The sequence below is a fragment of the Mus musculus genome, chromosome 12 (genome assembly GCF_000001635.26).
Source record: "Mus musculus strain C57BL/6J chromosome 12, GRCm38.p6 C57BL/6J".
NCBI classification, from domain to species: domain Eukaryota; kingdom Metazoa; phylum Chordata; class Mammalia; order Rodentia; family Muridae; genus Mus; species Mus musculus.
The window spans coordinates 30,149,111-30,410,158 of NC_000078.6; the positions used below are offsets into that span (position 1 = coordinate 30,149,111).

Consider the following 261,048-nt stretch of genomic DNA (forward strand, 5'->3'; position numbering starts at 1 on the left):
GGTAGACTTTGTAGGGTCACTTATATATACTATCATATCATCTGCAAAAAGTGATATTTTGACTTCCTCTTTTCCAATTTGTATCCCCTTGATCTCCTTTTGTTGTCAAATTGTTCTGGCTAATACTTCAAGTACTATGTTGAAAAGGTAGGGAGAAAGTGGGCAGCCTTGTCTAGTCCCTGATTTTAGTGGGATTGCTTCCAGCTTCTCTCCATTTACTTTGATGTTGGCTACTGGTTTGCTGTAGATTGCTTTTATCATGTTTAGGTATGGGCCTTGAATTCCTGATCTTTCCAAAACTTTTATCATGAATGGGTGTTGAATCTTGTCAAATGCTTTTTCTGCATCTAACGAGATGATCATGTGGTTTTTGTCTTTGAGTTTGTTTATATAATGGATTACATTGATGGATTTTCGTATATTAAACCATCCCTGCATTCCTGGAATAAAACCTACTTGGTCAGGATGGATGATTGCTTTAATGTGTTCTCGGATTCGGTTAGCAAGAATTTTATTGAGGATTTTTGCATCGATATTCATAAGAGAAATTGGTCTGAAGTTCTCTATCTTTGTTGGGTCTTTCTGTGGTTTAGGTATCAGAGTAATAGTGGCTTCATAAAATGAGTTGGGTAGAGTACCTTCTACTTCTATTTTGTGAAATAGTTTGTGCAGAACTGGAATTAGATCTTCTTTGAAGGTCTGATAGAACTCTGCACTAAACCCGTCTGGTCCTGGGCTTTTTTTGGCTGGGAGACTATTAATAACTGCTTCTATTTCTTTAGGTGATATGGGACTGTTTAGATGGTCAACTTGATCCTGACTCAACTTTGGTACCTGGTATCTGTCCAGAAATTTGTCCATTTTGTCCAGGTTTTCCAGTTTTGTTGAGTATAACCTTTTGTAGAAGGATCTGATGGTGTTTTGGATTTCTTCAGGATCTGTTGTTATGTCTCCCTTTTCAGTTCTGATTTTGTTAATTAGGATTTTGTCCCTGTGCCCTTTAGTGAGTCTAGCTAAGGGTTTATCTATCTTGTTGATTTTCTCAAAGAACCAACTCCTCGTTTGGTTAATTCTTTGAATAGTTCTTCTTGTTTCCACTTGGTTGATTTCACCCCTGAGTTTGATTATTTCCTGCCGTCTACTCCTCTTGGGTGAATTTGCTTCCTTTTTTTCTAGAGCTTTTAGATGTGTTGTCAAGCTGCTAGTATGTGCTCTCTCCTGTTTCTTCTTGGAGGCACTCAGAGCTATGAGTTTCCCTCTTAGAAATGCTTTCATTGTGTCCCAAAAGTTTGGGTACGTTGTGGCTTCATTTTCATTAAACTCTAAAAAGTCTTTAATTTCTTTCTTTATTCCTTCCTTGACCAAGGTATCATTGAGAAGAGTGTTGTTCAGTTTCCACGTGAATGTTGGCTTTCCATTATTTATGTTGTTATTGAAGATCAGTCTTAGGCCATGGTGGTCTCATAGAATACATGGGACAATTTCAATATTTTTGTATCTGTTGAGGCCTGTTTTGTGACCAATTATATGGTCAATTTTGGAGAAGGTCCCGTGAGGTGCTGAGAAGAAGGTATATCCTTTTGTTTTAGGATAAAATGTTCTGTAGATATCTGTCAGGTCCATTTGTTTCATAACTTCTGTTAGTTTCACTGTGTCCTAGTTTAGCTTCTGTTTCCACGATCTGTCCATTGATGAAAGTGGTGTGTTGAAGTCTCCCACTATTATTGTGTGAGGTGCAATGTATGCTTTGAGCTTTACTAAAGTGTCTTTAATGAATGTGACTGCCCTTGCATTTGGAGTGTAGATATTCAGAATTGAGAGTTCCTCTTGGAGGATTTTACCTTTGATGAGTATGAAGTGTCCCTCCTTGTCTTTTTTGATAACTTTGGGTTGGAAGTCGATTTTATCCGATATTAGAATGACTACTCCAGCTTGTTTCTTCAGACCATTTGCTTGGAAAATTGTTTTCCAGCCTTTCACTCTGAGGTAGTGTCTGTCTTTTTCCCTGAGATGGGTTTCCTGTAAGCAGCAGAATGTTGGGTCCTGTTTGTGTAGCCAGTCTGTTAGTCTATGTCTTTTTACTGGGGAATTGAGTCCATTGATATTAAGAGATATTAAGGAAAAGTAATTGTTGCTTCCTTTTATTTTTGTTGTTAGAGTTGGCATTCTGTTCTTGTGGCTGTCTTCTTTTTGGTTTGTTGAGGGATTACTTTCTTGCTTGTTCTAGGGCATGATTTCCGTCCTTGTATTGCTTCTTTTCTGTTATTATCCTTTGAAGGGCTGGATTCGTGGAAAGATATTGTGTGAATTTGGATTTGTCGTGGAATACTTTGGTTTCTCCATCTATGGTAATTGAGAGTTTGGCCGGGTATATTAGCCTGGGCTGGCATTTGTGTTCTCTTAGTGTCTGTATAACATCTGTCCAGGCTCTTCTGGCTTTCATTGTCTCTGGTGAAAAGTCTGGTGTAATTCTGATAGGCCTTCCTTTATATGTTACTTGACCTTTCTCCCTTACTGCTTTTAATATTCTATCTTTATTTAGTGCATTTGTTGTTCTGATTATTATGTGTCGGGAGGAATTTCTTTTCTGGTCCAGTCTATTTGGAGTTCTGTAGGCTTCTTGTATGATCATGGGCATCTCTTTCTTTATGTTTGGGAACTTTTCTTCTATTATTTTGTTGAAGATATTAGCTGGCCCTTTAAGTTGAAAATCTTCATTCTCATCAATTCCTATTATCCGTAGGTTTGGTCTTCTCATTGTGTCCTGGATTTCCTGGATGTTTTGAGTTAGGATCCTTTTGCATTTTGTATTTTCTTTGACTGTTGTGTCGATGTTCTCTATGGAATCTTCTGCACCTGAGATTCTCTCTTCCATTTCTTGTATTCTGTTGCTGATGCTCGCATCTATGGTTCCAGATCTCTTTCCTAGGGTTTCTATCTCCAGCGTTTCCTCGCTTTGGGTTTTCTTTATTGTGTCTACTTCCCTTTTTAGTTCTAGTATGGTTTTGTTCATTTCCATTACCTGTTTGGATGTGTTTTCCTGTTTTTCTTTAAGGACTTCTACCTGTTTGGCTGTGTTTTCCTGCTTTTCTTTAAGGGCCTGTAACTCTTTAGCAGTGCTCTCCTGTAATTCTTTAAGTGACTTATGAAAGTCCTTCTTGATGTCCTCTATCATCATCATGAGAAATGTTTTTAAATCTGGGTCTAGATTTTCGGTTGTGTTGGGGTTCCCAGGACTAGGTGGGGTGGGAATGCTGCGTTTTGATGATGGTGAGTGGTCTTGATTTCTGTTAGTAGGATTCTTACGTTTGCCTTTTGCCATCTGGTAATCTCTGAAGCTAGCTGTTATAGTTGTCTCTGTTAAGAGCTTGTTCTTATTGTGACTCTGTTAGCCTCTATAAGCAGACCTGGGAGGGTAGCACTCTCCTTAGTTTCAGTGGGTAGAGTATTCTCTGCAGGAAAGCTCTCTTCTTGCAGGGAAGGTACCCAGATATCTGGTGTTCGAACCGGACTCCTGGCAGAAGTTGTGTTCCACCCACTAGAGGTCTTAGGATCCCTTGTGGAATCCTGTGTGGGCCCTTGCGGGTGTCAGGCGACTCCGCTGGCAAGGTAGCCCGGGGCTTGAGTGGAGCGGAAGGGGCTTGTGCCCCAGGTCAGGCCCGGGTAGTCTGCTTCCCTATGTACCGCAGTCTCAGGTTCCGCGCGATTGGATTGGGGCCGGCGCTGTGTTCCACTCACCAGAGGTCTTAGGATCCCGTGGGGAATCCTGTGTGGGCCCTTGCGGGTGTCATGTGACTCCGCTGGCAAGGTAGCCAGGGGCTCCTGGATATTTTCTTTATTTACCTTTCAAATGTTTCCCCTTTTCCAGGTCTCCTCTTCAGAACCCCCCCTACCCCATCCCTTCTTCCCACTGCCTCTATGAGGGTGCTCCCACCCCCCCACTCACTCCCATCTTCCCGCCCTGGCATTCCCCTACACTGGGGTATCGAAAAACCTCAGGCCCAAGGGCTGCTCCTCCCACTGATGTCCAACCAGGACATCCTCTGTGCACATATGTGGCTGGAGCCATGGGTCCCTCCATGTGTACTCTTTGGTTGGTGGTCCAGTTCCTGGGAGCTCCAGGGGGCCTGGCCAGTTGACATTGTTGCTCTCTCTCCCCCCTCCCCCGCCCCCAATGCAAATACATCTTGATAGAAGACTTGGAAAGTGTCCTTGAAGAAACCCTGGCAAGGGAGATGAAAGGACCCAGGCCTCTCTGGACACCAGGTAGATATTAAGCCTTGTTAAAAGTCCATCTTAGCATCAGGAAATTCTTCGTGTTTAAATGGCTCACGGTGTGTGTCTCTAAAGGCAGAGAAGTTGTAGTGCATGCCAGGACCTTATATGACTGGAATTGAAACTCATATGGGTAACCATTGCTCCAGAGAAGCTTGGAGACTCCATTTAAATGAGAGCTTTGTACCTCCGCAGTGTGTATCCCAGTATGGACTTGGCATAGTGAATTCTGGGGAGAAGGTTTGAGCTAAATCTAGAAGTTTCTAGTAGATCTAGAGCCTAGCATGAAAATGGCCTGAAAATGAGATTGGATATGTTGACCTGAGCTGATAGGACATGGGGACACAAATGTTCTGCTTGGGCCTGATGGCTTCAGGACACAATGATGATATCACTGCATATCATCAAGCTTATAGGCATATACCTAGCAGCAGAGAATAAGGGGTAGACAGAACCTCCTCTCTCCAATAGTTTTTCTCTCTATTGTCACCACTGAAAGATGTTTTCTAGCTGGATGCCAGGTTTTTTCAGTGACTGAGTTCATTTTTTTTTTCATTTTACACAATGAGAAACTAGTATATGGATAAAGTTCCACACCTATAAATATCCAAACAGTATTTTCTTCTCTCCTTTGTAGGATGGGAATTTTTTTTGCATGTTTGCATATTTGGATTCCTATAGAAAGGCCCAGTGGAAGTTAGGAAATGAATTTCTGAAGTGTGAGGTAGGGTCTAAGGATGCTGTGCTCAGACATTCTGGGAGAAGAAGGCAAAGGAAGTTCCCTGAAAGAGTGAGGATGATCTGAATAGGTGGCAAGAGGCCAGAGCAGGTACCTGTTTCCACGGCAACAGATTCGACAGTATATAGGAGGGCTGTAGGGAAAGAGGCAATTAGGATCAGATGGGACTAAAAGGCAGTGGGCATCTTCTGGAGAAGGGTCCACAACACAACTCAGCCTTCTGCACGGACTTGGAGAGACTCCCATGTGCTTTTAGCCACAGTGTGAGTAAGCTTTTCCTGCCAATCTGAATCACAATCCTGTGGAGAGCCCGGAAGCAACAAGCGAAACTGTTGGAATTTAGCCAAGGCTCTGCCAATGCGCTTTGGGGGTGGGTGGCTTGAGGGAGTCAGGGGAAGAGATGTGCTAGCTAGCCTCCTTTTGAGGGCGACATAGGATAGTGATTATGTTTTCATCAGTGACTACCTGAGCAGAGCATTTGCACATATCTGGCCCTAATACAGTCCAATGCTCTGGGGAACACATCAGGTTTCTGTTTTCTCATGTTTACCTGCAACATGGTACCTGGATTTGGGAAGAATACTTTCCAAAATGCAGACAGTTTACAAACAAAAACTGTAACATCAACCACATCCTGGAAACTGAAATTATCAAAAGAGATATGCATATGGGATGGGTCCTAATCACATCTACCATTATTTGTCTTTTTAAGATGAGTGAGTGAATCAATCAATAAGCTTTGAGTCTGGAACAGATTAAGTCTTATTTGAAAAATACCTTCTATGTGAATATATCCTAAACAAGTGTGATGTTTTTAGGCAGTATAAGAATGTCTGATTCATATTTTCTGATTTATTCCTAAGTAGTATTGTATTTATCTGTTAAACACATGGCCTTCATTAGTTTGAAATTGCACATAACCCACTGATGAAATGCAAATGTGTTGAATATGTTTGTTCGTACTTATTTTGTAGAGCTTTGTTTATGTCCTGTGGGTCCTGGCACAGGCCTGCCACTAGCCTCAAGTACAGAGAGAGCTCAACTTCTTTGACTGGGAAAGCATTTAGGCAGAAACAGTGTTTCTGTGCTTAATGGAGAACCTTCCCTGTACACTGTAGATGGGATGGCTGGTAACACTGTATCTTCCCTAGTACTTACTTCAACAGGTGGGTGTGTTTCCAGGTAACAGACACTGCAACTACTTTCCTGATTACTACCTTACAAAGCATCATACAAACCCAACGGATAATTACAGAACGGTTCGCTTGTGGCCGAGTGAGAAGCATGCCAGTGATGGCACATTTCACGTGGTAGCCGTGTATTAGGCTTCTCCAGGTCCCTCTCAGCTGGGATTCACATTGCTCTGCTCATGTGGTTTTGGAAGACTCCGTCCCAAAGGATGTAGCTGTCAGTACCAAAGTACAGTTCCTACTTGAAAGAGAATTTATTCTAAAGCCATATTTGAGTGACCATCGCTTGGGAATAGATTCAGATTACTCCAAACACCTTGTTTCAGAAGTAGTAAATTTCATGACTTTTTATAGTCACAGAAGAAGAAAACCATAAACATTCATTTTAAAAACATTGGATGAAACGTCAGGTAAGCAGGTTACCAAAGCATAGAGAAATCCCTGCTATAGGTTTTACCTGCTATCTGATGACATTCTTAGCCTTTGTGTGAAAGCTTAGAAGGAAGCTAGGGGACAGGATTCAATTGCTCCAGGGAAGAGAGGATAATGACTGAGACCCAAGAGTCATTAAGGCAGATAATAATAATAATAAGATATAACATATGCTAACATTTTTCATGTGACAAAACACTAATTATGTTTTCTGTGCATTATTCAATTCTATTAACAATCCTGTGAGGAAAATACAGAAATGTGGCTAAATAAATAAAAATAAAAGAGAACTTGGCGAGAGAAGATGGGATAGTGTGTTCATCAATGACTAGCCATGGGGGTGAGAAATGAAGGAATTACCACTGTCCTCACCATCTCAGCCTGGGGACTGTGATTCCATTTTAGAAAGAGGGATCCTCGACCCATACACATACCTGGTCTCAAACATCAAGGAACATTCAGGCTTATATTATTTGTACAGATGCCCTCTACATTTGATAGTTTTATGTAGGACAGACACTATGTGATCCAGATAACATCAAATGCCCACTGCAGCTCAGCCGCACAGCACAGGGTAACATCTGTGGGTTCCTTTGTGACCTAGAGGCAGCCTGGAGCTGTCAATGCTCCAAATCACGAGAAAGTGTCACAGTGTGTACCACTAGCCTTGGGAAAGGCCAAATGTAATCTCTGAAGTGTGGCTTAAATTGGATGCACATTGCTTTTGTACCATGGAATTGGGGGTTGTGTATAAGCCTGTAGAGCTATATTTTATGTGAATTATGCATAAGTATAGATGACAAAAAACAACAAATAAGAAAATCTATGGAAACATGTTTTGAGTTCCAATTGGAGAAGAACATTTAGAGCATTCTTAGTAAGAATTTTTTTTCCATTATGACTCTTTTACTTGCTTACTGGTCTGAATTATCCACAATGGGTCATTGTCAACTCCAAGAGGAACTTCATGGCAAGTCACAGTGTCTACATCTCCCTTTGTAGCTCAGTTCCCTCACACTCAGTCCTGCACTGAGTGTGGATCTAGCTTGTCATATATCCCACACTGTCAGCCCTCACAAGTGCATGGGCATTTAAAAGGCTGTGCCATTCTTTCCTCCAGTCTTGCCTAGCTTCCCATTCCTGATCCCCACCCCTATTCCCCACCCTACCCTTCTCCTACCCAGCCCCACCCCACCCAGTACTTCAGATATCTATTTATTTTGGAGGGAGATTCAATGTGGGGTCCTATTTGAGTTTGGGAAGTCTTCTGGGAGTCTATGGGGTGATCCTAGCTGAGACCTCTACCAGTAGGAGATAAGGATCCTAAAGAGCTCCCCTGTTGTAGCTAGGTGGGACTTCCAGTGGAGGGAGGGTAACATCAATCCATCCACAAATCCTCCAACCAGAAATTTGTCCTGGCTACAAGAAGTGCAGGAATAAAGATGGAGCAGAGATCAAGAGAATGGCCAACCAATGACTGGCCCAACTTGAGACCTACCTCATGGAGACAGCCAACCTCTGACACTATTTTTTTTTCATTTTTTATTAGGTATTTAGCCTCTGACACTATTAATAATACTCTATTATGCTTACAGGCAAGAGCCCAGCATAACTATCTTTTGAGAGGCTACATCCATGGAAACAGATGCAGAGACCCACAGCCAAACAATAGGCAGAGCTCAGGGAGTCTTGTGGAAGAGTCAGGGGAAGGATGGAAGGAGCTAGAGGGACACCACAATAAGACCTAAAGAGTAAACTAACCTGGGCCCATGGAAGCTCACTGAGACTGAGCCACCAACCAAAGAATATGCATGATCTGGACCTAGGCCCCCTACACATGTGTAGCAGATGCACAGCTTGATCTTCATGTGGGTCCTTATGATGGTTTGTATATGCTTGGCCCAGGGAGTGGGACTATTAGAAGGTGTGGCCTTGTTGGAGTAGGTGTGTCACTGTGGGCGTGAGCTTAAGATCCTCACCCTAGCTGCCTGGAAGTCAGTATTCTGCTAGCAGCCTTCAGATAAAAATGTAGAACTAAGGTTCTCTTGCATCATGCCTGCCTGGATGCTGCCATGTCCCTACCATGACGATAACAGACTGGATCTCTGGACCTGTAAGCCAGCCCCAATTAATGTTGTCCTTATAAGAGTTGCCTTGGTCATGGTATCTGTTCAAAGCAGTAAAACCCTAACTAAGACAGTCCCAGAACAATTGGAGCAGGGGCTGTTTATGACTCTATTGCCTGCCTTTGTATACTTTTGCCAGGCTGTCTTGTCTGGCCTCAGTGGGAGAGGATGCACTTAGTCTTGCTGAAACTTGATGTACTGGGGTGGGTTGGTACTCATGGGGTTCCCTTCTCTGAGGGAGAGAAGTTGGGAAATGGGGGACAAGATGTGAGGGTGGGCTTGGGAGGAGAGGAGAGGGAGAGTTGCAAGCAGGCTGTAGAGTGAATAAGGAAATTAATGAATGAGACAAAAAAGTAAAAGGCTGTCCCACTGCCCAACAGTGATCTGTCCTTGTAAGCCGACTATCCCTTCTATGAACTATTATCTCACAATCCTTCACTTTCCAAATTCTGAAACCTCGTCCTTCACTTCCCCCATAGCCATGTTCCTTTCCCACTGACTTAGGACCAACCGCAGCAGTGAGGGGCTATTAATGGCACCATTGCTCAGATACCTTCTGTTCTGCACTCTCTGCACTAGGTCTCCAGTCTGATCAAGGATGTTGGTGTGTTAGATTGGAATTCCAGATAGGGATGCAGTCTTATTGATTATGTTCATGGATTGCCTAAATCTGTTGTGGGGCCTTGATATTCAAATGTCAAGAATGCAGTGACAAGCCACTTTGATGTGACCCTATATTCCCAGTATTCCTTGGAGCTACCATATATCTGCCTGTTTGCAGTAGTTGTGGACATGTGCTCCCATTTTACTCACGAATTGGCCAGTTATTGGCCTTATTTGGCTCGTGATAAGTAGGTATAAAAAGATCCTTAGAAAATTTAATAAAAGTTCATGGTTATTCTGTGACTAAGATATCTTATGTCACCTTTAGTGGTCCTAAGTCCAAAGATGATTTTTTTTTTTTGGCTAGAGGAGAGATTAAAAGATTTATCTGTAGGCTATATCTCTCCTACAGTGTTGCCTGCATAAAAGCCCAGGTGTGCTCCTCTTCCTCATTGGGTCATTGGTGAAGGTCCCTCTGCTTAGGTCTGTGCCATCAAGAAGCTGGTTTTACAACCCACGCACAAAACTTTCAACCGAAAATTTATCCTATCTACAAGTTAGTTGTGCAGGCACAGGGGATAGAACAGAGACTGAGGGAATGGCCAACCAATAACCATCCCAACTTGAGACCCATCCCATGGGCAAGTATGCACCCCTAATACTATTAATGAGACTCTGTTATGCTTGCAAACAGGAGTATGTTGTCCTCTGAGAGGCTCCATTGAGCATCTGACTCAGACAGATATAGGCACCCACAGCCAAACATTGGAAGGAGTTTGGGGACCCTCATGAAAGAATAGGAAGAAGGATTGCAGGCTCCATAGGGGATAGGAACTCCACAGGAAGACCAACAGAGTCAATTAACCTGGACCCTTAGGGCTCTCAGAGTATGAACCACCAACCAAAGAACATTCATGGGCAGGACCTAGGCTTCTCTGCAGATGTGCAGCTTGGCCTTCATGTAGGTCCTGAACAACTGGAGTGGGAACTATCCCAAAAGCTGTTGTCTGTACATGGGATATGTTCTACTAGCTGGGCTGCCTTGTCTGAGCTCAGTGGGAGAGGAAGTGCCTAGCCTCACAGAGACTTGAAGTGCTGCCAGGGTGGGCAAGATACCTGGAGGGCTCCCATTGCTCAAAGGAGAAGGAGAGGAGATATAGGAGAATGATTGTGGGAGGGCTGACTGGGAGGTGGGCAATGAGCAGGATGTAAAGTGAATAAGTAAAAAAAAAAACTAAATTAAATTGAAAAAAAGAAACTGGTTTTATATTTTGTGTCAGCATTTTATTCTGTGCTGAATTATCTAACCACACTTTTGGACATTCCCTAGGGATTTACGACTTTCTCTGATCTGCTTTGCAATTAAACTTTTAAAAAAGACAATCAAAAGTTATTGTGGAGTTGCTAGCACTTTTGTGTACCACTGATGGGACTGTTAATGGAAAGCAGCATAAGCAGGTACTGAAGCATCTATAAAAAGAACTGCTGCAAGACCCAGAAACTCCTCGGCTGCATTTATAGTCCCAAAGAATCGAAGACACGGATTCAGGATTTGTACAATAGATGTCTGAACACCAAGGATCATAGGAGCATTGCTCACGATAGTCCAAAGGACGAAACAACCCCATATTCAGTACATACACGCATATGCACACAAGCACACGGATGTACATATAAGTGTGTATACAGATCCATGGACACACATAAAACAGAATATTTGGCTTTAGGAAAGAAATTCAGACAGAAACTACAGCATAGATGAACCTTGATGATACTGTGCAGTGAAATAAGCCAGTTAAGAAGGAATGGAGACTATGTAATTTAACATAAGATGTCCCTAGAGGGAACTTCACAGACACAGAAAGTCGATAGTGGCTTTGGAGGACTGAGGAGGGAGGCATGGGGAGATATCTGTAGCCAGAAAGAGCTCTGGCCTGGGATAAAAGCATTCTGCCTTTGAGTGGGTGAAGGCTATACAGCACACCATGGCTGTGCCCAACACTGCTGTGCTGCAAACTGTCCTATGACTTTTATCCAACTGATGCAAGCCTTCCCGTTCTTAGTCATTCCACTCCAGGCTTTCTTCCCTACCATCCAGGGCTACATTCCACAGCCAAGGCTATGTGGCTCATGGTCAAGATTACTTAAAGCAGCTTTGACACAGTCAACCATGCCCTTGTTCCTGGAATACTTCCCAACACAATGGTCCTGGCACCACACTCTGACTCTCCCACTCTCCCTGCAGTTTTTAGAGCCCTTAGCTGGTCACCTAACTCTTAACTATTGAGGCAGCCCCTGGCACGGCTGCCATGTCAGGCCAATTCAGTGTGTTCCTAGGCCTGTGTAGTCTGATACAACTTTAGAATCCTAAACGCCACCTGCAACTGATGCTCTATGTTCTGGGCTCCAGCTGGACTTTGTTCTTGGCCTTAAGGACTGTTCCCTAGATTAACTTTTGTCATCGATCCTACCTCAATTTCAAAAGTAAATCCCAAAGCATTTTCCAACCCTGCTTCTCATGTTCCTCTGGCTCAGTAACAGCTGCTTATGCCCCAGCATCTCGCCCAACATGGAGTCCCCTCACAGATCTCTCCTACCATCTGGACCAGGGCTGGAAACAGCCTCTTTCATCTGCATCACTACAATGCCTCCTGAGAGGCCTGTGCCATCTTTTCTATCCACCATCTCCTCTCACCATTGCAGCCTGGATAAATGCTCTCATCCCCAAGATCAGACCTGTCCCTGCCTTCTATTTTCTATGACAGCAAACATCCTGCAGATTGTGAAAGACCTGCTGGTCTGTTTCCAGTGCCTAGACCTCATATCTTGCCAGTAACCTTTCCCCTGTTCCTTCCCTCCATCCAGGGTCTCTGTCCAGGTAGTGCCTCTGAATGCTCTCACCTGGCCTGGGAGTGTGAAGAGATGGCCAACCTCAGCAGGCTTCTGTGGGTTTTGCTCCATAGTGGTTTTTATGAGATACCGTGTCAAGTGTTTCTTTTATTCTTCTGATCGTCTCTTGTCCTGGATTAAAAGTCGCAAATTCTTTGAAGTTTCTTTCATCAAAGAGAGGGGAAAGGCTCAATATCACCTTTGCTCCATGCTCTACAATCTATCAGAATGTGCAGGTTTTATGTAACAGCTGTGAGACTCAACACGTAGAAGCTCAAATGGGAACGTGAAGAGCATTTGCTGTGTGTGCAAGTGTAGCAGAAATGTTCACATATCAGTAGACAAAAGACACACACTCTGGGGCAGCAGATCGATCAGACCCTCCCCCCCCCCACTTTCCTGGGTGTCCTTGAGATGACACAGCAGGTAAAGGTCACTGTAGTGAGCGAACAGACTTGTGTCGGTACAAATTTGAGTGGATTTAAACAAGCAGACAATCCTCTCCAATGGGGCTTCTGCTGTGTGTTGTACACAGTGTATATACATGGGGCATAAGGATCTCCTCTTTTCTGCCAGCAGAGGTTTTACTACAGGTTTACAGTTCTTGCCCTGCTTGAGTTTCTGCCCTGACTTCCTTCAGTGATGGATAGTTAACTGGAAATATAAGACAAAATAAATCCCTCCCTTCTCAAGTTGCTTTTGATGATGCTGATGCTTTTATCACAATAAAACCCTAAGATGAAGGCTATGGACTACGGAAGGCTCTTCAGGATGAGGTCAGCCCTGTGGTGGAGCAACAGCACAACTGTAGAGCTGTGACTGAGCACATCACAGTGGGAGGCTCCCTCCCCCATACCCTCCCTGTGTAACTACCAGGGAGTTCAGAGTATCTAGCTTGAGAGCCTCTCATAGGCTCACTGAGCCATGAACCCAGCCTAGGATTGGGCTGTACCTACCTGAAAGTGGCCCAAGAAATGGAATTTATTTACATTTATACCAGGACTGCTTTCCCGCACATTCTGTCCCTTCTAAGAAAACTTCTCAGAAGTAATCCACCTTTGTCTAGCACCTTGTGTGGGCACATTATGAAGGCGGGTGAGAGAAAGCATTTGAGGGTGTTCACAGGGCATTCCTAGGCCTCTGTCTTCTTCCTGTCTGTCTCTCACTGTTCTCAGGACAGACACATGGGCTCATCTCCAGCAGGGGCTGAGGAACTTGCGAGAAGTTGCTCACAGGGTAGACCTGCTGCAGGGCTCCGTGGTCTGAACACAGATGGCCACAGCTCAGGTGTTTTCTTCAGTAGTATTGTCTCATGCCTGGGCAGGGGATCTGTGATGGAGGGTCACCAAGTCTGTGCTGCTATTTGGTACTCATGGGTTGACTGAGGCTCAGCTCTGCACTGCCTTAGGAGCAGTCTGAGAACTCCATTGAGTTAAAATTTATCCAAAGACATTTTAAACATAGAATATATATATTGCAATGTGGGGTGCTGGGAATTGAACCACAGTCCTCTAGAAGATAAGCCAGTGCTCTTAACTGGATGAACCACATAGAACTTAGCCAGTGCTCATGACCACTGAGCCCCCTCTAGATCTTAGGTATGGGGATGTTAAGAAGAGGAGTACTGTGGATGAAAGTCATATCTGAGAGTCCTGATCATGATTACATGGCTCTAGAGTAGCCATGTGTAAGAACCTATTCTTTTCATGTAAAGGAGATTCCTGCTCTTCCTGGCACAAGATCACTGGATTATAGATCACGAAGTAAAGCCGTACGTCACAAGGACTGCAGAGAAGTTAAGATTTAAAAAAAAAACTATAAATAAGGTTTACTTTTGTTTTTGAGATTGGCAAAAAGAAAAAGTCATACCTGTGCATCATATAGGCTTAGGCCTTAAGTTGGCTACGTTATTATTTTAACAATCTCTACAGAAAATTATGTTAATTGTGTTATAATACTTGATTCTCAGCTGGAGAGAGAGAGAGAGAGAAAGAGAGAGAGAGAGTTTAATCAGACTGCAGCGTGAATGTCTCATCTTTCTTTTTATGGATCCATAATTTTTTTTCAGGTAAAGATGAAGATCAAAGCTCTCCTTGGCCATGAGAGCATCTAGAGGCCTGGCTGGGCTCTGCCCATTCAGTGCCCTCAGATTTTGCTTTCAAAACTTCTTCGATAAAGCTGGAATCGCCATTTTAAATTTATTTCCTCATAGCCGTGGTGATCTCCGCTCATCCTGACATCACACGGGTTTGGGATAAACAGGTTGAGATGCTGAGCTGATACCCGCCATGACACCCAAAGGGAGGAGAGAAGTAACTTTGACAAAACTCTTGTCAAAGCATAAAGCAAATGATTAAAGGTAGTAAGTTGAAGCAAGAGATCATCGAGCACGAATCACGCATGTGCAGGCCTTCAGCAGACCATGAGACACATCACACACACACACCAAGACAACATAGAAAGACCAGTGTGAGGACAGAGCTCGGGATGGTGTGCAAGTGGTGGATGCTGGCTGTCAAGTTCATTTCTGTTCTGTTTGTGGGCTGTTTCTTTTACCCGCTGCTAAGGCAACTGTCTGAACCACTCAAAAGCCCCTGTGAGCTTTCCCTGCCTTCCTTTGTTGGAACTGCTATTAATAACCCCCTAGTCCCATCTTCCAGATGCTGATGCCAGGGTACCAATACTTTTGGGGTTTCTGAATTTGTGTTGAACAACACATAACAGTCACTGTGGTTGTCAGCTTTCCCTTCCTTAAAATGGGGATAACGACACCACATCAGAGTGCAGCAGGTGAGGATGAACCATGGGGTATTCCTGCACTGGGCACTTTTGAGTATGCACTCACGCACTGCTGTGAAACTTAAATTCTAATTTCCTCCCATTTAACCCACTTCCTTCATCATCGCAGTCGCTTCTGGCCATGCATAGCTAGAATGCAGATGATGTAGGGGAAAAAACCTTCCGTATTTCCCCGGACCTTCTTAATTCTTCTGTAAATGGGAGTGAAAGCCAGGGAGCAGGAGAAACAAAGTAGAAAGTTAGGTGCACACTCCATCCATCTCCCAGGGAGCTCAGCACTTGGGTTTAAGGGAAAACCCAGGAAAGGGCTCTGGCTGTGTGAGGGGAAGTGGCCTTGGGAAGGTGGCCAGAACAGAGGTAGGGCAATGTTCTTCAGGAGGGTGGCTTCGAGACTCTGCATCGAGCTGAGCTGTACAGTCTTCATCTCTTAGGGAGACACATCCACGGGTGGAAATCTTGCTCAAGGGAGGAAATTTTTATCCCCACATTAGCATTTCCTGGGAGCCGCTGTCCCCAGTGGCTGTTAGGTCACAACAGCACACCTGACAAGACTTCAGGGATGAAACTCCCTAGGCACTGCTTTTAGTTTGCATTAGGGGGAGCCCCTCATTTCTGTGGTGTGACATACAAAGTTTGAATACTCAGACTCTATAAACACCAGAACATAGAAAGACATTTTTTTTGTTATTTATATTACAAATGTTTACGCAGAATAACTCCTTTCTAAGAAATTATTGACCTCTTCACAGCATTGTAGGAAAGCTTGTACCTTCCTATACACCTGGAATTTGATTTGATTGGCACCATTCCTAGTGTGATCTAAGCTACTTGAAGAAGGACTTTATGAATGCTATGTGTTATGACTCCAGGTGGCTTTAATCTCCAGTCTTAGACAGCTTCTTGCTAAAGGTAGAATGGTGCTGATTCTGAGTATGTTAAGGCTGATATGGGAGAGTATCAGAGGCGTTCAGTGACTATCCCCACATGCATGGCTCTCCTTAGGGTTTAAGGTCAAATCATGTTCAAAAGGTTTACAACTTTAGATGCTGCATGGCTGCTACAGCATTGGACACACAGCTTTCAGTACTCTATCTAAACAGGTAACACAGCAGGGCTGGAACAGACTATCTATACTAGCTTCAATCCAGGAGATAGTCTGTGAGACAAGATCTAATCTGGAAAAAATTAACCCTGTCCAAGTTAGCTCTTGGAGAATTTAACTGTTTTGTGTTGAGAATTAACAGTAGATTCTTATGTTTATGTATAAATTTTATGATATGCTAATTTTGAACAAGGTAGTTTACAGGGATAGCTTAGCAACTGGGACCTCTACACACACACACACACACACCCACACCCACACACACACACAGAGAGAGAGAGAGAGAGAGAGAGAGAGAGAGAGAGACTTCTATCCAAACAAAGCACTCCTTCCTAGTACTTTCCTAACATCCTACTAGACTATCCCCACTACTACACTCACTCACTTAATTAATTAATTAATTAATTAATTAATTAATTTAGCCAAACACATGTTCAACTACATCTTGGAGCCAACATCAGTATACCATTCAAGCCTAGACTGATTTGGGGTATGTGCACAGTATGGCAAACTATGTCATAAACTGAACTTTTAGGGGAGATGAAATCCTCTATTTACTGTCTTATGACTATGCATGACTGGCTATGCACATTATTAAAATCAGATGCATCTTGGGAAAGACTGTGAGTAGAGAATAGAGGCTTATGTAACCTGTCAATCAAAACAGAAAACAGCTATGCTCCTTTTTCTAGTGACCAACTCCTTCAGGACCCATGGAAAGAAGCCCGAAGAAATAATCCAGAGTTCTTCCCACTCAGGGCCTTCAGCCCTGTTGCAGTGAATCTCCTCTACTTTCATTTTGCCTTTGAATAAACTCTCTTATCACTTTGCTATTTGCATGCACTTTTAAATTCTTTGAACTGGATATTAAAAACGGGAGATACTCAGTCCATACAGTGGTCACTGCTTAGCATTTCTTCATTCAAGAGACTCAATGTTTCAACCCCGATGATGACGATGCTATAATACCGAGTCATGTGATGACAAGTCCGATAACACATCCCATGCTCAAGGTGTACAGCTATTCTAAAGAAATAATGGGATAAATGAGGTTTTCATTGGGAAAATTATTTTTTTATGTTATTAGATAACATAAAGAACAGATTTCCTTCCTTCCTTCCTTCCTTCCTTCCTTCCTTCCTTCCTTCCTTCCTTCCTTCCTTCCTTCCTTCCTTCCTTCCTTCCTTTCTTCCTTCCTTCCTTCCTTCCTTCCTTCCTTCCTTCCTTCCTTCCTTTCTCTCTCTCTCTCTCTCTCTCTCTCTCTCTCTCTCTCTCTCTCTCTTTCTTTCTTTCCTGAGTACTTGTCAAAGCAGAATGAAATAAGAAGACAAGATGACACATGTTCCTAAAAAGAAATCAACATCTACTGTGTGATCACTGTGTCTATAAAATATACAAACAATTGAGGTAGACCCTTTTTCATTTCTTAAGGCAGGGAGGGCTTCACTAAATGGCCAAGGCTGCCTTCAAATTTGTGCTCTTCCTGCTTCAGCATTCTGAGTCCTGGAATTAGGCATCACCATGCCTGGTTTCAAAATTTAAGAAACCAGGAGAAAATATTTTTCCAAGTTTAATAGAACAATGAATATCCAACAAAGTCAAAGTCTTCTTATGGACAAAATCATAGCCTGTTTAATATAAATTATGTTTAAGGTTCAATATTGTTGGACAGCACAATATTAGCAGAATGACACACATACCAACAAAGAGTCCTCAGCAGATGGACATTGTCATGGATGCTCCAGGGAAGGCATCACATAGTGGCTGAAATCAGCAGCAGGGGAAGGTGATAGCTAGAGTTTTCTACAACTTGGGATACTTGGACTGGAAAGTAGACACACATGTGTGGAAAGGACAGATGGCTGCAGGAGGAGGGTGAGCTATGAGATGGCGTGAGGATGCAGGGTGCCTAAGACCTTGAGTCTCCATCTCCTGCTAACCCCTGTAGCTTTCATTAACATCCCAGCAAGAGGCTTTTGAAGTCGGTGTATGCATACCTCTCCAGATCATTGCTCTCCTTTGTCATCCTCTCTTTTGCTGGGTACACCCTCTCTGTGGTGTCTAATACAGCTCTTTGAGGTGTCCTGGCCACTGGCATGATTTTCTCCTCATCAAATACCTATCCTCCCTGCAGACCATAGTGAACCATAGGTGGGGTCAGATGTTATCATCTCTGAATCTCCTCAGTAGTATGCATAAAGCTGCCCTGGAAACCCTTTGTAAATGGAAGATGAAGCCCACATTTGGAAGTCAAGGTTAGCACATACGCCAGTAGATATTCAGGTACATAGTGTTAGGCAGATCTTCCTGGTCCCACTGTGATGTGGAGGCATCTGGGAGATTCAAAGGTGAAGGGATGCAGCTGGAATCTAGGGAAGAGATTCACAGAGACAGACAATAGGAGCAGATCTGACCCAGGGCTGCAGTTGACTGATATTTTATGGTCCCTTCACACTAAACACTGAATAATTTAAAACAGCAGAGATAGCCACATGAGTTCTGTGTGTCCTAAGTTTTAAGTCAATGGGGGTTCAGAGGAATTCATTATTCTCTTAGTGACTGTGGTTAAACAAGCCACCAGTCTCTGGATCTACAGCTCCATACCTATGCTGCCTTCTAGACACACTGATGTGGGACGTGAAGCCTTTGGTGGCTGTTTTAGTTTTCTCCCCTTTTGCTGTGATAAAATAGCCTGACAATAGCATCTTATGGAAGGAAGGGTTTATTTTTGTCCATTGTTCACAGTTCATCATGGTAGGGAAGGCTAGGGAGTAGGAGCCTGAAGTAGCTTGATAGCTAGCTACCGGGAGGTGGAGCAGCTTCTTTGACACACATACCTACTGACATGATGCTATGCTCCAATGCATATTCAAAGCAGTCCCAGATTGTATCCTGTGAAACTGTGAACCAAAGTAATAGTCTGACTCTGGGATGCTTACATTTAGCATTTTGGTTATAGCTGGGCAAAAGCCACTACCCTTCCCTTCCTGTACTGGAATTCTGGTAGGACATATACATCTTCCCCAAACCAAAGCCTGTTTCTGTGTGCAGCCGCCTCCTTGTTGACTCTAAAGTTGGAGCTGAAGAACTGCCACATATCTACCTAACAGGGAAGCGTCTTCCCTCTCCACTGTATATGCCAAGCCTCAAATTTGCTCCAGATCCCAGTTTTAAATGAACAATTTATTGCAAGAGAAACATTTTTTTCTTGGTGGTAAATATATGTTGTTTAAGTTTTCTAGCTGCTACTCTGGTGGAAATGTAAGAGGTAGGAACCAATAAAATATCCATCCTTCACTCAGCCAAAATCCTGTGGAATTTATTTTGCCACTTCCAAATATAAAATATATTTTTTTGAAGTCAAGTGTTCACTAAAGCTGTCTCCACTGCCTCCCCGTGCTCTGTTCTTTTCATACTGCTGTCATACTGCCAAGGCTGTTGGGGGATTTATTTTTAAATTTAGAGATATGAATTTGGCTTTACACTCACTTTCAGAACCAGTTAAGTTTCTTCAGTTTTTAGAATGATGCTGTTCTGTCAAGGGATGCGGTTTTCCTGTTAGATGTTTGTACTGTTGGATTAGTCAGGGTTCTCTGGAGGGACAGAAATAATAGAACGAGTGCATATTACAAATGGGATTTATTAGCTTGACTTACACAAGGGCGGGGTAGGTCAACAATGACAACCTGCATGCTGGAGAAGCTGAGAACCCAGGAGCTACTCAGTCCAGACTCTCATGATCTTTCTGCCTCAACAGTCCTAATCTGGTCCTGGAGGACTGGAAGATTCTAGAGAGCTGCTGGTCTTCAGTCCATGGTGGAGTGCTGAGGAAGATGGGTCTTGATGATAGCAAATTCTGGCAGCAACAGTGCAGAACTGATTCCCCAGAGTTCCCTGTCAGGATTAAGGGTTCAAATAGGTTTCATTTGGCTTGTCCTTTTCTGTGTTTCTGGTCTTTGTTGACTGGAGACAAATGTTTCCTCCATGATCCAGTCAGAAGTACCTGGACTTAGCTGCAGACAGATTGGAAGTACTCTGGGAAATGGGGCCTATTGTCCTTCTTCAAGGTTATCTGCCCCTCTAGTCCTGAATATAACCAGTGGCAGATGTAACAGAGAGTAGAGGGGCAGTGTGAGCGCAAGGTGTGGCAGATGGACACACCAAGTTTCCATAAAATCAACCTTAAATATGATTTTTTTTCTAAAAAAGAACTTATTTTGGTGTATGTGTGTGTGTTTGTGTGTGTGTGTGTGCCTGTGTCAGTACACATATGTGCATTCAGCTGCCAGCAGAGGCCAGAGAGAGAGTGTTGGATCACTAGAACTGTAGTTATAGGCAGTTGGGTACTGGGAACTGAAGACTGGTTCTTTGGAAGAGCAGCAAGTACTCTTCACCACTAAGCCTTATCTTCAGACCCCATTTAAGTTTTGAAATGTCATCTACCTTTTTGAAGAGGGAGAAGGCGTCTACAGTAGCTGTAGGCACTCTACATTGATGACTCTGTTAAAAAGCTAGTTATAGGATGGAGTCCTAGTCCCATACTCAGTGCTTCAACCCAGTCTGCTGGTGCTGGTACCTTCCTGATCTTGATCTCCATACTTGGACCAGGATGCATAACCTGCATCCAACCTGCTCACTCTGTCAGCCAGACTTTACCCTGATAACCCCTACCTCATATTTATCTTCCAGGCCACCCCTGCTCACAAATCCTATGCTCTGGCCAAGCCTGATAAGTTCACTGTCCTATCCCTAAAGGGACCTGCACCCACACCGATCCTTAGGTAGAGTCCAGGACTCACACACAGGGCTATGACCCAATCTGAGAACCTGTGCTTGTTCTTTCCCAAGCTTCAAGTTGGGTCAGGATGCACACCCTGTGTGACAATCCAGCCTGCCATGTCCATATTAGAAACAACCAACAAAGAAATCCACATGCCCAGGTCTTGTCTCAAATACACAACAGTGTGAAAGGCCTCCCAATCTGTTGATCCTACAGAAATGACCTCCACTGAAAATTATCTGAAAGGACAGCCATAAACTTCATCAAAGGAGCTTAAAGAAAATGCATATAAATCAATGAACTTACAGAGAATGAACTCCAAGTATATATGAGTGATGCCCAAGAAAACAACCGTAAGGCAGAATGAAATTATAAAAGCCACCCAGAAGCAGAAAACTAAATTCAATACAGAGTTAGAAACATTGAAGAGAACTCAAGCTGAAATGATGATAGTGCTGAAAAATTGAAGAACCCGATAAGAAACTCAGGAGAGAGGATCAAGTAGAAGACAGAATATCAGGTCTCAAAGGTAAAGTATTAGACCACACAAGCCAAAACTATGAAAAAATTAGGAAAGGAACATACAAAAATTGCGAGACACCATGGAAAAAAACCCTTCAAATTATAGTCATAGACGAGAGCGAAGAATCCTAGCACAATGGCATAGACCAGATCTTCAACAATAGGGAAAAAAAAACGTATCCAAATTTAGGAAAGACACACCCACACAGATAAAAGAACACAGAGAGCACCCAACAGACAAGACCATAAAAGAAACTTCCAAAGCATATCACACATACACAAGTATACATATGTATATACATATCATACATACACAAGTATACATATGTATATACATATCACACACATAAGTATACATATGTATATGCATATCATATATATGTATACAGAACATAGTATAAGTATGTTTTTATATATACATAAGTACACAGAACAAAGGAAGTATATTGAAAGAGGAAAGAGGAAAAAAAAAGCTACACGTATAAAGGAAAACTAACCAGAAAGCTGTTTTCTCAATAGAAACTCTGAAAGCCAGAAGAGCTTTGAAGCAAGGCATACCAAGTTCTCATGTCTTCAGAATTAGGCTTTAGCAACTAAACTGTAAGAACTAAGACTATCTGTCACAATTGAAGGAGAAGGAAGAAACTTCCCATGCTACAAATAGGCTAAAAAGTTGAAAACAACACTATGAAGAAAACTGGAATGGAGAGGGGGTGGGGTGTAGGAGTCCGATGGGGAAGGTGGGGGGTGGAGGGTGAATATAAGCAGGCCAAGATACCTAGAAAGAAAACCCACAAAGTATAAGCACTGAAACAGTGTGTCAGGGTAAATATCAGAACTTAAGACTCATGGCAAGTTATTAGTTGAATGAGTCACATATTCAAAAATAAGTTAAAATCAACACTAAAGGAGAGTCTGAGGAACCTGCCAGTATTTTCACGATGAACTTGGAGGTCACCGAAATCCAGATCACAAGAGGAGAGTGAATTCATGTGTATCTTTAAAATCTAACTCTAAGTCATGTCTGATAGTGCTGGACTGTAATCTCAGCTCTTTGGGAGGTTGAGGTAAGAAGAGCTTAGCCTACCAGGACTACATAGTGAGTTCAAGGCCAACCTAGGAAAGTTAATAAGGCTTGTGTTGGGGTAATTTTTCTGGGGTTTCTGACCTACTCTAGCTCATACAGCCCCTGAATAAAAGCCACAGAAACACAGTATTTTTATTAATAAGCTCTAAGCTGGGAATGGGCAGGTCTAAGCTATTCTTACATAAATCCCAGCCATAGGCTGGCTCCATGTTACTTGCTGTTTGAGTCTCACCTGGATGGCTCTGCCCATGTGTGTCTTCAGAATGAGCTTCTGTTGGCTACACGCTTATGGTCCATGCTCATGGTGCATCCTGCCTCAGGGCAGCCTCCTTCTTTAGTCCCCACTCTCTTCCTCCTCATGTTCTCACCCTTATTCCATCCTAAGTCCTGCCTTCCTGTTCCCTCTGCCCAGTCATAGGGTGCAGCTTTTTATTAACCGGCCATGGACTATCAGGAAGCCTTCTTTACAGAACATTGGCTAACACAGCTCCCCAAGATCAAGGTGCAGTGTAGTCAGGGGCACAGAACTCAGCTTCCGAATATACAGAGCAGGAGGGTAACCCCAACAGAATTGCCTCAAATTAGAAGCAAAACAAGAGCTGATTATATATGCTCAGGTATAGAATGTTTTCCTAGCATGTACAAGGCCCCGGGGTTCATCCTGAGTGTTCCCTACTCTCTGTAAAATTCCCAGTGTTAAAAACTATTTGCTATGCATTTCATTCTTACTAAAATTTAACCCTGATATGGTGACCAATCATCAGGGTTACCAAAAGTGGCAAGGTTTTTTTTTTTTAAACCACTATGAAATTTATATATTTCTCTCTTTTAAGATCTAGCTTACATGTTTTGAAACCTGTTTTTACACATTGGCTTGAGACCGTAGTGTTGATTTGAAATTATGCCTCAACTGATTTTTTTTTCTAAAGGAGATGGGGTTATTTCTTCCCTCTGTAACAGAGTCCAATCATGTCTGCTAGCTTTACTTTGTTAAAATCTAAGGTGCTGTGCATGAGCTGCACAAGCCCACTCTGAAGTCTGAAGGCATGACACACAAATGGGTTGGGGTGCTATCCCATGACACATACAATGAATTCCTCTTAATCTCACTTTTTTTTTCGCCTTTTAGGGTCATTGGTATTCCTAGTCTTCCTCATGAAGATTGTTAATAAAAATATCAAGATAAAAAATTATCAAGAAACAAATGGGAATGATCTATCTGGAATGATCTTGTACCCATATTTGAATTGTAAATTAAACGACGGTTGATAACTTGGATGAGTCTTTTCCCCATTTACTCACACTTAGTCAGTAGAAAGCGTCTGTTCTTAGTATTCAAATGAGACAAAAGATACATGAGTGTTTGTGTTTATAATGAGAGATAATACGCATGAATGTTCATGCTTGTAAGATGATCACCCTTACCAGCTCAGAGTCTGCAGGTTGCTTGGTAGAACTACAAATACCAAGTGGGGTGTGATAGGTGCTGGGGACACAGGCCAGTCTCACTGGTGCCTGATAAGCCTCAGTGTCTTCATACTGCAAGTGAGAGCCCAGGAGAGATTTTGCCTGCGCCTAAGTGATCTGGGAGCTGCAAGGACCCCATGGGTGCCCACAAACAGCCTCAGCAGAGATCACAGCTTATTTTCTAATAGGAAGATAGAACTGAGATGATCTTAAGATTAATTAGGTATCCCAAAGAAAATAAACGTCTGACCCAGGAGCAGGTGATGAGATCCTTGGGGTATCTTGTTCTGAGAATGGTTTGGTTGAGAAGGGTGAACAGTTTGGCACCTGGAGGAGCCTGGGCTTAAAAATGTGCATGTGACCATTTCAGGGTGCAGCACTTGGCACCTGCATAGTATACAGAAGGCAGTGGGCATCTGGTTATTTTTAAAATGTGCATCTTCCAGAAAGAGCTGTGTATTCACACACATGTGAAAATAAACTTTAGAGTTTAATATTCTGGGGAAATGCTGTCACCTTCTCTGGTATCCAGTAAAATCCATATTTTATGCTGAGCTTTTTCATAAAAACAAAATGAAAAATTTCCCCATTTCTTTAACTCTAGTCCAAAACACCTTTTAATTTTGAGTGGGTTTGGCTCTCTCTCTCTCTCTCTCTACACACACACACACACACACACACACACACACACACACACACACACACACACACACACACACATATATATATATGTTCAACTTGGAGATCAGTGTACATGTAGCAAAAGAGGATTTGGGGAGAGGGGACGCCACCATTCTGCCTCTTTCCCCTCTGAGTGTGTGTTCACAGAACTCTTACCTCCTGTTGCTACAGTCAACTAACAGGAAGTCTGAGTAGAAACCTGAGAACCAAGTCCCACACAGACAGCTCTAGGGTAGACAAGGAGGACCACTCTATTCCCCTCTAGAGTCTGAGAGGAACCTCAAGTGCTCAAAGGGGCATCATGTATAACACATTCTACATACATGATGGAGAAACATTGTGTAAGGAGGAGGTTACAACTTCAACAACAGAAGCACAAACTATGTTTGATAGGTTAAAACTATATCCTTCCCCCAGATATCAGATAAATATGGGCGGATGACAGTCAAGGAACTGTGGCTGATTGCCAAAATCCTTCATTGCTTCAAGATCTGAAGGATAGCTAGCCCTCAGTGGTGTTTCTCTCTGCTTCCCACAGGACCCCTGTGTTTCCTTAGGCTGCTATGCTCTGCAGTTAGATGGTTTATGTTCAGCCTGTTCTAGAAGCCTTGACAAAAGAGAATATGATCACACCTTTTCCTAACCACAGCCTGAACTTCTGAAAGGAAACTCAAGAATTCCAATAAATTGCTTTTAATAAGAAAAAATAGAAAAGTCCCAGATTAGAAGTTATAAACAATATGAAAGACAAGGAAACCAAAGCATGTACTGTATTTGATTAATTAGGAAAAAATAGAATTCACATTTAAATGATATATAATAAACATGTAAGCATTTAATATAAAACTAAATAATTCAAATTCCCTCTTCACTCTATTCATTTATCACCCTGTTCACTTTACAGCCCAAATGCTGGTCCCACCCATGGCAAAGGGAGAGTTACCAACTTGCCTGTGGGAAGCCCATTTCTCTTAAGAAAGGGTAAATGGTGACTTCTCACTCTCCTACCTGGCACTTTGCAAAAATAAAATTTGGGTTTCATTGATGCAAGCAGTAGACTGCGGCGTTACATCACCAGCTGTTTGAGACAGGCTGGGATGGGATAGTTTCAGAGGACCCTGAGTTCCTACCACCACTGTGCCTGGTCAGATTGATACCCTATTGTCACATTCAACAGTCTGACCCATCTGTGAAACTAGTGATGTCTTTATTGGTATCACAACTATAGGCTCATTATAAAACCACACAAAGGTGCAACATTGTGCAGGAAAGATTAGTTTCTTAAGAAAATAATTTAATTGCTTGCAGCACTCTTCAAACTTGTTTTAGCTGCTGCACAGGTATCTTCTTGCCATACTCTGGCTATCCATGAACACGGGGTCCAGGGAGGCCACCTTGGCGGCAATGAAGGAGTGGATGCAGTGGAGGACCGCCGTCAAATCCTGGAACTCCAGCTCCTGAGGGGAAACGAAACAGGACTGTGGTCACTGGGAAGGTGCTCTACGGCAACTTTTAGCAAATTCAGTTCTTTGTGAACTCCAAGACTTGTTCTCTAAGTAAGTACAAATAGTTGCTGAAACAGGTAATGTCAAAATAAAGGCAGCGCAGCACAATCAACATATATTTATGAGGATGGATAGATATACTGTTGTTCATATTGGTACTCAGACAACCTAGGCTGTGTCTCCTTAATCTCCATACAGGGTGGGATGCATGCCCTTTAATTCAGCATCCCTCCCTAGTTTGTGCTAGGTCTGCATCCGTCCTGAAGATCAGAGTTATGGTTTATGTCTTTACCACAGGCAACAGGACCAGGGCTAACAATGACAGTGCAGTCAGAGTCTCATGGGGGTGGGACTGACTGTTTGCTGACCCTGGTTGCATGTGTGCATTCCTCCATGTGTGACTTATAATGGGCATTTTTAGAAGGGCAGAGTCCTGCTGTGTGAGCAACACATCGAGGGAGAGACCTTGGCTCTTCCACATCCAGTTGTCATGTCAACAAAAGGAAGAAATGATGCTCAATAACAGATTCTTTTGAAGATGGTGGGCTCTTTAAATTTAAGGTAAAAAAATACCTTAAATTCCTAGGTCCTTACTTTTCCACCTTAAAGCTCTCAGAGACTAATATTAAAGAATAAAATCTATATAAGCTGTTACAATTATTTTAAAAGTAATAATAATAATAATTAATGATTTTGTGAGTGCTACACACGTGGAGATCAGAGGACAACTTTATGGAGTCAATTCTCTTCTTCTACCATGGGTTATGAGATTCTATTCAGGTCTCCAGCCTCTGGGCGATCACACTGGTCTCTGATATTACTCTCCCCGCTACATAATTCCCATACAAAGTTCCCAGCCCCAACCAACAAAATTGGCAATGAGCCTGCAAGGCTATATACAAGGTGAAGTCTTCAAACGTCATGCTGTTGTAGAGAAAAGCAATCTCAGTGTCTTGGGATACAAATCCAGCCCAACCCGCAGCCCAATCCGCAGCCCAACAGACAGCTCAACAGGCAGAAAGGGTGATTTCAGTACATCACTGATGATCCCTTTCTACTCGATGCTGTTCCAATATGGTGATGTTCTAAGACGGCAAAGAATAGTATAATTCCTTTTAAGGCGACTGTTCAGTCATTGACTTCCTATTTATTAAATCTGAGCCAAATTCTATCACATTCTAAATTGCTGAGACAAGACCACAGAGAAAACTTCATCCTTTTCAGGAGGACAGCCTGCTTGTCCATCCCCCAGTTGTAGTCCTTGGGATGGGAAGTCAGCACACCTGCCTACAGGAGAGATGGCAGCTCATCACAGGTGCCGAAGCTCTCCTGGACCTCTGATGTTTTAACTAAGGTGCTTCTCTTCCTAAGAGAAGGATCTCATACTGCAAGACTAGCTTCTACCTTCCTTTACAGAAGGCCCCACCCACATTCCTCTCTTAGTCTCTGGTCCATTCCTTTCAGAAACTGCTCCTGTACTGGTGCTCAGGATCCGGAACCAACCAGAGTGCCAGGGGAGGGTGACCCAGGAAAGGGGACAGGAGAATTCACTTTGAAATGACAAAGAAGCTGAGATGCTGGTACATGGAAAGGGAGAGCCAGCTGGACAATAGAATCCCACGAAGTCATACTAGCCAGAGAGAGAAAAGACACAGGTATGGGGTCTCTTGCACTTAAAAGTTGTCCTCCACCTCCTTATACCTGTGACCCAAAGGTTCTCTCTTTTTTCTTGCCAATGTACGATCCTCCTTTTGCATGCAGGTGAAGCTTGGCATTGATTTTGCCTGCGTGAAGGAATTGCTTTGATTTCTCTCTCTCTCTCTCTCTCTCTCTCTCTCTCTCTCTCTCTCTCTCTCTCTCTCTCTCCCTCTTTCCCTCTCTCCCTCTCTCTCTTTCTTGAATAAAGAAGAAGACTTTGCAGACACTTAGAGTTCTCCTCATACTGCTAAAGGGACTTCGTAGTGGAACTCTATACTTGCTACATAGGTACCCTATCCTGGTTGTTTGTTGGATCCTTGAGTTGAGTTACCTAGCTGCTTCTCTGGATGTCAACCCACCTGTGCGTTTTCTGCACACCATGAAATGATACTCAGGATGTTTTATTACTTATGATTTTTTTCTCCATAAGAGAGGAAGTCCATGGAACATTCTTGAACAAACACAATGTTCTTGCAAGCTTACCGAAACTCTACTTCAATATATATGTATACTGTATATGCTCCTGATCATAATCATCTTCTCAGGGGTGTAAGAGGAGGGACAAAGTCACAGAGCCCCACATCCTGGATGCTTCTGCAGCTGTGCTTTCTGTACAAAAGCTGAAAATTGCTTTACAAATTCCTACGGTTTGCTCAATAACAGCATGGCGAACTAGAAGAAGCAGCCAGATGGCCACTGGTATTGAGACACACATCTCAAAGCAGCCTTGGTATTTCCTGGCATGGTAATTTGAAGCCACATCAAAAATTTTTTTGAAAAGACTATCTACCACAAGAGAAGTCACTCCATGCAAAATCTCAGCCAAGAGTGTTCCTATGCAGGAATGGAGTATAAGCTTCTGAAGCAGGAGGCAGGCTTGATCCAGATACAAAAACTGAACATTGCATAGAACATCCTTGGTTCCAGGGTGGAGGGTGAGGTGGGGGAAGTCATGGTACCTGCTGGTCCGCTTATATCCTAAGCAGATGCTGCCAGCAGAAGCATCCTGAACTACCCCCTTTGCAAGAGTTGTTAGCCAAAGCCATGTTTGGCCTTTTGGGACAGGACATTCACAGTGATTCCAGTGTTGTCTCTGTACCCGCCACTACCTGCTGGCCCCTTTAGCTTGTGTCACAGGTGGTGTAGGCTGCCAACTCCCACCTGCGGAGGAAGAGAATCTGTTCAATAGAGTAGGAAGTCATACCGCAGGGATACAACAGCCGCCTCCAAATTTGTCTGACAGGCCTGAGGTATATTTAATAAAGATAATTCTTTTTAAAACAAGTTTGGAGAAAAGCCAAGACAGCCATATAGAGTCTGTAACTATAGACTGTTGCTGCTCTTCTCGAATGTCAGCTGGGCTGTCTTGTCTAGGAGTGACATATGTGCTGTTTTGGTTTTGTTTTTTTTTAACATATTTGACATTTTGAGAATGGGGGCTTCCAGATGGTCACTGGCCACAAGTGTAATGGAGCCAGGAGAAGCCCAGGTTAGGATGAAAACCTTCCGATAAATAAAAGGTATTTCTACATTTAATCAGTGGGGCCCCAGTGCAGTGTCTGAGTAATAAAGAAGGCGAATCTGGAAAGAAGCCCTGACCAGTGACCCGGTCCCTTCTCACCCATGCCAGGCTGGGTTGGAACGGAGTTGATGGTGAATGTCTGTGATACAGAGATACCACCTTGCAATTCTGTTTCTGGTTCCTGCATTTCCTGGCTGGGCAGTCAGGTAGTGAGCGGCCAGGGCTAACCCCCTCCAATGCTTTTAACATTCATTACTAGCTCTAATGTCAACAGTATGATTGTCTTTAAATTACTAATGGCTTGCCACATGGCTAGTACATTGTCTGAGAATTTACTCCTTGAGTCTGATGCAGTTTTGATCAAATATAGGGAAGGGCTGAGCTGGGCAAGCAGGAGACTGTGTAATTTCCCTATCTGTGAAACTGTAACCCCACTGTGGCTCCCTTAGCATCCCTGTGTAATTAATTAAGATAGATGAGGACAGGAATCAGGGGACAGACACTGGAGCAACATCACCATGAGATGGATATTATCCCTTTATCAACGTAGCTTTGGCAAATCAATAACAATGCCTCAGCTCAAAATTGCAATATAAAGTAAGATAAAAGTCAGAGACCACCATTCCAGTTTTAAAATGAGGAAATGGAGCTCAAAACAATCTTTTCAAGTGACAAGGCCAGTTAGTTGCAGAAATGTCACTTGATGTCAGGGATCCAAGAAGCCCCATAGGGCTTCCCTGTGCCTCCTGCTAGAGTTTTAGGAAATTGGTACAATAGTGTTATATGTTATGTTGCAAGCTGTCTGAGAATGAGAGTTGCCCCAAACAATCCTGCATCACCAGGATTCCCGAGGTTCCCTGAAGGACAGAACTTCAGCCTTTTCCAATTTCCCTATTCTATAGCTGTCTTTGTCCTGGCTATACCTTGAAGGTGAGTAGTGCTGTTGAAGGGATATCCAGACAAACCAGCTGCCATCAAACTGGAAGAACATGGCCAGTAACCCCATAGTAATGGTATCAAGGAATGGAGTATGGTGTATGGAAGAGAAGGTAATTTTGAAGGTACCTTCTTCCCTTGTGTATCAATCCTCGAATAACGCATTTTTTTTTGCATTTGTGCAGGGGTGGGGGTGGAAACATTCCATAAAAGGGCAGGAACTAAGGACCAAAAGCAAAAAGCAGATGGTATCTATGGGCCTGTGCATGGGTATCATTAGGGAGAAGCTATGCAGAATAGGTTCTGAGAGATCCTTACACAAGACAGCACAAACACCACTCTAAGGACAGCCCTCAGGAAGTACAGGGAGCTATGGATGGAGGGTGTGTAGGAGGCAGAGACATGTCTGTGGGGTAAGGACATGAGACAGAATGAGAGAGAAAAGAAGGCCTATAGAAAGAAATTCCTTTCAGGAAAGGACAAGAATCTGTGAGAAAAGATGAGGGCTTGAGTGAGGGTAGAAGGGAAGGCAATGTCAGCTCTGAGAGGTGCAGATATAGGCAGGTTTAGGACTGCTCTTCTTGTCACAACTGGGATAAAAGATCCCCCAAAGACCCCAAAGCATCAGGACTGCACCAGTGAGGGGTGTGCTCTCCAGGAATGGTGAAGTAACCTGTGTGTGTGTGTGTGTGTGTGTGTGAGAGAGAGAGAGAGAGAGAGAGAGAGAGAGAGGGAGGGGGGAGGGGGAGAGGGGAGGGGGAGGGGGGGACACGGGGAGGGGGGAGGGGGAGGGAGACGGGGAGGGAGAGGGAGAGACAGAAAGACAGAGTCTGGGGCTGGAGTGGACTGATGGAGAGTGTAAGAATAAATTGTTCTCCTCAAAGGAGGTGCCTCTTCTCATTTTTTTTTGGAATTTACTTGTATCAGGGAGACTGACTGTGATTTCGCTTTCTGAGTCTTAGCCACATGTGGTTCACTGAAACATGAAAATACAAGAAATTTCCAGAAGTCAGCAATTTGTAAGTTTTAAGTTGCCCACTAATTTGTGCAGCTTGATGGAACCATATACTATCTTTCTTTTCTACTGGGGATGCAAGACATCCTTTTGCCCAGCGTGTGCACACTGTAGATACTGCCTGCTGCTAGTCACTTAGAGCCATCTGTTATCATACCAACTGTCTTGGTACCACAACAACCCTTACTCGACTTAATGATGACCCTAAAGTAGAATACTGATATCGACAATTCAGATTTGTCAGTAAGAAGTCATAAACTGCTTCCCTTAAGCAAAAAGTTAGGACTATCATAAACTTGTACAGGAATATGTATAAGGCATACACTGGAGAAAACATAGATGCCAAGGTTTCAGTGTTAAATTAATTACACTTTAAAATCCTTGTGGCAAAGGATCTAAAGGGACTTAAGGGAGGAAAATTTACTTTGGCTACAGATTTCAAGAGATTGCCATTCATCATGGAAGGTATCAGGTAGGAGCTGCTCTTGGTGGTGGGAGTATATGGGGCATGTGGTGGCAGCACCTCATATCTTAATAGATCAAGAAGCAGAGACCTCAAGCTAGGAACAGAAGCAGATATATAGCCTTTAAGCCCTACCCCAGACAGCTCATGTCTGCTAGCTGGAGCCCGGTACTAAAGTTTCTACAACGTCTAGAGTCAGCAATAGCAGCTGAGGACCAAGAGTTCAAACACGTGGGGGGGATATCTCAGATTCAACTCCAACAGGTGTTAACTGTGACTTCTGGTAGCCACTGGGTCAGGGATGTGTAAGAACATGCCTTCTGGAAATGGAAACCCTGTCATATCTTCTAGCATGTCCCTATTCTGTTGCTTGAAGAAACACCTTGACCAAGGCAACCCTTATAAAAGAAGGCATTTAACTGGAGGCTTTCTTACAGTTTCAAAGGCTTAGTCTATTAGCATCATGGCAGGGAGCATAGGAGCTTGCATGGTGATGGAGAACAAGCTGAGAGCTTGATCTGCAGGGAGGCGAGAGTGACTGGGTTTTGCAGGGGCTTCTGAAACCTCAAAGGTCACCCCCAGGAACACACTTCCTCCAAAATAGCCATACTACTTAATCCCTCTAATTCTTTCAAACAGTTCAACTCCCTGGTGACTAAGCATTCAAATATATGGGCATAGGTGCCATACTTATTCAAACCACCACAATATTTGGCAGGATTTGAAGGCAAATATTTTAAAATGTCACCCTCAAAATTGGCGTTGTAATCTGTAGGCTGTGGTCTGTGTTAGGTGATGAATTTGTCTGTTTTCTCTGACTCACATGATGTTTTTCAAAGAAGAATTCATTTTTTAAGTTTTTTAAAAATTATGTGTATGGTCTGTGCCAAGTATGTACATGTGACTACAGGTGCCAGTGGAAGCCAAAACATGCCATCAGATCCAACTAGACTTGCGTTCCAGGCATTGCAAGCTGAAAGCCATGGGTCCTGGCAACTGAACTTGGCTCTTCTACAAGAGCTCTGTGAGCTTTTCGCCACCAAACCATCTCTCAAACACCTCTGGTTCACATCCTTAGTCTTTCTCCTTCAGTAAATAACAGAATTACAAACTAATGCGTTTTATTGACATTGGTAGGAATTTTTTTTTTTTAAGACAAACATGACTTCTCCAAGTAACCTTGATTCTGTCACGTTGGGTGTTTCCGCATATTCTAAGATGAACGAGAACCTTTGGCAAAGCTGTTTTAACTAATACAGTTTTTGTAATTTGCACTGGCTCCAGGGTATCTCACACACATACCGAGAGCAAAAGAAGCTGGGAATGAAGAAAGTCTGTGTGGTTTCGCTTTTTTTTTTTCCTGTGCTAGTAAATATTTCATTCGGAAATTTCCATGTTCTGACGAAGATAAATAACCCTACACATTTTATTCAACCGAGGTCAATATCTTGAAGGACAGTATAGAATTTCCCTCATTTTTAATTTAATGTCGAGGGGTGAAATATTGATAGTGATGCCTTGGAAAGATACCTTCAGGTTACTCTGGTGAACAAATAATTTACAAATGCACAAAGCTGGCACTGGCTCATACCACTCTGGGCTTTGCCACTTGGAGAATCATCAACCTCTGCAGGGCTACCCAGTGCAACCTCCTGGCTTTTCTTCCTGTCCCAGCGAGGACGGAGGATTGCTTTCATCTCTCCTTTTAGGGGGGCATACCCATCCTTGTGCTTCTGTTTCCCCCCTTTAAAAACACCGTGCTCCAATTCACCTTTCATTCTATCACTAACGTGAGCTCTGTCTTTGAACCCACATCTTCAGCCTTCACTCATCTCCAGGGGCAGTGAATAACGAGCGTACACTCACATTCAAAAACATAGATGGAAACTGGGCCCAGCTGGCTCTGCTTGTAGAATCTGTTATTTCATAAACTATAATTAGAAACAAAGTGATTAATGAAATGGACAGGGAGTAGAAGAGACAATCTAGGCAGTTCCCTTGCATAGAGGAAAAAGCAAATTTACAGCACATGTCTGAAGGGGCAGCTAGACCAGCTACGCTTCAGGGTGTCCAACACTCTCATGGTGCTTGCCTTTGGGGACAGTGTCTTTTCATATGTGGAGATAATCCTTTGACATAGATCCAGTAACTCAATTAGCTTTCTAGATATCTTCTATTTCCTCATCTCTGTGCTGGTTCAGCCCAGGATCATGTCCCAGGAGGTGGGGGTCCCCTGCCTTTCCCCAAATCTAAGTGGCACCTGGAAAGTGGTATCTGTGCTGTAGAAGAGACCCAAGACATAGGATGTGACTAAGGGACCTCTTGAGGGGAGGGGCTTTCTGATCATCTAATTGGATAGCATTTACTTGTCACTAATAAAATCCTTAAATTTCAATTAAAACAAATTTTAAACAGACACTACAATTTATTATTATCTTCAAAAATCTCATAACTCATTAAAAAAAGAGAATCATTTCCCGAGGATGGGGTGAGCTTGCTCTGAAGCTCACTGGATGTGTATCGTCCCGAGTTTATCTGATGGTGATGGTTACAAGCACATCCCATGTCTGACCACAGGTAGAAGCTTCTGGAGAAGCCTGCTGAGATGACGGAAACGGTGCTATTAGCTGAGACTCCATGCTCACCCAAAAGTCATGTTATAGCCTAATCCCCAGTGATAAGGGACTTTTTGGAGATGGTGGGGTCACATGAGTGGAGACCATATTATGGGTTTGTATTCTTGTTTAAAAGCTCCTCCCACTAAGGAAGAAGAAGGTACAGAGAAGGTGACATTTGTGAACCAGGAATCCTCAGATGCCAGAAACCAGATCTGGCTGGACCTCAAACCCAAGCTACATACTGGCATCCACCAGTATCCACCTGTCTCACTCTAGAAAGAACATCCCAGTGTCTAATTATGCTCGTTTTTCCTGCCTTGGAGTCTTTTTCTTCCTTCCTCTAGCCTAAAGGCAGTTAGCAGCAAAAGCTTCGGAGATCATTTTTGGAGGACAGGCATCTCACGTGCTTGCCTCTCTTCAGGGTCAGCTTGTTTAGGAAGCTTAGGATGCTAGCTGCCAGAGAGCCTCAGAAACTAGCTCCAGCCCACATCCTAGATGAATAACTGTATCATCAAGTTACCACTTGATACAGAGTGTCTTCTGATGGAAGAAGAGTTACACACTTGCTTAGAGATTACATTTAGCTACCTGTTTCTGTCAATAGGGTAGCTCTAATTCTGTGGTCAGCCAGGACACTCAATTCTAATTCCAAAACAGACAGGAAACACTCAAAACAAAACAAAGCCAAAGAAAGCCACCTGCTATCGTGTGCTGGCTAAGCTGTGTGAGCAAGCTTTCATGGGAGCAGACTCACATGACTCTGAGGAACATTGGAACCAAGCACTGCTCCTGAGGGGTATTGTGTCCCTGTCTCTACTCTTCCTGCAGCCGAGGTCATTCAGCTGTCCTTGGTTCCTCTTCATGAGCAATGTAACAACCTGCAAGATGGCTGGAATGGGTCATCCACTCCACTTTGCTTCTGCTGACTTCAGTGTGATTGACGAAGCAGCATCAGTAATCCATGCCTGGCATTGGTCTCTGTGGGGAGACTTGAGAGCAGAGTTCTGTTTGCTGTCTGCTCCTAGCTCACAGCTGCTCACACCCAGTTCTCTTCTCTGCATCGGACAGGCTTCATTGGCTTCCTGATGATAGAGACTACTCATACAGACTGAAAATCATCTGCTATTGTTTCTTCCAAAGACAGAATTAGTCTTCATTAGACTGTGCTTTGTTACAGAGATACAGATGGGAATATTAAGATGACTGTATTAGTCTGCCGTGATGAAAGTACTTCATTTTAATAATAAGAATGATTTTCTCCTGAGAAATTTGTAAAACTCTGGATGTATTTGGTAACCCCCTTCTTCTTCCCCTCCTCCTCTCTTATCCTCCCCACTCTCTTTCTTCCTTGGGACAGGGGGTCATGTATTTCAGGGTGATCTTGAACTTGCTGTATAGCCAAGGATGACTTTCAAACTGTGACGCTGCTCTACCCTCCCAAATGCTGGGATTACAGGCATGTACCCCTACACCCAGCATTTTACAGTACGTTCTGTATTTCTGTACTAAGTTTCTTTCAGTGTTAACATACTAATTTAAAACGGACTTATTTAATACATGTGTAGTGGGCTTCAGGCTTCAAAGATAACCTACCTAAACCTGCCCTGAAAATCTCACTCTCAAACACAGAAGAAACCATAAGAAACTTAAATATAGCCAATGAACCCAGAAATAAGGTCTCTCTCTCCCTCTCTCTCTCTCTCTCTCTCTCTCTCTCTCTCTCTCTCTCTCTCTCTCTCTCTCTCTCTCTCTCTCTCTCTCTCTCTCTCTCTCTCCCTCTGTGTGTGTGTGTGATGGGGTGAGAGTCACATCACAACAGGAGCTAGCTGTAGGGGTGGGGACAGTTATTCCACCATTACCCAACACTGTACCTCCTCATAATCTCATGGTAAGCCATATAACTAGTCAGCTAAATAGAACTCCAGGAAAGTAAGTCTTTCATTTATGAAGATTTTTGAAGTAGGGGAGATGGCTCAGTTGGCAGAGTGTTTGCCACATAAGCATGAAGATCTGAATTCAGATATTCAGTAACCACATAAAGACGACATCTTCTGTCCCAGCAGTGGGCAGGCAAAGACAGGTGGATTTCTGGAGCTCACTGGACAGCCAGCCTAGCTGAATTAGTGAGCCCCAGTCCAGAGCAAACTCAAAAAATAAGGCAGAGAGGAACTGAGAAAGACATCAAATATCAGCCTTTGGCCTCTACACGCAGTACACATACATGTATGTGCACTCACACGTACATGTGCACACACCTATGAGAACACACACACACATACCAAAGCAAGGGAGAGGAAGAGGGAGAGGGAGAGGGAGAGGGAGAGGGAGAGGGAGAGGGAGAGGGAGAGAGAGAGAGAGATATCAACTGATTGATTGATCGATTGAATGGATTGAATGACTGAGGCTGTGTGCTAACCCCAAGAACACTTAGTGGCCTAATTTTCCCCTTGCTTCATAAGCTATAGCAGCTGCAGCTAGAAGGTTATTTCTCAGGGGAGCGGGATTACATAAGGTGAGACATCACCCCTGTTTCTTTCCCTCATCGTGGTGAGCTCAGGGCTGAACCTGCAGAAGCCTCCAAGGCCAGGAGGTGCCCCTTGTTCTTGTTTTACTTCAGTTAAAAACTTCAGCCTTTTTGTGCCTTTTTGGCGCACGCCTTTAATCCCAGCACTTGGGAGGCATAGGCAGGCAGATTTCTGAGTTCGAGGCCAGCCTGGTCTAAAGAGTGAGTTCCAGGACAGCCAGGGCTACACAGAGAAACCCTATCTCGAAAAACAAAACAAAACAAAATTTATTTGTCTTTCCATATAACATCTATCTTGTACTGAGTACCTTCCATGACATGCAAACACTATTTTCCCTTGATAACACAAAACCCTAAAGCCTGGAGGAAATCTACTACCACTCCACTTTACAAATGAAAAACTGCCCCCAAAAGATGCTTGCCTAAGGATCACAGATCTGGTAGATGACAAAGCATATTTCTACCTGAAAATCCACAGACGACTATTTATCAGTTAGTACTTAATACCTCGTGCTCCACCACATCAATAATATTCCCATAAAAACCAACTACTACTCATGTCATGTCTCCTGATTCAAGAGTTCATTCAATTTCTATCTTGGACACAGTTTAAACTATCGTCCTTGCTTGTGTTCTCAGAGAAGCTCTGGTCGTCTGAGATCTGTGAAGGATCAGGGTTGGGCTGCAAGTCTGTGCATCTGAATTTGTTGAGATGTATCCATACACCTCCCAGCCATTTCCATGTATGTACACAAAATTTCTCATTTTTTTCCTTAAAAAGATCTTTACCTGTTGTTTAAATTTTTTAGTTTAAATTAAATTTTATTAACTATTATTATTATTAAACTAAACTAAATTAAATTTTTTTAGTTTAAATTCTTATTTACCCACTATTCATCTCTATAAATATTAGGGGTCTCTCTCTCTCTCTCTCTCTCTCTCTCTCTCTCTCTCTCTCTCTCTCTCTCTCTCTCTCTCTCTTTCTTTCTCTCAATCAACCAGGACGGAAATCCACATAATTCAAGCTAAGGGCCACAGAGAAGTTAACATTCATTTCAGATCACTGCATGATAATTCTCATTCGTCACAGGCTGACACATCCTCCCCTTTATCAACAAGGCTAACCTTCAGCTGACTGACTGATGGTTAAAAGATAGGAAATTACTTGCAAAACATATGAAACTCAAGAAGAACGAAAACCAAAGTGTGGACACTTTGCCCCTTCTTAGAATTGGGAACAAGGGGAGGCGGCCTCAGCCTCAGCAGCAGCGGTCGCCATCTGGGTTCCGGGACTCCGCGGGACCTAGGAAATTAGTCTGAACAGGTTAGAGGGTGCGCCAGAGAACCGGACAGCTTCTGGGACGGGCGGAAGCACAGAGCCGCTGAGGTAGCAGCCTGGGCGGGCCGTAGACAACCGGCCACCATCCGGACCAGAGGACAGGTGTCCGCCTGGCTCGGGAGACGGCCTCGGCCTCAGGAGCAGCGGTCACCATCTTGGTTCCAGGACTCCCTGGAACTTAGGATTTTAGTCTGCACAGGTGAGAGTCTGCACCACAGAAGCTGACAGCTTCTGGGAACTGCCAAAGCAACACAGCTTCTGAGAGAGGCCCTGTTTTGGGCCTTCTTCTTCGACCAGGAGGAGGTCCAAAAACAAGTTATCTGCGCACCTTCCCTGTAAGAGAGCTTGCCAGCAGAGAGTGCTCTGAGCACTGAAACTCAGAGGAGAGAATCTGTCTCCCAGGTCTGCTGAGAGACGGTAACAGAATCACCAGAAGAACAATCTCTAAACAGAGTCAACTATAACTACTAACTCCAGAGATTACCAGATGGCGAAAAGTAAACGTAGGAATCCTACTAACAGGAACCAAGACCCCTCACCATCATCAGAACCCAGCACTCCCACTTCGCCCAGTCTAGGGCACCCCAACAAACCCGAAAACCTAGACCTAGATTTAAAAGCATATCTCATGACGATGGTAGAGGACATCAAGAAGGACTTTAATAAATCACTTAAAGAAATACAGGAGAACACTGCTAAAGAGTTACAAGTCCTTAAAGAAAAACAGGAAAACACAATCAAACAGGTAGAAGTCCTTACAGAAAAAGAGGAAAAAACATACAAACAGGTGATGGAAATGAACAAAACCATACTAGACCTAAAAAGGGAAGTAGAAACAATAAAGAAAACTCAAAGTGAGGCAACACTGGAGATAGAAACCCTAGGAAAGAAATCTGGAACCATAGATTTGAGCATCAGCAACAGAATACAAGAGATGGAAGAGAGAATCTCAGGTGCAGAAGATTCCATAGAGAACATCGGCACAACAATCAAAGAAAATGGAAAATGCAAAAAGATCCTAACTCAAAATATCCAGGAAATCCAGGACACAATGAGAAGACCAAACCTACGGATAATAGGAGTGGATGAGAATGAAGATTTTCAACTCAAAGGACCAGCAAACATCTTCAACAAAATTATTGAAGAAAACTTCCCAAATATAAAGAAAGAGATACCTATGAACATACAAGAAGCCTACAGAACTCCAAATAGACTGGACCAGAAAAGAAATTCCTCCCGACACATAATAATCAGAACAACAAATGCACTAAATAAAGATAGAATACTAAAAGCCGTAAGGGAAAAAGGTCAAGTAACATACAAAGGCAAGCCTATCAGAATTACACCAGATTTTTCACCAGAGACTATGAAAGCCAGAAGAGCCTGGACAGATGTTATACAGACACTAAGAGAACACAAATTCCAGCCCAGGCTACTATACCCAGCCAAACTCTCAATTACCATAGATGGAGAAACCAAAGTATTCCACGACAAAACCAAATTCTCACATTTTCTCTCCACGAATCCAGCCCTTCAAAGGGTAATAACAGAAAAAAACCAATACAAGAACGGGAACAATGCCCTAGAAAAAACAAGAAGGTAATCCCTCAACAAACCTAAAAGAAGACAGCCACAAGAACAGAATGCCAACTTTAACAACAAAAATAACAGGAAGCAACAATTACTTTTCCTTAATATCTCTTAACATCAATGGTCTCAACTCCCCAATAAAAAGACATAGACTAACAAACTGGCTACACAAACAAGACCCAACATTTTGCTGTTTACAGGGGACACATCTCAGAGAAAAAGATAGACACTACCTCAGAATAAAAGGCTGGAAAACAATTTTCCAAGCAAATGGTATGAAGAAACAAGCTGGAGTAGCCATCCTAATATCTGATAAGATTGACTTCCAACCCAAAGTCATCAAAAAAGACAAGGAGGGGCACTTTGTTCTCATCAAAGGTAAAATCCTCCAAGAGGAACTCTCAATTCTGAATATCTATGCGCCAAATACAAGGGCAGCCACATTCATTAAAGAAACTTTAGTAAAGCTCAAAGCACACATTGCACCTCACACAATAATAGTGGGAGACTTCAACACACCACTTTCACCAATGGACAGATCATGGAAACAGAAACTAAACAGGGACACACTGAAACTAACAGAAGTGATGAAACAAATGGATCTGACAGATATCTACAGAACATTTTATCCTAAAACAAAAGGATATACCTTCTTCTCAGCACCTCATGGTACCTTCTCCAAAATTGACCACATAATAGGTCACAAAACAGGCCTCAACAGATTCAAAAATATTGAAATTGTCCCATGTATCCTATCAGATCACCATGCACTAAGGCTGATCTTCAATAACAAAAAAAATAACAGAAAGCCAACACTCACGTGGAAACTGAACAACACTCTTCTCAATGATACCTTGGTCAAGGAAGGAATAAAGAAAGAAATTAAAGACTTTTTAGAGTTTAATGAAAATGAAGCCACAACGTACCCAAACCTTTGGGACACAATGAAAGCATTTCTAAGAGGGAAACTCATAGCTCTGAGTGCCTCCATGAAGAAACGGGAGAGAGCACATACTAGCAGCTTGACAACACATCTAAAAGCTCTAGAAAAAAAGGAAGCAAATTCACCCAAGAGGAGTAGACGGCAGGAAATAATCAAACTCAGGGGTGAAATCAACCAAGTGGAAACAAGAAGAACTATTCAAAGAATTAACCAAACGAGGAGTTGGTTCTTTGAGAAAATCAACAAGATAGATAAACCCTTAGCTAGACTCACTAGAGGGCACAGAGACAAAATCCTAATTAACAAAATCAGAACTGAAAAGGGAGACATAACAACAGATCCTGAAGAAATCCAAAACACCATCAGATCCTTCTACAAAAGGCTATACTCAACAAAACTGGAAAACCTGGACGAAATGGACAAATTTCTGGACAGATACCAGGTACCAAAGTTGAATCAGGATCAAGTTGACCTTCTAAACAGTCCCATATCCCCTAAAGAAATAGAAGCAGTTATAAATAGTCTCCCAGCCAAAAAAAGCCCAGGACCAGACGGGTTTAGTGCAGAGTTCTATCAGACCTTCAAAGAAGATCTAATTCCAGTTCTGCACAAACTTTTTCACAAGATAGAAGTAGAGTACTCTACCCAACTCATTTTATGAAGCCACTATTACTCTGATACCTAAACCACAGAAAGATCCAACAAAGATAGAGAACTTCAGACCAATTTCTCTTATGAATATCGATGCAAAAATCCTCAATAAAATTCTCGCTAACCGAATCCAAGAACACATTAAAGCAATCATCCATCCTGACCAAGTAGGTTTTATTCCAGGAATGCAGGGATGGTTTAATATACGAAAATCCATCAATGTAATCCACTATATAAACAAACTCAAAGACAAAAACCACATGATCATCTCGTTGGATGCAGAAAAAGCATTTGACAAGATCCAACACCCATTCATGATAAAAGTTCTGGAAAGATCAGGAATTCAAGGCCCATACCTAAACATGATAAAAGCAATCTACAGCAAACCAGTAGCCAACATCAAAGTAAATGGAGAGAAGCTGGAAGCAATCCCACTAAAATCAGGGACTAGACAAGGCTGCCCACTTTCTCCCTACCTTTTCAACATAGTACTTGAAGTATTAGCCAGAGCAATTCGACAACAAAAGGAGATCAAGGGGATACAAATTGGAAAGGAGGAAGTCAAAATATCACTTTTTGCAGATGATATGATAGTATATATAAGTGACCCTAAAAATTCCACCAGAGAACTCCTAAACCTGATAAACAGCTTCGGTGAAGTAGCTGGATATAAAATTAACTCAAACAAGTCAATGGCCTTTCTCTACACAAAGAATAAACAGGCTGAGAAAGAAATTAGGGAAACAACACCCTTCTCAATAGTCACAAATAATATAAAATATCTCGGCGTGACTCTAACTAAGGAAGTGAAAGATCTGTATGATAAAAACTTCAAGTCTCTGAAGAAAGAAATTAAAGAAGATCTCAGAAGATGGAAAGATCTCCCATGCTCATGGATTGGCAGGATCAATATTGTAAAAATGGCTATCTTGCCAAAAGCAATCTACAGATTCAATGCAATCCCCATCAAAATTCCAACACAATTCTTCAACGAATTAGAAGGAGCAATTTGCAAATTCATCTGGAATAACAAAAAACCTAGGATAGCAAAAACTCTTCTCAAGGATAAAAGAACCTCTGGTGGAATCACCATGCCGGACCTAAAGCTTTACTACAGAGCAATTGTGGTAAAAACTGCATGGTACTGGTATAGAGACAGACAAGTAGACCAATGGAATAGAATTGAAGACCCAGAAATGAACCCACACACCTATGGTCACTTGATCTTCGACAAGGGAGCTAAAACCATCCAGTGGAAGAAAGACAGCATTTTCAACAAATGGTGCTGGCACAACTGGTTGTTATCATGTAGAAGAATGCGAATCGATCCATACTTATCTCCTTGTACTAAGGTCAAATCTAAATGGATCAAAGAACTTCACATAAAACCAGAGACACTGAAACTTATAGAGGAGAAAGTGGGGAAAAGCCTTGAAGATATGGGCACAGGGGAAAAATTCCTGAACAGAACAGCAATGGCTTGTGCTGTAAGATCGAGAATTGACAAATGGGACCTAATGAAACTCCAAAGTTTCTGCAAGGCAAAAGACACCGTCAATAAGACAAAGAGACCACCAACAGATTGGGAAAGGATCTTTACCTATCCTAAATCAGATAGGGGACTAATATCCAACATATATAAAGAACTCAAGAAGGTGGACTTCAGAAAATCAAACAACCCCATTAAAAAATGGGGCTCAGAACTGAACAAAGAATTCTCACCTGAGGAATACCGAATGGCAGAGAAGCACCTGAAAAAATGTTCAACATCCTTAATCATCAGGGAAATGCAAATCAAAACAACCCTGAGATTCCACCTCACACCAGTCAGAATGTCTAAGATCAAAAATTCAGGTGACAGCAGATGCTGGCGAGGATGTGGAGAAAGAGGAACACTCCTCCATTGTTGGTGGGATTGCAGGCTTGTACAACCACTCTGGAAATCCGTCTGGCGGTTCCTCAGAAAATTGGACATAGTACTACCGGAGGATCCAGCAATACCTCTCCTGGGCATATATCCAGAAGATGCCCCAACGGGTAAGAAGGACACATGCTCCACTATGTTCATAGCAGCCTTATTTATAATAGCCAGAAGCTGGAAAGAACCTAGATGCCCCTCAACAGAGGAATGGATATAGAAAATGTGGTACATCTACACAATGGAGTACTACTCAGCTATTAAAAAGAATGAATTTATGAAATTTCTAGCCAAATGGATGGACCTGGAGGGCATCATCCTGAGTGAGGTAACACATTCACAAAGGAACTCACACAATATGTACTCACTGATAAGTGGATATTAGCCCAAAACCTAGGATACCCAAGATATAAGATACAATTTCCTAAACACATGAAACTCAAGAAAAATGAAGACTGAAGTGTGGACACTATGCCCCTCCTTAGATGTGGGAACAAAACACCCTTGGAAGGAATTACAGAGACAAAGTTTGGAGCTGAGATTAAAGGGTGGACCATGTAGAGACTGCCTTATCCAGGGATCCACCCCATAATCAGCATCCAAACGCTGACACCATTGCATACACTAGCAAGATTTTATCGAAAGGACCCAGATGTAGCTGTCTCTTGTGAGACTATGCCGGGGCCTAGCAAACACAGAAGTGGATGCCCACAGTCAGCTAATGGATGGATCACAGGGCTCCCAATGGAGGAGCTAGAGAAAGTACCCAAGGAGCTAAAGGGATCTGCAACCCTATAGGTGGATCAACATTATGAACTAACCAGTACCCCGGAGCTCTTGACTCTAGCTGCATATGTATCAAAAGATGGCCTAGTCGGCCATCACTGGAAAGAGAGGCCCATTGGACACACAAACTTTATATGCCCCAGAACAGGGGAACGCCAGGGCCAAAAAGGGGGAGTGGGTGGGTAGGGGAGTGGGGGTGGGTGGGTATGGGGGACTTTTGGTATAGCATTGGAAATGTAAATGAGCTAAATACCTAATAAAAAATGGAAAGAAAAAAAAAAGAATTGGGAACAAAACACCCATGGAAGGAGTTACAGAGACAAAGTTTGGAGCTGTGACGAAAGGATGGACCATCTAGAGACTGCCATACCCGGGGATACATCCCATAATCAGCCTCTAAACACTGACACCATTGCATACACTAGCAAGATTTTGCTGAAAGGACCCTGATATAGTTGTCTCTTGTGAGGCTATGCCAGGGCCTAGCAAACACAGAAGTGGATGCTCACAGTCAGCTATTGGATGGATCACAGGGCCCCCAATGGAGGAGCTAGAGAAAGTACCCAAGGAGCTAAAGGGAACTGCAACCCTATAGGTGGAACAACAATATGAACTACCCAGTACCCCCTGGAGCTCGTGTCTCTAGTTGCATTTGTATCAGAAGATGGCTTAATCGGCCATCACTGTAAAGAGAGGCCCATGGTCTTGCAAACTTTATATGCCTCAGTACAGGGGAACGCCAGGGCCAAGAAGTGGGAATGGGTGGGTAGGGGAGTGGGTGGGTAGGGGAGTGGGTGGGGAGGGCATGGGAGACTTTTGGGATAGCATTGGAAATGTAAATGAAGAAAATACCTAATTAAAAATAATAATAATAAAAAGATAGGAAATTATACCTTGAAATACCACAGTACTACCTGCTACAGGGACATCTTAGATGTGTGTGTTCCAGGGAACAACAGTGCCTCAAGCCTACCATGAACCAACATCCTTGGGACCCTGTGACTCCCTGTGAGGGAAAGGTGACAGGCCCCTCTCTGAAGAAATCCTGACGGGAAAATGCTGCAAGTCACTCTCTCTTCCTATAGTAATCCCCAGTCAGACCAGGCCTTGGCTCATAGTAGAGGGTAGGATGCAACTTCCTGAGACAGCGACAGCCCAATGTGCTAAGAGTCCGTCACTTTTAGCCTAAACACAGGAGTCCACAGCTAAGCCCAGCTTAGGGCTTCACAGGTTGTCCCTCCCCGCCCCCCTCCCCCCAGCTTCACACCCTCCCTCCAGCTCAGGGCTCTATTGATTTCCCGTTCCCCCTAGCTTACCACCTCAAGCCTCCATAGTCTGCCCTCACTGCACAGCTCCACAGTCCTCCCGTCACCACCTCAGCCACCCAAAGCCTGAATGTCCCATCTAAGGAACCCACAGCTTCCCACGTCCCCTCAGGGATCCACACCTTGTACTGTCCACAGCCTGCCGGGATGTACCTCTACCACTGGTTTGGGCCAATTCTCCACCTCAAAAAGCCAAGTAATTCTATATAATGTCTCTTCTTCATAGAAAGCAGTTCTGAAATATTCTTTCATGGAGTGAGACAAGGGCAGGATAAAAATAGACCTAATCCTTCACAGATAACAATGTCAGATGGGTTGTGTTGCTCAGGGTAATGTTATAAGAACAAAATTGAAGGAAAGAGGTGACATTATGTCTCTAAGCAATGCGTATGAATTATACACACACATACACACACACAAACACAAGCAAATCTTTTAATGCACCAAATTGATACTTTCATTTGACTTTAGTTTGTATTAAAGCTAGTTTGTTGATGACGCATTTATGTAAAAACATGAAGAAAGTCTACCTACTGATAATAAAGCGATACGTCACTGTTGTGCTTCCGAAGGGAACAAGGGACTTTTTCTTACATTCAGTGCCTCAGGCTACTCTATCAAACAATGCAGATTGCAAAACTCCTCAATTAGATTTTGACTCCTAGAGCATTTCCAGGCTTCAACTTCCTGCTGCTATTTACTAAGCAAATTGTAGATTTTGTTAGAATTAAATACTTTGTTTCATCTGTCACAATTCCAGGTCACAAACTCTCAACTGAAAAGTGTCAGTCCTGAGGTTACGTTGCCTTCTAACTCTGGCCTGAACGTGGCCCCTCTCATGCAGCCTTTCTTCTGTCGACTCCTCTCCCTGGGTGTCTGAGTGCAGGGTGCACAGGCAGTACCTTCGTTTCAATCTGCTTGGTGTCCAGATTCTGAAACAGCAGCTTTACTCGAGTCTTCCCATCATCTGAGGATCCCTTAAGCTGAGAGAACTTGAATCTCCAGAGTACGTTCTGCAGGGAGATGAAACAAATGAGTGACTTATAAGCAGGGTTATATTTAATTAATTAATTCATTCATTGAATTAATATCTGTTAATAATGTAAAGCACCTAGTGGGTAACTGCCACTTGTTCTGACATCATGTCCGCCTTCAGCGTGTAGAGGCTGACTCCCTGCCCAGCCAGCTCAGGGTCTCATACTGGCCTATAGTCCTCACCCTGCTTTTTCCCTTCTGGCTTTTCTGTACCTACCCTGGAAGGTTCCTAAGACCATTGCTTCCTTATTTGTTTACAAGACTGTAACACCAACTGAAGGCAGGTTTCCTTACAGAACTATGAAGTCAACTGAGGTCTCCCACCATGAAGGATACCCACCCATTAAAATGGAAAGCTTGCCTCCTGGTTGATCACCCCATCATGGCTACATCATCCTATCATTCAGTCTTGGGATCCCAAGAACCAACAGGATGACACAGGCAGCACTGCCTTCCACCACAAACCCGTGAAGCCCTTGCTGAGGTGCCTCAGAGGTAAGATGTAATCTCAGTCCTTAGGAGGCTGAGATGGGAATGCAACAAGAAGTTTGAAGCTAATCTGGTTCACAGAGTGAGCTTCAAACCAGCAAGGGCTACCAAGGGAGACCCTGCCTCACAAAACAAGAAATTGCAATCTTTGTTGTCCTAGAAAAATACCAACGGGGGTTAGCAATGTTTTAGCAACCTTCAGGTTGTTTCTATTGCAAACATCATTTTCTAAATGAACAAAGTAGTTTCAGTGTTAGGCAGACAAGGAATGGAAAGTCTCAAAAAACGGTTCTGTCCCTCTAGACGGCAAGCTGCGTGCCATGCCTCATACTGGCGTCGTCGCGGTTCCTTGTGAGACTCTTCATAGTGAACAGAGGACATGGATTAACAGAAAAGTCTCACAGCTCTTGCTGCTTTTATGTGTCTAGACATCTGGACTCCACAGTAACTTGAGAACTATCCACTCCACCTTTGCATTTCCTCCGTGCTGAGGCTGAGCCTCTGCCTGCTCTGGCAGATCTGAGTGCCAGGCTGTTTTCAGAGCAGAAATTAAGAGAACATGAAAAACCTCACCCCAGTCACAGCATAAGGCCACCAGTTTCACCATGTAGCCCTTATTTGGGGTGACAGAAGAAACTGATGCTTCTCCTGTTTTGGGATGTGTTGCAAAATATCCAGGCCCTATGATGAATGGGGTGGTCAGCAGGCTTATTCCGGAATTTTTCACTTGAGCCTTATGTCCTCAGCATGGTGATGCCATAGCACCTTGGCATCTTTGACACTTATTTAGCTTGTTGTCTTTAATGACTCATGGTCATTCGTCTCAATTTTCAAAGTTCTAAGCTTTCCTTCATGAACCTAAAATGTTATCTTTTATTTAAAAGAAAACTATTTCAGAAAACCATGAAAACTTTTTCTGCCTGTGGTCTAAGTAAGCTACTTAGTCTCCAAATGCTGAGCCCTTCTTAAATATGCACTTGATCCTCTGTACACAGATCTGGGTTTGCAAGCTGGGAACTCAGAGCCCAGATTGGTTGCTTAGAGATCATGCCACAAATAGTGCTCATTTAAGTTCAGACATCAGGAGATGGATTTGAAAGGGCATTGAGTCCTGCTGGAGTAATAAAGGCTGGGGACATCTCAACACTCAGCTCTCAGTCATGGAGCAAGAAGGCACCTTTGTCCTTTGTGTGGTTTTAGCAACCAAATCTAGCTCTTTCCCTACCTTCATTACCATGACAAGACCAGAACATCAGTCAGCATCAAGTTACAGAGCAAAAACTGTTATGTTGACCAGTGTTCTCATGCCAGCTAGCTTGTGGACATGTCAGGTCCAGGGATGGGCCTATATACCTAGAATGGTGTTCTAGATTATTCTAATTTTGATGCCTTTAAAATGTCATTCTAGAAATGTACAAATGTTCTATGGTCTTCTCATTTAGTATCCGGGTAGGGAACATGCTTGGCTATGTTTCCTGCCCTTCCTAATTACTCCTTATGCTGGTGAAATAGCTGGTAAGAATAGACTGATGGCCGGAGACAACGGCTTGTCTCTCCCTGGTAAGAGAAGTGAGTGTTACAGAATTGAGCCATTAGTGTATGAGGGATGTCCATATAAATATTCACTAAACCACAAACAGTTATCAGAATCCTAGCATGGTGTGTGTGCTACTAAGGATAGAACTTAAGGCCTTGTGTATGCTATCATACTCTCCCACCAAATCATATTCCACCCTCAAATTGTGTTTTCTTAGGCCTTTGATATGGAGAGCTACTGCTAAGTCATAGATTTAGCTGTGTCTCAGCAATGATACACAAATGGACTGGTTCAACACTGTGCCTTCAAAGGGTCTCCTTATCACATTCTCTCTCTGTCTCTCTCGTCTCTGTCTTTGTTTCTCTGTCTCTGTCTCTCTGTCTCTGTCTCTCTCTCTCATTCTCTGTATGTAGGCATGCATGTGGAAGCCAGATGGTTAACCTCAGTTGTTTCTCAGGTACCACCCACTTTTTTTTTTCTTTGAGACAGGCCTGCCATTAGGTTGGAACTTACTCAATAGGTAAGGCTGGTTGCCAATAAGCTCCCAGGATTGACCTGTCTTTACCTCCTCTGGATTCCTTAGGTGGGTTCTGGGGCTGGACCCCATGCTTGCAAGGTCAGCACTGTATTGACTGAGCTATCTCTGACCCCATCCTTATCCATGGTATTTTGAGTAAGAGGCAGCCTACTTTGTCTAGCCCAAGGAGGCAGTAACTGGCTTGACATGAATTCTAATGTTTAATGGTCAAGGTTCAGACTGATTAGATAGTCTGTCACCAGGGAGTCCAGTCCCCAAGGGCTCATAGCAGTCATGTGCCACATTATGAAACAAATGATACCATTTAAAACCTTTGAAAGGCTAATTTTCAGGGAAAGATGCTAGATTAAATGTTAAGACCTGTCGTCAGAGCCCCATTTGAGACCTACCATGGGAAGTAAGGACATTGCCTGGTAAAAAAGAGGACAAGGGAGCAGGAAGGGGTTTCAAAGGAAGATGGCTGATGCACGACTTAGTTGATATTGTGTACTGTGGGTTCAACCCTCACACAAGAGCAAGGGGCCATGCAACTGTGAGGTCAAACATGTTGCTTGTAGCCTGTGCAGACCAGCTCAGAACTTCCCCCAGATCCTACAGAAACAGGAAGGGAGCTCCAGAACACTAGACCCCACTTCCATGTCATTAGGAACCGGAGTTCATATCAAGCTCTTCCCTTGCAGTGTTGCTGCCCCTGGCTGCACACGAGTCAGTGGGTAGACATGCTAAGATTCTCACATATGGCCTCTTGAAGACTCTTATGTGTACTGTTCTAGTCCCTGGAGTGACAGGAAGACTGGCTGACCATGAGTAAGCCAGAGACAGAAGCACAAGTAGACCGGCAGTGGAATCTCTAGCAGGCAGTGCTGTGCTGTGCTTTGCTCTTCCTAGGTTAGGGCCTTGACCAGGATCTATTCCGGGATATTGCCAAGTGCAGCACCAAAGACACACATAGAATCCTGAGGACTGTGTGGAGATAGACCATGCAAACCTGCCCTTAAGGTGGAATCCTAAAGGTCTTAGATTTGGTGTCCTGAAGTGCAAGACTGCGTGTCAGAGATGAAGAAGCAGAAACTACGTAGAAGTTCTGCACTTCTTCCTCCACGGTAGATGCTGTAACACCATATGCATCCCAGAAGGACACACTTGGCAAGAGCATTCAGGTCTGGAGTCTGGATCAAATTAGTAGCAAGTGTGGGTTCTGTATTGATCTGTGTGAGTACCATGGTCACAGAAGGTAAGGACTCTTGACAAGGATCAAGAAGTCATTTGCTCACCGACCCTGTGCTACAGCATGAATGGCCTTCGATGCTGGATACAGAATTGAAATCCATCCTTGATATTACATTATTTTATGCAACTGCATTTTATTATTACTACAATCATCATGTGAGTCCATGGGGAAAACATCATGATAATTTCACTTTGAGGAAGTGAAGTGACAATGTTTGTAGTGAGTTTTCAGGTACCAGGGACAAAAGCAGGTTCCTTTTCTGTCTCAGGATTTCTCTACCTCTGAACACAGGCTGCTTGAATATTCTGTATAATGCTCTATCCTGTTCATGGCAGGTGCTAAGCAGCAATTTGGGCCCCCATAATGGACATCCCGAAGTGGCAGAGTACCCTACCCTTCCAGGTACTAGTGAGGAAAAACCGTCTTCAGTTATCTCCATATGTCCCCTAGAGGGCAGACTTGTCCTGGCTGAGATCTTTGTTCTGGAAAAAGGAAGGGCACAGGGAAGAGTTCTAGACAAAGTTGCTGTCTGGGAGTACTTATCAACTGGTTGAGAGACTGGGTCACAAAAGAGCATAGCCTAAGAGGCTCAGATATGGCAGTTTGGAAACAGCTATGAGAAAAAGACTGCTCATTTTTAGAAGCCTTTGATGAGCCTTCACTTCTTCATTGTGGGCTCTGGAACGAAGGGAGGCCAAAGCTGAGCTGGCACAAGGTATGTGGAAAGCAGGTTTCTAGAAATGTTCGTATGCTTAGTAACAGAAATTCAGATATGACCCAGTAGAATCCATGTGTATGAATGAGCTCAAGCCTGAGGCCCCAAAGACCAGACCACATTGCCATCATCCATGTCCAACGACACATCATCAAACTGAAGCTTTATACAACAAGTGAAACTCCAACAGGTCAGGGCTTCCTAAGTGCTGATCAGCAGCAGCTGATCTGAAGGGAACCAAGCTAGCCCGAATGGACAATAGGGACACCCTTTCTGCTCTATTCTGCAAGAGAAACCACAGGAAGCTGTTTCCTGTGAGAGCCATGGGGTTCTGTAATACAGGGTCCCTTGATCCTGCTCAAGCCACCCACAGAGACCACTCTTCTGCTCTGTGGGTCTGCTGTAGGCTTTTATGCTTTGTCCTTGCTAATAAAAGCCAATGAGATCTCTAAACTAAATCTACTGGCGTCCCGCGTTCACAGCAGCATTCCCCACAGGCACAAACATCACTCATTTGTAATTAGCAAAGTAGGTCTTTATAAATATTATGTGAAAGAGCATTGGCTCTTCACATTGGCAAAGGATTTCCTAACACTTATGTAATTTGGAGAACCCTCAGATGATGATGGAAATAATCCAGTGATTTCTACTGCTCACACAGGCGGCATAATCAATACAGCTGGAATCCAGGACAGCATTTCATTCCTGGATGCATTCTACCAACGTGCGGAGTGTACTCTCCCCAAAACCACTCAGGTTTGAAACTACGGTTCTTTTCATTCTGTTCTAGTGTTGTAGGTTTTTTTCTCTTCAAGGAGATTATGAAAACCCATCCTGTGTTTTCCTCTTTCTCCTTCCCTCCCCGTCTGTCTGTCTCTGAATCATAGCTGCCAAGCACCATTTCACTGGACATTTTGCTGTGTGGGTTCTAGGGCTTGTAAACACCCAGAGACCCCAAACTAGCAAGCAGGAAGGCAGATCATATAGGCAGACCTTCATTTCCAGCACAGCTGGTGGGTGCTGCCTACTCTCACACATATCTGAATAGCTGCAAAGGAACAGGCACAGAGCCGCAGGCATTCCCTGCATCTTACCTTTGTCTTACCGTCAAAGCAGGTGAATCCCAGAGCAAAATCCACCGTGAAGCACAGCGTCTCCCCTTGCCAGCTGCACAGATATGTTTTGGACTAGAAAAGAGTATTAATTTTGAGTGAGAGCTCTGTGATAGTTCTGGTTAGCCATAGCAAGGCAGTTGGCACATTAGCTACTTTTAGCCAAAGGACACTGTTTTCAGTCTGAACTCAGCAACTATGTAGAATAAAAAGGCAGGTTTGGGGGTTGCAGGGAACTGCAGAGACACATGTAGGCACTGGGATCTTCCTTGCTTTCGTTTTTAGACAGACAAAGGATGTCTTTAAAGGCATCAGCTAAACAAAACCAAATCATTGAAACATTCCAACAAATATTTGTTCTTCGTTGTTCTTTTAAAAACACTCACTGGACATCTACGTGCTTCAAGTGTTTCACGGTAGTCTATGGCGTATATAGGGCATGTAGAAAGGAACAGTCCTAAAACTGGTGAAGTTGTTTTTTGTCAACTTCAGTTTGTAGGTAAAGTTACCCCAGTCTACAGATGACCTGATGCCATCATTTCTGTGGGAGAAATCGGGGTGCTTTTCACGGGATAGAGATGAAGGTCTTGCTTAGGGACGATGATGGGGCAGGACTTGGTTTTCTGACTCTCTGACATATGTACTCAACACTGGGAAGTCAGGAGGAGCCCATCTCACGTCTGCACTGCTTCTTATCCCTCTACCCAGGGTGCCCTGGGCATCCTCTGCACAGTTACTGACTCTGCCGCTTAGATCTACTCTATTATATTCTCATCCTAGTAACAAGACAGATGCCTTGAATATCATTAAACCATACCAGGGATCCCTGGGGAGGTTGTCACTACATCTTGGCTCCATTCTCTCCTTCACCTCTTACAATGGGCACAGAGAGCAGGCCCACAAAGAAAGGACCCTGTCCGACATAGCTTTACAACCCTTCGTCTCTTTTAGGCTTCACTCAGCTTCCCAGTACTGCCATGTATTCATATCTGCTTCTTGAAACCATGCACACAGCAGCTGCCCACTGCCCCCTCTTCAGGCTATCAGTGTTTTGATGCTGGTAGGAAATGGAAGTTCTAATAAGGGCTCCAGCTCTTCTCTTAGCTCACCTTCCCTAACTTGACTCAGAGCAGAAGAAGTGCTGGGCTTCCTTTTGCAAGTCCATGGCAATTTACGTTCTCATAGTTTTTAGGACTCACTACATGTCTAGAATGTAAATGTAGCGATTATAAACTGGGAGAAAACATTTCTAGGGGACCACTGCCTTCTTGTATCCCAAGCTCTGATGTCATGAGAAGAGTAGAGCTGTGAACCCCTGGGGATACAGCCTGCTCTTTGGAGGGTAGGCAAACACTGTTGTAGAATGTTACAAGCTCATATGTTTCCCCAGCCCCTCGGGGTCTCAGGAAGGACAGGGGAGAGACACGGAAGGTTTGTGCAGAGACTCATCCCTGTGGAATCTCACAGCAGAGCCAGCCAGTGGTTGCCAGACACACAGCCTCTCCTCATTCAGATCTTCAGAGTCTGGCATGGTGTGTGTGCATATGTGCGTTACATCTCAGTACCTCCATTGTGTTGTATAGTAAATCCTTTTCTTCAATATGTTGGAAAAAACCTCAAGTTGACATCTGTTTCCCAGTCCTTTGAAAAGAGTAGGCTTCATGGGCCAACCAGTGGGAGTAGGATATCAGAGTAGTGGTCATAAACATGACCATGTTAAAGGCACCCTTGTGGGCTATTTACATTTAAAAAATACACAAGCAGCTTAAACATTTGAATGTTACCTAAAGGGAGAATTTTTATGACACATGTTTGGAGTTGTTCAAGATATATAGGCTATAAGAATGACTTGCTGAATAGCTTTAGATCTGCTGGTTAAAGTATGGATAAAAGTTACACACAGAACACTGGCAGGCTGGGCAGAGAACTGCCTTATCTCAAGGGAAGCTGCAGCCTGGCATACAACGGCCCACAAAACAATGCTTCATGGTTGTCTGTGGCAGAGGACACCTAAGAAAGCTCTGTGAATAAATTACTGTGCTCAGGAGAGATGTACTAAGTGCCGCCCACTACAAATGCCCAGACTTTAGAACAAGTTTGCAGAGCATTTTAGAACATATTATATGAAAAGGTCAGAGTGGCCTTAATAATAGCTCAAAGTATATGGCTGTGAAGGTCAGCGTTGGAACAAAAGAAAAGGCAGCAGCAAAGAAGAACCAGTGTTTAAGAAAAACCTCAAAAACCTCAAGCACAGAATCACCTGGAACTTTTTTTTTTTTCCCCCAAGACAAAAACCAAATGAAAAGACTAGTGATCAAAAATGCCTTCTCAACTTTGTTCTGGAGAAAGAGCCTTGTTGTGTAGACACGGTGCAGAGTTAGCCCCGTGCAATGGCTCGCGTCCAAGGACGAGACTATGTGAGAAGAATGAACAGTCTGTCGGGTTTAGTGTGGCTTGCCTGCAATGCTGTTTTTTAGGAGGCTGAGGCAGGAAGACTGTTAGCTTGGGCTAGCTTAGCCCATACAGCCAGACTCCGTCTAAGACAACAATAAACATGAGGATGTTAGTGATGGTTATGATAGAGACATCAACACAAGCAACTTGGAAAAGTCCTGGGCTCACACACAGAAAAGCAAGGAGCAGGTCTGATCACATCCCTTGTCAAGCTTGTTTGTATTTGAGGAGGATGTGGTGTGTAGTGTCCTTTCTGGTGCTGTTTTTCTGCCTCTCCCTAGTTGTGTGTGTGTGTGTGTGTGTGTGTGTGTGTGTGTGTGTGTGTGGTGTTTGTATATGTATGCTTGTATGAATGCATATGTTTGTTTTTATGTATGTATGTATGTATGTATGTATGTATATATGTATGTATGCTTCTGCTTTCCCCTCTCCCTTCTCTTCCCTCCCCTCCCCTCCCCTCTCCTCCTCTCCCCTTCCCTTCCTTCCCTTTTGATTCTGAGTAACTGTTTTCAGTTCTTTCCTAAATATTTGGTAGACTTCTCCAATGGAAGCGCCTGGTCCAGATCTCTCTTTCTTGGGGAAGATGATCTGCTTCACCTTGATGGCGTCCTTGATTTTTGTCACCTACTCTATGTATTTGGAGCTCCACAGGCCATGTCTACAAGAAGTCTGCCATGGTCTTTTTCTTTCCCTGTTCTGTTCTTTCCTCTCGTTCCTTCTTATGAGCCTTTGTACAGGCTTGTCAACGTTAATGAGATTTATAGAGAGCCAGCTTTGTGATTGGCCTGAATACTTCTCTGACACGTTAATGATACAATGTTTCCAAGTATTTGAGCATGCTCCTGCTATCTTTCAGTTACTGATTACTGTTCCCCATTTGGTTGGAGAGCACAATGTAAATGGCTTCAGTTCTTATCAGTTTTCTGTGGTTACTTCATAGTCTGGGTATGGTTGATGTTGGTGTAAGTCCCACAACCCTTCAAAATAACCTCCAGTCAGCTACTGTGCAACAGGATGCTCCACTAGGGCTTCTTGCCCTTTGCTGTTGCTTTGTTTCCTTTGGCTCCATCAGCTTTTACTTTGTATATTTTGCAGTTCCGTGTCTGGTGAGCATACATATGTTGCCAAGTCTCCTTGGTCAGGGAGTTGGCTGCTCATCCTCCCACAATTCCTCCTGCTGTAGCATTCTTTGCTTTGAAGTCTACTTGATTTGATGACCCTCGTTTTCCTTTGACCTAAGCTGCATGGTGATATTTGAGGCAGCCTCTCTAGACATCCTATGGTTGGGTGGTACTTGCTGTCTGTGTAAGTTATTTATTTATTTGTACACAGCTTTTAATTGATGAGATTTGTGATGCCTCAGTTTCTGCCTGTAATTTCCTATCTCCTGTTTGCTTCCTTTCTGCTTCATGCCATGTTAAGAAATGTTAGCAATCTGTTTTTATTTGTCTGAAGGGTTTTCACCCCAGAGCCTCATGTCCTGTGTCCACATGGTCTCCCCTCCCTACTCACTTGGTTTAAGCATTTTCACTATGTACATGTGGACTCAGACTGGACAGTTGGTACGACTTTTGCTTCAACCACAACGTGTGAAGATCTCTGCCCTTCTCTTCGCTCTTCCCCAACATTCTGGGTCCACACTCTGGTTTTGTCTTTTCTGTTTAGAGACATTCTCTATCTAGTCCTTTTAGGAATGTCTGCCAGGGACAATTCATCTTCATTCCTCCTTGATTAGGAAATGGCTGGAAAGGCATTTTTAATCTTTGAAAGATATTTTCAATAGCTCTGGGATCTGTAAGACAATGCTTTTGTCCTGGCACTAAAATTTTGGGACCCTTCTGTCTGCCATCATTCTTTTTTTATGAGAAAATTCATGTAATCTCAATTATTTTACTCTGCAATCTTCTATTCTTTCTGGCCAATTTCAAGATACTTTCATTTTTTTATCTGGTTTTCTGGGTTTGATCACGGCAGGCCTCATTGGTGTAGGCTTTGTGTGGCGTTCCTCTTTAGAGTCTGTTCACCCCTTAAATGCGCAGGCTTCTATCTTTGGAAGTTTGGGCCACAGTTTCTTTGAGTATATTTGTCTTTCCTGCTCTCTTCTCTTAGGTCTCTGGTCACAGGCATCATGCCTCAGTCTGTGCCCTGAGTTTGCCTTTGCTCCAATCTGTGCTCTCTCTGTTACTCGTATAGGTGGTTTTGTCAGCTTGGATTTGGCTCCAGCCCCTCCCTCTGCCCTTATCTTACCTCATTGGTTGAGCTTTTAATTCAGTCACAATAATTCCCACATTGACATTTTCTATTTTCTTCTTTCTCTCCCCTGGCGTGTTAGATCTCTTTGTGCTTATGATATTTTTATTTGTTAGAATATATTCATACTTGCTTTTTGAAGCATACATTTTTTAAAGCCACAGCTGCCCTCAAACCTTTCCCAAAATAAGTTTAACATTTCTGAATTTCAATGTTGGCACCTGAGGACTGTCTAGCAAGTCTCTGCGATGTTCCTAGGTCTTGGCACGACAGGTGGTTTTCTTTTGCAGTCTGGGGAGTTTTGTATTATGAGATGTCGGATCTTAGGCAAATGTTCTGCTTGAACCAGTTCCTCGATAGATATTGTCTCAGCAGGGGAGAGGGTGTCAGGTGTGCTAGACACCCAACCCCCCTCTTGGCTTCTACGGATGGTCTGGATTCCTTGTTCACCCTTGACGAAGACAAAAATCCTGGCCAGCCACTTGTCTGCCGTGAGCCCACTGGGAAGGATGTTTGGGCTTTCCCATAGCTGGCAAAGGTATAAATCCTGGCTCAAGAAAATTCCCTACCTCAAAGTCAGAACCATAAAGCAGGCCCAGGGCCTCAAAACCCTGTGAACTATGGAATTTTAGTAAGCAAGCAAGACCCATCACGTGCCTGGATCCAGGGCTTGCAAAACAACCTGGCTTATCTCTCACCTTGCAATTTATTTAAAAAAAAGTAATGATGATGATGATGATGAAGAAACAATTTCTTGGCCTGCTAAAACTGGGCCCTTCCTGGCACTATTCTCCAGTACTGCCCAACCCACCGACTCTTAGACCCTGCATGGCACGTTCTTCTGTACCCTCAGATACTGAGCTGAAGGTTTCTGGTCACCAAACTTTTAGAGCAGTAAAGACTGCTGTAGCTATCTTACATTGAATAGTTGCTATGCAGAGGATTTCTGTTTACCAGGCTGTACCTTTAGCATTGGGCTTTTTTGAGTCTGCCTGTTGGCAGTTCCTGGGTTTCCTGGTCATGGCTTCTTCAGTTCCACGTCTGAGAACGTGAGGCAGAAGGGAACCCAGGAATCACCCACTTGGTTCTTTCTGTCCCAAGGCCTCTGACTAGTTCATTTCTACCATGGTTTGGGTGTAACTGTTCCTGGGATAGATGGATGCACTGAGTAGTGGTCCCTAGGTGGTGGCCCTATTTTGGGAGGGTACAGAAACTTCAGGAGGTAGGACCTAGCTGGTCACTAGAGGTGACTCTTTAGAGGATATTTTGTCCTTGTCATTTCCTGTTCCTCTCTCTGCTTTGTGGATGCCACAAACTGAGCAGCTTTGTCTACAGATCCCCCCCCCCCACCCGCCGCTCCCCCGACCATGATATCCTGCCTTATAACTGGCCAGGAAGAAGTGATCATAAACTGAAGTTCCTGAAACAAAGAGGTAAAGAACATTTCCCTTCCATGGCTCTGTTAGGTGTTCTGTGGTAGTTACACAGAAATGACCAATGGTTTCCTGGTTTCCTGCTCTCAGAGCTACCCTGTACATTATGTGTAATATCAAGGGTTTTATCCTACTTAGTGGAAACAGAAATGGGGGCCCCATGCTACTCTTTAGAGGTAATAGCTCCATAAGGGTATTTGCAAAAATTTTATTTTTTGTTTTTGGTCACGACATGATGCAATGATTTAATAAAAACATTTAAAAACCATTTACTGCAATTGAACTTCCAGGGTAGGTTTTCTGTGACAATCCCTTGGATTCTCCTATATACAGTTCTTTCTAGAAGAGAGAGCAAGCACATGTCTACAGTGGCCACAGTGGTTCTGTCTACTGCAAGTCTACACAGGAGCACAGGAAGGCACACTGCAGCTGGGTGCATGGTGGGGTGTGGAGCCAGCGGGCTCTGCATGCTTCTGTCTGAGCTATCTATCTTCAGGGACCATCCCAACTTCTTCCACCTGTCCCTGAGAAGCGAACAAATCCTTTTCCCCTTCCACTTCTCAAGCATACACCTTACTTATTAGCTACAGTGAACGATGTACAGAGACCCTGTCACCTTCAGCAGGATAGGACAGACCCTGTCCTTACCAAATGCAGAGATTGGGTTTGGAGCTGGCCCATGTCTACAGACAGCTCACCCTTACTACGTATGGGTCACTTGTTAGGGCTGTGCATGGGAGCTTTTCCACCGACACCACATCACAGAGGAACTGAGGCCCAAGCTGAGCGCTATGAGAACTGCAGAGCTTGTGCCGCTCACTGTACAGAGCTGCAGGCTGCTTCTGCTAGCTTCTTTTGGCACAGTGTGCCTGTTGCTAATCAAGACTCCCAGGCCCTGGGAAGGCACAATCAGAAAGGTTCTGAATACCTACCTATGCTTTCATCTCCAAATGCCACTCCAGAAAATTACATGTGTGGTAGTAGCAGGAAAATCAAGATAATTAAGATTTAAAATAGCTCTTTGTACGATTGTGGGTTGTGAACTAAATCAGACTGTGCTAAAATGTAGTTTTAAATAGCACATTTTGGGTTCATTTTCACATATTAAAAAATATTCACACTCTGGTACCATTAAATAAACAAAGGCATGGATATTAGCTTTTGAAATATCATAGAGAACATGGAAGAATGTTTAAATGGAGGCTGATAAATAACAAAGGAGCTGAGGAAGCAATTCTTTTCATTGAGAGGAGCTGGAAGCCTGGGGCTGTTTGGAGACACCAGGGCAGGGAAGAGATTGAAAAGCAGCTGCTGCAGAAGTCCTCAGGGCAGCGCAGACACAGGGCAGCCCTCAAACACTGGCTCACTCTATTCACTTTCAAGTTAGAGTAGACGAGCTATGCTAAGTTCTGCAGATCATAGCCTCTCAGTGAAGTAGGTAGCAGGTATCTTAATTACATTTTAAGGTGCACAGCTTGCCAAAGCAAAGGGAGGGGCTCACTGTCCTTGTCCTAGGGAAGGCTCCTAATCCTGCTCCATACCACTGGAGATCAGAGCTGCAATCACAAGTGCTCACATCCCTTCTAGGTTGCAAAGTGAGACCCCTGGAAAGTATGTTGTGATTCTAAATCAAAGTGAACACAGTGCTAAACAGGAGGTGTGCAGTGTTAGATGCGGACATTAAATAAAGAATACAGAGAGCAACCCAACATTATGCTGTGATGAACTAGAAAAAGAAGACAAGAAGTGGAATAGAAATCTAGAACAATGGAAGAAGATAAGCAACATAAAAAGAAATATAAATAGAGGAGAAAATAGAAAAACAACATAGAACATTTACAGACTCGAAATACAACCTTGCAAAAAGTTTTTTTTTGTTTGTTTGTTTTTTTTTTTTTTTAGAAAGCCCTAAACTTTAGCTGTATTGATGAAATACAAAGAAGACTCAAATAGCCAGTCAGAAATCAAACAGGGCATATAGTTACTGATTTTGCAGAAATAAATATAAGAAAACACTAACAATTTCACACAAATAAACTAGATAAATTAGATGAAATGAGTGTGTTGCCATGAGATCCACAATCTTCTGAGACTGAATATTATGAGGAATCATGTATGTAGCTAGGAAAGGTGCTGAGCCACAGCTAACAGCCCAGTCCAAAGGAAACCAACAAACCACTCTGCACCACTGGTAAAGGCTACCGAATATCTAAAAAGGAATGCAAATCTCTTCAAAACTTAAAATTTGGTGTTTCCAGGCTTATCCTCTGAGATCTGCCTGATTTTGGTGCCAAAGCCAAAGCTTCTCCAGGAAGAGAATAAAGATCAGCGTTTCTGATGGATACCGACGCACAAGTTTACCAGGAACAAGAGCAGCCAGAATCCAACAACGCATTACTCATTGCGACAAAGTGGTGTTTATCTGTTAAAACAACAACAACAACAACAACAAAACCAAAAACAGATAGTGGGACACCAGAAACGCAATCAATGCCCTGCAGTATACTTAAAAAGGAGGGAGGAAACTTTGCTATTTCAATTCACCTAAGAAAGGTACTGGCACAAGCCAACACCACTCTATGATTCAGAAAAAGAGACAAAGATAATGATACAAAGATAATGAAGCAGCCACATGTAAGAAGGGCTGCGTGTGAAATCCCACAGCTAAAATTAGTGGTGAAAGGCTGGGAGGTTCTCTGTCTCTGAAAGAAACAAAAGGTGTACAAACTGGAAATAAAGAAAAGCATAAACTCATCTTTGTTCACAAATGGCATGATCTTTTATGCAGAAAGTCTTTAAAAATCAACAAAATTGATCAGTAGTCATGCCTAGAAAAGAAGCAATGAAAGCCAATTATGTTTCTACATGCCAACCATGAACAGCCTTAAAAAGGTAATAAGGAAATAATCTCATTTTTAATTACATCACACACACACACACACACACACACACACACACACACACACACACACATACACATATAATCTTGCTCATTGTGACAACCTTGGGCATTCTGTTGAGTATTCCAAGTGCTGTCTGTGAGGATGATGCTGTTAGTAGTGTTCTCATTTAGCTTTCCAATCAACACTATTGCTTCAGTTTTCCATCCTGCACCGATTGCTCAATCCAGAACAGCTTGCTCCTGTCCTACTGCCTGAGGCCACAGCTCATGGAGATGGCTTCAATGTTCTCTTGTCCCAAGTGTGGCTTCCCATATTGCTTCCATGACCCGTGTCTTTTGATCTTAATAATTTGGGTGTGGGGCAGTGAGCATAGCCACTGGAAGGCATGGCATCTGTGGTTTCCCCAAGGCCCATTTACCTTTGAAGCCCCTGGCTCTGTGTAGCAAGAGATCCCTGGTGAACAGGCTCACGAGGAAGGGAATAAGGAAGGTCCATAGCAATAATAAAGGCCATTTGTTGACACATTTTCTTTCAACTTGGTTGTCCTGGTTTGTTTATTTGTTGCCAATGTGACACAAGTAGAGTTGTCAAAGATAATAGCCTACCTCTTCTGTAAAGCTACCACCAATTTTCCTTTGGTTTATTCAGAAAACACATGACATATTTTATAAAGGTCCACAAATAAACTGTAAAATATAGTGGTTTGGAATGTATTACAAAAGAAAATGCAGCCCGTTTTTAGGTGGCTTTGTAAATTTTGGGAGTACTTGATCTGTGAGAGCATTCCTTGAGGATCTGGGGTTCTAGTGATAAAGAAAACAGGATGCTGGTTACCTTGAACTTGTGTCCTGGAAAGCCATCTGGACTCTACTGTTAGACACATTACTAGGTCAATGGTCATCTATCCCTCCACCATCCACCAGAATGGGATTGTTAAAACCTAGAGACCAGAAGCTTCAAGATGAAAGCAATTAATAAAAGCTAATTTGGCAGGCTCTTCTGGAGAAGGAAATGTTAATTGAAGGATTAGATTAAACCCTGAAATATAGTAAGTTACAGAAATAAAAACAGTACCACCAGTAACCCAATTAAATTAAGCAATGATGTGCTTTAGGGAAATACGTTGCCAACTCTAACCCAATATAGGCTCCAGCAGCTTTTGGATAATATTCAGAGAAGTTAATATGCCAAGAAAAATGCTAGGTAAGAGACTTCATCACCTCAGGTCATGATATATTCTGGATTTAATCACTGAGCCACCATACAATGACACTATCCTAGATTGACCTCAACATACCGAATAGCCACATAGCAACTGTTGGTATCCGGAGTGGGGAAGCATCACATGATGTCCCTGAGCATTGTAAAGTTGTCAGGAAGTCAACATGGGCCTGAACAAATGGAAAAGACTGTTGTACTCCAAGTGTGGTAAGTCTAACCTGCTAGAGCACAGGACAGTTTAGAATTCCCCATGGTATCATGGTAGAAGTATCCAGAGAGAACACACCCTGTAGGTCTGGCTTTGATCCTGAAAGATAGTCCTAATGGAAGGATGTTTGGTTCTTCTTCAGGAATCCTTGTTCTCAAATGTGTAATGTAGACCACTGAAAGTCAGCGTGGAGTGGATAAGAAAAGTATACAGCAGAGAAAACATGGTTCCTAGACATTGCTCATCAATGCTGATGGGCACAGGCAAATCACATTGGACAGAGCCTGATCCAAGACAGTAACCAAAAGGACTTCAAGATCAAGTAGTGGCAAAGGGGATAGAGGTATAAATGTGTCCCTCCTTGGCAAATCAGGATCCCAGCAGCTTGAGAGGACACTCAGAAACCATCCTGCCTTCCTTGCTGAGAATGTGGGCTCCATAGTGAATGCTGCTTGTTGGCTTAGAAGATGACCTCTATAACTGCTCCTATCTCCATGTATGTATTCTATGCCTCCTGCGGATGCTTTGAACCTAACACAGATGGAATATGTGCTTGCCTATCATCACAGGATGCCATGATGTACAAGGTGAGGCTCCCAGGTGAGGACTCAAATGGCTTCAACAACTCCATTCTGGCTCTGTTGGCGGCATTAAAAATGAAGGGACCAATACTCTAGAAGCAAGGACTGAGGAACAGTGCTAAGAAGAGATGTTTCAGAGGGTGCATACTATGAAGAAAAGGATCTTAAGATAAAACCAGGTGGATCCTCTTGGTATACTAGCTACTTGTATGTTGCTGTGATAACAGTATGATCAAGGCAACCTAGAGACAGAAAAGTTTATTTGGGCTTATGGCTCCAGAGGGATCAACTCAAATGGCTTCAACAACTCCATTCTGGCTCTGTTGGCGGCATTAAAAATGAAGGGACCAATACTCTAGAAGCAAGGACTGAGGAACAGTGCTAAGAAGAGATGTTTCAGAGGGTGCATACTATGAAGAAAAGGATCTTAAGATAAAACCAGGTGGATCCTCTTGGTATACTAGCTACTTGTATGTTGCTGTGATAACAGTATGATCAAGGCAACCTAGAGACAGAAAAGTTTATTTGGGCTTATGGCTCCAGAGGGATCAACTCCATGATGACCAAGCATATGGGGCAGGCAATGTGGCTGGAAAAGAGTTGAGAGCTCACATCTTGAGCTTCAAGCAAACAGTAGAAAAGAGGGAACTAGAAATGATGGGCAGCATTGACACCTCAAACTCTGCTCCTAGTGATACACTTTCCAATGGGGGCCACACCTCTTGCACCTACACAAACAGCACTGCCAACTGGGAGGCAATTGTCATATAAACTACCACATTGCTTATGACTGAGAAGAAAAAATTAACTGAAACAGAGGCATTGAGCTAGCCTGAAGCTGAGCATTTTAAGAATACTGGTCAATTTCTGATTTCAAAGCATGCAACACTCTCAAACACCATTTCCAACTGAAAGAGTAAGTAAGCGCAAGGATGATGAGTGAAGAATTCATTGGAGACACTTTCATCCAAAAGGATAGCATGAGCAGACACATATAGAAGTATATAGTGCTACAGTTGTTTTAAATTAAAAATGGGATTTTTATATTTGAATGTAACTCAGGTATACCAAAACTTCGTTGTTTTTTTATTTAGTAGATTCACACTTATGTCTTTGTAAAAAGAGGATCACAGGCATCTTTATTGCTCCTAGAATGGGGTATGGAGGAACGTTATGGAGGACATCTCAAGAGCAGTGGGGAGGTAGGGTGCATATAACTCCCATGCAGGCACCTGTTATAATCATATTCATTATACTTAGGGAATTGTTGCAGTGCATTTCCCACTACCTTAGCTAAATGCTGCAGATTGGGTAACTAACAAAGACAAGTTCATGGATTCATTTTTATTTTCTGTTTACATGTACATATGTGTACAGATTTATGTGTAAGGATTCATGTGTATACATGTAGGGAGACCAGAGGACAATTTCAGCTGACACTCCTCAGGTTCTCTGAAGCTTCTTTGGGAGAGAGGGTCGCAGGCCTGGAACTTACCAAGCAGTCTAGGCTTGCTATTACGGAGTGGAGCTTCTTGTCCTTGTCTCTCCAGGGCTGGGAGTACCAGTAAGTCACCACACACAGCTTGGTTTTAATGTGAGTTCTACATATCTAACTTGGGTCCTCATGCCTCGGTGCAGGCACTTTCCAGACAGAGACATCTCCACAGTCCAGAAAGGCTCATTAAGCTCATGGTTTGGAGATCTGCTTATCCAGAGATAAAGGTTATCTCAGTGATATGGAGACCACAGAGTCCCATAATAGCATACAAGACATTGAGACAGTCTGTTTTTTTTCTCCAACAGACCCAACTCTATATAACTCATAAACCTGCTAATCTGCTAATTTATTAATCCCTGAAATGCTCTATCAACTAGAGCAGAGTCCTCATGACCCAATCATCACTTAAGTGTCCTGCTTGGCCTGTCTTCTTTATACCTGTCCAAGAGACTATATTCAAGGTAAAGATAAATTTTTAACTATAGCAACAATCCAGAAACAGGGTGTTCCAGGAAGGGTATAGGACATGACGTGTGCACATTAAGACTGAGCTTCAGTGTTGGAAATCTTTCTCCTGAAGAAATAATATTAGAAATGATAGCAAAGTCACAATACTGAGCCCTCCTGTGCTGGAAGTAAAGCATCATGGCTACATAGAGCAATGAAGTGTTGCACACCTGCCACATGGTGTTACTTCATTTTGTCCACACACTTGCTCATGAAGGTAAAGCCCACTGGATAAGCAAAGATGCTGGTATGGCATGTCCTTGGCTCTGAGGACCTAATCTCCACTTAAAACAAACATTCTTCCCTAAGGTGCAACCTGCTCCTGTGTAAATACAGACTGATATTACTCAGATCATGTTTGATTTCACAGCAGCTACTACACTATGAGTGCTGTGTCCTCAGAAGTCCTTGTGGCACCTTCTGGTGTCCTCAAATAACAATTAGGCACAGACCACACTCACATAGATACAGGCATGATAAGGCAGCCAACAGCATAGACCCTAACATGCTTGTGCTTTTGTGATTTGACCATATGTGACACCCTCACTCTGATGAGAACATTTATTTACCTAACCCAAGAATGATTACATGTTGGTATTCAAGTTCAAGGGTCATAGGCCAATTTCCTGGCTTAGGTGCTAGCTTGGGTTCACACTGTACTGTCTGGCTTCAACTAGAATTGTGACTCCTGAGGAATGCAGAATCCACGGCATAAGGTGATAATTCAGTAAGTGTCTGCTGTAAGGGAAAACATGCCCCACTGAAAACACCCCGTTATCTCTTAGAAGGAGGTAACTGTTGTGCAACTAGTAACTAGAGGGAAGACACTGAAAGGGAAACCAACTTATTTTCGAACACAGCAAAGATGAAGCAGACTGTCCTCAGGCAGGCAGGCTGCAGAGGCCACTGGACACCCATTTCTCTGCTCCCAGCATGACATCTTCTCCCATCCTTTGTCTGAATGTATCTTGTAGGGGTCTCCAACTGCAGAGTTACCCTACTGAGGTATTTGAGGATGAGGGCAGCCCAAGTGTGCCTTTTTCAGTGTGACTGATCTGTGCCACTGGGCAGATAGTTCTGGGCCAGCAACCAGGGAGAGGTCGGGGATCAGTTGTCTATCTGCCCCAGTGGCTTCTGTCTGTCTAGTCTCTGATCTGAATGAATCCTGAGGCTTCTTTTCCTAATACCTGGTGACCTGGTTCTCTTGACTCCATTGTCCCGCTGCCCAGTATAACAGAATTGTGTTCTACCCCATTGGTAGAAGAAGACAAGGAAGCTGCACAGGGCTTTGTCCAGAAACTACACATTCCTACCTATGGGGAAAAGGATAAGAGTTTCATATGCATATAGACTGGGGCCAACAGTGGGAGGGGAGACGCAGCCGGGGGATGGAGAGAGAAGGGCTAAGGCAGCTCAGGGAGAAGAGGTAATGAGGGTAAGAGATGCTAGGCCTGAGACAAGAGGCTGTGGTGCCTTTAACTGGAGGGTGTTCTAACCACAGCGCTCAGGGTGTATTCAGACTCTTGTTGGAGTCTAAGGAGTTGGCGCACTTTCTGGCTGTGGCCAGTCATGAGGCAGGCCCAAGAGGAGGCTAGCAAACCTGAAGAGAGACTGCATGCAGTAGAGTCAGTGACTAGCTCACTACAGAGGAGTCTCCACTGTCGTTTGCTCTCCACGCTGTTTACACATGCATGGGAGTAGACGAAAGATGGAAGGGGCAGCTAAGCTTTAGTTTGCACAGCAAATTCATGTCTCAAAACAACAAGAACGTCAACAGATGAGCACAGCAGCAGACAGGCGAAGAGCTTTAGAAGAGTTAACACTGTTACAGCTTTTCCTTCCTTTGCTTAGGTTCGTATTCCCATGGCACTGAGCGCAACAGCAACATCCATCAATATTCTAACGAAGCACCTTTGCTCAAGGGCCAAGGTCTTCTTGAAGTGACTAACTTTGCTCTTCCACAAAGTCACAAGGAAAAAAAATGTGTTGGAAACAGCTGCTTCCAGGCAATAGGAGACAAGCTTGGCCACTATATACCTGGTTTGAGCTGTGTACACCACACACGCACATGCACACACAAACATGTCACACAAACACAACACACACACACACACACATACCACATACACACACATCACATACATACACACAAACAAACACACAAATACCACATACATACAAACACTACACACAAACACACACACCACATATACACACTGTCTAGCTTTAGTCAAGCCCCAAACTCTACATTCAATGATAGTCTAGCCTCAGAAGACACTGAGGCCATCCATGGTCAGCAGCATCATTGACCTCCAAATATTCATCCAGTATTGACTAGGACTTCGGGCTGTTTCCTTAAATGGCTGAAGAGGTTTTTCAGGTATGATAGTGGGGAAAAAAAGACGCTCATAAAAAGAATCTGGGTCATCAGTTAAATATCCTGAGCCCTTACCACAGAAAACCTGCTCCCAGAACAGACCTATCTCTGGCTTTACAGATAGAGCAGAGCCAGGGCAGAGGTACGGGGTGACACTTTTCTGCCAGTAGCTGGGTGTGGCTCTCTAAACCCAACCCTGTCCTTCAACCCACAGAGCTGTGGGAGGGAACACCCTAGGGCCAGGTAAGCCACAACGCATATGGTGACTCCTGTGGCAATAAGCCCAAGCACCCCTGCCCAGTCTGTCAGGATATTTCCATTGTCCTGTGATTGTTAGCAAATCCATTATCTTATTTCACTCTCGAGGTTGGCTGAAAATCCAACCATATCCGTGCCTCGATCTCTGTTGCTTTACATTTCATATTTGCCTTTTCCAAATGGTTTCCTAAGAGGTGTTTGTGTTGGGCAAACAGAAACACAATTCAAGTCTATCTCTATGTGCAAACACCAGGAGGGGCAGCTACTGCTCAATGCTTTCATGGATATGTATTCTTGCATTGCTTACCATCCTGACAGGAGGAGTTGGAGCTGAGCTCACCTCTCCCGGGCTCTCCTTTCAGGAACCATTAGCATTAAACACATCTGATGATCTCTCTGGAGGTTAAGAATTAATCCCAGAGAATAAGTGGGTAATGCTAAAGGTGTGGTCAACATGGCCTCCCACATACCTCTTCCGTCACGACAGACTATACCTCTATAGGCAAACAGTGGTAGATAGCTGTGAATTGTGAATATCTGAGTTCAGTGGGTCCTATAATACTGTAATATGCTTTGACAAAGATAGAATTCTAATAGAATTCTAAAAGTCAATTAGATTTAAATTAAAAAATTGTTACTTGTGTATATCCATGATATATGTGTGGAAGTACATGTGCAAAGGCTTACAGGTAAAGACTAGAGGGTGATTTTATGCACATAGTTCTCTCGGCTCACCTTGAGATGGAGTTGGGGATTTGAACTCAGGTCCTCAGGCTTGCATGGCATATACTTTGCATCCTGAGCTATGTAGCCAGCACAGATTTTAAGGGAAAATTTTAAGAATGTGTATCAAATAATAATATCCCTATGAAGTCAATGTTCCCTTAATGGTGAAGAGTATCTCACAGAGAATGTTCAAGCAAGTGAATAACAGGAAAGGTTCAATGTGGATGTATATGGTTCAATGTGGATGTATATGGTTCAATGTGGATGTATATGGTTCAATGTGGATGTATATGGTTCAGTGTGGATGTATATGGTTCAATGTGGATATATATGGTTCAATGTGGATGTATATGGTTCAATGTGGATGTATATGGAACTTTAAGAAGGAGACAACCCCAGGGTCTGTTCTGTGGTCTGAGAATCAACAGGAGAATGCTAGAGAGGAACAAAATACCATTTCAAGAGTAATGGGCATTATATTTATGGTTTTAAATTAAAATAAAAACCAAGCTAATAAGCTACTCTGTAAATAGTTCAGCAAGCCAGAACCGAAGTACTCTGCTTTGTGTACAAAATTAAAATAAACTAAAACTTAATTGCTTTTGGTCGCAAAGCGGTGATGATCTTTTAATCATCCCATTAATCTAGCCCAGCCACTCTTTAGTATTCCATTCAGTATCTCACTGGCTCTTTTTTTCCTTTAAGAATAAACAATAAAACATATTTGTAGTAGTCATGTGGTATTAGAATTCTCTTGCTAACACTGAGTTTTGAAATAATTCCAAGATTACGATTTCCCTAAAAATTATCTGGAAAATTAATGGAAGCATTTAGGGAATTGCATTTTGCATATTCCAATGTGAAGTGTATTTTAAACGTTAATTGGCTAAATTACTGGTACCACTCAGGAGATAAATAGTAATCGCTTTAGAAACAATATGCAAAAGGAAGGCAGGTTTGCTTTCCCATCCTCTGACAACCTCAAATCAACAATGTCAGGTCAGCAAATGTCTACTTCCCTGGGTTTCTCTACAGCACATTCTCTTAGATATGCAGTCACGATGTGCAGAAAGTATATTGTCCTCTAAGCTCATGCTATCTGTGGTGGTCAGAACCAGCTCTCCCTGTCTGTCCCTTTTGCCTACAAGGTGGGAATACCTCCTGAAGGAAGTGGTCCCAGTCAGCTGCTGTTCACTGGGACCCTACACTATGGGTAGCTCATCAGAGAACCCATCAGGCAGAAAGATCAAAGATTTGCCACAGTACGAACGTCAATGCAAATAACGAAACTAGAGAAGTGAAGATTCCAGTAGTAGCAGAACAACTCACACACTGAACTTTCATTTCTATACATCGCCCTCCCTTGGATTTTTACTTGGGCTTATTTGCCCATTCCTGAAGAACACTGATGACTATTTCATGTTTGTTTTCTCTGGTGACAGAAGACATGGCTACCTAATTTGGAGGAAGAGGGTGGAAGCAAGAAAAAAAAAGAATTAATACTTGAAGAATGAATGAGGACCTACATAATTCAAGAAATGAAGGATAGAGCAGATAAGACAGTCCGTGTTAAGTATGGGCAGGTCTCACCAGTATGCCCAGTGTATATCCCTGAGCTATGATACTCTGGTCATTTTCTGGGTTCACCCTAATTGAGGTTACCTAGTATGTGTAAAGGGTTGGAGAACATATGACATTTGGAAACTTATCCATCCCAATGTAGTTCTGGGTTAGTTTAGAACTGAGATAAATGTCCTCTACTTTTCAGACAGCTTTGAGGGTCAACTGATGTCATTTGACCAGTAAAATCATGCCAATGGTTTAATGATATCCAGTAGATTTGGTGTACCTTGGTGTTGGAGAGGATTCTGCTAATTGGGAAGCTATGCCAGCATTATCTCTGTCTCTTTCCAACCAGAAGTCTTTTTTTTTTCCTTTTTTTAATTTAATTTTTTTATTAGATAGTCTCTTCATTTACATTTCAAATGATATCCCCTTTCCTACTTTCCTCTCTGAAAGTCCCCTATGCCCTCCCTCCTGATCTGCTCTCCAACCCACCCACTCCCACTTCCTGGCCCTGGCGTTCCCCTGTACTGGGGCATATAAAGTTTGCAAGACCAAGGGGCCTTTCTTCCCAATGATGGCCAACTAGGCCATCTTCTGCTACATATGCAGCTAGAGACACGAGCTCTGGGGGGTACTGGTTAGTTCATTTTGTTGTTTCTCTTATAGGGTTGCAGACCCCTTTAGCTCCTTGGGTACTTTCTCTAGCTCCTCCATTGAGGACCCTGTGATCCAATAGATGATTGTGAGCATCCACTTCTGTATTTGCCAGGCACTGACATAGCCTCACAAGAGATAGCTATATCAGGGTCCTGTCAGCAAAATCTTGCTGGCATACGCAACAGTGTCTAGGTTTGGTGGTTGTATATAGGATGGATCCCTGGATGGGGCAGTCTCTAGATGGTCCTTTCTTCTGTCTCAGGTCCAAACTTTGTCTCTGTCACTCCTTCCATGGGTATTTTGTCCAATAAGAAGTCTTAAAATGAGCCAGTCATGTATCCTCAGTAGATCTCCCAGTGCTTGCCTTGGGGCTGAGCTCCGGCTGCATGTCTTCAGGGGAGGAAGATCCTCTTCTAGGACTCCATTATGCAGTTGTAGCCAACTTCCCTGCAAAATGCATGCTGTGGCACCCGACATAAGAGGCTTCACCAGCTCCTTTCCTGGTATCCTCACAGAGGCCACGTGAACAACTAGCTGTTGTCTCTGGTGTCACATATCATCCAATAGATGAATCCCTTTCCATCCATGAAGTCAGATTTCAATTGATTAATATGGCTTTGGAGTTGTTGCAGGTTTCAGTTGTTATAAATGCAGTTGTTTTGAGCACTTTCCTGAACGTCTAGGTGAGCAGGGCACTACTGACCTATGGTAGGTATTAGTCCATATTGAAGGCTCTGACAAGCCTGGAACATAGTTCAACTTTCTAAGAGCGAGACTCCTTCAACATTATACTTCTTCAACCTTATAGGTAGACAACTCCTCCTTCTCCTCCTCTTCTTCTTCCTTCTTCCTTCTTCCTTCTTCTTCTTCTTCCTTCTTCTTCTTCTTCTTCTTCTTCTTCTTCTTCTTCTTCTTCTTCTTCTTCTTCTTCTTCTTCTTCTTCTTCTTCTTCTTCTTCTTCTCCTTCTCCTTCTCCTTCTCCTTCTCCTTCTCCTTCTCCTTCTCCTTCTCCTTCTCCTTCTCCTTCTCCTTCTCCTTCTCCTTCTCCTTCTCCTTCTCCTTCTCCTTCTCCTTCTCCTTCTCCTTCTTCTCCTCCTTCTCCTCCTCCTCCTCTTCCTCCTCTTCTCCCTCCTCCTCCACCTTTTGTTCCCCCCCCTCCTCCTTCTTCTTGAGTCAATTATTGGCCACACATTCTCCTCTGAGAATTCCTGATAAATGAGCTGGTGATGACTGTCTCCAAATCAGCCTTCCCTGCTTTTAAATAACTCTATAATTAGGACACACATCTTGTCACTATCACAATGGTTGGGCCCTGTCCTGTGTTCTACTTACAGGAGGATAAACCAGGGTAAGTATCTCACTTATCTCTAGACTGTCCACGAATGCTTTCCTGGCTACACAGGCCTAGATTTTTACAAAAGAAAAGACCAAAAAGCTTCTCCTGAATGTCAGGAGGCTCGCTGGGCTCCACCTCATTCCAGGTTCCCTACGTGCAAGCCGCTGGGAAGACCATTCACCTGCACAGCTGCAGGTAGGCGGACCTTCAGAGGATTCTGAGTAAAGGCAAAATGTGTGACCTTGGATGACAGCAATCACAGAGGCCACACCCCATTTCACGTGTCACTACTTCCTCCCTTACTGTTTTATATGGGACCACTGAGAGTGGCCAAGTGCATATAACATAAATGACGCCCCAACAATCATATCAACTCTGGTGTGGGGACACTTCTGAGTATACTTTGAAAACAAAGAAGAGTTTGCAAACGCTGGAGATCAGGTAGATATGCAAAGCCCCTTCCAGAAAATCATGTTTCACTCCTAGAGACGTCATGCAGTCAGTTCCCATGGGCAACAAAGGGCCTTTGATGTGAAGCACAAGAATAAGGATATCAGAGCATCAAATGTCACTACTGAGGCCTTGATCTTCCTGCACTCTGAACCTTGCTGCTCACTGCCCAGCAAAGGCATCACAGAGGACTTGGCTGTCCTTTCTGTTCATTCAAAGGTGAGAGGCATCCTCCAGCAGGGAGATGTGTAGATCAGCCTGTTCCATCTGCTGGAGCAGGATGGTGGTGGTGGTGATGGTGTGGAAAACAAACTCCATCACAAAGGCTCTGATACAGAGACAGGATGTGCACATCGGTGTTTCCACAACCATGAACGAAGGCCTGTAGCTAGGTGTAAGCGGTACTCTTCAGACAAACCTCTTAGGCCCGAGTCTCCACACCTTTCTTCCTTCTCACCTATAGTTACTGGACACTCAGTGAGATAGTGTCTTTAGTAGCAATTCACCTTGAGTTAATCTAACCCATTTGCTCTTCTTAAGTTGCCCCCATGCAGTTTAAAAATAATTCCCTTCTTCTCCCACCCCCACTTTCTATTCCATAGCCTTAGGTGTTGGCTATAGAAACAATGGTTGGAAAACATTAAGTAGGAAATACTTGAAAGAATTCATGTGTTTAAATTATGTTCTGTTCTGAGTGGTGTAGTGAAGTCCTGTTTCATCTCCCTCAGTTCAACACAGGAGGTGAACCCTCTCCTGGTCCACCATGTCCATGTAGTGAGTATTACCTTCCCATTAATTGCTTAGAAGTTGTCATGACCCTCCCATCCCCCAACCCTGGTGACATTTCTTGTTGTACAGTTCTTTTATGGTAGCCTGAGCCTATACCACCTACTACAATGGCTAGGTTGGCACCTCCTTTCCCTCCGTCAGGTAGGCACTGCATCATCTTACATCATCATGCATCATAGCAGGGGGATGAAGACAACACAGGAGCCTATTACAGGAGAAATGGACCTCCTTACATAGCTCACTACCTGTCACTGCTACATATACTGTGTCCATGTTATTGCTTATCTCTATAACTTATACCTTAACATAGGTAGACATGCACAAGTAAACACTGAATATAGGATTCAATACATCCAAGGTTTTGATAACCACCTGGGGGCTTTGGAACACAACCAAAGAGCTTGAAGGCTCGGGAGATGTAAAAACGAAGACATGGCACTGATTTACCACAGGTTCTGAGATGCATGTGCTTTAAAAATCTTTGGGGAGTATGGGATTCCTCTTGTATTCAGATCCCCTTGTCTTTCAGAAAGTCTGCAGTGTCCTGACTGCCTGCTTGGCATCCATGCCCAGGTTCTCTTTTCCCATAGGGCTCTCATAACTGAGATGCTTCTAGCCCCCTCTGCCACTATGCTTCAGGGGAACTAATATCTTCCCTGTTCCTAAAGTGGAGGGTAGTAGCAGAGATCCGTTAGCATATGGTGTTCCCTATACCACTGTATGGTTTGATGAGCTCCTGTTCCAAGCTAGCAGAATCAGTCTGAAGAGACCTGAATTTTATGACTGTTTCCTTGTCCACTAAGCATTCATAAGAAAACGTTTTGCTTCTAAGAGGCAATCTGTTGGGTAGCAAATACATCCAAGTCTGAAGTCTAGCAAAGTGGAGTTACTGGGGCCACCTTTTCTTCTCACTGCTGTTGCAGAACGAGTCCTGTTACTTGTAGCCAATAGCAACCTATTAGACAGATATTTTACACTTTCTGGCTCTATGTTATTATTATAAAAAACAAAATGTGAGAGGAACTGATGTGGGAAAGTGCATAAAAATATTTCAAATTCCAAAGTTATATGCGCAAAGCAATGGGCATATATTTTAATTAAAATATTCTGGCATATATGGCAAGGCAGTTTGAAGGCTATGGCTACAATCTTGGCATTTTCATGGGAATCTGGGAAGTAGTAATGGAGAAAGTGGACCCATGGAAAAGGTTAGATGTTTCTGGGTGACAATGAGACTTTAATAATTTTGGATATCTGTTACATGGATATTATTTAGAACAATATTGATTTAGACTATGTAAGTTGAGGAGACTGGTCAGTGAGAAGTCTCAATTTACTCTTCTGAATCTGATGGTTTTTCTGCACCGTGTCCTGTCCACGTGAGCAAGGTATAGAGGCTTTTGTTTTGGTTTGTTTTGTTTTGTTCTGTTTTGCTTTTTCGAGACAGGGTTTCTCTGTATAGCTCTGGCTGTCCTGGAACTCACTTTGTAGACCAGGCTGGCCCCGAACTCAGAAATCCACCTGCCTCTGCCTCCCAAGTGCTGGGATTAAAGGCATGTACCACCACTGCCCAGCGGTATAGAGGCTCTTATCTGTAGAAATGTACCCTGAGTCCATGAGGCACAAAAGGCACCATTCAGAAGACTTTCTATAGAGGTGACGAATTAGCTAATGCATGCAGGAAAATGAGCCCACAGCTGCCACCAGGAAGAAGAATGAATGATATCAACATTGCATCATGTATATCACCTACACTTAACATAGTGAATCTTGGGTTGGCACAAGATCCAAGGCAATACACATAAAGCTGGAGAAAGAAGAAAAACCAGAGATGGGACATGCATGAAATAAATGTAGCTTTGTTAACCATCAAAGGAGACTGGCACTTACTGTGTTTTATATATACTACTTATGAGGTCCCTCCTATAATTTCATTCTGTATCTAGGGAGGCGGTATGTCTTATTAGAACAGGGCATATAGCATAGGAACTCTCAGACTACACCACTATAATTTAATTTCTAGGTTGCTGTGAAAAATCCATAGAGTCCTTATGTGCAGAGAAGCAGAAAGGAAATCAATGTTGCCTTCTCTGCACATTTAAAAGTTAAGTGTGGTGTGTGGAATGCAGGAGGCCTGGCATAAAGTATGTATGGGCTTCTAGGGTAGTTTGTGATGCATCTATGTTAGAATGCATTGTTTTCAGGAATCATGCTATAACTTGGAGAATGACTGATCAAGACACTGAAAGGGGAAGAGGATGTCTAGAGTTGAGCTTGCCTGAAAATCGGAAAAGCATCCAACCCTTCTCCTGTCTACCTGTTTCTCAGAGGGAATACAGAAATTCGGGGACGGTAAGTCACTTCCGGGGTAGGTCATTGTTGAAAATGCCTTCAGGGTCTTTCCTAAGTTTCTAGAACAGAGTATTAAGTTATAATGGAGCCTTCAGACTCTCCAAAGTTCCTGGGTCATCTTCATTCCTTTCCTTACCAACTGTGAAAGACCTGCACAAGCTCAGTAATTGATGCTGACAGTGTTTTCTTCAGAATTTGCCTCCTTTCTTTCAACCTTAATCTCCTCTCCCCTCCCCTCCCCTCCTCTTCCCTCCCCTCCCCTCTCCTCTCCTCCCCTCCCCTCCCCTCCCCTCTCCCCTCTTCTCTCTCTTCCTCTCCCTCTCCCTCCCCCTTCCCCTCCCCCCCTCTCCTTCCTTGTCTGAACACTGTTAACCGCTGGAGAATAGATGTCGCGGCTGTGATGGTTCCAGTTCCTTAGTTACCTTTATCCTCCTTTAGAGAATGACACTTCTGAACATACATAAGGACTTACTATCCGTTGTGAGGGGAAGGTCTCCTTTCTAACAACACTACAGACACAAATATCTATCGGACTGAATAACTCACAGTGCCCACAAGCTTCCCTCCAGCACCAAGTTCCATGATTGAGCTTCCTCTTATTCTCAGCATATCTCCTGATTGTCTGTCCCTGGTCCTCAGGAAGATTGTATTCACCTGACAATGCTGTCCCAGGTCCCTGGACTGAGGCTCTGTAGAGCAGTGGCCAGATGGGTACCATCCATGTGTCTCCAAAGCAGAATCTGTGCTATTGTTGTCAGAGCAAAGTAGCCCCAAAGTCCCCTCCCTACAAGGGACATCTCAAAGTTGCCTTCTGGTGGCAAGGGCTATCTGTGTAGATTATTTCTAGGTAGGTACAAGATATCACATCTAATAAGTGCTTGAGGAAGGAGACCTCAATGCTGTGGACTTTCCCTCCAATGTCATACTCTATAAAAAGTGAGACACCAGGTTGGTGCCTTAGCTCTAAGATGCTATTGAGGATCAGGAACCAATTCCCCCACGCCATGAATGATGGCCTCAGGGGAAAATCTCAGTTTCTATGGACATCTGGATGTTAGGACATTTAGTGATCTAAGAGATGCCACGTGTAATGAATGATCAGGGCTGATCCATGCTCAGTAATGGTTTGGCACAGCCCAGAGCCCATGTGCAGGTTGGCAGCCAAATGACAGGTAAATAAACAGAATCTTTTCATGCTGGAAATGAAGCAATTGCTTTTTGTTTCTGTGATCACTCTCTCAGTGTTATCACCAGACTAGTCATGAACCCAGTACCTTGGCAAGGAGACAGACCTTGTCTGATGCATTGCTTCATTTATTTTCTGTCATTCTCTAGCAGGAAACATCCTATGAAGAGGCCCATATTTACGACAACAGAAACCATAATGCCTCCTTCCTTATCTGCTCAGTGGACACACATTTAAATTCGTGGATGATTTATTTGCTGTCTTCAAGAACAGAGAAGCAATTCAGACACATTGCTGTATCACATTCTCCTTTGGGCCATTAAATATGAGAGGATAAGCCATTAAGTGTCTTAAAATATTGCACATGCAGGTGATACAGAGCAGGTTATAGCTGTCTCCAAGCCTACTGCTCTGCAGCGTGCAAACTCCTCCCACGGCAGTCTGTGAGTTCTGCAGTGGAAGGAGATTCAGCCCTTTCCTCACAGTAAATATGAATGCAGATATGAACCAAGATGCAAGAGCCTGTGACAGACAGCTCTCCTTATTAATGGAGGCCCTGCTCAGCACGGATGACTGCTCCGACATGGTGACTTAGATGAAAGCCATTCACCTCTCACAGTTCTCTTTCCTGAAATAAATCCTTATTTACACTCCATCCCCAAGGTGTCAGATATTGCCCCAAAGCTGATAGTGAGAAGAGTGTGAGTCCCACAACATACTCACCCCGGTTCTCTGAACTTCCATGAAAGTTGCTCTTTGGAATGCCTTCTCCCACACGGCCAGCTCACTGCCCAGCTCTACACTGAAGATGTGGCTCTTCCCATGGTTGGCCAGGACGCTGAAGCAGTATGACCTGGGGTCTTCACAGTCAAAATCTTGGAGACCAAGATACAGGTTTGCCTGCAGCCAATAGTTATCTGAAAGCCAGAACTGAAAACCAAAAACAAAACCCAAAACAGTATATATTGGAAATAGGTCAGGAATGGAGGGTTGAGTCCAGACTACAGAACTCAACCCAACCCACTCTTTGAGAAAAGGGTTGCATTTGACTGCTCTGGTAGAGGTAGCCTCTTCCTCACAACCACCAAATGGGGCAAGTGCTTTAAAAATGTTTTCAGAACAATAGCCAAAGCAATAAAATACGGAGGAAAGCACTGGACACAGCCTGATGATCCATCATAGACTCACCCGGCTGGCCACACCTAATAACAGGCAGCCGTATCCTTGGAATGTGTCTCTGATGTGCTTGTTTAGGACACGGCTCCATTGAGATTCTGCATGTCAAGGTCATCTATAGGGACCTGAATGTCACCAGTTGTCCCTACTTCCAGATGAGGGGTATAAGCAGGCAACAGGGACTACTAAAGGAGGCTTCTGGAACAGTCTGTCCCACCCCCAGTACAGATAATAGTGACCCACAAAAATATTGTATATAAGGTATGCCCAGGCATTGATCATTGGAGGCTAGCCATTCCTCAAAGAACTCTGATAACTACTTTTTAAATGTTATCATGAAGATAAAAACCTTAGAGACTCTTGTTTAGCATAAACCTAACAAGCTGAGAAAAGCATATGGGAAGTTCTTGCCTACACTGGCTCTTCAGAGGGGCTGGCCCTGGTGTTTCTAAGGAGAAGCTCAAGCCCGGGGCTGCAGAATGGTAGGGTTGTTATAACTGCTGAGTTGTCAGGGGAATTGTTATTCAGTGATATCTATCTACTGGAGAGTCAAAAGTACACCCTTATTCTTTCTCCTTTTTAGCCATAAATTGTAGGGAGTGAGTTCACTTCCGAATGAATAACCTTAACTAGAGGGGGAAACAAGGAAGAGATGGTCCTTAGAGAAGAAACTGAGCCAAGCGGTATAAATGGAGACCATGATCATCCTTATTAATGGATTCATCATAGCAACCGTGCTTATATTGTCATGCGAACAGTACTAAGATGACAGTAACTCTGATCACTAAGACATAACACATCTAGCTTGATAGCTAATAACTCTAAATAATGGGTGCAATAAAATGTAATTTATTTTTTAAAGGATTGTTTCTGAATAGACTATAAAGTACAGAGCGGTAATTCACAGATCTGGCCACACAGCAACACTCCGAGGAACATTTACGTAAAGCGAACTCAGATGTCTGAGTCATATCTCACACCATGTAAAATTAGATCCTTTGCTTTTGGTCCAGATGACTACCATGCAGAGAAGGTTGAGAATCCCCACAGTGCACTGTCCAGGTCTTGAAGAGCTGGAGACTGGTTCATGACACAGGGGACATGAAGGATGTGGTGCTGGCACACCTAGCAAGCTTTTCCCTGTGTCAGGGGCCTGTCATCATACCAGTACTTGGTTGGCAGGAGGAGGAGGGTTAGTCTAAAGCCACCCTCAACTGTAGAATGAATTTGAGCCCAGTCTGGGATGCATAAGGATCCATTAAAATACAAAACACAACCAAACCAGACCAACCAACCAAACAAACAAAAGATACAAAAAGCTTCTAACAACATAACTAAAAGAATTCCCTCTAAAACTGAGACCCCTAGATTTCAGTGAAATCCTATGTGTCCCAGGGGCTCGCCTTGGGTTCCTATGTATATACGGATTTCCATTCATTAGTCCCAGCATGTCAGTACAGCAGTAGAAACAGACAGGACTTACAAGGTTCGTTCCAGCTAAGCCTGTGTCCCTTACACTGAGTCTTTGCCAGTGATGACACCTTCCCAGTTGGGGAAACTGACTTACTGGCTATGGCCCTATTACATCAGAACTAATTAAATACCTTGGACAATTCTGACAGCATCATGTGACTGCTGTGGTTAACCTTCTCTCATCATTATCTTTGAAACCTTCCTCTAATTGGATAGAATTGCCTTACTTGTTTGTTTGTTTGTTTGTTTGTTTGTTTTGGCCTGTCCAGTTCAGGTCACAAATTTGACTTTGATTACTAAAATAATTCTCAACAGGTGTAAGATGTTGGACTGGGCTGTACGAGTGCTTGCTGCACAAGCATGAGGACCTGAGTTCAAATCCCCCACACCTGTAGAAATGCCAGGATAACCCTGTATATCAGCAACCCCAACACAGTTAGAGTGGAGTGCTGGTGCTTGCTGTCAGTCTACCTCCAGGATCAGTGAGAGACCCTGTGTCAACTGAATGAGGTGGAAAGAACGAGACACCTAGTGTCTTCTCTTTGCTTCTGCATATTCAAAAATATTGTGTATTTACACACACACACACACACACACACACACACACACACACACACACACACACACACACCACCGCTGCTGCTGCCACCATCCACCCACTCATCTATCCATCCTTCCATGCCAATACCTACTCATCCTTTCATCAGTCAGCCACCATCCATCTGTCCACATCAATAAGCAATAGTATAGCAACATCACTGGACTGGAGAACAAGAAAGGCTCATCTTACTATCTCAAAATGTCCCTCAGGGAACACATTGTTCCTCCCGCTCTGAAGGACATCCTATCTCTACGAAGCATCTAAATGCCAAGGATTCCTACCTTGTGAACTTTAAACAGCACCTCACAGAGGTTATAGGCACGTTCTGCTCGTCCCCAGTCCAGTGTGCTTACCTATGGGTAAGCAAATAGAGACATTAGTGTCAGAGAGCAAGCTGCTTCAGCTAAGAACTCAAGCACTTCTACCATGGACGGATCCCACAGGTCTCGACTTAGATGCCCAACTTCCCTTGCTCTGGGTGGTAGCAGACCTTTTAGTCTGTTGTGGGTTCGGATTCTGTGTCCTCCTCTAGTGTACCACATGAATACATGAATACAAAGAATAATCCTTTAAGGCACACACTGGTAATATGAGAACTTTATACTCCTGGGGATAATTTCAATTTAAATGCAGATTTAATTGAATTAAATTTTAGTTTAAATGCGCAAATGTAAGATGGTTATGAATGTGGATGGATTAGTGTGACAGTCAAGCAGACACACTGGTGACTGGTCCTCTGTTCCTCAGTACTAAACTCCCTAGATGTTTCTGCTTCAGAAATGAATGGAAAATTTACCGAATCAATTTACTTGAATATGTTTTTTTTTGGGGTTGGTTTGGCATATCGTATCTCATAACTATTAACTTTTGAGTGATGTGTTATGATTTGCACACTCACATATATGATCTCAAAGTTAAAATGTTTCTGGTTTAAAAAAAAGTGTAGAATTCTCAGCAGTGTCACATCTTCTGTTGATCATACACTTAGTCTTTCAGGCTCTAAACTTGAACGGGGCTTTTCTATGTTGCCTTTGAGACACTGAATCCACAGGGATTTAATCAGCTGGTGGCTTCCTAGCAATTGTCCCATCACATAAAATGCCACCAAAGTCTTTAGGTGCCAATCCACTGATGCCGGACCACTAGCCAAGAGTGTGTTTGACATGAAACCTACATTGATGCTTGACCATTTAACCGATCATTGCTCCAGAGCCAGCTCTCTGCTACTGGAATTGAACATAATACTGGCCAAGTAAACCTTGATTGAAAGCAAGAAGGATCAAGGTGCTAATGTGAGCTTGGTTTTGGAACAATTAGGTCTCGGTGGCTTCTGCAATCAGCAGATGGTGGTCCTTGCTGCATCTTTCCAACTCAAAATGCCTAAGACTTCTGTACCCCTCTCTTATGCCAAAGTGCTCAGGGTTGCAAGAGAGCACTGCCCTAACGCAAAGACAATGCTCAATGAACCGGAAGCTGTTCCTATCCTCTTGCCCTATATTCCAATGTGCCTGGGCAAAGGATATGCAGATGCCCCTCAGGGTAGAGCCTTGTGGCTACTAGTATTACTGGACCAAAATAAATCACACATTGGTGGGCGCCATGTTCAACCTTCCCATTAGAGAAGTGCTGATTATTATAAGAGAATTAAAAAAAAAGATTAGACACACTATTCAGAGACACGCTCCCTTAAGATCTCATGAGATTTTTAAATATGCATTATGCATATTCATAATTTTGCCTTTTCAAACTGTAGTTTGTAAAAGAAGCATTTTTCCCATGTCATTTTTTTTTCTCCCTCAGAAATAAAATGTGAATTGTAACTCAGAATTTCAGTGTGTAGATTCATCATTTTTTGTAAGCCTGACCTTTGTGCTGGACGTTTTAGATTGTGGTTATATTTTAATCATTCGAACAGTGCCATGATTATTGCATTGAGGACATTACGTTCGGGTAGCCTGTTGTAACAAATGCATCTTCTTCATTAGCTTGCCATCCGTATAGAGCAGAACAGCCTGCCTTCTGTTTTCTAAGGTAAGGGTGGCAGAGTTGGTGTTTCTTTCTGTTGGCAAACTTCGTGCCTTCTGGTGCCATAGTTAAGGCGTTTTCTGGGTATCTGAGTTCCTTCTGTCTAATGTTCCTGCCAGGAGGTCACGTCTACCCACAGGGGACGACCCCATCTCCACTCTAGGCCCTGAGATGCTGAAAGTGACTGATGCCCCCATCTTGCATTCTGAATAAATCATGGCTTGCCCCTCATCCTCTCAGTCACTGTGATGATTCAGGGAAGAGACCCTGTCCAGAGCCAGCAATGAGATAGAAGGTGCTCAGGTTTCTGGGAGGAGACACTCCATCATTATAGACTTGGGGCAAATGTACCACCTGAGGATTGGTAACAATCACAATGGGTGTCAAAGACTTTGGTTACTGACAGTGCCTGGACAGTGGTTCCTCTTTCATAATAACATGTCACAAAGATGCAAAGTGACCTGAGTGGGAACAGTCAGGAGGGACGTGGCTGCCCTCTATCTTGCATTTTTCTGCAAGCCTAAACTCTCTAAAACCAGACTGTTTAAAAAGCAGCTCCTTCTCTTTGTCCCCTTCCCCAGGCTGCCTGAACTCCATGTCTTCCTGGAGGCTTGTCAGACCCAGACCTGAGTCTTCCCTCATATTTGGAGAAAAGACTTAGTAGCTGTCTACCCTAGTGCTCATCTTTCCCTCACCTGACACTGCACCCCTGTCTGTGTTTGCTCACCTAGTGTACTCTGGTTGACTACCCAGCAGGCCCTGGGAGAGCACACAGACAACTTGCTCAGTGTGGAACCCATGTGCTGAGCGAAGCCCCACCCAGGAGCTGAGGCAGGGGAGTCAGATTTGATAGCCTGCAGCCAGCCTGGTTCTAGCCTGCACAGCAGCCTTTACCCACATGGCTGTGGTGTGGATACGTCTGATCCAGTAGAAAGGCAAACAGGAGACATTTTTGAGTTTCTCCTTACAGAAAATTACCAGCAAAATATTTGTCACATTCCACGGGTATCTTTTCACATTTTTATTAGTTACGTTTATCTCTAAAACCCAACTGTGAATTCTGAACATAGCAACCTCTCAGGAACCTATCTTGATATCTACATAGCTGAAGTAAGAAACAGTTGACTTGAACAGCCATTTGACATATATTTACATGTTCATAACCAGAATATAAATGCGGTGTTCGGAAGTCCAGGTCTGCCTGGTTAACAGCGTTGTGACAAAAGTGAAGGTCTGTGGAGCTCTGAAGTTCCCTGCCTTAGGGCTCAGAGGGTTGAAGCTTTGGAACAGCTACTACATCTCCCAAGCTCGCCAAGACAGAGGTCCTTGGCCTTGCCTGTATTTCAGATGAAGTTCGGTGACCTTGGTTTTTATGTCTAAGTCGAGTGACACTGGTGGGACAAGTGAGGTGGTCAGCTCAGCTTCTCCTGACACTGTGAACTGAGTCTCAGGTGACTCTAGGATTAATCATCAGTGCCCACTGCTGGGGACCTACATGGCCACCCTTCTCCTTGTCTGGTGGATTTGTGAGGAAGCAGAGGGTCCCAAGCTCTATGAAGGAAAGAGGACGACTGAAGGGAGAGAAAGGAGGGGTTTTGGATAAAAACACTGAATTTATAGTAGCAGTTCCACATGGGAGCCATCCTCATCTGCAGACTTAAGTCCGTTCTTTCCAGATCAACTTTTGCAAACAAGAGACTATATCTGCCTAATTGACATTTGTAAAATTACTGCTAGTATTTCCTGCAGGCACCAGGGCCTTCACCACATCATTTATACACCAGTGCTATGTGATGCTGTTAAAATGATTTCACAACCTTACGTTTTTTTTTAACACATTTTAATGGTGTTTGAAAACATGAAGAGATGAAGCATCACCTTTTAGATTCTCGTTTGCAAGTCAGAAATAAATATTCTATCAATGAGGTTGAGCAGAAAGAAGAGCGGGGCTTAGGGATGGTGAGGTTCATTTCATGAGGGACTCTGCTTCTTCCTCAGCAGGACACCTCAAGGTAAAGGCCGCTGGCCCCCATACCTCCCCTCCTCCCACCCTCTCCCTGGAGGAAGTCAGAAACAAACTGGCCTTGAATGAAGGACATTATGTTTTAGCTCTTCCTAAATTTTCCGTAGTAAGAATCTTTAGGTCCTTCTAGATTCCATTTAGAAATTCTGACAAGACATGTTGAGAACTACAGCGTAGCGAATATTTTGACTTTTCTGCCATGTCAAGCTTTCCTAAATGCCTATAGCTTGCCCTTGAGATGAGGCCTGGTTGTACCGTAACTACAGCAGAAGCAAATGGCAGTCGGGATGTATGCAGAGACACTGGATGCTCTGGAAGTCATTTACTGCTTGTCTCTGATCCATGAAATACAAACTTCATGCAAGATTAAATAAATAATAATATACTTATTACAACTTAAAGTTTAAGATTTGGGCAAACTGCAAACTGTTATTGAAAATTACTAGCAATGCCAAGATATAAATCCCAGGTCTAGGGAATACATATAAATATTTAGGTATAAATTTACTTACCATATTGTATGCATTGCTATGACAACAAAAAGCTGTTTAATATTAAAAGCATGGCTTTTATCTTTTAAATTTTATGTGCTTCAGAGCCTTAAAATTCACTTATATAAGAAAGCTATCCTGTGTTCACCTTGGCCCAGTGAGATGTTCCAGTCTAGATTTATTATCTCTGACATACAACAGGGGAAAATTTGGGATAAGGAATGTAAATAAGTTGTCTCATGTTCCTGGCTGGTAAGCGGAACATTTATGAAGAAAACCTGTAGCTTCGAGTTATTAGCTTGCAGCCAATTCCACTGAGACACTGAATAATTCTTCTTCATTGTCCCATACAATCTTTTCCTATCTCGACGTAAAATATGCTTTGGTTATTGTGGACAAAAGATGAATTGTTTAAAACATTTCATTTTGTCCAACACTATTCTATTATGTAAGGTAAATTTTTATCTTTCTATTTAAGACGTTGTCTAGGCTGCTTGCAGTTTTTCCCATTTCTGTTTAATGAAAGGCTGTTCATCTTGGAGCACACTTCGAGGGAACGAACCTCACCTGTTTGTCTCTAGAAATGGATAGGCGTTGAGCTTAAGTCCACGGTATAAAAACAAATGAATACGTACCCCCTGCTTTCATGGCCTGGCTTCTAAGCGGTTGTGTTTGGTACTTTTGTCTTTACGCCTGCCTTCTTGCTGATGGTGTACAATATGTAATCAAGGCTTCCAAATTACTCGGAAGCTAATTATAACCCTTTCCTTTGTTGTCCTTAATTAGAAACGGAAACAGCTGTTATGTCTACTTCCCACGGTGGAGTTGGGCATGTAGATGTCATCACAATGTTCTATACCATGAAGAAGACCCTGGCCCTGGGTGTCCCTGTTCTATGGAGATCTCATCCTATGGGACCAGATGACTCGGCTAAGTGCTTGGATGGGCTTCCTCCACTCACCCTCTTTCCTTCTCTTACAGAGTCTAACATTTGGGAACACTTTGCAATAATACATTTTCTGGTTCCTCTTGGAAATTGCTTCATGCTGATTTGAAGGCTTAAAGCACAAAATGCTTTTGAGACTTGCTAGCTTCCCCCACCTAAAAATATCCAAATGGTTGATTCTTTTCCCGTTATATCTCATTTAGAGAGTTTTCTGACATTTCCAATTCACTGAGCACAGCTGTAGAGTTTCACTATCTTCCAACAGAAGGGATTAGCCAGCCAGTGACCATTCAGCCTTCAGAGAGTGTCTATGTAAGTCACTTCACCTCCTAACAAGCAGTGACTTTATTATCATTTCAAAGGGATAGCAATGACAGCTATGTGACCAGAGACTTGAAATCTATACAAAGACACAGGGGCTGTACAAAGCAAACCCTCTACGTAGGTCTGACTCTGAGTTGAATATCCATTCATTCATTCACACATCACACTGCTTGCTTTGACTATTTTGTCTCTCACATAATTACCACAGAAAAGAAGGAAACTCCTTAGGGCTAGACCTAGGGGAAGCATGTAGCACTTTTAGCAATCATAATAGAAGATCCAGAGGGATGGCACTGTGCTCCTGTGGTTGCCAGTGTTAGCACGACCTGCATGCTGCTGATATTGCTATCCAGGTGTCATATCTGAGTCTGATACTACTATGCAAAAACTATCTACTTACTCTGTTAGACAAAATCACATCAATTAATTTAGTAACCTTAAGGAACATTAATTAGTTTACCTTCTGGAGAATTTAATCAGTGCTTATGAAAACATATAGGTGATTGTAATGTGAGTAAATTTACAACATAAGATTTTCTTTTAATAAAACAAACAAACAAACAAACAAACAAACAAACAAACAAACAAACTTGTATCTAGACACATTGTTGTATTAATCCAATCCCGGGGAAGGAGAAACACATTAGAGGGGAAAGACCGTGAAGCGGCAGTTCTCCTTAGTGAGTCCACTGCACACCCTTAGCTTTTCATTTTATACAGGATGCACACCCTGAGGGAAGCGGGAGATGGGTGCAGCTTCGGAAAAGATGTAATTGGGCCAAACATTTGTGCTACTTTAATCTCATTTTAATGGTAGAAATTTATATCACTATCTGTGTAGATTCTGATTTTTCAGACAAGTTTCATTACTTGTTTGCAGTTCTGGTGGATCAGAGTCCCAAAAGTTAAAAAAAAAAAAAAAAAAAAAAAAGACGAGCGTCTGGGTAGAGCACTTACAACTCACTTCGATAATCTGAGAACAGTGTGGGTAGGAATGGAAAATAGAACTATAGAACAGCAGCATCCACTCTTACATTTGTGTGCTAAGTCCCACTAAAGCAGGTTGTTAGCCTTAATCAAATCTGGAAATTGTGTGAGAAAGAATGTCTTTGGAAATTTCATTATTTAGATACTTCATTGGAAAAATCTAAAGAGAAGGGCTGCATTTTGCTTTGATTGCATTTTGGAGTCTTCAGCCATAATAACTGTCTACATCCCACCTCCACACCAGCTGATATTTAAAGCAGAGAAAATGCTACAGCTGTTTGAACAGAAAGACAGGGATGGATTTCCTTTATGAGTTGGAAGTAAGTTACTTGTGGTTAATCCCTAAGCTGACCCCGTTCTAACCACTGAGGTCTGGAGGAGGCCATGAGAGCCCATCTATCTCTGCCTTCTTCCAGGGCCAATCTATCTGCTGTCTGGCTCATATGGATAACTCTAGCAACAGGCCCCTTCACCCACCAGATGCCCAGGCATCCTTACCGGAGGAGCGCCAAAAATGTAGAATGATGAACCCCTCAGGGCCAAGAACTTGGGTCTGAAGTTCTGAGAGTTGTCAGCTCCTTGGAGCCTCTCATTTACCCATCCCATGTGCACCACCTGCAGAGGGAAACCTTGGAAAATTAAAAGCCAAGCCTTAATGAGAATGTCTTAAGAGCAGAATACTAAACACACTCAACACACTATGATCCTTCACCTTAACACAACATGCCCAGAAAAGATGGGAACTCAAAGAACCATGTGTGAACCTTCAAGTTCTAACTCAACTCAAGTAGGATAGAAGTATACGACAGTTTGTGGTAAATACTCTGATCCTTGTGGAATAAGGCTCTACATGGTAGCTGAATTGTGGGTTTCTTGTACTTCTTAAAAAATGTGCTGTTACAGGGCTGGAGAGATGGCTCAGGTATTAAAGGCAAAAAATCACAACTAAAAGGACAAAAATGCAGTGTTGAATTACACTCTGCTAGAGGTTAGTATTTCTCATTCAAAAATAGTATTTCTCATTCAAATGCAGACTCAAAAATAGCTCATTATATTTTCAGTGTTTACAGTAAATATAAGGCATCATACAATGTGAAGAAAATGACTAAGGCTTTCTTTAGTGCTTAACTCCCTAACAGTACAAAGAATACAAAAAGCAAGATTTTTATAACTCAGATAGTTTCAGTCTTATTCCATGAAATGTAAACTACAAAATCAGAAAGTGGTATATCAGAAATTAGGTATATCCTGGAAGCAGTAATAAAATATGAGAATTCAGTGGATGACTCCAGCCTGTTAAAGAACAATCCCCATATTACCCCATTTATATATGGCACACACTTTTTAGTACATGGCATGAATAACTTCACTTTAAATTTCCCAGCTCCCCATTTTGCCATTTCAAGGAAAATCAATTCACTAAAAACATCCTTATTCAAGAAAAATTTAAAATAAGACAGAATTTCCAACTGCTCCCCACCTCTACCTCTACATTTTAGATAGTGTCTATATGTAGCCCTGGCTGTCCCAATAAGGTATGTAGACCATGCTGGCCTCAACCTCATAGAGATCGGTCTGCTTCTGCCTCCCTAGTGTCCTTCAGGGATGAAGACGCTGTGTCCAGAGGTTTTGGACAGGAGCAGAAAGCTCACTAGCAATTCCTGTAACCCGAAGTAGAGCATCCCTGCATCAACTTTTACCCAGTAACTTCTGGCAGTATTCACTCTCACACACCATAGACCTATCCTTGGGGTCAAGATGTCAGCTGATAGCTAAAATGCAGACAAGACAGACTCTTGTGGAAAATAGCTATTGTGGCTGAACATAATCACTACTATAATGCATAATGAATGCCCCTCAAATCTGTAGCTTTGTCTTTTCCTAGAATTTGCACGTATGTATAGAAACAATATGTATGGGTATTCAAGGGTGTGTAGAGCACGTTTATACATTAATGTAAAATCATGAGGACTACCTTAGCTGTCATTTCTCAGGTACTCTCTTCCTTTGTTTGAGACAGACTATCACACTGGCTTAGAACTTGTCAACTTGACATGCCTAGAGCTCTAGGATTCTTCCTGTCTCTGGGTTATAAGTGGGCATCACCATGTCCAGTTTAATTCTTACCAACGACATGGATGAAACTCTGGTCCTAATGGTCACGTAGCAAGAACCTCTCACCAACTGAACTATCTCTTTAGCCTTAACTTTGTCTTACACGTGTTCCAAGAAGGTGAGTCATATCAATGTGATATGATAAAATGACTATAATATTACCAAAAAATGTCATGTGTGACTTGGGGTGCCTTTAACATAGTTGGGCTTTTATTATAAAAGAGGCTAGAATGCACAATATTGAATGATAACCATGAGAATTTAATACTGTGTCTCAGAAAAGCCGCAGGCACAGTGACTGTAGACAGAAGCAAAACAGTATTTGCACTGTGAGACAACTGCTGGAATTTAAGTCCTTGAACGTCTTCTGGATTTGGCAACATTGCAGATAGAAACCTGACAGCAGCAGAGTCTTCTGTCTTTCTTCTCTTCATATGGCCATATACATTGCAATGAGTTGTGACATTCAAAGGGTTGTGACATGAAGGCACAGCAGAGAGGATGGTGACATTCAGAGGTGCATGAATGAGTGTGGCTAAATGTGTGTGCACAGTGGACGTGCAGGCACGGTAAACAGCTGGAAGGTAAAGTCAGAGCTGCTGGTTTGGATTGCCAGTTGAAATAGAGAAGCTATGATCTCTTCTTTCTCACAGCAGCAGAAATCAAACAAGGATGAACTACCCTTGGAGTCCAGTTCATCGGAGGGCCACCATGGGTCGACAGAGCTACAGGTATTAGTTGGGATCCCAGTGCCACCTCTGAAAGTGCTGCAACCAGCCTTTGGCTCTCCTTTTCTGCTCTGCCCTTCACTTCATCAGCGTCTTGGTGACTGCACACTCGGTCAATACCATGTGCTCACATAATTCAACAAGAGTTCCATACTGAGGAATGGCCGAGAAGCTGCCACTGTAGCCAGTGTGACAGCTCAGGTTAGTAAGAATGTGAACCACTAATTAGCTGGACGTGAACTTAATTAAATCCCAAGTGTAATTTAATACTGCCTAGATAGCATAGAGGTAAGTTATAGCTTTGCTGTTATTCAGAACACTGGCTACCTTGTGAATCTTCCTTATGTATGCATAGCTAGTTCGTAAATAATCTACAGGAAGCCAATCTTATCTTTTACATTATGAATTTTTTAATGACTTGCTGCTTGTTGTAAGAAGTGTATATCACACTTTCTGAATGCCACCCTGATGGTATTAGGTGATATAATTAACTGGGGACCCAGGACTTTACCACTTCCACAGAGAAGTACAATTTCACGTCTGTTCTGGTATCCTTTCTGTGGAAAGTCATGTTTCTTGCTGGGCCAGCGTAGAAACTTGTTTAAGCCTACAATAGATTAGGAGTACACACCTGTTTTGTTTTTTGTTTGTTATTCTATATGAAAAGCCGCTTTCCTGTGTCACTAACATTATCCTTGGAGTGTTAACCAAGGCATTATCTCCCTCAACTATAATCCAAATTAGAGAAGAAATATTCTTTGGAAATAAAGATGTTTGCAGTTTTACTAGGGTGAACACGTCCTCAGACATCGTGTGTGTATGTGTGTGTGTGTGTGTAGATCAAAGGACAGCAATAGTTGTCATTCCTTATGGCTGCCTACCTTTTTTGTTTTTATCTTTAAAAGAGGTCTCTCACTGGCCTAGAATTTACTAAGACTAGACTAGCTGGCCAGTTAGCCACAAGGCTCTTCCTGTCTCTGCCTCCTTAATGCTGGAGTTATAAGCATATACCACCATGCTTGGCTTTTGAAAAAATATTATTTTTAATTCAAGATCTGGGGACCACACTCAGGTATTTATGCCTGTAAGGCAAGTACTTTACAAACTGAGCCATCCCCACAGTCCAACCTGGTCTTTAAGACAAGAGTGCTACAGTTTGAGCAACAATTTATAAGGCTAAATGCCAGGTGTAAGAATCTATGCCCTGTGCTTATTGTACTAGCATCCAGACTTTTTCCTTTTTATTTCAATTTTATCAGTTGTTAGATGCTGTGCTGGATTGTTTTATGTCAACCTGACACAAGCTAAAGTCATCTTAGAGGAGGGAACCTAAATTAAAAAACCAAAAACCAAAAAACCTCCATAAGGCCCACTATAGGCAAGCTTATAGGGCATTTTCTTAATTAGTGATTGGTTGGAAAGAGTTGAGCCCATTGTGGGTGGTTCCATCCCTAGGATGCTGGTCCTGAGTTTTATAATAAAGCAGGTTGAGCAAGCCACAAGGAGCAATCCAGTAAACAGAACCCTCCATGGCTTCTGCATCTGTTCTTGCCTCCAGATTCCTGCCCTGTTTGAGCTCCTCTATTAATTTCCTTTGATGATGAATATTGATATGGAAATATAAGACAAATAATTTCCTTTCCTCTCCAAGTTGCTCTTGGTGTCTTGTGTTTCATCATAGACGACAATCTTAAGCCTTTGTTATTTCACATTTACTTAATTATTATTTGTTATACACCAATGATCAATGGTTGCTTAAAGCGGGAAAATATTGCTTTTCATTTTTTTAAGGGCTCAATTTCAAATCCTAAGACACAAAATGGAGTGTGTAGAATTCGGAGCAAATGTGTACCCCCTTTTCTAGAGCACACCCAGACATTCAGGATGGCAAGTGTGGTGTGAAGGCCACCAGCAGAGCATGATGCTCCTTCCGTGTCTACTATAAAAACACTCATGGAAACCCGGGCAAGTTCAAAGTGGGATGTAAAGTTTCAGTCCAGAAATAAATATATGCGGAAACAAAATCCCAGAAACTAAAACTTCAGAGTTAAGTTGCATGACTTTGTTTTGCTGTACAGATGAAGAAATCAGAGCTCAGATGCCAGCTTGTTCAGTGCTTCTGCCAGAAAAGGACACAGCTGGACTTAGATCCCAGGCTTTCATCAAACATGGCAATGTCAGCCAAGTGTTATGTGTAGTGGAATTCACCAGATGAAGGTGACGGCTCTTCATGTGAAAGGTGATTGGTATAGGACCTGCAGGCTCCTCAAAGGTTCTGCAGTACCAAGAGTTGTCATTTCACTCTAGGCTCTTGATATCCAGTGACAGGAAGAGGTGAATTCCAAAGTAAATGAAACACATCCTTCTCACAGAACAATGCTCTTTCATTGGAGGAAAGTTGTTTGTATCCATCTGCAAACCCCACTATTCTCTGATGCAATCCAGATCCATGCTCTGGACTTACCACTTTCCAGTGGCACAGTGGAACTCATTAACCCCTCTAGGAGACCCGATCTTCCCACCTTCTTTATCATGTGTGCTGATCTCTCCTTTGGTCACAGATATCTCAACAGACAGCAGAGCCCCATGGCCCCCACTGGATTGGCTGGAGGAGCTGAGGACAAGAACCAGGACACTCCTTGCCATCTTTGAAGGGGACAACTGCCCAAGTATAGAATTTTAGGGATGCTTCAGAGTTCTGAGGGGCTAATGAAATTCAATGTCAAAAACAGTAAATGTTTTTGTGGAAAACAAAAACCAACAGAAACTCAGTTTAACATCTCACCAGCAACAGATAAACTGAGAAAATGTTTATGTGTAAACTACGTGGAGGTATCTTAGTGGACAAAATTGTAAGAAATTTATTCTCAAGCTGCAAACTTCAGTGGAAATATAATATTTTAATGTGAGAAGATATAGAATTAATGCTATTTTTGTTTGAAGACATTTATGGATGTGTTAATCCATACATAAAATAATAAAATAGCTAGCCTCTCTTTAAGATGCATAAAACATACATAAAACAAAATAGCTGATGGTTAATTTATAAAATATTGAAAGTAATAGGTTATATTTAGAAGAGTTATTTTATCAGTGTAAAAATGCTGACTAAAAGGCCTGATTAAAGTATGGACGAAATTTATTGTCTTTCTCAGTCAACACTGAACTGACAGAGCAATGTTCTCCTGGGTGTTATTGTCTTCACTTTAGATTCTGATGCTGACCCCTGTTAGAGCATTCGTAAGCACCAGTTACAGTAACAGGAATACATTGGCATTAGTTTTCTTGGGGATTATAACTCATGTTTCTGCAGACCTATGAAAGACATAGTCTGGCAACCAAAGGACTATGAACAAGTTTTCCCTGTGCTCAGCCCAACACGTGACCAACAGCCATTCTATGAAAGGGGGAGGGGCCATGAAGAGCTGATGTTGAAGAGGGGCCTGTCGGGGGGGGGGGGAGCCTTCCCCTAGGTAATGCACCATCTTAGAACATTGCTGTGAAGGGGTTGGGCAACAGGATCTTTGGCACAGATAGCTCCCAGGTCAGAGGTTCCTGGGAGCCCAGCAACTATAGATAAGAATGTTATAACCTGAATTCCACCTCTGTGTTGATGAGAGTCTACAAGGATGATTTGGCCATAAAGAATAGGGTGTTACCGATCCAGAGTAAAATTATCTTATCTTTATCTTTAGGAAGATTTGTGGCTCCCCCCAAGTCTCACCTACCATCCTTTTGACAATCAGGAAGATCCTTTCAGAATGTATTAACAGACCATTAGCTACCACCAGCTCCACAGCTAAGAATGCTACAACATGTGAAACCTACTATATTTCCCCATTTTGCTTTAAACAACCAACTCAATGCTCATATCACTGTATTCTAAGAGTAGCTTGACTTATGACTTTCTCTGCTCTATTACCATAAAAACCTAATGAAACTGTTACCAAATTGGAAAATGGTATTTTTGAGGGGGGAGGGGGACCTCCACAAGTGTTTGTGGGCCATGGTTACTGTAACTTGGCTCTATAATAAACTTTCATTGAGTCAACAACATCATGTAACACAATGATCCCAAGTCATACAGGCCTCTCTCTATCCTGAATCCCCTTTGGGCTCTCTCACAGTCCTCTCTAAATCCTGTTCAGATCACATTTTCTACTGAACACAACCCACAGGCACCATTTATCTCTGTAAACACAGGTGATCCGAACAGTCAGTCCCCCAGTGTAATCCCAAATAAATAAGAAGCTTTGAGTTCATGCATGTGGCAGAGTCTACCAAATTCAGTGTGATTCTCACTAGCATTTTCTTATCTAAATTCCACAAAGGGGGTTTGTCATCCTACTGGGCTGAAGACATACACCTACCTGGTCACAGGGAGAACAGCATTTATTTGCCATTTTCATCTGTAGAAGGAAGACAGCAAGGGGTCAGTGTGCCATGCACATTAGTGCCCTCACTTCTCAGCCTGTCTAAATGGCAGCGGAAATTAATCAGCCCAGGGAAGTTCCTTGGAGATGAGCTTCCCCTACTCTGTGCTTATCTTCAAATCAAAGCAAATACACATTTATCTCAGCAATTCTCAAAGCAGGAAAACAAAGAAACAAAACAAAGTGCACGAGTACACTAAGGCCATCATTCCCAAATAGCAGCCCTTGAAGTAAGGGCAGCTATGGGATGACAGATGCTTAAACTTTACCATGTACAGGGGGGGAGGGGAGGGGGAAGGGGGGAGGGGGGAGGGGAGAGGGGGGAGGGGGAGGGGGAGGGAGAGGGAGAGGGAGAGGGAGAGCTTCTATTCTGTGTCAAGTTACAATGACACAATGACCAATGTCCACAGTGGGTAGTTCATTCCTTACTTATCTCTCTGAACCATGTAGACATGTAGATGTCAGTTTCAACAATTTTACCAGTGAAGAAATGGAAATTCAGAGGAAGATTCATCCAAGGCTATGAGCCCACATGTCTGCCGTGCTGTGCTGCCCAAGGGTCACCTGTGGCAGTCACCTAATCAGGAGAACTCTACACTCACTGGCATTTCTTCAGTTGTTAATCCAGCCCCACCTGTCTCCTTTCTGCTTGCTTATTTATCTATTTAGTTATTTAATTAAAAAAAAAACCTACCCATTCAGTACCATAGGGATTCAAAGTATGGAATATTAAAACCGAGACTGTAGGAAAGTATTTATTTATATACTAGCAGAAAGATGGCTCTCGTGCCTTCAGAGTATAAATCTTACATATGACCGCATCCCTAAACATCTCAACTTATTCAGCCAACTTCTGTCCAGCAACAACCAGGACAAGGCAGGAGATGAGAAATCAGGGGACAACAGGCACTAGGCTGTGTGATACAGGGTATAACAGGTTGCATCAAGCTGCCAAGAGCAGATAAAGGTATATGGGGTGAACATACAGCCTGGGTACTGGGAGGGAGTAAAGATGGGAACTGGGCCAAGCCATTGGCCGTAGGCCAATCCTGCCACAGCTACATAGCTACAGCTTGCAGTACTTCACGAGAGACTTAACAAGGAGTTGATGTTCTCTTCCCCAGTACATTTCCATTTATGCTTTCTTTTACAAATCTTACTGACTTGGAACATTAAATATATCACCCAAGGCACAGAAGGCTCCTTTCTGGCCCAGATGCCTTCAGTGAGACAGTTTAGGTATGCCCCTTTCATTTTTAGTTTTAAATAAATGTTCATGTGTGTGTTTACATGGAAATGTTTGTGCTCATCTATAAGTGTGCATACACTTGGGGAGGCCAGAGGAAAACCAGGGTGTGTGTATCATTGTTCACATTGTATTAAGATGGTTGGATACACACACACACACACACACACACACACACACACACACACACACACAGAGAGAGAGAGAGAGAGAGAGAGAGAGAGAGAGAGAGATTTCTGTGTATGTATGTGACAAGAAAGAGAATGGGAGGGAAGGGACAGAGAGAGACAGAGAGAGAACTAGCCTGGAGGTTTTCAAATGAGTATCTAAACACCTTTTAATAGGGTAAGTTTTAGTTATTTAAGTTGGATATTCAATCTGTTGAAACAAGTATATGTTCTGTATGCAGCCCTAACCTTGCAGTGGGTTAATTATCCTTGGAAGCGTCTCATCATAACTGCTAATGCAAAGAAGAGAGGGAGTAAGTCCCGGACTTTATGCTCACATGTTGAAGCGTCAGGTCACTGATGTTGGTTGAGATTGAACGCAACCAGTCAGCACAGTCCTGGGCAGTGGAGAATTGAAGGACTCCTGTGCTGGCTCCATCCAGGGCCAGCACCTCCAATGCACTGGACCTGCAGCAGGAGGGAAGACACCAGGGAGCCAGTCAGCTGAAGAAGGACACCTGGTCGGGAGTCCAGCAGGGGCCAGGTGCTTCCAGCCCCTGCTGTGCTATGCTCAGCTGTGACACACTTGGGAAAAGCAGACAGTCTTAATCTAGTCAACAGCTATAATAGGCTAGTCTTACCAAAGTGAAGATGCACACGGAACTCCCTTACTAAGAGCAAACTCAATAGGCACAAGGAAAGCAGATGAGATGAAAAAGAAGGCTTGCTCTAGTTCAAATCTTACAGTTAGTGTTTTATAGGCATCTTAGCTGCAATTAGTTTGAAGCCCATCTACCACCTGAAACCTAACACACCATTAAACACCAAAACACTCAGTGCTGATAGGGACTGGGGTGTCCCAGTGCATGAACTTAGGATCCACAGCAGAGCTCCAGAGAAGCCCCTGATCCTTGCCTCAGTATGAAGGCTTACTCACCCTCCAGTAATTGTCCTTAAAACCCATACTGTACATGTATCCGTCTACAGTCCACACTCAACACTGTTGTAATACCCTCTCAGCTATGAGTTCTGCTAAGCAAGGGGGGAGGGCACAAGGGAGGAGGGCTACAGAGACTTTCCATGTGTGAACAGCTCTCAAAACAGCTTTCTATGAGTAATTTTTCTTTGTTAAACAGAGACCCCTGACGGTTCCAACCTTAATAAGCAGTTCTTGAACGAGAATGAAGCATTTAGTTATTTCCAGCTGATTTTCCAGCCTGGTAGAATATGAAGGGTGATGAATGCATTTCTGAAGGCTTTGCCAGAGGATGAGCCTAAAGTGAGTTTAAAGTGAAGGTGCAGGTGGCTGATGGAATGGCTTAGGGGGATGGGCCAGCATTGTCATCTCTGCCTTCCTAACTGTTTCTAGTTGCTTTCCCTCAATTGTGTCTTCCAGGTAGAGCCATTATCTCTAACTCCTTCATTTCAAGGTTCCTTGTTCTTTGGTTCCAAGGTATAGCTGCCTTAGACCTGTGTGTTCTGCATGACAAATTATTACTTTCTCTATGTGACACTGGACAGCATTAAAAATCCGTCCTTGTGTTTATTTTGCACATGTAAGGGCATGGGCTTTAGTCTAACTGCACTAGGAAGTCACTGAGAGGCTCTGAGCAAAGACTTGGCACAATGATGAGAAATGGATGATGAATTTACAAAAAAAAAGTGTGGTAAATAGGCCAAAGGGACAATGTGGAATAGGAGAGAAAACTGTTAACTGCTCGAATAACCAGGCAAGGAGAGCGCTTAGGGAAGCCAGCCTGGGTAGGTGGCAGGAGGGGGAAATTAGTGTAGAGATTAGACTCAGATCAAAGGACAAGGAGGAATCAACAGTGCATCCAAAGTTTGGCTGAATGCAGAGAAGGATAGCTGTGTTATTTGGCAGCGATGCTAGAGTAAGTAGACCCAGCATGGGGGGAAGGCCAGACCAGGGACACAGTTTGGACCATCTGTTTTCTTGTGATGCTTCCCAAGTAGAGCTGGCTGTGGGTGGTGGAACAGTCAAGTGTGGGCACTAGGGACATGTCTTGTCTAGAAATAGAGCATGTGAGCTGTCCACTGTGCAGGGTCAGGCTGTGAGAGGGAGTTAGCTCACCATGGAGCAACTTGGTCAGCGTAGCAGCTGGAGAAGGGGACAACCAGAAGAGAGAACAGCAAGACTGCCTGCCAAAGAGGGCAACGCTAGCCTGGCATGTTTCCCCAAAAGCCCAACCCCCAAAGAAAGATTTTTGCAACAGAAACAAGTGTTGGGGTTCTGACGGTCTCTGTACACCAGATGTGAAGACTCCTACTGGACCCAAATATAGAAAAGATATGCAAACCAACAGATGTGCAAATTATAACACAGAAACATGAAAAAGCATTGCAATGGGGCTCTTGCAGAAGTCCAAAGTGCCTCAACTACTAAATGCACAGATATTAAAGGAAGCAAAATGTCTGACCAATATTCTAAAGCTTTCTGGTAAAAATTATCAAGAACCTGAAAGAGGTTACAGAGAAGGCGATAAAGTCAATCTAGAATAGAAGTAAATGGACTCTATTCAGTCTTCAGACAAACAGGAAAACAAGCAGACTCCAACCCTCTGGTCCTCATTTGTCAGTGAGAAGGGTACCATCTACCCAGGATGATGTTTGAAGACCTATGATGATGGAGTGAAGCCCAGTCCTCTGTCTGGACCTGAGTGGAATTTCAGTTAATGTGACTAAAAGAATTTTAACAGGATTTGATTATGTTTTATGAAAGTATTACATAAGTTATTACATATTACATATTATTTATTTATAATTGGAAAAAGTTATTGATTAAGGATATAGAATATGGCTGGAAATCTACCACATTATACCTGAGCTCTCATCTGAAACAGAAACCCCTGCCTCTTTTTCTCCAAGCTGATGGAATGCCATATGCAGCCCCTTCTCCATCCAGGGATCCTGAGACCCAAAGCCTTGTCTCTACTCCAGCAAGATTTTTCACCCCCAAGATACCCCTATCCAAGGACAGGACTGCTTCCAAGAGCGCTGTGGCATCTACCTGCATGGTCAGCAGCTAATTGCTATCTATTCTCACCAAAAGGCCAGGCAAAAGCCATGTAAGGCTGAAGGAACAGTTGAATTTCAAGTATCAACTACTTCTGTATTCTCTGGTGCTGACAATACAATATCACTATACCACCCACATCCATATTAGTGACCATATAATCTGATTATGTCTTCCTCAAATGAAAACCTGTTAGATTATCTCAAAGCCAGTTGAATGCAATATATTGATGCTACATCAGGGTTCAGTTATGGTGATGGGATATGACTTAATCTGCCAATCAAATCCCTCATTTTTAAGCCTTCATCCTTATTTGCATCATAATCCCCAAACTTGTTATTTTATAACTTGTTCCACTAAAAGTCTCCTTTTCATCTCAAAACCAAACATTAAATGATACCTGAAGTATTTTCTGAGAAAACTTCATCGATAAGTATATTGGCTCATTAAAGGGCCTCATGTACCAGGGAAGTGTACTGTCCAGATCTTCATGGAGCTGGGACAAGCTAGGATTCGTCCACACCATGCACACTGCTCAACACAGAAACAAACCCTCTGGTCACTTGCGCCTTTTCTGTTTCATTTAGATACTGGCAGGAAATTGAAAATAAATTCTTAGTCCACGAACTGCTTAAATTCTGCCCCAGGAGCCTTGGGCAATGTTTTCTAGCTAGGATTCTACTGATTTTTACAGAGGTGAGAAAATTAGTAAAGAATTTCACTGGGTCCAGTGGATGGAGGCAGGGGGATCAGTTCAAAGCCAGTCTCAGTTACAGCTTTGTGAGACTCTGTCTTGAGGGAATCCCTAGTTTAAAAAAAAAAAAGGAAAGGATACAGAATTGTATACCCCTCTCCTATTTCTGCCTTTTAAAAATGATTATTCTTTGTGTGTGTGTGTACATGTGTTCATGCTTGTGTGGGCATGAGCACCCTTAAAGGCTAGAAGGCAGTGTTAGATCACCTGCAACTAGAGTTACATGGGTGTTGGGAAATTCTGCCCTTTTGATGTGCATTTTCTAATAGGTCAACAATGTGCAAAGAATTCTTACACTTTTCAAATGAAAGTATATCAATTCTCTTTGTATCTCTCTGTAAGTCTTTGAAGTCAAAGATTAAATAACATGGGAGGGGCAATGAAGATACTTTACACATCTAACAAACAATGGTACTTAAAATGAACAACAAGAAGAGCCAGCAGGCAGATTCCCTTCCTTTGTAATAATCAGTGTGCGTCAGTTTTCAAACACAGCCATGGTGTTATCCTCACCCTATAAGGGTGTTATTATCAAGATTCAGAAACTGAGCACATACACATTAACCATTTACCCAAGTGTACTCATAAGGCCAGGCTAGCAAAGGCAAGGACCCTCAGTCACCACCAGGAGAGAGGAGGGGCTTCTGACTCCAGCCCTCTCTTAGTGCCTGATATTAAAGGCATCTGATCTGGAGAAACTATAAGATCCCATGCCCCGAAACCATGGCAACCGCTATTTCCAGGAGCACATGGCTCATTCTTCCCCAATCTCACTATTCATTTGTATGTGGTTTCTGATTTGGGTTTGGTAATTCTACACTGGCTATGGTGGCTAGTGTCTGTCATTTTCCTTTTTCCTTTTGGGACAGGACCACAGACTGAAGATGCGTGGGAGTCACCCTGCTACCTTGCAGGGTAAACTTGCAGGAGCTTTGAATCAGGTCTTATCTAAGTAAAGACAACCAAAACAACAACAAACTCTCTATGCCAGAAAATTGCTTGGCAGAGAGAACCCTTCACCTTCTTAAGATCACATCTATACTGAGCAGGAAGCAGAGGGCATTTGTAAAACACAGCTGGAGAAGTCTCCACTTAGCTCCACATAAGAAAGACAGTTCATTCCAAAGAAGAAATCTGGGTAGATGGTCCCTGGGAAGGACTTGGTCTTCATGGGTGACAGGCCAAAGAACTGTCAACATCAGTGTCATTTTTAGGACTGCAGAAGGAGCTCCACTGCCACTTCCTACATGTGAGAGCAAAGTGAGAGGGTGGCAGTCCCCTGGGTCACCAGGACCAGTCTCTTCCCTGACCCGGGATTCCAGGCTTCACAATGAGAGACAGATCACTGATGCTCTCTGGCACCTGGCCTGTGTAGCTCTGTCACAGCAGCTCCAGAGGGTTCAGACTCTACTGAGCCAGATTAACCCACACTGGGAGAGTCATTGCCTCTAAAACCTTCTCCAACTCTTCTCCCAACCGAGGCTCTGGACTTGGCATTAATTTTCCTGGATAAGAACCAGTGACTGGGCCTTTTATAACTGTGAAAAGTTCTTAACCACCCCGTAGTTCTTAAAAACGAAGAATCCGGTAAACTGAGGACCGAGAGTCAAGATAACACGACTTTGCCTATAGCAGTGAGCCAGGACTGGAGAAGTCACATGCCCCTGCCACTGACGGAGATGAAAGATTTGTGAGCACAGTGGGCAGCCAGGAGAGGCTCCGGGGAGAAAGTCATCCACACTCTATGCTTCTTTCATCTATTATGATTCAATTCTTCCAACTTTAAAACCTCTTCCTATTTATTTTCATTTCTGATCTTGAGAGCCTATTAAATCTCTACACACAAAGGAAAGGAGAATCAACTTAGCGTACAAATGGGAAGACTTGTGATGAGTTTATCTTGCTCAGCTAAGAAGCAATCTTTGTGTCTGAAAGTGGAGGCTTCAGTATCCATCAGCACACAGGGCACTAATCCCTTACAGTCAAGATGAATAATCCCCAGAGATAGAAATGAAAGATTCTACATGGAGAAGCTGATATTTAATGCAGGAGGAGAGGCAGACAGAGAGGTTGAGGGAGTCAGACACAGAGGGTGTAAGTGAGTCACATCTAGAAGAAAGATGGCAGGTCTGGAAGAAAGATGGCTGGTTGGGGCAGCAGGGCAGGAGTGTGGAGGTAGCTAAGGGAACAGTTGCAGAAGCATTTTGCTTCTGGACCTAACTGCATGGACTCAGATCAGGACAATTATACACGAGCGGTCACTCCCCAAGGCAGTAGACTAAGGCAAAGACTCCGAAGAATTATCTGTGGCTTCCGCAAAATACTATCTCACTGAGCAGCTGTAGCACAGCAGGTGTCAGGAACCCATGTAGCAAGGCATTATCTCCTTCCATCAGTCTTCTGTCTACAGAATGAGGTTCTTTGTGGATTTATAGACAGTTCACTGAGAAGGAAATGGCAATCCCATCACCTGTTTGCCGTTTGCCGCTGGCAAGGTTGTGAGGTCCCCAGGCAGCAAGGAACCCTTCCTGGATAGGATGGAACGAGATTTAGGAGAGCAGAAGAAGAGCGAAGCAGCCGCTCCTCTGCCAGAGCATCCAACACAACTACCTGCTAGCAACAGGAGATTCCACAGTTGTGGGGGAAATAAAACCAGTGGCTAAGTCACTGACAACCTTCAGGATAAACAGGCAGCTGGATGCCGACCACAGGGCCCCAGTACTGACAACTCCCCATGCAGACCTGACCTTCAGTGTCACACACCAAAAGTCTCAATCTCACAGCAGGCTCCTCTTCCTACAGCGATGAGTGGTGTTCGGAGCTCTGCTTCTACATCCTACCGAGGCTGGCACCTGTGGGTGGCTCACGGGCTTTGAGAACACCATACCGTGGGAGGCCATGACTGCCTGACACATTCTTTAGTTTTATTTTTTGAATTAGTGTTAAAACATGGCACCATCTTTGGCAAAGCAGATCTCAGTATTTATCAGGGTAATTGTGACTTGCACTATCACTTCCCAAAATGTGCTTATCTGCAACGTGCCTAATTCTATTTTGACTCCGCAAAGCCCATCTGGTCCTCACTGGTTCTCCTTATGTAAGGTGAGCACTTAAGAACAAATGGGGTTTTACTCTAAGTTACGAAACAAAACTTCATTGTTATTTGTAGAACCTGAACAGATGGGGCAGCAGGACCCAACCTTGTAGCCTTCACTTTTCCCCACTCTTTTCCCCTTGCCTTTCTGATCCCCTTTCCTGATGTGTAGGAAGAGCAAGGTCAATGACTTCTTATCTTCTCAAGGCCAGCATGAAACAAGAGGTGAGGAACGGGGCCCTCTCTATGGGAAGATAGAGACTGTGCCTCTTGGAAACAACCATGTAACACAGGACAGTGGGTGTGTGGGCTCCTGCACTGTTTAGCTTTGTGTATTAGGGTTCTCTAGAGAAACATATATATATATATACACACACACATATGTGTTTTACAGTAATATGTATATGTATGTGTGTATATATATACGTATGTGTATAAATGTGTGTGTATTATATATTATATATTTACCAAGAGGATTTATTAGATTGCCTTACAAAGTTTGGACTGGGTAGTCCAACAATGGCTGCATTCTGAAGAGGGTGAGGCCCTGGTAGCTACTGAGTTTATAAGAAAGGATGCCTTATTTCCTGGCATATTATGGACTTTCCCAGAGGCATGTCTCTTTATAGATATATAGATTATAGATTATAGATCCAGTCAACTTGACAATGAAGATTAATTGCTCTTCTTAGGGGACAGCCACTCAAATCTGAGAGGCTATCTTCCTTCAGTTTGGTGTTACCTTCCTAACACCCCTCATCTGCTCAAGGTGTCTCTGAGCCGCTCTGTGCCTACAGTTAGACTTTATGCTACTTTCACCAAACCATCTCAGGAAGCAGTGAAGAGTTCAGCTTGCCTCTTTTCCCTTTGTTCAGTCAGAACAAAGCTCTGGTCTAAGTACCTGCAAGCAGCAGCAGCATCGCAACCCCCAGAGGGCACCCGAGGGCGACCCAGGTGCCAGCCCTGCATGCTTCTCACAACCCACCCTCAGAGCTCTCTTCTCACAGAAACTGCCTCTGGGCTTTACAAACCCTCTGCTCAGTTCTACAGCTTCTTCACTCTTACAAAGAGTGCTGATGGTCTGCTGGCATAAATATTGCCCTTGCTTTTTAGCTTTGATAATGGACCAGCTAGACCAATACCTTGATCCTAGCCTAGCACAAACCATCTAAGCCAGGATGGCTCTTAACTGAAGAGCTCTAAGTGACAGTGACTGTCACATGTCAGCTGCTATGATTTTACTGATTTGTTCCACAGTTAAAAAAATTCAGTTTGGTAAAGCTAAGAAAAACATTAGCTTTATTTACTTTATATCATCAATATTCAAGATGTGCTTGTGAGATAGGCATTTTGTAGCTAACCCAAGACTCAAAGTTGCATCCGAGGCTGAGCCGTCTGTAATGCAACATGGCTGAAAGGTCCTAGGCATCTTCCTTTCTGTCCTTACAGAGTTGACCCTGCTCTGCCCTCTGGGGAGACCCTCCGAGAACATAGAGATTGTTGTTAGGAGTTAGTTTCACATCAACATATCCTGCCCTCAAATTCTTACTGAACAATTAATTTCTGTTTATGTGGCATGATTTCAAGTAAAAAATGACCCAAAGGGCTTGGTCACATCCATGCCTGGATCAGAGCCTGTTTCTGAAATTATCCAGCAAGGGAAGAGTCTAATATCAGGGCCACTGAAGAAGGTCTGATCATCTGAGAGTTTCCCTATAATTCAGTGCAGCCTACACATGGACCTAAGAAGACGACATGGCCAACTGTACCATGACCTTGTCATAGCAGATGCTAAGTGGCCCCCAAGTGTTCATGAAGCTCCTTGGGTTATGACCTAGGAACAAAGCAACCCATATGGGGGACCCACCAACTTCTGACACTGGGCCAGCCCTGCTGATCTTAGTTCCTAGTAGATCTCGACAGGTCAGGAGCTCAAGTAAACACCTCCCATCTATAGCCTGAGAATATCTATATCTACCCGAAGTTCCGTAGGGAGATGCTTGTGAAGTCTCTAGGTCAGGCTCGTCTGCCACCATCCTACGGTAAACCCTCTGTGATTCTCAGACTTGGATTTCAATTCCATTTCTTCTTACTTATGTGCTGAGAAAGGCTTGCATTCACAAGACTGGATGGGAATGTTTCACACAGTGCTCTGCAGGATCTTGAGATGGCCCTACACCTAGGCTCTAGGCCCTATAGCTAGTTCCTTTCAGCCACAGACCAGGGCACCATGGACTATCCAGAAATATTTCCAGCTTTTCATCAGTATCACCTAGAAACTTAGAAGAAGAATTCTATTCAATGAATCCAGTTCCAGGTTTGCCGTATGAAATCTCTATCACCAGCCCCAATAGAACTCACTGTTCTGGGATAGCCCGTCATATCCAGGGTAAAATAGGATGCTTATTCTTTAGAACTCTGATGACCACCAACTGTGGCTTCCACTGCAGGTGCAGTTTAAACAGCTGACTTAATTGTGCAAAAGACAAAGTTAGTGAGGAAAAAAATGCAAGTTATTTTTAATAAGACAACTAGAGGGAGAAGCAGGAAAGTGAAACAGAGTAAATAGATCATGGTGGACTGGAGGGATGCCTTCAGATACACACGGATGGGAAGAAAAGAAGCAACAGGAAAAAGCACTGTCTGAAAACATCCTGAATCTTGGGAGACAAACAGAAATCCAGATCCAGAAATCCTAACCTACCCCTAGAGTCATCCATTCAAAATGGCACAGCCAGCAGCTGTACTCATCAACTTCTCCAAAGGGAGAACTCTGAAGGAGCAAAGGAGAACAAACGTATCACATATAAGGGATCGGACCTCAGATTCTTGGTCACCTTCTCAGGAGAAACCACGAGTATCAGGAGGGGGTTGGGCTACTGCACTGGCAGTGTTAGAAGGAACAGAAATGCCAAGTGAGAATACAATGCCTGCAAGGTTGTCCTTTAGACGAAAGGCCGGACGATTTTATCACCATGACAATCACAGGAGTGCTAAAGGGATTCCTCAATCTATTATGAAGAAAATGTTAAATAATGCACAAAAATGTATGACCGTGAACACTCACCAGCTTTGCCCCGGGGCTGAATGCACCTGCTAGTACATGACTCGGATAAAAAGAGGTCTGAGAGAAAAGCAGCGCTGCACGCACGCCTGCCTGAAGTCTTCCCACATGGTGTGCTTAGCACTGCTGCCACCATCCTCCAGCGACATCACACTCCTGCTTCTTCCTTCTATCAATGTAAGCTAAAGTCCACTGACTCTTCAGGGAACTCCCTGGCTTTGATGCTGGGTGGGAGTTCTTGAGGCCTCTACTTTCATGGACTGAACACCTACCAGGTCATATGTCTCTTTATGTGCAGAAAAACAATGGACTACCTTGTCCTAAGAGTGTAAGCCAACCTAATAAAGTCCCTTTATAACACACACACACACACACACACACACCCCACATATAATATATTCAAAATCTATAGTAGCAACAATGTCAACATGTGGGCCTGTACAGCGCTGAGGAGGGGGCATCATTCTCCCTGCAATTTCTTGTGCAAAAATGTCTGTTTCAGTTTACATAGAAGAGAAACTAAAACTAACGCATGTGTGTGTGTGTTGCACATGTGTGTATCTGTATTTCTCCCCAAAACAAACAAAAACAATGAAAAACAGATAAGAAATAAAGAAAAGGTAACTGAAAACATAATAAGACTAGAAGCTGGTTTTTTGAAAGATAAAGTTGATGAAAAATTTGAGAGATTTACAAAAAGAGAAGTTGAAAATCAGCAATGAGCATGAAGATATTGCAAATGATCTGTAGGAACAGAAAGGATCGTATGCAGCACCTGGGGACCATTTATACCAACTATCTGGATAATCTAGAATGTTAAGGTAATCTAGAAGATACATTCCTGGAAACACACGAATGACCAAAAGTGAACCATAGTGACCAAGATAGAAATGCTTAGTGAGCCTTTAAGGATGGTGGATTAAGAGAAGAAACATAAATAAATAAATAAATAAATAAATAAATAAATAAATAAATAAATAAATAAATAAGTAAATAAATAAAGTTTGTATTCTCATCAAAGAAAAATGTGAAGACCAGGTGGCAGTACTGAGTTCTACAAAACATTGCAAAAACAAAACAAAACCAACCAACCACCAACCAACAACAACAAAACACTTCTTAAACTCTTCCAAAGAATCAAAGAAGATAGAACACAGCAAAGGTACCTTCAGAAAGACGATTGCTACCATTTGTCTGACCCCAAAGCCAGACAAAGACACTGCAAGATTACTACTCTGAGCTCGGAGGAGTACACGCACATTAACAAACAAATTCAACACAATAACAAACTCAAATTTGTCCTTGAGATGAAAGGATGATTAAGCACACATAATAAACACGACACACTAGGCTAAAAGAATGAAGGGAACAAATGCGTGACAATTTCAATGGAGACAGAAGAAATACTTGGCAAAATTCAACAGAATAAAAACAAATTCTAAAAAACTGGTCAACAAAACCAATGAGTGTTTAAAAAAAAATCCATAGTACATATCATACTCGGTGATGAAATGATGAAAATTTCCTTTATGACTGGGAACAAAAGAATGTCCATTCTCACTGCTGGTTTTCCACACAGTATATTGGAAGTGCTAGACAGCAAGACGGCAAGAAAAAAGGGAAGCCTACATACACAGACATGCAGGAAAGGAAGAAATGTAATACTCCCTGCTGATACTTGATCCTGTACACAGAAACCACCACAAAGACTTCACACATGGGCACACATACACACAAGTCATTCAAAGTGACACAGGGACTCATTACAGCCAGAGGATACAGACTCAACATACATAAATCACCCGTATTTCTGAACACTAGGAACAAACCACATAGAAAGAAATGAAAAGAAACAATCCCCTTTATAATAATGCCCTGTAATAAAATAGTAAATTTAAAGACTATCAGGACTTACTTACTAAAATCTATAAAATATTCATGAGGGAAGGTAAAGAAGGCAGAAATGGATGCAGTTACATTGAGTTTTCATGGACTTGGAAAATTATTATTACCAATGTTCACACTATAAAGAGCAGCCACTCCAGGTGCTAGCAACCACCTGTAATCCCTGTTCCAAGCAATCTGGCCCCCCCTTTTGTCCTCTGGTGGTACCTACCCCCATTTGCTCCCATTTTTATTTAGCAAATAAAAATTTTATTTTTATTTTAAATTGTGCCTTTGCATGTCGGGAGTCTGTAGGGCATGTGCACAGTTGCCTATGGAAGCCAGAAGCCAGTGCTAGATACCCTGGAGCTGGAGTCCCAAGTGGTTATAAAGGACCACTTGAGTGTGGGTGCTCAGAAGTAGACTTAAGTGCTCCGGAAGAGCAGTGCAGGTTCTTAACCACGAAGCCATCTCTCCACCGCTACCAAAAAAAGCCTTGAGGTGATTATGCTAATTTGATCACCACACATTGTGTGTGTTTAAATATCCCACTGAGCTCCATGAATACACAGGTCACTAGGTATCAATTGGAAAGCCCATAAACACACACATGCTCACGCCACCAATCACACAGTGCAACTCCGCACATACACCATACTCATACCAGGTAACAAACATTGCAAGCACACACACATACCTTCTGACAGACAAAACTCAATTTACAGCAAGATGTTTATGCTGTGCCTTTGCTAAATGAAGCTGGGCACTGTTCCCTGTGTCTGGCTTGTCTGCAGATTCAGGCAGGCAGCCCTGGCCTCTCAGACTACCCAGAAGAAGGATACATGAGCCTTCCTAGATGCATCCTGGAACTCCATAGTTAACAGGGCTTCCAAACTCCTACTAGCATTTACTGAACATGGGAGCTGGCCTAACTTTCTTACTTTATTAATGCAAAAGAGAAATGAAGATCACTGAGCTTAAATGGCTTTCCAATATCTATTTGTGATTTAGAGAAGCGTACAATCTTTTATAATTGAACCTATTCTGTTGACTTTTAAAGTTGAAGACAGAATTTCTTCTTCTTGGACTATTTCTTGATCACTGACAATCGCTCTTGCTAGAAGAGAGAACAGTTCCCATTTAAAACAAAATCAGTCATTCCAACTGCCTCAGTGCCGCCTTCCTCTTGGCCTTCGGCACTTCCTCAAATGCCGCCCCACAGAGACAATGCCTATGCCTGCCAACAGTGCCATTAGACACTGAAGCAGCAGATAGAATTGGTATAACATGGGGTTTGCCAGACTCCCACAATGCCAGGTTCATTAGTTTTTCTCACTTCCGAGGTTGACTACATACCTGAGCTTTTCTGTTCCAGCTTTGTATCTGGAGATCCGAGCCATAGACAGAGGGACTGACAAGGTGTCTAGCCAACGCTTCTCATACTTTGGTTCATTAGCTATGGGTGAGGAAGGTGATGATGGAGCCTGTGCAAAATAACCAAGAGTTAGTCATCACAGGACCAGTCACCGCACTGTCCTCCGGAGCGGATTACGGGCCGCTGAGGCACCCCTCCCACAAATCTCAGCTCAGCCCACTTCCACTGATGAAAACCTTCAAGATAACTTCTTAGGGATTCAGAGAGAAAGCATCACCCATGCTTGGTCATAAAAGCTTTTAAAAATATGTTTCAAACAATATTTTTTTAAAGTGAAGAAAGCTAAAGGAGGGGGCAAAGAAAATTGCGTTTGGAGGAGGATCTCAGAGCCATGACAGATCTTCCTTCCTTAAAAACGTTAAACCTTAGGAGGAAGTCGGTCAAAACGAGCTGAGCCAGTGGATGTCAGATACCCTGCAATGTGGGCCAAAATGAAATTGCTTCTACCAATGGCAAATGAATCCTAGTTATATGAGACTTATTTCTAGGCTATCATCAGGCATGGTGGGTGTTCAGTGTCTTTGCTATACATTCGGAAACATGTGAAGTTATTCTTCTTTATTTTGACTTGAGAGGACACAGTCCCTAAGGGAGTCACTATAGCTCTTCTCACTTAATCTTCAGGCTTTGCACTACTCAAGGACATGGCTTTCAGCCTCAGACAATAGGTACCTTTGAAGGGAACTGTGGCTGAACTTCATCTAAAGGAAAACGTTGACTCATAAAAATGTCCTTATTGTTAGCATTTGGTCTAGGCTCCACTCCAGTTACCTGGCAACAACCAAGTGTGCCCTGAGTCACTATAAAGGGGGCTGCTTGCCCCTCCTCGCTCTTGCTCTCTTGATCTGTCTCCTTGCTCCTGCTCTCCCTCTCTCCCCATTCCCTTCCACCCTCTCTCTCCATGTGCTCATGACCAGCCTCTACTCCTCTACACTCTCTCTCTCTCTCTCTCTCTCTCTCTCTCTCTCTGCCTTTCTGTCTCTACTACCCTCTCAACTCCCTTCCCCATGCCCCAAATAAACTCTATTCTATACTAGATCTTCCTGTGGCTTGTCCCTCAGGGGGAAGGGATGCCTCAGCATGGTCCCACAGAGGCACCACCTTCCCCCACACCTGACTACATATCCACAAACATATTCCTTCTCTCCTTATCTTTTTATGAAACACTTATAATACAAGTTTTAAGAGAATCGTGGATCTGGTATGAAGAGAATAAACAACAAAATAATCAAGTCCCCAGATCTAGAGAGAGAGGGAAGCCAGACAAGCCACTTAGCTGTAAATACAAGGCATTTCTGATGAGAAAGAAAGGTGTCCAGGGACAGATCTGAGTGAGATGCACAGAGCAGAACTCTGAAGGACGAGGACACATTCTAGTCCAGTGCCTGGTCATTTATGCCTGCCCACTTTAGAGTCACTGTGGAGTGGGAAACACTCTCCCTTCTTCCTTCTTGAGAGAAGAAGTGTGTTCATTGTGGTCAACCTGGCCCATATCCTGTGGCTTCTCCTCTGGTGTCAGGTGTTCAGGGGAAGAACTGCCTAGGAGACTGAGTGAGGAGCCTTACTGCACAGGTCTGGTTTTGGTGAAGTTACTTGGTCCGCTTGCCTGGTGGGCTTGAGGCCAACGAGATACATCTTTGTGGAAGTGCTCTGCCCACAGGAGGGCAGGCTGTGAGCTTGTGGAAAAAAAAATCTAATTACCTGGCTGTGCACTCATGTGCGTTCTCTCCCATGCGGGATAGGACTTGGTCATGGGGGTGGGGTGGGGGCGGTCATTGACTGTGAAATGGCACTAACTTTTTTGGTAGCTCTCCCTTGGGCACTGCTAACAGACATCAAGGAAGCCCCCCTAAAACTGAGGGGCCTGGTGTGGAGAGACATCAGCACAGTGGGTACTCTCTAGAAGAACAGACTCTGACTAACCTCTGGGGCCAACCATACTAATCCCACAGATGTCTACCTCCAGCCCTCCCAAATTTGAAGATTACTTAATGAAACAAACACTTTAGTGAGGAAGCAGCTGGCCAAAATGAGGTGTGAACCTACAAATCCAGGGCACAGCAGCTGTGCTACAATAGTTATGACGGGACAATTAGATTTAACTCCTTGCATTGTATCCAAAAGGGTCACATAGCAGAGGAGCCCTGCCAGGCTTCCTGTTTTGCATCCCCAATCAGCACTATGCTCCGATATTTGTTCAAGAAATAGGAAACAGGTTTTACTTAATTGTGTGTGTGTGAAAAGAAGACTATGCTAACAAGAACAGTAACTATTGGTAACGTGCTTTTCTCCGTAGCACACGTGGATAATCTAAAACATTTTAAACTTCCTTCTCACCCCAGCAATCCAGAAGACTGAAAACTATGTTAATAGTTATGATTCTTTCATCCAAATTCCGACAAGTCTCAGGTCGAATTGCATCAGGCTGACTGAACCTGCCTCCCTGTTGGCAATGGCATGTTCTTCATTCTGAGGCAGCGGCTTCTATAAGCAGTTGAGACACATTTATCTACCAGGGAGGATGAATGCTGTCATCCAAACATCGTATCAGAAGCTGTAACAGCATAGGGACTCCTGAAGCATTCCACAATTGTGATGAGAAAGGTACGTGTCTAAGGTGTCACCTCTCTGGATACACAGCTGGATGTCCAGAGAGTCAACTGTGCCCCTGCTCCAAGCACAGAGAAACCACAAAGTTATCTGACTTGACAGCAATCATCTATGTTTGTCTCTAACCCCTTGGTTCCCTAGCCTATCTCTGCCCTAAGCAGCCTTTTCACTTGGATACTTGCATCTGAGGATTCAGCTAGATAATGGAGAGCCTGGATTTCCTGGCTTTCTCTTGTCATCCTGTCAGGTTATTTCTGCTTTGTCACACAGTCCAGCTAAATCAGAAATCTGCACCTGTCCCTTGGCCTTTTGAAGTCAGCAGAATAGCACACTGTTCCTTTTCCATTGTCCCAACACAGACCCTCCCCCAAGAGGGGGTGCTTTCCTGTCACCTGCCTTGCTGTCAGAGCTGACAATCTTCCACCACCTGGTTCCTGTGGTTTGAAAGCTAATGCCTTGCCTTAGCCAGATTAATGCTTTTTAAACTGCTACCTCCTGTCATTTGGAATCTCCTAGTCTGAGAACTGTGCTACACGGGAAGACTGAGTGGCCATTTAGATATCACTGTCTTATGTCTGACAACACGTAGTACATTGACTTTAAAACCTCACTGTGCATATAAATCACATAGGCAATTTCTCAAAGACAAGCCCTCAGGCCAGTTTTAATGACATGCAGTTTATTTATATTGAATGTGACCCTGGACTCTGCTGTAGATATCCATGTGACTTTGACCCTGCAGCTTAGTCCCACACTGTAAAGTGTTGTCTTGGTTCAGGTGTTACTCTGAGTGGCTCCTCTAGACTCCTTTTGTACCTTGCTCTGTTACCAGACAGAAGTTTGTCTCCATCTTCCTGTGTTTGTGAACTGCACAAGCATCCTTTTGTCTAGCATTAACATAATTTTGCAAACAAATTTTAACATTCTATTCATTAGAAGAGAATGCAATGCTTAACAATGTTTAAAATAATTTCACCTTGGAAATGAGCATCGAGTGAGATTGCCTGAGGTCCGGCTGGCAAAGCCACAAGCAAACAGAGCCAGGTAATATCTAGTACCTTGCCAACAAGCCATGTCCTGTCTTTACTTCACCTGAGCACAGTTTGTGATTTCCTACCACATGCAGATACTATTAAAAATTACCCAGCAATCACAGGTGAAGTGCCATAACTAATTCATTTCTTGCTTTCTTTTCTCTTTTCTTTCCTTTTCTTTCTTTTCTCTTTTCTTTTCTCCTCCTTTCTTCTCTTCTTTCTTTCTTTCTTTCTTTCTTTCTTTCTTTCTTTCTTTCTTTCTTTCTTTCTTTCTTTCTTTCTTTCTTTCTTTCTTCCTTCCTTCCTTCCTTCCTTCCTTCCTTCCTTCCTTCCTTCCTTTCCTTCCTTCCTTCCTTCCTTCCTTCCTTCCTTCCTTCCTTCCTTCCTTCCTTCCTTCCTTCCTTTCCTTCTCTCTTTTCTCTCTTTCTTAATGTTATTTCCACAAAAATCACAATTTAAAAGCACTAGACAAAATGACTAAGGACTTGCCTGCTAAAGGTATGGTTTGTGGTTATTTTGACATAATATGCAATCTTTTTAAAAAATCCATTACTCCCTCAACATGACCAAGCAGAGTGCATGCAAGGTGTCAGTTTGAACACAAAGTGCCCCACACAGCCTTTGATGTGGTGTGTGTATTTCTTGCATGGAGCTCGTTACCTGTGTCTTGATGTTGTTTGTAGATAACCATAGAATGATTTCAGTTTTTAAAGAATGTTTTGATCAATAAATAATCACTAAACCTAAAGATAAGAGTCTGTCTCTAGCTGTGTGGACACTTCATGTTCAATCGAAAAATAATGATGGCTGCACAGCAGACAAAAACCTGCCTGTGGGTCTCAGCTTGCAATTTCCATCCTTACAAATCCTGCTGGAGCTGTGGGCCGTTGGTAATGTGATTTTGGAGAACAAAACTACACAAGCATGATTACAAAAATAGAGAGAGCAACATTTGATCCCAGCAGAGAGAAAACAACGACCCCAGCAAGGTCCTGGTTGACAGGGGAAGCTGTGAGACCCTCTGCATGTGCACAGGTAGTCCTTTCTCATGGGGACTCGGTCTGCTCTGTTCTTAGAGGGGACTGCTAAGTGCCTGAGAAGTATTAAAAAAAGATTTCAGTGAGAAGTCCCAACTACTGCTATGCCTTACATCTGTGCACGATGACAGGTGACAATGTCTCAGGTCTGGCTGGGAAACCCCCAGCAAGCAGACAAAAGAGACGCCTAGTGCTTTGTCAGCAGCTTGTGTCCCTCTCTTACTTCACCTGTGTACAGCCTACCCTAGCTTTACCTACTTCAACTTGTCTAGACTATAATACCTAACAAAGAGAGAGTAACAGGCAGTAAAAAGATTAAATAAAGCATGTGACAATCATACTCTACTAAATTTGAAAAAAAATTACTGACATAGAAAAGATAACTGCCAGGACCCCTGCTCTGCCCATCCTAGCTCTGTGCACACTTTGTGCCATGGACATGAAGCCTTGTGCACACCTAACCCTATACACATCTGCCCTGTTATACTTGACTCCATTAACATTGGTCCTTTGAGCATCTGGCCTTTTGCATGCCTGGCTCCTTGGACACCTAACTGCCTACACCCTTTGACTCTGTTTCCCCACGCCTGTGTCTGCAGCTTTGGCTGCAGAAAAATAAAAAAGAATAACTGAAAAGTCCAGGTCTTAATAAAGGCACAGGGTCCTGCATTCATGTCCTCCAAGGTATTTCTTTCCCACAGCCGAGAGCTGTGTCAGTTTTCTTTCTCTCTCTCTCTCTCTCTCTCTCTCTCTCTCTCTCTCTCTCTCTCTCTCTCTCTCTCTCTTTCTTTCTTTCTTTCTTTTTTGTTGCTGTGATAAAATACAAATGAAATAGGAGGAATAATTTATTTAGGCTGTTTCAGAGTTTATAGGTTATGGTTGGCTCCACTGTTGTGGCATGTGTGTGTGGGGGGGTTGTCTGTCTGTCTGTCTATATGTCTCTGGTTGTGTATCTTTATGTTTCTCATTCTCTCTGTCTCTCTCTGTCTCTCTCTGTCTCTCTGTGAGTGTGTATGTATTTCCCAGTGAGAGGTACATAAAGTGTATGTGGGGAGAGATAGGTCCTAAATGTGAGCTGTTCTAACCAATAGGCAGGTCAGAGATGGCATAACAGAGTGAAAGAAGAAAGCCAATGAACTCAGGTGTTCTCTCTGTACATCCTGCCAGCATGATGCCCGCGGTTTAGTTCTAGCACAAGCTTCCTGCTTTGATGGAGACTGAAGCCTGTGAAGCAGTGAGCTAAGACACATCTGTTCTTTCTTAGCTTGTTAGCTTCGGGTACTAAGTGATAGCCACAAGAAAACCAACATACCTAGGCAGGCGACTGAGCCATGAGAGATGGTAGAGAGTCAGGGGGCCCCTGCAGATACCATGTGAAAGTCAATACCATTTTCCCACTAAGGCCATCACTCTCCCATTACTCTTATGCTATTTCTAGGATTTGGACCCCAAACTTGGGACTTGTAAAACTTTGAATATTCACACTCCATTCTCTGCGGGGTCCTTGTGAGGTGAAACTTTGAATATTCACACTCCATTCTCTGCGGGGTCTTTACCACTTGGGCTTCTGAATCAGCCCTGAGCAGCCTCCTTGTACCGCAGGTCTCACAGATGGGCACAGCCTCCACGAAGTGTTCCTTTACACGGGCCAGCACAGAAAATTGCTTGGTGTAGATGCTGCCCACTAGTACCATGGCAACTCTGCCAAAGAACAGTGTGCAGACCCCCTGCTGTCCCAAGTAACAACAAGCTGCTGAGTTCACAAACAGTGCTTCTGGCCACCTCTCCTGCAAGAAAGGCAGCAAAGCACAATTCCCCAGGACAGGAACCCTGCTCCTCCTCTGGGCCTGTGCAGGAGGGAGGGTGTAGGGGAGGGAAGTCAAGTAGTTCCTCCCAGAATTCCTGTGAACAGCAAGCTTATGATGTTCCCTTTTGGGGAGGCAAAACTGGACAGAGCACAGCTAGGCTAGGATACCCTGTGTCAGGAAATGTGATTTCATTCAGAATTACCATGTCAGGTAACTATCCTCTCCCCTACCCCTATTCCTAACCACCCAGGGATTATCTGGGGAAAGCCATCCAGAACAAGAAGCAAGCCGGAAGGTTGTATTGATGAAAGTGATTTTAACAGCTGGAGGAACTGAAATCAATTCATACACAATTGCATCCGTGTATTCACACCGAGATGAGAAAACAGCGAGTCAAAGGGAGCCTCCCCACCCCCCATGCCCGGAGGACGCTCAGAATGCAGAGAACGAGGGAGAAGGGACAGCCAGAGTGGACCTGCTGCTCAGCAGACTTATCTGGACATCCACACTCTACTCCTCCAAAACAGTCAAGAACTTGGAAGCTATCCTTACCTTATTAAAATGTAGTCCTTAGATAAAACTTAAATGATTTTAAAATGTGAATTGATGCTGTCGGCTGAACGTGGAATGACTCCTCTAGGCCCCTGCTTTGAATGCTGCTTCTCCAGCCTGTGGGATATTATGAAAGATCTGGATCTTTGGGAAGTAGGGTCTTTCCGGGTAAGAGGGTAACTGAGTGGGTATTTGAAGGTTGCTCACCCCCACACTTCCTGCTTTCTGGTCTTTTATGATCTGGTGTAGAGTAATGAGCCTGTACCACATGCTCGGCTACAGACTCTTCCATGCCTTCCCATCATGGTAGGCTGAAATCCCTTGAAACTGAAAGTGAAATAAAGTTCTCTTTTTGGAGCTATTTCTCTGAGGTATTTTGTCTCAGTGAAAGCAAGAGTAACTAATAAAATGGCCTAGAATATAATTTTTAGATGGCTTGTATAAATAGGTCCTATTTTATGGGGAAGAAGATATACACCATCTGTATTTGTTTAAAAAAAATAAAACAAAATCAAATTCTAATGTACTCTGAGGAAGTTATGTGCTTTTTTTCCCCCTGCAAGATTCAAATATGAATAAGGTATAGTAATATTTCAGGTTAGAACTCAGTTCCAATACAATGTGGACCTCTGAACGTCAAAGTCTTTAAAAAAAAGAATTAAACAACCAGCTTCCAGGAATTGGAGGTATAAAAGTGAGGTATGAGGTTAAGCCAGACTTACAAGTCTACACTGGCTTCCCAGTTTAAGAGGAAAGGTTTTCTGAAAGAAACACTTTTTAATAACCAGGTAAGGAAGACTGCTGTCAGTATGTAAATGAAGGTAACTACTACCTGATGTCGGAGATGATGGGTTATTTTGACTGAAGCACTACATCCCCCTTTAAGCACTATTCGTAGCAGAGCTTACATACTTCCTATTTTGAAAACAGAGGTTCCCTGCTTCACTTCGGAAAAGGGGCGTGCCATTGCTTTGTCAATCTCATCATTTTTCTCTCAGCTTCCTTAGTCACTATGTTATGGTAAATGTTACATCAGTAATTATTCACTTGCAGGTTTTATTGCCCTGTTGAATGTGACAGTCACATTGTCAGTTCACTTGTCCTTGCCTGCCTATGTGATCCAAGGTCTCCAAAATGGTAGTCAACCATGTGGTCCCATACAGAGAGCATGTTCCTACCTGGGTGTCTTCTCTACCTTCAGGTACATCTTGTACGAGGCAAGACTAAGATGTCTACCTCAGGTTCTTTGTTCGGATTCATCAATGACCCCTATGTCTAGGGTAACACAGAACATCAGCCACTAGAGCCATTTTTCTGCTTATCTTTGCTGACTTGCCTCAACTAACAATAGGTTACCCATTCTGGCTTCAAACTCCCGAGCTCAATTGATTATTCTGTCTCTGCCTTCTCTTCTGAGTAGATAAGACAGACTATTGAGGTATGCTACTATGCCTGGCTCAAAACTAAGATTTAAAGTCAAGTGATGGCTTTGAAAATTAGGATGTTGTTCATCTCTGGGCCCAAGACTGGAGATATAACTTGTGAGTGTGCTGCTTATCCTTTGTTAGCTACAGAAGCCAAATTTTAAATTACTGAAAGCTATTTAAACTGTCAAGGGGAGGAGTCACGGCGCCTTGTAATTATAAGAACAAACAGGAAACCCTGCTGTTAAGGTCACCTGAAACCCAGAGGCTACTTTGAATTCTACCTCAAAATGAAGAATAATGTTTGCTCTCCATGCAATTATGAACTACTGGTTTATGGTGCCTTAGTGGGTATAATGACGAAGACCCCACATGGGAGTAAATGCCTGTCGTCATTGTTCTTTCCAGAACATCTGCAGGTGCCTCTGTTGGATCATGGACAGTTTTCCCCTCAACCCAGGGCCCTTGGGATTGAGGTTTCCAAGTTATGAGGTCTAGGTCGGGGGATTGCACGTACTTACTGTGTGGCTGCAGTGTCCATTCAGGTGCAGGCCACTGTCAAAGAGAGGCGATGAGGCCCTGCTGCTATGGTCACTGGATGGCCCTGGGGACCCTGAAACAAAATGAAAGGTCTTCATTCCAGCTGTAGTTTTCAAGCACATCGTCCTGTATGACTGCAAGATGGCAAAGCATACAACCAGGGCCAGCAGTCCTGGGGAACTGAATGATAAATGGGCTGAGAAAGAAATTAGGGAAACAACACCCTTTGCAACAACCACAAATAATATAAAATGTCTTCGTGTAACTCTTACCAAGCAAGAAAAGGACCTGTATGACAAGAACTTGAAATCTCTGAAGAAAGAAATTGAGGAAGACATCAGAAGCTGAAAATATCTCCCATACTCATGGGTTGATAGGATTAACATAGTGAAAATGGGCATCTTACAGAAAGCAATCTACAGACACAATGTGATTCACATCAAAATTCCAACACAATTTTTTTACAGACCTTGAAAGAGTAATTCTCAGCTTCATATGTAAAACAAAAAAGCCCAGGCTAGCAAAAATAATGAGTACAGTAAAAGAACTCCCAGGCTAATCACCACCCCTGACCTCAAGATGCACTTCAGAGCAATAGTGATAAAAACCGCATCGTGTTGGCATAGAAACAGGTTGATCAATGGGATTGAATTGAAGGCCAAGAAATAAGCCCATCCACTTATAGACATTTGAATTTTGAGAAAGAAGCCAAAACCATACCATGGGAAAAAACGAAGCATCTAATGGTACTGGTCAGACTGGATGTCTGCATGTAGAAGAATACAAATAGACCCATATCATCAGCCTGCACAACACTCAAGTCCAAGTGGATTAAAGGTCATCATTAAACTAGAAACAGCAGAAGAGAAAATAGGGAACATATTGACACAGGAGATAGATTCCTGAACAGAACACCAATAGCTCAGGCACTAAGATTCACAATTAATAAATGGAATCTCATGAAACTGCAAAGCTTGTTCAGGGCTAAGAAAACCACTGATAGGACAAAACAGCAGCCTACAGACTGGGAAAGAATCTTTGCTAACCCTATATATCTAACATGGACTAATATCCAAAGTATATTAAAAACTCAAGAAACTAGACACCAACAAATCAATAACACAATTAACATATAGGATACAGAACTAACCAGAAAAATTTCAGCAGAGAAATCTCTAATGGCCAAGGAGCACTTAAAGAAATGATATATAGTATATATAATATGTATGTTATGTATATTTTATATCATATATATAAACACACATATAAAATATACACATATGTACATACTATATACCAATGTGTCTGTGTGTGTGCACATGCATGCGTGCGCACACAGACATATATGTATATTTATATACTACATGCCAACTATACAACTCCTTGACATATACTCAAAAGATACCCCACTATTTCACAAGGATACTTGCTCAACTATATTCGTGACAGCTTTATTCACAATACCCAGAAACTGGAAACAACCTAGATGTCCAGCTGATAAATAAAATGTAGTACATCTACAGAATGGAATATTACTCAGCTACTAAAAACAAAGACATCATAAAATTTGTAGGAAAATGAATGGAACTAGAAAATATCATCCTGACTGAGTTAACTCAGACATAGAAAGACAAGCATGGTATATACTCACTTATACATGAATATTAGCCATAAAGTACAGGATAAGTCTGCTACAATCTACAGACCCAAAGTAACTTAGTAATAAGGAGAGTTCAAAGAAGGATATGTGAATTTCACTCAGAAGGGGAAATAAAATAGACAGAGGAGGTGGATGGAGGGAGAGAACTGGGTGGGAGAGGGTTGAGAAGGGAAAAGGGCATAGGGATCGGGTATGGGAAGAAAGGGTGGGAGAGAGAGCAGAAATCAGTGTGGAACACCGCTCCTCTGGGACTATCTAGAGTCCTGAGAGAAGGGGAATTCTCCGGAGTCTATGGGAGTGACCCTAACTGAGACCCCTGGTAGCTAGGGATACAGAGACAGAAGTAGTTCCCTACTGTAGCCAGGTGGGACTTCCAGCGGAGGGAGGGGAACATAAACCCACCCACAAAACCTTAGACCCTAACTTTATCCTGCCTACAAGATGTGCAGGGATAAAGATGGAGCAGAGATTAAGAGAAAGGTAAACCAATGATTGGTACAATTTGAGACCAATCCCATGGGAGAGAGTCAACCCCTGACACTGTTAATGATACTGTGCTGTGCTTCCAGACAGAAACTTAGTGTAACTGTCTCTGGAAAGGTTTTATCCAATGGAGGATAAAACAAATGCTGAGACCCACAGCTAAACATTTGGTGGAACTCAGGGATTCCTGTAGAAGAGGGAGATAGGATTGAGTGAGTCAGAGACGTCAAGAATACCACAAGAAGACCTACAATGTCAACTAACCTGGGCCCATGGTGTCTCACAGAGACTGAACCACCAACCAAAGAACAAGCAAGGGCTTGACCTAGGCCCTCTATACATTTGAAGTAGATGTGTAGCTTGGTCTTCATGTGGGTCCCCTAACAATTGGAGTGGGGCTGACTCTGACTCTGTCCCTTCCCCTCGCTGGACTGACTGGTTGGACCTCAGTGGGAGAAGATGAACTTGGTTCTGCTGTGCCTTGATGTACCAGGGTAGAAGGGTACCCAAGGGGGGGGGGTCCTGTTCTCTGAGGAGAAGGGGAGGGATTAATGGAGGGAATGACTCGTGAGGGTGGGACTGGGAGGCGAGAGGGACTGGGATGTAACATGAATAAATTAATGAAAATAAATAAGAAAATAAATGTGGCATGGATATCATTCATAACCAATGCAGTTTTATAGATCAAGGGACTGATGGCCCTTACTACTGCAACTTTTGACAATTATAGGAGATGATCTAACTCAAAAAAGTTTTCCCAGGGATAACACAGAAAGGCTCCCCTCAGCACATCTGATCCAGTTCAGAGACAACAGGTGCCCAATAAACAAAACCTCCGTTAAGAACAACCCTGAGACCACACATGGCCAACCATCAAGTTAAACTTGTAATTTCATTCAGAATTGTTAAGGGAAGCTGTTCAGGCCATTCACTCAAGGTCCCAAGGGCAGCTCCAAGAAAAAGACTATATTCTGTGACAATTACTTAAGCCTATTATTTTCTGGACAAAGATACATGTAGGCAGATTCTGTGGGTCAGTTCTTCTGTTTTTGTGGTGACATCTCCTAAAGGCAGATGGTTGAACACCGCTGTCTAACTGACAGTCTCCCAGAGAGACTGAACAGCTGGCAGCACATAAGAAACCCTCTAGAATCCACAAGCAGTCAGCTCTGAGATTGGGCCTCCTGAGCCCTTGGAAGGCAAGCTGAAGTGCTGAGGATGGCACAGTGGCAGCCTTTTCACTGACTAGCTGCACATCACAGTGAGGAGGTAATGCTATAAAGAATGAAACAGGAAGGCAGGTCCTCTCTCTCCCCATCATCCACCTGCAGGAAAAGACAGTGAGAAGGGAACAGAGAAGCAGGACACCATCATACACGTAAGTACTTGATCATGACATCTCCTTAGGACTCAGTGAACTGCCAGTCCCCCTCAGTGCACATGTGCAGCGGGTGTCTAGGGACAAGAAGGCTGGGAGGCAGACTGCTCTTCTCCAGCCCACCTCCGCACCCCCAGATATGCACAGCCCAGCAAGTCAGTGCCCCTTTTCCCACCTATATCGTATCTGTGAGGACAAGCACTATAAAACACTTCACAATATCCTACATGTGGTGGGAGACATGAGGACTGTTTGCTTCTATTTAAATGAACCATACTAACAACTAAAAATGTCTCTGCTCTTTTATTCCCCAAGACACAGACAATTGCTGCCTAGTAGAATCTACCCCAGCCCAGGCTTGTATCATTTTCCATTACAGAGTGCTGTTTTTACAGTAGCACATAGTCTGGTTTGGTTTTGTTATTTTATATTGTATTTTATTTATTTTTAGCATCTCCATATATACTTTAGGACAGTCCATGCAACACTTTCCAAAGTCTTTCATTTATATCCAGAATCAACTTGTCATTATTTGAAAGAAAGATGAAAACATTTTGAACTGCTTATACCTACCCCTAAAACCCTCGGGGTAATGTTGTTATTCTAGAAGACTTAAAAATTTTCACCATAAACATGTCTCTGAAGACTGGTCCAACTTGGAATCCATCCCATGGGTGGACACCGATCCCTGACACTATTGCCAATGCTATGTTGTGCTTGCAGACAGGGGCCTAGCATAAACCTCCTATTGAGAGTCTCTACCAGCAGCTGACTAAGACAGATGCAGATATTCATAGCCAAGCATTGGACAGAGGTTGGGGACCCCTTGACAGAGTTAGGGGAAAGACTGAAGGAGCTGAAGGGGATGGAAATCCTACAGAAAGACCAACAGTGTCAACTAACCTGGACCCCTGGGAGCTCCCAGAGACTGAGCCACCAACCAATGGGTTGGTCAGCGGCCCCTGGCACATATGGAGCAGAGGAACGCTTTGCCTGGCCTCAGTGGGAGAGGATGCCCCTAATCTTGTAGAGACTTGATGCCCCAGAGTGTGTGTGTGTGTGTGTGTGTGTGTGTGTGTGTGTGTGTGTATGTGGGAACCGAGGAGGCACCCTCTCAGAGACAAATGAGAGGAGGATAGGGAGGGAGAACTCTGTGAGGTGAACTGGAAGGAGGGAACATTTGGGATGTAAATAAATACAATAATTAATTACTTGAAAAATGACTTTTACCATTAAGAAGAAGAGGAGAAGGAGGAGGAGGAGGAGGAGGAGGAAGAAGAGGAAGAAGAAGAGGAAGAGGGAGAGGAGGAAGAGGAAGGAGAAGAAGAAGAAGCAGCAGCAGCAGCAACAGCAGCAACAACAACAACTACAGTAGCAGCTATGAATAATAAGTGAATAAGTGAAGAAACTTAAAATTGATAGTCTTTTGTAGATACTGGATTATTATTAATTAATTTTTCAGTGACTGTCATTTTTTTTTTCTGTATCTCCAAAGAAAAAATTAGGATAGTCCCAATATTTTTCTTATCCATTTTCAAAGCTGGTCAGTGTTAGTAATTGGTGTGTGTGTGTGTGTGTGTGTGTGTGTGTGTGTGTGCATTTGTGTCTGACTGGTATGTGTGTAAGGGGAACATGTTCACTGTGAGCAGGGGTATGTGTGTGGATGGGTACATGCACATATGTGCAGATGTGTGTTGAAGTTAGAGGACAACGTCGTTTATCCTTCACAGTTGTCATCCACCTTGGATTTTGGATCAGGGACTCTTACTAACTTGAAGCTCACCAAGTAGGTTAAGGAGCCCCAGAAAGCCACACTTCTCTGCTTCTCCTGCACTGGAATTCCTCCATACCTGCCTACTTTTATGTAGAGTCTGGAGGATGTTTTCAAGACAAGCACTTTACTAAGTTATCACCTCAACCTGATATTTGCAATCATAAATTCTATAAATCATTGTTATAAAAATATTTACAATAAATAGTTATAAGACTTTGTCCTTGCGGACTGAATTCTTTTCTGTCAAATGTTCTTTCTGCAGTGATTAGACACAAGCAGCAGGGCCACAGAGGGAAATATTCTGGCAGATGCTCTAAACTAAACATGGCATTACCGTAGGACCCAGCATCCCCTTCTTTAGGTTGAGTATTAACAAAGATGTCCAAACAAAGCCTGTTGATGAATGTTTGCAGAAGCGTAATTCATAACAGTCCAGAAATAGAAGCAAGAGTCCATTAGCTGAAGAGTAGATGGAGCAATACCCTACATCCATATATAGCAGGGCTATGCAGCCATAGCGGGTGCATGCTGCCTCACCAACGACCTTTGAAAGCACCATACTGTGGAAGGAACTGAAGGCCAAGGTCACATATTATCTGACTACATTGATACACATTTCCAGAAAAGGCGAATCCACAGACAAAGCAGTGACTTTCTGTGTCCAGGGCAAGGAAAGGGGATCTAACTGCGAGCTTGTAGAGGACGTCTATCGACTGTAGCACATCAAGTAATGTAATCAGTAGTGATGGTGTCCGGCACAGTGAAATATGAAACAATATGCAAAGTCTACCTGCATATAATCATTAAGTGTCTGAGCGTCTGGAAAAATCACACAGGTCCATTCACTCAATCACACTGGGTATTTATTTTCCCATTAATATCAATTTAAGAAATGCTGAAGTGGACCTTTTCTTGACAAGTCTGTTGGGATTTTTCTCCATCAGCAATCACCTCTGTGGGACAGATGTTGGTTTCAGACAAACAAGCAATTCAACAGGGGCTGCTTAGGCAGAAGCAATTTCACCTCAATGACATGGACTCACCGGAGGCCATTTTGTGTGGATTTATGGAATGGTTATGGCCCTTGTGTTTAAATTTTTATAGATACTATCACTTAACAGTCTTAGGTTGTAAAGAACAAAATAAAAGGAAAACGGACATTTATAGAATTAATGGCAAGCTCAGTATGCCTCCCTGGAACTCTGCATTGGTCCTGACAATGGGGCTCAGGAGTTTAAGGTGGGTTACAAAGGCTGAGCTCTGCACAGGCCCTCACAAGGCAGCTCACAAGAGCTCCTAGCTAACTGAATGCTATCAGACAAGGCCTCAGATTCCAGTCAAGCCTGTGAGTGCATGTTAAAGTTCCTGGGTTTGAAGAGCTCTTCGATATCCTTCAAGGGAAATAGGGGCTTTAGAGTCATGATGACCTTTCCTATTCAAGAAGCAGATGTTGACATCTTTGTAGCTGTTGGCTCTACTGCTCCCATTTTCACCAGGGTTAGCAGCCACCAAATCCTCACCATTCTTTCTCTGGCCAGAAAGGTTACTGACCTCTAATGGAAGGTAGGAAAGGACGTGCAAGTGTCCTGTCATCTGTGTGGTTCCTGCTGTCCCCTGGGCCAGGCTATAACTGCTCCTCACTTTCAACCTCAGTACACTGGCATGTTCAGCACACATAGGCCCATGTAGGAGGTGAAAGATGCTCTCCTGGACATTGGCTGCTATGTACTCTACTGGAACAAACCCAAGATGGAAACGAAGGCTCAGCACTGGTACCAGTCTCCTTCATTGTGAGGAACATTGCTGGTGGCTGGATACAGCCTCTTTTGTACAGGGCCTTGAAAGCCCTCATCATTTCCAATTAGGGAGTTTCCATCACCCATATATGGTTTGGATACATGTACCGCAAAGTTCATGTGCTAAACAGCCTGGAACCTGTGGCACCACTGGTAGGTAGAGGATCTATAAGGAAGTGACATTTACAGAAAGAAGGTCTAAATGGGAGGTCCCCATCAAATCCTTCCCTTCAGAGCTCAGGGAATCCTGAATGGAAGAGAAGACAGGAAGTGTGTAAGAGCCAGAGGGAAGGAGGACACTAGAAGAACAAGGCCTTCCAAATCAACTATGCAAGGTGCAAATGCACTCACAGAGATGGGAGCAGCAAGGACAGGGCTTACATGGGTCCTACCAGCTCCCATAGGCCCAAAGCCACAGGTTCAGATGACAATCATTCAACTGTAATCAACCAGAAATCCTCTAGATGGTTATCCTCCCCAGTGTTGTTATTGGCATGGAGCAAAGGGAAACATAGGCCTCTTCTTTACACCCATTTCCCACCCAGAATTTCAGAGAGGGCACAAAACTCCTGTCCTTCATGGTCTACATGCCATCATATCCACAGCAACTGCACCGCACTCTGATAGGCACACTGCTATTTCACATCCTGTTTAAAGAACCTCTGGCTACATTCAATGGGCCATACTTCCTGACTCAGCTTCCCAACTACCAAGATCTCTTCTGGACTTCACTCTCTGAGTTGATGGAATTGATCAAGAAGGGGAAATACTGAAAATTATTATTTATAACTTTATTATTTACTTCCCATTTTAACATTTGCCTTCTTTTATAACTTTACTGTGTTCTTGTTCTCGTTCTCTCTCTCTCTCTCTCTCTCTCTCTCTCTCTCTCTCTCTCTCTTTCTCTCTCTCTCTCGTGTGTGTGTGTGTGTGTGTGTCTCCCCTCTCCTCCCCTTATTTCAAACCTTCCCTGGTAGCACTGAAAAAATACTGAATCTTGGATCAGCTCCCCATGTCCTTCCCGCGTCATCTTAGTGTCTTGTAGAAGTATCTCATCCTCGTGTGTGGTAACACAGGGAAGCTGGAATTCCCTGGTATCTCTGAGTGATCCACCATCCATAATAGGCACATGATAGATCACACCCCTGTCTCTGTGCACATGGGAGCATTGTTAGCATTATCCACGGCATTCCACAACGACAGTTGTGATTTTCCTTCCAGTCTTGGATCTGTCTGTTGTATCTACTTTCCTTACTCTGGGATTTTTCCATTAGCACATGAAACCCTTCCATGACCTATTCCATATCATCCTTGTATCCTCAAGAACTTGTCACCTGCTATTCTTTCTCCATTTCACAAGGTGGTCTCCATGGACACAGGGCAGGCAGCAACTCTTATGCACATGTCTACAGAGCAGCTGAGTACCAATTTCTCTAAGAATAGTGAATATCACAGCCACTCCCTAGGCTACCTTGGAGATGACAGGCTCAAAGGTCTCAGGAAAAAGAGGGTAGAAGGAAAGTCTGAGTCCAGTGGCTTATCTGATAGAGCATGGAATGGGTATATGGTTAGAGTCTATAGCTCAAAAGGCCTCATGAGCAGCACCCAGGCCACTTATACAGTAAAGATAGATGCTGACAACAGGGCTATAGTGATGGAAGAGGATGAGTGGGCATCAGGATGGATCAGGGAGAAGGATTCACCCTTTCTGCAAGAAGCAGATGGAGGGGAGAGGCAGTCGGGTTAGGAAAGGAGGGCTGCCCAGGGCCAGGCAGGCTCCTGCTGCTGTCAGCTGTCCCTGCACTTACAACAGCAAACATCAGCTCTAAGGAGGCTAAGCCCTGTCTTTAGATCTTTCCTAGAAGTGGAAGGCAGCATTCATGAGAGGTCTATACCTGCACTGCTAACTAAAGAAAGGGCAGGACCTTCTGTTAACTGTAACCAGCTAGGAAGAAAAGTTAAAGTCACAAACACACAGTCTTGGTGGATCAAGTACAGCAGAGTATCACAAGCTCTGCCCATCATGGTAGGCACTCTGATATATGCATTAGCATGACTGGGCTGTATACTTAATATGAGGTCAACCTAGATATTAAACAACTCTACATATATGCACATGAATGTATGTGTAGATAACTGTCTGTACCTGTGTTTATGTGTGTTAGTGTGTGTAAGTCTATGAGCGTGTATGTGTGTTAATGTGTGTGAGAGTAAGTGTGTATATATGGGTTAATGTGTGTGTGTGAGTGTGTGTGTGTGTGTGTGTGTGTGTGTGTGTGTGTGTGTGTGTGTGTAGGTAAACACAGTAGCAGGGGGTACATGTGAAGGAAGACACAGGGTTGCTTCTGGTGATGATGTCTGGAGTGCCTTAGGGACCTATTGTGCTCTCTGCCTGTTTAAATCCTCTCTGAGCAAGTGTTTGGAGAATGATTTATACCAACTGTTCCAAGATATGTGGAAAGATAATGTGGGACGCAAGAAAATCCCCCAACACACTAGAATTCTACCCCTTCCCACTTACCTAATGGCAGCTTCAGAAATGAGGGTGCTTCCCTGAGATACTCAACAGTGATGGTGACGTCATCGCCAGCGTTTCTCAGAAGATGCACCTGTTCAGAAGGTGAGAATGCACTTCGCCATCACAGAAGAACCAGACATGAGTGAAGCATCAAGTCTTTATGGGTCTTTCTTAATTTTTAAGGATTTGTTTCAGAGTTACCTTTGAGATACTGAAACACTCTAAGGCTAAACTGGGGTAAAGACAATTGGCTACATATATCTAAGAGTGCACAGCACCTGTGCTTTGGCTATGAATGTATAGACATCAAAAGCAGCCATGTTAATCCACAGGGCAAGGGCTCCTGCATGCTAAATGATTTAATCTGCCAGAAAGTTAGATCCCATGCGTGAGAAGTCAATTTGTTGATACAAATCGCCAACTGTCAGACACTGGCGAAAGACACATCAGCTGAGTGACCGTGACATAACCACATAATTTCAAATGTCAAATATCACCTTAACTGGGGAAAATGACAGATATCATTAACTGTGATGTGACACTCTGCTGAAATCTATTCATGTGGGTTTGATTTTAGCCATATATCTCATATCCATTACTTAGGGAAGCCAAGGTCAGCTTTTTGTACACAACATATTTGTGCTTAGGCTGATTTTATTAAAACACTATTAGCCTGGCAGTGATGACACATGCCTTTAATCCCAATACTCAGGATGCGGATGCAGGCAGATCTCTAAGTTTCAGGCTAGCCTTGTCTACAGAACGAGTTCCAGGGCAATCAGGACTATATAGAGAAATCCTGTCTCAAAGAACAAACCAAAAATAAGACCCTATTGGTCTACATGCTATACATCTGCTTATTAGGACCTATTAGTGTTCCATCATGTGTGTGACCACAAAGTTTCACCATCCAAGGCTCATCAACTGTCTCCTGAATCTTCATCTCTTTGTACTCCTGACAAAACTTGTGCATTCTTTCTGCTTTCCAATTCTTCACACATTATCCTCAGCAATTCTTATTTGAGCAGCTACAGTATGGAACAGTGGTTTAAATTCTTGGTGGGGCAGGGGAGAGGGGTTGAAGAGTGAACAAAGACAGCTGAAGGTTCTTTGGCCTCTAGCATGGACATTCTCCTGTCTTTCATGAGTGTGGCTGCCCCAGTAGTTCTATCTGATCACAGCCTCTGAGATGACCAGATCTCTAAGTTGGCCAGACCTTCCAAACTGGCCAGGCATTCTGTGTCCACCAGTTTCTACTCCATGACATGACTGTCCTGCCATGTCTTTAGGGCTTTGTGGACCATGGCCTCACACACTATTCCTTTCCCACTGGAATTTCTGAAGCCCTACCTTGACCCTGTCCATTCTTATCAAGAATGTAGATGCTGCCACTAGTGACCATGTGCTTACAGTATCCATGCTGCAGATATGTCTGGTGTATGTTCTCTCTATATCCACAAGGTCCTGAGTATTAACTTGTCTCATAATTTTTAAGGTTCTACCCCAGGGTAACCTAATCCCATCTCCCTATCTCCACAGCATTTCTTTACCTGATGCTCAGATAAGGGCACATAAACTATGCAAAAGGAGGGACACATCTCTATCTCCCATGCAACAGGTCCCAATCCCTAAATGTCTAGTCTCTGTCTCCAATGCACTATTAGTACAAACAGAACAGAAGTGGGCCTCACACCAAGCAACTGAGCAGGGGGTAGGGAAGGTTTCCCCTTGCTTGGTACATATCTCAGGAGATGACCCATTGACACTTACTCCTTGGCCAGTCCAAGGAAGTGTCTTGGCTGTCTTTCCTTGGCAAGCAAAATCTAGGGAGAAGCACAATGTAGCTGCATCCTCTTGCTGCAGTGAAGGTCTTTGCCTTGGAAATCTTACTTTAGAATGCCTTATCTCTGGACAGGAGATGGCCACAAAGGCTCATAAGTGGATAGCCATCATGATACCCTGGTCCTGAGCGTTCAGTGCAGGTTAGTTCCAAAGAACAGGGACAGGAACTGTGGAGATGTGTGGAACCCAGGTTGTCACAACCTTGGAAAGGTTTCTCTACTCCCCATAGAGTGCAGCCAGGCTACAGTGGTCCTGTGGTCCTGGTTTGCTCTGTATGTTTGTGCAAGTATGTGCATACCCCTGTTGAATTATTAAATAAAATGAAATGTAAATCTCTTTAATGAATTCTAGAGCCCTTCAGCAGAACCAGTTGTGGTTTGAAGCATTAAAATGTGTGATCACATATTTGTATGAGTTTATGTGTATCTTGATAATTTTGCCTGAGAATAACAGAGCCATCTGGAAGACCAGGGCTCGATGGCCTGAGATATTCAGGAACTTTAATTAAAGGTTTAGTAACTTTTCTTTGTTTTTTTTTTTTTTTAATTTCTTAAATCTCAAAGTGCTCACATCGCCCCAATCTTTCAGGATGATGTGTGGGTGAGAGACAAGTCTTGACTCACTAGTCACTTTTCTTCTAGATCAAAGCCTGTGTGTCAAGCAGGGAAAAAAATCAGTGTTGGCCACGGGTGTTTCCACGTCTGCAATGACCTACAGCTTTTTCTCCCTTGGCAGATCACTGCCTTACACTGACAGCAGTTCCTTCTGCCAGCAGCCACCACAGTTGCCTTTTGTAATTGTTGCCGTTCCTTGGAGACTGTGGCTTGGGGACACATCCTAGATTGTAGAGTATACCTCTCTGGGCCCATTGGTCCAGGCTATGGTTTTCATATCTGATTTCTAACTAGGACCTTACAAGTAAACTATCCTAAAGAGGTTTCCACATTTTAAAGATTTTTTTCTATACTTCTGTACCATCTGGGACATTTCCTACATGCAATCATCTAAAGCCATCTTGTCACATTATCCAGACCCACAGGAACCAAACACCAAAAGTTTCCTTCTCATGGTCTGGGACCTGTATCGTGTCAGTAGGGTTGATTCTTGTGACATATTATCCTGCAGCAGGAGAACAGTGTGCTCACTGAAGAGAGAGGCACTCTCATGATTCTGTGGTCGCCTGCCAAGAGCCCCACCTCTAAAGGGACACAAACACTGCTCTAAGGAAGGCTGATGATGATGACTCAAAGCAAAGGCTCTGAGACCTCAGTGTCACGTTCTTTAGAGTCCCAGATTGCTGGGAGCATGAGTGGATGCCCTTCATGGATAGACATAAGGCAACCTCAGAAGAGTCACTGCACAATTTTGGATACAAAAAGTATTTAAAATGCAGCAGAAGAGCAAGCATTTAACAAGGTTCAAGCGTTTCACAACCATTTCATCCTTGCAAGCCACTATGAAGAAGTTTGTGTCTTTCCAGAAATTGTCCCAGGAAAATCCTGTCTCAGATTTCAGTTATCTGCTAAAGGGTAATTGGCCTTCTCGGTAGCAACTCACTGGTGCCCATTTACCCAGTGAGCACACAGTGGATCCATCAGTTCCTGTGGCATGCAAGAGTAAGGCACAGTAAGATGATTATCTATTCCACTGTCTTCATTCTCTCAGTAACACATAGGTGCCCTGGTCTCTGGCAGGTTGCTTTCTTTGCCTAAAACAAGCATTACAGGTTCGTGATTTTCTGGCTACTCCTGGATTCATGTGTCTGATTCAGGAATGCGCCTGGTTTGGGTTTGCAGCGTGGGTCTGGCACTGGGGTTTGCTCACCGACCCCCGGCTCACAGACCTAGCCTGGTGTCTTTGCAGCAGGAACCAAGCTAACATGCTAATGCCCCCTGTTGTTAACTGTGCTCCTTTTAAGCCCTCATGCTGTTTTATAAACTTGCTCCTTCATCTTCATCATATCCTTGTTTAAATTTCTGTGTTAATTCTGCTTTAAAATCCCTGATGTGGAAAATAGATTTCTTATCTTTTCTCTTCTTCCTTCTTCCTTCCTTCCTTCCTTCCTTCCTTCCTTCCTTCCTTCCTTCCTTCCTTCCTTCCCTTCCCCTTCTTCCTTCCTTCCTTCCTTCCTTCCCTTCTTCCTTCCTTCCTTCCCTTCCTTCCTTCCTTCCTTCCTTCCTTCCTTCCTTCCTTCCTTCCTTTCCTTCCTTCCTTCCTTTGAAACGTCGTGAATGTGTTAAAAGCTCCTACCTGTCCAGATGTGTTGCTCAGCTATGTCACATAAGTTCTGACATAAGAAATGTTTCAATGTTGTTCACGCTTCTCTTATGATTTAAAATACTTTTATGTGTTTCACCTTGGCTAAAAGTTTATATTATAGAAATATGAAAACCTTTCAAACAAGGTTCATTTTTTTTTTTGGACTGAACAAAATTTATGCTAAGCTTCCTTTGTGGCTTAAACTACTTCAAATATCCCATGTATTCTTGTAAGAATGTGAGTATTAGGGTGAATAAATATATTTGCTTACATTTACATATACACATTTCCAGACATAGACTCATGCATATACATTCAGACTTTATAGGTATACTTATACTAATATACACTAATACAATACACACAACATGTGTACACACAGATTTTTTATAAAATTAATTTACCTGTTTCCCATATATATATTTTCAATTGTTTTGTTCTAACTAATAAGTGTAACTATATAAATGTAACTAAATGAAAGTTTAATTTTGGATATTCAAGTTTAACTGTAACATCAGGACACCAGCTTGTATTTACAATCATGAGGTTTTATTTAAACTTGCAATTCTCCCTTGTTAAATGACACATAGAAAGTCTGACCAACTAAAAGAACTGAACTTTGAGTGTCTTCCACTTCTTTTCCCTAGCATTGCAACACCCGTGGAAGAGGCAGAAGGGTGTCCATGATACTGTTATCTGCCTTTGGAGAACAAGAGCAGACTCTCCAAGGCTGGGGAGATTCTGTCACTCCAAGAGACGAAGCTGCATGGAGTCTCTGTGGAGAACACCCTAGCTTACTTCCTTGTAAACACATCACATTCTTGATAGCAGAGCTCAGTCCATTAGACTTCATTTGGCATTTCCCCCTTTCCAGCTGCTGGTGTTCATTGAGCATAGAAACCAAGGGTTAGCCACCTTATTGAAGTGCAAGCAGCCTGCCAGCCTAGACTTCAGCTGAATGGAAAGGCCTGTTCATGGACCTGCACCTTATCTTCACCCTGAACATCAGAGTGTGGGAAGGGCATGCTCACTGTGAAAGGACTGCACAGTCTCTCAGGGATCCACTTTCCAAGCTGATTTACACCAAATTGCACTCAAATTGATTTAAGTGACTTTAATCTCTGCCTCATCAATTGAGATCCTAGAGCGAATACTCCAGGCTGTGTAACCCAGTCAGAGAAAAATGCCTCGGATTTATCCTGGTCTGAAGTTGTGGCCGTTGGGCTCTAATAAATACAGACACTTTAGAATCTAGCCCTGCCTGCATTTCCCAAGATGACATCTCTCACCTCTCCCCTACCACACCTTTCCTTTTTACTCATCTGATGAAGTAGAGATCTTGATTTAGTGCTTACGTGAATGGTGTGCCCTGTATTCCCACCAGCAGATTCGCCATCTTACAGTCTGGCTTCACTCTAAGTCAGCCTACCCCTCTCAGAGTACGATCTACCTTTGCCTCATCCCAGACAAAGTCAACTACCCAGCTTTCTGAAAGCTGTACCACACTTACTCCATGATTCACCACATTCATTCTGTGCTGCGCTCTTCCACGTGGACCAGTGCTATGTCACAGCACCTTGTGCCAGAGAAACTATGTTGTGTGCACACCTGTCTATAGCAAAGTTAAAATCTGTCTTGCTCTTCAACCCTTCCTTATGTCTGCCTCTCTCAGACCTCCTCTCTATATCCAGTCTAGCAAAGCAGAATTCCTAACCTTTATAGTTCATGTAAGTTGATCTTCCTGGTACCTTTAACCTGGCTGCTCCACGATCCTGCCCCATCAGTCCTTTCTGCGTGTCCCAGTGCCTGTCTCATATCTGTCTGCCTGGCTAACACCGCTGTACCATGATATCTGAATGCCTGCCTCCTAAAGGAGAAGTCTTTCGGTTCTTCATCCGAGTGAACATCCCTTTGCAAACATTCACTTCCCAGCTACAGCTTCCAAAACCAGATATATACTTCATGTCTCCACTTCCCATTTTGAGGTTATATATCTCTGCAGAGCCCTTTCTTCATACACAAACTTCAATCATGTAGCTATCTCCCTGCAGCCCAGTCCAGCAGCAACTAAGAAGTGGCTACGGAGTCATACTCCATTTGCACTGCTGTGGTCAACGAGAACAAAGAGAGGAAATTGGCTGGCATGCACACTGGAACCCAGTGCTCTCAGCCAAGGGTCTGCTACTCTGAAACTCACCCTGTCCTTAAACTGTTTCAGGTGATCATGCAGGAGCAGTGTGTATCAGCATGTGTGTGTGTGTGTGCACACACACACACATATGCATACATGTGAGTGCAGTATGCTGGCATGGAGAAAGGAGACAGCATTGAGTTTCTGAGCAAATAAGAAGGTCTATTTTTTTTAATACAGGGGAAAGTAATCTAGTTTTCATTTAATACTCTAGCAATTTAATTTTGATGAAGTGTTGGCTTGACCAGAATGTCATAATCCAGAACGATATAATGTTTATTTTGTATGATGTTTGTTTTACTGATTCCCTTCACTTTACATTCTCAATAATATTTTTCAATACACCTATAAAAGTTAATGTTTCATAACCTAATTTTCTAATTTAATTCTAGATGATGATGATGATGGTGATGGTGATGGTGATGATGATTAGGCAGGGTTTCTCCATTAATGTTAATGTTTCATAATCTAATTTTCTAATTTAATTATATTATTATTATTATTATTATTATTATCATTATCATTATCTTTTCAAGACAGGGAACTCGCTTTGTAGACCAGGCTGGCCTCGAACTCAGAGACTGCCTGACTTTGCCTCCTGCGTGCTGGGATCAATGGTGTGTGCCATCACACCTGGCTCTATATGAGCAATCACCACGAAGTCCTGCCTATCCTTTCCCTACTGTCTGCTCCATGTTGTGTGGTTGGCTGTTGTTGCTTTTTGTGTTCTCAGTTCTGGGCTCACTGAAACAACCTGACTTTCAGGTACACCTTCATATACCCCACTGTGTTGTAGATATTTCCTTTATGGGAAATCTTCTCTCCTGGGCAACGGAGGAAGCTACAGGAAACATAAAAGGCCTGGACAATGCTCACAAGTCCTCTCTTGAAAACAGCTGATGGAAGAGAAAATCTCTTTAGAGAAGCAGCCTGAAGGTAGGGTGTATTTGTGTTATGAGTCATCACCCAAGCCGAGGTGGGCCCTACACCATGTAGATGCATCTTCCCTTGAGCCACTCATGTTTTAAATAATCCCGATACACTCATTGTCTCACCAACTAGACAGGGAAAACGATTTCTTTGATGTGCCATTGCTGAGGTGAAAAGATAGCAAGAATCTCTGCAACTGTAAAGATTTCCTGGTTTTGTTTAAACACAGTAAGGAGTGTTTTTAAAAATTATCTTGAAAGGTTTCATAACAGAACCACAATTATACTTTTTCATAACTAGTTTCTAGCATGTGTTCACCTTTTTTCACCCTTAATTTAAACACAGGCCTCTTCTTACAAGGCACATGCTAGGTCCTTGTTTTATTAGCTATCAATTTCATGTTAGCTGCTGCAGGGACTGAGGGTCCAACCTGTTTCCTGTGATGCTGAATCATTAGCTATTTGCATTGGAAAGTAGATACAATTTTAGCATCCACCAGGGTTTGTTGCTTTCAATCAGGTGCAGTTTTACTGCTTGCTTCAGTTACTGCGCTGAAACAGATTATAAAGTGAGACGTGAGAGGGTTCCAGCCACGGGAAAATCAAATGTCTTCTGTGAAAAATTAGAAACTCCGAAGCAGTCTCCACCTCGGATCACACAATCGCCATCTACCCACGTACTTAGATAACTGAATTTTAATTTTCTAAGACGAGATCCTTTGGAGTAGTCATCTCTATGAGGCATAAAGCAGACCCATTTGTACCTTTTATATTTGGATTTATATTTCTAACAACTTCATGCTTCCTTTACAACTCAAAGGAAGCAGGTCCTTTCCCGTGTCCCTCGAACAAAGAGGAGGCAATTTTCAAGAGTTAATTTTCCTTTGCATACTTTGACATGACCATCACACAGGACAGCAGTTCGTAACTGGTTGTAATGGTTGGTCTCTGGCTCCAACCTTGTTGGTTGGCTTCTCCCAGGAGTTTCAAACACAGGTCCTCTGCTACAGATATCACATGCATACACACATGTACACACATATACATATATCACATGCTTGCACACAGGTAAACATACATATGCATGTCTTCTCTCATGGTGTCTCTAGTAGCATCAACTGAATTATTGATTAGCAGCACAACGCTTGGGGTGACAGGGGCAGTGTGAACTTTCAACTGGGGATTCTTTTTCTTTTTGTTCAGATTGAAATCACAGATATACAAAGAGAAGTTCATCCAAGTCTGAGCTCAGGGCATTGGGGTCCTCCATCCTCAGGGTTACAACTCCTTGGCAGCCAGACAAAGTATGCCTTAGTGTTTTCTAGAGTTCTTTCAGTGCTGGGTCCTGCAGCTCTCTGTGGCCTTGGCTTTCTACAGCTGTTAGCCTTCTGTAGGCTCAGCTTTCCAGTTTTTCTTTCCTTCTCAACATGTTTCTAGTGTTTATGGACTCAACACTCCAAATTCTAAACCTCAGCTCTCTGAAATCTGTCCCTAACTACTCTGAGACTCTTCATCCACCAACTAGCGGCTACAGGAATGTCTGTGTTGGAAGCTTGAACAACTGTCTCTTCGTCATGTTACCAGCTCAGCTTGGCTTATCCATCATAAAGATGCCAGAGGGGGTTGGATATGGAAATGGGGGGCAGTCCACAGTGGGAAGGTCTATTGCACTGCTACCATGAGAAGTGAGAGGATGACTGTTTATTCAACCAAGTATACGTGCCCATTCCCAACCAGGAGTTGTGGAGGGGTTCTTCCTCTCCAGACTGGGAACAGTTACAGCAAAGTCACTGGAGTGATGTGTGTGTGTGTGTGTGTGTGTGTGTGTGTGTGTGTGTGTGTGTGTGTGTGTGTGTGACAAATCAAGTAGCCCTGGCAGGATATTTAAAGTAGCCATGACTTAAGCAGTCTTCTGCAGTAAAGCTGTGAGCTGTGTATTATCAATAACATTTGTGACTGGAATGAAATCCTGTCAGTGTTAGCAACTGTCTTGAAGCATCTGTGTCTAGATGCAAGTCTCTCTGTGCAGTTGTAAGATATTTAAAGTAGCCACTTATCTTGATTACAGCTGGAGGAATGCTAAGAAACATGGCTGCATGATGGACAGCTCCCGCATACAAGCTCTCATTTCTTGGGTTTCATTTCAATAACTTCTGCTTTAGCTTTTATTATTTATTTTCTTCTGCTTACTTTTTCAGGCAAACAGCTACTCACTTTGTTATAAATCTTTAAAATTTACTTTTAGTTGATAAATAAACTATGTACCTATGACAATATAATGTGATACATTCAAATGGACCCAAAACTGAATGATGACAACCACCAATTTTCTTTCTCTGAGTGGCCATACATCTCAGAGATCTATACAATAAGTGTATGGACAAGTTGCTGTCTCCAATAGCTAGCTACTATAACACTATGCAGTCTTATGACCGAAGCAACAGCTGTGCTATAAAGAGAAACTACCTGTTAAATCATCTGTTTATATATTTAAACATTATCACCAACTTCAATTCACAGACTTTTTTTCAAACCAGAAGTCTAAGGCTCACCTTGCATACATGTCACCTTGAGAATGTATTTATGTTAGAAAGATTCTTTCCATTGAGCATAACTGATAATTTTTCTTTAAGCACTGAAACCAGAATTTATTGTAAGATTGAGAGAGGAAAACTGTGCAATGAATGAGGTATTTTACAAATGGGATATCTCTAGGAAGCTTATGATCCTGACAAATTAATTCTACATATATCACTAATGGTGCCCTGGTAATTTATTTTACATCACAAAATAATGTATACATAAAATTTGCTGAAAGTATATTAGTGTCAAATTAATCTTGGTATAACAACATTTATAAAATCTACATGGATAAATGTTTCTAATTTTATTTACATACCAATAGTATTAAAAAGTTTTTAAAAATTTGATAGCCTTTCTTTAAATTATGTTTTCTTATCATTAAAAAAAATACCTTGTAGAAGACAAACAGCAGTATTTATCACTAAGTCTGGAAAGCTAATAATGAGCAAGTTTCCCCCAGTTGATCATAAGCCCCAACTGCACATCTCTAGAGACTATGAAACATGTCTGCCCATTTGTGAAACTCCCTCTAGCCTGGCATGCAGAAAACAGCAATAAATATGCCCTATGTGAGGATATTAATAAATCAACAAGCTGCTTGTACTGAGCAGGTCTTCATCTGGCCACAAATCACTCACTGCAAACACTCCATCTGGTTTCATGTGAATTCAGCTCTGGGCAAGCAGGGAGGGGCTTTGCTTTCCCTAGGAATAGTGTTGACTTACTGAACAGGCACCGACGAGTGGAAGAATGAATGGGAGCATGCCCGTTAGGGAATGCTAACTAATTAATAGCCTATTTGACTTTGACTGTTACACAGAACGAGACCTGAAAGGGACCCTTTCGGGTCTCTTCTAGTCTTAAGCCTATCTTTTGGTTTGGATTCTCTGCTTCTCCTCCTTGTTTTGGCTTCCCATCTCATGGCAGCTCTGCCACTGTGTATGTTGTGCCAGCACCCCACTCCCCTCCTCCTCCATCTTGTTTCTTGAGACACAGCTTTAATGAAATCTTCATGTTTGCCCCTCCTTTCATAGGCAACTAGGCCCCTTCTTACTCAGGCTCCATGGCCCCAGGTTCTTTGAATGACTGCACTATAGGGGTCTCAGTCTGTCTGTCTGTCTGTCTGTCTGTCTCTCTCTCTCTGCCCAAACACTAGCTTTCAAGAGGAGGTGTTTCTCTTATCCTTTGCCCTTTGAAGCCCAACATGACCCAAGTCCATTTTCTTGGGGTGAATTGCTTATGAATACCTTTGACCCACATCATCTTAGGCACCCACTAAATGAGCCTATCACATGACCCTTCCACATTATACATTTCATACACTAAGATGCTGGAGTGAGCTGGTGTGTCAGAAACAGAACACCGTACAGTGGGGCTCTGCATGGTACTAGACAAACCTTCAGTAAATGCTGGGAGACTTTGAGTTTTGTCCTGAGGTAACCCTCTAAGGCAAAGCAGCAAGTCAAATGCTCCATGAATTTCTGTGCCCTTGAATTTAAAATGGGCGAAATCAGATGTATTTCCTTCAGTGCTTGTGGAGACCTGCAGGTCCCTGGTGTGTCTGTGTCTATGAACACACTCACATAAATATGGGTTAATAGAGAAATACATTTAGAAGAAAATAACATACCAAAAATAGCCCCCCTCCAAATATAAGACTTACCACTTCTTCATGGGTTGCGTTTTCTACATTAATGCCATTAACCTGAACAGATGACAAATGAAGAATTTTGAGGATAATAGTTGATTGGAATAAACTTAAAATTTAAAGATGGAATAGAGTTAAAGATTAAAGTTTAAGGTACTGACCTGTAGTACAGCATCTCCTATGAACAACATCTCTGTCTGGTCAGCTGCAGGGTTGCAAAAGCAGCAACATTGTTAAGGGGATCTTGGCAACCTTTCTTTACAGCAGTCTTTAATCAACATTGTGCTTCTAAGAACTGACATCTATGTGCTGCAGTGTCTACAGATGTTCGTGCATATGTGTGCAAATGTGTGCTCTGATGCGTTTGCTTATTAGTGTTAGTGTGATTGGGAGAAAACAGTGATGAAAGTGTGTATGCTTGCAGGTAGGTGTGTAATGTATGTTCACGTGTATGTACATATGTGTGCATACCTATGTATGTCAGTCTAGGCAGTGTGCATTGTATATACACATGAGTTTGTGTGTATATGTGTATGTGTGGTTGTATGTGGGTGTGGGGAAATGTAAGCCACCAGTGAGCTAAATGGCTGACCAATTTTAAGCATGTTAAGAGACTTGCGATGTGAAGCGTAAGTACCACTCCCTCTAAGGATGGATTTGATTGAAGTATGTGGAAAGTGTGGTTCACACTTTTCATCCCAGACAATAAACAAGGAATTTCGGGAGTCACTCAGCGTTTCCCTCCCCTCAACATGAATGTGCACAGATTGCTGTCACTGAGGAGGAAGTACTGCACTCTAAAGCTGAATGAAATCTCACACACATCTCCACTCAACATCTTCCCTGTCATAGGATAGGAGATGACTCAGTGCAACTGAATGGACATGCAGCATACAGAGCATCTTCTTTCGTATGAGTAGAGAGAAGTCTGATTGTGAGTTTGTTTGAATTTGTAAAGAGCTCTCATTAAATACTAAAATGAATGACCCATTTTCTTCTCTGCTGGCATCCTCTTTAAACTGTATGTACAGTTGTCATGAGACTGAGGCAGGCAGAGTTCTCTGAGTCTAGCCTCATTGTTTACACAGTGAGTTCAGGATAGCCAGGGCTACACTGGGAGACCTTTTCTCAAAAAACCCAAACCAATCAACCAGCATAACAAACCAAGCAAGCAAGCAAGCAAGCAAACAAACAAACAAACACACCTTATGTAAAAGATATTGACAACTGTCAATATTATTTCTACTCATTGGCAATATTAAATCAGATGGGAAATAAAATATTCTCTCCATATATGCGAATCTTAAAGCAAGGATGTTAAGTAACCTGATTCTTATCCTACTGAGACTTACAACAGCCAAGCCCTCACAGACCATGGCTTGTTCTGATCAGGTCAGCCATGCTCCCACAGATCATCCCTTATGACCAGGTCTCGAGATGCCCAACACTCTCTTTCCCTTCCCTGTCCTTGCTGCCTCTGTTGGCATCCCAGCCCGCACCATCTCAGCCTCCATCTGTTCATGGCTTTACATAGCATCTCTCTTCAGCTATACCCGAGTGGGATGGGGGCTCAATTAGAATCACTGATCCTCTGGCACACAGGAGGGATCTGAGAGATCTGGGTCGACAAAAGCATCAGCCTCCCCAAATTTAGGACTCAAATTCCATCAAAAGATATCACACATATAACAGCAAAAAGTATTTACAAGCTCCATGTGAGTTTTCAGGGGCATATGTCTTGTCTCCTGTCAGAAACACACTGAGAAGGTCTGTGTTGTTCCCAGGATGGCCAGAAGAACAGCTGACACGGAGAGAGATTTCCCTCAGGGAATAGAGAGGGCAGAAGCCAATGTTCAGCCATGCCTACGCCTATATTCCTGTGCTGGGCCAAGTTCATAACTGTCTCTCCATGTATGCTACCCCCTTTCCTCTGCACCCTGTGCTGTGCCATGCTTATATCTGTCCCCCTCCTGCCTTGCCATGCCTGCGCTCCTGTGGTACACTGCATCTTCATTCCATTTACTTGAGTAATGTTTAGATTAGTCCCTTCCTGCCATGGCATGTTAGTACTTGTATTCCCATACTAAACAAAGCTCCAAATGTTTCTTCCTGCTATGCCAAATCCTGTACCGGTGCTACTGTTTCTGGACTCAGTGTATTCTTGTAGGACTAGAGACTGAGTAGATGACAGTGGGTGCTAGCTGGGGTGGTCTATGCGCTGAAGCATCTTTTCCTAAGGCCTCTAGCATAGAATGATATTTGACTGGAAAGGAGTCTGCTTTATTAAAACTTATCTCAGGCCATGAGACTTGCAGATCTGAGTCAACACATTTCCGTTTTGGAATCAGCTCACAAGCCACGAGGACCTCCATATAGGGGAAGCCGCTATGTCCCATATTCTCCAGAGTGGATGGTGTTGTGTTCTGCAGGCAGTGTTGGGTCCAGATGCCCTATGCCAGCTGGGCAACAAGAGGACGAGCCCTAAGAAACTACTGCACAATTTTGATATGTACACAGACACCGTGTTATAAATTCCACAGTAATGAAATTAAAATGTCAGCAGCCACCTAGGTAAATAGCAAAGCACTTGAATAAAACTTCAAAAGATTTTGGGAGCCAATGAATACCCTTAAAGAAAATGGTCAATCCCTCCTTTAAGTGAAAGTCAGGAGAGCAGAAGTCAGTGGTAAGTGCCTGCTGACTTATTTGTGTCTCTGGTGCCTCTGTCTTCTTGCCTTAGAAGGAAGTTCTCCCTCCACTGGAAGTTAAAGAAGCAGTGGAGGGAAATTTTTAAAGAACAGACAGAGGAAGTTGGCCCATGCTTGCTTCTCCTTCAGGAAGGAAATGCAGGCACAGGTGGTCTTCGCACACTGTGTCTTTGTTGTTTGCTCTTTTGTGCTATTTGTGGCAATAACCTGATTTACTAGAACCACCATTCCTTGAATTCAAAGAAAACTGCAAGCTTTATTTCTAGAACCATCAAGGCTCTTATATATGCAATACAAAAATAGTCACACAGCAATTTAGTTAAAGTGTTATCCACAATTTCGCTGAACTTTGAGTGATTCCTGCTGCAAATATAAATTCTAGCTAGAAAAACATGTAGAATAGCTGTCTGCCTTATAGTATAGGTACCCACCATCATTTCTAACATCTCAGAATAAAGGAAATATACGACAACAAATAAGGACCCTGCTCAGCTCTCGATTAAAGCTGAGGATGTTAGGGATTTGGCGGGGCTACCACGGGGAAGTAGGAAGTGACATAGTCTCAGATGAACGAAAGGTAACTAGAAGTAATCTGCAGAACCCAGTTCGCTACAAGTTGCCCCTAGGTCCTGTTGTGTCTGCTCATCTTTCTAAATCCTGACTCAGGAAGGTTCAACATTTCCTCTCTCTTTCTTCTGATGCTGGGTACAACGTACACATGGATTTTCTGGTACTCGAGGCTTCCTTAACCTTTCTCAAAAGCATCATCATCCCTCCTTACCTGATGGCTGACCTTCACATCAACTTAACTCAACGTGACTTTTTTTTCCTTCTTTAGCTGCTGAAATCCACAGATGTCAAACTCTTACAAAATTGTCCTCAAGCTTAAAAGATGTTTGCCCTCCTGAATCACAAACCAACCAACTTTAGGCAAATGATGTGGTCTGTTATAAAGGACAAGCATGAGATTTGGGTTTGACTGTAATTGTAATCCTCCTAAATAATTATCTATCTCATCGTATTGGAATGCATTTGTGAATTTTAGCCTAATAGTGATTCTAGCTCACCTCTGTGGAATCAAGTCATTAGGTAATAAATAAAGCCCGATGTATTGTAATCCACCCAGGCAACCTGTTCATGGAGCTCTGTGGGTGATGAATGTAAGCAGCTTTCACTTGTCCCAGGCTATAGTTCTCACTTGTTTCTGAAGGACATCTTTGGTGGGTAGAGTATACTTCTTAGCAGTCAGGTCTGTTTTTATGCAGATTCCCTTTGAAGAACTTTGAGTCTGGCCTGGTGGTATATGCCTATAATCCCAGCATTTGGGAGTTAGAAGGAGAACCATGAGCTCAAGGTTATTCTCGCCTATACAGCAAAGTTCCAGGCCAGCCTGGGCTACCTAAGACCCTATAACCTTGGACCACAGGATAGGTAGAAGTAGGTACAATTTCCTACAGTGCTGAGGTCTTTCTCTCTAATGCTCCTCTACTAGAAATGTAATGTACTCATGGCCCCAGTTGGCATGAGTGTGACAGACATTTACCCCTCACTGAGAACAACAAGCAACATCAGAGCAACCTGGGCCCAAACAGGAGCACAACTACATTTTTGTAAATGTAAATTTTATATGAAGAAGAGGAAAAAAGATAATCTTAAAGTTGGATTTTGTTAAAAAGAAAACAACAAACAATATATCAGCACTGGAAACCTGTTAAAATAATAAGTCCTCTTTGACCAGCCTTGTTTCTAGAATAAATGCTAGAGTACCACCACTGAGATAACCCAGGGTTTAAATCCAGGTTTTAAAACACCAAAGCCGATCCACAACTGCTGAACATTGAAGCTGTGATCTTAAAGTACCATTTTCTCAGAATAAACCTATATACAAAGCATCCTCTCTTTGATTCTTGTTCTTTGGTGTGTTGGGCCTCGTGCATGTTAAACCTAAGCTGTAACCCTGAGCTGCCTTCCCAGCCCCTCATGCCTAGTGCAAACCAGAGCATCTGCATCTGCCCACATGTGCACAACATGTGCACACACGTGAGCACAGCATAGCCCAGCGCGACTTAGATGACATCTGTTCTCACCTTGTACTTCTGCAATTTTTACTTAGCCTTTGTTCAGGTGCTGCCATGGTAATAAAATGTTCACGCATGTTCTTTGTTCTGGTGAATCAGGAAAGCAGTATACCTGCTGATGCAACTTTTCCTGTGGTGTGACTTTCACTAGCTCTGCCTTACAAATGGAAACCAATTAGGCCTGTCATCGGCTGCCCCAGGTGTTCCCTACAGCCCCTGAACTCTGAGCACGTTTTTGTCCAGCCACATAGGCCTAGAGTAAACAGACAGCTGCAGCAGCTTAGTCAGGCGTTCAATAACCCTGACTCAAAAACTGTTAAGGAAGATGAGAAATTGTGCCATTTCCGTCAGAGATGAGGATAAGTAGGAGCAGGTGGCCTCATGTTGAGAAGGTGGCTCACGGCTACCTACGTCAGGGAACTCACCATGGGAGTTCAATATCCAAACCCAGTTAATTGCCCCAACCCTACCTCTGTTAATGTTTTATGGCCTGAGAATTTTCAATTCTTGACCCAAATCGAGGGAGACAGATTTCACTTACTTCTGAGTAGGGCAGGACTGAGCTAGTGAGGAAAGTGCTGGCAGAGACGATGGATGCCCTCCTTACTCTGGGGATGCCCATGGGTAAAAAGTGGGACCTTAGTGGTTATTATTGTTTGAAATTCTTTCTTCAGTGCTAGGGATAGAACCCAGACCCTCACATATACTAGGAAGGGCTACACATAACAGCTATAGCTACAGCTTGTGGGTAGGCACCAGAAGGTTTAATCATCACGTTCTTGGGAAATCTGTGTGGGTCCTGGGTGGGCTTGAGAAGACTCCAGGACACTGGTCTGGGGAACTGTAAGGCTCCGTTCCAGACAGCCAAGTAACTATAACCACAGACTCCATACTGTGGCCCGTGGCCTGGTTCTGACATTAATTGATAGTAGCTCTTAGTGTCTCTGTTTACCTTTCTTTAGTTTTGCCTTAACGCAGCTGCTGGAGATGAAGGTTCCTACACAGAATTGAAATTAAATCTTCAATAGATAACATGCACTTCTGAGCCCTTGAAATATCTCCGGATTCTTTCTGCAGCTTTCACATTTTTCATTCAGCTATGCAGTCGATTTGATTATCCATGTCAAGTCCTATTTACTCTGATAGGTTTAAAATCATATCTCTCATTGATGCCATAACAATGAAGAAACCTTGACATATTCTCCCTTTGATTTGTGGCCCAATTCAGAGGTGAAACAAGAGCACTCCTTATTTGGGTCTAAGGATAGGCTAACCTAAAACCGGAACAAAACTTGTTTGGCACTGTAAATCAAAAAAGGAAAAAATATTAACATAAAAAACGAATCTGACTTCACATCTACCTTGCCAGGCAAGCAGGTTTCTTATAATGTACTTCTGACAAGTCCATCCAGACATTGAGACAAGACAGTGTCACATGGCTCCAGGCATTCAGAGAGTAGATGCTGTTTTTCCCAGTGGGGCTGAACGCTCACATTTTAAATTTCAAGAGTAATTTCTTTATAGAATCAAATCAAAGGGAGAGTGATACACACTTAAGGGAAAGTCTTTCATTTGAAAAGCGAAGTGACAGAGATGGAGCTGCCTCCAACCCGGTAGGTGGTGACCGTGGTAGATGCTCCAGGGCATGTGGACAGTGGAATCACAAACACATCCATGAAGCTAAACATTATTGTTATTGAATTAAATAATATTTAGCACTTTAATGGAGATATGGGAATCAGAGAAGTACAAGTGCTCAGGTCTAATATTAATATTAGATATTCAGAAATACAAATGAAAATATCAAATGGGAAAAAATACCTAACGACAAGAATGGACTGGATGGCAGGCACTGATGATGGTGAAGGTTGTGGGGAGGATTAGTATATTTCTATCTACCTACCTATTATCTGTCCCTCTGCCATCTGCCAATTTACCATTTATCATATGTTGTCTATATTTCAATTTACTATCATTTAACATTTATCTCTCATTAGTTGACTGATATCTGTCTGTCTGTCTATCTATCTATCTATCTATCTATCCATCTATCCATTCATCTAGAACATATCTATCCATTCTTACCCACTTATCAATCTATCCACCTAAATTACAGAAGTGGTTTTCCTGGGTACATGTGTAAACATCTTCAGGAATGACATACCGTGGTCTATGCTCAGCCTGACACTAAACCGCAGTCCTCATTAATTACAAGTCATCCTTTGTAAAATCTCATCTCTAGCTAAAGGCTTTTGCCCACGCTTCACCTGAACATCCCATAAAAGAAGACAAATTGATCCTAATTCGTTTTTCCAGTTTGTCTGAGTGCAGTTTTCTGTGTTCTTAGTAACTGCTCCATTTGTCTTCTGAATACAGGAATATACCAGTGCAGGGTCCATACCTACTCAGGTTATTAAGAAACCATAGTTGAGATAGCCTTTAGAGGTGAGTAGCATGTAGTCCCCTAAGCCCTATTGTCTAGCTCTGAGCTTGCTCTTTGGTCCAGAGGAGCCTTGAGGAACCCAAAGACTATCCTGCTTCACTGTGGAAACCTTCAGAGGCCCCAAAACTAACCAGCTTGGAATCCTGCCCATCTGCCCATCTGCCCATCCTAGTTGGAATCTGCCTGCCATCACAGTTGGTCTACCTGGGGCAGCCTGCAGAGGTGAGTGACTGGATATTAACTCAAAAGAAATCAGTAGTCCTCTTTTATACAAACAATAAATAGGCTAAGAATGAAGTTAGGGAGACAATAGCCACAAATACTACAAAACATCTTGGTGTAACTCTAGCCAAGCAAGTGAAAGACCTGTATGACAAGAACTTCAAGTCTCTGAAAAAAAAAAACTTGAGGAAGATGTCAGAAGATGGAAAGATCTCCTATGTTCATGGATTGGTAGGATTAATATTGTAAAAATGGCCATCTTACCAAAAGCAATCTACAGATTCAATGAAATTTCCATCAAAATTCTAACACAATTCTTTATAGGTCTTGAAAGAATAATTCTCAACTTCATATGGAAAAACAAAACAACAAGAAGAAGGAGAAAAAAACCCTAAAAACAAGACAGCTAAAACAATCCTGAACAATAAAAGAACTACTGGAGATATTATCACTCCTAACCTAAAGCTGTACTACAGACCAATAGCAATAAAGCTGTGTGGTACTGGTATAGAAACAGACAGGTTGATCAATGAAATTGAATTTAAGACCCAGAAATAAACCCCACACACCTATGGATACTTGATCTTTTGACAAATGATAAAGAGAGAGCATCTTCAACAAATGGTGCTGATCTAAATGGATGTCTGCATTTAGATGAATGCAAATATATCCACCCTACACAAAGCCTAAGTCCAAATGGATCAAAGAACTCAATGTTAAACCAGATATATTAAATCTAATAGGACAGAAAGGGAAGACTACCCTCGAACTCAGCAGCGCAGGAGACAACTTCCTGAATAGCACACCAATGGCTCAGGCACTAAGATCAAGAATTAATAAATGGGACCTCATGAAACTGAAAAGCTTTTGTAAGTCAATGGACACCATCATTAGGACAAAATAACAGTCTACTTATTGGGAAAAGATCTTCGTTGACATCTGACAGCAGGCCAAAATCCAAAATATATAAAGAACTATAGAAGTTAGACAGCAACAATCCAAATAACCCAATATAAAAATGGGGTACAGAGCTAAACAGAGAATTCTCAAAAGGGGAATCTCTAATGGCCAAGAAGCACCTAAAGAAATGTTCAAAATCTTTAGTCATCAGGGGAATGTAAATCAAAACCGCTAGAGCATTCACCTTACACCCATCAGAATGACTAAAATTCAAAGGATAGCATATGCTGGCAAAGGGTGAGGGAGGAGGTGTTAGTGGGGAGTGTGACTCCCAGAGTGGAGCTTCCCCTTTTGAAAAGAGAAGGGGAAGTAGAACGTGAGGAAGACTTAAGTGAGCAGGTACTGGGAGGACAGTAAGGCTGATATTGAGTTGTAAAGTGAATTAATAAATAAATTAAAAATAAAATTACTTCACCAAAAATTAATAATTAATGTTCCAACTTTAAAAAAGAAACAATAGAATATATATATATATATATATACATATATATACACACACACACATATGTGTGTGTGTGCATATTAAATTAAGTTTATTCAACTGCTCTGTACTTGTGGTGAGAGACTGGGTAAGCCATCATTTCTACTTGTTTCCTGACCTGTAAAATGAACAAAAGCTTCTATATCATTTCTCAGTTTTTCAGGAAGTTCTTTTCATACATTGAGGTTATAATCACCATTTCTAACTTCAAAAACTTTTTTTTAACCACTAATTCTTTGTGATCTCTGTGCAGTTTGTCCTGGATTCTAAAACTTTGCAAAATCAGAAATGTCATCATTTAGTTTTATTCAGCTACCAAGGAAAACGTCACTCTATCTTACTTTGAAAGATCAGGTGAGTGACAGCAAGCTATCATGGAGACAGTAACAGGGGTATTAGTGAGGTAAGTGACAGATGACCTTCCATAAAGATGGACATACAGCTGAAGGTACCCTGTGCCTCCGTGTCCTCACCATACATGTACATGTTACACCTGTATTACAAAGCAACATGAGGCAATCTGTGTAGTGGGTGGGAAGTGTGTTTGCATGCTAGATGGGATATTGATGATGAGGGGAAGGTAGATGCCCTGAGAGAATGCCAGTGTGGCTGTAGATAGGAGATAGGTTAGTATCAATGACACAAAGAGGGGCTCAAAAGTCAGGTGGTTCCACTTGTATAGCAACTGAGAGTCATCGTTCATTTATGGGAGGCAGGGGTGGTGGTAGTGGTAGTGGCAGCGGCAACAGGTCACATAGCAGAATTATGTCCAAAGAAGGTAATGGGAATTTATATCCTTAATGTCAGCATCTTGTTCTAATGAAACAATCCCATTCTAATAAAATGTATGCAAGACCTTTATAGAAAGGTGTGAAACTTGCTGCCATTGGAAGAGTGGGATATTTTGTGGCTTTTTCTTAGTATGACCAAGGTTCACAGGCAGCCATCATGATGATCACGCAACCTGGAGGCTTGAAGAGACAAGTTTTGTCACATGTACTCCAGGTGCCCCTCTGGATGGAAAAGAAAGTGCCCAAAGTTGAATGCCCAAGTAGCTCAGCCTGTTTTCATGAGAAGCTGGTAGAATTTCCTCTTATGACATGACCACTTATAAAATGACAGCCATGTACTTAGTTCTAAGTGGCTGATTCTTGTACTCTGTGGCCACTCTGGTGTTAGGAGGAATGAGAAATTGTTATCCCCTTAGGTTTCGACACATTCTGCCCCCAACTTTAGATCTTGTCAGCCATTTATTGCTGCCTGCCTGTAGCAAGCCTTTGCTCAGAATTCCTGAAGAGAGACAAGAAAGCAAAGGCAGGAGAGGGGGATGCTACTTGTCAGAGTGATAGGCTCAAAAGAAAAAGCAACGTCTTCATCAATGGGAGTAAGGCTCCTAGACTCTCAGAGAATCCAATAAGCGAGAGAACTGAGGAATGTCTGCAAGCCTGTGTAGCTACCACGGAGCCAACCCATAGTTTTCCATACAGGTATGGAAGACAGCTCTGATGGCTGTTACTAAACAAAAATTTTGGGCTCTTCCACTAAACCCTCTTCTACAATGAGGCCATTAAAGGAAAATAGAGCATTAGATTTCTCAAGACCCATTTGAGTCCTTAGTGTGTCTTTTTAGGGACAGGAAAGTTCTTCCTGGTCCTGTAGCGGTCACTTCGGCATGTGACAGAGCCCAGCACACCTCACATGAGAATCAAAGGCCACCAAATATACTGCACACTGCAATTGAAGAGAAATATAAGCTTCCATCTTGTTAAATTTATATATTTTTAAATGTTATTTATATGTTTTAAGTGTATAAGTGCCCTATCTCTATGTATGCCTGCATGGCAGAAGAGGGCATCAAGTCAATGGTTGTAAATCACCATGTGATTGCTGGGAATTGAACTCAGGACCTCTGGAGGAGAAGCCAGTGCTCTTCACCACTGAGCTAAATTCTAGCCCCTAAGTTTATATTTTTATGATTATATGATCGGGGCTATTTAACATAATATGTATTTGAGATGAACATATGTGTGTGTGTGTGTGTATATATATATGCATATATACAGATAAAAGCTAAAATGTATATATGTGTACTAATGTACACAATATAGCAAATATTAGATAAATAGGTGAGAATAAGTAGATAAAGGGGCAGACAGAGGAAAATAAACAGAAAGATGGACTGAGGGACTAACGATGAATTCACAGATGATCTAATGACAGATGAATAGATTTTCATCTGTGATTTAGTACAGCTTTCCTCACTATGCCATGAACTTCCTGGATAATCATCTTATGCTGTCCAACTCTGTGTCCTGAGGGCCAGCAAGGTACTAAACACTCATGATGAAGTTGCACAAGGAAAGGAAGGTGGACAGAGAGAACTCACAAGGCTACTACAGGCTGCTGCGGCTGCACCTGTCCTATGCACTCATCTTTGCTGTTTCTGCTGGCTGTCTTTCTTCATATCATTAACAATGTAGCAAACTCCCATGTCAACTTAAACATTCCTACATGGGGTAAATGCTATCCTCCTTCCTATATGGAAGGAAGTAAAATTATGACAGGCATGGTGGCTTCTGAGAACCTCTATTTGTAGGGGTTTATCATACAAAAGTCACTGTAGTTTTACAATCAGAACAAGGAGAACTTTATGGTGCTATTTCTAACATTTCCATTCTAGTTAGTAACAACTTTTAACAGACAGTGCTGACACATCTTTACTTACCACTACACCTTTTTAAAATTAAAATGAGCTACAATGTGTAGTGCAGTAGCCTGGAAAGACAACCAAAGGTCATGCCCCATCTCAGTGTGTTACCAGCTCTTTTGCTTGTCTTCTACTTGATTATGTATCCTCAACTCCCAGATCTGTCTCTCATGTTGCTTCCCATAGCCTTCAGTCAAGGGCAAAGACTCCTTGTCTAGCACCATGCCATATTCTGAGGAAGGTGAGCTTGGGACCTGCTCCCCCGTTCTCTTCTTTTCTTCTAACCCACAAAACTACAGCACAAAACCACACCATGTGTTGAGTCTTTTTTGTTCCATGCTAAATAAGAACAAAATAGACCAGAGAGGAGGATAGCTTGAAAGACTGGAAACAAAATGGGAAGAACACAAGCAAAGAGAAGATGGCTCAGTGGTGCATATGGGGCAGTGATGTCCAAGGGGCAGGGTGTTCAGGTATCCTAGAGAGTCTAGTTGAAGAAGGGAGGTCTCGGGTGGTAAAACTTGAGAGGATGCAGATAAGTCAAGCAAGCCCCTGTGTTTTCCATGTTCTCCACGCTAAGAAGATAGTCTTTTTCTCCTGAAAGGAAAATTTAGCCTGAAGCTAAGGGTAAAGTAAAAGCTCTCATAGTAAGTCATGGCCAGTGAGCTACCTCAACTTCTCAGGGGATGAATTTGTGCTCCAACTCTAATCAGAGAGGCAGAAAGTAAAGAAGGTGATGTGGTTTCTTTCTTAGGAGAGGGAAGTGGAGCTGCTTGGTAATAACACACATTTCCCTCTTAAACCTGGAATAAAGATTTACCACCCTTCAACCCAGATGCCCTACTGCATGCATGAGACAAAAGCCTGAAGGAATTTCCATGGGCTAAAGGCAGGCAAATACATATCAACACCATTAGACACAGTGCATGTCCTCCTTGGTTGTAAAAACGAATGCGCAAGAAGAACGAAGACCAAAGTGTGGACACTTTACCCTTTCTTAGAAATGGGAACAAAACACCCATGGAAGGAGTTACAGAGACAAAATTTGGAGCTGTGACGAAAGGATAGACCATCTAGTGACTGCCATATGCAGGGATCCATCCCATAATCAGCTTCCAAATGCTGACACCATTGCATACACTAGCAAGATTTCGCTGAAAGGACCCAGTTATAGCTCCCTCTTGTGAGACTATGCCGGGGCCTAGCAAACACAGAAGTGGATGATCACAGTCAGCTATTGGATGGGTCACACGGCCCCTAATGGAGGAGCTAGAGAAATTACCTAAGGAGCTATAGGGAACTGCAACCCTATAGGTGGAACAACAATATGAACTAACCAGTACCCGGGAGCTCTTGTCTTTAGCTGCATATGTATCAAAAGATGGCCTAGTCGGCCATCACTGCAAAGAGAGGCCCATTGGACTTGCAAACTTTATATGCCCCAGTACAGGGGAACACCAGGGCCAAAAAGGGGGAGTGGGTGGGTAGGGGATTGGGGGGGTGGGTATGGGGGACCTTTGGGATAGCATTGAAAATGTAAATGAGGAAAATACCTAATTAAAAACAAACAAACAAACAAACAAAAAAAAAACGAATGCTCTTTCTTCAAGTCACTGAAGACTTAACATATTTTACCACCGTACTCTTCCCTTCTGGATAAACTATGTGCTTCCACAAAGCATAACCCAGAACCACAGGCATGGAGGATGAAATCAAGTGTCTGGGCTCAAGCTGCACTAACCAGGCTATTTTACCATTTCTCTTTTTTCAAATGTTCATGATAAGGAAAAACTCAAACCTTTAGGAAATGTGTGCACATGAAGAAATATAAAGATGTTTGAGGTAAGTAACTATCTTAATTACTTTTCTGTTGCAGTAATAAGAGAATATGACCAAGGTAACTTATAGAAGAAATATTTAACCTGGGGATCATAGTTCCAAAATGAAAGAGTCTAAGACCACAATAGTGATTAGTATGACATCAGGCAGCAGGCAGGCATGGTGCTGAAGCAGGAGCTGAGAGCTTACATCTGATCAATAGTCACAAGGCAGAGAGAGCTAAGTGGGACTAGCATGGGATTTTGAAGCCTCGAAGTTGGTCCTTAGTGATGTGCTTCCTTCAACAAGGCCACGCTTCCTATTCCTCCTTAAATAGTTCTACTAACTGTGGACCAAGCATTTAAATATATGACCACACGGGGCCATTCTGATTCAAACCACCAATGATCTAGTTAATTAATTTGAGGTAGTCAATAAAATTCTGTATTCAGTTAAATAACTAATAATCGGAATAATCTACATGTGAGTAATTCTGGACGTAAACCTAAGGTTATCTGAAATGCTGTTCTAAACCTCTTCTCTATCGATGCTACAAGATATGATTAAGTTAAATATCACTCAACCTTACAAAACAGTAACCCAGAAAAAGAGTAATACAAAGGATGTCCAGGAGTAAATGAAAAGGAAGCAGAAATATTAACTATATCAACAGCAGTGTTGTAAGGGGGTTGTTCTAACTGCACAGAGTTGTATGAGACTGCACAGTTCAGTGAAGCCAGAAACCGGGGATGGGCATGGAGACAAGGGCTTGTCACAGTTGCTGATGTTCATCCTTGGAAACTCTTCCAGGTGTCTATGCTTCAGTGTCCCCATCTAAAATATGGGGGTGACCCCGAGCAGGACCTCATGGGGTCTTTAGAAGCCCCTTGATGAGGTATGGAACATGGAAGTGCCTGCTTGAATTTTAAGGTTTTTATTTGAAATAGACCCACATATAACTATTGTGTTTTCCTCTCTTTTTATAATGTATTCTATAGAAGCAGGTTAGTTTTCCCACTACTCTCAATATCAATGCCAATGTTTATCATAGAGTGAATGCTAAGAGAAAAAGGAAGAGAGGGAAGGAAGAAGAAGAAAGGGAGAGATGAATGGAGCAAGGGCTGTAATTATGCTAGTCATGGATGTTTTGCCTATTTGATGGAGTTTTTAATTACCAAATGAATCAGTTACAGACATGTACAAATTTGATTTGACATAGGTGAGAAATCAAAGGAACTACGTTTTGTGATGAAGTTTTAATGCTCTTAAATTATTTTCAAGGTTCCTTTAATAAAATATGTGATGATAAATCTTTCCCTCATGATGTCAAAAATCACACCATATATTACTTGGGATTTGGGGAAAGAGATGCTCAGAGTAGCATCTGCTCTGTGGACAGTCTCAGGGTCATCTGGTCCCCTAGCCACAGGATGTCCAGACCTGTAAGTCTCCAGGCCTCTGAGATCATAGTGGGGCCTGGGTTGCCCTCATTTGAACCCTAGGGTAGGTTCTAAGAAGGTGGTCTAAATTCTTCGACCTTATGACATTCATGTAAGGTATAATCAGGATCTGCAATTGTGCTACACACTCAGTAGCTTGCCTCTAGGATTCATGTTCCATGCAGAGGAGATGAGAAAGATAGCCTCCTAAAGGATGGGAGAGCCAGAGCCGAGTCCACAGCATTCTTTCCTTCTCGACACCTGTGTTCTCTTTCAGCCACATTCTCAGCATCATCTCTATCCATGTGTCCTTAGAGAGTTGCCTTGGTCCCATCAATTCAAGTTAAACCCTTCCTTATCTGATTGTCCATCTCCGCTGTTGCCCTGTGGACCTAAGCATTATACTCCTCTGGACAGCTCATGCAATGGACATGGGATACTGACTTCCTGCCCTTTCCTTCACCTGACTTCACAGGGCCAGTTAAGTCACTTTATTAAAGTAATTGTCACTCACCTGTTTCAGAGTCAGCACAGGGTGCTCACTCTCTGTATTCCTGCTACCCTGGTTCCCTCTCAGCAGCCTAACACTGCATCTACAAAGGGCATCTGGACCCTGATCATTTGTTCTCAAGCACAGCAGAGCACTGCGCATCATTTGCCTGGGTAACCTTAGCCTGCATGTGATGTTCTTACTGCTGTGTCTGCATGTACTCTCCATACAGCAGCTGCATGTTTTTAAAGTGCAAAACAAACTTTACCCTTTCACTTTTCAAGAGATTTCATGTGGCACCTCTTAATCATTAAAACAAAACCATTACTTACACAGTAAATTAATTTTAAAATATCTTGTTTTCTTACTCTCTCATGCCATGTGGTTCCTGTTCTCTGAATGTACATGGCAGGTGAATTCATTGCCATTGCTTCCAGCTGTGTACAAGTCCTGCAGCAGACAACTTCAGCTTCTGCACTAATGCCTCAGAGAGCTATTTGTTGAACAACATTGGACAAATTCTTGAAAATATAAGAGAACTCCTGATTTCATATTCTTCTTTGATCCAGCAGGTTATTTCAACCTTGTTCCCAAGAGCAAGACAGAAGAAACAGCCCAAGAGGCATCTGCAGTTAGAGAGTGAGAACTGGAGAATGCTCTTAGTCTGTAGGCCTTCCTTCTAGGGATGCTGAAACACCTATTCAAGTCAGGATGGGCATCCTGCAGCATGCTGGGATATAGGCAGCTTCTCTTGGAATAAGCAGGTATTCCCAGCCTCTATGTCTCATTCTGATTTCTAGTTTTCCTACCCAACTCCCAGCCGGTCTGAAGACTCCATACTTCATTGAATGATAGTGTATACTTTGCATGTCCACATCTGTGTGAGAATCACAGGCACTGTCTCTCCTGTCTGGGAATAGCTAAGCATCTGATGCCTTCATATATTAGTGATTAGTGTACCTACTGCTGTGAGGCCAATCCTCCAGTGCTCTTGCATCATTGGGCATTAAGTACCATACTCTCTACCACCTTCTTCATGTGGAGGGCATAACCCTCTGTCAGCCTCACATAGAGATCCAGGGTGAGGCAGCACTCCTTTGCCTATGACCTTGAGTCTGTCTCATACATTAACATATGAACAAGTGAGAATAAATCCTAACCCTAACTGCATCCAAAACACTCATCTTTCCTTTAGACATATATAAAATACTACAGGATGTCAGAAATAGAAGATAAAGAAAATGACATGAGGGAATGTGTCTTTGAGACACTCCATCAAAGCCCTGAGAAGATCCTGTAGGAAAGGGCCCAGGGCAGGATAACATGGTCAACAGATTCTCAGATTTGGATGTTTGCAGCAATGGTGGCTGTCAGATAGAAAGAGGCATGTGAGGTGACACCACTTTCATGTCAAGCCTGGCTAGACTGGAGGAGTTAAGTAAGGGGCCTCCAGAGAGCTGAAGAAAAGGGTTCTCTTACTAAGAGCACTGTGCCAGTGTGCCACACTCTAGACAGCTAGGTCCTGTGCCCTCTGACCACACACACCCAATCATGGTAACCAAGCAACAGGGATTCAAAAAACCTCTTGTAGGCCCCTCTTTTCAAAACCACAGCTTCAATTCCACTTTTCAGTTATCTCAGGCAGTCTCCTGCACCAAGATTTTCTTTCTCAATTGAGCATAAAATTCTCCACGGACTTTTATCTGATGCTTAGTCTAACTCCTTTTTGAGGCATTTCCTATCCACAAGTAAAAGAATGCACCATTGAAAAAGAACTGATAATGTTTACAAAGATTACCTATATAGAGAGAAATGCACACGAGCAATCTTCCTTCAATTATTAATCAGCCAAGCAGATGGTTGACAGGGGCGCAGAAGTAATTAAACAGCTAACACACAAGAGAATTGATTTATTCCTCGCTTATAGAATTTTACTTTCAATGCGCCAGAGCCTACACTTCTGCAAAGCGTGTCAGCTCCACAATTACATTTGATAAACAACACAGATTCCGCAGTCCAATTTAACCATAGCATTTGTTTCTAAATGCTTTTAAAAATCTCAAAAAGAATGATTATTTGATTCTGTGTAACTCTTTTGCTTTCCTGCTTGCCAAGGTTAGAACTCAGCTCATATTTTCTGATCAAATGAAATTTCTTGGTGCCACCAAGGGGGCGGGGGAAATATATGCATACTAATATGTGTGCTTCCATTTTTTTCTATCCTGACCCACAGGTGGTATCTTCCATCCTCCTGCCTCCGGGGATTGCAGAAAGCTGCATTCTTAGGCTTACTGGCTCTCAGTTCTAATTAGATATCCTATCTGCTATAAGCAGGGCTTATCACCTTGTTCAGAAACAGGCAAAGTGTATCCCCTCATTGACTCCTAAATGTCCTAGGGTGAGGACAAATTTTCATGTAGATTCTAGTTTTATAATGAACCATTTGAACTCATCTCCTTCCCCAAAAAATGTGCTTAAAGGTATCAGAGGGCTCCATAGTGCCTCTGAAAATTCACCTCTTGTTTGAACTGTCTGTGCAACAATTCCATGCCATCTGTGATCTCTGTCAGCAGGTTGAAGGGGTCTATGACACAGACTTCCTGAAACCTCTGCCATTAAAGAACTCCACCTACATTCTCCTGTGCAGTCCAGACCAAAGCTAATTGTATCGGATCAAGTTGGGTTCTTGGTCTCTTACAGTCAGGTGAAATGAATGAGGAGGTTTTAAAAGACACTTCAAGTTTATTGTCCTCTCCATGCCCTATACCCTTTGTTTCCAACAGGAACAGAATCAGGAGCATGGGAGTCTATGATGGCTGGCCAGCCTTAGCTTTGGTCTCAGTTTGAGATGTGTGAGCTCACAAAACTGACCACCTGTGCAGGTGTCCTGATTTACATCCTTTTCAAATTGAGACATGTTAACTCCCAGATGACCTGTCTGCAGGGGATCTCCATATTAGCTCCAGCACACCAGTCCCTAGGGATAGAGCTCCCCAGGCAGAGGGCTGGTTTGGGATGACAAAGCTGGAGGAAGGACAGAGGAAACTGTTATGAGAAGCTAAAGGCAGCATGTCCAGTAACAAAGTCATTTTGACATCAAATAAATACACTGGTTTGCTGAAAATTACATGTCCCTTAAGGAAGCCCCACTCTCACCTTTTCCTGTGTGATGCTATCCTTTAACCATTAGTTCATTGTTACTAATCAAGGCTGGTACCCCTGTGATGGGCTGATGTGATACTTAATGCCATGATGCCCATGTATCTTGGTTCCAAGCAGTGGATTTTCACCTCCCTTCTGGGTTACTCTTGGGCATGTCTAGAGCTCTACAATGGGTATGTTATCTTCATGCCTATTAGCTCTTACTGGAGATGCCAGTGGACACTATGGGCTTTCAACCTACATTAAAGTACCCTTAGCTTTAAACCAACTGTAAGAAACTCATTCCCCAGACCTGTAGTAGTCGTAAGTGCTCTCTGTAGAACTGAGCATATCACATAGTAGATTGTCTCTTATGGGCTAGCAGGGTCAACATAAAAGAGCAGCCAGCAGGGATCAGATGACTAAACATATCTTCTGAAAAGACACACAGCTATAGCAATGAAGTGTAGCTTATAGAATGCAGCCAGATACATGTGTGCTAATTTCTAATACCTAAAAAGCCATTTTCTTACACTGATTACAATTTCATGCCTATCACTGGAACCAGTCTTACCTGCTTGGTCTTTGAATATTTTAGATATGACGACGGGGACCCCATGCTCTGCTCCTCCCTAGAATACAGAGATGTGAGAAGAATATAGTTATGAGGTCTGCCACTGAGGGCTTTGGGAATTGAGGGGCAGAGATGGCAAGAAAACGAACTCATACCTTGATACTTAGGCCCAGGCCACCCACAGGTTGTCTGCGAAGTGTAACAGTTCTGTGCTTTAAAAAATTTTAGGAAAAAAATAAGTTTAGGTCACAATGCAGTATCAGAGAACAAGCAAAAAGAATGCACATATAACTTCCCAATTAAAACTTAAGCAATTCTTAATATGAACTTCTAGTCTGGCATTCTCCAACCTCTGCAGTAGCAGTACCATGGCCAACCTTCAACCAGTGGTCTGCTTATGAGAAAACAAGGTTCCTGGGAAAACCAGGTCTTGTTGAGGCTATCACTGGAACTCTTCAGAAAATGACTACAGAGCAGGTTGGCTTGTTGCCTTACCCTCGTTATTACTGTGACAACAGAGACCCATGGGGACAATGCCCATGTCCATTCTCCAAGTGGGGAAGCTGACTCCCTTGTGAAATTGTTCTCCTAACACTCGCCCCAGAAGGGAGCTCCCCAGCACAGACCTCTGCAGTTTAGTCCAACTGAGGCCATCAGGATGCATCCCAGAAGAACCATTTTCTTTTCATGCCCCAAATACAGGTGGCTGGTAACCTTTAAATCAATATGTTAATACTAGCTAAAAATATAACACACTTATAATCAGCAATACTCAAAATCTTATCTCTTACCTATAAAATTATGGTCATTCATTTTGCCATGGTCTAAACTGTGTTGGAAAGGACAGGTGAGATGTCTGGAGTACAATAACAAGCAGAGAAAATATTTCTTTTCCTATAGTACTTTATAGGAACCATAAAAATCACACTTTAGCAGAAAAGAAATAACATTTAGACTAAAGGGCTCCAAAGATGTTTAAAAGCAAGGACAAAGGCTGAAGGACAGGGAAGGACACCTGGGGACCCTGCTTTGTCCTGGGATTTGGGTACCACAATAACACAGCAAGCTGGTAGGAAAAGCTGCTGTGGCTTTTTTGGCAGGTGTGATGTCCTCTACAGCATCCCACATCTGCCTGTAAATATAGTCTTAGGAAGGTTTATGTCTGTTATAAGATGGCTAAGTTCTAGCTGGATATGGTGGCACACATCCTAAGAGAGCTTCCCAGAACAGCAGGACACAGAAGCTTGAATCCATTACTCCTCACACAGTTGATGCCTTAAATACATGGTAAACTCAAAATAAAGAAACCAAAAAAATTCAGACTAAACACATGTCACAGGATCTACAAAGGAAAGCCCTGCATAACATCATAACCGGCAGTATTATATTTTTTGCAAAGATCGAATATCTAAGCAATGAACTCTTAGAGCACACAGGGAAAGGACTACATTTTAGAAACCTTAGTGTAAGAATGGTCATTTTCATTTTCCTAATCGAGCCTACATTCAAGTGAACCTGGCTCTCATCCCAGACACATTGTCAGTACTTATCTGAGAAGCCAAAAGTGCTGTCAGCCACGCTGCAGCAAGAGAGAGCAGCCACACAGTTTTAAATCACATTCATCACAGCATTAATTACAACATTCAGGATCACAAAGCAAGCTGAGTGTCTAAGGATAAATGAATGGACCACAGTGGAATACCAGCTAACCTTGAACAGGAGGGGAAGCTACTCATCTGTGACAACATGCATGAACCACGGAGTATTAGTCATATGTTGAGACAGTTCAGGCACAGAAGAAAAATAAGTCATGATCTCATGTATATGGCAGGTACCTGGGTTATAAGATGCAGATGTAGCAATATTGGTCCGAGGCACAAAGTGTGAGATAAAAGACAGGTAATATATAAATAGGTGTGGTGGCACATGTCTGAAATTCTAGCACCTAGAAGGTATAGGCAGGAAGATTAGGAATTTATGTCCATCCATTGGTTACATGGGGGAGTTTGAGCCCAGCTGGAGCCACAGGGAGACATTGTCTCAATAAAATACAAACCAAAAGGGCTAAGTTCTGGAGCTTTGACTACAAAATGTGTGGATGACAGTTCACAATGCTGTATTATACACTTGAAGCTTACTAGGAGAGCAGATGTTATACTCCAGTACCAGTAAGACCTCCACACACATGCAGGGACATACATGCAAGCATACATATGCATACACATACAATATAAACACACAAGATAATATATATCAGCTTAGTTAAAGCAATCATTTCACAAAATATATGTGAGTCAAATCAGTACAATGGACATCTACATATATGAGGTTTTATTTGTAATTTATATCTTTTTAATAAATCTGATAACACAAAACTTGTTGTAATAATGGATCATCCCCTATTAGGGAAAAAGTCTTAGTTAGGGATTGTGTTGTGATAAAATACCATGATCAAAATTAACTCAGGGAGGAAAGTGTTTATTTTAGCTGCAGTTCCAACATCACAGTTCATCATCCAGGGAAGTCAGGGTTTGGACTCAGGCCAGGACGCACAGACCTGAAAACAAGTTTGAAATCATAACAAAACTTAGTTTGGAAGTTAAGAAGTGAGGGTCATGGAAGGTAAGAAATAATACTACAGGAAAGCATCTTCTAGCACTTCAAAGCCACCTTTGTACTTACTGAAAAGATGTATAAAGTACAAGAATTACCTATGTTGTAGAAGACAGCTGTCTTAACACATTAATAACCAGCAGGAAATGCCACGGCCTGAGTGCCAGTTAATTGCTAGGAGAGGGCAGGGCTAAAATCCGAGTGCAATCTCTTCTAAAGGGCATTTCACACTACATTGTGGGAGGGGAATGAAACACAGTTGGAGAATTCACTGAAGTGCCCCCACGGAATACATCCACTTCCAGGGGGAAGGTATTGACACATTTCATCATCCCTTCTGGGTCTATTCCTCTGATGAGTGAGGGAGGGCCTGTGTGTGCACAGAGAGAAATGCACATTTGTCATGGAATGTCCAGACTGCCCACTGCCAGTGGTCAATCACATGACACATGAGCCTCATTTGACTCCTTATGCAGCTCTGGGCACTATAGCCTTGACTCCAACCAAGGTTCTTTTGGTCAATATGGAAGGGAATAAAAAAAAATCAGCCATTTTTATTTGAATATTTTAAATAGATTCCCTTCACAAGTTTATAGGGCAAACTTATTAGCTTTATAGAAGATTAGAACAACATGTTTAGTAAGCTTGAAAATAGTAAGTGTATTGTTACACACAAATACGCAACTTTATAGCTCACAGAAAATATACCTTTTCTGGGTTAGACATAGAATGTTCACAGAAATGCTCATAAATTATGGTACAAAGGCAACCTCAATAAATTCTGAAGGATCAACATCATGGAAAGGTTTTTGACCAAAAATACAATGAAGCTACAGAAGCTGGGAGCATTGGACACGCAAACTGTATATGTCCCAGTACAGGGGAATGCCAGGGCAAAAAAAAAAAATGGGAACGAGTGGGTAGGAAAGTGGGGGGGGGGAGGGTATGGGGGACTTTTGGGATAGCATTGGAAATGTTATTGAGGAAAATATGTAATAAAAAATAAATAATAAAAAAAGAAGCTGGGAGCAAGGATTTTGGATGGTCTTTTCACAAAGAAATGATGAAGATGAAGGGTAGCTTAAGCATCCTAAGCTGGTCAGTGCACAGCATTGAAAGAAGCATCCCATGGTGCCCATGAAGCTATACAGTTGTAACTTGTCAAGCCTCCTCCCCCCCAACCAAAGGCTCAAGTCTGGAAAATGAAAACAACCAGCTGGAAAGGTATAGGAAACACTTAAGAGAGGGAAGTAATAACTCTACAGGAAGATTAAGTAAGTCGTGAATTACGGCAAAGAAAACTCAGAAGCAAAGATGAATATAGGTACATCTTTGGAAAAGGTTAGTAAGGTAGATTAACTACTGGTGAGACCAAACAAAATGATGGGATAAAACCAAAACCAGACAAGAAATTAAAATGGCAGACAGAACAAATTTAAAAACTATTAAAACAATACTCCGAAGATCTACTATGAAACACTAATACAATGGAAAGCATAGATGAACTGGAGACCTCTGCAAAAATGAGAAACTCTAACATTGTCAAAAAGTAAGCAGAGCATCCAGATCGCCCACAGAGAGTAAAGAAGCTGAGATCCCAGCCTGTCCTTCCCTCAGCCCCGGGTCCCTGGGATTACAACTGAGTCCTGTAAAGCATGGGGGGAATATCCTTCACTTCAGAGAAGCTTTGTGAAAAAAAAATCTAGAAATACTGATTCATTTACTGGAATAAATTTAATTATCACTCTAATGGCAGAAAAAGTTATATGTGCATTTTACTTACAAATATAATTAAAAACAATCACAGATAAAACATTAGCTAATTCACTCCAGAAGGTTATTAAATATAATCATTGTTGGGGATAGGGATGGCTCAGTGGTGAAAAACTCTTTCTGCTCTTACAGAGCACCCAGATTTCACTCCCAGCCCCCGTGTGGCTGCTCACAACTGCTTACAACTCCAGTTCCAGGAGATCTGATGCTCTCTGCCACTCCTGCTGTGGGCTGTTGCATGTTTGTGGCTCAAGAGCAATCATAATCCAATCTCCTCTAAATGACTAGTTCCACCAAACTTTGATGGCCAAGCTATGTGAAGAACTCTTCATTCCAAACCATATGGTGGTTAACTAAAAGCCAGAGCCACTTTTTTGTTCTTTTGGACTTTTGGATATCCTTGCTCTGTGCATCTTACTATCTTTGAACTTGCTATGCAGTCCAGGCTAGCCTCTAACGAACAGAGATATATGACTATTTCTGCCTCCAAAGTGCTGGGATTAAAGAAATGTGATACCAATTTTTAAAATCCATTCCCAGCCAGAGGTGTCCATGCTAAGCAATGTGCAGAAATAGGTAGATCCACTGGGCTCACTGGCCAGTGTAGACAAAATGAGGTGTTCTGGGTTTGGTAAGAAATCCTATCTCATGAAACAAGGAAAAAAACCCAGGAGGACCTGATGTCAACCTCTGGCCTCCACACACTCATATGTGTACACTATACATATACACATATACACATGTTTCTACCAAACCTCCTCCACTCCCACATACAGTTAATAAAAAGTGGAGGATTGAGGTAGAAACACAAAAATAATATTTAATTTTGTAATGTACTCAGCTGGTACTTGTAGACAAGTAAACTGCAACATGCAAATTTCCCAAGGATCCTTCATGAGCAGTAAGTTATGAAAACCTTCCCTGAAACTCCTGGACCTGGATTGGTGTGAGCCATGCCCTGGAAGCAGGAGCACTTACATTAGCACCAGGAGGAGCTCCCCCGATGCAGACGACATCTTGCTTTTGAATAGTCAGCACCTCTTTTGTCAGCTTCAGGCGGACGTCATAGGCATTTTCCAACCCCTCGTCATACAACAAGGCCAGAGCTGTTTTGGTCTGTGGATACAGAGTGAAGATGTAAGCAAGTAAGTACACGAGCCGTCAGCCATGACAGATGATAGGTGCCTCCTTTCTTACTACCTGCTAACCTGTGCACATACATTTCTCTTCATGTATGGTAGAAACTCAACTGATTGACAGATATTTCTTGGACATATCTCTCTGTAAAGCTCCATTTTCTTGGTACCCTCCAAATGCTGTTTGGTTTTTTTCCTGACTTCATGAGCCACACTTCCACATCCTCAGGCCAGAGGGGATGGTTAATCCTTGTTCCCATTTGCAGCAGGTATTCAGGGTAGCAGGGCCACCTCAACAGCTCCAGATGGGAAACTGCAGGACATTGAGAGTCCTTCAGGGTCAGCACCCAGAGCAATGACAACAGAAGTGGAAAGAACCTGTCCAGCAGCTGCAGCCCATCACACAGGGGCTGCCACCAAGAAAAGCCACACCAGGCAACTGCCTTCTGAGGAAAGGGCTCATGCTAATGGGGACAAGTAGGGCACTCAGCTGACATGAAAAGGCACAGAACCAATTCAGGTAATGTCAATATGTCAAGCACACAGTGACATTAGAAATTAATTTTTAACAAATTCTTTGACCCAAGTAGCTTGTACCAGTGAGTTGTCCTGATTAGGACAACCACTGGGCACAGAGACTCCAGGAGTTGAAACAAATGGAATTCAGAGGAGGAGAGAAGAGTTATCTAAGATGAAGGACAAAGAAAGGGTGCTAGCCCTTCAACATGTGAATATGACATTCTAAGTATACATTCTGTGATGCTTAATCTCTGTGGCTAACTTGGCTAGATGGAGAGATGCCTAGGAGAATACAAACGGACTGTAGTGCCCCTGAGGGAGCTTCTAGAGACAACTAGGTTAGACCATCTCCAAATTGGGCAGTGGTTTCATTCATTGATGGATCCAGAAGTTAGACTACTGGGGACATGGGACTGTGGAAGGCGCCCTCACTGGAGAAAGTGGTTCCCTGAGGGTATGCCTTTGAAAGGAACATTTTGTCCTGTCCATTTCCTGTTCTTTCTCTGCTTTCTGATGACAGGATATCATCCACATGCTACAGCTCCCAAGATGCTCCATTCCCCAAAATGCTCCAATTCATCATGGCATGAAGCAACAGCACTGTCATATAGTGGTGACTCAGTGTAATCCTCCTGCCTTGTGAGTGTTTTCATAATTTTTTTCACAGCTACCAAGAAACTGAGGAATACACATTTAAATATTATATGCCATCCATTTAAAAGTTTGCCAAGGAGATTGAGCAGAACTCAATAAAGACCTGAAATGGGCCGTCTGCTGCCTTCCTTTTCCATCTGAACCAGGTAACGCCAGTAAAACCAGCTCCTTGGATGTTAAAAAAAATTTAAAAGTCGGGGACAAAACCAATTTGGAGATAATTAAGCTTTCTAAGTCAAAACTATAATTTCATTCTAATCACTTTTTCCTACGAAAACATCCACTTATACCTAACTACAATTAGCTTGCCAGAGATAATTGTATGCTTTGACATAAATATGATGCAGCATCCAGGGAATGTGGCGTGTGCTCCTTACTGCACCTCTGCAGACACTGCCCACTCTCCTCAGAGAACACACCAGTGTGGTCTAGATGCAAAGTAATGAGGAGACTGTAGCTGGCACCAAATCCAGGCAGGGTGGAGAAGGAATCTGCTTTCTTCCTGCCCCATTCCAACCCAGGACTCTTACCACTGTACCATGGAAGCCAGCAACTAATCTTGTAACTAGATAACCCCGGACCTTTCCCTTCACTAGTGCCCCCAAATAAAAGTTACCTTAATCTGCTTCTTTGAAGTAAACTTAGGTTTTTCTCATTCAGGAACAAAGAATTAAAAACCTAATAAAAACAAACCCCTATCCCTCCCATGGCTTTCCATCGTTGGGTAGACAGTGTCATTGTCCAGGGTCTATGTTCTCTATATGGAAACATACCTAACCCTCTGTAGCCATAGGCCCCAGTGTTGTTCTGAGCATTTAACTACACCTTAGTGCCACCTATGCCCCCAAAGGAGTTCTTCATTGTGACCAAGGGAGCCTGGTAAATGCTGATCCACATGGCCTCATTCTTTTGAAAAATACAAATTGACCCAGGAGTCTCCACCCCACAGGAAAAGCAACATTCTGCACTGCTCTGTGGACCTTGGTCTCCTCCAGTCCATATTTGTTCCCACTTCAGCCGTTCAGTTATCCTGGGGGCTACCAACATTGCAGTCCTATGCCCACCTGCTCTTCACTAGTCCCATTCAGCCCTACTTTCACTTCCTGATGGGTCAGCACCTAAGGTGACACCATCACATGTTATATCCCTGAGTCTTGCTTCCCTTCTCTACTCTGCTTCCTTGAGCCCTGCAGAAAGTGAGTTCCCCATTCCAGGAGGACCCTATTTACTCTGTGTAAGGTTCCTGCTGCTGAAATCATTATTGCCTAGGACAGAGAAATGCTCTTCTCCCTAGTGAGATCAAGGAAGAAAATCTCTCTCCTTCTCTTCTTCTTCCCTCTTTCTCTCACTCCTGAATCCATGCCTCATCTCCCTCTGTGTGTATACAGTCTAGTGTACTAGGTTAGCCTGACTTAAAAGCCAAAATACATATGCAACCTTTCTATGCCAAATTACCATATATAACAATGTGAATATACATCAGACAATAAGTTAATATATATAGTCATAGGATGTATAGTCAGGGCAGAAAATGAACAGTCTGTTAAATTGATTAAAAGGACAGGAAATGCAAGTCCCAAAAGATCTGACAAATTAACTTCCTAGAAGTTAGCAATAAATGATCACAGATAACAGAATAAAGTCACATTTATGTGTACATGCAAGCTTGTGTGTTAAGATACACGAACTTTACCAAGACAGGTGTTTTAGAAACAGTAGTCTAGATAAATGTAGATACCTTTTAAGTTTTAAGCACTCATTGTTTGCTATTGCCTATTTAAATCAGCAGGGCTCGAGTTCAGCCTACCCCGTGGAAGTTGATTCCCTTTCAAGTACTTTTACGGTAGGCCTCTATAAATGTAGAGAACGTATACACATTACAGATTTCTTATTTACTTATGCCTCTGCGCATATCTCTTATGGATGCATCTGTCACGATAGCACCAGAAGCATTTAGTAATTCAGACAGAGAACATGGCTGTCTCGAACATCCATGATTAAAAGAAGCACACACAGCCTTTCCATGGTTCAGGTATGGAAATGGGCACAAGGTACAAGATGAATCTCCTGATTCATTCAGAACCGAGTATGTCTTCAATGCACTGCTGCCATTAAGTGCATTAAATAATGCATATCAGATGCTGAGAGAAACTTGAAATCAAACAGTTGCTGAAACACAGAAAGGAGAAGAAACTCAACTGGTCACCATCTCAGGCTCTGCAGGGTGGGGAGGGGGAGACAACATTTTAGTTTAGACATCATTTTGGAAGCATAAGCCTGAGGCAACTCAGGTGACACACTGTTTCAGAGAATTCTAATGCCCTAGTCACATCCACACAGTTAAGAAAGCTCTTCAGAAGTCAAGACCTTGTGGTCTTGCCAATGGTGAGGCCAGCCCAGTGAATGAGCTGATGCCTAACAATGTGTATATCTCCAGGGCAACACCTGAGCCACTGTTTATTCTGTTACTCTTCATGTTTTGATATTTCTGAGTACCAGGCACTTGAACTTGGCATTTCTGTCCTAGGTAACATAGGCTTGAGCAACCCCTTTTGCAGGTGCAAGGACTGCAGTCTGCCAACTGTGCAGTAGCCATGAAACGGTCCATCCAGATCCTGGGATTTGTTCTCTGGAGCTCCCATTAATGTTCGCAGCATAGTTACCACCAGATATCAACAAAGCATCGAAGCACAAACCCAAAGTATCTGGCTGGTTCACTCTGTGAACCTGAACAACAGCACTACAGGTCCACTCAGTACCTACATCCTGACAGATTTCAGCCTTATAGCCAAATTGCAACTGTGGAGAGGGGTGGAACTTTTACAGTGTTTAAAAGGATCTCCTCATTCTACCTCAATATAACCAGAAAGCAATGCTCTATCTGAGTCTAAGAATCCAGCAGTGATCAAGAGAGAAGGGGCTTCAGGTGGGTGCACAGGCTCCATGCGTCTACTGAAGTTGCTACATCCACTAACAAAGTGCCCGAGAGTGCTGTGCCTCTGGCAAGTGTGCTTCGTAGCCATTTGACACCTGTAAGCCAGTGCTACTCTTCACCAATGATAGTGCCATTTCTATCAACAACTGGACAGTGAGAGAAGATCAACCCCGAGGAACAGATTCTAACAAAGACACAACACGTTCCTCGCCTGTTTCATCGCCCCAGGCTGTACAGGCCCAGCCAAGCCACAGTCCCTTTTCAGGGAAAAGTCTGAAGAAACCTGTAACTCTCAGCCTGCAGCTGGCTGGTCGCCATTTTCCCCATCAGCTCCTGTGGCAGCTTTTCCTATTCCATGGCCATTGCCACTGCTTTAGAGCAGGACTCAGAATAAAGAGTTCTGTTGCCCATATCTTGGACATTTTGGAGAATGTAAATTAGAAGATGTGATAATGATTTCTCAGCTACTTCAATACTTCATCTGTTGCATGTAGATTTAAAAGCATGGTACCACCTTGCCCAGGAGCTGCTATGCTATGCTATCAGCTTCTCCCTATGTTCTACCCAGCATAGTTCTGGGATCCATCACAACCAGCCCTAACACAGATTCGTTTTGAATCCGCGGATGAAAGACACACATTCAGCCTTGTTACTTTAACTTGCTTGCTTTGTTACTTTAACTTGCTTGCTTGCTTGCAATTGCTGGATGAAAATACCTCCCACCTGGAAATGTGGGCCCTTACCAACTTATCTGTTTTTCCTCCTGGCCCAAACATAGTGGCTTGTTCCAATTAGCTCCTGCCAAACATCTTTGGCAACTTGTCCATAGTGGAGGCAACAGGTCCTAGCTTCCCCCCAAGTCTTACATGGTTGTTGTGTCCCCTTTGCTCCAAAGCATTGCAAAAAAAAGCCCTCTCTCTTTCCTTACATCTCCTTTTCCTCTTGGGACCCAGAAGTCACACCTGTACCTTCTACTCAGCAATTGGCTCCCAGCCTTCTTTACTAAAAAATTCAAGAACCAATTAGGGAACTAGACCTTACTATCAGACATCTCATATACTGTGGTGCCTGCTTGCTGTGAACTGAAGTTTCTGGGGACGAGCCACATTTATATTAAAGACTACTAAGCTAACTGGCTGATCAGAACTTAGTGATTGTGAGGAGTCTGGATGTTGCAAACCCAGAGCCAAATCATCCAAATCATCAGGCCCCTTAATAGGCATCATGGTCTACATCTGTTTTTGATTGCCCAGCTTTGACTACCATGAGATGGGTTAACAGCAGGTTCACAGCCTCAAAGCTAAGGATGACATCAGACAGCATCTGAAACCCATAGCAGACTTCCCTGCTTGACTTCACCTGCTTGCTTGATGGTTCCTCTGGTGTGTTTGAAAACTGCCCTGATTTATAATGTTCTGTAACTATAAAAACATCAGGAATGTTGTTACCACATTTGTATCTGGGGCAAACTGTGTGTGAGTTCCTGGGTCATCATTTCTCATATTTGGCTCTAACATAAACAGTCTCTTGTTTCCCTCGAGGTGAGAGCCGTGTTTTGTATCAACACAACAGTCAGCTTACAATAAAGTGACAGTTTTGTTGCAGCGATAAATCTGTAAGTCACTATTTTAGGGTTAAGGCATGCAGTGGTTTAAGAACGTTGGCATGCAGACTGTTAGATTTGTAAACATATTTGTGCCTCACTCCATAGCACATTCCTTACTATGATGACATAAAAGCTCTGATCACATTGCTAAGTATTCGACACAAGAAATTGGTTTTTATCTTGTGTGTATGCTTGTGTATATGCATAATTAGCAATGTGTGTGAGCACACACAGGTGTGAGTCTGCATGTAGAGGCCAGAGGAAAGCTTTGGATGTTGGTCCTCAGGTGTTTTGTCCACCTTTTTTTGAGACAGGGTCTCTCATTGGCTTGGGGCTCACTGATTAGGCTAAAATTGAGTTTGACCTCTACCATTCAAGTAAAAAGTTGGGCATATTGGCATGTATTTGTAATTCTAGCAGCTAGGAGGGAGGGACAGGTAGCTTGCTACATATTACTAGTCACCCAGACTAAACTACTTAGAGAATCCCAGGCCCCAGTGAGAGACCCTGTTTCAAAAAACAGCATGGACAGTATCTGAGGAATAACATTAGAAGGTGACTTCTGATTTCTATAGACATAAGCACATACATACAGACACATATAGCTCACACACATATACAAAATCAACGTGTGTGTGTGTGTAAAAGTAAACAGAAGGGATATTCACATGATGAATAAAAATTAAAATGTATTTCAACCAACACTGGGTGTACAGAATGAAGTGCCTCATGTTAGCACTGACATAATGAGGAGCTGGTCAGATGAAGTTGTTACTATTTAGTGTTAGAATAAAATCATTATTCCTGCAGCTTAGTCATTGACATATACAACATATACTACAAGATTGTTTATATGTGTAATTTCATTTGAGCATTTTTATAACCTCTAGGATTTATTCTTCAGTAACTGGAATACCAAATCAAATAGAATTTCTTCGCACAAGCCAGACTTCTCATTAGTGACCTTGAGGGGACTGAAATCAACAAGGAATTTGAAGGCCATTCCAACAGTGACCTCACCACCATTATCTATTTAAGTAATTATCATTTAAAAATCCACTCTATAAACATAAGACCAAAACCAAGGGACATACAACAAATAGGAAAGTCCAGGGTATGGCTCAAATCACTTTATTATCATCATATTGCATCATATCTTATCATATCATCATATCACATCATTATTAGTGTGCGTGTGCATGTTCATGTGCTTGCTATGGTACATATGTAGAAGTCAGAGGACAAGTTTGTGGAGTGAATTCTCTCTCACTACTTTACTTGGGTTCCAGGAATCAAGCTCAGGTCAGCAAGGTGGTGTTAGGTAATTTTTGTGTGTGTTGTTTTAATTCTTTCATATATTGCATCCCAACTGTAGTTTCCCCTCCATCCTCTCCTCCCAAACCCACCCCAACCCCAGCCCAATCCACTCCTCCTCCATGTCCTTCAGGAAAGGGCAGGCCTTCCAGGGATATCAACCAAACCTAATGAGCCACCTCACTGGCTCACTCAAACCAGATATTTAAATTACTTAAATTTAAATAATTATTATTTAAATTTAAAATTATATAAATTTAAATAATTTAATAATTTAAAATTATTTAAAGAGAAAATTTCATAGCAATAAATCTCTACATTAAAAGGAGAAAGACAATATAAGTGTCCTTAAATAATGCTCCAAGGATATAACAAAACCTGAGGTTTATATAAAGAATAAAGAAGAGAACAAGTAAGTAAAATAGAAATTATAAAATTCACAAGGAAAAAAATCAATAAATCTAAGAGTTGGTTTTTTTTTCATTTTCTTTGAAAATTAAATAAGCCTTTTGCTAGACTGAGAAGAAAATGAGGGAGAGTCAAACCCTGAGTGAAAAGTACAGGTGTTTATTTTAGCCGCACAGGGGAGAGCGAGCCATGAAGAGCCCATGACAGAGTGAAGCTGACTGTGAATGGAAGTGAAGACATTGCACCACATGCCACGAAAATAAAACCACAAGGGCTAAGAAAACCACAGACCAACACGTTGAGTATCCTAGAGGCAGTGAATACATTCCTAGAATAACATACCTTAATATGATTTAATTGGGCATACATGGGAACCTCCAACAGAACAACAGTAAACAGAGTACTGATCCAACTAAGAAGAGCCTAGAAACAGATGGCTTCCCAGCTGAATTTGATCAAACATTAAAAGATGAGTTAAAGTCAACATCCTCAAACTCCCAAAATATGGGCCTGGAGGCGATTCCTCTATGCTAGAAGGCTACTTTAGAGGCCAGTATCACCTCACGCCAACCACACAACAAGAGAATTACACATATATTCAACATTGACACAGAGGTCCTTCACAAAATATCATCCAACTAAACTCAGTAATAAATCAAAACCAGCACAGGCTGTGGGCCAAGTGGGCTGCATCCCTGGCATACAAGATGTAATTCAATGTTCTATATCTAAGTAGCCACAAAAGGTAAAAATCACGTGATCATCTCAGTCAATACAGAGAAAGTGTTTTCTAATTCAACATCCTTCCTTGATTTAAACAATATCAACAGTTTGCACATACAAGGGCTTTCTCTCAATAGAAGCATTGAGAATGAAAATCCTCCCACTAACAACAACTGTTGGGAAACTGAATCAGAGTTTATGGTGGAGAAATGAGAGCTTCTTGACAATGGACATATCTGCCATGTCACCCAATGGTCTGGCAATGGAAGGAGTATCACAAAACAACCTCAGAGTGCAACAGCATAATTAATAATGATAATAATAATAATAATAATAATAATAATGTGCTTGTAGTAAACTAACATAAGTCCACACTCAAAAGGAAACAGTGAAAACAAGAAATTACAGACTGAGAAACAATGTAAAACACACAACCAATATGGAACTAACATGAAATTCACATACAGCTCTTACAATTCAATCATTAAAAAGAAATAAATGGACAAAATACAAAGCAAAGGTCCTGAGTGGGTGTTTCCTCCAAAGAAGAAACAGGGTGACCAAGAAGTATGCAGAAAAATGCTCAACATTATTTACTTGGGGAATACAAGTTAAAATCAGGATGAAATGCCACCTCTCACTCAGTTCTACCCCTACTATCAAAGTCAAGGGAGAGGACAGAGGATTTAATCTCCGGTAGAGTATTTACCTAGCATGCCCAAAACTCTAGCTAGGTTCAATCCACAACACTGAAAAGGAAATAAAAAAAGTAAAAACAACCCAAAACCTAAAACATATCTGCCATGACACCCAACCAACCCTCCAACCTTTGCACACTGCTCCTTAAAAGAAATTACCAAGGCACAGTGACAGCAGCTCCCTCATACTCATAGAAGCATCTGTCTCGAAATGCAAAAACAACCTGTTTCTATCAATGGATGAATGGATAAAATATTCATGTTATATGTATATATACCTAAAAATTATTTTAACTTAATAAGAGAACCTGTCATTTGCTTTAACACATATGGAAGACATTGTGCTACATTTTGTTAAGTACATGTAGAAATACACATGTGACATTGTTTCATTTATGTGTGGAGTCTCAAAAAAATAAATACATCAAACACAGAGATAGAACTATCAGGAGTGCTACAGAAGAAATGGGAAACATAGGTCAGGAGACTGGGCAGATAAGGGGCAGCATAGAGACCATGCTCACAACAGCATGATACTGAGATTCTGCAGGTGAGTACATTCCAACTGGTCCTACAAAACTCCTCATAGGGTTGCCCTATGAGATGGTGGGAATGTCAGCTTGCTTCAGGGTAACCATCTCACTAGCTGTATCTTAAAAGCTCATTTGACATGCCTTCAACACACAGAATAAAATTTATTTAAATATATTCAAGTACATAGTCGGAGATAATATGAACTATGTATTATAAGGTGCACAATTTGGAAACTATTGCCAAATTTAGCAATGAAATATTTTCTTGGCAGATAATTGGCTCTTTTAAACTGTACAAATCTATAGCAAACAAACATCATCACATAAGGCAAGACATATCACAGAAGGTAACTATTAAGCAGACACTACTCCCTGTTTTGACAGGAGGCCAATTCCCTGTTTGGCATTAAGAAATGGCTGCATGGGTTATATTGGTACAGCTCTGTGGACACTATATCTCAATGTGGCTGGAGACAAGGCCAATTTATATCCTGTTTCAACATAATTATGAATTGCCTCCCCTGTGTGTGTTTGAACAATCACTTGCTCAGTAACCCAGACAGAAAAGGGGCTATGGAAGAAGTGGTCTGGTTCCTACTTCCCAGTGGACAGGTGGTGAAGGAACACAGCCACCCTTCTATGTGATTGTACTGTTCTCAAGCTCAGGAAAGGAGGGTTTTCTCCATGGTACTAAGGCAAACTGGAGCTTTATATTAAACTCCTGCAGAGATGATAGGCTTGTTTCTATGTTCCCCTTAGTGACCTCCTTCCTGCCAATCAGCTTCATTTGTATGAAATCCCAGGAATGTTCCTCATGCTTGGTTTTTGACCTGGAATGTCCTTTGTTCTATATTTTTGGGAAGCATGTTTCTTATAAACACTGTAGGGTTAAATCCCTGCATCAGAGCCATTCTTGTCAAGGCCCTTTAAGCAAAACCTGATATTATTTGATTTAAATATACCACAGTCGGTCCTTGTTTCCTGTTGGGATCTTTTATTTTTCCTTCCGTTTGACAGGAGTTAGCTCTCTATAGGCAATGAAGGAAAAGGTGAAGCTAAGATGATATGCAAATGTGAGAACAAAGCAACCATACTTTCATTAACAGCCAGGAAGAGGCACCTAAGGTTGTAGACCAGGCATACCTACAAGGTTGGTGACTAGCAATGCCAGTGGAGCTGACAGGAACCAGCACAATGATTCAGCAGCAGCTAATGAACAAGTCAAAGACAGAGAAAAAAGAAAGGGCTTCAGCATGTGACTACTCATCTGAAGGACCAGCACATGAACAGCCTGTAATATATCCTGGGGGTCAGATATAGGCTATGGACACACATACCCCAATTTAATAAAACTCAGTATCCCCAGAGTCTCTATAGGCATTATGTTGGCCCTGAAACAAGCAGTTCAGTGGGTTCCCATCTCCCGGGCCTTCCGACCCTTGGGAGTTTCTTTCATTTTGTCTAGATTATACTTAAAACAGTTTGATCTCACCTTGTCCCTATGTGTGTGTCCCTGGCTTTAATTATCCATATGAGACAAAGAGCTCAGCAGGCAGTGTTTCTGGTTCATTTTGGGAGGCCATTGGTTGTCTACCACCTGAGATTTTTGAGTTAAGCACATCTGGTATGAGAAAGGCTCCATTACTCTGACCTTCTATCCTGCCTTCTTGGAATGAGTCAAGTATGTCTGAGTCAAGTCAATTATATTTGGTGATTATTTTTAGTTATATCTCTTTATTGCACTTTCAAAAACTTCTCTAGAAATAAAAATACTTTAGTACCATCTCTCTGCCTTCTGCTGTTCTAGTAACAACACTCCCCTATCTGTCCCGAGCCCAGGGTAGGTGATGGAGACATACGCTGTGCAGGTGGTCCTTTGTGTTCTCTTCACACGAGCAGTTACAAAGTAACTGCAGAGACAAGAAAATGACATTTGATTACCCAGGTTCAAAACAGGCACAGCTCTGTGGACACTATAGTGGTGCTATGGTGAGATATGAAGTCAGAAGTACAAGCAAACAATGAGGATGTCTGAAAAGACATAAGGAACCATACTATTAACTATCTAGCTCTCTAATTGGAATTAAGAGCTGCTCAAGCATGCCTGGCACTGGAAACCTAGCCAAATCCTCAACATAAATAAAGTCATAGATCTTGGAGAGGAACAAGCACCACTTTACTAAACCAGCATAAGCTGTAGCCACATTCTAAAATTTGTTCTTATCCCCACAGATAAGTGTAGTCCTCACCTCTCATCAAAGAAACTTCTCTTTGCAACAAGCTGAGATCATTTCAGAAATCCACACTCAATCAAAATGTAGAGTTGTGAAGCCCAGTCCCAGATGATACCTTTACAAAACAATTCCTACACCTGAATCTTAGGGATCATTGCAGAAAATGGGGTAGAAAGATTGTAAGAGCTGGAGGAATAGGAATTTGTTGTGAGATTCTGTCCTCTAGGCATGTCAGAAGATACATCCGTAAAGTCTAACCACCATGACTTTGTAAACGTGAGCTGAGCAAGGCTGACACCTATAGATATGCTAATATGGACAAGTAAAGTTTATGGGGCCTCAAACCTAGTGAAAAATGCTACAAGCAATTAGTGAAAGCTGAGAGCAGGAGAAATAGTGTTTCTTATGGAAGAACATGCCGATTACTTATCAAGTATCAAATGGTTATCCCTAAAACCTCAATCTCTCTCTCTCTCTCTCTCTCTCTCTCTCTCTCTCTCTCTCTCTCTCTCTCTCTCTCTCACACACACACACACACACACACACACACACACACATACATTCACGCACACACATACCACCACCACCACCACCATCACCTGCAACAACTAAGTAAAAAGACGCCATGAATTTAAAGAGAAAGGAGGAAGCATGAGGCAAATGGAAGAAAGTTCAGAGAGAGGAGAGGGAGGAGGGAAATGAAGTACTTACAATCTCAAGAAGATAAATGATTAACAAAACCCAACATTGCCCTGTGGAGAAAGGCAAGTGGAACCAGAAATACACTAGAGAACAAGAAGGGTCTAGCTGTGGACTGCTAGGACCATGAAAATATAGGAGCTCTCCCCGAGACTGTTATATACCTTATCAACATGTCTCAAATGCTGCCCAAGTCTAGACTGTAACACGTGTGGTGTAGATGGAGCCTCCATTTCTGTCATTGCAAACTTAGATGCTCCCGAGCCGGTCCTTATGGAACACTTGAGACCTCAGACAAGCATTCTTGAATTGATGAATAAAGCTACACATTTTCTAGAATGAGATGCTTCAGCTCACAAGTCATGAAGAACCATATCACATTCAACTGGGGAAAAAAAAAGTCATGGATGTCTATGTCTGAACATACACCAAGCTTAACCAAATAACATGTCCATTGGGCCACATTTAAAAGTGGCCATAAAACAAATAGTGCTGTCCTCAAAGGAGAAGACTGGAAGAAGAAGACAGTGCAAACATTCTGATCTAGAACGGAGTCTACAGCCTTTCCCTAGAAGGTCTTTGTATTATTGCAACCCCGGAAAGCCTGAGACACTATTGGAAAAGATGGCTTCATTACGCCAGGGGTCAACTACTTCCTATGCATTAGAACACAGCAATGTCTGCCTCTAGATGTTCACAGAACTGCGCCTGACACAGCAGGGCTCAGCTCTGAGAGCAAATACTTATCAGCACCTTAATACCTTTAGGATTAAATCTACATCCTGTTAGAAAGAGGGGCAAAATCAGCAGCAGAGATTTTCTCTCTCAAACCCTTAAAACTCAGTCAAAATCATATTCACACTCAGAATCCCAGCCATATAATAGCTAGGTAATGAAAATACTAGACCCTGGAAGAATCAAACACATCCCTGGCAGCAGGAGAACAGCCCCAAAGATCAGCAGAAAAATTACACGTAGGTATGCCTGAGGAGAGGAGAGATTACAAAAACAGAAAGCCTAAAAGGTAAAATGAAACAGAGCGGGTTTAACGAAGATGAAACACAGGCAAGAAATAATTGGAATAAAACCCACAGTGAAATATTGCTAAGTCAAAGGACAGTACAATCAGAAGCCAGGTCATGCTGAGTTAGCTTACGTGCATAACACGAATGAAATAAAAAAAAATGAATATACAGAGAAGATGACAGAAATCAAAAGCCAGGTAAGAGTGAGAGCCCTTGTAATTGATACTTCCAAAGTAAAGGATCAGTAATGGCCATAGATAGACCAGGAAAATATAAAAACATGATGTGCCCATAGGAAAGACAAGGTGAGACCTAGAGGGTGGAAATGGGATATTAACAACATCCTAGATCACATCTTTTTGGAGCAACTGCACTGTAAGAGAAAAGGAAAGAGAAAATGATAGCACTTTTCACTTTCAATAGGTAGCAGATTTATATTCCTGACTCTTTTCAATTTTAAATTCACTGACACAGGCAGAGTTTTGTATGGAACACAAAATTATTCAAAATTCCTGAGAGATAGGTCAGAGGGAGCCATTTCTCCCTGGGGGACTGGGGCAGAAGTTAAACATCTTTATAGCACGGTTAAATTACTCAGAATAATAGCCTTTTTTTGGAAGCACTGCTTTATAGTTGATTCTTCTTTAAATAAGCTAAAATGTTGCAGGCCAGGGTGAGTCACTCCCTAGTTCACAGCTATTAGACCATTCCCTGGTGCCTGGCTGCCCTAGTATAGGTCTGTCAGCCAAGCAGCCAGCTTACCTGCTCTCAAAGGAGCACTATCTGTCTTAGATACTCCTGGATGCCTCTAGGAAGCTTGATACAGAAGCACAAGTCTGGCTTCAGAAGGCACCGTACCAGTCAAGACTGATCGAAAACAGCTCCTGCATTTTTGCCATCACAAGCCTAGATGGACTCTAGATAAGCTTGTAGCCATTTTCCACCCAAGCCAGAGGGGAATCACTTCCCTCTGGTAGCCTACCAGAGGGTCTGTGGTGGCTGCAAACATAGTCCTTCATCTGCGTGAAAGTTGTCTTGATTCTTTCCAGATTTGGAAGCAAGGTCCTTCAAGAATTACAGGAGCTGCCAAGTTCTTTCATAGAGCAATAGCCTCCAGCACTCAGAGCCAAAACTCTTCTGAAGCCTAGAATGGAAATACTAACATTCCTACACCTGTTTCAAGAGCTTAGGTCACTATTATAAACCTTTCACACAGCAGAATCTAGGGTCCTATATCATTATTACTAAATTCTTCCAAATGTTTCAGAAAGGATGAACATGATACAAGTTCTTCCCTAGAACAGGAGAATAGAAAACACTATAAACCTCTAACAACCTCAGCTGGGGCCAAAGCCCAACTTGGGGGGGTGAGGGAGTTATAGCAATTTACCATGTATCAATCACCCTTCTGATCAAAGATGTGAAAAATCCAAGGGAAACATCCCCACTTCTTTTTTTTTTTATTTGCCGACAACAAAGTGTAGCATTAAATAGGATATATAGTTATTTAAAATACTTTATCTTTTAAAAATTATTCTTTTTTTAAATTTTTTTTCAGTTTTTTTTATTAGGTATTTTCCTCATTTACATTTTCAATGCTATCCCAAAGGTGCCCCATACGCACCCCCCAATCCCCTACCCACCCACTCCCCCTTTTTGGCCCTGGCGTTCCCCTGTACTGGGGCATATAAAGTTTGCAAGTCCAATGGGCCTCTCTTTGCAGTGATGGCCGACTAGGCCATCTTTTGATACATATGCAGCTAAAGACAAGAGCTCCTGGGTACTGGTTAGTTCATATTGTTGTTCCACCTATAGGGTTGCAGTTCCCTTTGGCTCCTTGGGTAATTTCTCTAGCTCCTCCATTAGGGGCCGTGTGACCCATCCAATAGCTGACTGTGATCATCCACTTCTGTGTTTGCTAGGCCCCGGCATAGTCTCACAAGAGAGAGCTATAACTGGGTCCTTTCAGCGAAATCTTGCTAGTGTATGCAATGGTGTCAGCATTTGGAAGCTGATTATGGGATGGATCCCTGCATATGGCAGTCACTAGATGGTCCATCCTTTCGTCACAGCTCCAAATTTTGTCTCTGTAACTCCTTCTATGGGTGTTTTGTTCCCATTTCTAAGAAAGGGTAAAGTGTCCACACTTTGGTCTTCGTTCTTCTTGAATTTCATGCATTTGGCAAGTCTAAAAGAGTAATAGTTGTAGAGAAATGGAAGCAAAGCATAATTCAGTTTAAAAATTAGCGCAGCCCATGACTAATAAGTTACCTAGCCAGATAACAGAGTATATCCATGGCTGACATCAATCACAGCTGAGGCCTCCGATGGTACAGTTCCTGGAGCACCTTCTACACAGGGTCCTGCAGGGCACTCGAGCTGTCAGGGAGCCTCTACTTATAACATGTCAGCCCCAGAAAGAATAAGCTGTCAACAAAGAGCTCGATCCTGGATAGAAGCAAATATGGTAACAATATTAGAGGCAATAAACTATCCCACATGCCTCTTGGGATGGTCAAAGGCCAGCCTGCTACACAGGGAATGAATACAAGGACACTTAATATGTCCCTAAACACTCTATATGAATAGTCAGAGAGTTTACGTGGCTCTTAGTCTAAACTACTTGATGAAAATCGATCACTCATTCCCAGTAAAACTTAATTAGAAGGAGCTTCTATGGCCTTAAAGGGAAAAAGGACCATACTCCTTCTGAGAAGACTAAAGGAGAGTTCTCACCTAGCACAATAGAATGCACACACACACACACACACACACACACACACACACACACACACACATGCACGCGCAAATGCACATACATAGGCACATGCACATGCACTGCCCCATGCATAAGCATTATAAATGAGAAATAAAACTGGTGTGTTTCACAGATGATATTACTAAGCATCTAAAAGTATTTACAGAATAAAGACAAAATAGAACTCATCATTGGAATTAAGTTATCACTTAATGGCATATTTTGCCAATAAAGTATATTTCAACATGTAAGTAGCAAAAATTATGAGATAAAAAGATAGAATGTGCAACAACATTACATGTTGCCATTATTGTTATCTACTGAAAGATTGCAAGATCTCTACACTGAAAATTACAAACATTACCTACGGGTTAGGTGAATTAATATTTCCAGGCTCTCAATTAAACTATAGAGTCAAAACAATAGAGATCATAACCTCAGAATTTATTTTTAAATTCAACAATTCACATTGAAGGAAAAAGAAAGCTTGAGAGTTATGTGAACAGGTATCCAAGACATAGGACAGCTTTTTAAAAACAAGAATTTGTTGTAAGGACACATCCAGAATGGACACAGAAAACACAGACCCCTGAAAAGGTCCACATATGTGTGTGCTCTTCCTTGTGATAAGACAGCCACTGCAGTGAAGTGTGGGGAAAAAATGTTTAAAATATTTGAAGATGGTGGAAAAACTAAACATGACCCATAAAATCAAGTGTAACTTACATGCATAGTCAACTATGGAAGACAAATCAGTAAAGCATTTGAACAAATTTTTAAAAATACTCATTAGCACTAAAATCTTCATTATCATTAAGAAATAAAGATTCCTTAAGCATCACGATATATGTTTTAATCTGTAAGTTAGAAATTGATAAATTGCTCTACAATGCAACTGAGAAATTCTATTCAATAAAAGAAACTGCTACAAGAAAAGGAAGGAATCCACACATATAGCCCCCTCCTCCTCCATTTGTCCCTTTCTATCTCATATATTTGAGAGACTCATAAATATGACATTGAAAAAATTCCTGCATCACTATTCTCCTTTTTTTAAATTTCAACTTATACTTGAAGGTTCCAATCCACCACTGAAAGGAATGTGGGGCAGGAACTCAAGGCAGGGACCTGGAGCACTAACCATGGAGGGATGACCTTATTGGCTCAACTTACACAGCTAGAGTTCTAATCCAACCCAGGCCTACTTACCTAGGAATAGCACTGTACACAGTAGACTCTCCTAACCATATCCTATACCAAATAACAACCAAGAAAATGTTTTATGGGCATAATTGCAGGCCAGTCGGATTTAGTTATTTTCTACCTGAAATTCTCATAGTTAATGTTGGGCTATAAACAAGTTGACAGCTGGAGCAAACTTGGAAAATCAGTAAGAATAAAAAAGCTAAAATTAGTAAAGAAAAAAAACCATCACCTTAGCCTAAGCTGAGGGGGTACACAGGCAATGGCCATCTCACTGTCACCTCACCAGGAAGAGTTACAGATGGCAAATGAGTCTATGAAAAGATGCTCAAACATATCACCCCAGTGAGTATTAATGAAAAGACCTAGAATTACAGCACTAACCTACAAACATCATGGCAGTGAAGCTGTCACTCACACATGGTGGGGACAGCCACTTGGAAAAGAGGTTGGCTTCTTAACAAAATCATATGTATGTTTGCCATACATCTAGCAATTTTTCTCTTTGGTGTTTACATAGGAGTTCGGAACTTGTGTGTTCACTGAAACTGGATACTTAGAGCAGCCACATCCAGTGGAAGCAACTGCAATGTTATTCAATAGACTAGAGAAGGAAAGTGCGCTTCACACAGACCCAGGAGTATTACTCAGCACTGAAAAACAACTGGCTATGTTGCCAGGGATCAGGCATGAAGATCCAAACCATCACTCAACATCACTCAATAAATCAGTGCTTGGCCTCACCAGTATCAGTATGTGAAGTTCGTTGTTTTAAAAGTCTATGTTTACTGCATATGTTAATTACACACAGTGGTGGATTTCAGTCTGACATTTTTATAGACATGTATATTTTTGTAATCAAAATTTCTCCATTACTTTCTCCTCTTACTCCTGCTGATTCTCTTCCTCTTCCCAATTAGGCCATCTAATCCCTTCTCTTTTCATGTCGTGTGTGTGTGTGTGTGTGTGTGTGTGTGTGTGTGTGTGTGTGTGTGTGTGAAGTTCACTTACAGGAGCCTGAGAGAAGGATGATTAACCATTAACTGACTAAGGGAGCTGTGGGGTCTCTTGAGCACCCCCGACCCCATGAAACATGTCTGTATTTTCTCTTACACAGTTTTTTCTTTTTCATAATGCATCAGATGAGGTGGAAATGCGCTTTTAGAATAGCTGTTGTCTCGAGGAGCATAGGCAGCCTCATTTTTTCTTTGTGTATTACATAAGGTATCTGAAGGCTATGGTCAATGCATCTTGGAATTGGAAGAAATGCATCATGGAGTTATAATCATTAGAACTCTGGGATCAAATATTGTTAAGGTGAGAAAAATCAAAGATGTTCAACAGGATCCCAGAGTACCCCACTGGAGCCAGGAAGCCTGTTCCTCACAGCCAATCACCAGCAGAAACTTGGTTCTGAGACTACTGTTTAGTTATCCAAAAAGAAAAAAGAGAGAAAGAAACAATCCAATCATGATGATAAAAGCTAACAAGTCATAGTCGCAAGGCATGCTGGACACATTAAAGAATTTAAGTTGAAAGCCTCCTCCCATTTTCAGATGTAGCCCAGGTTGACCAAGTGCTGGAATCACACCTGTATACCACAACTTCTGGCCATGAAAATCTTTTCAAACAAGCATTTTCCTGACAGCTATGGCTTGCTGTAATAAAAGATAAAAACCATTTGGGCAAAGAATACACCTTCAGCTAATTCTTCTCACCCAAGAACCTGAGAGTAAAACACTCAGCAGCTCCATGCAGCCAATGTAGCTCATGTGAGCACCGGACATGTGAGCACTGGGCATAGGATCACTGGACATGGGCTTTCACATCCTCCCTGAGTGGGTGATAGGATGAACCTCTTCATCTTATTCAACAGAGAAAAGATGCTTTTCCCTGCACAAACCATCGGACCTAAGTCACTATGACTTTCCCTAAAATTCTACCCTTGTCACTCGATCAAGAGTTGGCAGAAAAGGCAACCGAGACGAGAAGAAAACTCAGAAATCAAACCCCTCATTTGACACACACCCAGGCTTTGTCACACAAGTATATTTTTGAAGCATAATTTACATCTAATGTCAAGGGTGGTGGGCAGAAGAGAACTTCACTGCCTACACTACCCCTGTCGTTCTGCCTCCTCACAAGTGGTATTTTCCACCTCATTTTAAACTGTTATACACCATCGGGTCTAATGTGAATTCAAAGAAAAATACCTAAATTAGTTTTTATTTGGCAGATGAAATCAAGAAATTTGTATTCAAAGAGACACGGTATCCTGTTCATCTGATGTCTTTGTTGGACAGGTCCACATGGTTTTGGGGGTGGCACACCTGAAGGAAAAGACTGAGATAGTCTCTAAGTTGAAAGGCTTGAGAAATGTAGATCAAGTAGTCTCAGGGAAAGGGGAAAGGTCTGGGAGAAAGGAGCCAAGGAACTGCAAAGTCAGAGAAGGAGGACATAGTGGACAGGCAGTAGATGAAGACTGGAAGGAGCCAGGCACTAAGGCCGTGGAGCTGAATAACGTTGGAGACAGAGAAGGCATCCCCACATTGGGATGCCCACAGGAATCACCTGGTGCTGGAGCTCAATCACCCAGGGAAATCCAAGAGTTATGGCTTTTACAGCTGTCTCCACATTCTGTTGGGGAAGACAGAGGATGGTTAGAGCCAAGGCAAGGATGCAGGAGTGAGACCCTGCAGGATGTATGGCTAGAATCAGAAAGAAGGGAGGGTGGCCATGTTCAAGCCAGTGGCAGGTTCCAGAGGAACATAACATGGGTGTGATCCCAACAACGTACTGTGTTCTTCTAATTCTGGATGTCCTAGCCAAGCAGCCAAGCCCACAGCGTTCCCTCCAACAGTTGTAAAGAATTTCAAGCTCAGTGTCTGCACTGGGCTAGGCTACCTATCAAATACCCCTAGACAGACACAGCTCCATATGTTAATCATGAAGGGGAGCCACAGGTATTGTCCCCAGTGGTGTAAATAGAAGTGGAGCTTACATTTTTCCACAATCCAGAGAAAATAAAATAAACACATTCTTGAAGATTCTGCTTTAAAATGTGTAGAGACCTAAAGTCTCAACTAGTGGATCTCCACCTTTCTAATGCTGCAATCCTTTAACACAGTTCCTCAAGCTGTGGTGACTTCCAACCACAAAATTACTCTATTGCTATTTCATAACTGTAACTTTATATTTTTATGAATTGTAAATATTTGATATGCACGATATTTGATATATGCGAACCACAGGTTGAGAAACGTTGCTTTAGACAATGATAATGCCTTATAGCATATACTATGATCTCTGCTGTAGAAAGAAAACCAGCAACCTGTCAGTAACTGGAATTATGGGGTGTTTTTAAGGAAAACAGAGAAATCATTCAATAGCTCTAAGTCCTATTTCTATAAAAGCAGAAACTAAAGTCAGCCACAGATCAAAGGCTTCTCCAGTATCCAGCACAGCGACGGAGCTGCAGGACTCATGCAGTGCATACCTCATTTCAGTGTGACATAAAAAGTATATCTGCCAGTCAGAACTGGATTTTAAAATGCAATCTAATTGTGAGGAAGATGTTCAGAAAAAAATTATACATCTATACATCTATTCAAGAGTTATAAAAGTAATTACACAATCAAAATAAAGTAAATGGATTGCCACTAGGGTCCAACTGTCAAGTCTTCTGAGGATTGCTGCTCATAAAATTCATATTTTGATGAGAGTGCTTCGACTGACTGGAAAGGGAAAACTAAAGGAGTCCCTACCTTTACTGTATAGGCAATGCACTGGTTTTCGAAGTGAGATGGGGAATTTTTACATAGTCCACAGGGAATAGAAGTTCATAAAGGGGAGCAGACTGACGGGATATATATTTTTAAGTAAAGATGCTCTTCTTTGGAAGAGCTACAAACATTAAATATGGGTCATTTGGGAAGAATAAACTGCAGGTAGAAACAGGGTAAGGAATAAATGTAAGACACCAACGTTTCCCAAATGCATCTGTGTCACAGATGTCACGCTTGACTGTAAAATTAAATTAGACACGAGCTTCTAATGCTTTAAAAAGAAATAACAGCTTCAGTTACTGGATTTAACAGGCTCATCAACATCCATTTGAACATCCTGCAAACCTGTAACAAGGTTGAACTTGAACTGCCATGTGTCAAAACAATGGTGAAACTAATCATACTTTATGGTTGAATGAATTCTTTAGAGTATAAGTCTTCTTGGCTAATTGTTAAGATCTTTCTTATATATGTTGAATTAATTTAGAATGCCAGATTACCATATTATAAGGGACAATAGTAAAAGCTGCTCATTATACAGGAATTAATAGGACCAGAGGCAGAACAAATAGAACTTTGCTTCAAGAGGGGCTTCCCCAATCCAGCAGTGCTCCCTAGAATACACAGCATTCCCCAATATAGGTAATACCTTCCTGTGTGCATGGCAGTGTCTAGTCTATGCAGCATCCTCCAGTCCATATAGTATCCTCCCTACACTGAGTCTGCAGAATGAACCCCCTGTCCGTGCAGTACTCCTGTCCACACATGTCCCCAGTCAATACGGTAATACCATTCATGTGCCTCACCCCATCCTACAGCCTCAGCAGCTTTGCTTTGCATGCAGACTCAGCCATTCTGGAACTGAAATTCTTTTCCATGACTAGCTGTCCCAAGTTCAATTCAAGTTTACTGATCAGTAAGATTGCTAACCTGGCAGCAAGCCTCAAAACTTATCTAAATATTTGACCCAACCTTTAAAACTATTCAGACTCATTTTTTTTTGAGGCAGAAATTGACAAATCCATTCTCAGTTGTATTTGGAAAATCAAGAATTCTAGAACATTTAATAAGATTTTGGAAACAGGAGCAAAAATAGAAAATCACAGTTGTCAACTTCAGAACACTACAATGGTGCATGGGAAAGTCCTTTGATGGGGCATGGTTCAGGCATAAGCACCAGTAACTAGATGGCTTAATTAGAAATAGAGAACCCAGAAACCAGGGCCTTGAGAGTACCTTGCCTTCAGTAAATGGGGCAAAGATGGTTATTATAATCACAGTGGTTTTTGATTATAATTCAACTTCTTAGGAGGCTGAGGCAGGAGGAAGATACTAACCTGGGCTACATAGTGAGGTCCTGAATAAAATATAATAAATAAAGGCAGAGAAGAAAGGCACCGGGATAAATGGACACACATGCTACTAATGTACATGCATCCTACATTTTATCATATGCTGAGATTAGTTCAAGATAATTTGAAGACTAAGGGTAAAGGCAGTGTGCTTAGTCAGGACGCTCTAGAGAAGTAGAATTGTTAGAATGAATAAGTGTATGTATTAGAGTTGCTAATCAGGCTATTGCCATACTACTCCAACAATGGCTGCCTCCCACTAGAAAGGCAAAGATTCCAGTAGTTGTTCAATCTACAAGGTTGGATGTCTCCCATCTGGTCTTCAATCTTCATTAGAATATTGAAGAAGTCGGTTCTCACACCAGTGAGGGAATGCCTCAGCCACAGGATAGGTGAACTTGCCAGTGAGAGTGAACACACTAAAAGGTAAAGCTCTCTGTCTTCCCTGTCCTTTTATTTGGGCTGTCACCAGAAGGTATGACCCAGATTTAGGGTGGGTCTTTCCATTTCAAATGATCCAACCAAGAACATGTCCACCTGCTTGGTTTTAGTTGATTCCATATATGGTCAAGTTGACTACCAAGATTAGCCATCACAGAGTGCATATATATTTGATAAGAAGACTTGAGAGCAAAGATCTGACATTACTTTCTTAGAAGTTACAAAGCATAGAAACCACATATAAAGAGAAAAGCAAAATCTACATAGGACCACACTGAAAACAGTGAAAGAGAACCCACGAACCTGACTAGCAAATTCAAAATAATATATACTAAGGATGTTCTATAACTCAAAATTCAGTGACAGTTTTTAAAAAGAAAAATAAATTAGGAAAATCCACTTGAGGAGACAACCAAACCCCATGAAGATGTTCAGCAACATCACTGGGTGCATGTGAGATCAAACCACTGTAAGGCTCCATTTGCTTTCCATTACAGTGGCCCTCAGGTGAAAACAACCCGAATATCCATCAAGTAGTGGATAAGGAAATAGACATGGAAAACAAAACATGGTGAAATGATACAATTAAACACTGCTTTGCTATAAAAATAATGAAGTGATATATATATTAAGTTAAAGGTGGACCCTGAAAATATTCAAAAAAAAAAAAACAAAAACAAAAGCAAAAACCAATCAGGGTAGAAAGATACCATTCCCAGGGCTGCGTTCTAAGTCATCTACAAGCAAGTCAACATGTTACAGGATGAGGGGGAATGACTTCTAGCTGGAGGAGGTTTCTTTGTAGGATGAAACTGTTTTAATTCTAGTGGTGGTTGTGCAGCTCGAATGCAGTAGAAATCTGAAATTTGTGCCCTTGTAATCACATAAATTATTAACTAACACTTGGTTGTGACTGCCTCTTGGCAGGGCTCTTATCCAAGCTTAGCTATGCCCCAGGGACAGCGTACCTGGAATACTGCACTGTTAGAACACCAGGATGGGGAAGCTGCAGTCCTGATGAGAAGTGGGCAAAGATGTACCCCAGAAGCAACAAGCCAGTACCCAGTAATGTGGAATTTCTTAATGCCGTGGTAATGCTTTAAAAAGAGACGTGGAGGGAATACAATTCTGGATTTACTTGCTCTGGGATCCCAAAAAACCAGAAGTATTTTCTGAGAAAAGGAGACACAGATACAAGCAGATGCAGAGGAGACCAACGATATATCTGAAGTTGTTAGACAAAGGGAAGCTTTGGAGCTGCTCTGGATACCCTACACGAAGGGGGACAACAGAGGTGGTTCAGCCCCTCAACTAATGCTGTGCCATGAGTTTAGATGGATCAACCTCTCCCAGGAGGAGTACCACCAGGGAGTGTGTAGGCAGCGGCTGAGCAGAGTAGGTGGTAGTAACCCTGTACACTGCAAAGGGATCTACTGGGAAGGCTTGCGATACTTTACAAGACCCACTCTGACTGATGTAGCTTCCAGGTAAAGCAGTGTGTGTGCATCTGCCTCCAATACTGCACACAAGTTTAGAAAGACTGGTCCAATGATAATTATGAGCTGCTTGCTTCTCCAGAGTCATATTAAATTGATGTATTTCTTTTGGCCTGGGTTTAAGAAACACATTTTAAATTCTCTGAGCGTGAAGCAAAGCAAAATATCAAATCTGCCCCATAACGGATTAGCCTTTGTTGCTTTTGCCTGGAAGATTAGCTGACACTGTGCTGTGCTCCCTAGTCCCTGACAATGCAGCGTTTGATGATGGCATCACTGGCCAGCGCGAGTGAAGGTTCTCGGGTTACTTTACTGCTCAGAGATGCTTGGGCTGTATATTCTTATCTTTTTTGGTATAAAACCAGATTTAACTTTTCAGTTTAAACAGCCTTTGCGTTTTTTGTTAGACATCTATGTAAACTATACCTTCATGGAGAAAATAGACAATAATCCAGATATCACACTGTATCTATTGAAATATTTCTATTTTCTCACTTATTATTATTAAAATACTTCAGAGATGCATTTTCTTCTGTTTACTTTCTAAAGTATTATTCTCTCTCTCTCTCTCCCCTCTCTTCCTTCCCCTAACCTTCCTTCCCCCTCTCTTCCTCTGTTTCCATAGAGACCTACAAAGCCAGTACTATTCACCCTTCTACCTTCTCAGACCAAAGCAATGCCTGTTCTAAGGAGCGACCTGTGTAGAGCCTACAGCTGTCTCTCACCTATAGCTATTCTGTGTACCTCTCTTGACCCTCTAAAACTAGAGAGCATTTTCTCCTGTACTGCTTGCCTGTCAAGGAGGATATAGAGCAGAGCTGCAGCTGGTCTCATGGTCATTGTTTCAGAGAGAAGCAAACAGCTAAGTTCACCAGCAGTTTTGTGTCTGACTGAAGACCACTGACTGTGTAGGTTTAAGTCATGTCAATGCAGAAAATTTCCAGAGACTAGAGACAATGGTCAGTGCTCAGCCCTATGCAGGCTGCAGGAGCTCTGGCGGCCAAGACAAATGGGAGGAGAGGACAGAAAGATGCTCAGATCAGGAGAACTTAATGTTCTTCTAAGAATGACCCATTACCCATTTTCTATAAAAACTGTGTTCTTGTACTTTTACAAAATACTGCCATTAGTGCTGTGCTGGATTCCTTGGGAAGAAAATAGCAAGGCCCTTTTAATTTCTCTAGTCTTAGGAAGACAACATCTGTCCACACATGCCTTGGAAACCATGATGCCATCCAGCTGTTCATGTCTACATGTTTTTCTATGGCAGGGGAACAGGAGCAGAGGTATACCAAGGGCCCTCCCCATCACTAGGAGAAGAAGTCCAGGGGCAAACTATCATGATCTCAATCCAGAGCAGTGATGTGGAGCCAGCCACTTTGCATCTGATGACACAGTCCAGGAGGAAAACAGATAGAATTCTTCAGTTTTCTTTGATATATTTTTGCATTGCTCCTGGTAGACCCCAGAGCCATGCATACATTAGAGAAGTACTGTACCATTGAGCTGTGACCCTGACTCTAACAAAAAAACAAAACCTTTTAAATTGTCTGGCTGCATCTTAACATGTAAAGTAAAAATGACTCCTTTCAGCCCTACAGCAACAGACCTCAGCCTCCTGCTCCTTGGTGATCCCAGCCCAGTGGCTCGTGTTCGTCAGCGGCTGCTGTTTATGGATCGGTCCCTTCTTACCTGCAGCCTTCTCCTTTCATCTTTTGTCTCTTCTCTTCCACAAGTGGATATTATTCACTCATTCTCCCAGCTCTTGATTCTCAAGGCTTCAAGCCCTCCCACCACACAGACTGTGCCTAACGCTCAAACAACTTAGCTGGAAGGCAGCTCTTCTAGAAGTGAGTGAGGAAAAAAATGACTGAGAGAAGGGCCATTTCCCTGGCCAAGGCTGTTGGGTAGAGTTCTGAGAATCCTTTGACCATCTGATGCATCACTTGTCACACACTTAAATCGGTATGGTATTAAATTGTGTCAAGTATTAACAAGTCAGAGGTCCAAAAACCTTGGGAATAAAATTTTTTCTCTGGGAAGCATTCTGGGCTCTTTCTAGGGAGCCACTGACTGGTGTTTTAGTCAGTGATGGCCTTGACTTAGGGAGGATAAGGCTGGAGCTGAGTCAGCTCCTGGGATACTCAGCTGGAGGAGATAAGGCCAGAGCTGCGCTGGTCTCTGAAACTCATCAAGGCCTCACCAAATATAATGGAACCAACATAGCAGGCAGTCAAAACTGTACTAATGTCACTGCTTTTCACCTCTAAATCATATTAGAGGTTAACCAATCCTTCTGGGAAATTCCCCTATGCCTGCATAAAAGGGGCCTGCGAGTCCCTCAGGTCATCGTCATTTTGATGAATGGTTGACTCCTGCTTGCTGGTTGTTTCTGCAGAATAAACGCTCTTTGCCTTTGTACACTATTTGTGTCTTGGGTCTTCCTTCAGCGATTCTTGGGCCCTAACACATTCACTAGACACTTGGCCCCCAAGGGAACAGAGAGTGAAGTGTCTCCAATCTTAGATGTTTATCAGGCAAGGACCATTCTCTGTGAAGCTCACATACTATTCACTTTCCAGATCTGACCCACAGCCTGGAAAAACCATCTAGATGATTAAACTAGATGATTCCTCTCCTCCCCATCTGAAGCCGTGAGACACATACTTATGGTTTCTCTGGGTCTCAAGGGAACCTGAGGTGCATCTTCAGAACTTCAGGTAAGCAGCAGATCCAGGACCTTCCCTGAAAGCTTTGCTACAATCAGGTAGCTGATGCACCCTATAAACAAACCTGCAATTAATCCATTTGTAAAGTCTGAGCCAAAGAACGAACATAAAACATGTGCATGTGGTTTCTGTACTTAAAGAATACAATGTCACTGTCCTTGTGACAGCCATGATCATCACTGAATAGTAGAGCTTCTAAAGCAAGCTAATAAAATATCATGAAAAACTGACTTATTTTTTGGTTTGATTTGGTTTTTTGTTTGGTGTGTGTGTGTGTGTGTGTGTGTGTGTGTGTGTGTGTATGTTTGTTTGTGTGTTTGTGTTTTGTTGTTTTTTTTTTTATTTTGTTTTTGTTTTTTGGAGATGTTACATGTAAAAATCTTTCCCCATATTTAAAAACAACTACATTTTACAATTTATGGAGGTCCTACTTATTTTCTTTAGTTTTAGGGAAACTTTCCATGTCAGAACACATTTGCTCTTCAAGCCTTGTTTTACTCAGCCTCTGTCACCATTAGCTTTGCAAACCACAGCTCAACCACTTTTCCTTGATGTTCCACTGAGCTATCCAATAACTTGTACACCTATCATGATGTCACTCACATTACTTCAAGATTTTATGCTTAACAATGGAAAACAGCACCTCTGATCATCATCTGTGGCTCATAGGTGCTTGTGAGACTTACTCCTTCACATCAAGTTTCTTGATGGAGATTACAGACAGACCGAGCTGAATGTGATATGAGTGTAGATTTTTTTAATGGAAATTAGCTGGGCTACTTCATCACGAAGGGCAGATATGGAATCAAAGCCCAAATTATTTCATTAGGAAATGCATTTCTAGCCAGGCATGGTGGCACGTGCCTTTAATCACAGCACTTGGGAGGCAGAGGCAGGCGGATTTCTGAGTTCGAGGTCAGCCTGGTTTACAGAGTGAGTTCCAGGACAGCCAGGGCTACACAGTGAAACCGTGTCTCAAAAAAGAAAAAAAAAAAAAAGGAAATGCATTTCTGTGGTAAAAAAAATTATCTTCATACTCAGGGCAGGGGACTTGGATCTTCTCAAATGCCTGGTGTTACAATGTGATTTTCTACACAAGGCTCTGCACCAGAAAGGTTGTTTTATGCAATATTAATGATTATCTTATGCAACACAGAAACCCAAAAATTATTCAGTCAAAAGTCAATGGAATTTACCCATGTTTAATATGCGTTAGCAAAGCACCATAATTTTTAATTATGAAAATGGTCTTTGCCTACTGTTATCATTTGATGTTCAAAATAATGAGGGAGTGAGTGGAACTCAAAAAGAACTATACTAATTTTCTGTCATCTCCTAATGAAGACAAATTATTACCTAGTACAAATTAATATTTTTAAGGAAGATTTCTATAATTGCTTCAATGTACCTCAGTATCTTTAATGACTGAAAATGATGTTCATAAATTACTCGTGTGGTTGCTCAATTAATTATCTGTATTGGAATGACTTTATATTGTAGCAGTCTTGATAGTACACAGTAATAAACCCGTTGAAAGCTTTCTTCTTTAATTAGGCAATGCACTGTTGACTTCTGTATGTGGGAATACATGACTAAGCACACAAGCTGACAGGAAAGTGCACTTCTGGGGAGTCTTCTGCCTGTCTTGGAAGCCAGAATAACTCTTGTTATCTCACCCCTCTGTGCCCACCTGCTTCTCATTGACCAGTAGCCCCCCAAGTAGAAGAGAACTCTCTGGCATCACATAAGTAAAAATGTTTCTGATCTATCTTTGAACAAACCTTAAAGGCCAACGGGAGAGCAAATGACATTATCCTTATCCTGAATTCATGGCACAGCAGGGAGACAGGTCACAGCCTGAACCCATGGCATAGCAGGGAGACAGATCACAGGATACATCCTTCCCACATATGAAAAATAAAGAAGGAGCAATTTCCTCTTTGCAAACAGATTATAGTTTCCTGGAGATCTGGCCTGAGATAATCAATTGTTTCAAAGATTCAGAAAGAAGGAGAAGAAGGCAGCATGTAAAGGAACGCGGATCTCATGACACGCAGTGAGACACGTGGGCAGAAGTCTTGTCTCACAGATTACTGGGCTTGCTACCTGACCTGTAATAGCATGTTTTCCAAGTGCAGTCTCAGACACATGTTTACTCTAAAACCATATTGTCAAAGATAGTAACTCTAGCTGTATTTGTATTATGAAAGACCAAAAAGAAGACTACATTTCCTCCATGAATATATACCATGTATAGTCTGCCTGTGGAATGCTTAGCAACCGTCAACAGAAATGAACATATTCAAAACTGCGGTCCAATCAGAAAACAATCCTTAAAATATTTCTGTTAGAAATTAATATTAAGCCAATGGTGTACCAAATCAATAACAACTACAGCAGAAAAATGAGTGTTTTGAAAACCTTTGCCCATAATAATGATTTTTATATTCTTTACTGATTGGACTACATCCTAGAGACAAAGGTTAACAATGTGCCAATATTAAAGATTACTTCCTACAGACCCGTGTTAGTCATAAGCCAATATTTAGTTAGCAGTTTTACTGTTGATACTGTTTTCTTTATAATCTCAAGGATACTTGAAATACACAGAGGATGAGCTGATACTGTTATTGGAGGGCACGATTTCACTCATGGAAGAAAAAAACACTCAACAACAATTTTATAGATTTTTTAAAAAAAAATGTACAATGTAAAATTTGAAGAAGTATCATTGATTTAAAGTATTTTTAAAATGCTTGTTTTTGATCTGCCCAGGAAATGGCCTTACTACTTTTTGATTTCTAAATGTACAACATCAAACAGTCAGTAAGCTGAAGATTCTGAAAGTACCTCATCTTCCCAAAAGGAAGGACCCATTTCTAGACTCTAGAAGCCCAAGGACCAGAATCAACTCTTTCTATCAGGGCCAGTGGTCATGACGCAGGTCAGCAAGATGCAGAGGCCAACTTGCAGAACCCTCTACTAATCACGCCTTAGACAGGTTAATGATAAAGACAACAGTGGTTATAATGGTAACATGTTTCTTAAACTCAAAAAATGTGTACACATACTGACATTCAAAAAGCAAAAGCAAGGCAGAAAGAGAAACTTTAGGATCACCACGGCAGCATGGGTTTCAACACCATAGGGACTCACAATTTAAGAGACAAAATTAGATCTGGGTTGTAGCTCAATGCGGAACATTCCAACGGCCTGAGTGAGCCCTGGTTCCATCCCCAGCCACACACTGGGACACACAAAGCAAGGAATTAAGCGCCAAGCTTTAATTTCAAAGGAAACTGCAGTTATCCAAAGCTGATGAAGGAATGCTATTGACACATAATAGAAAATCATGTTTCTGTCAGATTCTGTGAAATAACTGATTCAGAAAGGGTAACACAGATATGAGAGAGAGTGTTGATAAACACTATGTATGCTGGCTACAAGGACTAAGACAGGTGATAGAAGATAGATAATAACAGACTGATAATAGATTAAGATCCATGGTAGAGACATGGATACAAAGAGGTATGGAAAAGAGGGAAGCCAGGGAGAGGCAGGGCAAAGAAGAGAAGAGAGTAAATGAGTTAAGTGTTATAAATCTGTGAGCCATTCCCCATCAAATCAAATTAGGAATTAGCCATTCCTAATCAATAGTCAGTACACCAGCACATAAACAATGGTAACACCTGAGAGAGAAACTCATAACTTTAGCAAATGATTTTCACTGGTTTGGCAGAAACAAAACAAAACACAGGTAAAGAAAATATAATAAAAGCTTAATTTGGAAATATAAGCAATAGATATATAGGTGTTGATTGGCCTATGGTCTTTACTTTCTGTGTGTTTAGAAAACATTCATTGCTATAAATTGAGAGAATGGTATTAGGAACCTGTGCGTGGATTGAGCTCAATTAGCCCCACACAGACTATGTGGCTAAAGACAACTACCAAATTTGGAACAAAGCTCTCGTGCCAAGTCACTCTTGGAACTCTGGCATCCCAGACATATCACTCTAAGTCTCTGCTGCAGGTGACCACTCAGTGCAACCAGGCTAAACACTAAAAGGTCAGCTCAGGGGGTGGAGGACAAAAGACACAGCCTCTGGGCTCAGAAGGGCCAGGTCCACATGCCAATCCCTACTATTGACAGCATCCTATCCCCAGTCAGTAGTCCTCATCTATCTATTATCGCCTGGTTTCACCCTGAGACTTCACATGGGCTCCCAACACTTAGAAAGCCATGGATGTGGTCCCACTGGTGCTTGATACATTGGTTTTGAGAAGAGACTCATCCCTAAGTCACGGGATCCTAGTGTTTTAGACAGAATGGAGGGTTAATTCCAACCCACAGTTCTTCAGATTCCCCGTAAATGGAACTACTACCCATTTGAGCCTGCCTGATCCTGCTGTGGTTCCAGAAGTGTTGATCACTGAGAAGTCTATAAAGTGAATATTCTGTGATGACACAATGGGCGTCCACTTGTTTGCACTTCTATCCCTTTCCAGATCAACTGTATAAACTCTGCAGTGCAATCTCTCTGGCCCTGCCTTCTGCTCACACCACACAAAATCACCTTTTTTAGATTTTATAGCACATCTATGGTATTCCCCAACTAACCTCTCCTTTTTCTCAACTCACATGTGAACTAATTTTCTACATGACTCCAACTAGTGTCCTTTTCCATTCTGACTTGCAGTCATTGTCAGGTTAGTATCCATACCAGACCATCAGACCCTACTCTATATATGCTTACTACTGGCTAAAGATCAAACTAGGTCCTATTTGTTTCAAGAACCTTTAAGACTAGAGACCTGGGCATTGCATTTTTAGCTTCCTCTCTTACCACTGAGAAAAACCAACTGGGGCCATGCCTTGTTAACAAAAGTCCTGCAGCCCCCACAAATGCCTTGCCTATGGCCACCTTGCAAAGTGCTCCTCTGAGACTTCCTGAAGTGCTGACTGACCTTGTAGACCCCACACAGTTAATTTATATATTTTTCTAGGTCAAGAAACTGTCAGAGTAGTGTTATTAGCTCTCTCTACAGCCTTAGCTACTATCCCTGCATCTCATGCCCAACAGACTTTTAAAAAAATATCCTGCTGAGGGTGAATGAAAAGTTTGACATGAAAGTCAATTAGAAAGTGAAAGCACACTGCACTTGGACCCTGGCCAACTCTTTTATAGAATTCTCTCTGTCTCCATGAGCCTGAGTTATGACCCACACTGCCCCAGCTCTTTGCACGTGCAAGCTGTCAGCAGTTTTCTGTACATGTAGAGCTTAGTTCACTATATGGGGTATGCACAGCCCTCATCTCTGTTCATCCCTGGTCCCCAGATTTCCTCCTGATGCTGTCTATGATGGTCTTCATTGTCAACTAGACTAAGAATCACCAGCCCACATGGACTTCCTTGCTTCTTTTGGCAAGACTGATCATTTACTTAGTGCAATAAGCCTTACTTAATAGCTGCATGATACTTCAGAAACTAGCCAGCTTTAATGGCAGCTTTAAAAAATTGTGAATTAATCATTTTGAATTATTAAATACCTATTCATCACAAGTGGATATCAATAGATGCTCTTTATTGAAATTTATAGTTTGATGAAGAACTAACTCACTGACAACAAACATCCATTCATTTATTGTGCAGACACCAAAAAGATGGGAAAACATCAACAGACCTTGTAGAGAAGCCAAGACATGGCTAAGGGCAGTGTGGGTGGTTCTCTTCAGGATCTTAGGTCTAAGGGGACATTTACAAGCACAAACTGCCCAGAACAAGACACATTGTGTCACCGTGCCACAAGATTACAATGTTCCCTTTACAGAATAACAACTTTGTATCTGAAATGTGAGACTTGGAGCTGTATCTTTGTCTGATACGCAGATGTAAGGGATGGCTTTCCTTTGTCAAGGACAGCTCAGAGCATGGAACCCAGGAAGCACACAGAGATTGCCTATGTTTCATGCTTTCTCCTTTCCAAAACTCTGCATCCCACCTAGGCCTTCAGCCTATGAGATGGTGCTGCTTATATTCTGGATGGTGCTTTCCTGCTGGATAATCCTCTCTGGAAATTCCCTCAAACAGATCCACCAGTGTTCTTCATGAATCTTCTGGACTCTTCTCAATCCAATTAAATTAAGACTCAAGATTAACCATTGCCAGCCCACCCCTTGTCCACTTGACACAACATTCCTGTCTTGGCCTTGAAAGATGGCTGCACACCATAAAATGTAAACTGCATAGTCTACCCATAAGAGTTTATAATCTTAACAGCCCCAACACTGTCTATCAGTCTAAATTTAAACATCCTCAACAATGAAGAAAATGCAGCTTTGGGCTCCTGTTAAACCTAAAAATTCAGGATAGGTGCTTCTAGCTTATGATGGTATCAACATTTCTATTTGAAATATGACAAATGAGGGCAGACAATGGGGAATAGACAAAACTCAGGTGAGAGCAGATTAAATTCTGTAGCTTGGCTCCTCGTCAGAGGCTTTCCTTGTCTGTGGTTCCATGTCCCAAGCATCTCCAACTTCCTGTGACCTCCACTACATCACCCATGTCACCCTCATTGATTTACCTACTGATGTCTGCAGGGACTCCTGCCAGGCCTTCCTTGGGAACCTTGGTGGATGCAGTTATTAGCCTGTGACTCTTGTATTCTACATGTTTGCAGAACCAGCATTCTGTGGACAAGACCCTGCCAACTCAATAAATTGCTGGGCATTTGAACTATGGCTGAAGCTTCGGCATCCCTGAATGGTTGAGGCTGGCGAAGCCTATCCCGAGAAAACAATTTTTGGGGACTCTCTATCAGCAAGTTGTACTGGTAGGGCTCTTTTCTCAACAGAAAATCTTATCATTGGGTTTGCATACATATATTTTGAGGCAGAAAACATGCCTTGCCTTATAGCTTTAATCACTTAGACAACCTAGCTCCAAATAAGACAAGCCATTCAACATCTTAAAATCTGTTTTCTTTCAGGCTTCCGCTCCTACTACTCACAGTGTAAAATAGAACTCTGGCAGTAATCATCTGCTTTAGCTATATATAAATTCCATATCTGAAGGAGTGTTGCTGTTCCAATTACCCACCTCATGCTACAGAGGGAGGCGATAATTATGAGCCGAAATCGAGGTGACCTAACATCTGAGGTCCACAGAGGCCACATAAACAGTTCGCCTACAATTTCATAAGCATGTCCACTCAGAGATGCTTATTAGCTACAAAAATAGTCACTGTGACCCAGCACTGGCTCCGAAATCGAAACTCACTTCAACACAAACTTTTAAAGTATTGAATTTGTTTGTTGGTTCTAAGATGCTAGATAAGCCTTTTGCCACTTAGATACAGTTGTAGTCATTTTGTTTTGTTTTGATTTTTTCTTTTGGTGTTTCTTGGGACAAATTCTCATCCTATTACTGGCTGTCGTGGAATCACAAAGTAGTCCGGAATGGTCTTGAACTTGTATCAGTCCTGCTGCCTCTGTCTCTTGAATGCTGGAATTACAGCTGTGTGCCACTATGCCTAGATCAATATTCATGCCTTAAGAGCCCCATGAGTTATCTCTGAAACAGTGAAAATAATGTCGTATCCCAGATGGACATCTAAACGTGGGCACAGCCTGTGGGATCGTGTGTACCAGCAACCTCTCAAAGCAGGCAATTCCATGCCTCCCTCTCCATTCTAAGCATCCAGCAGGCACAGGCAATCTCACTGCTGTCACTTCTGGGAATAGGACTGGGAGAAATACAGGGACAGGAATAAAAATGAGGTCATAAAACAGACGCATTATTCATGTCTCCTTTGCCATGTTTCCTCTCTAAGGCAAAAACCTTATCCATTTGGAAGCCTGTCTTCTTGGTGTATATAGCAAACCTCTATCAGAAACCCTTCCAAAGCAGCCAGCTGCACACAGACACCAAGCCAACAGGGCACCAGGATTCTGGATCATGCTATTGTTAAAGCACACACCTGTGCCCTATACTCTCTCTAAATATCAAGAGATATATTCTTGGTTCCCTGGAAATTTTTCTAGTCTGTCTTCTTCTGTGTACATTTTAATGAGCAAAACATTTCACAATTACCACCTGATAGCCACTACTGTTCCCAAAGCTTGTTATAGATTTTTAAGTAAATATGCCTGTTGTTTATTTCATATGGGACCACAGCAGTAGGCTAGGCTTGATATTAAAGCCCATGGATTGCTGTTTTCATGCCTTCTTATTGTAGCTTTCAAGGTACAGTCCAGCACTGCAGGACTCAATGTCTGCCCCCTGTCTCCTCCATTTCCACAGCTTCAATTAGCACACTGTTTTTAAGATATGCATGACTTGGGAATTTGGATCACTCTGGAAGCTCATTAGAAATTAACATCTGAGATAGAGCTTCAGGAAGAACTGTCTAAAGTCCTTTCAGCTACAGAAAAATTGGAACTGGCCCATCTGAGCTGGAGTGTGCTAGCCGCCAGCTCTCCCTTTGGTAATATGCAAACACACCATCAGTACACTGGGATACATACTCATTGGTCTAAGGAGAATGCTTATTGAGGAGATGGGAGAGAGGAAAAGATAGTAAATTACACCAGGAAAGAAGACCACTCATGCTTCCTTCTGAAATGATCCTCCTGACCTGCAGAACCAATCAATAACTTTCTTGTTGATCTTTTTACTTTCTTCTAAGCTATTTTAATTTGATGCATGTTTGAGTGCTTTGCCTTTGTGTATGTACATGCATCACATGAGTGTCTCAGGACTGCCAACGTTAGAAGAGGGCACCGACTATCATGAAACTACAGTAACAGATGGTTGTGAGCCACCCTCTGTGTGCTGCGAGCTGAACCTGGGTCCTCTGCAAGAGCAACATGTATAATTAACCACTGATCCAGCTTTCCAGCTCTTCCTCGGTATCTTAGAAAAGGGCACAAACTCTTTCCATTTCGGTTTTATAATAAGATATCATGTAAAAGTGGTATTGATTGGAGGTAGGGAAGGCAGTTTTATACCATACATTATAGAGGCACATTAACACTTCATATTGTATAAGGAAATCTGGAGGTACATGTTCTAAGTAACTCAGCAGGTTCATAGGAAAATTCTCAGAAACAAGGCTGACCACTGGACCAGAGGGACAAAATTAATTTTGTAGTGATGAATTACTCTCATCCCCATCCTTTGAAGTCTGCTGCTGGGGATAGGAGGCAAGGAAAATTATCGAGATGTTAATCCTCTCTCTCCATAGATTGCTAACAGGCTGCCTAAACAAAGTGCAGTTTGAAGATGCAATTCCTGTCTGTTGTCACTGGTGTGAGAATGCACTCTGCTATTCCAATTCCAATACTTTACTCTAGTTCAATAGTGGCCAAGGTGGGAGCCTCTGGGAGGTGACTAGTCTTGAGGATAATGACTGAAAGATAGGGTTAAGGTTAGCACCTCTGTAGGATACGTTTCTCCTTCGGCTTCAGGAATAGACACTGACAGGGACCTCTGTGGTCTAAGAAGCCCTTACCAGCTCCCTGGTCTTGATCTTCTTGCCCTCAGAAATGACAAAGAATGAACTTGTCAGTTTAAAAGCCCTTAGAAGCAAAGGGTCATGGTGCCACCAAACTGACCTTCATGTCTGTTGAAAATGGCCGGTCTCCTTGAAAACAGGCAAAACTCTACGCTTTTGTATTTATAAAGAACACGAGGAAAGATGGCATCAATAAAAGCAGATTAAGCAGCAAAACTCTCTCTCCAAGGTCAACAGAACCCCAGTGCTGAGTGAGAGGTGAAATGGTCAGCCCTGTGCCTGGGAGCCTGGGATGCAGGGCCAACAACAGGGAACATCGAGAAGAGGTTTAATAAGAGCACCAAAGAAATTCACTAGAGAAATGTATTTCAAAAGTGCTGCTTAAACAACTGAAGAAGCATGTTTAAAAATGTTAATGACAGTTTAGGGGGACATAAAGAGGGAAGGTCAGAAAGGGAGGGAGAAGGGAGGAGAAAAAGACAATCAGTATTGCTACAAATTTTTTAAATATTTCTTATAAAAGGCTTTTTTTTTTTTTTACTGAGACTGGAAAACAACTGAAAAAAAGAAACATGCAATTATATATTTATAATTATATGCATTATATTATATATAAAATGTATTTATTATAGTAATATGGTTATATTAAAATAACAAATATAACTATATATAAAAACAGTCCTATACTGTCTGTGCCTACAGGCAATTCTGCTGCCATAGTTTCCTGTCCAGGAAAATGGTAATTACTTGGAGGAAGGCAACGTATTTACTACGTCTGCACCTTCCAAAGCGCCTGGCATGGGCTATACACATAACCATCACCTGGAAACTGTGGGTCAGGGCTACGTTGGAGTGTAGGAGTGTATGTACCCTACACATAGGTAACAATCATTTGTGCAGTGGCACCAAACTAATATTCAATTTAAATAAAGAGCTTCTAAACAAAAAGTGGATGGAGTTTACGAATATTTTAGCAAATTCTGTCCCTAAATTTGCGCACTACACGTACTGCTAGGTGATTTTTCTGGCATGGCCCATTCTGGAATGCTTAGATTTTTTTTTTTTAAACAACACAATGTTTGCTTTAATTAGACCAGGACTGCATAGTGTCTTTGCCACTAAATGAGCCAATCATTTAGCTCATGAAGAACAAACATCCTCCACCTGCTAATGATGAACCTTCTCCGGGTTTTTTTTTTTTTCATAGAAGTACTGGGGCTATTTTTAAAAACGTTTTAAAGATGAATTTAATTTTAAGTGTATGAATATTTTGCCTGGGGCTATTATGTGATTTGTATACATCCCAGATGCCCATGAAGGTCAGAGGAGAGCATCAGATCCCTTGCAGGTTAGATTAAGAGTCATCATTTGGGCACTGGGAATCCAACCTGGCTTTTCTGCAAGGGCAGCAAATGCTCTAACCACTGAGCATGGGCTAGAGAGGTAAAAGAGTCTTAAAGCTGCTTAAAGCGGGTTCCGGCTTCATGCTCAGCCTGGAAGACTCCTTACACGAGCCTGAGCTATCTTGTTTAGTCTCTCCTCTTCATAAATACCCATGACCATCTCATTCATAAGATGCAGATATCATCTTCTGCATGGGACATACAGCCTCATTCTGATAGGACATACTGCCCAGTCATTCTGGTAAATATAGTTTAACTGGTGGAAAAACACACACACACACACACACACACACACACACACACACACACACACACACACCAAAACAAATCAAACCAAACCAAACCAAAATAACAACAAAACAAACCAAAACAAAAAACAAACAAACAAACAAAAACCCCAGGCTTTCCAGTATTAAAAGGGAAACAAACCTGACTTATTGATTTCGCCTCTTCAAAGGATAGTTATTGGGTCACTGCATCCCAACAGCCCCATGAGTGCCTGTGTCCATATGTGGGAGCTGTGGCTATGTGCTCGGGCCCTGTGAGGGATTCAGACTCTGATTCACAGTGGCTAAACACCTTGACACTACCTCACTTGGAATATGTACAAGAAAAGGGAGCATTTAGCAAATATGAAACCCATTCTTCCTCCTCCCCTTGTATGAGGACACATTACTTGCAAGAAAAAAATGTATTTTCCTTGAAAAAATAATATAAGCAAATTAATAGAATAAAATAAAATTCCCTTCCCCCCTCTTTGTTTTTATGTACATTGTACATGCATGTGTATAAGCATGTACATGCGTGCATGTGCTTTCAGGGGCCAGAGGTCATTAGCATTGTTCACCTTAAATACTGAGACAAGGTCTCTTGCCCAGTCTGGAGCCAAGTAATTTGGCTAAGGTGGCCAATGTGCTCCAGAGATTCACATGTCTCCTCCCCAGGGTTGGGTTAGATGTCTGAGATACTGTTTATAAGCGATTGCTTTTTCTCTTCAAATTATGGCATTCAGATCTCTCAAAGTTACAACACAATGGCCCTAGGGTAAGGACGTCAGCCCTAATGTTAATGTCACAATGGTCCAGCACTAATAGGCCTGGGAAGGAAGCAGGTTGAGAGCAGGGGATGTCAGAGAAGCATAGCCAAGCCCTCATTCAGGGATGCTTTGCCGGCTTCCTACAAAGAAAGACTCTTAAAGGGAAGGAAAGAGTCAGAGGAAGGAGGAATCTAATTACAGAAACTGCTCAGTGTGACATGCCTTCTGATGGCTTCTACATTTGCCACACGAATAAAACCAAAGAGGAGTTGGTTTTTGTGTCGACCGAGTGCAGGCATGTTTGCAGGATGCTCTTTAGCACCTCTGATGGAAACTTGCTGGCAAAGATGCAGACTCCAGCGAATCGGTGTGGTTCTCTTCAGAAAGGTGTGTTCTCCCTGCTGCTTTTGCTTTAGAAATCAGATTGTGCCAAAGAACAAAAGTGATTTTTATATACCGTGTCCTCTGGAATCACTTGGTGGTTAAGAGTTTGATATGCACAGAATGCCGTTATTTGTTTTCTGAAAAAATAGAAATGACACCACAAGAAGACCTACAGAGTCAAGTTACATGGACCCAAGGGGGCTCACAAGGACTGAACCACCACCAAGGAGCCTGCATGGGCTGGACATAGGCCCCCTACACATATGTAGCAGATGTGCCTCATGGTCTCCATGTGGGTCTCCTAGCAATTGGAGCGGGGGCTGTCTCTGACTCTGGTGCTGTTTTCTTTCTCCTAGCTTTGCTGCCTTGTCTGGCCTCAGTGAGAGAGGATGCTCTTAGTCCAGCTGTGACTTCATGTGCTGTGCAGGCTGGTGCTCATGGTGGGGGAGGGGGAGGTAGAATAGAGTAGAAAGAGTCGGGGAGAGAGGAAAGGGGATGTGAGGATGGGGCTGGGAGAGGAAGGAGGGGGACTTCAATCAGGATGTAAAGTGAATAAATTAAATTAAGGAGAAAAAAAGAAAACTAGAAATGAACAAAAGAGTTTTTGGCAATAAAAATGACATAAACAAGATTGTCTACACAGACAATCTCTTAAAGTAAATTATATAGTCTGTAACTACTTAACTACATCATTTCTAGTGTTGCAGGAGGAAACACAAACGTGTGTGTGTGTGTGTGTGTGTGTGTGTGTATGTGTGTGTACCTGTGTGTGTGTGTGTGTGTGTGTGTGTCTGTGAGACTATATTGTCATCTTACTTTAAAATAGCAACAGCAGCTGAGTCACATCCAGGAGGCTGAGAACCCAGTAGTTGTTTGGCCCTCCAGGCTGGGTACCTCACCAGGTAGAGCAGTCCACAGTGCCTGTCTCACCTGGAAGACCAGCAACTTGGAAGTTGGTCAGCCCACTGTGTTTGGTGCCTCAGCAGTTACAATCTGGTGTTTAAACTGGCGGGGTTTCTTGAGAGCCACTGACAAGATGGGAGTCTGGAAATGCTGGTTTGGGAAGCAACAGCAGCCGCATAGGTGGCAGCCTTAAATCAGATCAAAGGCAGAAGGGAAAGCCAAGCAAGCCAACGGCAAATATTCTTTCTCTGCCATACCTTTTTCTTTCTGGACTGCTACTGGAAGTTGCCACCCGAAACCACGCAGGATCGTCATGCATCGATTAAGGCAATCAGGACAGCTCCGTTGAAGCTGCCTATTCCTGCAATTCTAATTTCTAGTGAGTTGACATTAAAATAAACCATAATGACATCTAGATTGGTAAAGTACAGAATCAAATTTTCCCCTGCATCCTCTGCCTGCATATTCCATACTGCATATCTGAAGAGCAGATAATCTATTTCCTGCTCTTCAAAGCAGTGGCAATGGGTGTTTCCTACTTAAAGCAATTGTGACACTGTGCTCTTCATCCTTTCTGGCTCTTGCTCAGAATCTGTTTACTCAGGACTGTTCTGGGTGTAGAGGCCTGGTATGAGTCCTTAGTGCTGCCATGTACACAAGAGGTGCTCAATCCTTGATCTGCAAGTGAGCCTGCTGAGATTCATACTTCAACCAACTCTACTCTCTCGTCTTGGGTTACTTCATTTCTTTTTGCCCCAATTTCCCACATGTAATGCAGTTCTCCAACAGGGCTGCCACAAGGATTGTTTAGTTAACATCTATAAGCTAACCCTAACCTTCAATCTCTGTAACAGAGTTGCAGAGGCCCTAAGCTTGGAAGAGAAGTTACTATACCTAACATTCCCTTAATGTGTTTCAAAGATAATAAAATATTTTCTCTTTTGTATATGTGATATCAAATACTAAACATATTTCCCCTTGCACATTTTCTTTGTGTGAGTATTCATGTACACTGGGACTTATGTATAGCCATTTGCATGTATATATGTGCACATGGAGAGCCAAAGACACTTCCAGAGTCATTCCCCAGAGACTTTCCTCCTCCTCTTCCTTCCTTCCTTCCTTCCTTCCTTCCTCCCTCCCTCCCTCCCTCCCTCCCTTCCTTCTATCCTTCCTTCCTTTATCATCTTCTTTTTCAGACAGGGTCTTTTCACTGGCCTGAAAACTGCAAGTAGGCTGGCTTTCTGGCTTTCTGTTCAGCATGCCCTAGGAATCCACCTACGTCTGCATTTCCAGCATTGGGCTTATAAAGCACATACTATCACACTTGATTTATTTATGTGGGTTTATGGAATTGGTCCTTGTGCCCACATGGTAAGTACTCTATGCACTGAGCCATCTCTCCATTTTCTGAAGCACATATTTTAACACCACACCTGTATATTTATTGTGCATGCTAAATAGCACATGGAGCTAAAATTGCAGATAAACATCTGAAGCAAATAGTGAGCTTTGTAGGGACCATTGTGTTCTCAGCAAAACAAGTGATAAACCCAAACTTCTCCTTCTCTTCAATTTAAATATAAAATGGGATGGAAATGTTGGTGTTCTAATCTAAAATTTATCATCTCTGGGTTTCCAGCAGTCTCTGTGACTTGGAAACACAGTATTTCCTATGCTGATCTCAGATAGTAGGAAGCAGAATGGAGCCCATGAATTATTCATCTCATATGCCCAAGATGTCCTAGAGGAGGCCATCTCCCTCCACTGCTCACGGAAACCAGCTTCTCTGACTTGTTCACCTACGAGGAGAAGTCCCTCAGTGAGCTGACATGTGAACCGTTAAGGGGTATGGAACAAAGAACTCATGGCTGAACAAAGCATAGGGACGTCTCAGAAACGCCACAGAGAGCTGCTAGAATTACATAAAATCGTCTAACTTTTAAGGGAATTCATCCATTAGAAGTATTGAATGATAATTTATCTACTGAAATTTCTCAAGGTTTGATTATTTAGTACTCTTGAAGAGTTATTTTTGACTGGACGCAGAGACTCAGAAGTCACAGCTCTCGGTGGAGGGTGGAGGATGCCCTAGTTTCTTGCACTGGGGACAGTTCTTCTTTGGTGCCTTTCATTCTCTTGACCAAAAGTTTAGTGTATTCTGAAGCCTCCTCCTTGTTTCTCTTAGTGAGTTGTTTCTTCAGAGCGATACTTTGGCATTCTGTGGCAGGACACACAGCATGAGAAGATGCTCAATCTTGGGTGCTTCCTCATCATTGCTCATGGCCACTTTGTTCATGTGCCCATTGAGCAATGACAGGGATGGCTGGGGAGAGAGGCTGACTGTCCACAGAACGGGTCATCTTATCCACTTGATTATTGAACTCCTCCTCGGCTGAAGTCACCTTTTGGTGAGCATTTACATGGGACACAAATATCTTCACATCCTTTGCCCATTTGGAGATATCTATCCACATACTTCTTCCCCAGATGTCTTTCTCACCAATTTTCCAATTGTGATCTTTCCAAGTTCCTCATCTATGAGGCACAGTAGTATCAGTCCATGTTGGAACAATCTATACCCACCTGTGATCACTCTTCCCAAATATCATAGTAATTATGACATGGCTGTGTCATTTCCACTGAGGTCATGCCCTGGAGCGCAGACAGCACAAGCTTTTGCTGTGCTCATCCTGCAGGGACCTTCTCTAGGGCTCAAGAGGAGTTGGGCTCTCAGCAACAACCATACCATCTGCACAAACTGCACATAGTTTCCCTATTGGGAAGAGAACTGTAGAGATGGTTCCAGGGTCCAGCCAGAGGCTGATTTTGCAAACAGACCTCCACAATAAACAGAGTCAGGATTCTGTTGGGATAACGGTTTTTGCAAAGAGTAAAGGAACTAAACTGAGAGGCTTCCAGAAGCAATGAAGATACTGCCTAGTAGAAATGTACGCTATTCAGTACTTACAATAAAAAAAAGGGAGGTAGTTTGGATCAATTTATGAGGTTCTATCTAAGGTACAAGAGGAAAAAAATAAGCTTCAAAATAAGGAGTAGTAAGAAACTAGTAAAAGTTCTAAAACTCTAATAAACTTCAGAGCAAGAAGTAAAAGTACAAAGAGTGTTGGAACTAGTGATACACTAGAGAAAGCATGAGAGAGAAAATAACAACAAGCAAGAAAGAAAAGAAACAGGGCTCTCCAGAATGAGGAACTGGGCACCACCCGTGAAGAGAATGTGGGCTTTAGAACCCCGTTGTAGAATACCCCAAAGGACTATTTTATAAAGCACATTAGTATTACAAACATGCACACATACACAGTTATACACACACACACACACACACACACACACACACACACACACAGAGAGAGAGAGAGAGAGAGAGAGAGAGAGAGAGAGAGAGAGAGAGAGAGACTGACTCTACTGTGATCTAGTGATGTTTTTTCCTTGGAATGCAAAGTGGTCTTATTTTCAAAAAATCAATATAATTCATTATATTAACAGACTAGAAACAAACAACAAAAAGCCATGCTATCATCTTAATAGATGCAAGACACACTTTATAAAACTCAAAATATTCTTCTACATGAATCCTAGAGGTGGGGCTGTCAAGATAGCTCAGCATATAAAAGTATTCCCTGCCTCCTCTGACAACCTGATGACCTGAGTCCAGTCCCAGGAACTCACATGGTAGAAGCAGAGAGGCAACTTCTGTGAATCCTCAAAGGAAATCTCCTTTATTAAAGATGGCATAAAATATATACTTAACAATAAAAAACTAAATGTTTCTCCTTTAAGATCAGAAATAAGGCAAAATCATCTCTTGTCCTTTGCCTGGGCAATACTATATCTGAGGGGCTACAAACTGTAATAAAACAAAAATAAAAAGATAGAAAAAAGGATAAAACACTAAAAAACAAATACCTTACACACAGGTAATCTGATCTTGCATTTTTAAAAGTCCATAGATGAACGAGACAGCTTAGTGGTTAACAACTCTTGTTGATCTTGCAGGGACCTGGGCTTGGTTCCCGGCACCCACATAGCAGCTCAAAACCATCTGTAACTTCCATTCCATGGCATCCAACATCCTCTTCTGGCCTCCCCTGGCACCAGGTATGCACATGGTATATATACATATACATGCATGTAAAACATTTCACAAAAGTAAATCATTTTTTAAAAAGATGCCAGGGAGATGGGTGTAGTGATTCAGGTATGCCATCCTAGCTCCTTGGGACGCAGAAGGAGGCTTACAATCCCAAAGACTACCTGGGCTGCATAATGCATCCAAGACCAGCCTGAGAAACTTAGTTCAGCTCTATCTCAAAATAAAAGTAAAACGAGAGCTGAAGATGTAAGTAGCTCAGCTGTAGGGTGTTTACCTCGTGCTCTCAACAGACCATATCTTTTCTAAACTCGATTCAAAATTAGTCCTTCTTCCCTCAAGTTCTATCACTCGGGTATTTTGTCACAGTAAATGAAAAGTCACTAAGGCTGTCAGACTACAGAAAGCCTGAAGGCACTGAAGCCAATGTAGGATGCCCTGGAAAAATGGTGCTGTAAGAAGAAAAGGTACCTCAGCAGCCCTCACCAATGTGCCTCAGACGGTCCCCAGGCCGTTCTCACTGAAACACTCAAAACAGGACAAAAAGCACCTTTGTTAGCTTTGTGTACAATTAATACCAAGAAGGCTTGCTTCAGTGGAGATTCCTTTCCTAGGAACGAGTGAGAATTTCTCAGAAGTCACAGACACACTGCAGTTATTTATCTACTCGGAGCTGCCTGAAGAGTTAATGCTTTGTAAGCCATGCCCGTGTCCAGGGACAACGGTCATCTCTGAGCACTGCAAGGGAGAAAGCAAGGCCACAGAGCTCGGGAGGACCAACCACAATTCAAGGAAACTGGTACTTCCCTAGGGAAGAGGAGACTCTGAAGTGAGACAGCTAAGAACACACAGTGAGTTTCCCTGGCTGTGAGTGTTTTTCACATAACCTCTGCCAGCTGACTTACGGTATCCAGTACAGAGTCACCACTATAACTTAAAAAGTTCTGAAGTCGGTTTCAAAAGAATATGCAACGTAGTTTAGCATTCATTGTTTCCACAGATAATTTCCTGGCATCTGATCCAAAGCACCCACTGTTGAAGGCAGTTAAAGAAAAAAAAAAAAGACAAAAAAACCACTGGAAAGAGATACCAAGCTCAACTTAGTAAAATGAATATATAACTTCCAATACTATAAGTCTAATGTAGTTGTGTTTTGAATGTATATATATCAGAAGTTGATCTAGATATGTTCATTATTAATTATTAATTTTATTAATTTGGTTGTGAGCATAACTGTCGAATATCAGAGTGAGGCATGTCTGGGTCAAATGACTTCCACACAAGTCCTCATGCACATCAGGTAATGTGGCAGTCACCTACTCATCTTCTTGGTACTTTGACAGAATGTTTTTTCAACATTTTCAAATTTTAAAAAATTATGTATCATGTATATAAAAAAATTGCCTCTTTGGAGCATGTTCCCTTCCTAATTTACTTTAAGATAAGCATCTATTTTCATTTTAATACAATTTGGAATTTCCTAGGTTATTCTATTTAAATTTGTGTTTAGCAGTTTTTCATCTTCAATCGTGCTTTTGTTTTGGAGGGAATTTTAGATTCATGTAATGCTGAACACGTCTCCAATCATGAGGTCTATCTGTGGGTGTTTTAAAATCTCAAAACACAGAGTGGTAAAAGTTGCAACTTCTAAACCTGTGAGATCACCAAAAAGGTGACATGAACCAGGCATGACCCCAGTTTCCTGATGAAAAAAGAAGAATGAGAATTTTCTTCAAAGCTAAAATGACCAATATTCACCTGTATCTGTCCTCCTAAACCTCCAGCTACTGAGGGTTAGGCCGGTGACCAGGTGGGAACCAGACTCCTGCTTGCTGGAAGATGTGTTTATTCTCTATTTGGAGTTAATACTATCTTTTCTCTCTCTCCTTTTATAAACTTTTAGTTTTCTAATTTATATATCTCTTCCCAGTCAGATCTGAAGTCAAGATAAGGCTCCTCCAATCTCCCTCGTTTGTACAATTGTCCTATTTTCCTTACTTGGCTTGATTACATAGCATTATAAGTAATTAAAGAACACATCCTTTCCATCCACAGGGAGGCATAGCCTCTGCTTTATAGGTAAAGACACTCATCTCCACTGATTATGTCTCTTGCTGAGGCTGATGCCATTTCCAGGAAGTCAGAACCCAAACCCCACTGATGCACAGTTGAAGGTGGTGTGATTAAACAGATGATGGTTAAGTGGAGCATGGACACGTCATAGCTACAAGGCAGCAGTGTGTCCCCACTGCCCTGCCCCTCAGAGCCAGGGCTTCTCTGGGATGGGGAAAGTCAACTCTGCCACACTTAGCTGGATGTCCAACTCAGCCTCTGCTATCCAACACCGGACAGCAGCTCAGCTCTGAAACAACCATCACTGATTGACACTGCTTCCCTGGGAATGTGCTCCTATGTAAGACAAGGCAGACTGAGTTCAAGACAACACAACAGCGGTGAGGAAACCAAGCGACTACGCCTACAACTTAGATCAAGGGAAAGATGTGCTGGCATGGAGGGTCCTTGGGAAGCTGTAACTCAGAATTCTATTTGCTAATCCTCCATTGATTACGAAATCAAAACAGATCATCTTCCAGAGTCGTGGTGATGAGCCAGAGTCTGCCATTTCCATCAGCTATTCTCCTTGCCCTTACAGAAATGATGTAAAGAGGGAAGGATTCGGTTGGGTTCTTGGCTTGAGGAAGTTCAATCCATCAGGGCAAAGGAAGACATCGTGGGGAAAGTGGCTCATAGCTGTGGCATAGGGGAGCAGGACACTGATGTTTCTAGCTTACAAGGATTCAGGAAGCAGAGACCTTGAGCCAGAACCAGGTCGGGCTGTCACCCTTGCACTTGATTCAGAGGAAAGGGACAACCACTTAAGCCAGAATCACGAGGGAAAGAAATGAGAATGGAGAAATACAAAGACAAATCAAAGGCAGATGTCTGAAGTCGTTGAGAACATAGAACTCCATTTCAGTCCATCCAAGAGTTCTAAAGCAAAGAGGATTTCCCCTTTGCATGCCATAGTGACTCCAGAGAGTCCAGAAACAGCATATCTCTAGAAAGCAAGACACTGAAAACTCGTAGGTTACCATGACCTGTTTAAAACGATCACAGCTTCCACTAGCTCTGAGTAGAACATGCATAACAGCAAGCATTGTTGAGTTGTTGGATATTGAGGGACCTGGAAGAGACCCTTCTCAGCAGGGAAAACAGGTCCTTGAAGATGGCCAATCTGTTCCACCACCACCCAGGCACCATTCCACTTCCGTGTGCAACTTGGGGGCACCCTAAGGCTGCTGCTGCTGCCTTGAGAAAACTCCAAAATGAAAACATGCACCCTGGTTCACACTAGGGATTCTAAGTAGCCAAAGACATTGGGAGAGAACAGAGACAGGAGTCCATAGGACACAGTGAGTTTCCATCAGCCCTCTGCTTAGAGATTCATGGACACGTGGACAGCAAATGTATGAGTGAGAAATGAGCCAAAGGCAGTAGTAGTTCCCATCCTGACCTGAATTGCTCAAAGTTTTTTTTTTCCTAGTAATATGAGTGGTTTTATTTTATTTATTTATTTTTGTTATGTATTTTCCTCACGACACCAGTAACAAAGCAAAAAGGGGTTTGTAGCCATGATATCAGTGAGGTTGAATACAGTATGAGATCCATCATGCAAGGCATGGGTGAACACCCACAAACACCAACTCCGGAGGTGTTCTCAAAGTTCACCAATACGTTATGAAAATGTTAGAGGGACTAGAGGAACCATTTTTCTAAAAGTTATTTTTAGACAAACCCGAGTCTTCCCTACTCAACAGGAAAGTTGAATGCCCTGTGTCAATACTCGATACGGGTTGTTGTGAACATTCCCTCGAAAATCCACTCTGAAATTTAACTCTCATATGGGACAATTAACCCTAGAGTGGCTCAGGTAATGTGAGGGCAGGTCAGTTAACCCTATGGTGGCTCCGCTAACAAGGGCGTAGGTCAGTTAACCCTAAGGTGGCTATGTTAACATAGGTGGAGGTCAGTTAAGCCACCAGGAGGTCAGTTTATCAAATGGGAACCGGTTATTCCACTTGCGATACAGAAAGTGAATAATTACTACTCCATTAATTACAGTTGTTTGGGAGAAATAAATCCAAACGATCTAAACTGGAAACAAGTAAGACATACTTTAAAATGATCCTGACTTATGAAAGCACATGCGCATGTCTGGATTTTAGGAACCGCTCTTGTGTCCCAGCCAAACCATGTACAGGGAGGCCCAGGAGCTATTTCTCCCCCCAGGCTCCTCTTCATTTCACACGCATTCTATATTGAGGCACCGGCATGGACTACCCACACAGACCTCAGAAGCTTAAAGACACTCAGACCACAGAGGGTGGCAGAAATACACAGCTTGCAGCACCAGGCTGGTGTCCTGGACTCTACCCAGAGTAGCAGTTCTCAGAGCAGCCTCCAGCTAGGTCAGTTGGCCTGGCCATCTTCACATTGCTTCTGCATGGACCCCTACCTGCCATCTCCTTGCTTCTTCTCAATCCAAGAAAAGTGGTGATCAAGGAATTGTAGGGCATGGGGCCTTCCGAGGGAATTCCCTACACCTTGCCTTCTTAATAAACAACAAAATGCCAACCTACAAGTATTCACCTCTACCTGATAAGAAAGCAAGATTCTCTGAGGCCACAAGAGAAACTGGCAGAAGACCTGGAAGGAACAATTGAAATACCCAAGGCCTTAGAATCTTCGGAGACTGTGCCATGCCCAGCCTGCCCTGGGCGAGAATAATTACATAGGGCACAGAGAAGCAGCTTTGCTCAGAGATAGCCACTTGATGGAGAGCTGAACTTCACCCTAATCAGACAGTTTTTCCATCTCACCCTCCACCCACCCCCCCCCACACACACACAGCTTAGTCACCAGCTCCCCATCTACCACTGAGACTAATTTTAACATAGAATGTAGTGTGTGTTCATACCAAAGAATATATCTGGGTTGTAACATCACCCAACCCATTCATTCATTCATCTGTCTATCTACCTACATACCTATTTATTTATTTACTTACTTACTTATTTATTTATTTATAGGAGAACCCTGGAATTATTTATTTATTTATTTACTTATTTATTTATAGGAGAACCCTGGAATGAATTATTTATTTATTTACTTACTTACTTACTTACTTATTTACTTATTTATTTATGTATTTATTTATTTATAGGAGAACCCTGGAATTCCCCCTCCCCCCCAGTTAGGCACACTGTCGTCATGTTACTGACCTATTATCCTTAGCCCTCTGTTTATTTTTTACCTTGAGACAAGGAATGTTGCCCAACCTGCCCTTGAACTTTGCAACCCTTCTGTCTTAGCTTCCTAAAATGCTGGAATTACAAGCTACTGACACCAGGCCAGCCTTGGAAATTAATTTTCATCGTTAAATCAGAATAATTAACATCCTTAATATAGTATCAGATGCTCATCCAGTACAGTTCATTTTGTATACAGAAGAGGAGGGCATCCTATGTGTGTGATTGATCATTTCATTATCATTGGCTATTAGCAGCTTCTGAATTAAAATCTAAATTCTCCTATTTTAAACCACTTTGTTATTTTTAAATCCTAAATTCACATTTGATATCACAACTACATTAATAGCAGTATATATATATATATATCAGTATATATTTATATTCATATATATATGAATATATGGCATATATGTTATATATAATGTCATACTACTGACACATATATACATATATGTGTATATATATGTGTACATATACATATATATTTGTATATATATGTATACATACACACACACCCATATATATATATTTTTTAATTTTTGACAGTGTTTCTCTGTATGTAGGTCTCCCTGTCCTGGACCTCCTTCTGTAGATTATGCTGGCCTTGAACTCACAGAGATACTCATATTGGTTAAAAGCTACAGTGTTTTAGTTAAGCTGAAGATCTGTGGTGTAGCTTGTTTATAGTTAGAAAAATGTATCACATTTTAAAAATTTGTAATAAAGTAGGTTTTAAGTTTTTAAACTACAAAAAATCTGGAAAATATTTTTAATTAGCAAAATACTTTTAAGATTTAAAAAATTGTATACTGTTCTAGTTTTAAGAGAGTTAAATAAAATCAGTTTTGGAAGTTCACACTACTTCCTCATATCTTTGTGGATTTTAAATAAACTTATTTTGTCAATACCATTTTTTACATTATAACATTTTCTTGAGTTATAAACCCATTTCTACTGCATTTCAAATCCTAAATACCAATTTAGACAGTGTTGACTTTAGATATTTTTTTCTTCTAAAGCAATTACAGGAAGTTTATAAGGCCTCAGCCAATTCAGCTTCAAAGAAATGTCATATCTTTATAGAACTTTCAAGATGCCGTTTTTACATGAAAATATTGCTCTCTGGAGTTATAACCAAAATACAAAATACAAGAAAACTGCAAAAGGAGCCAGGCCTGGCATCGCACCACAGGAAGCATGGCTTTGGGGAGTCCAAGGCAGGAAGAATTCAAGTTCAAGGTTTTGCTGAGCCACATGGTGAGGCTGGAGACTCAGTCGCAACAAAACCAAAATAAATGAGCAAAGCAAAACAAACAGCAACATACACTTCAGAGACAGACGGTTAATACATGAGCTAAAGTATCCAAGATCATACTCTAGTTTACAAATTTATTAAAGCAAGTCTTTTGTTATTATAAACTGAATTGTAAAGTATTATTTATCAGTTTGACTTTTCCATATTGTGAAATCATGTTTGAAACAAGGATTTTGCTTTTGTTTTTGAGTTAACTCAAGAGGAAAAATCTTTCTCAAAATTGATAGCCACAATTCCAGAAGTCTCAGTCAATTTTTTTAACATTCATATGGCTGCATTTTCACAAAATCCTGCCAACAAACAAAACAGAGAATCTGATATAAACTTATTTTGTCAATACCATTTTTTACATTATAACATTTTTTATATCTCCTCATATGATCTCACACAGTGTGTCCAGGGCACCAATGTCCATCTTCCCTAATCTTCCAGCTGTCTCCAGTTTGAGGTAGTGACCCAGAGTGAAACAGGAGACTTCAAATGTGGGTTCATTTCTTCTGTGTCGCTCTAACAGTCCACCGTCAGAAACCACCTGGGCTGGGAGCTTTGCTTTGGCTCCGAGTTTCAGAGGGTTCAGCTCATCATGACAGTGAAGGCACAATGGGCAACACTCCAGCCTCAACAGTAGGGAACATGTGGCAGTTGTTACTAATCGTAAGATAAACCAGGGACAGACAGAGCAGAACTGATTCCAGGAGTGGGTGTCATCATCAAACACCCACTAGTGACATACTTCCTTCATCTAGACCCCATTACCTAATATACACAGAACGGTAAAAATCAGAGGTGATGCGTGTTACATAATTTGGCTTTATAGTTAGTATACACAGTATTCACATACATACTTTGTGTGTGTGTGTATGTATATATATATATATATATGTATATATATATGTATGTATGTATATGTATAAATGTATATATATATATATATATATACAATCATTATATACATATATACACACATCATTAAGATGTGGCTTTAAGTTTAAGAGACCATATTTCTACTCTCTATGGAAGACATATGGAAAGGCAGAGCTAAAGACTTACCAAATATATTAAATATTTTGTCAAAGAAGCCTCAGTGGAAAACCTAGCTCAGTTTGTCAGAACCCAGCTGCCTTTTGCAGGAACAATGATGGTTCTAGGTTGGCAGAACTGCATGAAGTCACCAGACTCTGGACTTGCTTCTCACAAAGGAATGGTATAGTAACGGCCAAGACTTCACACAACTCCACATGAGTGACGATGGCCAGCCACCCTTACTGAGATGATCCAGTAGGGACAGAACTACCAAACTGCATAAGACATACTCTTAGGAACTTGTCGAAAAAGTGAGAATCAAAGCTGTGACAGCATCAGGTCAGGAGAGCAATGATCTCCCTTCAGATCAGTAAGGTCCCTAAACTTAGCTGTGCCACCTTCTGTGAGTTCCCTGTCTTTCTGAGCAGGCAGTAGAACCCTGAATCTCTTCCACTACGAACGTGCAAGGGAAATAGAAATCTTTGCTCTAGTAGCCTTAGTTCCACAGAAACGGGTGTACTGTGTACATGTGTGCTTTGTATAGTGAATGGCATTTGTGTTGACTAAACATGAGTGCTACATATCTGTTACCCACCTGTGTGTGTTATGAGTTGCAAGCATGTGTGTGGTGTACAAGTGTTCTGTGTGCTTTGTATGTATATAACTTATATGAATGTTGATCCACATGCATGTATATACACTCATGCAGATATACAGATGCATATGCTATGTACATGCACACATACAAAGAAATGTAACTGATATATGCATATGTGTAATGTGTGTATATCTGTACATGTTGTGCCTGTGTATATAACATGCACTGTTTGTATACACATTTTGGCATGTACAGTTATATGAAGCATGCAAGTGTGGGATGCATAGGTATAGCACACATGTGTAACTAGCACATTTATGATGTATGTGTACCCGGGCAGAGCAGGTTGCACACAAGCTCCTCAAATCTATCCCTCCCTCTGAGGCTGAGCAGGCAAGTCTCTCTGCATACTCTCAGCTCTGTATCCTCTTTCTCTCAACCCCCACACCAGCTGTTCCTTCACCTCTGGTTCTCAAAGTATTGACTGTCTCACAGACTCCCCTACAGAAGCAGAAGAGGCCACCAAAGAGATGGAGCCACTCCCCTAGGCATCCTTGATCAGTGTAATCATTACTAACCTTGCTTAAGGATGTGCTTCATCATTAGCCATAAAATGTACACAGCTTCTGTGTTTCCTCTCTCAATAGCCTCTGCATATATTTCTGGTTATTCTGGTCACAAGCATGGGAAAGGAATCTGCTCACTTAGGTCTTCAGTCTGCCAGGAAGCCAGCCAAACACAATGGCACACACCTGTAACCCTAACACTTGGGAGGCACAAGCAAGAGAATCAGATGGGTTTTCTGTTTTGTTTTGTTTTTGTTTTTTAAATTTTTATTAGATATTTTCTTCCTTTACATTTCAAATGCTATCCTGAAAGTCTCCCCATACCCTCCCCCAATCCTGCTCCCCTACCCACTCACTCCCACTTCTTGGCCCTGGCGTTCCCCTGTACTGGGGCATATAAAGTTTGCAAGACCAAGGGGCCTCTATTTCCAATGATGAGATTCCACCTCACACCAGTCAGAATGGCTAGGATCAAATATTCAGGTGAGAGCAGATGCTGGCGAGGATGTGGAGAAAGAGGAACACTCCATTGCTGGTGGGATTGCAAGCTTGTACAACCACTCTGGAAATCAGTCTGACGGTTCCTCAGAAAATTGGACATAGTACTACCGAAGGATCCAGCAATACCTCTCCTGGGCATATACCCAGATATTCCAACTGGTAATAAGGACACATGTTCCACTATGTTCATAGCAGCCCTATTTATAATAGCCAGAAGCTGGAACGAACTCAGATGTTCCTCAACAGAGGAATGGATACAGAAAACGTGGTACAATTACACAATGGAGTACTACTCAGCTATTAAAAACAACGAATTTATGAAATTCTTAGGCAAATGGATGTATCTGGAGGATATCATCCTGAGTGAGGTAACCCAATCCCGAGAGAATCAGATGTTTAAAGTTGTCTTGCACTACAGGGGAACTCCAGTGTCCTAAAGCAACAACATAGATAAATAAAGCTGTATAATCAGACAGGGCCAGAGCCAAGCCTGTATCTGCACTCTGTCTTTAGTTTACAGTACATGGATGGACCACAGGTAGCTCAGTCAAGTCCTGTAAGTTAACCATGTATGCATTTGGTCACATTCACAACCAGACAGTGTTTTCTGAATAGTATATTCTTCAGCATCACAAATTCTCACTTTCCAGAGACTGATGCATCTACCCACTATGCACACTCTCAATCCCTCTCCCAGGGCATAGGAAGTACAATTCTATACTACAGTATACAGGAAATACTGTATTCCTATAGTAAACAGGAGATACTATAGCTAGTGTTTCTGATTACACCAGGAAAGGATACTATCTATCTTGTTGCAAACACAATAGCTTTAAAAAAAAAAGCTGGAGTTGAAGTTCTATTATGAAACAAATAATGTTGCAAGCAGGCAGAATGTCCTTTTGAGATGTTTAGCACCAGCCAAAAGATAATTCTTGGTGGAAATGGGCACAGTAGTATCAAACACAGGGTATGCTTTCAACTGTTAATAAGGTGGCCTTTCTCCCAATATCTAGAAATAAATAAGAGAATGTCACTAAATCCGACAATGTCAACACCAGCATGTGGTTATAAACAGGTTGTTTCTGGCCCCCGCGGAGTCGGAGCATCCCAGGTTTAAGGTAGGAGAAGTAATTTCACAACACTAGGGACATAATGAACACTCTAGGTAATTACAGTGCAAAAAGTCAAACTGATAGAGCCACTTGGAGAAGTATAATTACCTGAAGAAATCACTAAGACAATCTTTAGCCCTGGGAACAGAATAAATTACATTTAACCATTAGTGGTTATACTGATGTGTAAAATTAAAATTTAGCTACTGTAAAAAATAAAATGGCATAATTTCAGTGAAACATCAATAAGCTAATAACAAGTATAAAATAAGTGATCAGCTCAAGAACAAGAATTGGGGCTTTCTCCTCTCCTTCATAGTAGTAACTGCTATGAATAAACACTGCAGAATCAACTACCGGGGAATATAAGTAACACCTCAGACTTGCCTCCTCCTCCTAAGAAAAAGGGCATAATTGCCACTCCTTTAGAGATACTATTGTTATCAGAGCTGGGGTTGTCGCTTCCTAAAGGCCAGGCACAGGCACACTGCTCCTGAAGATGTCACAGGGAAGCCTCCGAGCAGAGCATACAGATAGCAGTGGATGCTGGTGGGAGGTCCTGGCTGCACCAGCAACTAGAATGAGCCAGGGATAGGGGAGCTAGGGCAATGCCAGGCTAGCACAGCTGTCCAGGAAACTGGAAAATCAAGGCCAAAAGTTCAGAGGGCACAGTCTAAATAGTCAGTAAGGTCTGTGGTCGACTCTACGATGCTCAGACATGTGGACATCAGAGAGGAAATGCAATTCAGGGTTTAGTAGACGCCAAGCCTTGAAGACATATTCTGTGAACCCTTAAACAGAGCCAGTCCAACTAGAATGGCTATAGACAGTTTGTGGGGGCCAGAATGAAATAGTGGCATAGTTTGGGAAGCCCCGGGACCAGTAACAAACAAGAGGTTATGCAAAATAACTTCCAGTGGCTACACTATGTACCCAAGTGTGAAAACCCAATTGAGGCAGTCATCATATTGGGTCAGGAAGAGGAGAGGAGCAGTGACCAACACACCCTAAAGCTGAGCATCTGCCTGCAGACAAAGGCACAGAGGTCTGGGACTGAGGCGATGGGGGCAGCCCTGTCCTCAGTGAGGCACATGACAAGCTCAGCAAGTGGAGTGCAGCACGACACCGCTTACCACAGGAAAAATCAGTCAGTCAATCGGAGACACAAGTTGGGGGGTGGCCCACTTCCTCTCTTTTACCTCATCTTGGAAAGGGCAAGGGGAGGGGGATTACTCTGTTCCAGTCCTAAAAGCTGAGTCACCTAGCAGTGTGGGCATGCCCTAGATGCAAAGTACTTGTTTCTCATGGAAAATAAATTAGATAACTTTTTAGGATCACTGACAATCATACCACCCTTCACAAATATGGACTGTTTATTAAGAAACTGGGTGGAATCCTATGGTTGTATTTTACCTATAACACAGTACTGCCACTTAGACCTCTAACTGTTTGAATCAGTTCTAGGAATGAGATTCAACAGTGTTGTGTGATTTTCCACCTAGTTACTTCAATTAAAATAAAAATAGATACGTTTATTCTTCACCAGTCTGGGCTTAAATGAATTTACTACTGTCTGGAGTGAGGCGTACTTTTCTTCCTGGAGCTGGGGTCCAAGGAACAGTGATGAGAGAAATAAATCCAAAAAATGAAAGTCAATGACCACAGTGACACACACACAGTGGTTTTAATATCTCATGTGATTGTATTTATCGTAATACAAGTCAGAGCTGTAACCAAGTGGAATCCGTCCAAATGTCAAATGGATTCTGGTGCCTATCCAAGCTGGGTAAGTCAAAATGCTGACAGTTTAGAGTAGCATCGTTCTTTCACAATACAAAAACATTACTGTAAATATTAAGGCAGATAAGGTGTTAGGCAGGTAGGGAAAATGGCGATAAAACGGGGTAAGCAGAATGAAAATTTAGCAATTTTGGAGTAAGTCATCTCTGAAATTAGCATACCTTATGTGTTAAAAATATAACCTGACATTTTTATAACTTTGCAATTACAGCCTTAAATAAGCTAAAAAGGCATAGTCGTTTTCCTTAAATCTTAATTATTTGCCTAATAAAAATGTAACGGATGAATAATAATACCACATCTGAAAAGAAATGTTTAACAAGGAAATTCAAACTGAAAAAGAATCACACAGCCCTCACAGCACATTTTAATAGCATGTGTTGAAGCGTGCAGGATGGTATAGAGTTTTAGTTGTCTCTGGGCAGGGTAGGATTTCGAAGATGCCCTGTGTGTCCTTGGGGGTAGAGAAGAACAGCCAGTGCTCCCAGAGGAAGCCAGGAATGGCCTTGAGTGGGGATCAAGTCCGCAAGGGGAGCTTAGTGCAGAAATAGAAGGGATAAGCCGGCTTCCACAGGCTGAATGGGACTCCAGGAAGGCCGAGGATTCAGCGCCACCTCCTGTTGGCAGAAAGCAATGCAACTTTTCCAAACCTATGTGAGCTCAGGGCAGCAGCGGTTATTGGACCACAAGGGAAACACTCACCAGTACAAAACCCAAGTGCCTTTTCCATGAAATTGTTAATGTCTTTTCCTTAGAAGGCCTTTAGAAACCTTCTTTTTTTTTCATCTTATACAACGAAATCGCTCAGTCTAACTGAATAGCCAGTTTCTGAGAACCATACTACCTAGATGTGTACATAATGTATGCATATATCGTAGCATCATAACGTACTACACTGAAATATGTCATATGTACATTGTCATTTCTAAATGACAGTTGATTGCTAAGGGTGACTGGTGTCAGAATGCAAGTGACCAATAAGAATTGCTCTGGAGAGTTTACAGGTGAGAAGGGGGTAAGTGGGCTTCCCCAGCGAGGGTTGCTAATTTTCTCCAATGCTAACCAGTGAGTTTCTCTTTATACTGTAAGTACAGTGCAAGCCCTGGGTACTAGCACAGCACAGCACAAGGGAGAAGGAAGGAAGGAAATCATTTAATAACAAGGGGTCTGGATTCAACAGTGCCCCCCTCATCCTGTGCCTCAATGCCACCTTCTCTGGCTTCTCAAAAGTGTGTTGTACGAGCCATCCTGGAATATATGTCTAGATTACAACCAAAAACTATACAGATAAGTAGATATGAGAAGTTGTTACATATATTTCAGAAAAAAGGGACAAATTTAATTTCTGATATTTTTAACAAGTAAATTCAGGTTTCTAAATTAGATCCTGTTTACATGTTCACCATGAGGCATGTTGTCTCCTGGTAAAAATCAAGTAACTCCTTGTTTTAAAATACATGGGATTGGCCTATGATGTCACAGGCACCAAAAGAAATTCTATTGGTGAGATCAAAAGTGTCTGAAAGAAATAAGGACGCACGTAACAGGAGCAGGAAACAAGGGGGAGTATTGGGATCCTACAGTGTCTGCTTAACTTATCTCTGCAGTAACAGCGGCTCTGGAAAAAAAAAATGGCTAAGAGATTCCCTTACGAAGCGTGCCTTCAAAACGACTAGAAATCTCTGCACCTTCCCATGGGCAGGGTAGATCATCCTATGAATTTACAGCTTACCAGTTCACACTGCTGTGCATTGAAGGGTGACCACTTAAAAATAAAAAAAAAATTACACAGTAAACACAAGTCCTGCTAAGAACTGCAGACTCTCAGTCTATGGAATGGTTGGTTCTCAGAACAGAACTTTAGGAAATGGCCTAACTCAGAAAATGTGTGTGAGACACCAAATCTGGCCCAATTGCTAGTATTCAAACAAGCAGCCATTATAGTGAATAATTATACTTTTGACGCCAGAGAGAAAAAAAGTCAGACTACATTAGATCCAGTATAATTATTTTTCTAAGTAAATGCTCTAAATTCTGTGAACTGAAACGATGGCATAGCTAGGCATTGCAAAGCTCAGTAATGTTATGCACAGTAATTGTTAAGAAACTGCAGAATTCTTCAAAGGTGTCTATGCTCCTGGGATTTGTTAGACACCATTCATCAGAGGTTCAAGTACTGCAGCATGAACTGCAGGTAACACAATCCTCGGATTCTGAGAATGTGCAAGTGTCAATCTTGGCAGATTTACTTTAAATACAACCCCGAACCTCAACACAATGGAGTTTAGCACTACATTACTGCAAACAGTTCCCTTCAAGTCCAGTTCTGATGGGCCATCTCACATCATCAAGGTTCCCGTGACACATAAGATGCTGAACGGGTCTTGGGACTGTCTTGCGACTTAGTGATTGACGTGGAGCTCAACAAGCTTATTTGAAGACTTCTGTGTCATGCATGCACTTAAAACTGAAGTCTGCCAAAACTCACGGAGAGGTTCAAAGTAAAACAAATCACTTCAAGTCTTCCTCTAATGGTAACCGTTACTAACAAGACTTGTTGCAAGAACATTCCCAAAATGCACTGTGGGAGGACATTCTATTCAAGTCCTGAGAGATATACACCAGAGAGCCAGTGGCACTTGCTTTCTTCTATTTCCAGGTAATCTAAGTGGATTTCCTAAGGTATGAGTCCCATCTGCTGTACTTGGGTAACTACTCACATTACAAAGTATTAAAAAATAATTAAAACAAACAAAAAACCCAAATCCCACCACATTCCACCCAAAATGTGGACGATGTTGAGGGACTCTGTAGGATGGTTCAGTTTGCAAAGCAGATACACTGGTCTTGACACATTAAACATACCACTGTGCACTAGCTATTTCTGAAGCCTTGTGACTGGACAGTTAGCAGCCACTCCAGCCTACAGTCTTAGAAACCTTTGTTACCCTAAAAGGACCTTATTCTCCTGTAGTGCTGAAGGCTTGGGCTCTTGAGCAAAGTTAAAAAGGAGGCGTGACTGCACCCCAGGACACACGCACACAGCTTCCTAAGGCCATGATAAACAGCTGCTGGCTTGCACCCTCTCCAGAACACTTGGCTGAGCTGTGTGGGTGGCAACTTGAAGGTTTCCAAGAACTTTCCGTTTTTGTTTAAATCAACATTTCAGGGTTTTGTCAATCAATAGTTTCGTTTCTTTTAAAAATAGGGGGGTGGGTGGGTAGGACCTAGAATAGACTTTTAAAAACATGTTGCAAAGTTGGCCCATCAGCATTCTCTTGGTTTCTGGGCGATACTGAGCTGGTGGCCCAAGCGATAGACAGAGGCAGTTGGCACCACACCTCATCAAGGGGACAACAAGAAGCCCTGCATAGTGCCTGAGTGGCTGCCAGAGCCCTGCCTACGACCAGAGAGACCACTCCTTGGAAGAAATACTGGACAGAGCCCAAACCCCATGGTCTGGAAGCCTTAGTTACCACGCTGTAAAGGAAAGCACCTGTGCCCCATGACCCAGATGTTAAAGATAAGAAAATAAAAACCTGCACGCTGTAACTGTGAGGCAAGGAAGACAAGATTGCGGTGCCCAGGGGCTAGTGTTATCCACTATGCCCAGGGCCCAGAGCCAACCCCCGCCCACAAGAGCCACCCGGAAAGGGGGATACAAGGACTCAAGAAAGGAGGAGGCGCTGGGAGAGGAGGGTAGGCAGGGAGACTGAAGGGACTCAGAGGTTGAGGAAGAGGGCCTCCAGGGGACCCCACTCACCCGCGCGGGCACCAGTAGGTGACTAGGACGCCCGCGGGGGGCGGCCAGGGACTGCGATCCCTCGGCGCTCATCGCCGCCCACGCGGCTAGGCGTGCGCTTCGGGCTCCGGAGCTCCTAAGTCCAGCGCCAGCACGGCGCCCGCGCCCCTCTGTGGACGGGCTGGGGCGGACAGAGCCAGCAGCCACTGCGCTAGCAAGCAGGGCAGGCACGGAACCCCGCCCACCTCCCAGCAGCCCGGCCCCTACTACTCTGCTCACCGCCCACCAAGCCCCGCCCATTACCATCAAGCCACGCCTCATGCCCGGTAACCCCGCCCATCAGCTCTGCCCTTCCACCTCCTGTCAGTGAGGGGTGAACTGGTTTGTGAGCTGGTTGCCACCTCCTTGCTGAGACCATCACTTCCCCCACCTCGGTCAGCAAAGTAGAAAGCTGAAACAAGCTCAGATGCGCGCATCCCTTAGGGTTGGAAGGCTAACCGGGCACCTGGGTCATGGGGGACCAGGAAGCTATTACCAGTGGATTCTGGTGATACCTTCACTGTAGCCACTTCTGCTGGCAAAGCTTCTTAGATTCTGAGTGTAGTGGTACTTTGTCCTGACAACAGCCTTGGGTCCTTTTGGTGTCTCCGGACTTCCACACAGTAGCCTAGACTGGCTACCCTAAGGACCCACTTTCTGGGAAAAATGAGAGCATATGAACATACTAAGTCCTTCAGCCTCAGTGGTCTCCATTCCTGTATGTCTGTCTTTTCCTCTCTTGGCATCTGCTTAGGCTCCAGTTCCCATCTGAGGGCAGCTTGGGATCTGTACCCCTAATTTCACTCTGCCTCCCACAAAGGGCTCCAGCTTAGTCACCAGTCCCAGTTAAGAACGTCTCTTATTTGACCAAATTTGTAACAAAAGAAATGTCATAAAAGTGATATTGGGTTTTATAGATTCATATCATACTAGTATAAATGTAAATAAAAATTAGTCTGGGCTAAAAGTCTATGCCTGTCTGCACCCTCACCCAAGGGTTGCCAATACTTAACTAAAAAGCAAACATATTTTCCTCCCTCTTCAGGTCTTATACCTCAGCCCCATCACTCACAGGCATGTATGTGCCAGTGGACAGCACCCCGCGATGCTTATCTTTACTGCTGCACTATTAGGAAAGACTGGCAGTCTAATGTGGGGTTTTCATGGCCCACAATGGACAAACAAACCATGCACAGCTAAAACCTGAGCAGCCCTGGGCTTGTGACCCAGCAGTACAGGAGCAAAGCTTTCCACATTCCCAAGTCTTATTTAGCACCTGCCTACAATTCTGCGGCTTTGGTTCATGGACAAAGAGGGTTATGACCATCTTTTTATGCTTTCCCAGTATAAAAAGCGAGCCTTAGATGACTGGATAAAAAAATGTTTAGCAATTTTTGTTTGTAGAAAAACCTAGCATAAGAATGAGGTCATGCAACTCATTTGAGGTTGCGTCTTGCAAAGTAGATGGGTTCAATCTCTGAGAAATCAGAGCTCTAAAGATAGACTTCTTACAAAGGGAAGACTCATCCCATAGTCTGAAGGAGAGACAAGCATGTAGTTATTCATCATGTTAGAGTTGGTAGACTGCATATTAGTTCAAATTTTGCAAGTAGAAAACGACTTGGGCATCCTTTGCTGAAACCTAAGCTAATCATTAATTTGGTGAATTCTGTGTCTTTCTTGGTGCTCATTGGAGCCCTGTCTGTACTCATTCTGTTTCTTGATTCAGGATAGGTGACGTGCACCGGGGCTGCCTTGGGAAACTATACAGTTCAGGCTTGAATTGTAATTTCTCAGATTTTGTGCATCAAGAGCTAGGGTTGCTCGTAAGAGTTCTGCTACTTCATTTCCAAAACAGTGGGGATCCAGTTCACAAAAGTTAACAGTAAAACACTGACCATCCAAAAAAAAAAAATCTGAGCAGGCCTATGTGGTGTGAATTTCCTACAGTTTGACTCAGAAGTTTCCATGGTGCAAGTAGAGTTGTTTCCGGAATGTTCCCCAAAGTGAGTCACTGTCTCCTTAACTATTACCTCCAGTTAGCAGAAACACTGTAAATGTCTCACACAGCCATGGTGACAGGAAAGCCACGGCACTGAGAACCGGGTGAAGCTGGTGCATTGCACCTACAGTCGGGAAGAAGGAAGAGATGAATACTCGGTGCTCAAGTAAATTGCTCCCTTTTATTCAGTCCACGACTCCACGGCGTGCACTGATGCAAGCCGCATTCAGAGCGGGTCTTCCCACCTCACTTAAATCAATATGGAAACTCCCTCACTAACATGCTCAGATGTCAGAATGCAGTCCAGGAATGGAGTCTCCTGTGAGGAGAAGTCTGGGTGCTTGTGGGAGCACCACAAAGAAAATAAGACAAGAGACTGGCAACCTCAGTTTCTTCAAAACAAGGAATTGTTCCTGGGATGTGTTTCTGTGCTTCTGGGTGTAGTAGATAGCAGTGAGTCTCTGCAGATGACTTATTACGTCTTGCTGCTCTAACTCAATTAAATATTGATGCCTCTATGGGAAAACATGGGTTTTTTGCCACATGACCTTTGTCCCTGTGACTGGATACAGCTTGAATTCATGAGAATGTTACCCACATGACTTTTCTTTCCTCTCAGAGTGTAAATTGTCTGGGGCTCTGTATAAAGTTGGCTATTGAGACCTTAGTCCACCTCATTTATTGGCTTTATTCTCCCAGATCTCACAGCCTCTGGAGCAGTGACACCCACAGTTTGTCTTCCAGAGGTGGTTCTGCTTTCTTCCAAGCAGATAGTCAGTATTAACCACACGATATGCTCACCCCATTTCTCTGAAGCAAGGAGAGGAGGCTGTCAGTGGTCTTGGTCCTATTGTCTGCATCAGAGGGACACAGCAAATGTCTAAAAGACTAACCATGAGGCCTGCCTACTAATAGCTAAAAGTACCTTCTGTAATGCCACCCCAGGGACCCTGTCTTTGACACATGGGCCTAAGGGGGATACTCAAAACCAAACTGTAGTCCCATCCCTCCGTTGGAAGCTTATGCTTCCATATCAGATTTTTTTTTTGCTAATATAGCAAAGACTGATTCAAATTATACAGATGTTTCTAATAATGTCCATTCTCTTTTGCTTTCTTTGGCTCCAGATCTAGCTCTGGGTCATGTGTTACTATGCCAGGAATTGCTTCAGTCTTGATATTTTGGGTTTGATTGAACTCTTTCCCTCATTTGGTTTATTAATATATACTTTTAGGGCTATCACAATACATTAGACTAGAAAGCATGATGCTACATCTGCCTCAACTCTCATTGTATTAACTAAATCACGTGGTTAAGTTAATGACTTCAGACTTATCCACTGTAAAATTAAATAATACATATTGTAAATACTAAGTACATTTTAGACCATAAACATGAATTGGGTTCTCCATTTCTGAAATGTGATTCCTCAAGGATGAGTAGCCGTCTCACCTAGGATCTGTGGTTCAGGAGCTGAGAGTTACTGGCCATGAAGGTCTTCTGGGCTCAGGTGGCCCTGGAATTATGTTCGGGTCACAATCCCTCTCCTCCAGTTACCTTCAAGGGATGCATGTAGATAGCATCTGGTCTCCCTCAGAACAAGCAACAAGGTATGATCTCCAACTACTGTGTGGCCTAGCTTCAGCAAGCGCCCACAGTACTGCCAGGAAGGGAGACTGTAATCTACTCATGGGCACTGTTCAGTCTTTGTGTGAAGAAACAGGGACAGCACCAGCAGGAGAGCATCCCAATGGGACTGCAATGTCACATATGTGATAGTGGGTAGTTGGGATGGCCACTGGTGTGATCCTTGCCCATGTCCATCATTGAGAGTGGCCAGATAATAATTTTATAGTGTCATTGTGTGTATGTGTAGGTGTGTAGGGGAATGTGCACTACACTTGGATTCATGATCATTTCAAAAGTACTTTGGCTTTTTGCTCATCAATTGTATTATTTCCTTCCACATTGTACAGGCTTACTATCTGGAGTTCTTTCTGATTATTGGGAAGGATATTCAGCATATTAATGTTGTCCTTCCTATTTTCATAAGCTGTCTATTTTTGCTATAGCTTTTTTCAAGCTTAGTTTTTTAAAAAAACTTTATTAAATATTAATTTTACTTATGACTATTTTAATTGATATTTATAGATTTTAATGTGTCAAGTTAAAGCTGACAAAACTTTCATTTCACCATATTCTTATATTAATTCTTTTCCACTACACAGGTTTTACTTCTTTTTTTAACAAGTCAAAACTCAGTCATATTTGTCAACTCTGTTTTTCTGTCTCTAGTCATTTTTGATCAGATCACCTTATCATTAGTCAAGAGCTATTATAATAAGGCTGTGAGCCCAGTTTTGCCTCTGTAATTTGGAATAACATTATTTTACATGAGACAGTTTAGGGTTGTAGCATTACCCTCATGCAGTAGATTATGACATGAGCTTTCTCAGAGAGGCAGACGCTGACATTACCCACAGTATAAAAGATTATTGATCACTCATGGGTTGGACACTGGTGGAAGCAGGTGTGTGGGGCACTAGCAGCATGGGAAGAGCTCTGCCTTGTGTCCTCAACAGACCTGATGAAGCTGCTTTGAGGACCTAGAGCTCCAGAGATGGGGGAGATGGAGTCCCTGGATTGTATCCAGGGAGGGCAAGTGCAGGAGAACATCTATGGCTGTGCTCATCAGTCATATGGCGAGGAGAGAGACTGAGGTTCTGTGGGTGACCCACCTACTTGAGAGCTTGTGCAGATGGTGAGGGAACCAGCTAGGATACATTAGGAAATGAAACTGACTTTGTGGTTTCTAGCTCCAAGTTTTCAGATGCAGGTGGATAACCTAGAATAACTGCAGAAACCAGAAAAGTCAAATGGTACAACGGGAGGTATGGGGGGGGCACAATAGAGAGGGGGATATCAGAGTACAAATGTTTTGAATGAGTAAATGAAAAAAAAGAGAGGGACATTTTAACTGGGGTTGGGGTGATGATAAATACAGAATAAGGAGGAAGGTAGGCAGAACAACAGTCATAAGAAACCATACCATTAACTATCTAGCTAAAAATGGCAGTAATGCGTGTAGTGAGTGTATAAATAAACATACATAGTGAAAAATTCTGAACCAATAATGCTCATTTTAAGAGCCTCAAGAACTAACAAAAGCCTTAACATAAACATTAAGAAACCCTTTTTGGATTCTCCAGTCACTTGTCCTACCACCTTCATCAAATGTGCAGATCCTGAACAATACAGGTTAGCTTCCCTTCACTGACCCATCTTTCCTGCTCGCTTGGTCTTCTGGGGCACCCCAAGCTGTCCTGAGCACTCTGCTATCCCCAGCAGACCTCCATTCTCCTGCCATCTCTCTGTCCACCTCCATCAGATCTGCAGATTCTGAACCATACAGACCTGCTGATCCAGAACCATATAGTCAAAGGATGCCCATCAGAGTCCTGCCACACCAGGAGCATTAAGGTTAACCCCACTCCAAGTACCTACTACAACAGGAACATTCAGACACCAAAGCCATCCAGATGGCCAAAGGCCCTCTAAAGAACACAATCAACAAAAGCAAGGGCAATATGTCACCTTCAGAGCTACCCTACTGCAGGAAGCCCTGGATAGCTTAACACAACTGAAGGTCAAGAAAATGATCTTAAATTCAATCTTTCAAAGATGATAGAGGCCTTTAAAATGTAAATGAATAAATTTCTTAAAGATATACAGGAAAATACATAGGTGAATGAAATAAATAAAATTGTGCAAGACCTGAAAATGGAATAGAAGCAATAAAAAAAACAAAAATTGAGGGAATCCTGGAGATGGAAAACCTGGGGAAGGAAACAGGAACAACAGAGGCAAGCATTACCAATAGAATACAGGAAGTGGAAGACGGAATCTCAAGCATAAAAGATAAAATAGAAGAAATTAATAATTTATCCAAAGAAAATGTTTAATCTAAAAAATTCCTGACACAAAACATCCAGAAAATCTGGAAAACCATGAAAAGACCTAACCTAAGAATAATAGGAGTAGAAGAATCTGAAGAGTCAAAGGTGAGAAAAGTACTCTCAACAAAAACATAGAGGAAAACTTTTCCAACCTAAAAAGATGCCTATAAACATACAAGCTTATATATCACCAATCAGACTGGCCAGAATAAAAATAATCCCAGCATGTAGTAATCAAAACACAAAATCTACAGAACAGAGAAAATATTAAAAGCAGCAAGGGAAAAAGGCCAGGTAACATACAAAGGCAGACCTTTGAGAACACACCCAACTTCTCAACAGAGACTCTAAAGCTAGAAGGCAGATATCTAGGAAGATATCTTGAAACCTCTAAAAAAAAAAAAAAAAAAAGAAAAAGAAAGAAAAATCCACAGGTGCCAACCTAGATTACTATACCCAGCAAAACTCTTAATCCCCATAGATGGAGAAACAAGATATTCCAAGACAAATCCAAATTTAAACAATATCTATCCACAAACCCAGCCCTACAGAAAATACTATATGAAAAACTCCAATTCAAGGAGGATAACTACATCCCACAAAACAATTATCACTGGTCATTAATATCTCTAAACATCAATGGACTCAATACCCCAATAAAAAGACATAGGTTAACAGAATGAATGGAAAAACAGGATCCATCATTCTGCTACATACAAGAAACACTTCTGCAATAAAGCATTACCACAGAGTAAAAGACTGTGGGAATGTTTTCCAAGCAAATAGACCCAAGAAGCAAGCTGGAATAGTCATTCTATTATCTAATAAGATAGACTTCCAAAGAAAAATTATCAAAAGAGACAGAGAAGAACACATCACACCCGTCAAAGGAAAAAAATTTACCAAGATGATATCTGAATTCTGAACATCTATGCCTCAAATACAAGGGCACCCACGTTTGTAAAAGAAATATTGCAAAAGCTTAAATTGTACGTCAAACCCCACACAATAATAGTGGCAGACCTCAAAACCCCATTCTTATCAATTAACAGGTCATTCAGACAAAAAACTAAACAAAGAAATAATGAAACTGACAGATACATTATGAATCAAACGGACCTAACAGACATGTATAGAATATTTCACCCAAACACAAAAGAATACTCATTCTTCTCAGCACCTCGTGGATCCTTCTCCAAAATTGACCATATACTCAGTCATAAAGCAAACCTCAACAGATACAAGAAAATTGAAATAATGCCTCTTATCTAATCAGACCACCATGGATTAAAGCTGGACTTCAACAACAATAGAAACACAAGAAAGCCTCCATGCTCATAGAAATTGAAGAATTCTCTACTCAATGATATCTGGCCAGGGAAGAAATAAAGAAATTAAAGATTTCTAGAATTCATTGAAAATTAAGACACAACATATAGGAGACAATGAAAGCAGTGCTAAGAGAAAAGTTCATAACACTAAATACCTCCATAAAGAAATTGGAATGTTTTATGTGGAGTTCCTTAATCTACTTAGATTTGACCTTAGTACAAGGAGATAGGAATAGATCAATTCGCATTCTTCTACATGATAATCGCCAGTTGTGCCAGCACCATTTGTTGAAATTGCTTTCTTTTTTCCACTGGATGGTTTTAGCTCCCTTTTCAAAGATCAAGTGACCATAGGTGTGTGGGTTCATTTCTCAATCTTCAATTCTATTCCATTGGTCTACTTGTCTGTCGTTATACCAGTACCTTGCAGATTTTATCACAATTGCTCTGTAGTACAGCTTTAGGTCAGGCATGGTGATTCCACCAGAGGTTCTCCTATCCTTGAGAAGAGTTTTAGCTATCCTAGGTTTTTTGTTATTCCAGATGAATTTGCAAATTGCCCTTTCTAATTCGTTGAAGAATTGAGTTGGAATGCCCCTTCTTAGAATTGGGAACAAAACACCCATGGAAGGAGTTACACAGACAAAGTTTGGAGCTGAGATGAAAGGATGGACCATCTAGTGACTGCCATACTCAGGGATCCATCCCATAATCAAATGCTGACACCATTGCATACACTAGCAAGATTTTGCTGAAAGGACCCAGATATAGCTGTCTTTTGTGAGGCTATGCCGGTGCCTAGCAAACACAGAAGTTGATGCTCACAGTCAGCTATTGGATGGATCACAGGGCCCCCAATGGAAGAGCTAGAGAAAGTACCCAAGGAGCTGGGGAGATCTGCAACCCTATAGGTGGAACAACAATATGAACTAAACAGTAACCCCCCCGGAACTCGTGTCTCTAGCTGCCTTTGTATCAGAAGATGGCCTATTCGGCCATCATTGGAAAGAGAGGCCCATTGGTCTTGCAAACTTGATATGCCTCAGTACAGGGGAACGCCAGGGCCATGAAGTGGGAGTACGTGTGTAGGGGAGTATGGGAGGAGGGTATGGGGGACTTTTGGGATAGCATTGGAAATGTAAATGAAGAAAATAGCTAATTAAAAAATATATAAAAGAAATTAGAATGTTCTCATACAACACACACACACACACAAAGAGAGAGAGAGAGAGAGAGAGAGAGAGAGAGAGAGAGAGAGAGAGAGAGAGAGAATCCAAATAAACAAAATGAAAAGGGAGACAGTCACTGAGGAAATTCAAAGAATCATTAGGTTTTACTTCAAAAGCCTATACTCCACAAAATTAGACTTAATGAAATAGATGATACCACTTACCAAAGTTAAGTCAATGTTCTTTGGTAAACTATTTAAAGAGCCCTATAACCTATAAGGAAAACAAAACAAAACAAACAAAAACAAAAAAGCATAAAACAACAACAGTAACAACAACAACAACAACAACAAAAAGCCCAGGGCCAGAGGATTTTCATGCAGAATTCCACCAGACTTTCAAAGAAGAGCTAGCACCAATATGCCTCAAACTATTCCACAAAATAGGGACAGAAGGGAAAGTGCCAACCTCATCCTAAGAAACCAGAGTCAGTCTGATACCTAAACCACACAAAGACTCAAGAAAGAAAGATAATTTTAGACTGATTTCACTTATGAACATTGATGCAAAAATACTCAATAAAGTACTCACAAACTAAATCCAGGAACACATCAAAAACATCATCCAACATGATCAAGCAGGCTTCATCATGAGGGTTCAGCTATGGTCCAATACATGAAAATTCATCAATGTAATCCACCACATAAACAAACTGAAAGAAAAAAATCACAATATCATCTCATTAAATGCTGAAAAAGCCTTTGACAAATTTCAACATGCCTTCATGTTAAAACAATTAGAAAAGTCGAGTATACAAGGCACATACCTAATAATTATCAAATCAATATATAGCAAGCCAATTGCCAACAACAAACTAAATGTAGAGAGATTTCAACCAATTCTACTAAAATTAGGACAAGCAAGGCTGTCCACTCTCTCCCTATCTATTCAATATAGTACTTAAATTTCAAGCCAGAGCAATAAGACGACTAAAGAGATCAAGGGGATACAAATTGGGAAAGAAGTCAAAGTATCGCTATTTATGGATGATATGATAGTATACATAAGTAACCCCAAAAATTCTACCAAAGAACTCCTACAGCTGATAAACACCTTCAACAGCAAGACTGGATACAAAATAATTCAAAAGAATCAGTATGTCTCCTTTACACAAATGATAAATGGGCTGAGAAAAAAATTGGGAACCAATACTGTTTACAATAGCCCTTGAATAATATAAAATATCTTGGTGTAACTCTAACCAAGCAAGGGAAAGAGCTACATGACAAGAACTGCAAGTCACTGAAGAATGAAAAGGAGGAAGACCTAAGAAATTGAAAATATCTTCCATGCCCAGGGATTGGTAAAATTAACATAGTGAAAATGGCCATCTTGCCAAAAGCAATCTATAGATTCAATAAACTTCTCATCAAAATTCCAACACAACTCTTTACAGGCTTTGAAAGAGCAATTCTCAATTTCATATGGAAAAACAAAGAACCCAGGATAGCCAAAACAATACTGAACAATAAAAGAACTTCAGGAGGCTTTGTGCCCTAGTGTAGGAGAATGCCAGGGCCAGGAAGTAGGAGTGGGTGTGTTGGTGATTGGGGGAGGAGGGAGAGGATAGGGGGCTTTGGGAGGGGAAACAAGGAAAGGGGATAACATTTGAAATGTAAATAAAGAAAATATCTAAAAAAAAATAATAAAATTTAAAGTATAAAAAAAGAAAAAAAATTCAGAAGAAATCACCATCCCTGACCTCAAGCTATAGTACAGAGCAATTGTAACAAAAACTGCATGGTATTGGTATAAGAACAGACAGACTGATCAAAGGAATCAAATCAAAGACCCAGAAATAAACCTACATACCTATGGACACTTGATTTTTGACAAAGACAATGGAGAAAAGAAAGCATCTTCAACAAATAGAGCTGGTCAAACTGGATGTCTGCATGTAGAAGAATATAAGTAGATCCATATCTATCACTCTGCACAAAACTCAAGTCCGCATAGGTCAAAGACATCAACATAAAACTGGATACACTAAATCTAATAGAACAGAAAGTGGTGAATAGCTTTAAGCACATTGGTACAGGAGACAGCTTTCTGAACAGAACACCAATGGCTCAGGTTCTAGGACCAAAAATGTGACCTCAGGAAAATGAAAATCTTCTGTAGGGCAAAGGACACTGTCAGTAGGACAAAATAGCACCCTGCTGATTGAGAAAGGGTCTTCACCAACCTTGCATCTGACAGAAGGCTAATATGCAAAATTTATAAAGAACACAAGAAGTTAGATTCCAACAACCCAAATAATCCAGTTGAAAAATAAGGTGCAGTGATAAATAGAGAATTCTCAACAGAGAAATACCAAATGGCTGAGAAGCACTTAAAGAAATGTTCAAAGTCCTTAGTCATCAGGGAAATGCAAATTAAAACAACTCTGAGATTCCACCTTACACCTACCAGAATGGCTTAGATAAAAAACTCAAGTAATAGTACATGCTGGCAAGGATGTGGATCAAAGGAAACACTCCTCCACTGCTGGTGGGAGTGCAAACTTGTCCAACCACTTTGGAAATCATTTTAGCAGTTTCTCAGAAAACTGGGAATAGTTCTACCCCAAGACCCAGCTAAACCACTCCTGTGCTCCACCTTCCCACAAAGACACTTGCTCAACTATGTTCATAACAGCTTTATTCATAATAGCCAGAAACTAGAAACAAGCTAGATGTCCCTCAACCGAAGAATAGATAAAGAAAATATATACATCTACACAATGGAATACTACTTGACCATTATAAACAAGGGCATCATTAATTTTGCAGACAAATGGATGGAACTTGAGAATATCATCCTAAGTGAGGTAGCCCAGACCCAAAAGGACATGCATGTCATGTACTCACTTAAAAGTGGATATTAGCCATAAAATACAGTATGCCCATCCTGCACTCCACATACCCAAAGAAACTAAACAAGAAGGAAGGACCAAACAAGGAAACTCGAATCTCAGTTAGAAGAGGAATAAAATAGTCATAGGAGGCAGCTGAAGGGAGGAAACTGGGTGGGAGAGGGTATATGAAGTGGAATTGTGGGGGGGAGGGTCAGAATCAGGTATGGAGAGGGACAGGAAAATGAATGGAAATCTGCAACTGAAAGGAGTGGGGAGGTGGGGGAGCATCTTGATAATGTGACAGAGACCTGTAACAGAGGAGGTGCCCAAGAATCAATGGGAACAACCTTAGCTGTAACTCACAGCATTGGGAATATGGAACATGAAAAGGCCACCTTCTGCAGTCAGACATGAAGCCCAGTGCAGGAATATAAGCACTAACCCACACACAAAACTTTTGACCAAAAATTCATTCTGTCTACAAGAAATGCAGGGACAGATGATCAGAGGATGGAACAGAGACTGAGGGAATGTACAACCAATAACCAGCCCAACTTGAGACTCACCCCATGGGCAAGCACCAATCCCTGACACTATTAATGATACCCTGTTATGCTTGCAGACATGCATGGCTGTTTTCTGAGAGGCTCCAGCCAGCAGCTGACTCAAACACATGCAGAGACCCACAGCCAAACATTGGATAGAGCTTGGGGACTCTTACAGAAGAGCTGGGAGGAGGATTGTGGACCCTAAAGGGGATGACATCTCCACAGGATGACCAATAGTGTCAACTAACCTAGATGCTTGGGGCTTTCAGAGACTAAGTTATCAACCAAAGCGCATACACAGGCTGGACCTAGGCCTCTCCGTGCATATGTAAGAGATGTGCAGTTTGGTCTTCATGTGGGTCCCAAACAACTGGAGCAAGGAGAGGGCAGCTATCCCCAAAGCTGTTTCCTGTATATGAAATATGCTCTAGCTGGCCTGCCTTGCCTGGCCTCGGTGGGAAAGGATATGCCTAGTCCCACAGAGACTTATGTGCCAGTGTAAGGGCATATCCACTGGGTCCTCTACCCTTTCAGAGAAGAAGGGAATAGATGGAAGGATTGTGGGAAGGGGTGACCAGGACAATGGGCTTTGATGATCAACAATTTGGTTGATGGCTTATAAAGTGAATAAAAATAGTCCAACCCAGCTAGGAAACTGTGAACTGAAACAACGATCAACATGACATTTTAACCCTAAGAGTGGAGTAATGGCATTTTGACTTTTTGGTCAGAGTTGTCCAAGAGACTCCCAGACATTATAGGCTATTGCTGTGGTCCTTGATTGCTGCCCATGGGTGGTTAGTGAGTCCCTATTGCAGAAGACACTGTGGACATTGGACACAGGAATTTTGGACAAAGGACTTGATCTGGTACTGACCGAGATGTCTCCTCCTTGAGAACTAGCTGTCATGGAGCCAGAAAGCACCATGCAAGCTTCCAATGGGAGAAATCAACAATAGTCCAACCCAGCTAGGAAACTGTGAACTGAAACAACGATCAACATGACATTATAACCCTAAGAGTGGAGTAACGGCATACATTCCTTGGCAGCAACCACAACTCTCAGATTAGTCTTAAGGTTCATTCAACAGAAGAGAAAGATGCTGAGTACTGGAAATTTAGTCAACTACCCAGGGCTAGTGAAGTCATGGATCTTGGAGAAGAACCTACAACTACCATTTACTAAAACAGCATAATTCTTAACTATGTTTTAAATATTTATCCTTATACCCACAGATGAGTGGAATTCACACCCCTCACCAAAGATAATTTCCTTTGCAACAGATGGAAACCATTACAGAAACCCACAACTGATTAAAATGCAGAGAACAAGATACTCTGATTCCCAGCTCCAATTGATAAATCTATAACACAGTTCCTGCACATAAGGCTCAAGGATTATTGGAAAAAAAAGGTTGGAGTAAATATTGTAAGAAGCAGAGGAATAGGGAGTGTACTGAGAGATGATGCCTCCTAGAAATGTACAGAGGCTACAGCCATGAAATCTCATTAGCATGGCTGCCTAAACAAGACAAAAAACAAGGGTCATGCTAACACAAACCAGGGATGTTCAGTGGCCTCAACTACTGACAATGAAATACAGGTGATGGGGCAATGCTAAGGGCATGAAAGCGTACTTCCCCAAAGAGCCTTTACCATAATTACAGAACTTAACAAGTAAGGGAGGGAGAAAGGAAGGAAGGAAGGGAGGGAGGGGAGGGAGGGAGGGAGGGGAGGGAGGAAGAGAGGGGAGGGAGGAAGGAAGGAAGGAAGGAAGGAAGGAAGGAAGGAAGGAAGGAAGGAAGGAAGGAAGGAAGGAAGAAGACAAACATCTTTAAAAACACTAACTTAACCCTAGGGTTCACACAGCAAACCCTACACATCGGGGGTGTGCTTAGGGACATGGGTTGGGCACAGGGTCTGTCAAGCAGCTGCAGGGTATTTCCTCCTCAGTGTTGGAGGCTTGTCCACAGAAGTCTCCTTTATTCATCCGTTGCTAGGCACTTATTTTCAGGCTGTGTAACATTCTGTGATTCTAAAGTCTTTCTTGACATTTTACATGTCGCCACATATGTAGGTTTTTATCGATCATTTCACTACTTCTTTTCTTGCTGTCTAATGTCTCTCTTGAACTTTGTCTTCTTTTCACCCAATCGCGTTTTACATATGTGATTTTTAATTGTGTTATTTATACAAGACTTCTTGCTTTCCTTCTCCAGTGTTTCTCCCGAAGCTCATCTTCATAAAGTGGCTTTATCTTGTTCCTCTGTCACCACCCAGATGCAATGAGGACCTTTGAGACTTCAAACAAGATCCAAACAAGATCATTCTCCCGCATACACAGACTTCTTTGGACTTACATTTTAACTTCAACAGGGACAGAGCAATAGAGTGCCTCTTTTACAGAATTTGTTGCGCTTCGTCTGCAGAGTGCTGTGTTTCTGTGTTTCACTTCTCCTCTGTTTCTGTCTGTCTGTCTCTGTCTCCCTCTCTTGCTTGGCCTCATTCCTTCTCTGACTTCCATTAAACTCACCGTTCATTCTCCAAGTGCTGCCTTATTATGAGGTGGGAATTCTTGGGAAGACCGTGGGAAGGAAGATCAGAAGAGTAATACTTTAAATGTGCAGAATTAAACACAAAGCAATCACAAGAAAACAGGTCAAACACTTTAAATTGTAATTTATTGTAAGTGTGTGATTTTCTTGAAACCTCCTAATGACAGTGCTATGGAAATGCTTGAGGCACGGTGGTTTGCAGCTCCCACTTGTAGTAAAAGAAAATGCTGGGTTTTAGTTAGAGATAAACAACCACATTACTGAAAGGTGCTCTCCATGTTTTCTCCTTAAGTTTAGATTCTCCAGGTGCTCAGCTGGACTTTAAAACTGTTAATTGGCTTGTTTTTACTTTGAAGATTCCCTACATTAGTACACACACATTTGCATTATTTTCACACACACCCCATTCCTGACTCCATGCTTCCATGCTTCATGACCACTTCTTCTGTATATATAATTTATCCTTCTGAGTCCAATTACTGGCAGTCTGTTACTTGCATTTAGTGATCTGTCATTTGCATTCATTTGGGGTTGATCACTTAGGAAAAAAGAGGAACCAATTAAGCCCAAATCCATTAGACGAAAAATTAACAAAATAATAGTAATAGCAAAGCAATGCAAAGAAACAATGAATCTAAGAACTTCTTTTAAAGCAATAGAAAGATTTACAAAATCTTAGTTGAATTAACTGGAAGAGGAGACCCATTTTAATAAAATATATATGAACAGGGAAACATTACAAAATACAACAAGAAATTCAGGGAGAAAAATCCACACAGACTCCTTTAAAAGTCTATATGCAATTAAACTTGAAAATCTAAAAGGAATTAACTTCTAGACACTCTCAGTCCCAATCCACCACATTAAACCAAGAAGAGATCAGTGACTTCAACAGACTGATGACAGATAACAAAGTCCCCCAACTAAAAACCAACCCAGGTCCAGATGGATTCACAGCTTAATTCTGTAAGAAAGGAAAAGAACCACACTAATACTTCTCAAAATATCTCCCCAAATTAGACCGGAAAGATCACCAAAAATGCACACTGGAAAAACGACAGCACCTTCAACAAATACTATGGGGGAAACTAGATGTCCATATGTTAAAGAGAGAAATTAGACCCTATGTATCGCCTTGCACAAAATTCAGCTTTCAGTGAATCAAAGACCTCAATGTGAAACATAAACTATGAAATGGCTTTTAAAAAAAAAGCAAGAGAGTTCTCTGCAAGATTTGAAGACAGGATTTGAGGACTTTCTGAATGGAACTTTTTTGGCCCAGGAATTAGTCCCAACAGCCGATCATGCCCAGGTCTCAGATGTGCTCATGGACAGGGAAAGCCAGAGCTCTTGGTGACAACAAACCCATAAATGTGATAAAAGTAATTACAAGGTTGCTGTCTAATCTGCTACTGTCTTGTCTCAATAAGTAGAGTTAGAAACTCTAACTCATAGTGAGTGGGTTTCAGTAGATAGAGGTTCTGATTTGTCTTTTTTTCTAGGAACATTTAATTCAGAGATGACGGCTGGAAAAAGGAATCGTTTCATGGAACACAGCCAAGAAAATGGGAGTTCTTTTGCTATATTACTTAATAGGGGACACACATCTGTCTCATTCCCTTCCTACTCAATAGTGTACCATGTGTCGGGCACTATATACCTCAATTTGTCAATTCTAAGAATCACACTGCCAGTTCTCCAAGGTCTTTGCCATCCATGTTTCAGGCATCCTCTTTTCCTCCAGTTCCTGCCCAGTGATCATCTGCCCAGAGCCAACAGGTCAGCGATGCTGTGTTGTCCAACATTCCCAGGCATATTCAGAGGCATTGGAGTTAAAGAAGTGCAGCTAAAGTATGGGTCACTGCAGATTTCAAACAAGCATGTAGAGAAGAAATAAAGACCATAGAAAGCAAAGGTAGTGAAAATAATCATAGCATTAAATAAGCCAAGATTATATCTATCTATCTATCTATATATATGTATATATATATGTATATATATATGTATATATATGTATATATGTGTGTGTGTATATATATGTATATATATATATATACATACATGCATACACACACACACACATACACACACACACACATACACACACACACACACACACATGAAAGTAAATGCCACATGTGGAAAAATAAAAATATGTATATACCAACATCGTGATTTAAGTGCAGTTTATCAGTCATTTTACTAAAATAGAATTGATATAACCAGTGAAAACCAGTCTTTGAGGATGGGCAAAAGCAGAGTAGGTGAATACTATTTACCAAAAGCACGCAGGCCTCAAGGCTGCAGGTTGAAATGGAAAATAGCAAGGTCAGAATTTCAAGATGCACCTGAGTGAATCCTTATCTGTCTCCGTCAGTACTAGGCAAAGTAGACTTTCAGATGAGAAGATATCAAAGGGCCACTTCATAATGACAGCAGTGCTTTATCACAAACTACACAAGCATAGCTTACACCTCATAATAACATCCATGAGATTAGTTAGCTGCATAGCTGGAGAAAAGCTAGGTGGTAACAAACAAACTTACTGTCAATATGAAAAAGTCTAATATGTTCTTAATATGTAAAGTAACCATTTAAAATTGAAAGATTGAATTGTGTCTTAAAATCAACCTGTCTACTAACTACGTTGTACCCCACAACTGGAGAGGCATTTTTATTTGTGTTCATATTGAACGCTTACGTACATACTGTATGCTAGACCAAAACTGTCTTGCAAATGAGTTTGTAACATGAGTTTGTTCTATGACTACAACAGAACTAAGTTCAAAAGAAAATCTCAAATATTAACTACTTAACTTCATGTATTTGGATATTAAAGATCAATTACTATGTAACCCATGGACAATTGGACAATTACAGCACAAATTAGTAGATGATTTGAACTCAATATGAACATTCATCGCCTTCATAGGAAAATTCACCAGTTGCCATTAAATTGTGCCTTGAAGAAAATTTACAGTCTTCAAGTCCTAATTACAAAAAGAAAAGGTTAAAAAATTCATGAGGCAAACATCTGTCTCTGACAGTTAGAAAAGGAAGAATAAATTAAGCCAATAACTAGATGAAAGGATGGAACAGAGAAGAGAACACAAATTAGTTAAGTAGCAAATCAAACACAGTAAGTGGATCAAAGGGAAGGCACACAGCCTGTGGAGTATGCATAGCAAATGTGAGAAAAGCAGAGGGCCCTTGCCCTTCCAGGGGAGGGGGCAGACATTAAGCCAGTGAAGGGTGGCTGGCTGCTAGACATTTTCTTAGAGACTGACCCCTGCAGAATCTATTTTAGAGATTTTGCAAGTTACCTGTTATTTTCATTTATTTTAAAATTTCATTTGTATGTGTGTGGTGTATATACACACAAGTGTTTGTGTAGCTGTGTGTGTGTGTGTGTGTGTGTGTGTGTGTGTGTGTGTGTGTGTGAAGGAGATCCAAGTGCTTGTGTATGTAGAGGCCAGAGTTCAACACCAGGTACACCAAGTATCTTTCTCAATCACTCCCCACCATTTATTTATTTATTTATTTATTTATTTATTTATTTATTTATTTATTTATTTATTTATTTGAGAAAAGACCCTGGGCTTACCCAGTTCCTATAGCCTGGCTACCCTGTGAGCACCAGCGATCCACCAGTCTCTGACTTTCCACTTTTGAGATTACAAGATGAGTGTTGCCACTCTAGGCTTTTTATGTGAGGTCTTCATCATCTTTAACACCCAGCATTTAGTAACGGGGTTATCCCCCTAAACACACAAGCTACCATTTAAGGAACGTAAAAGCTGCTGTGCCTGTACTCCGAGTCTTGGTTAAAACTCAGGTTACCTGATGGCTTTATTTTATTTTCTTTCTTTCTTTTTCTTTTTTTTTTTTTGAGACAACATCTCACTATTTTTTTAAGCACAATCTGGCCTTGAACTCATAACAACCCTCCTGCCTCAGACTTCCAAGTGTTGATATTGCACATGTGTGCCAGCACGTCTGGCAGTTATCTGAGTTGTAAGAGTTATCTTTGAAACTATCCATAGAGGCTACTGTATCAGGGACAGTAATGTGTTTCATCACAGCTCTGGGTAGCTGGAGTCAGAACTGAATATCAGCTATGAAACTGGACATCCTGAACTCCTGGATATTGCCTTCTGTCTCAGGTGGCCTCTGGGTTGCTGGGTGCATTGCCCTAAGTTACACCTTCATGGCTACATGATGCTCTTTGCTCTGTGTTCTCACAGGACTCTCTACAAAAGGACACTAGGATGACCTCATCTTAATGAATTGCTCTTGTATGTGATTCAGACTATTCTCCTTGCTGTTGGGGCTTGTCAATAAGAAAAAGAATGCCCCCCCATGGGCTCATATATTTAAATTCTTAGTCATCAGAGAATGGCCCTATTTGAGGAGGATTGGTAAGTATAGGTTTGCTTGAGGAAGTGTGTCACTTGGGGTGGGCGTGGAGGTTTCAAAAGCCTACACCTCACTCAGCCCCCACCCCCTCTCTCTCCCTGTGGATCAGGTACTCAGCTACTGCTCCAGCATCATGAGTGATACTATGTCTCCCCATGATAATGGACGAAGCCTCTGAAACTGTAAGCAACTCCCCAATTAAATGTTTTCTTTTCTAAGAGTTGGCTTGGTCATGGTCTCTTCACAGCAATAGAACAGTGACTAATACTGGGCTCTAGTCAAAATTCACTTGCTTAGTGGTTCTGGCATAAGCATCATTTACTTTTGTAAGAAGGGAAAGGAGATGGTTTCTGGCAGTCTGAGATGGTAGAGTATGCACTAGAACTTGCTGGACCTAGGAACAGCTTTATCGATTAGAACACACAATAGCTTCAATTTTCCAAACCACTGGGATAGATTTTCCATTTCAGTGGCTACAATTTTCCAAATGGCTGAATTTACTCACAACTGACAATTTCAAGTCTTCTTGATAACTACTGATTCCTAGTTTGAGAACGTATTTTATTTTGAAGGGATTATTAAGTGACAATTTTAGTCTCTTTTATTTAATTAAATGATGGAGTTCAAATCCTGTGTTTATCTACCTATCACTTCAAAGATCATCATTCATATGAAACAGGCTTTTGTTGTCAGTATTTGTATGAGAGCTCTCGATGTTCCCATCATCTAGAACCAATATAGGAGTGTGTGTGTGTGTGTGTGTGTGTGTGTGTGAGAGAGAGAGAGAGAGAGAGAGAGAGAGAGAGAGAGAGAGAGAGAGAGAGAGAGAGAGAGAGGTCAGCACCGAGAATTTCTCTCCCACCTTTGGAAATAGGGTCTCTCATTGCACCTAGAGGTCACTGATATCACAGTCCAACATTAAGGGAAGTCAAGGAAGGGGATCAAGTCAGGACTCTAGGGTCAAGAACTAAAGCAGAGACCATGAAGGAATGCTTCTTGCTGGCTTGCTCCCAAGGCTTGTTCAATCTGCTTTATTATACAACCCAGGACCACTTCCTGCTCAGGGGTAGAACTGCACATAGTGGCCTGAGCTCTTCCACATCAGTCATTCATCAAGAAATTGCCCCCACAGACAAGTCCATAGGTCAATATGACACAGGCAATTCCTCAATTGAAGTTAACACTCCCAGATGACCCTAGTTTGGTGTCAAGTTGACAGAACACTAATCCACAGTCTTATGAGCATAAGCCTCAGGCTGAGAGGTTAAGGGCTCCCTATTTCCAACTATTAGCATCCATTGCCATTTAAAATTCCCTCTTAGGAGAGGCCCTTGGTCCTGTGAAGGCTCTATGCCCTGGTATAGGGGAATGCCAGGGCCAAGAAGTGGGAGTGGGTGGGTGGTGAGCAGGGGGAGGGGAGTGGGAATAGGGGATTTTTGGAGGGGAAACTAAGAAAGGGGATAACATTTGAAATGTAAATAAAGAAAATATCTAATAAAAAGAAAAAATTTTTTGAAAAGAAACAAATTAAAGCCAATAACTAGACCTGTGTTGGTGATATAGCCATACTGGATGTGGCCATTGAAAGAGCCAATCTCTTTCCCTGGGCTGTGTAATGTGACTATCACATGGTCTTGCATTCAAGATTGGACATCTACTACTGCCAGGGTCTCACACTCCTGAGACACACCTTGGTGTTTTCTTCCAGCCCCCCTGAGTGTATGCAGTGAACAATTTTTGCTCAGTGTGCCCACAATTTACTGAGGACTGAGTCACAAGTCGTGTTTGTACTGTGGGTATTCTTAGGTGCCAATTTCTGCAGGAATCTATAAATCTATAAAGCTATCAACCCAAGCATATATCTTCATAGGTATATTAACTAGCATAGTCTGTGCACTTGGATAATTCCCAGTGAGTATCTGTTAAATATGAATGAAGGGGACTTCTTCCTCTCTTACACTTTGCTAAGACAGTTTCTTAAATCCCGTTAAAATAAGAGAATGGAAGTAAGTATGTTCAAAAGTTTAGAAAATTCTAGAATTTAAATGATTTATTGTCTTGTCACATGTCTTTGAAGTGTTGGTTATATCAGGGCACTGTGAGACCAGAGACAAAGTCCTATACAGAGCAATGGAGTGACATGACCTTAGCAGGCCGAGGTCAGACCTTCACCAGAGGGAAGAACAGTACAGTAGAGTATGGGGGCCTGGGCCCTGCAAAGCTTGCCTAGATCATCCCTCTAAGTAAACATTTATACTTCCTCCAGAAAAATAACCTGGAGAAGAAGCTAAAATTTCCTTTTTGTGTGTGTGTGAGGAAGACTAGTCAAGACTGCCTGAGACAGTGATCATCTTCTCTCTGCACATAACCCACAGTGTGCTGTGCACACACTCATTCCAGGTCTCCTCAGAAGCCACTCTTGGATCTGTGCACTTTCACCACAAGGGTCTCAGGCATCTCTACCCATCCATGTCGATTTTATTACCTTTTGCATTTCAGTATCCATGGAATATGCTGTTTGAACCTTGAACCTTACCTGATCAGAGGTCTGAAGTAGGTCTCCAGTATATGAAGCTCTGGGCCCAGCGTGCAGGTGGCTTTGGGGAAGGGATCATGTTAAATGAGATCTGATGCTGAATACCCAGTGATGGGATTAGTGCCCTGAGAAGAGCTGAGAAGAGTGGAGCAGACAGCCAGTTCACTCCACCATGCAAGAACAGGGAGTCAGCAACCTACATCTCAGGAACAGAGCCCGTTACCAGATCTTACCATAAGAGACCTTGTTTCTGGCTTCAAGATTGCAGACCTGGGAAAAGAGAAGCTTTGTTGGTAAGTTACCAGTCCATGGTGATTTGATGTGAAACACAGGGATACTGTTAGTTGTCTTTGGGTGACACTTTAATTTGTTATACTAAATTTTGTAGGAATGTAATTGAATTCTTTTTAACTCATTTGTCTTTCTTTATAAAACTCCTCCTATTATTGATGATAATAGATTCGTTATCTATCTTCCCACTTTAGATAATCCAAGATATTGGGAAAACATTGGAAATTAAGATTTTTAAAATCTAGAGAAAGACTGGGGAGATACTTTGGTTGGTAAAGTGCACCATGAGGACACGAGTTTAGTCCCACATAAAATTTCTGAATTTGATGGTGTGTACTTGTAATCACAGTCCTCTGGAGGATCTCCGAGCCTTCCTGGCCAAGCAGTCTAAGACTAATTAGTGAGATCCAGGTCAACAAGAAGTCTTATTTCAAAAGAGGTGGACAGCATCCTGAGAATACAACCACACTCCACAAACATGTGCATAACCGCACACATATGTTCACCTGTACAAACATGCATACACATATATGTGCACAAACACTTGCATAAAAACTAGAACAATATTTCACAAGGTTTCCTTGTATAGATAGCCTGTTGGTGTTAAACAGGCTCTCTTACCTTCCTCCTGTGTGTGCGCATGTTACTGCCATAGACATAATCCATATGTAACAGAAGTGAGGGAATACATTGCGATTTACTCTCTGCTATGCTTTCTCAGTAGCAATATATTAAAAATGTATCTATATAATTGTATTATTCCATAAATCTCTCTTTGGGGTGTAGCATGAGATATTTAACTCTCTTTATATCATTGGTACCCATTGTAATCAACTTGGGTGAGCCATTAATTGCTAATATATTTGGCAGAATGTTATTCCAGATTCAGTAGTTACATACCTTTGGATTTCTATGATACAACACCATGAGCCAAGCTATTTATAGAAGAAAAACTTTATTTGGTTTATGGCTCAAGAAGGATAAGCATACGCTATAGCACAGACTTGTGGTGGCAGGTAGCAGGCAGCAGGCATGGTGGCACAAACACCCAAGGGCTCATATCTTAATCTGCAGGCAAGAAACAGAGAAATCACATTGGGGATGGTGAGACTCTAAGAGGGTTGTTTAGCATTCAAATCATACCAGGGTTTCTGGGAGGTTGGCTGTATGTGATATCAATCCCTGAGCCTGTCACCCCAATATTTTCCCCTAATGCAATTAAGTTCAAGGACTTTATAGGAAGAAACAACTTGACCTCCACCCATAGGAAGGCACTCTGATGCTTCAGACAAGCTATAGCATCCACCTCCTGGCCCTGAGGTTGTGTCTTATGCCAAAAGTCTTGGGACTTGTGGAGTTGTCTCAGTGATGGGAGCCAAAATCTTACAGAAGGTTTCTACAAATAGACACACACATAGTATTTATACAACTCTCTCAGTCTCTAGTTACATACTTACAACACTTATATAATTTTCTTTCTAACTATGTATAGGCAGATACTAATCTCTATATAGATGTGTACAGATAGATGTTCATCACATCATTGTTTCTTTTTGTGGTCTTTGACTAAAATATTAAAACATTTCCAGTCATTTTGGAATTAAAAAAAAACACAAAAGAGAGACTATTGACTTGTGTGGGATTCCCAGTAGTGCGATTGCTGGTACATGCTGAGTAGGTTTGGAGGTTGGAAACCCAGGGTCATACTCTGAGTGGAGATGGCATCAACTTCTTCCCCAGCTCCTTTAGGTCTCAGTTCCTCACGTTGCCTCTGGATCTCTGGAGTATCCTTACTGTCTCAAAAATGTAGCAAAACACTGGGTTTTATCTTTAGTTTAATTTACTTATTTCAACCTTGAGGTTAAAATTATTCTCACTTATTAGTTGGACATTATTTTTCTCTATGTTAGGTTATGTCCTGTGTACAGCATGCATTTCTAGTGTTCTGTGTATAACATGCATTTCTAGTGTCCTTTATACAGCATGCATTTCTAGTGTCCTATGCACAGCATGCACCTCTAGTGTCCTGTGTACAGCATGCATTTCTAGTGTCCTGTGTATAACTAGCATTTCCAGTGTCCTATGTACAGCATGCATTTCTAGTGTCCTGTGTACAGCATGCATCTCTAGGGTCCTGTGTATAACATGCATTTCTAGTGTCCTGTGTGTAACATGCATCTCTAGGGTCCTGTGTACAGCATGTATCTCTAGGGTCCTGTGTTACAATGCATTTCTAGTGTCCTGTGCATAACACGCATCTCTAGGGTCCTGTGCACAGCATGCATCTCTAGGGTCCCATGTATAACATGCATCTCTAGTGTCCTATGTATAACATGCATCTCTAGTGTCCTATGTATAACATGCATCTCTAGGGTCCTGTGTACAGCATGCATTTCTAGTGTCCTCTGTACAGCATGCATTTCTAGTGTTCTCTGTACAGCATGCATTTCTAATGTCTTGTGTACAGCATAGAGTTCTAATGTGCATGCTACTCATGTGATTCTCAGTTCATGTGTCTGCCACAACCTCTGAGTGGCTTGCAAAAGCTCTCACTGGATTCCCTCTCAGCATGCTCTATCTAGAAAAGCATTCTCTGTTCTGTCCTCTTCTGAGTGGAAGTTTCTCTGATCTCCTTTTACCCTTTTCTGTCGATTTTAATAATTACTTATAGACATGAATTTCTACATTATGAAACCTGACGGAAGAACCTTGTATATTTCTTATCCATCAAACCAGATAAAGTGATCTGCATGGTAACGGCTCAGACACATTTATTGAAGGGAAAAAAAAAACAACCCTCATTCTAAAATGTAAGAAGGCAACATATAGAACTAAAGATAAATGAAAAGGATATTTACTTTTGAAGAGATATCTCTAGAGATAGGACTACTTTAAAATTGAGTTGTTATTTCACTTTGAATAAATTTATCCTTGACAGAAGAGCATCTTATTTGTTACCACATTTTAAGTAATGTGTGAGCCAAAAATACAGCTCCCAGGAGGTTTGTCTAAAAAATATCAAAGGCAGGCACAGGGTAAGTTTCAAACGTCTTTTTTGGTGTGACTTCCACACTTCTGGTGACAGCTAAAATAGTCAAGTTTTGGTTACATGGAAATATTTGGTTTTTGTTTGTTTCTTGCTATGTTTTTCTCCCATGTTCATCTGCTTGCCAGCTGTGCAGGCTCTGTACTGCTGTTCCCCATTGATGTTACCCCAGTTGTTAAATCTTCCATTCTGAGATCTCTGACACATGGCCAGATGAATTACCAAAATAACGAGGCTGGTCCTCAGAATCAGGGGGAACCCAGCAGATACCCCATATCTAGGTCTTACTTCATGAGAAATTTATGAACATTATTTTTCCAAGGGACTCCACAGGCTACACATCTCAACGAAGACTTACTCAATTGATGGGTGTTTTTTGTTTTCTTCTGTTTTGTTTTGTTATGTTCCTTATTTTTCCTTATACTTTACTTTTTCTGAATCACTTTTAATTCTGACTTTGAATATTTCTATCTAAGCCCAGGCTTATACACACACACACACACACACACACACACACACACACACACATACACAAAAGCTACTGTCCTTTATTTTGTTTATGGCATTGATAAGTACAGTTGCAACAATAAAAGTAATGAGATAGTGATGTAAAACTTAAGTTAGTATTAATTTAAGAGAGAAAAAAGAAATTATATATATATATATCAGGCAAATGCTCTGCTACTGAGCCTTGGCCCTGAGCCTGAGAATCTACATTTTAATTAGCAAGGCACCATGAGACTGAGCGAGCACCAGATTATAAACACACTAGAACTCCAGGAGATGCCAATGTCCAAGATAAGTAGATACTAAGTGAAAAATAGCACAGAGCATGCTCAGCTCTTCCCTGGCTCCGCAGCCTTTGGAAATAGTACCAGCAGCAGCCTCTGGAGGGGGTTGCACTGGTCTGAACTGCATCAGTCAGCCATTGTACACTATGGTGGTGTGGTCGAAGAGGATTCCTTATAGAACGTGGAGGAAACTTTTTTCCTACTCTGAGCTCTCCTCTAGGTGTCTCACAGAGCCCAGCAGGTGAGGTGTCTAGATGATCAGCTTTCAGCTTGTGTCCCTGGTAGGACCCTGTCTAATCCTGTGACCCTGCCCTCTTTCCCCACATTCCAAATCCCTAAGGCCTCCTGTTGATGCCACTGTGCCTTGGAACAAAGCTTGTGCTTTTTAAAATTGAAGTTTTACTTCCTTCGCTCCCCATGACTCTTGCCGGCATATGGTAGCACAGAAATGAGAAAGCCAAGAGCCAGAGATCACATGCACCTTGATCCCAATAGCTTACCTCCTCAATGCATGGCCCTGGCTATTAATACACAATACCCATCTGTCTGATCAATGCTACTCTCATATCTCACTTGAGATGGTAGATTATGTTTGCCCTGTAGGGCCTGGCATACTTCGCCCCCCCCCCCTTCCAGGGATGACTTCCATCTTGAAGAACGTAGACTAGCAATTCATATGCAAAGGATCTGGGCCATCATCTTTATTTTCCTATCCTTAGTCAAGATTGCCCAGAAGATAGACTAACAAAGCATCAGACCCTATAGTTCTTAACATAGACTCAAATTAAAATGTGCACTTGGTCTTTTTGTGGAAGTTCTAACAGTGGGAGCTGGGGCTGTCTCTGACTTTTTTGCCTGCTTTTGGGACCCTTTCCCTCCTACTGGTTTCTTTATCCAGTCTTAATATGAGGGGAGGTGCCTAGTCTCATTGCAACTTGATTTGCTGTATTCGGTTGATATGGTATCCCTGAGAAGCCTGCCCCTTTCTGGTGGGGCTAGAGGCAGGCCAGAGGATTATATATTCCAGGCTTTTCACCACATCTAGAGGTTCCTATAAAGGGTTTTGGCAAAGAGAAGGATGGACACACCATAATTGGCCTTGTTTTGTTGTCCTCCCTCGTGGTGAAGGTTTCTCATGGGGACTTGGAGCCTCAGTGTGTACACTTCTGTGATGTCCTCTCTTACCAGACTGAGGTGAAAGGAGATATTAAGATAGCACAAATACAACATGATATGGTGTGCAACCATAGCTTGGTGTTAGAGTAGCAGGAACGTATTGAGCTGTAGAATGGGTGTCCGCACCAGCTCACAGGTGAGAGACCTCATGTGGAGAACTTGAGTCCCTGCTAACATGCAACTTTTTACACTGCCATTTCTGCTTTTGTGGCACTCCTGAGCAACCCCGAGCTGGAGAGAAGCACAGTTTAACTAAGGACTTTAACTTTCAACATGCGCTCATCTGTACAGAGGTCAACAAGCAGCCCAACAGCACTAGCCTTTGTGTCATCTGAACAGAAACACTTGCACAGAAGATGCCAGTATCCCTGGAAACAGAATCTATGCCTCACAGAGAAATATAACAATTGCTACATGAAGGTCTGCCTGTTTCCAGGACCTCTTTATACAAAGGTAAGAATGTAAGAGGACTTGGCAGCATTAAGCTTTAGCCCATAGGCCTGGCAAGAAGCTCCCCAACTGGCCTGCAGCTCTTCATTCATGTGCCAGCTCCCTGCCTGAGGGCCTTCATTTCAACTGAGACAACTTGGTTTCCATCTGTCATTTACCCTATGACTCTAACATGTTCTTAAGTGTGAATTCAACTGTGTTAGAGGAGATTCCCAAGAATCCATTAGGAAACAAATTTCTGGAATCCATTAGGAAGCAGATCCCTGGAATCCAGTAGAAAATAGATTGCTAGATATGAATTTTACAAGAAAGAAAATGGAAGATGCTACAACAAACAGAAAATAGCACAGAGCCCTAGCCTTGGCAAGCCCTCCGAACAGGCAGCTAGTCTTTCTCAGGAGCTCAGAGTTTCTTCTGTTCTAATTTAAACTCGTAAGTGCAATGCCAACTATAATGCCAGGCTTCCAATGTTGTTAGGAAAGACATACAGAGGAAATAGATTTTCTTGGTGTCAAAGTCAGAAGCATCAACTAGGGTGCCTTCCACAGCTTTGCAAGCCAAGAGGAATTGCTGTTCACCTCCCCTCTGTGAGCTTCCGCCTTAGATCCATTCAGCTGGGGAGGCAGCTCCAGTATAGCTGGTCTGGAAGCTGAGTATACTTTTTTTTATTTTTTTTTAATTACGTATTTTCCTCAATTACATTTCCAATGCTATCCCAAAAGTCCCCCATGCCCTCCCCCCCCACTTCCCTACCCACCCATTCCCATTTTTTTGGCCCTGGTAGTCCCCTGTACTGGGGCATATAAAGTTTGTGTGTCCAATGGGCCTCTCTTTCCAGTGATGGCCAACTAGGCCATCTTTTGGTACATATGCAGCTAGAGTCAAGAGCTCTGGGGTACTGGTTAGTTCATAATGTTGTTCCACCTATAGGGTTGCAGATCCCTTTTGCTCCTTGGGTACTTTCTCTAGCTCCTCCATTGGGGGCCCTGTGCTCCATCCAATAGCTGACTGTGAGCATCCACCTGTGTGTTTGCTAGGCCCCAACATAGTCTCACAAGAGACAGCTATATCTGGGTCCTTTCAGCAAAATCTTGCTAGTGTATGCAATGGTGTCAGTGTTTGGAAGCTGATTATGGGGTGGATCCCTGGATATGGCAGTGAGGTAACACAATCACAAAGGAACTCACACAATATGTACTCACTGATAAGTGGATATTAGCCCAAAACTTAGGATACCCAAGGTATAAGATAAAATTTGCTAAATGCATGAAACTCAAGAAGAATGAAGGCCAAAGTGTGGACACTGTGCCCCTTCTTAGAATTGGGAACAAAACACCCATGGAAGGAGTTACAGAGACAAAGTTTGGAGCTGTGACGAAAGGATTGACCATCTAGAGACTGAGTATACTTTCTGCTGATAAAAGGAGCTTGATGTACAGTTTTTCCAAGTAACACCCCAGGAACTGGTGTGGTATATAATTTCCCTAGGTACAATTGCTTGCTAGTATCCCAAGAAGCTGTTGTAACCAGTTTGCACACTGTGTGGGGATTGTAGCTCTCACGTAGTTTCTGGAGGCACTTGGATTTGCCAAGCCTGGTAGAACTGCCTCACATGATGTAAATATTCCTCCTAGGCAATTGGGTGTGGTAGCATCTCTTGCTTCCCATGGGTATCACTTGCATCCAGGACTGTCTTGGCCTACCATTGCTAGAGCTCTGTGCTATCTTCTCTGATTGTTGTAACTTCTTCCATTTCCTTTCTTTTGAAATTCATGACTAGCAATTCTATTTTCTAATGGATTCCAGGGATCTACTCCCTAATGGATTCCAGATATTTGTTCCCTAATGGATTCTTGCGAATCTCCTCTAACACAGTTGAATTCACACTTAAGAACATGTTAGAGCCATCTGAAATCTTTTTGCTCAGCAATCTTATCTCACCTACCTAGGCTCTTGTTTGGGAGGTATGGAATCAGCTGATCAGAGCAACTGCACTCTGTAACCTCTGCCTGTATGAGCAAGAGTGAAAGGGTACCCAAGTGGCATCCTCCATGGGTTTCTGGGTATCCATTCACACTCAGCAACGTTTCTTCTCCATTCACCATTGCTGAACCTTACACAAAAAATACTTTTATTTTGGAACTCCTGTCCAGACTTTCACAATACATATGCTTAGAAAATCTGTCTTTTAAATAGTTTCAAACTTTCTATCTTTTGTTGGCCTACATGTAAATCATTGAAACCAGCTATTAGTATAGCCATACATATTTTATAGAGTGACAGTCTACTTAGTTCAGGTAGAGAGTAGAAAATTAATCTCCATACTGAACAGAGCAGAAACAGAATGCATAGTGAAGAAGTCACCTGTCCCTTGTGGTGCCTCCCACATCTAGTCTCATTTCTACAGGGGGACAAGCTCTTGTCAGGCTGGCTGGGAGCTTACTCTTGTTTCTGGCTCTTCTGGACTGGCCATCCCTAGGATGATGAGTCTATCTTTAGCTGACCTTGGGGTTTGACATTGGCTTGTGCTGAATATCTTTGGCAAGCTCTCTGCCTGCTGTGCTACTGAGAAGACCAGACAGAGCAGGTGCAAGAAGACAGGGGTAATGTCTCCAGAGCAGAGGTAGGAAGACTTTACATCACTGATCATTCATGTTTCTATTTGAAGGCTGAGGGGTGAGACCATGGAGGCTTGGTTGTATATGTTAGTGCTGTGATGAGCTCCATCAGAAGCCAGAAGGACAGAGGCACTTATGGTCCCAAGGATCATTAAGAGTTAACTCTGCTATCTCGCTGAGAGACCCTAACACATTGCCATAGGTATTTAACGTCAAAGGACAGAATTATAGTATATTTTCAGTGGCCTTTAGGACAAAGGCACAACATGGAGAAGTTACTAGAGTCACACCCTACCTTAAGGTCAAAACGTGGCCTCCCCTCCCAGACTGGTTATGTATTAGGCTGGTCTCTCTCTCTGTGTGTGTGTGTGTGTGTGCGTGCATGTGCATGTGTACAGGATGAATACATACATAGACACACACATATGATGAAAGAAAGTTGATGTAAAACCTATAAGTTCCATGAACTCTGCAGGGATTTTGGAGAGAGAGTTTAATTCAGTGGAGTAGAAGACAATGTCAACATGCTTAATACAAACATATGCCCAAGACAACTCCATAAGCCAAAAATATGTGATTCAAACTCTAGAATGATAAATACATTTGTTTGGTTGGCAGCAAAACTACCATAAAACAGATTTATGGCAATTTTTGGAAGAGGAGAGATAAAGGATGAATAGAATCATGCTTGTTTTTTGTTTTTGTTTTTGTTTTTGTTTTTTTTTGTAGAAAGTAGCATTATTGGGCTTCTTGGTTGGGCATTGGAGGTAGGAGCAGAAGACAAGTTTCAGACTGAAAGAGAAGTCAGCAGGGTTTGGCAAAGCCAAATTAACCCCACTGGACTGATTACCTAAATGCTTGCCCATCCTCCCCATCCAAGCCTTTCTGTGTTTGCCAGGTACCTCCGGTGGGGCCTTTTTTAAAAAAGGGCTCCTAGTCTGACCACTCTTCCTGTGCTCACAGATGAAGGTTGACAATGTGTTAAGTATCTCTCTGCCTGTTGCCTTTAGGACACTGCATAAAGCTGTCACCGTGTTTTCAGTGGGAATCACTGCAGAAACTAAAAAGCAGCCTTGCAACATTCTCTGGGGAACTTCAGAAAGCATCTTAGTTCAGTTACCCCTTAGATACCTTGTCAAAGCACATAAGCTGACCAAATTGCTTCATCGTGAGCTCAAATGGAAAAAGTACAGGTTTTGACACTTAAGATACATCAAAAACTTAAGCATTTCTCACAGTTCTTCAACACGGAAGGCCTGGAAATGACAGCTTAGCCTGAGAGAAGTCAAACAGGATGACACAGCACTGGGAAGCAGAGAGTCTTCCCTAGAGTGGCATGTGTCACTCAGTGACCACTGTGTCCATTCCTAAACTGTCACCACCAACACTGCAGCTCCTCAAAGAAGAGCAGGATTAAGGTCATTCATGGAAAAGACTGGCTGCCAGGCAAGTGTGAGAACTGGGATTTCCAGCCGGGACAATGTTTCTGATGTGAGCAAAAGCAGTGTTGGTGGTAGATGTTGGAACAATGACCCTTCCAGAGGCAGACAGAGCCTCTTTTCAGGATTCATGTCACATCACCAAGGAAACCAAGTCACAAGGGTCAGTTTGCCTCTTTATTCCTCAGAGCTTTCAGAATGCAGAAGATGGACCAGTGTCAGTGTCCCATATCTTACCTGGCGGTGTGCTTATGGTGCAGCATGGCATTGTGGCCACAGGGCTAGAATCCAGAGCTGCCTAATGCTGCCTAATACTAAGGTGGTATGGTCCCTGGAGCCCTGGAGCTGGAATTTCATATTGTGACAAATACCCAACAAGAAGCAACTCAAGAAAGGGTTTATTTGGCTATCTTAGAGTTTTACTGCTGTGAACAGGCACCATGACCAAGGCAACTCTTATAAATAACAGCATTTAATTGGGGCTGGCTTACAGGTTCAGAGTCCATTATCATCAGGGCAGAAACATGGCAGCATCCAGGCAGGCATGATGCAGGAGGAGCTGAGAGTTCTACATCTTCATCTGAAGGCTGCTAGTAGAATACTACTTCCAGGAAAAAAAGAAGTAGGGTCTTAAAGCCCACACCCACATTGACACACCTAGTCCAACAAGGCCACACCTACTCCTACAAGGCCATACCTCTGAGCACTGCCACTCCCTGGGCCAAGCATATACAGACCATCACATGGGCCTATAGTACAGCAGTATTCAGCCTATCATGGAGGGAGTGTCAAGGTCATGTTGGACCTGCAATGAGAAATCAGAGACAACTAAATGTTGGTGTTCTGTTCTCCTCTTTTTTAAATTCCATTTGGGACCACCAAACCATGTAGTAGCACCACCCACCATTTGGGGTGGATTGTCCCACTTCAACTAACTTAACCTAGAAAATCTATCCTAGACATCCCTAGAGGCTTGTTTTGTTTTAGTGGGTCTAGATCCTGTTGAACTGATATTATTTTATTGAACTGACATTTCAGGATATGACATATGTAACACATCCAGAGTGAGGAAAGGGGAGAGAAATCACTAAAAATCAAACAATCGTGTGAAGGCGAAGTTGGGCTTCTGATCCAGGCATGGATCTGGAAATAGTGTGGGCTCCACGCAGTGTATTACCCACACATGAAAGGGAGGACTGCATTGGCGATAGAAGCCAACCACTATACGTTCCCAGGGCATGGCCTCTCCTCCACAGAGCATAAAGTAGAAAACCTCAGCTTCCTTTCTGTGATAGCTGACAGGCATCATAATACCCAGAGCCTGGGTAACCTCTGCCTGTATGAGCAATACCCAGAGTCCATAGCAAGGACACCTAGCTTTGACCATGATACTACAACCTTGACAATTTTAAAGACCAGTGGGCACTCTCTGCTCTGACCTACATAGTTTTCCCACCTTGGCAAGTAAATGGTAACATCTGTCACCTGTGGTGTCCTTAGTGAAAGGTCATTAAGGGGCTTCTGTTCAAAGTTAACAAGACAGACAGACTAAAGCTCAATGAGCTTCTACACAGTTAGAGAAGCCATTCATGAAAAAGAGACTTTGGAACTTTACACTGGCTTTACATTTTCACTGTAGGCTAGATTTTTATGTCCTGGCCACTGCCAAAAATGATGGACAGCTAGTGACAGCTAGAAAAACAGTTAGCTTAATGTCCTCTTTTGTAACTCATGTTCGTTGTCTGCATTTAGTCCTTCCTCATTCCCTAATATTTAGCTTTTCATATTCTCTTTTCTACATATTATGCTGTAACCACATGTACATTTATTTAATATATAAATATATCACTGACTAGATTCACTATATAAGGGAGAACATGTTTTGGTTTTCATTCTGAGATGCTGTGACTTGATTTAATATTATTCTTATTGGCAGCTTTATTTTCTTGGCAGCCCATTGTCTGAAGTGTAGCTGGTAAGGATTTATCCCATTGTGTTGTGTTTTCTCTGTTTTCTTTTATGTATCCCACCTGTTTACACTTAGGGTTAGGATGTGTGTTGTCCTTGTGCGATACAGAGAGTTCTTTCCTATCTCAGTATCTAGAAGAGTATCCCCTATGTCTCCCTCTAGAAATTACATTGTTTCCAGTTTGAAATTAAGTTCTCTCATCTAGCATTAATTGATTTTCGTATGAAGTTAAAGATAAGAGACTAGTTTCTTTCTTTGGCAGGGAGGAATACAGATTTATCAGGATCATGTTGAATAGGCCCTTTTCCAACATATGTTTTTTCCCCCTCTTTTGTAAAAAATTAAGTGGACACAGTTTTGTCATTTTACTTCAGGATCCTCTATACTACTCTGTTGGTCTTCATGTCTGTTTTTACAGCAGCCCTGAGCTGTCTTATTGTTGCAGCTGTATGGTATAATGTACTTTGGGGTATTGTGATGACTCTGGTGGTTCTGTACTCCTTAGGAACGCTTTGGATCTCTGTGTTCTTTTGTGGGTTCATATGAATCCATGTATATTTTGTAAACCTGTAAAATATAACTTCAGAGTTTTGATAGTGGCTGCATTAAAACTGTAATTTAATTTTGTAGCATGGATATTTCCACAGTATTAATTTTTCCAGTCCAGGAGAACAGAGTGCCTTTTTATTGTCTAGTGTCTTCCATGATTTCCCCTTTTAGTCTTCAAGTGTCTATTGTAACTATTTTCCCCTTCTTTAGTTAGATATATTCCTACAAACTTAATTTTTAGAGTAATTTGATTAGAGTATTTTTTCTGGTTTCTTTTTCTGAGAGCACATTGTTGGGATAAGTTAAGGCTTTTTTTTTTTTTTTTTTTTTGGATCTTGTAAGTTTATTGTATTTTTTGGGTCCAAGACTTTTCTAGTACCATCAATGGAGTCTTTTAAGTAAAGACTCATGTCATCTGCAAATAGAGATGGTAATTACTCTAATTACTAATTCTCTAATTACTATAACTAAGACTTCAAGTATTATATTAAATAAGAGAGCAGGTAGTGGACACCCTTGTCCCAGTTTTGAATTTAGAAAAAAATTAATTTAATGCTGGCTATAGGTTTGTTGTATTATAGCCTTTATTATTTTGAGACACATTCCATCTAATCCTAAAGTCTCCAGAAATTTTATCATGAAGGCATGTTGGATGTTGTTCAATGCCTTTTTGTCACCAATTGAAACAAATATGTGATTTCTGTCCTTAAGCTTCCTTATGTGGTCATATTGTATAATTGTAATGTGTTTCCAAATTTAATTTGAGCATATCTTGTGGAGAGTTTTTATATTCACTTGTCTTAGTTAGGGTTTTATTGCTGTGAAGAGACACCATGACCAAAGCAACTCTTATAAAAGAAAATATTTAATGAGGGCTGGCTTACAGTATCAGGAGTTCAGTCCATTATCATTATGGCAGAAAGCATGACAGTATCTATAGATAGATAGATAGATGGATAGATAGATAGATAGATATAATATATAGATGATATACATATGTTATACATGTATACACATATATGAACATATATTCCTAAGTACAGCATACTCAGTCTGTATAATGTTACTTTTAGGTATGTTCTCAGGGCTGACCATTTGGTATTGGACAACCAATTAGTATCTTCCCTGGGGAAGACAATTTCTCCTTCGCTTAGCCTTCCTTGGTTGCCTGTGGTTCTTTCTACAGCTTTTCCCTGGGAAAAGAATGAAGTTTGGTCTCCTCTTATTGACTGTGCTGATTCAGTTACTGTTGCTGAAGTCCTGGCTAATGACATTTTCCCAGGATGTGGCTGCAATCCTTCCTGGGGGACATGTTGCCAGCTGATTCACTTTCTTAATATATAAAGATAAATGTCATGCCTTGCTAATGGAGGAGATCATTCATATTTATGAATTTCTTGCCAGAGAGGAAGAACCTTTAAAAATCTTTCAAGAACTATACTGAACTCACAATATTTTGCTGAGCCTATATTCATGGCCAAAAATTGACAATCAAAAGATTGCCTTGGATATTTTCCATGAAATACTGTGTGCTTCATATAATCAAAGGATTGCCTTGGATATATTCCATAAAGTATTGTGTGCTTCATACAACATGAATCCAAGGGCCTGTTCACAAACATGTACCTCCCATAGTCAGAAATCTACCAAGTTCCTATGAATGTTCTATGCCCCAGTATAGGGGAATGCCAGGGCCAGGAAGTGGGAGTGGGAGTGTTGGTGAACAGGGGAGGGGATAGGGGGTTTTCCGAGGGGAAACTAGGAAAGGGGATAGCATTTGAAATGTAAATAAAGAAAATATCTCATAAAAAAGAAATCTACCAAGTTATTCATATTTTTAATGAATAATTGATAGAATAAAATAATCTTTTGGAAAATTTCAGAGAAAATTAATTCCACAGTTGTTGAAATCTATGTGTTTCAGCACTGCGTGAGAGTTGTTTAAAATAATGTAACACAAACTTTGAAGATATGAAGCCTTATAAGGATATGAATTCAGCCCTAAGCTCCTAGAATTCTGCTCACATTTTGCAGTCAGATATCATTCAAAAATATCTAACCTTTGGTGAAGACACTAATAGAAAAGCCATTAAAGATAGTCACTTGCAATTCCATTATCAAACTGCAAAAGAGATTTGTACTAAATCATATTTCTTCCAACATTAATCTCATTACAAGTTGGGTTTGAGGAAAAAGCCACTTAACTGTGCCCCTGAACCAGCTGGAACCCTTGACTATTTTCCTTGGCATGAATATACTATATACTGTTCTGGGGTATCATGACCTGTGTCTTACGATGGCAGAATATTATGGGATTTTCTTGGGAGCAGAGCAATGTTAATTAAATAACCCCTTAGGGATGCATATAATCCCATTGGAATTTCCCGTTGGATGTAGGATACATCACAAATAAAGTATTATAGAATTCATGGGAAGAACCTAAAAATATCGTGACCCTTATAATTTATAAGTTTGCTCCATGCTAGACACTATTCATGTATCATCCCATGTGTGTCACCTCAGTAACAGTCCTTCATGTCAGTGTCAGCTTGTACTTGTGAGAGAGAAGGAAATGAAAGTGAACAGCCCAGGAGCTTAAGTATTTGGGTGACTGACTATGCGATAGATCATATATGAAATCTGGGGTGAGGTGGGTCAGGATTACAGAGTTTCATCTCTATTTGTGGATGAATGCAACTGTTTAGGGCTGGCGGGTATATCAAATGATAGATTCAGAAGACATGAATTCTACTGCTCACAAGACACAGCGAGGCTCAAAGCCTGTAACCTTACAAATCTTCCTGGATTAGACTATTAGGCTTGTGAACAAGAATTCCCGAAAAGAGGCTGTGTCTATAATGACTGATTATCTGATTAGAACTGCCGTGATATAGAGAGTTGGAATGTTACAGGTCCAGACTCAAATCACCATATCTTAGGCTAGCTTTGGCTCCTTGAATAGCCATTCCTTGACTGTCTCTGTATTGGAACTAATATCCTGTGATGAGTAGATAAAATTATTATGGGATCTATTAATTTAGCATACCGCTAGCATCCACCAATCCCCAAAGCTAAAAATGTCATTAGATGGCAGCATCTTAGCCCTAAAGTTAAGCTTTCCCCCATCTCGCACTACCTTCATCTGTGATGTAACCAACAAAGTAATTTGAGTTTGCCTTGATTTATGGCTTTCTTCATTTTGTAAAACTGTAAAACTTCACAAGACTGCTTCCACATTAAAAATG

The 261,048-nt window shown here is 42.2% G+C and overlaps 1 protein-coding gene across 10 annotated transcripts; it reads right to left on the reverse strand.

The window, feature by feature from the left end:
• Positions 1–25,371: 25,371 nt before the first annotated feature.
• Positions 25,372–224,282, reverse strand: Sntg2 (syntrophin, gamma 2). Of its 10 annotated transcripts, none has more exons than XM_017315072.1 (18): positions 224,048–224,282; positions 163,426–163,563; positions 158,217–158,268; positions 158,062–158,119; positions 139,162–139,205; positions 139,016–139,057; positions 127,552–127,639; positions 117,921–118,012; positions 108,856–108,983; positions 96,008–96,137; positions 94,194–94,232; positions 87,479–87,595; positions 80,466–80,537; positions 77,658–77,864; positions 52,165–52,257; positions 46,428–46,538; positions 35,204–35,327; positions 32,972–33,762 (listed from the first exon to the last, which is right to left on the reverse strand). In XM_017315072.1, the coding sequence occupies exons 2-18, from the start codon at positions 163,461–163,463 to the stop codon at positions 33,656–33,658; spliced, it is 1,542 nt and encodes a 513-aa protein (XP_017170561.1). In that variant the 5' UTR covers positions 163,464–163,563; positions 224,048–224,282; the 3' UTR covers positions 32,972–33,655. The 10 variants fall into 10 exon arrangements, 7 of the variants coding, with proteins under 7 accessions (NP_001311449.1, NP_001311448.1, NP_001311450.1 ...); XM_006515108.1 differs by having other exon boundaries at positions 158,217–158,273; NR_136915.1 differs by lacking the exons at positions 32,972–33,762; positions 35,204–35,327 and adding an exon at positions 25,372–26,149 and having other exon boundaries at positions 52,176–52,257; positions 224,048–224,266.
• Positions 224,283–261,048: the final 36,766 nt, after the last annotated feature.

Excerpts from the sequence above, each read along its gene's own strand:
- Sntg2 (XM_006515108.1), bottom strand. The coding sequence starts at position 224,119 with ATGAGCGCCGAGGGATCGCAGTCCCTGGCCGCCCCCCGCGGGCGTCCT. Across the intron at positions 139,058-139,161 it reads TAGGAGATGCTGTACTACAG|GTTAATGGCATTAATGTAGA; the intron begins GTCAGTACCTTA and ends TCATCTGTTCAG. Across the intron at positions 52,258-77,657 it reads TGGAAGTTCAGAGAACCGGG|TCCAAAACATATCTGTGCAG; the intron begins GTGAGTATGTTG and ends ACTCTTTTCTAG.